Here is a 269,706-nt window from a genome sequence, read left to right as displayed (position 1 = left end):
AAAAACAATTACAATAAAAGATTTTATTATTAATCAATCTACAATCTTAAAGGGCAATTCAAGATCTTTTTGAATAGATAATAGCTAATAATGAGTAACTGTCACGGGATCACTTCTGGGAGTATTCAGAAGCTTTACCGCTGAGCTAAATGCCCAAAAGACTAGGAGGTAGAACTAGAAGTTCTACCTTACTTTTATATATATAGTAGGATAGAACAGAATAGAAAGGGCTTAGTATTACCTTGTAACATTATTCCTCTCCTTAAGGTATGGTCTCTATATTATCACTTATTAGGAGGTTTTAGGATTCAGGATTCTGGATTCTAATGCTTCAGGCATTCAGATAGGCAGATAGGATCTATATATGCTAGCCCCCAAACCAATAAAGACTTATAAACTATAAGTAGACCTCCCATACAGCTCCATATATAATCAAGGGTAGTTCTATCTAATATCACGGGATCACTTCTAGAAGTATTCAGAAGCTTTACCACTAAGCTAAACGCTTAAAAGACTAAGAGGTAGAACTGGAAGTTCTACCTTACTCTCACATATATAGCAGGACAGGACAGAACAGAAAGGGCTTAGTGTCACCCCGTGACAGTAACTGAGTTTTTAAAGGGTTTTATATATAATAGTAATCAATTCAGATGATTTGTATATTATATCAATAAAATCATCGATTGGCTTTTTGATATCGGGAATAATTATACTCATAGGGGCTGTGATAAGGTTAATATTATTGTTAATTTATTGAATAAGATCTTTAAATATAGTATTATTAAACACTTTTTTTGGAAAAACTGTTTGTAGGCGATTTTTGATCTAATCATTATTAGGATTAGTATGAGCGGGGTGGTTTTCTATCTTTCAGTTTAATATATCAGGGCGAACTGCCTTATAGCCAGGATAGTATATAATACAAAAATTGAAGCCAGATAGAAATTCAGCCCATCTAGCTTGTCTTTGATTCAGCATCTTTGTCGATATGAAGTACTCTAGATTCTTATAATCAATAATGATTTTGAATAGCTTCTGGATTCTATATAATTCGGATTTCTATTCTTCTAAAAACTTGATAATAATTAATAATTCCTTATTATAAATTGTCACGGCGCCAACTACATGATCTATAGTTGCCTTTGTGCTTTAGGTACAGAATACTAGTGCGCCCTATTTTCTATAAATAGGGCTTTACTCTTTCATAGCTTTTCTATCTTTATGATACAATATAAGTCTTTACTCATACCATAACAGTTTGTATTATCATCAAATAAACTATTATAGCTTTATTTCCCATTTTATTTCCAAAGCTTCATTGATGTCTTATCCCGATCGCACTAATTACACTCATTGTTGATTTATTGTACACTTTGTTACTGATATTTTAAGCCTTAAAAAGCATTAAAGATAGGTGAATAAGCACTTGTATTAGAAGTACTTGTATTTGGCCTACCTCCATAATTCCTTTTCTTGAATTATGTCTCAATTTTGTTGAAATCGATATCTCTCCCTTTATAGATCTATTTAATAATTTAAATACTATATATTTCGTTATTGTTCAAGCTATATTTGAATTGATCGAATTGATTACAGGCTTATTACAAGCCCAAGCTGCTATTGTTCAAACCTAAGTCACCAATACTTAATTAAAGATTATTGAATTGAAAGATACAATTGAGATATTGAAAATTGCTATTCACAATAATTCGTAAGCTTTATCTTATTATAAATATCTCGCTGCTTTTGAAAAGTTTAATGGTGATGAGCAAGATATCACAAAATGCTAAAATCAGTATATAAACTTTTGTAGTATAGTCATTGCTGTTTGATCGCGAATTACAAAAATGAATTAGAGTTTTAGAAAATCATATTTCTTACTAGTTTACTTTTTGATTTTGTTTATATAAATAATCAAATACATTTTGATATAATTATAGATAATATATATGATTCTGATCTTTAGCCCTTTGAATGATATCTTGTAATAAGTATTTAGCATAAATTAAATAAGTAATACTAGATTCTAAATCTTTTATATAAAGTTTCCATAAATTATAATAAATATAAAATGAAGAAACCTTATTTTGATAACTTTATTACCAAATTCAAATAGTTCGCTATTAAATATAAAAAGATTACCGAACAACAAATCACTAATCTTAAATTCAAAGTTTTATAAGAATTAATTGATGTTTTAATTAATTGCTTCAATAAACCTTTTGCTACTGATATTGACATATAAGTAGTTTAATGGTAAGACATCTATAATGACTTAGAGGAGAAGATTTCATCTTGATAATCAATATAAGAACTAAGATATCAACTTTAGTAATCAAAAAAACCCAATGAAAAAAGCCTGTTATTACTATTGTAATATTATATCTGATCTCTTTGAAGATTCTATATAAGTGGATATTGTTTACTAAGACTAGTAACCCTTATTATATTATAATAAAGAATAATATCTAGATCTTAACCTCTATTTTTATTATAAAAAGCCCGGTTATATTAAATTCAACTATAAAGAAAAGCGATTATCACGTGTGAGCTCACGTGATATGCTAGTCCTATCGGAGAGGACCGAAAGGAGCGCTCACACTGGAGCACAAGTGAGCTAGGGTCTGATCGGGCTAGCTCGCTGTGAAAATTCCGTATATCTTTAACTTAGAAGATTCTGTATTGTAGTTTTTTAAACTATATCTTAATCCTTAATCTGAATCTATTATTCGAATCAGTATAACTTGCTAGATTAGGGTAAAGTTATTAGAACCCTATTTTGTCTGTTTGCCTTTGTAATATTATGTAGTTTTTACTCATTAAAATATCACTTTCGCGATGACTGCTCTGTACCCGCCTGGCTGGTCTGGGGACTCCTCAGAATTTGGTGCTTCTATATCAAAGAACCCTTAGGTTTGATATTAATACCTTTAATCGGTATCTATGTATTATATCGAGCTGGAGGAGATCAATAGATGCTTGAATGCGAAATTTCCGAAATCTCTAGTTTGCGAATATATTCAAATTGTTTGTACAAGTAGGTGCTATTCAAAAACACCTATTTACTCGATTGCCTTACCAAATCCATATTTATTATATCTATTTGTTTAAAAACTATATTTTCCAAAACTCTTATTAACTCTATCCCTGAACCTATTATACCTACTCCGATTACTCGATTGAGTAAACATATCCCCAATCCAAAAGAGTTTTGATAACACCCGCTCCGACCTGCATAGATTCGTTCAACAGATATATAGAAAATTGAATGCAAATAATAATAGATTCCTAATAATTTCTACTCACTTGACTTACACTGCTGGAAGACTTACTGGAAAGGTATATAAGCTTATACTACTTAAGATCTCTTATGGAATTCCTCAGTTCACTAACTATACCGTACTCTTCGAATATCTCGAAAACGTTTTTGGGGATTCTGATCGAATACAAAATGTATAGAATAAACTATATGTATTGAAACAAAGATATCTCGATTTTAATACTTTTTTCGCGGAATTCCAGAAACTCGCTCTAGAAGAGAGATGCCTGATGATACTCTAACCCTGCTTCTATTTTAAGGAATCTCTCGCGAACTATAAGATATGCTGTTATATAACCCCACTCCAATCTGTGAATTTCGTTAATATGCTAATTACCTATAACAATTCGATAACCGATTCTATCAATATCAACAACAAGTCCATTGTATTCATCCTATCGCTTCCGAAACTTCACTTTGGAGAATAATCGCTGCTTCGCCTCTACGACTCGCTAACCCGAAGTCTACTCCTGGAGACCCAATGGATCTGAGCTTAGGAAAAAAGAAATATACTGCTAAAAACCTGAATTCGCAACAGGAATGCAATAAATACTATCGCTGCGGCTCTGCCAGTTATCTAATACGAGATTGCTTATATCTTGATATTTGTCCTATTCAATTTCGAGTTATTATTACTATAACTAGCCCTACGAGAACCAGCCCTATACCGAACAGTTCTTCGAAGAACCGAGTCCCTATCCGTTCCCCACCTCGCTTTCCTCCCCGCTCATTAACCAACTCAATCAATTCGGGAAACAGGATATGCCTGATCTAAACTGTGATCAGAACAATCCTCTATATACCCTCCACTTATTTATTATTGCTATTTATAGCCTTCCTTTGAAAAATAAATTAAACAATCATATGGATCTAATGATTCTATTTATCACCTTACTCTTGGAAAAAGATACCCTTCCGATATACGCTATAGTCGATAGCGGATGCGAAGGAATTGTCTTTGCAGATCGAAACTAAATATCTTCCCAGAAAATACTAATACACTAACTATCTACAGCATTCAAAATTATAGGATTCAATGGAAATACTCTACCCAATAATCGAATTACCTCTTACATCCGAGTAGGACTTAGAATCAACAATCATATCGAAAAGAAAATCGTTTTGTATATAACCGAGCTAGCCCACTATCCTATTATACTGGGGATAGCTTGACTTAAGAACATAATCCCTGTGTCGACTTCGCAACAAACTTGTTCCAATTCGATAGCTCGTTTTGCTACAAATTTTGTAATACTTTGTCCTGCTTTGTCCTATATAAAAGCTTTGCCAAATATTCCTCCAAAAGCTCGATCTATATATCTGCCTGTCTGCTCTGAAGAGTTAAAGAATAAGGATATAGCTGTAATCTCCTTAAAAGCCTGTTTGGTTTATACTTGCTAGAAATATAAAATATTCCAAATATCATCAAACAAATCGATAATATTCTAAATAAAAAGAAGAAGGTATTCGACCCCAAAGACCTATTACCCGAATTCCGAAATTGGAAAGATGTTTTCTTTCTAAAGAACGCAGAGAAGCTACCCCCTTATCGATTGTATAACTATGAGATCTGTTTCAAAGAAAGAGCTGTTCCTCCTTTCGGTACCTTGTACTTCATATCCCATCCCGAATTAGAAGTTCTAAAAGAATAGCTGGAAAAGAATTTTAGAAAAGGATTCATCCGGTCGAACTCTTCCTCTATTGCTTCCCCTATTTTATTTATCAAAAAAGCTAATGAAGATTTCCGGTTTTATATAGATTACTATACTCTAAACAATCTTTTGGTCAAGGACTAATACCTTTTGCTATTAATAAAGGAATCTTTAAACAATTTGAAGGAAATGAAGTATTTCAGTTAAGATTGATATTATTTCTGCTTTCAACAATATAAGAATAAAAGAAGAATAGGAATATCTGATTGCATTCCGTACCCGATTTGGATTATTTGAATCCCTGATTATGCTATTCGGACTGATAGGAGTACCTGCAACCTTTTAGAGGTTTATCAACAATTCCCTGCAAGAATACTTGAATATATTTTGTATTGCTTACCTAGATAACATTCTGATATACAGCCGAATTCAAAAGGAATATGTCCGTTATATCCAGAAGATCCTGCAAGCATTGCGAGAAGCCGGTTTGTTTGCTAAATTCGAAAAATACGAATTCCTGAAATCCGAAACCAAGTTTCTAGGTTTTATTGTAGGAAGGGATAGTATTCGAATGGACCTAGAGAAAATCAGAACCATTATAGATTGGAAACCACCTGCTATTGTAATTAATGTCCAAGCGTTTATCGGGTTTACAAACTTCTATCGATAATTTATTAAAGATTTCTCGAAAATTATCAGCCCGATAATAGACCTGACCAGAAAGAATGTCCCGTTCCTGTGGAGCCCTGCCTATCAAAAAGTATTCAACCGATTGAAACGAATATTCATCGAAGCCCTTGTCCTGGCTTCCTTTGATTAGGAAAAGGAAGTCATCTTAGAAACTGATGCCTCCGACTATATATCTACTAGAGTATTCTCCCAATATAACGATAAGGGAATATTGAGACCTATTGTGTTTTTCTCTAAAAAACATTCGGCAACTAAATATAACTATGAGATTTACAATAAAGAACTATTAGTTATTATTTGCTGTTTCAAAGAGTAACACCCGAAACTAGAAAGCGCCACCTCCCCAATTCAAATCATCACCGACCACCGAAATCTGAAATATTTCACCACTACAAAGCTACTAAACCGTCATCAAGCCCGCTGGTTCGAATTTCTATTTCGATTTAATTTCCGAATCATCTATCGCTCCAGAAAGCTAAATGCCAAACCCAACACACTGACCAGGAAATCAGAAGATCTCCCTAAAGAAAAAAATGAACACTTCCTACACCAAACCATACTATCCTGAAACAAGAAACCTGAATCCCAACCTGTTTCCCGCCGCTGTTATTCTAACCGAACCCAAGATTACCAAGAAAGTACGCTTCGCTGTAACCACCCGCAGCCAGAGAAACCCCGATCCTACCGACACCACCGACCATTTAGATTCCGACGATACCGTAACTTTGCCAGAAAATGGCAAGTTATAGAGCCTGCAATTCCACTTGCTATATCTGTACCCGACCTCGCGATACGACTAGAAGACTCAGAAACCCTTCTAAACCTTCCTGCCGACCTGCTTACCCTGTTCCACGAAGGCTACCAAGCCGACCCTGTACCCGAATCTGTCCTGAAATCCCTACGAGAGGGATCCCCGAAACACCCGAAAATCACTCTTGCCGAGTGTACCGAAAACAACAACCTGCTGTATTACCGAGGGAAACTATACGTTCCCGACCACGACCCCCTGAAAACCTATCTGCTCCGCCTGTACCACGAATCGCCCGCCGCCGGTCACCCGCACCGTACCCGAACCTTCGAATTACTGTCCCGAAACTACTACTAGCCTGGATACTACAATTATATTACACAATGGGTCCGTAACTACTATAGTTACTACTGCACTGTCCCGAATCGTAAAGACCAGAAGGAGTTCTCCACCCGCTCCCGATCCTGCAAAAAGCTTGACAAGATATCTTGATAGATTTCATTACATACTTACCCGAAAGTATCGGTTTCGATATTATCATGATAGTAGTCGACCGATTAACAAAAATGAAACATTTCTTGCCCTGCTATAGTACCTGCAACTCCGAAAAGGTCGCCTATCTGTTCCGAAAAAATATCTGGAAACTCCACGGCTTACCCTTATCCATTATATCTAATCGTAAAGCTCAATTTGTCTCTGAATTCTGGAAACATATCTGCAAGCGCTTGGGCGTAACCGCCAAGCTCTCAACCGCTTACCACCCCAAAACTGATAAACAAACCGAGAGAGCTAATGCAATACTAGAACAATACCTCCAATCATACATAACATATCTACAGAATGATTAAACAGAGTGACTCCCACTTACCAAATTCTCCATCAACAATACCTGATCCGAAAGCATCCAGATGACCCCATTCTTCTCGAACTACAGATTCCACCCCCACCTAAACTTCGAACCCACACCGTCTTAGAATAACCATTCTGCTGTACAAGATACCAAAGAATTCGTTGCTAAAAATAAAAACCATCTCCTTACACTTATAGACCGAACTGATTACTAATCAAGCTCGATATTCGAAGAATGCCAATGCTCACCGTTCCCCTACCCATAAATACCTGCCCGGCAACCTGATCTGATTAAACACCAAAAATATCAAGACCCTATACTTACAAAAAAAGCTCGATTGGAAAAACCTCGGGCTCTTCAAAATCTTGAATCCGGTAGGCCCTTATGCCTATAAACTAGAGTTTCCAGCCTCAATAAAGATTCATCCTGTTTTTCATATCAACCTGTTATATTCTGTATACAATAATCCTATTCCTAAACAGCATAATCCATTACCACCCCCTATAAAAATAAACAGCCTCAAGCGTTTTAAAATTACCGAAATCCTGAACTCCCACTAGAAAAAAAGAGATCATAAAAGACTTGCCTGAAATATACTATCCATTAGATCGACTACAATACACCAATCGAAAAACCTACAAACTACCTGGAAGACATACAAAAACTGATCCACAACTTCCACCATAGATACCCTAACAAATCCAATCCTGCTTGATTGAATCCCACCTACCTGTAGATTATAAACCATAACGTACTACCTCGATAAAGCTCAACCCTTAGAAAGAAGATAATATTATGATGTGAGCTCACATGATATACTAATCCTATCGGAGAGAACCGAAAGGAATGCTTATACCGAAGCACAAACAAGTTAGAGCCCAATTGGGCTAATTCGCTGTGAAAATTCCATATATCTTCAATTCAGAAGATTCGGTATTGTAGTTTTTTGAACTACATCTTAATCCTCAATCTGAACTTATTACCCGAATCAGTATAACTTTGCCAGATTAGGGTAAAGTTACTAGAACCCTATCCCGCCCGCCTGCGCCCGTGATTAGCGATACAATAATATAAATATAATATTAATTTAGGAATTATATAATACCCCGATATCCTCCTGCTATAAATCAATACACTCTAAATGTTCATTGTTTTCCCATTACCGATTACTATTACAACCCTGGACCCTATCACAACACTTATAGCCCTATTTATTAGAATATATTCCCGCCTGCTAATTGTTTTCTAACTACCGCAGCACCATTTCAATACACCTCTCCAGTTCTATTAATAACAAAGATCTAGGCAGATTTATCGAAGACTCCATACATTCGGATAATAATGGAAATTCAATTCCCTAGTCAAATATATTAAAAGACTAATCTTGATTTATAATCGTAAATCGAGATTCTTTATAGAAAATTTGCTTTTATGAATTAAGAGATTGATTATATTTAGGGATTCTTTATATTTTAAAACAATAAATAACAAATCTCTTAAAATCTCAATGGAAATTTTCCTTATATCTAATATAATCATCCCACTTATTAGTTTAATAGATAATAGAGCTGTAGGATATGGGTTTATAAATAAAACCCTTATATCCAAACTTGATATCCCTATACATCCTGTTGGGATAGGGATCATGTGACTGACCGCGCTAGCGCATGCGCTAGCGCCCCCGCACTATAGCATATACGTTCGTAGCCTTTAGCTTTTAGAACCTCGAGCAATATTACAACAGTGTGAATCATTAGTACTATATTACTTCACCATCCCCATGGTGATACCAACACATCCCCTTCCTATTACCCGCAATCTGTTATTTGTAGATGGAAAGACTTCTGATATTTTATTTTAATATATATTGTTAGATCTATAGATTAATAATTATAAAGAAATTGGCTTATTTTATATTATCAATCTTTCCAATACGGATCCTATAATCCTTAGTCTTTTATGATTTCAGTGTTATAATTTTACCATTAATTGGACAATAATGACTCTTAAGTTTATATCCATATATTACTCCAGATATTACTATTTAGTTAATTTTACTATAATTATTGTCCCCGATCATAATGATATACCAACCCTAGTAGATATAGTATTCAATCTAATACTATATACACCCATTAGAAAATCTATTTTGAAATCTACTTCGAAGAAATCTATTTTAACCCCATATCATACCTTTACCAAAAAAGTTATTGACAAAAGTCTCCAGACTTCTTTCTTTTCATTTTAAAACTAGTTGATATTTTTGGAATACAATCCTTTGACTCCAATTGTAGAAAAGAATACTAATAGAAACCTTTATAATATAGATTCTATTAATCTAATGCTACCCGATTCAAACCGTTGTTATATTTATCGAATCAACAGAAAAACAAAGATTTGTGTTAAGATAATACCAAACCGGCCAATCCTGAAACCGGTTTCAGTGTGGATTATTGTAGGCTCTAGGATATATAAAAGATCGCCACAAAACCAAACATTTATTTTCATTAAATCCTCTATTATTATAAAAGCCCTTTAAGGAACCGATTAATGCCTTATAAAATATCCAATAGAAAATAAACGATATAAAGTTCCTTATAACTATAACTTTATTCAATTCTATAAAGATCAGAAAGTTTATATTACAAAAGTAATCTGGAATAAATTAAATAGAGTTTGTGAATTATACTATATAATAACAAACAATCTTATTCAATTATATTATAATATTATAGAAAACAATATTAAAAAGTTTATAGAAAAGATTGATTAACTTGTACCATCTATAACAGAGATTCAGAGCAAGCTATCACTCTAGCTTCGTGATCTATTTACTAGATTCTTACCCTCCCTTACCAATAAGCTTCTGTCATAATACTTTTGGGATTACAAGATCAAGATTATATTAGATAAAGAGTTTCTATATAACAAAGGTTACTTAATATCCTTAATTGAGCTTAAGTTGTTTGCAAATAACTTGATAATAATCTAAATAAAGGATTTATTTGCAATCCTGTTTTTGATTAACTGTCTCATTTCTTTTAGTTATAAAGCCTAGAGAGGGCATTCGAATTTGCTAGGATTATTATAAACTAAACAATATTATTATTAAGAATTGTTATTTAGTGTTATTAATCAAAAAAAACCCTTAATATTTTATACTATGTTAAAGTTTATATCAAATTGGATATCAATTGCTGTATTTAATAAACTATAGATTGTGGAAGGTTACAAATGGAAAATTGTTTTTACAATTTGTTTTGGCTTATTCGAATCCCTAATAATACCTTTCGACCTTTATAATACTTCTATCTTGTTTTCAGAACTATATCAATTATATTCTTTTTGATCTTCTAAATAAGAATTATATAATATACCTAAACAATATCTTAATCTACTCTAAGAATATTACAAATCATTAAAACAAGTTTGCGAAGTTGTTTAGAGATTTATTGATATTAGATTATAAATTGATATTAACAAATGCAAATTCGAAACAAAGAAAACAAAGTATTTCGGTCTAATTATTATTCTTGGTAGTATTAAGATGAATCCCAATAAAGTTAAGACTATCCTCGAATAAAAATCGTTAATTAAGCTAAAAGATTTTTAATACTTTTTAGGGTTTATTAATTTCTATTGATATTTTATTTACAACTTTTCTAAAATTATGGAATCTTTAAATCGTTTATTGAAAAAAGAGAATATATAGAATTAAACTACTAATCAAAAAAATGCTTTTAAAAACCTGAAGTATACCTTTGCCTCCACTCCAGTTTTTGTAATATTTGATTATCATTGCTGTACAGTTGTTGAAATAAACACTTCAGATTAAGCTACAAACAGAATGCTTTTTTAATATGATAATACGAGCCGACTACGTCTGGTTGTATATTTTTTTTTGAAATATAACGCAGCCCAAATACAATTATCAGATTTATGATAAGGAATTACTAATTATTATTAAATCTTTAGAAGAATGAGATTCGAACTATATGGAATCCAGGAGCTATTCGAAATTATTACTGATTATAAGAATCTAGAGTACTTCATATCGATAAAGATGCTGAATCAAAGATAAGCTAGATAGGCTGAATTTCTATCTGACTTCAATTTTTCGTATCATATATTATCCTAGCCATAAGACAGTTTGTCTTGATATACTAAACTGAAAGGTAAAAGATCGTTCTGCTCATACTATCCTAATAATGATTAGATCAAAAATCGCCTATAGATAGTTCTTTCAGAAAAAGTATTCGATAATGTTATATTTAAGATCTTATTCAACAAGTTAATAATGATATTAATCTTATTGTAGTCTTTATGGGTATAATCATTCTCGATATTGAGAAGCCGATTGACGATCTTATTGATATAGTATATAAATCATCTGAATTGATTACTATTATGTGCGAAACCCTTTGGAACTTAGTTTGTCTACTATTGGCTATTATCTATTCGAAAAGATCTCCAAATTGCCCTTTAAGATTGTAAATTGATTAATAATAAAATCTTTTATTATAATCATCTTTTTGTTTCTCTTTTTGCTAAACTCTATATCCAGATTATATATCGAACACATTTCACCAGATCTGTTGGGTACCCTAATCGAATTAAGATTATTAACCTTATCTCCTGTATATATTAGTAGCTCAATATATCAAGAGAAATCGAAACTTATGTATAAGCCTATCAAACTCTGTTTTTGAACTAAAGCCTTTTGCCTTACTGTATCCAGATTCCTAGAATTTCGGCCTATACCATTTCGTTTCTGGTCCGATATCTTTATTGATTATTGTCACGGAATTCACTGTATAGTGTAACCCTACGGTATTAATCCTAGTACTCCTCCGGAGTACTCATTTCTATGATTACTAAAACTATTTCACTCAGTTCATTTGTGTATCCTATATATCTAATTAGACGATTCCATCGCCTGATCAGGGTATATAAAGGCAGGTATAATCTTTATGATTAATATCTCAAGTCAATCTAGTTTAATTATCATTCTATGTATCTATCTCCTGATCAAAGTAACCATTAGACATAGCTATTACCTTCGTGATAGTTATGAGCCCGGTTGGTATTTATACTGCGTCCTCATTATTTATATACGTCTTTTGATCATTCTGATTTATATATACTCTCTTCTATTCATCTTTACAAACTTGTTATGTCTAAATCCAATTCCTCAGAAGTCACCAGACTCGTTACCGTGGACACTGGTCAAGATGGTTCCTGAATCTATAACACCTTTGTATATCGAAAGGTATCTGGAAGGATGTTAAACTATTTGATTCCAAGATCATTCCGATCATTCCGATCAGTTCCGGAGAATCCTCGGAAGATGGAAAAACTCTTCACCAGTTGATTCCCACCGACGAAGAAGACTAGCTCACCAAGGACCCACCTGAGCTTATTATGATTGTCGATCTTATGAGAAAATACGATTTGAATAACAATGCAAAGTACTTCGCTGATCTCAATACTTATGAACAATCTCAACAGAAGGATTCAGAAGGAATACTAAGATGACTTTATCACAATCTTCTAAAGAGCCAATGCTTAAGCCTATGAGGCCTAAAGCAAGTACTTTTCAAGATATCTCAACAGAACATTCTGCACTTCAAGGAGAATATCGCTATCAGAGGGACAAGTACAATATCATGCATAAATCGTATCAGGATGTCTACGAATAGATTACGAAAACAGTGGACTCATCCCATCTTATAGAACTTATTCTTGACAACAATGATGGAAAAGCTTTACCACTCAAAACAATCATTCAGAAGCTACAGGATAAGCTCGCACCTACCATTACAACAGCAAAATCTGCTATTGCTCAAGAATATCGAAATGTTCTTTAATAAGCAACCATAAGTCGAACTGATCCGGTCAAGTAGCATAACAAATAGACTAAAACTTATACTATTGCAAAATCATATTATATCGAAGTAGAGAATGATTTAGTAATCATCAACTTTCTATAGGCTATGGGAGTATGTATACTCCCCATTTGGGCAAAGCATTATACTCATTCAGATTGAGACTAATAATCAACTTGAAATTCCTAATTACTCTTTGAAGCAATTTGGAGATATCTTTGGTAACTTAATTTATCAGGATTCTCTAGTACCCAAAGGCAAAAAGTATATTTTCGATAATCAACTCTGAACCTAAGTATAACCCTGGTAATCCATAAGGAAAGTAAGGCAATGCTTGGAAAGAAGGCTTCAAAAAGGCAACTGATCGATATGAATGCTTTTGTAAGTCGAAATCTGATTGGAAAAATGGAAAGGCGGGTGGTAGTCACTATCCCAAGACATGCTGGTTAGTTGAGTTCGCACTCACCGGAAAATACAACTTTCAGAATTCAATCTTATTGATAGAGAAGGAATATAATAACATATGAGGAAGGATCAAGGAAGATCGATAGTCGAATATACGTAAAGCCTGGGAGCAGAAGGGATAGATCAACTCAAGAGGTAGTACCTCTCAATCATATGATTCAATAGACCCTGGATCGAGAACAGTAGCCTATCTCATTCAAGGTTCTATAAGTTACAGGATTTACACTACTACCTCTAATCCACTCTATCAACTTTTTGATAGTATTATACTTAACAGTGGTAACACCATGCACCTTATTAACAATATTGATTTTCTTAATGGATATAATATACACCTTCACCAGTATCAGATTATGTTGAGGTAAAAACAACAAAAATTCAGGTTATTGAATGAGGCACTCATACAATCAAGAATATCCTTTAAAGATTTCAAGATTCAAAAAGTGATTTGGTTCTTTCAATGTTATATATATTCTTGGATTTCACGTCAATATCGTCTCAGAAATAAAGCTTTTAGATACAGGAATATGGTTTTTAGGGATAGACTCTATATTACGGAAAGGCAATCTTAAAAACAATCATATTGTTATTTATTGTACTCATAAAGATAACCTCTTATTCCTAGAATACAAACCACTTTCCTCCTACTTGATTAATCTAAGCACAATACCTGTGAATCCAAACCTTCTAATATATCCCACAATCAATACCAATATCAAACAATCATTTCGCCAATCAAAAAACCCATTTAAACTTCGAGAAGATTCTATAAAACTTTGATATAAACAATCAAGATATTTGAGTAAAGAAGTACTTGAATATCTCGTTTTCTTAACAAGGAATATGAAAATAAAAGGATTCTTAGGATTGAATATATTGATTACTTACATATACATACTAAGCAAATAATATCATGAGCTTCTAGTAAATCCCAATTACCACATCCTTTCTACAAAATTCAATAGGATTTATTCAACTTTCCACGTACATATACCAAAGCATCCTGACTTCTGGTAATCAAGAATATATTTAGTGGAAAGATCTTTAGCTTTCTATTATATCAAAAAACTCATTTTGAAATGTTCGACACAATCCAGAACTTCCTTGCTTGGGTACTCAGAAAGTACAATCTATTAATAGTCTATATCAAGCAGAACAATAACACTTCAGTCATTAATATCATAGGAAATACTATATTCAAAAATTGGATTAAAACCGAAAATATTGAACTTGAGTTATTTTTACCAAATACGTATGAATCAAATAAAGGATCGAAATAAGCAGGATAAGAGATAATCACCAAATAAATCAAAATACGAATCTCCGTAGATATACCTAATCTTTTATGAATTAAAGCAATACAAACTACTACCTACCTATATAATATTAGTCCTTTTAAAGCTCGATTATTCAAATCCCCAAATGAGGTACTGGATACTTGGTTTTATAAATACCTACAATCATCTGCCCTAGTGATTATGGATTATTTAATTATTGATCTCTACTTAAAACTAGAGTAGAATATATCAATACAGGTGTAGGGCATATTCTTTGGATAAGGAAAGAGAACTAGGTATAAATAAGAGAATTTACAAAACTAACCCTAGAGCAAATATTGGATATTTCATTGGATATGTACCAGGTTCTCTAATCTACCGTATTTGGATACCCAAGTTCAAGCGGGTTATTGTTATTCGAAACATTACTTTCTTTAAGGAAAGAATATATAAAATAAATCAAATAGATAAAACTATCGATATACATACAAATCAAGAGTTATAGTAATTTGTACTAACTCTCAATATTCAGCAAACAATCAATATCGATAATACTATTATTGATTAAGGTAATGATATGATGACTTCGATACATACTACTACTGGTTCTATTAACACCACCATGCGCATTTTAGATACACCTCAAGACAAGTAGGATTGGAGATATCTTTGAGGGGTAAAAGTTTATACATGAATATTGAAAGTAGTAGTACATATAAGGTTTTGTATTCTAAAAGACCCTAAAAGCAAAAGATCAAATTCAAAAACGAATCACTACTAATCAGGCATAGGAGTCTACAAATTCTACTCCAACATCACCAAGCAATCATAGTAATCAACCAGAAAGTATGGATTATAAGCATACTGGTAGTACTACCCAAGTCATACACGAGGAGTACAAAAGTAATCCAGATACTCATCCTATTGATACTATGAACGCCTACATCGTAGAGAAAGTAACATTACCGGAAAGATTACCTCCTTCGACACATATAATCGATTAATTCAAGAAAAATCAATTTTCATTTCTTCCTAATCGAGAATCCAAAAGACAAAAGATTATAAGAATCGAAATTCCTCGCCTAACTCTCAATCCATCTAAATATCAATTCTTTGATTTTGATAATACAACTCTTGATATCAACACATTTACGGATTACCACCATCAAACTCAATAACAAAAAAGATTGTAAAACAATTTGTTAACAAGCAACCATATATTTATAGGTATTCTTATTACAAACTTGTTACTCAAAAATGATTTTTGTATTGAAGATTTCTATTCAATATTTTGGTCTAGCCATTTAAATATAAATATACAAGGGAAAGAATACTTATTTGTTACTGTACACAGCGTGATCGCTTTTGTTGTACGAACAAAACCTAGCCCTTCTAAAGTACCTGAAAATAAAGCTTTAGAGGAGTTACCCAACTTGTATTTATCAGGATTACCCAAACCACTTTAGTATTACCACCAATTCAAGGATCACTTCTTGAGGAAATGGTTTAAATACAAATATGAGATTGAAATCAACAATCTAAAGGATTACAAAACATGGTATGAAATCAATGTATAAGACACACCAATTGTCCCTATACCATTGCAATAGATATTCACATACAAATGTAATAAACAGGGATTCTTAACACAATATCGAGCTAGACTAGTTGTTCATGATAATCTTCAAGCTAAAGACACAATCAAATCAACCTATACTGCAATACTCGCCGAAAGATCATTTAGGATCGTAATGGTACTGATAGCAAAATACGATTTAGAAACAAAGCAATTTGATATTATTAATGTATTTGTCAATATTTATAGGGATCCATTAGGTATACCTATAGTTTGTTACTTACCGGATGAATTCAAGGAATCAAATAAGTGCATAGTTCTTGATCGTGTATTATATAATCTCCAAGATTCCTTTACATTATAGTTCAAGGACTTTAATAAGATATTAAAGAATCTAGATCTAAACTAATGTAAAAAGGAACCCTGTCTTTTTACAAACCCAAATCAGATTGTTTTGATATTATTCTTTATGAACAATATACAGATCATATATTATCATAAGTATATATTAATAGCTAATAGTATCATCTCTAATATCAAAGTAGTCTATAAATTAAAAGATTTAGGTGATACAAAATGGTTTTTGGGTATCCGGATTATTCACAATCGGAAAATAGGAAAACTTTAATTAGCATATAATACCTATATTGAGAAGATTGCAAAGAAATTTAATCTCAATAATGACAATGTATGTATATTGTTATTAATCATGGAATTCGTGAAATATGATGGAACTGTTATTATCATATTTATACAAATTTATCAAGAAAAGGTAGAATCAATGCTATATATTGTAATTATAGTTAGAGCAGATATCGTATTTACAGTATTACAATTCAGTTACTTTTTGACTAACTTATTTTCGAATTATATAAAAGCAGTTGATTACTATATTCGGTATTTCTGAAACACGAGATACTATTCAATTGAATACTATTGAGAACAGATCCTATAGCTTTTGTTATTTTCAAACACCTCATTTGCCGATGATAAGGAATTATGAAGATTATTTTAAGGTTTTGTGATCTCATTGTTTGGTAAACTAGTAGTATGGAAAGCTTCAAGATAAGATACTATTACTACTTCCATTATCGAAGCCGAATTACTTGATATCGAACACATATCAAAAGAGATATTAACTACTTTTCGATTTCTTAAAAAGATCAATCTTATAGTCAAGTAATTAGTTACAATCTTTTACAACAACTAGTAAATAATCAGATTAATAATAGATAAAAACGAAAGAATTACTATTAAGCTGAGACACATCGATATATAAAATATATGACTACATCAGGAATATTTAAAAAAGAGTTTTCATCTTACATATTTGCCTATAGCAAAGATGATAGCAGATGGATTAATTAAGAACTTATTACAATAAAAGTTCAATTACTTTATATCCCTTTTAAACCTATAAGATATAAGCATCAGGATTAACAAGATCAAACGATATATTTTCCTTCAAGAGCATGCTTCTTTGTAGCGAATTCAATCTCGAGCTGTATCAATTCAAGCTTCCATTTCTTCTCAGCAAGTTTGTTACTAGAATTAATCATATTCCTTTTACTAATAGTATTATATTTGTTATCAAGATTACTATTATTATATATATCAAACTCAACCTTCTTCTCTTTACCTTTCAAAGCAGTATGAGTAGGCTGTGACCGAGTTTTAGGACTTACTGTAAGAGTCTTTATATTAATCTTCAAACATTTTACTGTAAGAAATTAAGAAGTAGGAGAGAATCTCTGTTTCCTAGTTGGAAAGAGAGATAATAATCTTGTAGTGGGGGAAAAACAAACGGATAATTGCGATAATTGAGTAGAAGGAGGAGATATAACCTGTATTAATAATAAGAAAAAGTCAAGATCGATAAACTTACTATTTTCTTTAGTTATCGTCAACATAACCGTCATCGCAATACGGGCCGATTTCTGATTTGGGATAGTCCTCTAAAGAGTATATCAGCAGATCACAATAAGATAAAAAAGATCAGAATATACCTTTTCAGAAAATATCACGGATTCAGGATCGCAAAGCTCCAATAGTCGAATACCCAAAGGTTTCAAATATATTGGGAGAGATATACAAGTATGCATAATACACTTCCAGCATCAAAGAGAAGATATATTTCTCCGCTTGAAACATTTGCTATATTCCTTATAATGATCAAAAAGAAGAGAACGAACACATTTTGTATAGGGAACAGCGTTTTGTGTACCCTTATTTCTAAGATCACGCTTTGGGCCCTTTTGCTTGTACTTATCACAAGCTTTATAAATAGGTATCCAATTCTTACTTGATCTAAAAACGAAAATGGAATTGGTAAAAAAAAAGAAAGATAACTTTAATAAGGAATTCTCACTGTTGGGAAAAAAATTAAAAAAATAATATTCTTTTTTATTATCAACAAAAGAATTACCACAATCCGCAGGAGTTATCACTGTACAACCTTTGTTTACATCAGCCCAACAATCTCGAATAGCTTCAATCTTTTTCAAAAAACTATTATCGAGATCTTAGTGATATTTATTAAAGAATAATCTTGTCCGTAAAAACTATTTGTTGAAAAGCGATTAAACCTCAGCTACAGGCAATAATTGATCAGGAGAATACTAAGTATTAGATTTACCAAATTGAATATCACCTTTCGGTAAGGTATGCGGGAAGACGGTTGTATATCGATTAATAAGATCAATAAAGACCGGGGACTTTTTGATAGGAAAAGGTATAATGAAAAAACATATTGGAATTATTGAATATAAATTTAAGGAAGGGGAACTGTTTTCCTTTTATAATTATATCGATTCATTAAGTTCTTTCAAAATCCATTGAATTTCATTCAATTCCATTTCCGCCATAAAGTGTTGTATACACAAATCGATCGAATCAATTAATACAAATACTCAATTGTATAATAATCAAAATAACTCAAACCTTCTGATATACAATAATCCGAAGGATTAATTCCTTTACTCGAATATTGTCACTTTCTCATAGGCTTTTCTAATTAATGATACAATTTATTCTTTTCTTTTCTTAAAAAATCATATGCTTTATATGCTTCACGCTTCTTTATCTAATGAATAAGCCTGCCCGGCAGGTAAAATTATAGTAATTATTTGAATAAGGCACTCACTAATATTTACACTGCTTATGGCCAAAAAAAATTTTTCTTTATTTGCTATACAAATCCCTCAATGTAATTATCAAAGTATTGAGCAATCTAGGGAATGTATTACGAAATTCATTATATAGTGTAACCCTACAGTATTAATCCTAATACTCCTCCGGAATACTCATTTCTATAATTACTAAAACTATTTCACTCAATTCATTTATATACCCTATATACCTAATTAGGCGACTCCATTGCCTGATCAGGGTATATAAAGCAGATATGATCCTTATAATCACACCTCAAGTCAATCTAGTTTATTATCACTCTATATACCTATCTCCTGATCAAAGTGACCATTAGACATAGCTATTACCTCCGTGATAATTATATTATACCACTATCAATCAGCAAACGCTATAATAAGAAGTATTAATATATCATCACAATTATTTGCTACCTAACAAAAATGTATTATTTTATTCTGGTTGTAGGATTTTCTACAAAGAAGCTTGCCGATTGGTTTGTTGAGAAAGTCTACTGTTTATACGGCTTACTCAATAATATTATATCCAATAAAGGTTTGCAATTTGTATTAGAATTTTGGAAATATTTATTTAAACACCTATCAATCACTTTAAAATAATCCTTCTTGTTTCATTCTGAGTTTGATAAATAAATAAATAAAATAAATGTTATAATAGAATAATACCTTTAAGCTTTTATAAATTTTCATCAAGACAATTAATATGATTAGCTTCCGCTCGTAGAGTTTGTGTTCAATAATATAATCTCAAAAACTACTAGTATATCCCCATTCTTTATTAACTACAATTTTCATCCACACCTTAATATTAAGCCCTTCTTATCTATTCCCCCGAATTTGTTATATCAATACAGGCGCGAGTTTCTGAAAATTAATGAGATTACAGATTGATTTGATATTATTCTAATAAAATTGAAAGCTCTAGCTGTTTAATTTATTCAGAAATATAAAGATTATATTAATAAGATTTATACCGATACTCTTTTGTACAAAGAGGGTTGATTGATTGATTGATTGATTTAGTTTAACGTCTCGCTCCAGTCCATGACTATATAAGACGGCTAGGCTCTAAAAGCTTAGCAATACTAGTGAATATCTATAGTAGATATAATCAATTTTGGAGAAGTAAAAACAAATATTGGGATGCTCTGCCCGATCTCTATTTGAAGTACAAATAGAAATATAATATCTTTATCCATTGAAACCTTTCCCTCTTTCTTCTTCCCTTACCCCTAATCCTATTAAAGTATTCCGATATCCAATCCTTTTTCAAACTTGGAATCCAATTTGCTATCCTTTTCTTTTATAAGGGGCAAGAGTTATCCCCTTTCGAGTTGCCTCTAGTATAACAAAAGGTTCTTTTATTAGTGAAATGAAAATAGAAGGCACCACTCTTTTTTTAACTCTATCTTTTTAAACTAACCCTTTGTATATCTATATAAGCTTGATATTCTCTAGCCCTTATTAAATATATATAATCAAAACTGTTAAAAATGGTGGGGTAGAATCGAACCCTAAATCCTACAACCTATACACAAATCAATTCAAAAAATTCAAAAATTCGAAAATCAAAGGAAAAATATTGTATTGTATTAATACCCAGAGTATAAAATTAATTAAAAAGTAATGGCATTCTCTATATCGTAAAATCATATTCGAATAACTGAAAGCCAAAGAGAGAAAAAGAATTGTAATTTGAAGAGAGCAATAACGAGCTTTATATTGAAAAGATTTTTTTAAAAAAGAGAAGAAACTAACTTTCCATATTATATCTATAGAAGTAGTAATAAAAAGCAGATATTGAATCTGACTAGAACTTCCATAACCTTTATATCCACATTGCTTTACTGGTATTCATCTTTTTATAGGGATTGCTATCGCAAAATCGTAATATAATCCTTCCTTCCCTATATCTTCCAAAACCTTTTTTCTTCTAATTCTTCCGATTCCATCTGCAACTCAATCTTAGCTCTGCAGACTCTTGAAGAAGAGCTGGAGATTCGTAGGATGCATTGCGTACAGGTGTTGAGTCTTCGCATTCCGTACAAAGAGGGTAATAGAGTGTAGATTAGTATTAAGAATATAAAGATCAATCGATTGATGAAAAAAAGGTGATAACAAATGGGACAGTTTCTATAAGATTATCAAAGTTTACAAATGAGCCTGTTTATTCCAGCTTTTTATTAGTTTCAAGATTTTTTAGTATTCCACAATTCATTATTCCGATTATTTTATTACTCACCCGATTAGCCGATCAAGAAACGATCAATAATACTGAATCCCACTGGAACCAAGGATATATTCTAGAAAGAGATAACGAAACGAATGAAGAAACCAAGTGGTGGGAATTTGATAAACTACTTGACTATTATAATGAGAATGGATTTCATTATCAGGTCAAATGGAAATATCACTTAGTATTCTGGCAATCTGTTGAAAACCTTTGTGATTAGAAAGATACAATTATTGTTTTCCATTTAACAAATTTAGATAAGCTAAAACCACCCGCTTGGGTAGATTTCAAAAGATTTATTATTCTTGATCCCCTGCTAGTATTTATATCAAGTGTATCCCCGAATCGAGATCGAGGTAGATCTAAAAAGCTCTATCAATTGATTATTATTTTTAAAAAGTTTATTTTAATTTAATAGTAGAAATTAGAGTATTTTAATATTATTTTGTATTCTAGAAGGTAATTGATATTGTGATCGTGGACCAATCGCCTTGAGCAAAGGGTATTATCACAACGCCAACTATATGATTTATAGTTGTTTTCGTATCTCAGGTATAGAATACTAGTGTACCCTATTTTTCTATAAATAGGGCTTTACTCTTTCATAGCTCTTCTATCCTTATGGTACAATATAAGTCTTTACCCGTACCATGACATAATCCTCGTAATTATACTCAACTACACTATATTTCGAGAAAAAGTATATAATCAGGTATAATCAGCCCTATCATTATATTGAAAAGCATTCTGTTTATAGTTCAGTCTGAAATATCTATTTCAATAACTATACAACAATGATAATCAAATATTATAAGAATTGAAACAGAGATAAAGATATACTTCAGATTTTCAAAGGTATTCTCTTAATTAGTAATTCAATTCTATATATTCTCTTTTTTCAATAAATAGTTTAAAGGTTCCGTGATTTTAGAAAAGTTACAAATAAAGTATTAATAGAAATTAATAAATCCTAAAAGTATTAAAGATCTTTTAGCTTAATTAATAATTTCTATTTAAGAATAATCTTAACCTTATTGAGATCTATTTCGATATTATTAAGAATAATAATCAAACCGAAATACTTTGTTCTCTTTATTTCGAATTCGTATTTGTTAATATTAATTTGTAATTCAGTGTTAATGAATCTTTAAATAATTTTGCGAACTTGTTTTCGATGATTTATAACATTCTCAAAAATAGATCAAGATATTGTTTAGTATACTATACAATTTTTATTCAAAAGATTAAAAAGAATATAATTGATATAGTTCTAAACGAAACAGAAGTATTACAAAGATTGAAAGATATTACCAGGGATTCGAATAAGCTGAACGAATTATAAAAGCAATCTTTCATTCATGACCTTCCGCGATCCGTAGTTTATTGAATATAGTGATAATTGTCACGGTGTGAGCTCACGTGATATGCTGTCCTATCGGAGAGGATCGAAAGGAGTGCTCGCATTGGAGTGTAAGCGAGATAGGGCCTGATTGGGCTAGTTTGCTATGAGAATTCCGTATATCTTTAATTCAGAAGATCCTATATTGTAGTTCTTTAAGCTATATCTTAATCCTCAATCTGAACTTATTATCCGAATCAATATAGCCTTATTAGATTAGGGTAAAGTTATTAGAACTTTATTCAATCCGTTTGCTCTATAATATTATATAGTTTTATCTATTAAAATATCGCTTTTGTGATAACTACTCTATATCTGTTTTGCCAGTTTAGGGATTCCTTGGAATTTGGCATTTTTGTATTGGAGAACCCCCAGGTTTGATATTAATACCTTCAATCAGTATTTGTATATTATACTAACTAAAGGAAATTAATAGATTACTTAAATACAAAATTTCCGAATCCCTAATTTACAAATATATTCAAGTTGCTCTATATAAACAAATTGGTATTCAAAATAATCTATCTATTGATCGCCTTGTTGAATCTATACTTATTATATCTACTCATTTAGAAACTATATCCCCTAAAACTCCTACTAATTTTATTCCCAAATCCATTATACCTATTCCAATCATTCGATTGAGTAAATATATTCCTAATCCAAAAGAATTTGATGATATTTGTTTTGATCTGTATAGATTTATTTAATAAATATATGGAAAATTGAATATAATAATAATAGATTTCTAATAACTTTTATTTACTTGACTTACATTGCTAAAAGACTTACTAAAAAGATATACAAATTTATATTACCTAAGATTTCCTATAGAATTCCTTAATTCATTAACTATACCACACTTCTCGAATATTTCGAAAATATCTTAGGAATTCTGATTAAATATAAAACACATAGAATAAACTATATATACTGAAATAAAAACATCTCGATTTTAATATCTTCTTTACAAAATTCTAGAGATTTGTTCTAGAAAAAAAGATATCTGATAATACTCTAATCCCATCCTATTTCAAGAAATCTCTTGTGAACTATAAGATATATTATTGTATAATTCTATTTCGATCTGTAAATTTCATTAATATACTAATTATTTATAATAATTCGATAATTGATTTTGTTAATATCATAATAAATTTATTGTATTTATTCTATTATTTTCGAAACTTTATTTCGAAGAATAATCGCTGTTTCGCCTTTACAATTCACTAGCCTGAAGTCTATTTCTAGAGATCCAATGGATCTGAGCTTAGGAAAAAAGAAATATACTACTAGGAACCTAGATTTACAATAGGAATGTAGCAAATATTATTACTATGGCTTTGCTAGCCCCTGATATAAGACTACCCATACTCAATATCTATTCTATTTAATTTTGAGTTACTATTATTATAACTAGCCTACGAGAATCAGCTCTATATCAAACAGTTCTTCGAGGAGCCGAGTCCTTATCCATTCCTTATCTCACTCTCCTCCCTGCTTATCGACTAGCTCAATCAATTCGGGAAATGGAATATATTTGACCTAAACTACAATTAGAATGATTCTTTGTATACCCTCCGTTTATCTGTTATTACTACTTATAGTCTTTTTTTGGAAGATGAATTAAATAATTATATGGATCTGATAATTCTATTTATTATCTTATTCTTAAAAAAAGATACCCTTTCGATATATATTATAATCAATAATGTATCACGGGGGCAGGCGGGCGGGATAGGGTTCTAGTAACTTTACCCTAATCTGGCAAAGTTATACTGATTCGGGTAATAGGTTCAGATTGAGGATTAAGACGTAGCTCAAAGAGCTACAATACAGGATCTTCTGAGTTGAAGATATACGGAATTTTCACAGCGAGCTAACCCGATCGGCCCTAGCTCGCTTGCGCTCCGGTGTGAGCGCTCCTTTCGGTCCTCTCCGATAGGACTAGCATATCACGTGAGCTCACACCGTGACATAATGAATATAAAGGAATTACCTTTACAAATCAAAATTAAATATTTTCCTAGAAAATATTAATATACTAATTATCTATAACATTCAAAGTTATAGAATTCAATAGAAATATTCTATTTGATAATCAAATTACTTCCTATATCCGAATAAAACTCAAAATCAATAATTATATTAAAAGAAGATTGTTTTGTATATAATCAAATTAGCTTATTATTCTATTGTGCTAGGGATAGCTTAGCTTAAGAAATATAATCCTCGTGTCGACTTTGCAATAAACTTATTTTAATTCGATAGTTCGTTTTGCTATGAATTTTGTAACACTCTGTTCCACCTATTCCGTATAAAAGTTCTACTAAATATTCCTCCAAAAGCCCAATTTATACACCTACCTGCCCGCCCCGAAGAATTAAAGAATAAGGATATAGCCGCGATCTCCCTGAGAGTCTATTTAGCTTATATCCATTGGAAATATAAAATGTTCTAAATATCAATTGAATAAATCAATAATATTCTAATAAGAAAAAGAAGATATTTAACCCTAAAGATTTATTATCTAAGTTCCGAAATTGAAAAGATATCTTCTCCCTAAAGAATGTAGAGAAGTTATCCCCTCATTGATTGTATAATTATGAGATTTATTTTAAAAAAAGAGTTATTTCTTTTTCGACATCTTGTACTTTATATCCCATCCCGAATTAAAAGCCCTGAAAAAATAACTGGAAGAGAATCTTAGAAAAAGGTTTATTTGACCGAGCTCCTTTTTTGCTGCTTTCTCTGTTTTGTTTATTAAGAAGGCTAATGGAGGCCTTCGATTTTATATAGATTATTATGCTTTGAATAATTTATTGGTCAAGAATCGATATCTCTTGCTATTAATAAAAAAATCTCTAAAAATTTGAAAGAAATGAAGTATTTCAATAAAATCGATATTATCTCTGCTTTTAATAATATAAGAGTAAAAAAAGGACAGGAATACCTGATTGTGTTCTGTACCCGATTTGAACTATTCGAATCTTTAATTATATCATTCGGGCTGATAGGGGCTCCCGCAATTTTCTAGAGGTTTATTGTAAAAGAGTAGAAGGTGGTAGGGTCGTAAAGTAGTCCTTCGCAAATACCACAGATAAGTCACTGAGACGTAGCGCCTCCGGCGGAGGAGAGGAGGAGAAGGCTCTACATAGCGCGTCACAAAACGTACGAGAAGATGGGTGGGAACTGACTGCTTTCTCTAAACTACACAAAGAAGACCTATAAATACTAGCTACAGAAAGAGGTCACGTGACCAGTACCAAGTTTCGCTCACATTATTAATAATTCCCTATGGGGATATCTGGATGTATTTTATACTGTTTATTTGGATGACATTTTGATATACAGTCGAATTTAAAGGAATATATCCGCCATGTCTAGAAGATCCTGTAAGTATTGAGAGAAGCTGGCTTGTTTGCTAAATTCGAAAAGTACAAATTCCTAAAATCCGAAATCAAGTTCCTAGACCTTATTATAGAAAACAATAGTATTCGAATGAATCCAGAGAAAATCCGAATAATTGTGAATTGAAAACCGCTTGCTAGTATAATCGATGTTCAAGTATTTATTAGATTTTCGAACTTTTATTGATAGTTTATTAGAGATTTTTCAAAGATTATCAACCCGATGATAGATCTGATTAGAAAGAATATTCCATTCTTGTAAAGTTCTATCTATCAAAAAGCGTTCAATCAATTGAAGCAAGTGTTTATCGAAGTATCTGTCCTGGCTTTCTTCAATTAGGAAAAGAAAATAATCATAAAAATCGATACCTCCAATTATATATCCACTAGAGTACTCTCCCAATACAACAATAATGGAGTACTTAGATCTATTGTATTTTTCTCTAAAAAATACTTAGTAACTAAATACAACTATAAGATTTACAATAAAGAACTACTAATTATTATCTGTTACTTCGAAAAATGATATTCCAAATTAGAAGGCGCTGCATTACCAATTCAAATAATCATTGATTATAGAAATCTGGAATACTTTATTATAATAAAGCTATTGAATTGCCATCAAGCTTATTGATTCGAATTTCTATCTCGATTTAATTTCTGAATTATTTATTATTCCGGAAAGCTAGATATTAAATCTAATATATTAATTAGAAGATTAAAAGATCTCCCTAAAGAGAAGAATGAATACCTTTTGTACCAAAGCTATATTATTCTGAAACAAGAGAATCTGAATCCCGATCTGTTTCCCATTACTATTATCCTAATTGAACCCAAAATTGTCAAGAGAGTATGCTTTATTGTAATTACCTATAGCCAGAGAAACCCCAACCCTATCGATATTACTAATTACTTGGATTTCAACAATACCATAACTTTATTAGAAAATAATAAAGTTATAAAGCCTGTAATCCCATATGTCATATCTATACCCAACCCTACAATACAATTAGAGAACCCAGAAAACCCTCTAAACCTTCTTGCCAACCTATTTATTTTGTTCCACAAAAGCTACCAAGCCGACTCTGTACCCAAATCTATTCTGAAATCCCTATAAGAGGGATCCCCGAAATATCTGAAAATCATTCTTGCTAAGTATACTGAAAACAATAACCTATTATATTACTAAGAAAAACTATACATTCCCGATCATAATCCCCTAAAAACCTACCTGCTCTATTTGTATTATGAATTGCCTGCTGCTGGTTATCTGTATTGTACTTGAACCTTTGAATTATTATTCTGAAACTATTATTAGCCTAGATATTATAATTATATTATATAATGGGTTTATAACTATCATAATTACTACCATGCTATTTCGAATCGCAAAGACTAGAAAAAAGTTCTCCACTTATTTCCAATTCTATAAAAAGCTTGATAAGATATCTTAATAGATTTTATTATATATTTATTCGAAAGTATTGATTTCGATATTATTATGGTAATAATCAATCGATTAACAAAAATGAAATATTTCTTACCCTACTATAATATTTGCAATTCCGAAAAGATTGCTTACCTATTCCAAAAGAATATCTGGAAGTTCTATAGCTTATCCCTAATTATTATATCTAATTATAAAGCTCAATTTGTTTCTAAATTCTGAAAATATATTTGTAAGCACTTAGGCATAGCCACCAAGCTTTTAATCGCTTATTATTCTGAAATTGATGGATAAATTAAGAGGGCTAATGTAATACTAGAATAATATCTTTAGTTATATATAGCCTATCTGCAAGATAATTAGATAGAATGATTTCCACTTATCGAATTCTTTATTAATAATACCTAATCCAAAAGTATCCGAATAACCTTATTCTTCTCAAATTATAGGTTCTATCCCCACCTGAGCTTCGAGTCTGCATTATCTTAAAGTAATCGTTTTGTTATATAAGATATTAAAGAATTTGTTATTAAAATAAAAACTATCTCTTTATACCTATAGATCAAACTAATTATTAATTAAGCCTAATATTCGAAAAATACTGATACCCGTTGTTCCCCTATCTATAAATATCTGCTCGATGATTTGGTTTAGCTGAATATCAAAAATATCAAGACTCTATATTTACAAAAGAAGCTTGATTGGAAGAATCTTGGGCCTTTCAAAATCCTAAATCCAATAGGCCCCTATGCTTATAAATTAGAGCTTCCAGTCTTAATAAAAATTCATTCTGTTTTTCATATCAACCTGCTATATCCTGCATACAATAATTCTATTCCTGGGCAGTGTAATCTGTTACCACCCCCTATAGAAATAAATAGCCTTAAATGTTTTGAGATTACCGAAATCCTGAACTCCCGCTAGAAAAGAAAAGATTATAAAGGATTTTGCCTAAAATATATTATCCATTGAGTTGATTACAATATATTGACCAAAGAATCTATAAATTATCTAGAAGATGCATAAGAATTAATTCACAATTTCTATTGTAAATACCCTAATAAACCTGGTTTCGTTTAACCAAACCCTGTCTACCTATAGATTATAAATCATGATATGCCGCCTTGATGAAGCTTGATCTTTAAGAGGGGGGTAATATCATGGTATGAGTTTATATAATATACTAATCCTATTAAAAAGAATCGAAAGAAGCACTCACACTGAAATACAAACAAGCTAGAGCCCAATCAGACTAGCTCGCTATAAGAATTCCGTATATCTTTAACTCAGAAAATCCTATATTGTAGCTCTTTGAGCTATATCTTAATCCTCAATCTGAACCTATTACCCGAATCAGTATAGCCTTGCCAGATTAGGGCAAAGTTATTAGAACCCTATCCAGCCCGCCTGCCCCGTGATAATAATATCCAATTTGATATAAACTTTAGTATAACATAAAGTATCAAGGGTTTCTTTGATTAATAACAGTAAATAACAATTCTTAATAATAATATTATTCAATTTACAATAATTCTGATAGATTCGAATACTTCCCCCAGGCTTTGTAGTTAGAAGGAATAGGGTAATTGATTGGGAACAGGATTTGTAAATAAATCCTTTATTTAAATTATTATTAAGCTATTTATAAACGATTTAAAATTTAACTAAAGATATTGAATAATCTTTATTATACAGAAACTCTTTACCTAGTATAATCTCGATCTTATAATCCCAAAAGTATTATAACAAGAGTTTGTTAATAAAGGAGAATAAGAATCTAGCAAATAGATTGCGAAACTAGGATAATAGCTTATTTTGAATCTTTGTTATAAATAGTATAGGTTGGTTAGTCTTTTCTATAAACTTCTTAATATCGTTTTTTATAATATTACAATATAATTGAATAGAATCGTTTATTATTATACAATATAACTTACAAACTCTATCTAATTCATTTCAGATTACTTTTATAATATAAGCTTCCTGATCTTTATAGAATTAAACCAAAACTATTAATTATAAAGAACTTTATATCATTCATTTTCTATTAAATATTTTATAAGATATCAATTGATTCCTTAAAGAGCTTCTATAGCAATAAGGGATTCAATAAAAATAAAACATTTTGGTTTTATAGCAATCTTTTATATATCCTAGAATCTACAATAATCCACGCTAAAACCGATTTCAGAATCAACCGGTTTGATATTATCTTAACACAGATCTCTGTTTTTCTATTGATTCAATAAATATAACAGCAATTTGAATCAAATAGCATTAAATCAGCAGGATCTATATTATAGAGATTTCTATTAGTATTCTTCTCTACAACTAAAATTAAAGGATTATATTCCAAAAGTATCAATTGGTTTTGGAATAAGAAGGAAGGAGTCTGGAAATTTTCATTAATAATTTTTTCGATAAAGATATAATATAAGGTTGAGATAGATTTCTTCAAAATAGACTTCAAAATAGACTTCCTAATAGATATATATAATATTAAATTGAACACTATATCTACTAAAATTGATATATCATTATAATCAGGGATAATAATTGTAATAAAATTAATTGGATAGCAATATCTAGAGCAATATATGAATATAAACTTAAGAGTCATTATTGCCCAATTAATAGTAGGGTTATAATACTAAAGCTATAGAAAACCGAGGATTATAGAGTCCGTATTGAAAAGATTGATAATATAGAATAAGCTAATTTCTTTATAATTATTAATTCGTAAATCTAATAGTATATATTAAAATAGAATATTAGAAGTTCTTCTATCTATAAATAATAGGTTGCAAATAGTAGAAAGGAAATGTATAGAGATACTAAGTTTAAATATAAGGGTTTTATTTATAAACCCATATCTTATAGCTCTATTATTTATTAAACCAATGAATAGGATAATCATATTAGATATAAGGAAAATTTCCATTGAGATTTTAAAAGATTTACTATTTATTGTTTTAAAATATAAAGAATCTCTAAATATAATCAATCTTTTAATTTATAAAAGCAAACTTTCCATAAAGAATTTCGATTTGTAATTATAAATTGAAATTAATCTTTTAATATATTTAACTAGAGAATTGAATTTCCATTATCATTCAAATATATAAAGCCTTCAACAAATCCACCCAGATCTCTACTACCAATAAGGATTGGAGAGGTATATCGAAATGATACTGTAACAATCAGAAAACAATTAACAAACGGGAATGTATTCTGGTAAGTAAAGCTATAAATATTGCAATAGAATTCAAAATTGTAATAATAATCGGTAACAGGAAAATAATAAACATTTGGAATATGTTGGTTTATAGTAAAAAAACAATCAGAGTATTATATAATTTCTGAATTAGTATTATATTTTGTATTGTTGCATTGCTTTTCTTTATAATTGAATTTGATATAATTAGGCTTTTTGTAATAAAGGTAGAGGCCAAGATCTAGATATTATTCTTTATTATAATATAATAAGAGTTACTGGCCTTAGCGAGCAATATCCAATTACATAAAATCTCCAAAAAAATCAGATATAGGTATTACAATAATAATAATAGGCTTTTTTTATTAGATTTTTCTAATCGCTAAAATTAGTATCTTGGTTTTTGTATTGATTATCAAAATAAATCTTTTCTTCTAAATCATTATAAATATCTTATTATCAGACTATCTACATATCAATATCAATAATAAAAGGTTTATTAAAGTGATTAACTAAAGTATCAATTAATTCTTATAAAACTTTGAGTTTAAGATCAATGACTTGTTGTTCAGTAGTTTTCTTATATTTAATAACAAGCTACTTAAATTTGATAATAAAATTACTAAATAGGGTCTTCTTTATTTTACATTTATTATAATTCATAAAAACTTTACATAAAAGATTTAGAGTCTAATATTACTTATTTAATTTATACCAGATGTTTACTACAATATACTATTCAAAGGGCCAAAGATCGAAATTATACGCATTATCTATAATTATATCAAAATATATCTGATTGTTTATATAACAAAATTAGAAAATAAACTAATAAAAAATATAATTTTCTAAAACTCTGATTTATTTTTGTAATTCATAATCAAGTAACAATTGATTGTACTACAAAAAGTCATATACTGATCTTGGCACTTTACAATATCTTACTTATTATTACTGAACTTTTCGAGAACAACAAAATACTTGTAACAAAATAAAGCTTACGAATTATTACAAACAATAATCTTCAATATTTCAATTATATCTTTTAATTCAATAATCTTTGATTGAGTATTAATAACTTAGATCTAAACAATAACAGTTTAAATTTATAATAAGCTTATAATCAATTCGATTAATTCAAATACAGCTTGAATAGCAATAAAGTATACAATATTTGGATTATTGAATAAATCTATAAAAGAAAAGATATTAGTTTCAGCAAAGTTGAGAATATGATTCAAAAAAAGGAACTATGGAGGTAGGCTAGATATAGACACTTCTAGTGTAAATACTTGTTCACCCATCTTTAATACTTTTTGAGACTCAAAATATCAATAACAGGATATATAATAGATCAACAGTAAATGCAATCAACGCAATCAGAATAAAACGTCGATAAAACTTTAGAAATAAAATGGAAAATAAAGTTGTAATAGCTTATTTAATAATAATACAAACTATTATAATACAGATAAAGACTTATATTATACTATAAGAATAGAAGAGCTATAAGAAAGTGAAAGCCCTACTTATAGGAAGTAGGGGCGCACTAATATTCTATACCTAAGACACAAAGGTCAACTACAGATCATATAGTTGGGCGCTGTGACAATATCAAATGTACAAAGTATTTAGGTTTTATTATTTCTATAAATAGTATATAAGTTAATTCAGAAAAGATTGAAATAATTACTATTTGAATTTACCTTATTATTATAAAAAATATTCAATTATTCTTAGATTTTTGTAACTTTTATTACCAATTCATTAAGGATTATAGTATAATAACAAAACCTCTTTATAAATTCATAAAAGCAAATATCAAATTTTACTTTAACAAAATCTATCAAATTATATTTAATATACTCAAAGATAAATTTATCTCTACTCTTTTCCTATAGTATTACAATTATATACTACCCTATATACTGGAAACCAATATATTCAATAATATAATTACTAGTATACTATTTCAGAAGTATAGCAATAAATAATTATTAATTACCTACTTTTCAAAAATAATAATTATTGCCAAATTGAATTATAAAGTTCATAATAAAGAAATACTGATACCAACGCTCTCCAAACAGTACCAGAAATGGGACCTAAAGAGCACAAACAAATGCTCTAAGAAACTAGAACTCTTACAAGCAACTCTTTATCGCATACTAACGATCCGCTTAGCATATAGCGATTTCGAAAGCTATCACCAACAATTTAAATACGAGGAAGCAATAATCCATTGTTTATGTGAAGCATTCAAATCCTCCGAGCATATTGTGTATTGCCGCAAAGTCCTTACAATCTATGAAATCTGGTCTCTAGATATCAAGTCTAAATATTTATCTGGTAATCAAGCAGTTCAAGAATGATTATTGAAATAGTTAATGTATATATCAATCAAATTCGCTAAATTTATTGCTATAATAGATTTTTATAAAAGTATATGCTCTAAAATACTATCAGAAGAATAGAAAGAGAAAAGGAAAGGGATCGATTGATTTAGGCGAATATAAATAGGAAATAGGAAGGGATAGATCTAGAAAAGCTATATAGAAGAAAATTGAAGCATATAGTATACCATATTACAATAGAATATATACAAAAGCTATTTATATAGGATAAAGCAGTTTTCAAATAAATATTATATAGGAGATCGGAAAGCGTGTACGGAGGTATTTAGAGGATCAGAGACGAAAGCACAAGTATGCTAGTTATTACTTGGGAGGCTATTGAGGGTATTGAGACCCTATCCCTAGGAAAGGGGGATCATGTAAATTAGAAGATCATCCCGCAGTTAGTCTAACCGTAATGCCCCCTGGGAGGCTCGCCTATACGGCCCGGTTGAAAATTACTAATAATAATAATAATAATAATAATAATAAAGAAATACTTGTAATTATCAAATCCCTAGACCATTAAAAAGCTGAACTTATTGAATTTCTATATTAAATCAAAGTGTATATTGATTATAAAATATTTGAGTATTTTATATCTATTAAATAGCTAAACGTTTATCAAGTATATTAGATAGAACTATTCGCTGATTATAACTTTATTATTATATATTATATTGAAAAGAATAATCCACTTATAAATGTGCTTATATGCTGTATTAACAAATTGAATTAACAAAACAGTATTAAGAAGAAGAATTGTTTTTAGTAGTTTATAAAAGATAATCAAGTGGATATAAAGATTATATACGAATCTCTATAGCAAGATCCGAATATAGTTGTAAATATCGATATATATATAATCACACCGCTTTTCGATATTGTAAATCATATTATTAAAGCAAATAAATCCTATCTGAGTTTAAAAGCTTTATGCATTTAGACTATCAAATCGCATAAGTATCTTATACTCGAAAAAGAACTCTTGCTTTATAATGATTAATTTTATATATTAAATACCAAAAATCTATAAACCTATTTGATTCGTGAAGTTTACGATTCAGTCTCTACTATACACCCTAGTGTCAAAAAGATCTACACTTTCTTAACCAATCAATATTATTAGAATAATATGAATGATACAATCGATTAATATATATGAAATTATTATAAATACAAACACAGCTCTATATCAAGAAATCGCACTCCCAATCTTCTCTACTCATTCCCGATTCCTATACAAGTATAGCAATATGTTATTATGGATTATTATAATTTTAATAAGGATAAATATAATTATAATAATGTATTTGTTATTATTGATTGATTAATCAAATAAACTATTTCGATATTTTATTATAAATCAATCGATTCGAGAGATTAGGTTTACTTATATCTATATTATATATATAGATACTATAATATCCCAGAAACTATAATCTCTGATTATAAATCTCAATTTATATCCAAATTCTGGTAAGACTTCATAATATTTTAGAATACAAGTTAAGTTATTTATTGCTCATTATCTGCAAATTGATGGTCAAATTGAGATTTATAATTAATATTTTCAATAATACTTGTAACCCTTTATAAACTATTATTAAGATAATTAGTCTGAATTCCTATTAATAATAGATTACGCTCAACTTATGCTTTTCTATAAATCACTAATGATCAAATTCTGTATAAAACCTTATATAGCTACCTACCCCGTAATCTCTAGAATTGGAAATCTGACTCCATTACACCTATTAATGATTTGAATATAATCAATTCTAGAGAGTATACCAAATATAATAAACTAACAAAAAGACCATTGTTCTCCGTAAGGAGTGGCTGGCTCAATGGTAAAGTGATTGGTGCCCATTTCTGCTCAGAGCCATATCCCGATCGATATCTGTCTTTTCGAAGTCTAGTTATCTATGATCCATAGCTTATTATCTGTATACAATCAAAGAAGGGCTTGTACCCTTTTCCTGATCACTTTAGTCCCGATATGGAGGAGCCTTTGCTTTATTGCTACCCTATCTTCTTATTAGAAAAAATGGTTTTATTTGTACCTAAGCGGTTACAATATATCTCCCTCTTTCGATAATAATGATTGTCTGCTTACAGCAGCCTACAATTGTCTTGGCCTTCAACAGTTTGATCACTCCGGTCTTATCAAGCTTATGATTATTCCAGCCCTTATTGGCTGATATCCCTTGCCTTTTCACAAAGGCCCTGAACAATCCCTGGACTTCTCAGTATGAAGTGAGTTGGATAGTCCGAACTTGCAAGTTGGAGTGGAGCGGCAAGAGTGTTTGTAGTTCAGCTGCCCTGCTCGTTACTAGTATTATAGTTGTAGAAGAACGGAACGCTTGACTATGCAGCAATTGTATGTATATAGAATTGTTAGTTTAATCCATCCCTAGTACCCCCCTGGGAGGTCGTGGCGAGCCCCTGTGGCTTGCCCCCCGGATGTAAAAATAATAAATAAATAAATAAATAATAATAAATATAATAAACTAGTATTTGATCGAGCAAAAGAAAATATCTTGTATAGATTAAAAAAAGATATCTCAATTAATCAACTCACATTATCACTCAATTGATTTCGATATAAAAGACTATATATAATTCAATATAAGGGACTTTTTCGATATAATAATTAGTCAAAAAACTGAATTACTTTATTCAAGGGAGATTCAGAGCATTAATCAAATCAGAAATTCCTTCCAATTAAACTTATTGCTTACTATAAAAATCAACCCCGTATTTCCTATTTAATAAGCTTTTATAAAATAATAAACAACCTATTTCCTAAACAAATCCTCAAACTACCACCCTCAATAAATATCACCAATGATATCAAATAGGAAATAGAGTATATTCTAATTATAAAGAAAGTATACCAATAATTTAAGTATAGAGTATTATAACTGAATACTAATAACAATCTTATCTGATACTTTGCTTTTGATTTAAAAACTACCTTACATTATCTTTGTAACTTTCATCTACGAAATCCCATTTTGTTAGAACCCTTTGCGTATTTACCGGAATAGATTCGTTTTTACAAGAGTGAAAAGAATAATTATGATTTTATAGATAATAATTAATATATAAATGAAAAAGATAGAAAGAACTTTTTTAATTTATTATTATAATAAAAAAAATCCTAATTATATAAAAAGCTGAAAGCAATTAGACAAAATAAAATATCAATAAAGAAAGTCTTTTCCTCTATCTAACAAATTTAAATCAAACCAGAAAGAAAGTCTCTATGGGTATCAACAGTTATAGTCGGACGAAGCACAATGTCACGGATCGCACCTAATCGCAGCTGCGATCGCTCACATGCACGCTTGCGCACGTGTACGATCATGTGTATATAGTTAATATATAGGAATGCTCTACAAGCACTTTGCTCCCGATTCTGTAATTATAGATTCTAAGAATAAATTATACCCTATTCTTGTAGTTCTTTTAAGGCAAAATGTTATATTATCTACAACTCACTATACAATCGCACAGCTATCTAATGGCCGATCAAATAATACCTTATAACCATAATATCTTCTTGGGTATATCAAGGACGTTCGATATTACTTATAGAAAGAGAGCTGATTCCGAATAAATCTATTTGATAAAAGATAACAAACCCCCAATATATAGAGTTACAAATACTACTATTATATCCAACTCATTTATTTCAAAAGGATTTTATCACTTTTCCCCTCTCGCTAGCCGAAATGCTCTCAGTTGATAACAGTCCAATCTTAACGGAGCAACAGTTACAATCCTTATAGTTCTAATATAAATATTAATAGATATAGAAAGAATAAACAATCTAAAAACGATTCTTCAATTGAGATATTAACTTTCGAGAATAGTATACCAACGTATACTCTTTTGTTATAAAAAGAACAAATACCGACCCTTAAAAATTTTGAGGATTTATAAAACGAAATTGTAAAACTCAAAGACGAATTGCTACAGCATAATTTTAGTATCGCTTACCTATTTCAACCTCCAAGATATTAATAACAATATTATACAGATTCTCTTACGAATTGTAAAGTTCGGATTCCTAATATTCTAATCGATTTTATTAAAAAAGTATCTTCTATTACTAGAAAAAGGAAAAACAAGAAAAACCTTTGTTTACAAAATCAGTCTTCGCAACAATCCTTTTGAGTATTGATAGTAGATCTCTTTCAAATCCGATTACTTTATTAAGCAATCTATAAATTCATTAAACACTCTATTCTCGTTTACTTACTATTGTAGTAGAGCATCTGTATATTCCGAAGCTTACCAATCTTTCATTCAAACTCAAAGATGGTGTGGAGCTGAAAGCAAGCTTCTAGCAGCTATTGATTACTAAGCGATTTGAACTTTATGAAAATTTGTTTATTTCGGAAGTGCAATGGCAATTTTATATAATAGATCAGATAGAAAAAGAGGCACAAGAATATATATTCTCGTTGTACACTTAAGTCCCCTGCTTGACAGGATAGCAATTAATCGATCAGCTCGCAGTCATTTACAAGAACTCTGCTGAAGCCAATCATGTACGAACTGAGTACAAATATTGGGTTATGTCTAATAATATTTAATGAGAAAAACTTCTTAGTATGGTATTGTAGGTTTAGATTATTAGTTATACAAATGGAATCACCAATCCGACAACTCTTTTCCGCAATCTGGAAAGAAAAAATATCCGATTTCCTTTGATAAGCTATTAACCTCCACATTAATGAATGTTATATTGTTAAGGACTTGGTTATCAAGTTTACTGAGATTGATAAATTTGAAATTATATTTCAAGAATATAATCGTTATAGAATGATTAAAGAGATATCTCTTAAAAAGCCATCTAATAATACCAACTCGTTAACTACCCCTAAAAGCATTTTCTGTTTATCGGGTAATTTGAATTTATTTACTCAGTTTCACATCCAATATCCTTCTCGTATTCCTATTGGTTATATAGGAATCTTTAAGTTAAACAATACTCTATTTCCAAAAAAACAATTCAATTGTAATACTACCGCTCCTACATTAAAAGTGAATTATAGTTTCATATTATATATAGATAATATAAACATTATGACCGAGATTCAAAAGATTAGAGAAACAAAGAGTTTTATAATATAAAAGAGAATATCGAGGAGGATGTAAATCAAAAAGTACAAACGGAAATTATCGAATCTATTTGCATTACCGAAAACCAACGTTTAAATTAATATATTTAGGTAGAAATTCCTTCCTAAATGTAATCCGGGATATGAGATTTCTTGATTTAACAAAACTAATAGAAAAATAATTCTATGAATCTATTATACACACTTTCGAAGAACGGATATTTATATAATACTCAATCTTTCATAAATTCCAAAGCGAATGGTTTTACTTTTATCAACAAGATACTTCTTTCATTATTATTCCCTATATTCAAACCCTGCTTCATACTATTCGAATTATTAATTAAAATCAAAAGCTACAATGGTGTACAAGATAAAGCTATTATTTATTTTACATTTCTTAATTTTACAATTAATATTTAACAATAATCTTATTTACCATTTCTTATTATTAATTTGAATTTACATAGTGTAATCCTAGATCACAAATAATTAGCAAAAACCCAAGTTAAAATCGATTGTTTTAATCAATACCTCAAATAGCCTTCTGAATATCCTTCTACTATTTCCTTATCAAAAAATATACTTTTAATTAGAGATAATCTTCAACAACCCAAAATCAGTTATTTGAGATAGAAAAATACTAATAATCGGAATACCCAATTGAAAAAGATATACCATCAACTTGATAATGGATAACCGATTATAGTATCGATTGTATTTGAGATACTTATTACTCTTCTCCAAAAAACTAATACAGTAATCTCAGATGTAATCAAAGTTTAGGTTTTAGTTAATCTGAAAAAGAAATCTATTTTTAATCAAATTTCTATTCAATTTATTTACAAATCCCTTCCACTTTGTATCTCCGATATATTCAACATCTATGCATTCAAACCAATTCAATTTCAATTTATTTATAAAGAAGTAAGGATTATGAGATTTTTATAATTGTTATATATAGAAATTAACAACATTATCTCGATTTACAAATCTAGTTAAAACAACAATTATCGAATTTCAACCACAATTATTGCTTTAAATAGTTCTAAACCAGAAACTATCGCTACTTTTAATTGCATTATCACAAATATCGAAATGAAGCCTCCAATCCCCAAAGTTTATTAGCAATATCATTGAGTGTTCTTTAAATACAAGTCCGATATTCTATTTCTCTTTCAATTATATGATTACAAGATTATATTTAAAGAAAAAAGTGAAAAAGCTTTCAAATACAATCCTTTATATAAAATGTCATTCGAATAGTTTGAGATTGTTAAAGAATATATTATAGAAAACCTTGTTAAAGGATTTATAGAATCCAGTTAAGTACTGTTTGTAGTGTTGATTTTCTTTATAAAAAAGTTGAATGGAAGTTTAAAATTCTATATAACTTTTGACTATTTAATTCTTTAATATATAAAAATAGGTATCCTTTATTTCTCATTAATAAGATATTTATATAACTTGCTAATACAAAGATATATATCAAATTAAATATTCAACAAACATTTTATTACATCCATATAAATCCAGTTTCCGAAGAATACACTACCTTCTATATTCGATATAATTCCTACAAATACAAAGTTTTACTTTTTGAATTAATAAATAGCTTTGCGATTTACCAACGATATATAAACAATATCTTATTTAATTATTTAAATGATTTCTGTATTGTTTATCTCGATAATATTCTTATATATTCTGAAAATGAAAATGAATATGAGGAATATATCAAGTGTATCCTCGAACAATTTAAGTTTATTAGCCTTCAGGCAAATCTCAAGAAGTGTGAATTCAATATCAAATGTACAAAGTATTTAGATTTTATTATTTTTATAGATGGTGTATAAATCAATCCAGAAAAAATTGAAATGATTGCTATTTGGATTTACCCTATTATTGTAAAGAGTGTTCAATTATTCTTAGATTTTTATAACTTTTATTACTGATTTATCAAGGATTATAATATAATAGCAAAACCTTTTTATGAATTTATAAAAGCAAATATCAAATTCCATTTCAATAAAATCTATCAAATTGTATTTGATATATTTAAAGATAGACTTATCTCCGCTTCTCTCCTATAACATTACAATTATATATTACCTTGTATACTGGAAACCGATATATTCGATAATGTAGTTGCTAGTGTGCTATCTCAGAAGTACAGCAACAAATGGTTATCAATTGCCTATTTTTCGAAACGATGGTTGCCGCTAAGCTGAATTACAAAGTTCATAATAAAGAAATATTTGTGATTATCAAATCCCTAGGCTACTGGAAAGCCGAACTTATCGGATCCCTATACCAGATCAAAGTGTACATCGATTATAAAACGCTTGAGTACTTTATATCAACTAAATAGCTGAATGTTTAACAAGTATACTGAGCAGAATTACTTGCCAATTATAACTTTATCATTATGTACCGTATTGGAAAGAACAATCCACTTGCAGATACACTTACATACTATACTAACAAATTGGATCAATAGAATAGTACTAAAAAGAAGAATTATCTTCAGTAGCTTATAAAAGATAATCAGGTGGATATAAAGATTATATACAAATCTTTACAACAAAACTCGGATATAATCGCAAATATTGATATATACATAATTATACCACTTTTCGATATTATAAATTACATTATTGAAGTAAATAAATCCTATCCGAGTTTAAAAGTTCTATATATTCAAATTACTAAATTATATAAGTATTTTATACTCGAAAAAGAACTTTTACTTTACAATAATCGATTTTATATATTGGATATCGAAAATCTGTAAATCTATTTGATTTGCAAAATTTATAATTTAGTTTTTATTATACATTCTAATATTAAAAAGACCTACATTCTTTTAGCTAATCAATATTATTAGAAGAATATAAATGATACAATCAATCAATATATACAGAATTGTTATAAATATAAGTATAACTTTATACCAAAAGATTATACTTCTGGTTTCCTCCATTTGCTTCCGATCCCTACATGAGCATGGCAATATGTCACTATGGATTATTATAGTTTCAATAAGAATAAATATAGTTATAATAATATATTTGTTATTATCGATTGATTGATTAAACAAGCTATTTTGATATTTTGTTATAAATCAATCGATTCGAGAAATCAGGCCTGTTTGTACCTATATCATATATATAGATATTATAATACTTCGGAGATTATAATCTCTAATTATGATCCTCAATTTATATCCAAATTCTAATAAGAATTCAATAATATTTTAGAAATATAAATCAAATTATCTATCATTCACTATTCACAAATTGATAATCAAATTAAAATTTATAATCAATATCTTTAATAATATTTGTAATTCTTTATAAACTATTATTAAGATAATTAATCTGAATTCCTATTAATAATAGATTACACTCAATTTATACTTTTCTATAAATTATTAGATAATCAAACCTTATATAAGACTTTGTATAACTACCTACCCCGTAATCTCTAGGATTGGAAACTCGACTCCACCACACCTATCAACGATTTGAATATAACCGATGCTAGAGAGTATACCAAATACAATAAACTAACACTCAATCGAGCAAAAGAAAATATCTTGCATACATAAGAAAAGATATCTCGATCAGCCAACTCGTATTACTACTCAATCGACTTCGATGTGGAAGACTATATATAGCTTAGTATAAGGGATTTTCCAATATAATAATTATTTAAAAAACTGAATTATTCTATTCAAAGTAGATTCAAGATTATTGGTCAAGCCGGAAATTCCTTTTAATTAGACTTATCGCTTATTATGAAAATCCACCCTGTATTTCCACCTAGCAAGCTCTGTAAAGTAATAGATGATCCATTTTCTGGACAAATCTTTGAACTACTGCCCTTAATAAATATCATTAGTAATATCAAATAGAAAATAGAGTATATTCTAATTATAAAGAAAATATGTTAATAGTTTAAATATAGAGTATCATGGCTGAATATTGATAACGATTTCATTTGGTACCCTGCCTCTAATTTAAAAATTGCCCTACATTATCTTTATGATTTCTATCTACGAAATCCCATTTTACCAGAACCCCCTGTATACCTACCGGAGTAGATTCGTTTTTATAAGAATGGAAAGGATGATTACAATTTTATAGATAACAATTAATATATAAATGAAAAAGATAGAAAGAATTTTTTTAATTTATTATTGTAATAAAGAAAATTCTAATTGTGTAAAAGATTAAAAGTAATTAAATAAAAATAAAATATCAACAAAAAAAGTCTTTTCCCCTGTCTGGCAAATTTAAATTAAGCTAGAAGAAAACCTTTACAGGTATCAACAATTATAATTGGGCAAGGTACGATAGTAAAGACTAAATAATTTAAATCGAAATATCAGTTGAGTCCTCAGTCAATAGTGATGATAAGTATACATAGAATAATCATAAACTGAAAGACAAGATAACTATTGGCCGCAATACATATAATAATAAGGCCAAGCTTGTACTCAGTTATATCCAACCACTCACAAACTGTTAAAAGCTTTGCTTTTATTTGAATTAGAATGAACTAGTATTATTATTCTAATTCGTCTTCCTGTACTGTAACCTCTACTATGTAATACTCCACAGCTTCTCAAGCAAGGGTAAGAGGAAGTATTTCTTTTGAAATGCGATTTTTTAGCTTCTTCCATATATCAAGCTATCTCAAAAGTTAACTTTGCTAAAAGTTGGTAAAGTTATAACTTATTTTTGTTATGTTATTGTACTCAGCAATAGTCGATCGATATTGGAAAACATTTTGTGTGTATTTCTATTAGACAAGTACTCATACTTATGCTTGTTAGTTAGATAAAGCAGATAGCGAGATTGATTAGATAATTGTTTAGAAGTTGATAGTAAACATTATTTCTTTTGCTGGAAACATAACTGTATACACAATCAGTACAAACCCAGTCATCCTTTTAAACGCATTGTTCCTGTTATAATACTGTTTTTTTTGGTAACCTCTTACTTAGAGATCCCTATTTATCAATATCAACAAAATCAATGCTTTTGTGATAGGGTATATCGAATTTACAATTAGGTTGATTTTAATATAAGGTCTTTAGAATATCTTTTTTAACTATCTCGTTATTATTTTCGAGATTATAAAAATGATATATTGCTGTAATCAATTTGTTAATAAACTTCTTTTTGTAATTGTTAATATGATCAATCAAGAAATTGTATTCTTCCTTCAAATTTTGTTTCGAAAGATGATAGAATGGATACATCCAATAAGTATATTGAAGATCAACCCTATTCTCAGGCATATTGTCTTCGGCATTTGTAATTGCATTTGTTAGACAAGCCGATTGCAAGCCGGAGATATTAAAAGAAAGCCTTATTTACATGCATCTTCGTCATCCAATCTATTTTTCTTATTATCCTTCTCCTCGCCAACAGGATTATTGTCACTTCCGCTGCAGCTCGATTCCTCCTTTTTTTTAATAGGATACTTGCTTTGTATAACAGAAAAGGCAGATACTCTTTTCGCCACAAATTATAAAGAAATATATTAACAAAGCAAATACAAAAGAAAAATAAACAATTCACTGCCGCACGCATATTCTTTTGCTGCTTTAACTGTGCTAACAACAACTTGCTCTTACTGTTGTGTTTTCTTGATGGTATGGAAGGCATATTAATTATTGATTAAGGGATACAAAAAAAATAAATAACCAAAAAAGATTTGGAAAAGAAAAAGAAATTCGGGCAATCTATATATTTCAAAAGCTTTACATTGTTGCTAAGCTATAAAACGGTTTCCTCCGTTTTCCATACGCCTTCCTATCATAAAAAAAGCAAAATTTGTGTATACGTCTGTTTACCATACTATACTACAATGTAAATAATGATGTTTTATTAAGATTACCGATACATCTACAGATTAGATAATTGTGAAACTTGAAGGCAAGCTTTTTCGAAAGAAAAAATAATGTCACGGATTGTACCCAATTACAACTACAATCGTTTATATATATACTTATACACATGCACGATTATGTATACATAGTTAGTATATAGAAGTACTCTATAAACGCTTTGCTCCCGATTCTGTAGTTGTAGATTCTAAGGATAAATTGTACCCTGCTCTCGCAGTTCTTCTAAGGCAAAGTGTTACACACGACAGCAAAGACTGAATAATTTAAACCGAAATATCAGCTAAATCCCTAGTTAATAGCGACAACAAGTATACACAGAACAATCACAAGCCGAAAAACAAAATGACTATTGATCATAGTATATACAATAATAAGACCAAGTCTGCACTCAATCGCATTCAATTACTCGCAAGCTATTGAAAGTTTTATTTCTATTTGAATTACAACAAGCTGGTGTTATTATTCTAATTTATCTCTTTGTGCTGCAATCTTTATTATGTAATGCTTTGCGGCTTTTCAAGTAAGAATAAAAGAAAGCATTTTTTTCGAAATACGATTTTTTAGTTTTTTTTGTATATCAAATTATTTCAAGAATTAATTTTATTAAAAGCTGACAAAGTTATAATTTATTTTTATTATATTGTTGTACTTAGTAACAGCTAATTGGTATGGAGAAATATCTTGTGTGTATTCCTATCAGGTAAGTGTTTATATTTATATTTATTAGTCAGACAAAGCAGATAGCGAGATTGATCAGACAATTGTTCAGGAAGTCAATAGTAGATGTTATTTCCCTTATCAGAAATATAACTGTGTATATAGTTAGCACAAACCTAGCTGTTCTTTCGAATATATTGTTTTTGTTGTAATACTGTCTTTTTTAATAACCTTTTGTTTAGAGATTCCTATTTATTGATATCAATAAAGCCAACGCTTTTGTAATAAAATATATCGAATTTGCAATCAGGTTGACTTTAATACAAAGCCTTTAGAATATCTTTTTCAAACTATCTTATTATCATTTTTGAAATTATAAAAATAATGTATTACTGCAATCAATTTGTTAGCAAACTTCTTTTCGTAATTATCAACACAATCGATCAAGGGATTGTATTCTTTTTTCAAATTCTATTTCAGAAGATATGTCACGGGGCAGGCAGGCGGGATCAGGAATCTATATTCGATAGTGCTAAGAATGGTAGGTACAGGGTGTAGACTAAAATGTAGTTTGAAGAGCTATGATATAGGATCTTCTAATGTGAAGATATACAGAATTTTCATTTATAAGCTAGCCTAATAGGGCCTAGCTTATCGCTTATCGATCATGTATATTCACACTGTGACATTATTCCTTTTTTTTAGGCTGAGCTTCGATAAGATAATAAATCATGGTTTATAATCTTATAGACAGGCAATTTAGATCAGACAGATTTAAACTTATCAGGGTATTTATGGTGAAAGTTGCGAATCAGTTTCTGTACACCTTCCAAATAGCTGATGGGTTTTTTGGTTAGCTTATTATAATCAATTCAATAGATAATATACTTCAGACAAAATCCTCTACAACCTCTTCTTTCTTAACGGGAATTTAGGATTTCGGTGACTTCGAAATGCTTCAAGCCGTTGATTTCTATGGGTAGTGGTGGTGGGTTATGCTGTTTAGGGATAGGATTATTATATGCGGGGTATAGTAAATTGATATGAAAAACAGGGTGAATCCTTATAAAGACAGGGAATTCCAATTTATAGGCATAGAGGCCTATCAAGCTTAGAATCTTGAATAGGCTAAGGTTCTTCTAATCAAGCTTCTTTTGTAGGCACAGGGTTTTGATATTTCTGATATTTAGTTAAACTAGATCATTGGGGGTATATTGATGGGTAGGGGAATAATGGGAGTCAGTATTTTTTGAATATCGGGTTTGACTGGTAATCAATTTTGTCTTCAGATATAAGGAGATTGTTTTATTTTGGAAACGAATTTCTTAGCATTTTTTATAACAGAATAGTTGCTTTTGGATAGGGTGGATTCAAAACCCAAACGGGGATGAAAACTGTAATTGGAGAAAAACAAAGTCATTTGAGTATTTTTGGATCAGGTATTATTGATAAAGAATTTGGTAAATGGAAATTATTCTGCCCAGTTATCTTGTAGGTAAGCTATATACGATTTGAGGTATTGCTTTAGTATTATATTAGCTCTTTCAATTTGTTTATTAGTTTCAGGATAATAAGCAGTAAAGAATCTGGTGAATACTTTTAAATGCTTACAGGTATGCTTTCAGAATTCGGATACAAATTGAGCTCCACAATCGGAAATGATTGTTAGAGGTAAACTATAAAACTTCCAGATATTTTTTTGGAATAAGCAGACAATTTTTTTAGAGTTATAAATACCATAACAAAACAGGAAGTGCTTTATCTTGATTAAGCAATCGACTACCACCATAATGGTATTGAAATTAGTATTTTCGGATAAATGCATAATGAAATCTATAAAGATATCTTGTTAGACTCTTTACAGGATCAAGAGCGGGCAGAGGATTTCTTTCTGGTTTTTACAATTGGGGTAGCGTGATGGTAATTATGATAATTACAAACCTACTGCATGATATAATTATAATAGCTAGGCTAATAATAATCTCGGGATAACAATTCGAAAGTTCAAATACAGTATAGATAACCAATAGCAAGGGACTTGTGATATAAGCGGAGTAGATAAGATTTCAGGGGATTATAATCGGGAATATACAGTTTCCCTTGATAGTATAGTAAGCTATTATTTTTAGAGTATTTGGCAAAAATGATTCTCAAGTGTTTTGGGGATCCCTCTTGTAGAGATTTCAGGATAGATTCGGGAATAGGATTGGCTTGATAGCCTTCTTGAAATAGGGATAATAGGTTGGTAGGTAGGTCTAGAGGTATTTCTCGATTGAGTTCTGATACAGCAAGCAGGAGTTCAGATTTGGGTATAACAGGATTAGAAGGATTAACGGTATCAGAGTTTTTTTGGCTTTATGTAGTGATAGCGAATCGTACTTTCTTGGTGATCTTGACTTTTTTCGGTATATCGATATTGGGGAACAAATCAGGGTTTAAGTTTTCTTTTTTCAGAATAACTCGACTTTAGTACAGGAGATATTTATCCTTCTTTTTAGGGAGATTCTCTAACCTCCTAATCAAAACATCAGATTTGGCATCTAGCTTTCTAAAGTGATAAATGATTTGGAAATTAAATCGAAACAGAAATTCGAATTAGTAGACTTGATGACGATTTAATAGTTTTATTGTTATAAAGTATTCCAGATTTTTATAATTCATAATTATCTAAATTAAAGATAATATACTTTTAAGTTCAGAATGCTATTTTTCAAAATAATAAATGATAACTAGAAGTTCTTTATTGTAGATCTTATAGTTATATTCAATAGTGAAGTGTTTTTTTGAAAAGAATGTGATAGGTTTCAGGATCCCCTCCTTATTATATTGAAAAGAACTTTTACAGAAATATAATCCGATATATTGGTTTTTAGAATTATCTCCTTTTCCTAATTAAAGGAGACTAGAATAAAGACTTTAGTAAATACTTTCTTTAATTAATCGAAAGCATTTTGATAGGTATTATTTTATAGAAACAGGATATTCTTTTTAATCAGTTTTATTATCGAACTAATTATCTTCGAAAAGTCCTTAATAAATTAATAATAAAAGTTTGCAAATCTGACGAATACTTATATATCGATTACAGTTTCAGGCGGTTTCTAGTTCATAATAATTTGTATCTTCTCTAGATCTATCCAGATACTATTTTTCCCTATGATTAGATTAAGAAAGGTAGTTTCAGATTTCAGGAATTCGTATTTTTCGAATTTTGCAAACAGGTTGGCTTTTTTTAGTACTTGTAGGACTTTTTGAATATAACGAATATATTCCTCTCAGGTACAATTATATATCAATATATTATTTAGATATACAATACAGAATATATCTAGATATTCATATAGGGAATTATTGATAAACCTTTGGAATGTGATAGGTACCCCTATTAGTCTAAATGATATGATCAGGGATTCGAATAGGTCGAATCGGGTACAGAATATAGTTAGATATTCTTATCCTTTTTTGATTCTGATATTATTAAAAGTAAAGATAATATTGATTTTATTAAAATACTTTATTTTTTTCAAATTGTTTAGGGATTCTTTAATCAGCGATAATAGATATCAATCTTTTATAGATAGATTATTCAGAGCTCTATAATCAATACAAAAACAAAGGCCTTTATTAGCTTTCTTGATAAACAATACAGGGAATACAATAGAAAAGGAATTGGAACGAATAAACCCTTTCTTTAGGTTTTCCTTTAGCCATTCTTTCAGAGCTTCGAGTTCGATTCAGAATATAATATACAAGGCTTTAAAGAGTAATATAGATCCTTCTTGAAATCGGATTTCATAATTATACAATCAATATAATAACAGTTTGTCAGCATTCTATAGGGAAAATATATTTTTCCAATTTTGGAATTGGGTAGGAGATTATTCGGATCGAACTCTTTTTTCTTTTTCAGAATATTATTAATCTGTTCAATAGAGATCTGAAAACATTTCATACTTCCAGTAGGTATATATAGAACAAACTCTCAGGGAGATTATAGCTATATCTCAATCCTTAAGGCCTTCAGAGTAATCAAATAGGTGTACAAATTGGGCTTTCAGGAAAATATTGGGAAAAGCTTTTATTCGAAATAAATAGGACAGAGTATTATAGAATTCATATTAATACAGGTTATTGAATTGAAAGGAATTTATTACAAAGTCAATATAGAGATTGTATTTCTTAAGCTAGACTATATCCAATATTATAGAGTAATGAGCTAGTTTAGTTATATATAGAATGATTTTCTTTTTAGTGTAATCATTGATCTTAAGTCTAATACGAATATAGGATATAACTCGATTTCCAGATAGAATTTTGTCATCAAATCCAATAACTTTAAAGGTAGTAGATAGTTTATATTTAGGGATCTTCTGGAATAGTATTCAATTTCGATTAGTGAAAGCAGTCTCTTTATAACTATTATTCATTATAATATAGATTGGAAGAGTCTCTTTCCCTAGAAGTAGGATAATAGATAGAATCATTAGATCCGCCACGATTATTTAATTCATTTTCCAAGAATAATCCTTAGATGATAATAGCAAACAAATAGAGTTTACATAAAGGATCACTCTAATAGCGATTTAAATCAGACGAGTCCTGTTTCCCAATCTGGATGAACTAGTCGGAAAGCGGGGCAATGATTATAACAAAAAGTGAGACAGGGATTAAACGGATATTCTACTTTTTGATAGGCTTTCCAAAACAGAATTGTATCTGGATAAACTGGAAGTTCTAATTCTGAATTGAATAGGGCAGATATCAGGATATAGGCAATCTCGAATCAAATAATTAGCAGAGCTATAGTGATTAACATTCTCCTTGTTTCTTTTGGGATAAATTATTATTAATAATATAATATTGGAAGCTGAGATTTTATAGGATCTCCTCCCTAAGTAGGCGGAAAAGCGGTCTTACTTGTATAGAAAGGTTGGATTATAGGGTTATGGGTGTCACGGCGCCAACTACATGATCTGTAGTTGCCTTCGTGCCTCAGGCACAGCATACTAGCACGCCCTACTTCCTATAAGTAGGGCTTCACTCTTCCATAGCTCTTCTACCCTTATGGTACAATATAAGTCTTTACCCGTACCTTGATAGTTTGTACCATCTTCAAATAAGCTATCACAGCTTTATTTCTTATTTTATTTCCAAAGCCCCACCGACGTCTTGTCCCAATCGCGCCGATCGCACCCACCGTTGATCCATTGTACACCCTGCTGCCGATGTTTTGAGCCTCAAAAAGTGCCGAAGATGGGTAAACAAGCATTTGCACCAGAAGCGCCTGCATCTGGCTTACCTCCGCAGTTCCTTTTCTTGAACCACGTTCTCAACTCCGCCGAAGCCGATATCTCTCCCTTTACAGACCTATTCAATAATCCAAACGCTACACACTTCGCTGCTGCTCAAGCTGTATTTGAATCGATCGAATCGATCGCAGGCTCATTACAAGCCCAAGCTGCTGCTGCTCAGACCCAAGCCACCGATGCTCAATCAAAGATTGTCGAATTGAAAGACACAATTGAGACATTGAAGATTGCTATTCACAATAATTCGCAAGCTTCACCTCGTTGCAAGTATCTCGCTATCCCCGAAAAGTTCAGTAGTGATAAGCAAGATATCACAAAGCACCAAGATCAATACACGACTTTTCGTAACACAATCAATCGCTGCTTGACCGCGGATTACGAAAATAAATCAGAATTTCAGAAAATCACATTTCTTGCTAGCCTACTTTCTGGCCCTGCTTATACAAACAATCAGATACACTTTGATACAATCACAAACAACACACATGATTCCGACCTTTGGCCTTCTGGATAGCACACTGTAGCAAGCATCTAGCATAAATTAAACAAGCAATACCAGACTCTAAATCTCTCACACAAAGCTTCCATAGATTACAATAAATGTAAAATGAAGAAGACCCCATTTGATAACTTTATTACCGAATTCAAACAACTCGCTATCAAATGCAAGAAGACTGCCGAACAACAAGTCACTGATCTTAAATTCAAAGTCTCATAAGAACTAATCGATACTTCAATTAACCATTCCAATAAACCTTCTGTTATTGATATCGATATATAAATAGTCTGGTAGCAAAGTATTTATAATGATTTAGAAGAAAAGATTCATTTTGACAATTAATGCAAAAACTAAGGTATTAATTTTAGCGATCAGAAAAAACTTAATGAAAAAAAGCCTGCTATTGTTATTGTAATATTTACACCTAATCCTTTTGGAGATTCTATATAACTGAATGCTACTCGCCAAAACTAGCGATTCTTATTACATTACAATAAAAAACAATGTCTAGATCTTAGCCTCTATCTTTATTACAAAAAGCCCATCATATCAAATTCAATTGCAAAGAAAAGCAATGCAACAATACAAAATATAATACCAATTCAGAAATCATATAATACCCTGATCGTCCCTTTGCTACGAACCAATACACTCCGAATGTCCACTGTTTTCCCATTACCGATCACCATTACAACCCCGAACCTTATCGCAACGCTTATAGCCCTATTTACCAGAATACATTCCCGCCTGCTAATCGTTTCCCGACTGCCGCAGCACCATTTCAATACGCCTCTCCAGTTCCCACTGGCAATAGAGATCTGAGCGGATTCGTTGAAGACTCCATACATTCGAATAATAGCGGAAATTCAATTCCCCAGCCAAGCATATTAAAAGACTAACCTCGATTTATAGTCGCGAATCGAGATTCATTATGGAAAGTTTGCCTTTATAAATTAAAAAATCGATTATATCTAGGAATCCTTTATATCTTAAAACAATAAATAGCAAATCTCTTAAAATCTCAACAGAAATTTTCCTTACGCCTAACATGATCATTTCACTTATTGGCTTAATAGATAGTGAAGCCACAGGATATAGGTTTATAAATAGAACCCTTATATCCAAGCTTGATATCCCTATACATCCCCTCCCTACTACCTGCAACCTATTACTTGCAAATAGAAGGACTTCTAATATCCTATTTTAGTATGCATTGTTAGATCTACGGATTAACAATCATAAAGAAATTGGCTTATTCTATATTACCAATCTTTCCGACACGGACCCTATGATCCTCAGTCTTCCATAGCTTCAGCGCCATAACCCTACTATTAATTAGGCAACAATAACTCTTAAGTTCATATCCATATATTGCTCCAGATATTGCTACCCAATTAATTCTGCTGCAACTGTTATCCCCGATTGTAACGATGTGCCGATCCCAGCAGATACAGCACTCAATCCAATACCATATATATCTATTAGGAAGTCTATTTTGAAGTTTATTTCAAAGAAATCTATCTCAACCCTATATCATACTTTTACCAAAGAAATCATTGATAAAAGTCTCCAGACTTTCTCTTTTTCATTTCAAAACTAATCAATACTTTTGGAATACAATCCTCCAACTCCAGCTGTAAAAAAGAATACTGATAGAAACCTCTACAATATAGATTCTACTGATTTAATACCATTTGATTCAAACCGTTGTTATACTCATCAAATCAATGGAAAAACAGAGATTTGCGTTAAGATGATATTAAATTGGTTGATTCTGAAATTGGCTTTAGTGCGAATCATTGTAGACTCTAGAATACACAAAAGACCACTACAAAACCAAAACGTTTTACCCCCATTGAACCCCCTATTGCTATAGAAGCCCTTTAAGGAACCAATTAACACTTTATGAAATATCCAACAGAAAATAAATAATATAAAGTTTCTCACAGCTAATAGCTTTATTCAATTCTATAAAGATCAGAAAGCTTATATCACAAAAGTAACCTGGGATGAATTAGATAGAGCTTGTGAGTTATATTATATAATAACAAACGATCCTATTTAACTATATCATAATATTATGAAAAACAATATCAAGAAATTCATAGAAAAGACCGACCGACCTGTACTATCTACAACAAAGATTCAGAGCAAACTACCACCCTAGCTTTGCAATCTGTTTGCTAGGTTCTTACCCTCCCTCGCCAACAAGCTCCTGCCACAATACTTTTGGAATCACAAGATCAAGATTATATCAAGCAAAAAGCCCTTATACAATAAAGATTGCCTAATATCCCCAACCAAACTCCAAATTATTCGCAAATAGCTCAATGATAATTTAAATAAAGAATTCATCCACAAATCCCGTTCCCGATTGATTGCCTTATTCCTTCTAATTGCAAAGCCTGGAGGGGGTATTCGAATTTACTAGGACTATTGTAAACTAAATAATATTATTATTAAAAACCGTTATCTACTGCTATTAATTAAAGAAACCCTTGATGCCTTATACTATACTAAAGTTTATATCAAATTGGATATTATTGCTGTATTCAATAAACTATGGATTATAGAAGGTTACAAATAGAAAATTGCTTTTATAACTTGTTTCGGCTTATTCGAATCCCTGGTGATGTCTTTCAACTTTTGCAATACTCCTGTCTCGTTTCAGAACTATATTAATTATATTCTTTTTGATCTCTTGAATAAGAATTGTATAATATATCTAAATGATATCTTGATTTATTCTGAGAATGTTATAGATTATCGAAAGCAAATTTACAAAGTTATACAAAGACTCATTGATACTGGATTACAAATTGATATTAACAAATGCAAATTCGAAACAAGAAGAACAAAATACCTCAGCCTGATTATTACTCCTAATAATATCGAGATGAACCCTAACAAGGTTAAGATTATCCTTGAATAGAAATTGTTAATTAAGCTAAAAGACCTTTAACACTTTTTAGGATTTGTCAATTTTTATTGACACTTTATTTATAACTTTTTTAAAATTATAGAATCTTTAAACTATTTGCTGAAAAAAAAGAATATATAGAATTGGACTGCTGATTAAGAAAATACCTTTGAAAACCTGAAGTATGTTTTTGCTTCTACTTTAGTCCTTGTAATATTTAATTATTATTACTGTATAGTTATCGAGACAGATACTTCCGACTAGGCTGTAAGCAAAGTACTCTTTCAGTATAACGATGAGAGCCAATTATGCTTGGTTGTATATTTCTTTTCAAAATATAATATTGCCAAATACAACTACAAGATTTATAATAAGAAACTATTAGCTATTATCAAGTCCTTAAAAGAATAGAGATCTGAACTATATAGAACTCAAAAGCCGTTCGAGATTATTATTGATTATAAGAATTTAGAGTATTTTATATTAATAAAGATATTGAATCAAAGACAAGCTAGATGGGCTGAATTCCTAACTGATTTCAACTTTTGTATTATATACAGACTGGGTCTTAAAGCAATTCGCCCTGATATACTGAGTAGGAAAGCAGAAGATCGCTTTGTATACACCGACCCTAATAACGACCGAATCAAGAATCACTTACAAACAGTCCTTCCGAAAAAAGTATTCGATATTGTTACATTCAAGAATCTTATTCAACAAACAAATAACGATATCGATCTTATTGTAATATCTATAGATATAATCATCCCCGATACTGAGAAGCTGATTGACGATCTTATCGATAAAGTATACAAATTATCCGAATTGATCACTATCATGCATAAAACACTTCAAAACCCAATTGCTTGCTATTAGTTGCTATTGATCCGAAAAGACCTCCGAATTGTTTTTCAAGATTATAAATTAATCAATAATAAAATTTTCTATCGCGATCACCTTTTTATTTCCTTTTCCACTAAACTTCATATCTAAATCATATACCGAACACACTCTACTGGTTCAGTAGGATATTCTAATTGAATTAAAATTATTGATTTTGTCTCCTGTATATACTAATAGCCCAATATATCGAGGGAAATCGAAACTTATATACAAACCTGTCAATTCTGCTTCCAAACCAAAGCCTTCTATCTTACTGTACCCGAATTCCTAGAATCCCTGCCAGTACTATTCCGTCTCTAGTCCAATATCTCCATTAACTACATTACACCATTATCAATTAGCAAATGCTATAATAAAAAGTATTAATATATTGTTATAGTTATTTATTGTCTAACAAAATATATTATTTTATTCCGATTATAAAACTATTTGCAAAGAAGCTCGCTGATTGGTTTATCAAAAAAGTCTATTACCTACACAATACACTTAACAATATAGTATCCAATAAAGGTTTATAATTTATATTAGAATTCTGAAAGCATTTATTCGAGCATTTATCGATTACTTTGAAACGATCCTTCTTGTTCTATCCCGAATCCGATAAACAAATAGAGAGGATCAATACCATGATAGAACAATATCTTCAGGCTTTTATGAACTTCCATCAAGATGATTGGTATAATTGACTTTTATTTATAGAGTTTGTACTTAATAATACCATCTTAAAGACTACCAGCATATCCCCATTCTTTGCTAATTACAGTTTTTATCCACACCTCAGCATTAAGCCCTCTTCATTTATTCCCCCAAACCTATTATATCAACGCAAACACAAATTCCTAAAGGCCAACAAGATTACAAACCGATTTGATATTATCCTAACAAAATTGAAAGTTTTAGCCACTCAATCCATTTAGAAATATAAAGATTACACTAACAAGACTTGTATCGACACTCTTTTATACAAAGAAGATAATAAAGTATAAATTAATACTAAGAATATGAAAATCAATTGTTTGATAAAGAAAGGTGATAATAAATAAAATGATCCCTATAAGATTCTAAAAGTTTATAAACGAGTTTGTCTACTCCAGCTCCCCACTAGTTTTAAGATCTTTCCAGTATTCCACAACTCATTACTTCAATCACTTTACTGCTCACCTGGACTAGCCGGTTAAGAAGCAATCAACAAAGCCGAATCCTATCGAAATCAAAGCTATATTCTAGAAAGAGATAACGAAATGAATAAGGAAATCAAGTAATAGGAATTCGATAAACTATTTGACTATTATAATGAGAATGGATTTTATTATCAAGTTAAATGGAAATATCACTCAGTATCTTGATAATCCGTTGAAGACCTTTGCAGTCAAAAAAACACGATTATCGCTTTCCATTTAGCAAATTCAGATAAACCAGAACCGCCTGCTTAGGTAGGCTTTAAAAGATCTATTATTTCTGATCCCCCGCTAGTACTTATATTAAGCGTATTCTTGAATCAAGGTTGAGGCAGACCTAAAAAGCTCCGGTAATTGATTACTATTTCCAAAAAAGTTCATTTTAATTCAATAATAAAAATTAGAGTATTTTAGTATTATTTTGTTTTCTAAAAGATTAATTGATATTGCGATTGTGGATTGATTACCTTGAGTGGGGGGTATTGTTATAGCGCCAACTATATAATCTGTAATTGTTTTTGTACCTCAGGCATAGCATATTAGTATGCCCTATTTTCTATAAGTAGGGCTTTACTCTTCCATAGCTCTTCTACCCTTATAGTACAATATAAGTCTTTACCCGTACCTTGACAATGGGCAGATTCGAATAACAAAGCAAAAGTCTTTCTCCCAGCGGAAATAAAAGTGATAGGATGGTTTCAAAAGATTTGTTGTTAATACTAATAGAACCGATTATCGAGTTGTTATAGATAAGCAGAATATTTCTGGAAATCATAGAATAAGGGCGGATTGTAAAATAGTATATCTTATAGTTTTCAAAAGATTCCTTAAAATAGCAATAGGATCAGAGCATTATCAGACATTTTGTTTTTTAGAACTAGTTTTTGGAATTCAATGAAGTAGGTATTGAAATCGAGATATTTTTGTTTGAGTAGGTATAATTGGTTCTGGGCATTCTATTTGCAATCGGAATCCCCAAAAGCGTTTTCTAAATATTCCAAAAGCAGGCTATAATCGGTGAATTGCGGGATGCTGTGGATAATCTTGGGGAAAATCAGTTTGTAAGTTTTTTCAATAAGTCTTTTAGCAATATAAGTCAGGCAAGCAGAGGCAATAAGAAAATGATTGGAGTTCGAGCTTTTCTTTGCATATATCTGTTAAACGAATCTTTACAGATCGAATCGGAAACTATCAAATTCTTTAGGATTGGGAATATATTTATTTAGATGGATAATAGCGGATAGGATGGGTATAATAACATCAGATAATTCGAGGGCAGATTCAGCAAATGTTGTTTCAAAGGGCGTAACGGGAATAGATATAGATTCGGTAAGGCAATCGAGTAGGCGGATATTTTGTACGGTGATCTGCTTGCATAGAGAGGCCTCAATATGTTTCTCAATAAACACTTCTCGAACCTTGTATTCGAGGAATAGATTAGTTTTTTCCAATCTGGTAGTATACACAGCTGCCAACTGGAGATATTAGTACCAAACTTGAGGATCCTTTGCCACAACTATACTGAGCTCAGAGACATCCTCCAGGTGATTAGGTGGGTACAGAGCTGGTATTGTTATTGCAATGGTATTGGTTGGAGCTATATAATATCACAAAGCAGGCAGGTGGAATCAGAAATCTATATTCGATAATATTAAGAACAGTAGATACAGAGTATAGACTAAGATATAGCTCGAAGAACTACGATACAGGATCTTTCAACGTGAAGATATACAGAATTTTCACTTATAAGCTAGCCTAACAGGGCCTAGCTTATCGCTTATCGATCACGTGTATCCACACCGTGACAAGATAATAGAATAGATATATTCAATGAGTATATCAAAGATCAACCTTACCCTTAGGTATGTTATCTTTAATATCTATAATCACATTTGTTAGACAAACCAATTGCAAGCTAGAGATATTAAAAGAAAGTCTTACTTATATGCATTTTCATTGTTCAATTCATCTTTCTCATTATCCTTCTCCTTACTGATAGGATTACTACCATTTCTATTACAACTCGACTTCTCCTCTTCCTTAATAAAACACTTGCTTTATATAATAGAAAAGACAAACATTCTTTTTATTGTAAATTATAAAGAAATATATTAATAAAGCAAATACAAAAGAAAAATAAACAACTTATTGTTATACACGTGTCCTCCTGCTATTTTAACTATACTAATAACAACTTGCTCTTACTATTGTGTTTTTTTGATAGTATAAAAGGTATATTGATTATTGATTAAGGAATATAAAGAAGATGAGTGATCGGAAAAGATTTGGAAGAGAAAAGGAAATTCGGGCGATCTATATATTTCAAAGACTTTATGTTGTTATTAGGCTATAAAACAATTTCCTTCATTTCCCATATGCCTTCCTATTGCAAAAAAAGCAAAATTCGCGTATATGCTTGTTTACTATGCTATACTACAATATAAACAATAACACTTTATTAGAATCGCCGATATGTCTATAGATTAAATAATTGTAAAGTTTAAGAGCAAGCTTTTTCGAAAGGGAAAGTAGTATTACGGATCACATCTAATTACAACTGCAATCGCTTATATGCACACTTGCGTATATATACGATCACATATATATAGCTAGTATATAGAAGTGCTCTACGAGCGCTTTGCTCCCGATTCTATAATTGTAGATTCTAAGGATAAATTGTACCCTGCTCTCGCAGTTCTTTTAAGGCAAAGTGTCACAATCAGGATCATTAAGTACCCCTTTCCATTACAGTAGAAAAATCCATCCATCGCAAATGGAGTCACCAAGCTCGAGTAAAGATCTCCCCAGGTACAAACGTCATTTTCCAATCACTTACGATATACTAACAATCCTATATTGTTAAGAGTAGATAATAGCAATGAATCAACTAGGTGTAAGGTAGCACAAAGACTTTTCATTAAATCTTCTAAACTTATGAAAATTCTACAATTTATAATTGTGCGCGGGTTGGCGTCGGCCCGAGGTAGGCCCGCAGATCCTATTCACGTGCCCTCGCCAGCCCTTTCGCGGATTGACCGTGACATATATTGACCATCAACAATAATATTATTATTATTGTATCCAAATCCCTACGACAGGAAAAGAATTATTATAACAAACGGAAAATCTGCTAGCTATTTTGCTAATAACAATTAGTTATAAAACAACTCTAGAATGATTTCGCAGTATAGAAATCATATCTACGAGAAATTTTTCTTCTGAAATACTAAATTTAAAAGAAAACTCCTAGCTATAGAGAATGCGGTTACTATATTAAATAGACCGCTGATTTCTGAAATAGAGTCTTGTTTATATATATTATATCGTCTTTATTAATGAAGATTATAACTTTAATTTTAAGTAACTATATTATAGATAGTTCAATCTATTCTATCTATCTAGCGTATCACGGGGCAGGCGGGCGGGATAGGGTTCTAATAACTTTGCCCTAATCTAGCAAAGTTATATTGATTCAGGCAATAGGTTCAGATTGAGGATTAAGATGTAGCTCAAAGAGCTATAATATAGGATCTTCTGAATTAAAGATATATAGAATTTTTATAGCAAACTAGCCTAATCAAGCCCTAGCTTGTTTGCGTTTCGGTGTGAGTACTCCTTTTAGTTCTTTTCAATAAAACCAGTATATTACATAAGCTTATACTATAACATTATTCCCCTTCTAAGGGTTAAGCTTTGTTGAAGCAGTACATTATAGTTTACAATCTACAGGCAGATGGGGTCTGGTTAAGTAGGACCGGATTTGTCAGAATATTTATAATAGAAATTGCAGATCAGTTCTTATGTGTCTTTTAAATAACTTATAGGTTTTTCGGTTGATGTATTATAGTTGATTTAATAGATAATATATTTCAGGCAAGATCCTTTACAATCTCTTCTTTTTTAACAAAAATTCAGGATTTCAGTAATCTTAAAACACTTGAGGCTATCTATTTCTATAAAAGATAATAGCAGATTATACTATTTAGAAATAGAATCATTATATATAGAATATAGCAAATTGATATAAAAAACAAAATGAATCTTTATTAAGACTGAAAGCTTCAGTTTATAGGCATAGGGACTTACCGGATTCAAGATTTTGAAGAGCTTGAGGTTTTTCTAATCGAGCTTCTTTTATAGATACAGGGTCTTGATATTTCTGGTATTTAGTTAGATCAGATTACTAGGCAAATATCTATGGGCAAGGGAATAGTGGGTATTGGTATTTTTCGAATATCGAGTTTGATTAGTAGTTAGTTTGATTTATAAGTGTAAGGAAATAGTTTTCATTTTAATAACAAATTCTTCAGTGTTTTGTATAGTAGGATAGTTACTCTGGGATGATACAGGCTTGAAGCCTAGGCGGGGATGAAACCTGTAGTTTGAAAAGAATGGGATTATCTAGATGTTTTCGGATTAGATATTGTTGATAAAGAATTCAATAAATGGGAGTTACTTTGTTTAATTATTCTGTAGATATGCTATATATAATTGAAGGTATTGTTTTAATATTGTATTAGCCCTCTCAATTTATCTATCAGTTTTGGGGTGGTAAGCAATTAAAAGCTTAATGGCTATGCCTAAGTGTTTGTAGATATATTTCCAGAATTCAGAGACAAATTGAGCTTTACAATTAAATATAATGGTTAGAGGTAAATTGTAAAGCTTTCAGATATTCTTTTGGAATAGGTAGATAATCTTTTCGAAATTGTAGATACTATAATAGGACAAGAAATGTTTCATTTTTATTAATCAATCAACTATTACTATAATAATATCGAAATTAGTATTTTCGAGTAAGTATGTAATGAAATCTATCGAGATATCTTGTCAAGCTCTTTACAGAATCGAAAGCGGGCGGAAAACTTTCTCTTGGTCTTTATAATTCAGGGCAATACAATAGCAACTATAGCAGTTACGGATTTACTATATAATATAATTATAGTATTTAGATTAATAGTAATTTCAAAACAGTAATTCGAAGGTTCGGATACGGTGTGGGTAATTGACGGCAAGCAATTTGTGGTATAGGCAAAGCAGATAGATTTTTAGAGGGTTGTGGTTGGGAATGTATAATTTCCTTTGATAATACAGTAGATTATTGTTTTCGGTATATTCGGCAAGAGTGATTTTCGGGTATTTCGGGGATCCCTTTTGTAGGGATTTTAGAATAGATTTAGATATAGGGTTAGCTTGATAGTCTTTATGGAATAGGGTAAATAGATTGATAGGAAGGTTTAAAAGAGTTTTTGAGTTTTTTAGTTATATTGTAGAGTTAGATATAGATATAATAAATAGAATTGTAGGCTTTATAATTTTGCTATTTTCTAATAAAATTATAATATCATCAGAATCTAAATAATCGGTAATGTTGATAGGATTGGGGTTTCTCTAACTATAGATGATTATAACAAAATATACTTTTTTGGTAATCTTAGGTTTGATTAGAGTAATAATAACGGGAAATAGATCGAGATCTAGATTTTCTTGTTTCAGAATAATATAGCTTTAATGCAAAAAACGTTTATCCCCCTTCTTAAGGAAATCTTCTAACCTCCTGATCAGTGTGTTGGGTTTAGCATTTAGTTTTCTGGAATAATAGATAATTTGGAAATTAAATCAAAACAGAAATTCGGATTAGTAGATTTGATAACAATTCAATAACTTTATAATAGTAAAATACTTCAGATTTCGGTAGTTGGTGATAACTTGAATTGGGAAGGCAATACCTTCTAGCTTTGGGTGTTATTCTTTGAAATAGTAGATAATAGTTAATAATTCTTTATTATAAATCTTGTAGTTATATTTAACTGCTGAATATTTTTTAGAAAAAAATGTAATAGGTTTTAGTATTCTCTTATTATTGTATTAGAAGAATATTCTGATAGATATATAGTCGAAAGCATTAGTTTCTAAGATAACTTTCTTTTCCTAATTGAAGGAAGTCAGGATAGGGACTTTGATGAATACTCGCTTCAATTGATCGAATGCTTTTTGACAGGTAGGGCTTTACAGGAATAGAATATTCTTTTTGATTAGATCTATCATTAAGCTGATAATCTTCGAGAAATCTTTAATAAATCATTAATAAAAGTTTGCAAATCCAATAAATACTTGGATATCAATTATAATAACAAGTGGTTTTCAATTCATAATAGTTCTGATTTTCTCTGGGTCTATTTGGATACTATCCTTTTCTATAATAAGGCCTAGGAATTTGGTTTCGGATTTTAGGAATTTATACTTTTCGAATTTAGCGAACAAACTGGCTTCCTGTAGTGCTTGCAGGACCTTCTAGATATAGCGGATGTGTTCCTTTTGGGTTCGGCTGTATATCAGAATGTTATTCAGGTAAGTGGTACAAAATATATTCAAGTATTCTTGTAAGAAATTGTTAATAAATCTTTGAAAGGTTGTGGGTACTTCTATCAGTCCGAACGGTATAACTAGGGATTCAAATAATCCAAATCGGATACAAAATACAATCAGATACTTCTGTTCTTCTTTTATTTTTATATTATTAAAGGTAAAAATGATATCAATTTTACTGAAATATTTCATTCTCTTCAGATTATTCAGAGATTCCTTTGTTAACGGTAAGGGGTATCAATTCTTAACCGAAAGGTTATTCAGAGTATAGTAATCTATATAAAACCGGAGGCCTTTATTAATCTTTTTAATAAACAGAATAGAAAAAGTGGTAGGGGAAAAGTTTGGCTAAATAAATCCTTTTCTAAGATTCTTTTCTAATTATTTTTTCAGAATTTCTAATTTGGGATGGGATATAGAATATAAGGTATCGAAAGGAGGAATAGCTTTTTTTTTAAAATGGATTTTATGGTTATATAATCAATAAGGGGGTAGCTTTTCTGTATTCTTTAAAAGAAGATATCTTTTCAATTTCGGAATTCGGGTAATAAGTTTTTGGGGTCAAATATTTTCTTTTTTTTATTTAGAATATTATCGATTTGTTTAATTGATATTTAGAATATTTCATATTTCTAGTAGGTGTAAGTTGAATAGGCTTTTAAGGAGATTGTGGCTATATTCTTATTCTTTAATCCTTTAGGATGGGTAGGTAGATATATAGATTGGGTTTTTGAAGGAATATCTGGTAGAGCTTTTATATGGGATAAGTGAAATAAAGTATTATAAAATTTGTAATAAAATAGATTATTAAACTAAAACGAGTTTGATATAAAATTGATATAAAGATTATATTTCTCAAGCCAAACTATCTTTAGCATAATAGGATAGTGGGCTAGCTTGGTTATATACAAAACAATCTTCTTTTCAATATGATTATTGATTCTAAATCCTATTCGGATATAGGAGGTAACTCAATTATCGAATAGGATATTTCTATCGAATCCTATAATTTCGAATACTGTAGATAATTGGTATACTAATATTTTCTAAGAAAATATTCAACTTCGATTTGCAAAGACAATTCCCTTGCATTTGCTATCGATTATAGTATATATCGAAAGAGTATCTTTTTCCAAAAACAGAGTAACGAATAGAATCATCAGATCTATATAATTGTTTAGTTTATTTTTTAAAGAAAGACTATAAGTAATAGTAATAGATAAATAAAAGATATATAGTAAATCATCCTAATTGCGATTTAGATTAGGTATATCCCGTTTCCCAAACTAATAGAGCCAGTTGGAGAGTGGGGAGGAGAGTAAGATGGAAAATGGATAGGGACTCAGCTTTTTAGAGAACTATTCAATACAGAACTGGTTTTTATAGAATTGGTTATAGTAATAATAACTTGGAGTTGAATAGGACAGATATCGGGATACAAACAGTCTCATATCAGATAGCTGACAGAGCCATAGCGATAGCATTTGCCATAATCCCATCGTGAACCCAGGTTTCTAACAATATATTCCTTTTTTCCTAAGCTCAGATTTATTGAGTCTCTAGAAATGACCTTTGGGCTAATAGATTGTAGAAGCGGAACAACAATTATTCTTCAGGATAAAGTTTTGGAAGTAATAGAATAAATACAATGGATTTGTTATTAATATTAACGAAATTGATTATCAAGTTATTATAGGTAATTAGTATATTAACGAAATTTATAGATCGGAATAAAGTTATGTAATAATATATCTTATAGTTCACAAAAGATTCCTTGGAATAGAAATGGGGTTAGAGTATTATCAGGTATTTCCCCTTCCAAAGTGAATTTCTGGAATTCCGTAAAAAAGATATTAAAATCGAGATATCTTTGCTTTAATATATATAGTTTATTCTATATATTTTGTATTCAATCAAAATCTCCAAAAGCATTTTCGAAATATTCAAGAAATATAATATAATTAATGAACTAGAGAATTCTATAGGAAATCTTAGATAATATAAGCTTTTCTATCTTTCCAATAATTCTTTTAACAATATAAATCAATTAAGCAAAAGTTATTAAGAATCTATTATAATTCGCATTCAATTTTTTATATATCTATTAAACAAATCTATACAAATCAGAATAGATACTATCAAACTCTTTCGAATCGAGAATACATTTACTCAATCAAGTGGTCGAAGCAGATATAATAAGTTTGGGAATAAAATCAGTAAGAGTTTTGAGAAATACAATTTCCAAACGAACAAATATAATAGATATAAATTCAGCAAGACAATCAAGTAAACAAGCGTTTTGAATAGCAATCTGCTTGTATAAAGCAATTTGGATATATTCGCAAATTAGGGATTCGGAAATTTCGCATTCGAATAATCTATTAGTCTCCTCAAGCTCAGCATAATATACAAATACCGATTAAAGGTATTAATACCAAACCTGGGGATCCTCTAATACAAAAGTACCAAATTCTGAGGAATCCCCAGACTAGCCAACGGATACGAAATAATCATTGCAAAAACAATATTTTAATAAATAAAAGCTATATAATATTATAAAACAGATGAACAAAATAAGATTCTAATAACTTTGCCCTAATCTAGCAAAGTTATATTGATTTAAATAATAGATTCAGATTGAGGATTAAGATATAGCTTAAAGAGCTACAATACAGGATCTTCTGAATTAAAGATATACAGAATTTTCATAGCGAGCTAGCCCGATCGGGCCCTAGCTCGCTTGCGCTCCGGTGCGAGTGCTCCTTTCGGTCCTCTCCGATAGGACCAGTATATCACATGAGCTCACACCGTGACATAGCGGACATATATTAATTAATTACTCGAAACTTAATATTATTCATTACTTATATATATACATTATTACTATTTCATACAAAAGTTTCCATATAGATACCTATCTACTATACTCTTATACATCTCCCCTCTATACTTAAATCATCTCAATCTTTCCTCTCAATTTATTTATTTATTTATAGTGATTAACATCTAATATCTGACCTCCCAAGAGGTATTCTAGATGTACTAAGGAGTGGACCTATAGATCGCTAGTATTCCAGCTGCTTATAGTAATGTAATATTAGCTAATCAGAGACTTGTTACCTCTAGTGTTTCTTTGTTTAGTATTGCTTATGGCAATCCTGTGGTTGTTCTGTTTAAGGGTTTGTAGTTTTGTTTTAGAGAGCCTTGTTTTGTATATCGTTTAGGTATCAGCAGATAATCGAATCAACTTCTATCAATCAGAAGAATGCTTAGGGCGTTTATGGCTGGTTAGTGCGGGTCTTAGGTTGATTAGGGTGAAGAGCTTATCCTTGGGGTATTAGAGCAGATTGGTATTTGTATGATTATATATGGTTTGGGTATATTCTAATATAGAATCTGGATCTGATAAGAAGATTAGTAAAGCTATATTGTAATTATAGGATACAGTTGATATATGCTATTGTGTTTTATTTGGATTATAATCAGTTTGATATAAGTAATCAATTACTGCGTGTTTAATTATTGATTAAATATCAAAAGAAATGTAATAGGCTTTTCTCAATCCTATATATATAAATGTTTTTATTATTTTCGTAGTTGAATTTAATATAATAGACTACAAAGTCACTATATCCGATTTGTATTGCTATAAGTCTGTGTAGTACTTTACAGAGAAGTTTAAAGCTTTCTGGTTTCAAGGTGTTATATATCGGCTTTTATATATTATATATTTCAAAGATCAGATCTCTTTTTATATTCCATTACTTACTTTTTAAATACTAATATTTGATATATAGAATAGAGTGAGAGTTGCTGATAGTAGAGAGATATAATAGATTAGGATCAAATAGTCTAGTTGTACCCTAATCAGCAAGATGATTGGCTACCTTATTGCCTTCTATTTCAGTATGCCCAGGGAATTACTTGACTGTAATATTGTAGTGTTGTATTGCTTAATAGCATTTATAATAGGCTTATTGAAAGGAATTAATAGTACTTTCTTACATTCCCTAGATTATTGAGATGCTATCAATATATAGTTATATTCAATCTTGATAAAAGTATTTAATAATATTCAGAAGGTACTTTAATCTCTATCACATATTAATCATCTTGATATTAAAGATATATGACTATTCATATATACAGCTGTAACCGTTATTAATCTGTTATTTACCACAATAGATTACAAAACCATATTCTATATTTTATTTATTTATTTATTTATAGTGATTAACATCTAATATCTAACCTCCTAAGGGGTATTCTAGATGTACTAAGAAGCGGGCCTACAGGCCGCTAGTGTTCCAGCCGCTTATAGTAGTATAATGTTAGCTAAACAGAAACTTGTTGCCTCTAGTATTCCCCCGTTCAGTACCGCTTATGGCAATCCTGCGGCTATTCTGTCTAAGGGTTTGTGGTTCTGTTTCAGAGAACCTTATTTCGTATACTATCCGGATATCAGCGGATAATTAGATCGATCGCTATCGATTGGAAGAGCGCTCGGAGCGTTTATGGTTATTCAGTGCGAGTCTTAGGTTGATCAAAGTGGAAAGTTTATCCTTAAGGTATTAGAGCAGGTTGGAATTTATATAGTTCTGTATAGTTTAAATATATTCTAATATAGAATCTGGATTTAGCAAGAAGGTTAATAAAGCTATATTGTGTTTGCAGAATGCGGTTGATATATACTATTATATCTTATTTGGATTGAAATCGATTTGATATAAGCGATTAGTTACCGCACATCTAATTATTAATTGAATATTGAAAGAAATATAGTAGGCTTTTCTTAATCCTACATATACAGGTATTTGTACTATTTTCGTAATTGAATTTGATATAATAGACTGCAAAGTCATTATATCCAATCCATATTGCTATAAGTTTGTGTAGTACCCCGCAAGGAAGCTTAAGGCTTTCCGGCTCCGAGGTATTATATATCGATTTCCATATATTATATATTTTGAAGATTAGGCCCCTTTTTTCCTTCTACCATCTATTCTTGGAATACCGATATTTAGCATGTAGAACAAAGTAGGAGCTGTTAACTGTAGGGAGGCAGGATAGGCTAGAATCAAGCAGTCCAGCCGTGCCCTGATTAATAAAGCGATTGGCTATCTCGTTACCCTCAATCTCAATATGTCCAGGGAATTACTTGATTACAATATCGTAATATTGTATTACTTGATAACACTTGTGATATATCTATTAAAAGAAGGCAGTAGTATTTCCTTATATTCCCCAGATTATTGAAATGCTATCAATATATAATTTATTTATTTATTTATTTATTTATTTTAATTTATATCCAGAGGGCAAGCCGCAGGGGCTCGCCACGACCTCCCAGAGAGTACTAGAAATAGACTATACTAGTGGGAGTGCTGGTATAACTACGCGTTCCGTTCTTTTACAACTATAATATAGATCGGGGAAAAAGCAGTCAGAAGTGCTTTATACACTTCTGTCGCTTATCTCTCACTTACAATATCGGTATTGTTCAATCCACTTCATATTGGGTAACTCAGATTTGCAGTTAACTAAAGGGCTCTATATTATTAGTTTTTATTTGATACAGTTTATATATAATGATAGAAAGGGAAAAGCAATTCCAAAAGGGGGTGCAGCCCCGATTGACAATATGAAAATAGAAGATCAGAGAATTTCCAAAGAGACTAAGCATAATTACTCGAAGTGATTAATAATCGTTAAAAAGATTACAAAGTTTATTGGGATTTTCAAAAGAAGAAAGAGATAGTCGATTATACTCTTTATATCTTACAAAATTAAATCAGATTTGTTCAGCCAATTATCGAATTGGATATAAGAATATTAGCAGAATATTAGATACTCAGACTCTTTGCTATATTCGTAAGAGCATTCTGAAATAGCATTGTTATGCTAAAAGCATTGGTGATAAAATACAAAATCCCTGTATCCAATTCTAAGCATTATCAATTACTGAAGAATAAGATAAGGGAAAGCAAGTTCCTCAGATTCCTTGACTTAATAACTGAAATACCAGTGACGATATCAGTTGGCGAGGGTAACCTCATTTCACTTTCACTATCTCTATTCTATCTCTTATCTAAGGGTTCTGGCTATTGAATTTATCCTACTGATAGTGAGAAGTAATAAATTATTGTTTTCAATACAACCACTACAAGTGCCCAGATCGGCAAGCTAATCAGCCTTCTTATTTCCAAGGATTCCAGTATGTCCAGATAATTATCGAATTGCTATTTGCCTATTCCTTATAATCTTATGATAACACAGAAACGCTTATTGGGATGAATTGAAGGCGTTGTTCTTGATATACCAGATAACTGAAGTACTGTCAATACATATAGTAATCTACCCAGCCGGCTCTAATCGAACAATACACTCCAGACCTTTTAAAGTACCCATTACCTCAACATCAAAGATATACGAAAGCGGGTTGATTACCTTATAGCCGGATACTACTGGAAATTATTCTCGGTAGATCGTATAGCTATAGCCAATTATCTTTTACTCTCAATAATATTATTCAATACCATCCAAGAAGACTATAATATAACTATCAAACAAACAATTCCATTATTATATGAATTCAAGTACAACTGTTTCTTTTTTTATATCTCTTGTAAAATCATTGCGGCTCCTTGCGGAGAAGTGTAGCGGGAAAAATATTAGTCTTAATGCTTTCAGAATCAATTCAGTTAGTCTGTGGAAGTTGATATTGTTCATTTTGTATTAAGGTACTTGTGCTAAACGAATCGTTAGTAGGTGATTTTTATTTATTTTGTGAAATTGGAATGCGAATCTTATTTGTATTTATTCAAGTGCTAGCTTATTGGATGGTAGTTCAAAGTCTTTTAGGATTGTAATAATCGGAGTTGTATATTAAACAAGTAGAACTCCTCTTATTATTAGAACAATTGCTCAATCGATCTTGGTGATATAATTATCTAGCCTTATGCTTATTATTATACTATAAACAGCTCCCCTTGTTTAGTTTGGCTTTGTTCGGTTTATATACTATACCTCGGATTTATAAAGGGTAAAGAGAAGGATGTAGGTGATTACCCTCTTACGCAGTACTACAGCTGGTGAACTGTGGTATATCTATATAAGCCCTTTGATATACCTTACAACCTTGTAGGTTTTCGCTTTTTATTCTACTATATATCTTTTGAAGGAAAGCTTCCAATTAAACCAGACTCCCAGCTAGTATAGGGTTAATTAAACAGTTTTATTATTTGTTTTACTGATTAAGTAAATCGTTATCTCATCGTTTACCTTCAGATATAGGGTATACACCTTTTTCCTTTAGAAAAGATATATTATCTTTAGCTTTTTCAATATAAATATTATACGGTTTTGTTCACCCCACTGGAAAATCTGATGGAGATTGTGTTTGAGAAAATCAATGTTTTTGTAAACGTTCTTGGATGTATAATAAATATAAATATTGTTAGTATATCTAAAGCGCAATTTAATATCTTGATTTAAAAGCTTAGTAAGATACAGAATGTATAGTATAAATAAAAATAGAGAGCCCTGCAGAGTGTTGTATTTAATACAACTATATTCTATAATTACATTTTCTAGTCAAACTTTTATTAAGCAATTACTCAGAAAGACTTAAATTAGTTATAGAAAGAAACAGAACCACCCTTATTAGCACATATATTCCAATAGCCTGTTTGGTAGAAATACATCAAATGTACTTTATATATCTAGTGTAACTATTGTGATTTCTTATTTGTGGGTAAAGGCCTCTTCGATATTGTATATAAACAAAATAACTAGATCCATTATTGTTCGCTTGGGAAACGCTTTATTGTATTAAAGGCTAAATATACCTACTATTATTACGATTTATAAGATACATCAAGCAATTATATATTCCAGATTCTTTGAGATGTATAAGAGTAGGACTATCGGTTATCAGGATTGTATTGATGATTTATCTTTCTTTTCAATCTTAAAGATCATTATTACCTTTGCCTATCTTTATCTATCTGGGAAGTAATTAAGTTATAGATATCTATTAAAGATTCTAGTGATTACTAGTTCAATGGAGTTTTAATAAATCTTTAGAAAGCAAATAGTAATCTGGTTGAGCCTTGGTGAAGTACTTGAAACTCTTATAATACTCTTTTCCACTTCTTTGAGGGATATTTCTGTATTTCATGGGAGTTTGTTGAATATGCAGCTTGGCTAGAGTAGGTTTGTTGTAAGATTGTTGTTATTATCAAAGTACTTGAGGATCTTCTTTTATAGAATCCAGGCTTTTTCTGTAGTATCTTTGATTACTATGTTATCAATAATTAGGGGCGGTGTTTTGAGGTTAACAGTAAACTTATACTAGCTAATCATTTTGTATAGATCTCTATTACAGTTTATCTTGTTAATAATCCCGTGTCAATATTAGTATTTCGCTTTTCTGATTATAGTTATCAATCCCTGTTGCTATTGTTTTGTCTAATCGATGCCCTTAGCTTTGGCTATTCTATAATTTTGATATACTGTTCTATATTCGCTTATCCATTAGGGGGCAGAGTATCCGGAAATACCTTTCTCCTTTTCTACTAAGCGAATCGCTGATTCAAATAAAGAATTCAGTATTTCTACTAATTCATTAATCTGCTTGGCAGATATATTCGCTGAGCTTGGAAAATGGGGAACTCCATTCTTTATAATCCCCTGAAAGACTAAAAGGCCTTTTTCACTAATTATACAATCAAAGAGCTTAGTAATGGATAAGGTGAGGTTTGGGATTGTAATTATTTGTATTTTGTGATCAGAACTGTTTTTCAGATTAATATCAATAATAATATTAGTAAAAGGAATATTAAAAAAGGTTAGATTAATTATATAACCTGCTTTATAGATAAAAACTCCTAAGATCCTGATAAAGTCCATCCCATTCAAATAAACTATTCTGCAAGGAGAGCTTCTTAGCTAGTTAAAGCTATACCAGGTTCGAATAGATCATACTTGGTATTGAAATCGCTATCTATTATTATATAATCAGGGAATACCATAAAGACTACTAGATCCACTATCTCCCTAGTATCTAGCTATTGGTATATATTAATAATCTACACACCATTCACTTCTATCCAGAAAAAATCCCGGCATAATTGAATACATCTTTATTGAGTGTATAATCACTTGCTTTTGTGCACATACATTATTATTCTTAATCTCTCCCTTTCTCTTTCAGAACCATTCAGACTATCCCAACTATCCATCAGTACAAAAAGGTTGTACCCCGAATAGTTCTGGGTCCGAATTCCAGGGTATATAAAGAATTTCTGTACATATAGAATCTTCAAATCTTGTTTGTATGCCATTTGCAGTATTATAATATATACTCCTATCTTTTTCTATATATTTATTTAGTTGATCTATATAGATTGGGTTATAGCTGTCTAACAACTAATACCACGATACCGAAAGGAGTGGCTACTTATTCAGATCGATATCGATATCTATATCGGTATACTGCGATAGCACAGCATTAAAAAGCATTTTTTTATTTAGGCTACCCTCATTTGGGTACTTTCTTTTAGGGCGGCAGAAATCCTCGAATAAGCTATTAGTTGGGAAAGTATTCTAAAGAATATATTAAAAGCTACTCAGATTTTCATACACAATAATACATTTTCTGTGAATTGGGGGGAGAATCTCTACTACAATATTCCGAAAGGCTATTGTAGTTGAGGTAGGTGTTTTGTTGACTAATGTCTCAGCAATCAAACGAGTTTTTCGGCTGTATTTCTTAATCTTATAGACTTCGGATTTTGTAAAGCATACGACTTTCCTATTGACTTGGTATAATATTGTGGAATAGCTGTTGTATCCAGTCTAGAACAATTCTGTGTAGTTTGTGTATTCAATCTTAGTCTTATATTTAGGTTCAAACAAACTATCATGATTTGTTTATAGAATACCACAGTTATTGTATCTTGAAGTGCTTTTGTATATCATTGGGTTACAGAAACCCTGGCATTTTGAATTATAGTGAGTGATATACTGTTTGGGCTTAATGTACCAAGCTTATTTGAAGCTATCAAAAAGCCTGAAGAAAGAGATTTCTCTCAGTAGGCTGACAATCCAGATCTGCTCATAAAAGTCGGCTATTCAAATGATAATTCGATAGTCAATCAGGGAAGTACCTGTTTATATTAACACTTCCTCAGCTACTATTTCCTTAATAACAAGTATTCTATCTCCATTTAGATTACCAAGAGAAGTTGGGACTCCCTTTAGTATATAGCAATACCAGGTTATAGATCGTTTTAGACTATTATAGTTTAGGATTTTCTTAATCTTTTCTGCATTCTCGGCTTCGAGGAGTTTATTATATATAGTATTGCTGACAGTGTATATTACTTAATTAGTAGCTATAAGGATAATAGTTGTTATATCAGTTATTTTTAGATTAGGGATAGCTTTATCAATTGCTTTTCTTAATATGTAGGCACTCGGGCAGCTTATTATCAATGTAGTAATTCCTGTTGCTAATAGATAAATATCCATTCTGGTTTTCCAGAGTTTAATTAATCTCCACTTGTTAGCTTGCCCTTACATATACACATTCGTGTTTGTAAACGCGCTCGAGTTTTTCGGGGTCTTTGTGATATTCGTGTAAATATAGTTTGAATTATTGCTAATCCTATTTCCAGCTATAAATTGTATTATACTTTGTAATAATCTAGCTTTGATATTGTTTATTGCTATATTACATATTTCTTTGTTGAAAACTATTTTCTCTAATATGCTATCGACTTCGAATTAGTAAAGCATTGTTTCGAATATTTCGTAGACCTCACATTTGAATCGTGCTTACTTGTTGAGAGTATTAAATTGTATTACAATAGAGAATCCTCTTGTTGCCCATGGGCTTGATGCAGTAGCTCTCACAGCTTCTACATTATAAGCACTTATACTACTATAATTGAATAGTAAGGATAAGGGTAATAATCAATCACAAGTGAACCAGGGATCGGTTACGATCAGCGCCCTCGTAGAGGTAATCGCCATAACGCTCATGCCGTTGGCGACAACTGTAGCTGTATCTGATACTAGAGCTTACGTAGTCGGAAGGTGCGGCTTAGTACGATCTAAGCTCGCTGATGTGTTGTGGCCGAAGAGTCTATGATATTGTATCAATATATAATCATATTTGTTTCTGGTAAAAACAATCAATAATACTCAGAAGACATTTTAATCCCTACTATACACTGATTGCCTTAATATTAAAAATATATAACTATTTGCATATACAACTGTAGCCATTATCAATCTATTACTTGCCACAATAGATTGCAAAGCCGTATCCTATGTGATAACTGTGTTCATTGTATTGTTCAGACCTATCTGAAAACACAAAATAGTTTTCTTGAAGAATTAAGTCCTACTATTTCTTAAATACTTTCGTAATATTCTTTTTATTCATATTATTTGTTAAATTAATATAATATTCAGGAAAGAAATAAGGTTGTAAGAATTTGGGGTATTTGATAATAAGAATCGCTTATTCTATTCTTTGCAGTTTTGTATTGAGACCTTTCAGAGTATCTATACCTTATTCTCTTTTTCTGATATATAGCTTTAATCGATTTATAAGTAAATATTATGTATTTACTATTTGAAGCCAAAATATAAATCTCAATCTGACTTGCTTTAGTATAACAATTCTAGTTGAAAAACTAGTTTTTATAAGAAGTGTAGTTATTGGAATCATCTTGTAGATAAATAAAGTTCCTTATATTGTATTGTAAATTATCTTATTAATTAGATTAATATATTTCTTGATTCTAATATTAATTGGAATATAATCTGTATTTGGGTATTGTTTATATAGCTCATTAAACTATATTTCGAAGCTGAAGAGAATAACAGAGAGTATATAGGTAATAATCGCTTTTTATAAGTAGGCTGTAAATGATTCATGAATTGTATAAGCTATTAATTGGATATGGAATACAATATGTATAGCTTTCGCGATGCGTGTTTTGATATACTATAGGAATATTAGGCATTAATCAAAAAAAACATCAAGTTAATATAAGATCGGTTGTATTTTATTAATAAGCCTTAAAGGGATTGATATAATAATTAGATCCCGACTTATTCTTATAGCTAGATTTGCAATTTTATATTTCCTTAATATATAAAGTAGTTCAAACTTTTTTAAAGCGAAAAAGATCTTATTCTGATTTCCTTATTATAGGATATATCGAATGGTTCAGTGGAGTATATATATATTTGTGGATAGGTCCTTAGATATATAATATATAGCTATATTGTTAGTATATCCGAAGTGTTATACTTTATTTTAATTGAGAAGCTTAGTAAGGTAGAGGGTATATAAGATAGGGGAGAGTGGCGATCCCTGGGAGGTACTATATGCAATTAGGAAATCCTATATTGTAATCTTCTCAAATCTTATATGTATATGTTTTCCAGTCAGGAATAAATCAATGAGTTGTAAGAATGCTATAGGCTAACTCTATTTTTTTATATGTTGTAAAAGCTGTCTTTTAAGAAGTATATTATAAACACCTTATATATTCATTATTATTAGTATGACCATTTTGCTAGTTGCTAAAGCAAGCTCAGTATTATGAGTGAAGGTAGCTGTGAGATTAATACTGGCTCTTTTCAGTAGCGTTTTGTAATATTGAAGGCTGATAATATTATATCTTATAGTCATTCATACAATTTGACTGATGATATACCTTTCTAGTCCTTTTCCAATATACAATATCAATATAATCGGCCTTTACAATCTTAGGGATATCCTGTTCTTTTTATTAATCTTGGATAGTATAACTATTTTAATAAGTTTTCATTTGTTAGGGTAATAATTGAGCTTAAGGTAAACTACGAAAATCTTATATATTACACTCTTTATATTAAACCAATATACTTTGAGGAGGCGAATGGTTGTCCAATCAATTTTGGATAATATGCTCCTGACTCTTATTATATGTTTTTTCATTTCCTTTATAATAATTGTTTTTTTTTATAATAAGGTTGTTTGGTAGTTCTGTTTTTATAAAGAGTTATACTATAGATTGTCTGATGCTTTGAAGTAGTCGAATATTATTATAAAAAGTACTTCGGCTTTTTCTCTAATATTAGTGATCTTCTAGTCTTTGATTATTAGAGGAAAGACTTTGAGGTTTGCTTTTAGGATTAGTTTATACTAGTTTATGACTTTATATAGTTTTTGATCATTCTATATATTATCTAAATGTTTAATCCAATAGGCTTGTTTCAATGCTTGCACAACCCTTTGTAGATTCTGTTGGGCTGTTGCCATTCCATTAGTAATTCCAGTTTTCCTAACTTGTATATATATTCAGTGTACCTCTTTATACTCGTTAGTCCACTATAGGGATAATTAATAGGGTTTGCGGTCTTTCTATTCTATAACTATTATAGAGGTATTCAATATGCTTATAAATCTAGTGATCAGTCTGTTGATATTATAGGTAGATTAGAGATCCGGATTCTAGAGGTTTGCTAAACGGTTGGTTATTATACCTGTTAGACAGAGTAGATCTAAATTGTATATCCGGATATATACTTACTTATATTTAGAGATTCCTTTATCCGAAATGATAGTAACTTGAATAGTGTGATTGAAGCTACTATACAGATCGTTATCGATTACTATTATAGCAATAATCAGATTGGAAAAGGTCAGATTCAGAACATATCCCCTTGTATATGTAGGGGCACCAGGAGTTTCAATATATTTCATTCCCTATTCAGCAGTTTATTATACAAGTGTATCATTTTGGTTAACAATTGCTATTCCAGGTTCCCACAGATTATACTTAGTATTGAAGTTACCTTCAATAACCATACCAATCCCTGAAGCAATCTCTAATTCGAGTATATATTCTATTATCAGCAAATTAAGTAGAATATAATAGATATTGAGGATTAAGTATCTGTTAACATTAATTCAAAATAAATCTCTACTTTTAGTTTGCTTTATTTATTTAACCTTTAAATTGCCTCCTTTTTATATATAGATAATTATTTATAGCCTATACTCAGGGCTATCAGCTACTCTCCAGGTGTCGATCAACTGGTATTGATTATATATAATATAATTTTGGATTGCCGAGTTATTATATAGTCAGGGTTCTTGGATATAAATAATATTTATATCAATCTCTTTAGCAACTTATAAAAGAGTAATATAATTGAAGTATTTGTATCCCACATTCGCTTATACAATTGTAAGCCCCCTTCCCCCTATTGAGTTTATATTGATTATGCGATTCATACAGGGGTAATAGCAGTTTTGTTGATATTTGACTCACTCTCCTTACTTATTTCAGAATTGAGAAATGAAAAGGCTTTTTTAGCTATAACTATTATATTATAATTTATTCCTTTGTTAATGCAACACAAAAAGTTACAATCCGAAATATAAATCGGATTATTGGAGGGGCCCTCCCCTAATCGGACCCGTTTGAATAATTAATCTATCAGTTGCTATTCGTTTTTGTAGGCAATAATACAAGCTTCTAATACAAAAGGTCTGAGGATAATCATTTGAGATTGTTTGACTAGTATTAGAATAAATACCTTTTTTTTGTATATTTTCTGAATCTCCTTTTAATTAATAATCCTGACTTCTCTCATTTATCGGTAGGTAAGCCTGATCAGTTTTCTATTAACTAATCATAATGCTATAGGATAGTTGCTATGTGCAGATCGAAAAGGTTTTAGGTATTCTATATATTAAGTATCGTTTTGATATTGCTTATAAATCTTTCTATCGATATATTTAGCAATCAATTCGCTATATTTAGAATAACAAGCTAGGCGATAACACATATACAGATTACAATATAACTGGCATTTATTAAAGTACTATTATAATTGAGGGCATTGTGATTTATTAAAAGGCTTCGAGTATTTACTGACATTAAATAGCTGGAATAGTTTTATTATCTTCTTGAAATTAATAATCTAATTAGCCTTTTTTATAAAAGGATTCACCCCATACTTAAAGACTTTATATTATATTGATTCCTTTTCTACCTATACCTTAATCTCTTTTTGGATAATTATATCTGGGAATGTTGTAAGTATACCCAATATATTGTAAGGAACCTGAAGCATAACATAGTTATACTAGGTTTCTGTGGCTTGAGTATCATCTACACCAAGCACAGTAATCAACTGTATACAATTTTCGTTTTGTAAAAGGTTTTTGTATTCCTCTAATATTTTATATTCCAAAATCCATTTTATTCTATTACAATAAAGCAAAAGGATCAATTCAAGTCTTAATTCAGAAACTGCTTTTATAATCTTTAATTACAATTCGAAAAGGTTATTAGCAATTATCTATTACCCACTTCCTATCTTTATAAAGATTGTACAACTATTTCGCTCCCATCGTTTGTATTTCTATATCATCTTCATCGTTTTAGATATATTCATCTTAATACCCTTCGATACTTGAAATGCCCTTTTAGTTTTGAGTACATCAATATAGGATTTAGCAATTCCCTTTAGAGTTACTCTTATAATTAATATAGGGATTCTTTATATAAATTCGGCTTATTTTATAATCTTGATTATACTATCAATACATACAAACCTCAGTGTGTCGGTATAGCTCAGTTCCATTTTGCTCAGGGTTTTAATATATACATTGATTACATTTGTAATCTTTAGAATTACTCGTTGCTTTCCGTTCTCCTTATAGAATTGATTGATTATTACTTTATAAATAAACTATATATCATTATCTCCACTCACTTCAATTATCGATATGATTGTTGTTATTGTTGTTGGAGCGATTGGATTGCAATCCAATATATTTAGCAATGCAATAGATTGCTTACAACCACACATTGATAATATTATAGTATTATAAGATTCCTTTAATATGATTTATTATAATATAGCTAGTATCCGACTTTTGTTTCGTATGATTCCAGAACTATTATGTAAATAGTTTATATTCAAAGATCTTTAGAATAATATTCAATTTTGATTGACCATATTCTATATAATAATTGTGTTTATTATATTGTTCAGATTCATTTAAGATATAGAATAATCTTCTTAGGGAATTAGATTTCATTAGTCTTTAAATATTTCTGTAGCATTCTCTTTACTTATATTATTAATTGAATCAGTACAGTACTCAAGAGAGAAGTACAGCTGTAGGAGTTTGGGACGCTTGGTTGTAGGGATTGCTTGTTCTATTCTTTGCAATCTGATAATAGGATCTTTCAGTATATCTATGTCTTATCCTCTTTTCTTGATATACAGCTTTAATCGGTTTATAAGTAAATATTGTATATTCATTATCTGAAGTCGAAACGCAAATCTCAATCTGGCTTATTTTAGTACAACAATTTTAATTGGAAAACCAGCTTCTGCAAAAATATAGTTATCGGGATTGTCTTATAAACAGATAAAGCTCCCTGTGCTATATTGTAAATCGTTTTTGCTGATTAGGTTGATGTATTTCTTAATTCTAATGCTAATTAGAATATAGCCTGTATTTAAGTATTGTTTATATAGCCTATCGAATTATACTTCGAAACTGAAAGGACAACAGGAAATATACAGATAATGATCGCTTTTCGCAGGCAGACTGTAAATAGTCCGTAGACTGTATAGCTATTAATTGAATGTGGGACGCAACGCGTATAGCTTTCGCGATATATGTTTTGATATACTATAAGAACATTAAGTGCTGATCGAAAAAGACACTAAGCTAGTATAAGGTCGGTTGTGCTCTGTTGGTGAGTCCTAGAGGGGTTGGCGTGACAGAAATGAATTATATTATAATTACTTTCTAGAATATATTATAATACAAAGTAGGTTCGCTATACCTACAGACACTTTCCTGGTTTACTTGTAATAAAGCCATTAATACTAAGTTTCTATAGAATCTTTTGACTACATTAAATCATCTATTGTATGATTACCTTCAGAAATTCTAGCCAGAACCAAAACCATTCCTTTATACCTCCATTCCTGTTTACTCCTTAAGCCTATTTGATACCCTCCATCATACCCTCTATCCTATAATATCCAATTATAGATCGATACACACATCTATCCTCTCGAGCCATATAAACAATATCACTATTGCTATCATTATATACTACACCTTGCAACTAGTAATCGTTTCATATTACCTTGCCGGATCTCTTCTATACAACAAACCAACTATATCTTGTAGGCTTATTATTTCAAACCTCTAGCCAGATAGCCCTTCTATAATATTTCTAACCTACTAATCAAAGCTCTGCTTATAAAATCCATTCCCTTAATATATAATTTGTAATCAAAAATAAAGTGCTAAATGTCACTGGATCACTTCTGAGAGTATTCAGAAGCTTTACCGCTGAGCTAAAATACCCAAAAGACTAGGAGATAGAACTGGAAGTTCTACCTTACTCTTACATATATAGCAGGACAGGATAGGACAGAAAGGGCTTAGTGTTACCCCGTGACACTACCCCCCTCCTTAAGGTATAGTCTCCATACCATCACCTACTAGAAGGTTTCAGGATTGGATTCTGGATTCTGGATTCTAATGTCTCAGGCATTCAGACAGGCAGACAGGATCTATATATGCTAGCCCCCAGACCAATGGCCTGTAAGCTATAAGTGGGCCCCCCATACAGCTTTATTTATAATCAAGGGTAGTTCTACCTATATCACAGAATCACTTCTGGGAATATTCAGAAGCTTACTGCTGAGCTAAACGCCCAAAAGACTAGGAGGTAGAACTGGAAGTTCTATCTTACTCTCATATATATAGCAGAACAGGACAGGACAGAAAGGGCTTAGTGTCACCCCGTGACATAAATAAATAAATAAATATATATTAATAAAAAGAGATAATCTTATAAATAAGCTTTTTGAATATATGGCACTCTTTATTATTAGATTTTTCTTTATTTTTAATAAATCGAGATCAACTAAAAGGCTTTTGCTATTTATAAAATAAGCTTAATTATTTTTCTTAAAGAATAATACTTTAATTATCTTTTTAAATATTGCTTTCCGTTATTAGACTTTATAGTATTTATAAATTAGAGCTTATATAAGTAAGAGATCTTTATAATCATATAAAAAGTATTCTTTTTACTTATATAAATAACAAGTAAAGGATTTTATATTATTATTTTGTTTTTACTTTTCAAATGGACTTGATTCTTTGTGTTTTCTTTATTGATTTGGAATTATATACTTTTCATTAATGATATAAATTTGTTCTATCTTTTTAATACTGAGTTTTTTAGTTATGAGATACTTAATCTTATTTTTAATTATTAATATACTTTAAATACTTATAGTATTGATTATTGTTTAATAATCAATTAATAAGTTTCTTATAAGAATTAAAAAGAGAGCTTAATCTTTATATAAATCTTTAAATATAGAATTAACTATATCGAGTTTATATTGATATTCCTTAAGCTTATTCCAAACTTCAATGATAGTTATTTCCGATTGATTTAAGGATTTAAAGGTAAATATCTGGATTATTATTAGATACAAGTTTGTTGTGATATTATTTGTTCTCGAGTATTTGAATTTCAGATAATTTTATAATATATATACTGTATTATATTTGTTAGCTAATACTTTATTGTTATTACTAAGCAATTTATATATATATAAAGTGCACTAGCTTCATTCTTTAAATATATAGTTTTCTTTTTAATATTGAATCTAATATATATTATTATAATATTTTCAATAATCGAAAAGATCTTAATGTCATCAATCTCCATTCTAAGTTCTCTAATTCTTATATAATTCTAAAGTATAAATTCAATTGTATAAATCAATCCTTTCTTTTTAATTATATTTTCATTTACCAAAATTATTTTTTATAAATCTCTTAAATAAAAGTTGGGATATACTTAGCTTGCTTTTTGATATTATTCATTTTGATATCTATATAGAGAATTTACAGAGTTTTTTTTTTCTTCCCTTTTTCTGTATAGACAATGTTATACAGATTTGTGATTGTAAATATATAAGTATAGATAGTACTGCATGCTTTTCAATTTTGCGAATTAGTAGTAATAATCAATTATAATATTATATATTAATCGTAAAGTAGTGTCACGGGGTGACACTAAGCCCTTTCTGTCCTGTCCTATCCTGTCCTGCTATATATATAAGAGTAAGATAGAACTTCTAGTTTTATCTCCTAGTCTTTTGGATGTTTAGCTTAGCGATAAAGCTTTTGAATACTTCTAGAAGTGATCCTGTGATATTAGATAGAACTACCCTTGGTTATAAGTGGAGCTGTGTGGGGGGCCCACTTATAGCTTACAAGCCTTTATTGGTTTGGGGGCTAGTATATATAGATCCTGTCTGCCTGTCTGAATATTTAGGCATTAGAATCCAGAATCCTGAAAACCTCCTAATAGGTGATGGTATGGAGACTATACCTTAAGGAGGGGGTGGTGTCACGGGGTGACACTAAGCCCTTTCTGTCCTGTCCTGTCCTGTCCTGCTATATATGTGAGAGTAAGATAGAACTTCCAGTTCTATCTCCTAGTCTTTTGGGCGTTTAGCTCAGCGGTAAAGCTTCTGAATACTCCCAGAAGTGATCCCGTGACAAGTAGTGTTATATATTCTTCAATTTTGTAAACTGGATATAAGATGTGTCCTATATTCTTCAGTTTTGCGAACTGAATGTAATATTGATCACATCAATTCTATTTAGAGGCCATACTAATCGGATCTTATAACCTATTAGAAGATTGAGTGGAAGAGGCCTCTATATTGACTATATAGTTATGCGTATAAGCATATTAATGTCACGGGGTGACACTAAGCCCTTTCTGTCCTATTCTGTCCTGCTATATATATAAAAGTAAAATAAAACTTCCAATTCTATCTCCTAGTCTTTTGGGTATTTAGCTCAACAATAAAGCTTCTAAATATTTCCAGAAGTGATCCTATAATATTAAATAAAACTATCCTTAATTATAAATAAAACTATTATAGAAAGTCTACTTATAGCTCTTACAGACCATTAGTCTAGAAACTAGTATATATAGATTCTATTTGTCTATCTGAATACCTAAAATATTAGAATTCAGAATCCAGAATCCTGAAACCTCCTAGTAGATAATGATATAGAGATCCTACCTTAAAAAGAGAAGTAATGTTATAGAATAACACTAAGCCCTTTCTGTTCTATCCTATCCTACTATATATATAAAAATAAAATAGAACCTTCCAATTCTACCTCCTAGTCTTTTGAGCGTTTAGCTCAGCGGTAAAGCTTCTGAATACTCCCAGAAGTAATCCCGTGACAATTAATCTCCCTATAGTATTATATAAAGGGATCAATATGCCTGTCTATAGTTCGTCTAATCTAGCCCGTTTAGGTAGCCGTATTACTAATCACTATACGTGCTTAGCACCGGTAACTTCTATTCCTTTTAACATATTATATTATTAATATAATCTTATGCTCTTAGAGAAGTATCTACACTAGGTATTAGGTAATCTAGAAAAGATATTTTTTTTAAAAAATGATTAAAGATAACATGGTTTATCACCGAGTGGGCCATATCACCGAATGGGCCACTTTCACCTTAATTCGTATTCTTTATATTCAATACGCGTTTTATTAACCATTTATTATAAAATCTACAAATAAAGAAGTACGTTATTTTTTAGCTATCAAAGCTTTTCAAAAGATAAAAAATTAAGCATTCGAAGATTGCTAAATTATATAATATACTTTGTATAATGATTAACCATAAAATGAACAGTTTAACTTCACGTATAGAGATTCAAGCGAATTGCTATAAAATTATAGAATTGAAAGAGGATATGATTATTAAATATATATTTGATATAAATTCAAAAGATTTTTATCCAATATCAAGAATATAGAAGATTATAGCGATTATATTCTTGAATCAAGAAGTTCGAAATATATTGGAAAGCTTTGGGTATATCGATTTGTATAAATATCGAATCGAATTAAAGATGTGTTTTAATTGTGTTTATGATTTTCAAAAGTTTTTTACAAAGATTCTAAGCTTATTAAAGATTGGTTTCGAGTGGTTGTAAATATATAAGCGAAATACAGTATTTTGGATGGCGATTTCTATAATTTCAATAAAATAGACTTTATAATGGGGATTATATCTATAGTAATGATTATTATTAATGCTAAAAGATATAATAGAAGTAAATCAATATAGTTAGGCAATCGAGAATAGACTATAGTAATAATATATAGAAATAGAGAGAATAAAACTATTCCCCCATTTCTAGTAATTCAGGAATAAGTTCACCTCTCTAATTAGTATATCGAAACCGATCTTCCTGTGGATTGGGCTATTAAATCTATATCTAATAGATGGACAAACAATGAAATAGATTTAGAATGATTGAAAACACTTTGATAAGTATATTAAGAATCAAAGAAAGGGTAGATATTGAATATTGATATTAAATGGATATAAAAGTCATAAAGCAAAAGCTTTTCAGGTATATTATAAAAATAATAATATTATATACTTGAATCTACCATTACATTTAAATTATTTAATTCAACTATTTGATATAAATTGTTTTAGAAATCTAAAAATGTTCATATGATAATCAAATTAATACGTTTATTAAAGTATATATTAATTATATTTCGAAGATTAAATTCTTTATAGCTTTTAAAGCTATATATAAAGAATCAATTATCTCTTAGAATATAAAATCAGAATTCAGAGAAACAGGTTTAATACCCTTTGATTCTGATATTATACTTTCGAAATTGGATATTCGAATTTATATATCTACTCCCCTCTCTTTCGATTTAGATTAATGAATCTCTCAAATTCCTTACAATCTAACTAAAGCTTTTTCTCAATCAATTTTAATGAAATCTCGAATAACTCAATATCAATCAAGCTTTCCTATATCTATATTCGAAATTATATTAACTTTAACTAAAAGTATAAAGAGATTAGCTTATAAGAATATACTTTTGAATATAGAAATTCGTATATTTCGAAAAACAAATAAGATATTAAGCAAATATCAATATACAAAAAAAACCCAATTACATTAAGAAGGAATATTCATTGAATAAAAGGCTCTTAATATATTATCTCAACAAAGATTAATATTCAGATTTAACACAATGAACATCAAAAAAAAGGAATTCTAATAAAAAAGCATTTTTCTATTCAATATTATAATAAATATAGAAAGACAGGTTATAATACAAAAACCTATCAAAATAATATAATAGATCCTAGATTATTAGATTCTTAATAGTTTTAATCAATTAATTTAATCGTTATTGAATAATATAGATTTGAAGATGTGAATTGAGGTGAAAATGGCCCACTCGGTGATATGGCCCACTCGGTGATAAACCACGTTATTAGTTCTTGGAAGAATGTATGAGATCTGATTTATTGATTCTATAATAGTTTTGATAACTATAATCTCAAAGTGCTTTTTAGTATTTGTTAGAATTAACTCGCTAGCTCCAAAGTATTTGTTAACGATCTTCGAGATTCATTAAATAAGAATAATCAAACACTGTATATATATTTATATAATATAGATTATATCGTTTAGTTTGATTAAGATTAATTATAGCCTCAATTTATGATATAACGCCTTATAGCTTTCGATAGACTATATAACTTCAGATATATAATATCTGTCAAGGTACGGGTAAAGACTTATATTGTACCATAAGGGTAGAAGAGCTATGGAAAAGTGAAGCCCTATTTATAGGAAGTAGGGTATGCTAGTATATTATGCCTGAGACATAAAGGCAACTACAGATTATGTAGTTGGTGTTGTGATAGTATCCCTTGCTTAAGGCGATCAATCTATGATTGTAATACTAATTAATTTTTTAGAAAACAAAATAATATTAAAATACTCTAATTTCTATTATTGGATTAAAATAAACTTTCTTGGAAGTAGTAATCAATTACCGGAGCTTTTTAGGTCTACCTCGGTCTCGATTCGGGGGTGCATTTGATATAAATATTAATGGGAGATTAGAAATAATAAATCTTTTGAAGTTTATTTAAGCAAATAGTTCTGATTTATTTAGATTTATTAAATAAAAAGCAATAATTGTATTTTCCTGGTCACAAAGGTTTTCAATAAATTGCTAAGATGCTGGGTGATGTTTTCATTTGATTTGGTAGTGAAATCCGTTCTCGTTATAATAATCAAGTAGTTTATCGAATTTTTATTGTTCGGTTTCCTTGTTTGTTTTATTATCTCTTTCTAGGATACAGTCTTGGTTTTAACAGAATTCAGCTTCGTTAATTGCTTTTTAACCAATTAGTTCAGGTGAATAATAGAATAATCAAAATAATAAATTGTGGAATATTAAAAAGATCTTAAAACTAATAGGAAACTGGAGTAGATAGGCTTGTTTATAAATTTTTAGAATCTTATAGGGACTATTTTATTTATTATTATTTTTCTTTATTAAACGATTAGTTTTCATATTTTTAATATTAATTTATACTTTATTATTTTCTTTATATAAAAAGGTATCAATATAAATCTTATTAGTATAATCTTTATATCTCTAAATAGATTGAATAATTAGAGCTTTCAATTTTGTTAGAATAATATTAAATCAATCTGTAATCTTATTGACCTTTAGAAACTTGTATTTATGTTGATATAATAGGTTTGGGGGAATAGGTAAAGAGGGCTCAACACTGAGGTGTGAATGAAAATTATAATTAGTGAAGAATGGGGATATGCCGGTAGTCTCTGAGATGGTATTATTAAGTGCAAATTCTGCGAGTGGGAGTTAATTATATCAGTTATCTTGGTGGAAGTTTATAAAAGCCTGAAGATATTGTTCTATTATAGTATTGATCCTCTCTGTTTATCCATCGAATTTGGAATAAAACGAGAAGAATTGTTTCAAAGTAATTAATAGATATTTAGATAAATGCTTTCAGAATTTTGATATAAATTATAAACCTCTATTGGATACTATATTATCAGGTATATTATGTAGACAATAGACTTTTTCAACAAACCAATCAGCAAGCTTCTCTATGAACAATTCTATAATCAGAATGAAATGATATATTTTTGTTAAGCAGTAAACAACTATAACAATATATTAATGCTTTTTGCTATAGCATTCGCTAATTGGTAGTGGTGTAATATAATTAATGGAAATATCGGACCAGGGGCGGAATAGTACTAGCAGGGGTTCTAGGAATCCGGGTGCAGCAAGATAGAAGGCTTTGATTCAAAAACAGAGTTGATAGGCTTGTATGTAAGTTTCGATTTCCCTCAATATATTGGGCTATCAGTATATACAGAAAACAAAATCAATAATTTTAATTTAATCAGAATATCCTATTAGATCAATGGAATGCATTTAGTATATAATCTGGGTGTAAAACTTAGTAAGAAAAGAATAAAAAGGTGGTTGCAATAGAAAATTTTATTATTAATTAATTTATAATTTTAAAAAACAATTCGAAGATCTTTTCGGATTGATAGTGGCCAATAACGAACAATTGGATTCTAAAGTGTTTTATATATAATAATAATTAATTTGAATAATTTATATACTTTATTGATAAGATTATCAATCGGCTTCTCAATATCGAGAATAATTATACCTATAGATATCACAGTAAGATTGATATTGTTATTTGTTTATCGAATAAGATCCTTGAATATAGTAATATCAAATACTTTTTTTGAGAGAATTGTTTATAAGCAATTCTTAATTCGATTATTATTAGAATCAGTGTATATAGAGTAATCTTCTATTTTCCTATTCAATATATTAAGGCAAACTGCTTTAAGACCTGATTTGTATATAATACAAAAATTAAAACCAACCAGAAATTTAGTTTATTTAACTTGTCTTTGATTCAATATCTTTATCGATATGAAGTATTCTAAATTCTTATGATTAATAATAATTTCGAACAGCTTTTGAATTTTATATAGTTCGGGTCTCCATTCTTTTAAGAATTTAATAATAACTAGTAGTTCCTTATTATAGATTTTGTAGTTGTATTCAGTAATGCTGTATTTTGAAGAGAAGTATATAACCAGATATAATCAGCCCTTATCGTTATATTGAGAGAGTACTCCGTTTGCAATCTAATTGAAAGTATCTATCTCAATAACTATACAATAGTAATAATCAAACATTACAAGAATTAAAGCGAAGATAAAAACATACTTTAGATTTTTAAAGATATTCTTTTAATTAATAATTTAATTTTATATATTCTCTTTTTTCAATAAGCAATTTAAAAGTTCCATGATTTTAGAAAAGTTATAAATAAAGTATTAATAAAAGTTAGCAAATCCTAAAAGCATTGAAAATCTTTTAGTTTAATTAACAACTTCTATTTAAGAATAGTCTTAACCTTATTAGAATTTATTTTAATATTATTAAGAGTAATAATCAAGCCAAGATATTTCGTTCTCCTCATTTCGAATTTACATTTATCAATATCAATTTGTAATCCAATATCAATGAATCTTTACATAACTTCGCGAACTTGTTTTCAATGATTTATAATATTCTCAAAGTAGATCAAGATATTATCTAGGTATATTGTACAATTCTTATTCAAAAGATCAAAAAGAATATAATTGATATAGTTCTGAAATAAGACAGAAGTATTGCAAAGGCCGAAAGATATCACCAGGAATTCGAATAAGCCGAAATGAATTATAAAAGCAATCTTCCATTCATGATCTTCTGCAATCTGTAATTTATTGAATACAGTGATAATATCCAATTTGATATAAACTTTAGTATAGTATAAGGTATTAAGGGTTTTTTTTGATTAGTGGTAATAGATAATGATTCTTAATAATAATATTATTCAATTCACAGTAATTCTAGCAAATTCGAATACCCCCTTCAGACTTTGCAGCTAAAAAGAATGGGATAGCTGATTGAAAGCAGGATTTGTGAATGAATTTTTTATTTAGATTATTATCAAGCCATTTATAAACAACTTGGAATTTGATTGGGGATATTGGGCAATCTTTGTTGTATAAAAGCTCTTTACCTAGTATAATCTTGATCTTGTAATTCCAAAAGCGTTGTAACAAAAGCTTGTTGGTGAGGGAGGGTAAGAATCTAGCAAACAGATTGCAAAACCAGAATGATAGTTTATTTTGAATCTTTATTATAAATGGTATAGATCGGTTGGTTTTTTCCATGAACTTCTTAATATTGCTTTCCATGATATTGCGATATAGTTGAATAGAATTGTTTGTTACTATACAGTGTAACTCGCAAGCTCTATCTAATTCATTCCAGGTTATTTTTGTGATATAAGCTTTCTGATCTTTATAAAATTAAATAAAGCTATTAGCTATAAGGAATTTTATATCGTTCATTTTCTATCAGATATTTTGTAAGGTGTTAGTTAGTTCTTCAAAGGGCTTTGTAGTGATAGGGGATTTAATAGTCGGCTCTTCTAAGCGGCCTCCTAGTTCCTAATCGGGGAAAGCGGTTATCCCTGGAAAGCGCTTATCCCCGAAAAACTTCGAAAATCTGATATATATACTTTTTAGAAATTAGTTTATTAATATAACTCTAGTTAAATATCATTATTAATATTATTTGAGGATTATAATAAATGATATATATATCTTTTCAATAATATTTTATTATAAAAAATGAAGATTGACTCTATTATCATTATTATTGCTGAAATATATAAATTCATTATTTTTTTTTTTTTTTTTCTGAAAGTTCTTTATAAATATAAAAGGAATATAATCCTATTATAATTCTAATTCCATATTACTCTGGATATCAATTATAAAAGTAATCTTATTGCTATTATTATTATTATCGCTATTAGTATTCTTATTGTTCTAGAAGCTTTCAATCTCTCTAATTCTTTCAAATCCTTTATTTACTTCTTTTTCTCTTTTAATTCCATTTATATAGTATTTGTATATTTCTATTCGACTTCTAAATCTATTATCGGAGTAGCTAGATAAAGAGGTATTAGGGTATTTTGTTTTTGATAATCTTTTAGTTTTTTTATTCTCAATTGCTTTCCTTTCTAGTTTATTTACTTCTTACTAATATTTTATTACATTCAATTCTCTATATAATTAGAAAGACAGCATGATCTTTTCTCTTAATAATATTATCTAATTTATTATCTTATTGCTTTTGAATTCTATCTGTATTCTTTAAGATCAATTTCTTTGAAGTTTTAGTAGTAGGGATTACAAATCATCATTTGAATATTAAATTAGTTTTAAAGTCCTATTGCTTTCTTTTATAATAAAAGATTATCTCTATCTCAATTAATATAGCATCGATTTATATATTTTACGCATTATTAATAAAAGTATCAAATTCGTCTGCTCGAATAAAATCACTCTATATTGAATTAGTTTTATAAATCTTTTAATACTAATGATTTAAATTATAAGCTATTTCCATTGGTTAAGCTGGTATAATATAAGGAGGGAGTTCAGGCTTATCTTCGATAATTAATAGAGATCTATAAAAGCAATTGAATTTTCTAATATTAGTAATACAGAATTCTGATTTAATAGAATATAATCCTGAGTTTTTTCATATCGATTTTATATTGCTTAAAATGAATATTTTATACCGAATATTTGCTAAATCTCACAAAAAACAGATTGCATTATATTCGATAATGAATTCTATCAATATCTCCTGAATAGCTAGTTGATGATAGTATTTATATACCCTAAATATGTTTTATATCAAGAGGTTGCATATAATATGTGAGATACGGAGAAGGCAGAATAAATCGAATATGGTTTTCATTTGCTAGTTATATAAATTCTGGTTGCAAATGTGAACCATGATTATCCATAATAAGGATTTTCTATTCACTTTAGATCCAAAATCGGAATTTTCAATATAATGTTTTAAAAAGATAATAGTTATCTCATTTGTAGTAAATCCTAACGCAAAGGGAATAATTCATATTTCTTTTAATAGAATAGTTTGAAACCAATTCTATATTAAATCCTTTTCTTTTATTATAATTAGGGGAGATAAAGAAAGGCTGCTAACAGCATCGATGATTTCGAATATAGTAATAGAGCATCGATCTTTAGGACTGATAGAATAGAACTATATAATTAGTATTTATTTATATAAATATATATTCAAATACACTTACTTCAAGAATATTATCTGAAACTAATATTTTCTGCCCGCATATATATCCAGCTCTAAATCCCGTTTCATTGAAGTTTATGATCTGGGTTTTCTTTATAATATTAAGCAATTTGAGATATTCTTGATAGTTTTTAAACTATTTTAAAATATCTTTTTCCTTTTGTACTTGAGTATATTATTTTGCAAAAGGATTTGTAATAATAATATATAGTTTTATCTTCTTCCAATAGTTTCTAAACCATCGTTTTGTAGAACCTTTTGTTTTTGAATTCTTAATGTGTTTGAGGTATACAATTGTGTTGAAAATAAGTTTGTAAATAAATATAATATTGTAGTTCAATAAATTACAGATTAGAGTTTTGATACATACTCCTTAAGCTTTAGTCAATATTTTATTTTGATCTTTATTAGTAAGATTAGGAATCCCTTTAGTTAGTTTATTACACTTATATTGTATAGCCTTTTTCAATTATTTGTAATAATTATTAAGTTTTCAATTCGTATAGCAATATAAAAAGGTTTCTGTGAATAATCCAAATAATATTGAATAGCTTTATTATATTTAACTTTAACTTTATTTATTATTATAGATATAATGAATAAATGATAATAATCAATATTTTATTAATAATCATATAATTTATAAAGGTTGTGATTAATATAATTCAATTATTATGATATTTTCGAAGTTTTTCGGGAACAAGCGCTTTCCGGGGACAACCGCTTTCCCCGACTAGGAACTAGGAGGCCGCTTAGAAGAGCCGACTATTAATGGGGGTAAAACGTTTTGGTTTTGTAATAGTCTTTTGTATATCCTAAAGCCTGCAATAATCTATACTAAAGCTGATTTCAGGATTGGCTGGTTTGGTATTATTTTGGTACAGATTTCTGTTTTTCTGTTGATTTGGTGAGTGTAGTGGTGGTTTGAATCGAATGGTATTAAATCAATAGGATTTATATTGTAAAGGTTTCTATTAATATTCTTTTTTATAGCTAGAGTCGGAGAATTATATTTCAAAAGTATTGATTAGTCTTGAAGTGAAAAGAAGGGAGTCTGAAGACTTTTATTAATAATTTCTTCGGTAAAGGTATGATATGGGATTGAAATAGATTTTTTCAAAGTAGATTTTAAAATAGACTTTCTAATGGGTGTATGTAATATTGGATGAGTGTTGTGTTTGTTAGGGTCAGTATATTATTACAATCGGGGATAATAGTTGTAGTAAAATTAACTGGGTAGCAATATCTGGAGCAATATGTGAATATAAACTTAAGAGTCATTGTTATCTAATTAATGGTAGGGTTATGGTGCTGAAGCTATAAAAAATCGAGGATTATAGAGTTTGTATTGGAAAGATTGATAATATAGAATAAGCCAATTTCTTTATAATTATTAATTCATAAATTTAATAATGTATATTGAAATAGGATATCAGAAGTCTTTTTATCTGTAAATAATAGGTTGCGGGTAGTAGAAAGGGAATGTATAGGGATACCAAGTTTGGATATAAGGGTTCTATCTATAAACTCATATCCTGTGGCTTTATTATCTATTAAGCTAATAAATAGAATGATTATATTAGGTGTAAGAAAAATTTCCATTGAGATTTTAAAAAATTATTATTCATTGTTTTAAGGTACAAAGAATCCCTAGATATAATTAATCTTTTAATTTATAAAAACAAACTTTCTATAAAAAATTTTGATTTATGATTATAAATCGAGATTAGTTTTTTAATATATTTAATTAGAGAATTGAATTTTCATTATTATTTGAATATATAGAGTCTTCAACAAATCCACCCAGATCTCTGTTATTAGTGGGGACTGGAGAGATGTATTGAAATGGTATTGTAATAATCGGAAAACAATTAGTAGGTGGGAATGTATTCTGATAAGTAGAGCTATAAGTATTATAATAGGATTTGGGGTTGTAATAATAATCGGTAATAGAAAAACAATAAACATTTGGAGTGTATTGGTTTGTAATAAAGGGATGATTGGGGTATTATATAGTTTCTGAGTTGGTATTATATTTTGTATTATTATATTGCTTTTCTTTATAATTGAATTTGATATGATTAGGCTTTTTATAATAAAGATAAAGGCCAAGATCTAGACATTATTCTCTATTATATTATAATAAGGATCACTAGCCTTGGCAAGTAGTATTTAGTTGTATAGGATTTTCAAAGGAATCAGGTGTAGGTATTATAGTAGCAATAATAGATTTCTTTTCATTAGGTTTTTTCTAATTGCTGAAGTTAATATTTTGGTTTTTATATTGATTATCAAAATAAATCTTTTCTTCTAAATTATTGTAAATGCCTTACTACTAAACTATCTATGTATCGATATTGGTAATAGAAAGTTTATTGGGATAGTTAATTAAAATATCAATTAATTTTTATAAGACTTTGAGTTTAAGATTAGCAACTTATTGTTTAATAGTCTTTTTGTATTTAATAGTGAATTGCTTAAATTCGATAATAAAATTATTAAATAGAATCTTCTTCATTTTATATTTATTATAATCTATAGAAATTTTGTATAAGAGATTTAGAATCTGGTATTGCTTATTTAATTTATACCAGATGTTTATTACAGTATACTATTCAGAGGGCTAAAGATTGGAATTATGTATATTATTTGTAATTGTATTAAAGTATATCTGATTGTTTATATAAATAAAGTTAGAAAATAGATTAATAAGAAATATGATTTTCTAAAATTCTAATTCATTTTTATAATCTGTGGTTAAACAGTAATTGATTATATTATAAAAAGTTGTGTACTAATCTTGGTGCTTTATAATATTTTATTTATTATTATTAAACTTTTTGAAGGCGGCGAGATATTTGCAATAAAATAAAGCTTACAAATTATTGCAAATAGTAATCTTCAATATTTCAATTGTATCTTTTAATTTAATAATCTTTAATTGAGTATCGGTAACTTAAGCCTGAGCAACAGCAGTTTGGGCTTATAATAAACCTGCAATCGATTCAATTGATTCAAATATAGCTTGAACAGTAATAAAGTGTGTAGTATTTGGATTATTGAATAGGTCTATAAAAAGAGAGATATCGGCTTCAGCAGAATTAAGAATATGGTTTAAGAAAAGGAATTATGGAGATAAGCTAGATACAGGTGCTTCTAGTATAGATACTTATTCACCCATCTTCGGCACTTTTTGAGATTCAAAATATCGGTGGTAGGATATATAATAAATTAATGATAGATGTGATTAACATAATCGGGATAAAATATCAATAAAGCTTTAGAAATAAAATAAAAATAAAACTGTAATAATTTATTTGAAGATAATATAAATTATTAAGATACAAATAAAAACTTATATTATACCATAAAGATAAAAGAGTTATGGAAAAGTGAAGCTCTACTTATAGAAAATAGGGCATACTAATATACTATACTTAAAGCATAAAGGCAACTACAGATCATATAGTTAGCGCCGTGATAATATCAGTATAAAGAAATATTAGAAAAAATACTTATACCATATATCATATTATGCTGTATCGGGATTAGTCCGTATATAACTCTATCGAGTCCACATATATATATCGTATCTCTATATAGAACTTAATAATATCAAGGCTTTTCCACCAACTCATATATGATCTTTTAACATTTATCTATATTCATCTATATTTATCTATTTCCTAAAATATTAGAAATAAGCTCTATTGTCACGGGATCACCTCTGGGAGTATTCAGAAGCTTTACCGCTGAGCTAAACGCTCAAAAGACTAGGAGGTAGAACTGGAAGTTCTACCTTACTCTCACATATATAGCAGGACAGGACAGGACAGAAAGGGCTTAGTGTCACCCCGTGACATTTATTACTTAATAAAGATCTTATTAACCAATTAAATTATTAAGATTTCTTGAATTCAATTCAATTCAATATTTATATTTATTTTCTAATATAAAATTTAATTAATATTATTTCTATATCAAAATCTCGAGTATTATTATATATACTAATTCTCAATCTTTAATCTTTTTTCAAATTATAAAAAATCGAAATTGGAAATCAAGATTCTATATGATAAATAATATGATTGAAAAACTATGAAAATATTTATTCTATTCAATAAGATTTCATCATTTAAGATATATCGTACGAATCATTTTCGGAGCCCATCTCTAGCATTCTAGGGGATAAAAAACACAACACAAAAACAAACAACTTCATTCATTAAAATTTCCATTTCCATAATCAAGCTCCCTCCTCATAAACTACCTACCTAGGTAATTAAGCACTCCAATATATCCTCACAACGACAATAACGACCAAACGCCATTACATTAACACTAATAACCCACAAGCGCCTCCCGAGTCATCCATAAGGTATTACCTGATTCTCATTACGCCTATAAACATCACCATCACCATCACCATCACCATCACCATCACCATCACCATCACCATCACCATCACCATCACCATCACCATCACCATCACCATCACCATCACCATCACCATCACCATCACCATCACCATCACCATCACCATCACCATCACCATCACCATCACCATCACCATCACCATCACCATCACCATCACCATCACCATCACCATCACCATCACCATCACCATCACCATCACCATCACCATCACCATCACCATCACCATCACCATCACCATCACCATCACCATCACCATCACCATCACCATCACCATCACCATCACCATCACCATCACCATCACCATCAACATCAATATCAACATCAATATCAATATCAACATTAATATCAATGTGCATATCAATTTATCTCCTCTACTTCCTCTTTCGTTTCAACTCCCAATTAACATCTTCATGTTCGTCCGTCAATTCATCCGGAACGACCGAATCATCTTCCATGACTCCAAGGGGTAAAGCAGACTTAACTGATTCCGTAACCAAGGCCTCTTCTGAAGATATCGATTTCTCAATCCCTTTATCGCCCAGAAGGAAGTCTCCAAAATATTTGATAACACTAAAAACTTCTTCTCCCGTCGGAATGATGTTTTCTTTAGGAAGTAAGAATCCATAGCTGCCGGTATCTCGTAGCTTGATTTGATAACTATATCGCACTCGTAATTCGTGATAAAACCAATCGATCGCGGAACCACCTCCAGTTTCCATTCTGCTTGTCGATGAGTGGCCGGGTATTTTCGAAGAAACGGCACCTTCACAAGCGGAAGCGACAGTATATTGTTCGCCACTCGATATTCTAATAGCCTTTGCAAGTCCCATACCAAGTTCTTCCAGATTTTCCAAACTCGGTGGGTCGGCCAAGCATGAATAAGAATAAGGATATAAAACTTGTTGAGAATATGAATGTAAATCCAAGAAACCAACAAAATGTACATTATTGTTCTCCGTCTCATTCTTAGCCCATTCTGCAAATCGATGGGATTCAACAGCCTGGAAAGGTGCATCTCCTGGGTAACTTTCGGAACAAGGATTACTTTGAGTCGAAGCACCCCATTCAAAGCCGAATCCACGGTCTAGATCAACACCTCGACAGAATCGAAGATTGGTTTGCTGTCTATTCTTGCGCCATAAACGGTCGTTCTCCCAAGTATACACGTATCCATCCACATTGATAGTAGGAATGAGGACAAAGTCGAATTCTTGTAGAAGCTTTGTAATCGCAGGCGATTTTCCATAAGAAGTGATCAAAGACCAGGCAGTGTATGTAACGGAGCTCACGGATATCCATTCTCGAGCATGGAATCCACCGGATAAAATGATCGTTTGTCGTGGCTTGAGATTCTCCAAAGGTAGATTTGGAGATACGCCAATCCTTAAAGCTGGGATGTCGCGACCTTCGTAAGAAGTTCCAATGCTGATCATTCGAACGTGTGTTGAGAACATGGAAGACATCAGGCGCATCCATGGGACAATGACGGATAGTGGTTGATAGTTTTGAAAGAATACGTTGTCCATCCCATCGACAGTACTAGTTCTCAAAGCCGGGGTGAATGCTTTTTCAATATGTTTCGAGGGAAAAGCTACATCAGCATATGCCGTCGATGGATACGATTGATAAATACTCTTCGCCAAGTCAGGCATTAGATACGAGTATGAAGTCTGTAGAGATTTCGGCAAGAGGCCGAGTAAGGAGGGAATCTTTTTCATCAGTTAGCACTTCGACAACAGTAAAGACTGTTTCACGTACATCATCTTCTCGCAAATGAATATCCGCCCAATTACTTGTGAACTCCCACACATCTAGAAAAAGTGTATCTGCAGCTTCTGCCAAAGCTTGTTCTTCCGCTGGCGTCGTGAGATTGAATCGAAGTACCTTATCACCGCCATATTTTGCAAGTAAAGTCGCGGGGAGTTGGATATTGGTAGGTCGCGACACACTCCCTGGTACATGGGGTTTCTTTGCGACCTTTGGGGGAAGACGGAAGATCTTTTCTATCGCCGTATCCCGCAGCCAGTTTAATTTGGGGAGCACATTGCGGTATTTAATGCCCGACTCTTCCTGTGGAGGATATCGCGGGGTTACAGGTGACAAGTGAGCATGACCGTCCGTAGCCCAAGGTGCGGCGACGACATACGGGATACACAGGAGACTTGATACCAGAAGAATAAACAACGATAATGTCGAGTGAGATTGCGACATAATTAATTTCGCATTTAGGGATTGATGGAAATGTCGACAGACAATGAAGGTTGTGAGGCTGTGGGTCGTGCTTGGAATTATATTTGAGATGATTCGTGAGAGAGATGAAATAAAGATTTTAGGAGGTGGATAGTACTAAAATGTCATTCAGGCCTAGAAGGTTGCCTGGTTCCTGGAACCAATAATTGGCAAGGTGAATGTCAAGGAGATTGTAATTTTGTTGATAGACCAAAACATCAGACGGTATAGCAACAATGTATCAATTTGATCTATCGTATTTATTGTAAGATTATGATTTCCATCCATCACTGCCAAATTGTCTGGTAAGCCATTTTCAAACATAAACTCCTACCTAGTATGCTTTCAACCTCTTCTATCCCATCTCATCTCATCGAATACCATCTCATCATCTAGTCAAATATCATCACTTCCAGCCACCTGCTGCGATACTCCATAGACCTGTAAATATATATCAGTACGTAGCTAAACTCCAATGAGAGAGTCATTGAATCCCCACCAAAGGACTTTCCTCTAGCATCTTCACTTCCGACGGCGTAAGAAGCAGCGACCAATACATTATCCCCCACCCATTTAACGAAGTTGCTGTCCGTAATTGCGTCTCCGATTGAGGTCCAAAAGATTCGAGGAGTTGCTGGATAGGATGTGTTATGTCTGTAGGAGTAGGAAAACCACCTTCTGGGTAAACCACCCATATATCTGTAGATCTGATGTTTGAGGTGATATCTGGAGACGACTTTGAATCCGTGGTTTCATCTAGGGGCTGCGCTTTGTCCATTGAAGCCATTGTATGTACCGCAGTATGCAGTATAGTGTACGAGTAGTGTGAAATGGTTTGAAAGTGACGCGTGGTATTTTCGTTCATCGAATTGTCTAAATTTCTCTTAACAATGCTTAGAGTGATGCTATCCATTCCCCTCGTACGAACCAGCTCACCGAGAGTTAGCTTACATCGGTAGGTACTAGACTAGACTGGACTGGTACCTTATCATAAACAACCGGCCTTATCTTAGAGGATGCTTGTGAAGGAAGATATTGTTCATTTAGCATCTGACTGAACTCTACAAGAATAGATTTGAAACATTGAGAGATGATAGACTGGACACTTCATTACTTCATACCAATAATTGCTTTTTCTGAATACACTGTCTCAGTTCATTGGTTTGCGATTCACTCAAAAGTATCTACTCGTCTTCAATCGGATTCATGGTTAGTGAATCAATTGCCAATGAATGGGTTGTGAGCCATTATCACGCATCTGGTATCTTTGGTATATACCACCAGTGTACGGTAGATAAGTGATTCTTCTTACGTAGATCAGATATTCAGCTGGATACGTTGGCAATATTGACTGGTTGAGGAAAGGGCTACGGCATGGAAGAAACTTCGGGTCATCAATATTGTATGGAGGGCCAAGAAATGCGTTGTAGGTTACCTTGATCTTGATGGAGATTCTTGATGGTGGCTGGATGGTTGAATTATCGATATGGCCAATTGCATGGTCGCAACCGGTCTTTCATCTGCATAGAGATATATCATATGCAGAGCGTACAGATATCTTGTTTGGTGCTTGCTCCTCTCTCTTTGCGTTTATCATCTCATACGGTCGAGCTGATCTCATACGACAGAGCAGAGAGGGGTCAGCAGCTTACCGTGAAAGAGTGGCTGGGCTGATGTAAGAAGAATGGATGTACTTGATAATAAATGGTGATGAAAAGATAAATCCCTCTCAGGTGTCTCTCACATGGTCCTCAGGCGGCCCTCAGATGTGCCTCAGATGTGCCTTTGACTACATCCATCCAAAAGTATGAGCGTCACTTTTCCCACGAGGGAATCCAATTCCAACGGTCCATTAGGTTTTTTTTTTTTTACCCTCCCACCATGCAGATCATTCCACGCTTTAGAACATTCCACCATGCCAAATCGAAGGACACCTCGAGGACAGCTCCAGCCTAACGCAGCATGATCTAAAAATAAGGGCGACTGCTTGAGTCTTCTAGAAAAACGGGTGGCCCCATCCCATGCACTGGCTCACTGGCATCCAGCCGACGACTAGGTATTACCTTATTATAGGTATCGCTATCGGATTTGGCCACGTCCAGGAAATTGCATTGTGGAAGGATCAAATTTTATTGATCCATATAACGCAGCACTTGGACCCGAGGGTAATCTTTACTTTCATCTCATCATATGGGGTATTGCAAAAGTTGGGTTTATATGTTTCAGAGTATTCTCCAGAGGGCAAATCTTTTTTTTTTTGGTCGAAAGGGGGAAATGATCATTGTTGTTTGTTTGGTGAAGGAGAGGAGGAGATGTGGGAGATGCAGGTGTGCCATGGTTGTACCTTTTTCGTTTCTTCAGGAGCACATAGATAGTATATAGATAGTATATAGATAGTATATAGATAGTATATAGATAGCACACAGACAGCCTTGATGATTTCTCTCTTTAATAAATACTAGGTAGTACACAGACAGCCCTAACACCTTCATCTTCATCTCCATCTTCATCTTCCATGCATGGTATGGTGGTGGATGCCCAGCTCACACGCAAATGGCAGAAAGGACGAGCTAGGTCAATAGGCCCGGATGTAGTAACAATAAAAGAATAAGGTTATTTGGAAACACGAGTTCTGGGTACGCGTTTGATTTGATATTGGATGTTGGACGTTGGATGTGTTTTGTGTTTTGTGTTTTATCCAAGTACTAGGTACATACTTCGTTCTGTCTTCAAAAGTCTTCACTCATGCATGATCAATCATAAATGGCCTACGATACAATGTTACCCTAATTGATTCTTTTCACTCCGAGGTCCTCAACCCAAACCACCTTTGCGTCATTCACCTCAGGGGAAAGAAACCCTCCACGGTTTGGGTGGGATTTTCAGTCGGCCTGCGTCGTTCTTTGTACTGGTTAGTATTACCTAGTCGATAACTACCTAGGTACTATCGTATGGTAGATAAATAATAAAACTTAACTCATAAATAGCATTTGTAAATTATTCATCTCATCCTACCACCAAGCTTTTATTACCCTTCATTGATGTTTTCATCCGAGTCTTGCATTGCTGAATTGAATTTTATACCAGTATGAATGATTTGTTAAAATTGTTTTGATTTGTTCACTCGTATCTATCGTACTTCTCGTTCTTCCCTCTCCCTCTCTCCCTCCCTCCCTCTCTCCCTCCCTCCCTCTCTCCCTCTCTCCCTCTCTCTTCCTCCTCCATATTTACTTTTTCTCGTCCTATTCTGCCAATTGCCCATGGTCCACCAACCACCAATTACCCCCCCGGTCCAGAACCTCAGAACCCCGTTTATTAGTCCTTTCCCTCTTATCCACTTGTTACGACTCTCTTACTTTCCCAAGGGTATCTTCCCTACCATATCAGCCTCATACGAAGGGATACACAACTCTTCAAACACCCTTCACCAATTCAATCCCACACTCCATTTGCAAATGTGATTTTTTCCCTCTCCAGCTGAAACAAGAATAACCAACCACCTTGCTTCCTAATTATCCCTTGGGGTAGGATCAATGTTGTTCGACGTTTCTTCAAAATGCCATTACTACGTCGTCGTGCTGCTGCCAGCGATGCTGAAATGCGACGGCATAGCTTCTTTCCCGTCGATTCAAATTCTCTAAATCCAATTCTCGACACCGAACTTCCAGATGGCAGAGCGAGTGAACAAATGCCACGACGTCCTTCGCCTGCTGATTTCCCATCAAATGCCGCAGAACCAGGAACAATGACATCGTTACCCATGTTAGTTAGACCTGCCACAGATTATCCTGCTGCGCTTCAGCGATCGGGGTCACCACCGATCCAGGAGGAAACTTCGAAACATCGTCGCTTCTCCATGTTAAGGTTTCGACATGCTTCCGACTCACAATTGTCCACAAGGTCGCGACTACAGGCTCAGAGTTCAATAGCGGAAGATGCTCCTCCAATACCTCAGCGCAAGTATTTTTCCATTTGATGTCATTCCGCAACATTTAGAGGCATTTCATGTGGTTCAACAATTTAATTTGACAGAACAATTGCTTGCTAGATCTACCTTCTTGGCATAGTGCTGACAGTATACCAGCCCCAGAGATTATCACCACGGCTCCAACCATGGATTTCAATGGAGGACGCCCTATGAAGAAAAAGTCGCGGGTTAGACTTCCCGGCCGTACCAAATCGACGGCTGTGAATAACAATCGAGCGAAGCAACAAGAGCAACCGCCATCACAACCAGAAGATACATCAGATATCGAAATGCTCTCCAAGAAAGAACGAAGAAAGACCATGTCAGAGTCGGGACCGAGCAATAAAAGCCGTGTTACTTTTGACGAACCAAATCGCCCAATGACCCATGGCAATGGTGGCTCACCTCCTGCATATGGAGACGAGGCGTCCTCGGCATTGGCTCTGCCAGTAAACAGACTTTCTGAATCTTCAAGATCAGATGCAAGCTCGGGCGAGCATGGAGTATATGCAACGACCACGACAACTACGCACACTGTCCAAACAACAACAACCTTCTTTCGTCTTCCTCGCCGGAAGAAGCCCGCTCCGTTATTCGATCTGAGCCATCTCCCACAAAAGTCCGCGCAAAACGATGCTTCGAATTCGCTTTCTGTCACGAGATACCCCACGGCTCCTTCGTCCGGCTCGGTTCGGGCCACAACCCCCAAATCATCGGACGACCTGACGCCACAAGGTTCTCATTCTCCATTCCCACCGTCTCCGTCTCATACCCCTTCCTCTCCCACTGCTTTGAAGAAGACATCATCAGGTGTAGGTCGGCCAGACACCCCCTTATTACGACAAGGTTCCACTGCGTCATCTTCGAGATCGTCACCCACCCGTTCCAGATTAACGCTGCGCGGTCGTTCATCCACTTTGAGCTCTTTGAGAAATGCACCAAATGAAGACTCTTTACCGACCCCCACGTTACCATCGACCAGGACTTCCACATCCACTGGCAGGAAAAGTTTTGGCGATTTGTTCAATCTTACAGCTCGATTGCGCCAGAATCCTGAACCGGGAAATAATTCGGGACCTACCACCCCTGCTTCCAATACTTCGAAGAACAATTCTATGCAATTGAACCGAGAAGAGGCTATCATCCTGCCGGAACGATACGATGATGATACACCAGCTAATTATTTAGTCAGGCTAGAAGAGGCGGTTAGTCGAGGTGTGGTAGCTAGTGTATTGTCGAAAGGAACGGACTCTTTCTCACAGGCTGTCCTTCGTAGCTATATGAGAGGATTCGGTTTCTTTGGAGATCCTATGGACATGGCCATTCGAAAGTTGCTCATGGAAGTTGAGCTCCCAAAAGAGACACAGCAGATCGACAGGTGTTTGCAAGGTTTTGCAAACAGGTATCATGAGTGCAATCCTGGCATCTATGCATCTCCTGATCAAGCCTACTTTATCGCATTTTCACTTCTCATTCTACATACAGATGTATTCAACAAAAATAACAAACATAAAATGACAAAGGCAGACTACATCAAGAACACCCACGGCGAAGGAATCTTTGACGAAATTCTGGAATGCTTCTATGACAACATTTCATATACACCCTTTATCCACGTGGAGGATGACCTAGATATCAATGGCGAGAGAATAATACCCCACAAAATGAAAAAGAAGTCAAAGATGCTTCGGGGAGGTGGCGATCCTAATAAACGTCCCTCGAAAGAACCGGTTGACCCTTATACTTTGATTCTTGATAGCAAACTTGATACTTTGCGCCCCAATCTAAAGGACGTCATGCATCTTGACGAGCATTATAGTTATCTCGGCACTGCGCCGTGTCTGAATCTACAGAATTTACAGAAGACGTTCTTCAAGACAGGTGTTTTACAGATTGTCTCGGCCAGATCACGACCAGATGCGTTCATGTCGGAAAAAACTGTTACAAATCCTGAGGAAGCACAAGCTGGCATCGTGGATATAAAAATTACCAAGGTTGGTTTACTATGGCGAAAAGATGCAAAGAAGAAGAAGACTCGCTCTCCGTGGCAGGAGTGGGGGGCTATTTTAACTGGTGCTCAATTGTACTTTTTTCGAAATACTACGTGGATCAAAGGCTTGATGAATCAGCACGAGACGCATATCAAACAAGGTCACGATGGCACGCCTGTCATTTTCAAGCCTCCGCTAGAACAGTTCAAACCTGATGCATTGATGTCGACTGATGATGCAGTCGCTCTAGTAGATTCTACTTACAAGAAGCACAAGCACGCTTTCGTCTTTGTGCGCCATGGAGGATTTGAGGAAACTTTCTTGGCCGATAATGAAGATGAGATGAATGATTGGTTGGCTAAGCTCAACTATGCCGCAGCGTTTAGGACTGCTGGAGTGCGTATGCGTGGTGTGGTTGGGGGCAACTACGAAGGGCAACGCAATCGAGGTATCCGTCGACTCGATAGTGCAAACGATTCTACCAAGTTTATTCAAACTCCTTCTGGTGAAGTTTCGATAGTCAGTGGAAAGATTGACAACAAAATGCAGGACGATATTTTGGCAGCACGTCGCCAAATTATGCTACAAAAAGTGGTGGAAGCCGAAGAAAAGCTTACCGTTGCCGTGAAACAGTTGGATTCTCAACTTCGAAATGCTCGCCATTTACAAATCCTAGCTCCAGTTCAACAAAAGACGAGAGATCAAGTTTTGTCAGCTGCAGCTCGGATGGCGGCTCAATTGAAGTGGGGTAGAATGGAAATCTGGCGCTTGAAGTGTCACAGGGATATTTTGATTTTGGATCTTGACGAAGAAAAAAACACGGAAGGGGATTTTACGCAAAAGACAGATTCAAACGGAGATACACCAATGTCGGCACGATCTGCTTTGAACCGTATGCAATCCAAGGCAAGTAGCTTGGCGCCGCAAGGCACGCCAAAGTCACCTACGTTAGACTCCACGACTCGGCCTTCTACGTCCGGTCCATCGCTCTCACCGTCAACAGAGAAAGAACACACAATGGATGACATATTTCAAGCAGCACCAAACTCGATGCACAAAGCTCAAGCATCTTGGGAACTTCCACCTCTGGCTATCAATGAACAGGCTACACGTAAACCTTCAGTTTCCAGTGTCGTACCCCCAAGTCCCAGTCTTGCCACGATGCCATCTCGTTCCAGTTTGAATCAGGCTCCAACCTTGAGCTCTAAACCTTCGGATCCAAATCTCGATGCTGCGGAGCAATCTGTTCTTGAACAAGCTGGATTGGTCGATTCGGACATGGCGAGCGAAGAGAAAGAGCAGTCAAACGACAAGGATAAGTTTGGGAAAGGCAAAATTCGTCGCAGTATTCATCAAACCCTGCGCGAGGCGCATGTTCCAACGCATCACCGTAGTCGAAGAGGCAGGGACTCGAATTCTAGCGCTGGCATGTCAGATGAAGGTACTACAGATGACATACTCTCTCGTGGTTCTGGAAGCTTCGTTGTACATGGCAAAAAGGCTTCAGTCATCACATTCGGGACGGAACTTCAAAGCATGTCACCAGAAGAACGCCTGCGTCTTCGTAAACAGCCTCACAAGGAAGACTCTGAAGCAACATCACCTGCTACTATCGACGACGACTTCCACTCCATACTTGCCGAACCAATTGAGTTTCACCAGCGCCATAATTCAGCTGCAAGCACAAGCACAGCGACTGCCAGGAGTTTTCGGGAATTGCATCGGAAATATTCCTCCCAGCACTCAGACAAACCTCCAAACCTTGCTGCCAATGTAGATGACGACGACGAAGCGGCAGTAAGTATGTCTGACGGCCGACGAAGCCCATTACCCCCGGTCGAAGACGAAAACGAAGACGAAGATTCAAGTAGTAATGACAGAACAAAATTCTACACACCAGATCCCTCACCTCGTGTAGCCGAGTTTGATGAGCATTCGCTAGTTGAACCGAATCCACAGCACGAAATCGAACACATCGATTCGAACGAGCGGCTACCAAGTCCTACTTTTCAAACCGTCGGTGCTTGATACACCATGTTTTATAAATGGTGAAATACCAATACAACCTTTCCACACATCCACACCACATTTTCATATTATTGTTCTTGTCTCTTCATTTATTTCGGCGAAATTAAAGCATAGCGCGCATGCAACTATTCTAACGACAATCGTTTATATATCCATTTCTTGACTTGCGGCGGGCTCTTTTACAATACCTGTGATGATTGATATTTTCGGGAAGCGGAAAGGGAAGGATCTTTTTTTCGCAAGAATTAAAAGTATTTGATAGTTCATTTTTTCGGTAGTACCTTTATAGTTTTTTACTTGGTTTTTTGTTTTGTTTTTTACTGAAGTTTACACTTGTTGTAGTGGTTATTTGGGACACATACTTTTGAAAGCATTTATAGTGCGTATGTATACTAGCGGTTGGCATGGGTAGGGATGGTGGATTGGGTGATTGGGAAGGAAAGGGAAGCAAGGGCTGTAAGATGTACTGGGTTAGGATCCATATATTTCCATGTGAAGGGGTTGTCTTATGGTATGGCACATGGTTCCGGCTGCTGAGGTTATGGGCCGGATTGGCGTTTTGGGAATGGGGATGTGTTCGCTTTTTTTAATAGAAGAGGGTGAATGTGATGGGAGGGGAAAATTGGGAGGTCTGGGGAATGGGATGATTGGAGATGATGAGGAAGGGAGAAGAAATTAGGAGTGGAATGTCAAAGTATGGATGGATCGATACTTGGTGAGAGGAAATGGGAGAGTAAGGAGGATGGAGGTGAAATGGGATCGGATGAGAGGGGTCGCAATGAAGAGAATGGAATGGTGTTGAGTTGAATTAATATCGGAGCAGAGTGGGGAAAGGAAGAAGAGAAAGGAGATAGGCGATATAAATACCAATGAAGATTCATACATGTGATCTTTTATTTGGAATGTTGATTAGTTGTGATTGTGATTGTGATTATGATTGTGACTTGTATTCATTAATTGATTGATTGTACTTTGGATTTCTTGGAAAGGGGGCCGAGAATCGATATGGAAATGGGAGGATAGATGTATATTATTTACATGTAGATTTATGTATATCTATCTATCTAGATAGGTATCGATCATAATAATAGTATATAATCTCATTTTTATAGATAGATTGCTTATAAGATCACTTTTTATGGGATTCATTTTTATCTATTTATTTATAAAGCGTATGTTTAGTATTTATTATATTTTAGGTTTACTTGTATATACTTATTTATTTATTTATAGATTTATATACTTACTTATATACTCAGTCATATACTCACGTCTCGCTATAGTCTGTAGACTGTAGACTATAGATACTTTTTCAGGAAATGCAGAGATTGGATTGAATTGGATTGGATTGCAGGGAGTAAGTAAGTAAGATTACATTACATACATAACATCACATCACATGACATGGATGTATACCTAGGTATGCATTCAAATTCCATATTCTCCCACCGCCACCGCCACATCTCCAATCTACATCTCCAATCTCCAATCTCCAATCTCCAATCTCCAATCTCCAATTCCCTCTTCTAAATCCTCTCTCTCTCCATCTCTCTACCTCTTCCCCTTCTTCTTCTTCCCCTTTGCGCCTCCACCCCCACCACTACCCGTTACAATCTTGCTCCCGGGCGCCTCAACACCCTCTAACGCATCTTCTCTCACCACGCCGCCCTGCGTCGCATCCAAGGCCTTCTTCTTTCCCTTTTTGCCTTTCGGTCTGTAGGAGCTGCGATCCTTGAGCGGTAACCACCTCTCCGGATCCATTTTCTTGCCCTCCTCGAAATCTTTGGGTAATTTCGATTTGCGCGTTCCTATCGTCTTTTGCTTCTTCGCCGGGTCTTCGTTTTCTTTTTCTTTTTCCTTGTCGTCTAGAGCGCGTTTCTTGGATGATTCGGTGGATGTGGTTTTGGAGGTCCAGGTTGGGATGCCCGAGGATTCGAGATCTTCGGCATTGATGCCGGAGATGAGTTTGGGGATGGGGGTGAGCGTGTCGATGTCCGAGGAGATTTTGGAGAAATCGGAAGATGCGTATGAAGCGACGCAACCGGCGATTGCGACGCGGTCTGTGGGATCTTGAGAGCGGAGGGAAGAGAAGATATCGCCTGCCGCTTTGGCATCTTCGGGGTTGGAAGATTCGAGGAGGGAGATACCTGCGGCGTGGAAGAGGGATGGGGAAGGTTTGGATTTCTGTCGCCAGTATGAAGCGGCTTTTTCGAGCTCGGGTCTTATAGGGGTTCTGCGACCGGTGGATCGATAGAGAGAGATGAGAAGGGCTACTAATCCTGGTGCAAATCGTACATCTTGGTCTGAGGGATTGGTAGAATCTTCTAAACGCTTAAAGAATGCTTCCAGGAGGGCAATTGCAGGGGCAGGATTTTCCGTCGATACGTAGAGTTGGACAATGGTAAGGATCAATCCAACGTCATTTGGTCGCTTCTCAAGAAGTGACAAAGTTTGCTTTAAAGCGGCTTTTCCGGTTTTGTCTTCGGCATGAGCTGCAGCGTTGAGAACCGAAAGGCCGTTGATTGATGGTGAGATAGTTGGTGATGAAGAAGCCAAGATCTTTTTTAATGTAGATTTCGCTACGCCTCCGTATTTTAACGCCTGTAACTCAACTGTGTAATGATTTCGTTCCAGAATGTTCGCTTGATGCTCAAAATGCTTCTCTCGATGCGATAAGTTGGGTACTGAGTCGAAAACTCGTTTCAAAAGGTACGGGTTATCAATTTCGGTCGATGTAGCTAATACATTATTTTGGGCGATTATTTTGGTTTGAGGTTCTGGTACACTGTAGGGGTCAGCTTCAAGCTCAGTAAACATGTTTGGCATGCGTACTCAGCGAGATTGATCATCTTGGTCAATGACTTGGCCTCTCCAGTTTTACCCAATTTGGTCAGCACATATGCCTGTTGTACCATAATGGGCAAGACTTCTGCTCTCTTTTCATCATCACTCAATTCGTCCAGAGCCTCACACAGATCCCTTGCCCGCTTTAACAGGAAATTTCCCTTGTTATAATCTCCCTTTGCGATATGCCCGCATGCAACATTATACGCTGTCTCGAATGCCTCGAAATCGTCGTTTTTGCTCTTCAATTCACTTTTCTCACCCTGCCACGCTAATTGCACATCCACAGCTAGTCCGTTGATCCTCAGATCCATTAATTCATCTCCAGCTCCCACACTTTCTGCGAGATGTTTGTAAAGTTCCTCCGCATCCGCAAATCTCTCGGCACGATATGCGACTTGCGCAGCAACATGTTTCAAACCCCTACTATTACCTCCTTCACAAACTTTCGCTGCATCTTCCAGTTTGCCTGTCTTATACAGAGCATAAGCGCGCTCCAAAATACATTGAGAAGCCAGTTTATCTCCACCATCATCGAGCGCTTTTAGTGCATCGTCGTATCGGTCGAGTTTAAGGAGGGCGACGGCGCGGGTATGTAAGGCATTGGAGTCGAACTTAGAACTCTTGAATACGTCATTTGTAGCTTTGAGTATTTCATTATGGTCCGTAATTGAGGAATCGCGAAGGAGTGCGCTGAGGGTTGCGGTATGGCTGGCCATTTTTTGTGTTAAAGTTGTTGAATGTAAGGCAATACTGTAGCCATGCAGTACGGAGATGGTGTCAACAGCTTGGGGTAGTGGGGTGCAAGGAGGGAGGTGGACTTAAAAAATAACCGACATCGATCGCCTGTTAGTGTGGCAGAATTTCACCGCTTTGTTAATCTAACCTTACTGCACGCGACACACAACCATATTCGACACGCAATTCTCTAGAGTACAGATAACAATACCCAGGAACCTTTCGATATTCTAAGTCGGATTGGACCATCAAGTGAGCTCGTAGGCTCTGCCTTATCATAGAAGCGTCGTTGAATATAAGTTACCATCATATAATGGTACCATCAGATGCCTTAAGTGTCACAAGCTTCAGATCCTCAGAAACACTTTTTAATTTCCCAGCTCAGGCTTAACCATCAGTAGCTATTGGTGTTAAACCTAGTTAGATTGATTGTTGTGTTATTTCTATTTCAAGTGCGGTTCATGTCGCAATAGTGTGTTTGGTATAGCAGCCTATTCAGAATGTTCAGGCAAAGCTTTGCAATCAAAATGTTCTACTAAATGAACTGAATGCCCAGAGGGTCGCGTCTTTCCGATGGGTTAGGAGATTCTAATCAAATCAAAGACTGTAATCGTTTGGTGATTCTACTGAGTTGAAACATTAGATTCAGCAGGTAGACCCAAATGAACTGGGAGATTAAAATTGCATGAAGCATTCAAACGAGTTGAAAGATTCAAATCGACTGGAATATAGAAATGAATTTAATTATCACAATAAAAATAAGTAAATCTGAATTCAAAGTCCATGAAGAGTTTTGTGTAGAAAACTCCAAGAGATTGCCGAGTCTGTCTAATTGAAGGCTCTTGTTCTTTTCGGCTCTAAGGGAGCATACGGTTGTGATTTCTTATGTGTTTTTACTTTGCTGCTGCAAGTTTTAATAAACAAGGGCCAAAATGTTTCACTTTACGATCATTCCGTCAAAACTTCATGGGTGCTACTGGCTCTTCATTAGACTGGTTAGTGTTTGCATTCCTAAAAGGCTTAGGTGGGCGCTGCATGATAATTTGGGCAGCGGCAGCTTGCTTTTCGTCGCGACTATTTGGCAGTCATGAAATGATCGAGAGTCCAGAGAAATTTGAGGAGAAGCTGGAGGAGCATGATCGAGATGATTAATCTCAACCCTCTGCGCTGGGCCATATATGTTACAGTGTTCTTTGGGCATTTTGGGTGGCGGTAGTTCTGCGACTACATGCTTTCGGTCAATGTCTTTTCCCTTACACTGTTGGGTGATCCGTCCTTGGTACGACAACCAAAGTCTGTCATCTGATAGTATACCAGTACATTTGCCAGCTTTGATTCCGTTGGAGGAACCCATCGCCATAGGAATTTCTCGCTTAGCAACCTCTTCCAAGGCGACATCCAGTTGTTCAACAGCTTTTCGCAATAGTGTGTCATAGGAAAAGACAAATTCCGTCTTCGGTATCGCCAAGAAGCGTCGCGCTTCTCTTACCAACGTTGAGTTGTCCCACTCAGTGTCGCCGATGAGTGCCCATTTCCCTGAATTATGGCAAGGAACAACCAATTCAACACGAAATTCAGGAATTGCGTACTTTCCGCCTTTTGTGATATTATTGGCCTCATGTAATTCACACACTTCAGTGTAAAACATCCCGTACTCAAGTTCTGGCTTTAGTTTCCCCTGTGCGTCAAGAGTCACAACGACGGAAAGTTTGAGAATTATAGTGAATAGTTTTTAGTTATGGATCTCCTCATCGCCGGTCTTGATTCGTGATGATATCACGGGCGCAACAATACGTCAGCTCCTTCTCGCATCTTGAAATTTAAATCGAGCGTCTTGGCATGATCAAAGACTTTGCCACCAAGCAATGATGTCAAGTTGTGCCAATGACCTTTGGGAAGTCTCGCCATGGTCGAATGCTTTGTGAGAAGCCTCGGACCAAGTAGCAAAATCTCCTGGAATAAATACGCTGAGGTGGCGCACTAGATTGGTGACATCCCCAACATCGTTCTTTACGTACGCGGTAAGGCAGTTCTTACTAGCCTTGTTTTGAGCATCTTCAAATATACTCATGAGATCTCCGTACGTGAACGGAACTTTTAGGAAGCTAATAGGGGTCGGACTCGCGATGGATTCGTTGACCACTGATGAGGATCTACTTGCGGTATCGGAGTGGGAGACCGGTCTTTCGTGACTATCGGTGAGAACAATGGTACGCAAGTGCGCTACATAAATGGGTGAGCACACAAGTGCTCCGCTCAAAATCTGTCTCTGTATAAAAGCTGTCTTTGTCTAAGCAGCCAGTATCATAATTATGAATGCATTCTGCATGTACATTGAGTTGAGAGCTTTCACGATGCATGAATGAGCACAAAGTTTCTATAACACGATGAGTATTCATGGTGTATATGTTAAAATTTCCGAATCACTGTGAAACAACCCTCGAGAAATCCAGCTTCCGCCCAAGAGGAACAATCCTGCCCTGTTGATCAAGTCTTAATCTTATCACTTGCATTATGCAAGATTTATGAGTCTACTACGCCACTGATGACTTGCATACTTTTTTAATCTTTTAATCTGTGCTAACCTTCCTAGAAATCAAGATTTTAATGTGTAGCCGGGACTGAAAGACACAGAATCCTCATTAAATCATGTATGGATTTTAAATCAATCTGTAGTGTCGCACGCCACATCCGTGAAACGACACTTCCATCCGATACTACAACTGCAATGATGCTGTCATGCATATCTCAAGACCTTTGCTTAAGTCTATTTGATATTTGAAATGATATTATGGAAAGATTCTATCAGAAATCCGAATTAATGCTTATGTAGAACTTTCTCCTCACTATATTCCATAGATCATCAGCTGTATAGATCGATTCAATCAAGTTTCCCGCCATTTACATTTGGGCTTAAATATTCTACTTCATTTCCTTTCAAAATCCAGTTATCACACGTTTGTCCAGCACCAAATTGCTAATTCCCAATCATTCTACGACCATGTTTTTAAATACCAAGATTTCAACCATGGGCATTGTGGCTCGTCCAATAATTTCATTGAGCTGCTAAACAGATATCTTTTCAAGCAGACATTTAGCAACGAGGAGCTCGCAAAAACTACTATGGTAGACTCGAACATTACTGCATCATGTACACACTCTGTGTTGGTTTACATAAAGCGACTTTAAATCGAATGTATTGTCTGGGTATATCTTCGCAGTCTTGACAGCAGCCTCGTGTCAAACAATGAGACCTAAGATTTCTTGGGATGTTATAGCCCACCAAACACCAGCAGTGATTATATGGCTGTGGATAATATATATACTTCTCTTCAACCTCTGCAACCAACTTGACACTTAGAATTCTATCGACGAAAATTGGAGGCCACTTCTATCAGAAAGACTGATCTTTCCAGAAGGTAGGATTTTGCTGTTTGCATGTTCTTCCACAACAATTCTTCGCAGTGCATACACGGCGGGCGTCGATTTAAGCCTCACTTGCATGGTTGCAGGTTTCTGGTACATCTTCTAGGTTGGATATGAAAACCCCATGACTAGGGAGCTTCATGATGGGGCCATGTGAAGTAATAAACGGATGTTCGCATTTTCTTCACTCTCCACAACTGTGGAAGTGAATCAAACTGGTTGCACTACAGAGCTTACGATGATGAAGCCTTGATCTTCTGACGAGAAATAACTTCCAAGGAGTGAAGTTCTACATAGAAAATGGCAAAACTTGGGAGGTTAATGAGAAAGAAGTTGGACCAACCTATCAGGGGAAGAACGGTAATCGCGTCAGACGTGATCTTGGGGAAAATTTGATCTTAGCTAAAGATAATGACCTAGCTGAGTATTGTCCAGAAGGAACAAACGCACTGTGAGAACCCTAAGCACAGATGGTTAGTTCAGAGGAACAGACGCATGATAATAATGAAGAGCAATTGTAATCAATAGCGCAATTAAGACGATTGAGATCATTAGAGGGAAGTAAAGAGAGGAGAGAGAAGTGGTCTAGATCCCGAGTAGGATTTTTTTTTTTTTAAAAAAAAGGATCATGATCGGAAGATTAATAGAAGAGATAAGAATACGCTTCCAATGTATTAATCTCAATCACAGAGAACCAAGTTAGAAGTCAACAATATCTCCCACCCCGTGTATTCCAAAACTATACATAAGAGAATAGAATTCATTCTTGCGTTGTCACTTTCACATAACATATAACATTAGATAATCCAATCGATCCACAAGCTTTTCAGTAAATCCCAGAGATAAACCTCTCATACATCACAGCTCCAAAGACTCTCCTAACAATATTACAGATCCACAAGTTCAGAATCTGTATACCTATTTCTAACAATCAAGTAATTAACGATCAGAATACGCGATAAATGACTAACTAATCTTTGCACCCTTCGTATTCACATTCTAAACAATAAAACCCGTATTTCCTTCCAAATTTATCCAAAGCTAGCAAGGGTTCTTGATTCTAAGTTCAATTAGCTCGCTTTTCACAGCTCGACCAGGCAGTATTCAACAGAACTTTCATTTCAATCCACGACATCTAATAAAAAAATCCAGTAATTCAACAAATCAAACCAATTCAAACAATCTTAAAGTTTTCCGCAAGCCCAACCCATAATAAACTTAACTTAAATGATTAATCCTTGCTAACTTTGTATACTTTTTTTTTTTTTTACAAAAGAATACTTTATACAGTACTAGTATATCGAATATACATGAGTCATGACCCTGACTCTTCGGCTGATGGAGTGGATATTCGCTAATTAAGGGGTATTGATGAATAAACGTTACAGGTTGGAAATGCTTATCAACGAAACCCATATCGCTTAGGATGAATGTGTTTAATGTTGCTACTTCTGATTGAAGAATACTGGAGCAGAAAGTGTTGCGTGTTTTGCATTCTTTTATTAAGGCTTCTAGTAAGTAGGTATGTAAATCTATTGCGAACGCGATCAGATGGGTTACTTATCCCAGCACCAATACTCCTTTCTGAAGTTTACACGATAGTATATTCCGATCATCACATGAGAATCATCACCGAGAAAACAATATCAACAAAAAATTCCGCAACCAATAAAAATATATTCATGAATCATAAACTGTTCTCCGTCCCTAGACACAGTAATATCCCCCATCAAACCCCCCAAATATCATCCTCTCATCTAAACCGCCTCATCAGCTGCCACACTCTCATAAGCACCACCATCATCCCCACCCCTCCTCATCTCCATTCTCGAAGGCGTCTCATACATTTTCGTATAATTAACCACCTGACCTCCCAACATCGCCGCACCGTTTTCTCTCTTCCCAAAAAGTGGCGCTGGATCACACCAGAAATCTTTACAGTTTCCGATGCAACCGCGGGAGAAGGGATTTTGAGGTGCCCGGCGTCTGTTTTTACTTCCTTCGTAACCATGGAAAGCGGTTTCAACGAATGTGTCCACACCGAGGATTTTCTTCCACTGTGCGAAACAGCCGGCTTTGTGAGCGTGGTGATGACCGTGGCCACCTGGTGCATGGGTTGGTGGTAAAGCGGGATCGGGACCAAGTCCAGCGTTTCCGACTTGACCCCCTGATCTTGATGTAGCGCCAGTGGTGAGAGCATTGGTAATGGCTTGGGAAGTTTTGCCTCCGGCGTGTGTACCGCGCATATTTTCCCAAGTGGTCATAGCTCTCGAGATCTGAATCAATTGGACGAATAGTAACATAGTAACCCATGTCAGTTGCAAGATTGCCCATAATACCAACACTAAAGTGTAAGAATCCGAATTAACAATTCCACATAGTGTAGGAGAGAGAAAGTTGCACTCCTGCTCGCCCTTTCCAAGGAAGCCTTCAAAGTCTTAATCTCGATTAGTATTGATTCTAGGAAAAAGATTAAATTGACACTTACATCCGATAGCAACTCTAACTAAGAAGATAATTCCGAGTTCCAAGCACACGAGATAGAGGAAGAAATGTCTATGGTTATTGACACCGACACAGTTGTTAATCCAAGGACAATGACTAGGCCATCATGTTAGTAATCCTTTTCAAGAAAAAGGTGTATAAAATGAGCTTACTGGTCATGCTTCGCTACGCATCTGTTGCATCTCCTGCAATGTTTGCTTCTCAGAGGTTGGCGAACCATGCAATGAACACAGAAATTTTGCTCGTCAAACTTCCACATACTCAATAATTCATCAATTACAGCCTTTTGCTGGGTTAAACCGCCCAGCTTTGGAACATGACCTGGCTCGTAGACCATTGAACAAAAGTAGAAATACCCAGTAAGACTGTAAAAGGCAAAAAACAACAGGTTGGAAAGAGGATAAGTGCCATAGGTAGCTAACGTTGTCAGTATAGATTCTCATAACAAAAGGGATTCTCGGTACAAACCTGGTAACAAAGTTGTCATCCATCTAACGCCAACCCAAAATAATGTAGCGGCAAAGATTCCTGCAAGCCAAGGCTAAAATTACATAATCATTAGTGTTGCTCTTGAAAGTCATGTAGAAAGTCTTTTTAGACATACCGTTTTATGTAAATGCTTCATATCTGAAGGCGCATACTCCAATACCTGCTGGGCCAACCATTGTAATGAATACCCAAAGAACAACGCCATAGGCACACCAATAAATATTACCATTTGACTACTGATCATGATCATCGTCCAAAGAATTAGAAATGGCCATAAAAAGAAGAACTTGTTCATGAATGCGCGTTTATCCTTTAACAGCCATGATGACATGGGAAAGCTGATAAGAACCGGCTTGGCATCCTCGTCGTAGCCACACTCTGTAAGAGCTTTGTGCCAAATTCTTTCCGTCTTCATTTCCTGGGCTGTGATAGCTGGGGTTTTGCCAGTCGAGGTTTCGGCAAATCTATCCGCTCCGTATTCAATTAACTTTTGTATGCATCCCTGAGATCCCTTTACCAAAGCCCAATGTAGTGCGGTGAATCCAGTTTCATCCGTGGCATGAACATCAGCACCCCATCTCAAGAACAAATCTACGCAACTCGGTAATCCCTTGTACGCCGCCCACATTAAACAAGTATGTCGCTGGCTATCAAGCACGTCGACATTAATGTTTTGATGTAGAAGAAGAACGAGCAGGAATATATTCCCCTCAAATGTAGCCAGGTGGAGAATGTTGTATCCTTGGACATCCGTGATCAGAGGATCAGCGCCATTTTCCAGTAATAGGTGAACGATATAATAATGGCATCTTTGAGCAGCCCACATTGCCGGTGTAGCTACAGACTCTCCTCCTTTCTTATTCACATCCGCACCGGCTTTCAAGAGAAATTGGCACATGGCATACTGATTGTTAATAGCCGCCCACTGTATGAATGCATTAGTAAGGGAAATCTTGCACAATGGGAATCGAGTCGCACATGTAAAGGTGTTATGCCCTCGCCGTCACTATAGGTAGCATCAAATGTGCCATCATCGAATAGCTTTTCTACCGCTTGGATGTCTCCTATCCGAGCAAGCTGCATTATATCCGCTGCGGGCTGTTCTGGAGGTGTCATTTCCCCAAGCTCTACATGATTATCATCACTGAGAGTTGGCGCCACGACATTTGACTTTCCACTTGGCATTATTGGAGCATTTTTCTTCGAAGAATCCGTTCCACAGGAGGGTTTCGAGTCTCCGAGGGCCATCTCGGGACCAAGGAAACTGGATTGAGAGTGTTCGAGGTGTCGAGGGGATGAAATCGATTACGGTATGTAGGATGTCAATCGTGAACGTTATGACAACGTATACATAAGAATACAGTAAAGCAAAGAAGTCAATAATAAAAGAGAAACACAGTGAGGACGGAGTTTTATCATTGAGAGAGCTGACTAGTTGTATTCTCCGTGGCTTTCGATTGAAATTATATTCCTGCTTACATGGACTGGCATAGAGTGCATACAAGGCTGAGCATCCGTTGGTACTTTATTTTAGGATCTGGCTTGCCTTGTTGCGGAAGCGGTGACAGGGGTAAAGTCAATTTTCTATAGCACAGCTCAGCATGTGGAACCCCCTAAATGACATGCACATACGACGTATCCGTCACCATAAAATAATTTCCATAGCCTTGTGAAAGAACAACACCACCACAAGACAAGGAAAAGGCCACTTGCGATATCACGCCATCATTAACGTGGAGACTTTCTCTTATATGTACCTTGAGTCTGCGGCACTGGGTGAAAGTCGTTGATCCTCAAGTTTTTGGACAAGAACGTTCTTTTCCAATTGGCCATGTCTTCTTCACAGGATTGGATTCATACTCTTATGAACCCCTCGCCTTTGGGCTTGATCATTACAATTATCCTGGTCCTTTCGATACCGATATTCCTCCACTCTGTAGTCTTTCGCGCAACTGGTTTCACATCTTTGCCCTCTATTGTGTTAATTGGACCAAGCGGCGCAGGCAAAACGGCACTTCTTACTCTTGTAAGTAATTCAACAGAAGAGGCGTTTGTCGCATGAGGTGAGTAATCACCACAAACACTAATCATCGATTGTAGTTCGAACGAGAGAACAAGCCTGCAACTACTCATACTTCTCAAACAATTTCATCTGCCGAATGTTCTCTACCGGTTGATACAGTAGCTGCCTCGAACAAATATCGTTCAGTTAATGATCCTACCAATCAAGTTCACAAGAAATTCCTCCTGATTGATACTCCTGGGCATGGAAAACTGCGACACCATGCATTCGAACAGCTCTCAACTTCTCAAAATCTTCGAGGTGTAATATATCAAGTCGATGCTACTACATTGGGAGCTGGAGATGAAGGTCTAAGAGAGGCTGCCGATTATCTACACGATCTACTTCTCCTCATGCAAAAGCTCATGGATGGAAAAACTACCATAAAGGCACCTCGAGAACTACCAATACTCATTGCTGCCAATAAGATGGATCTATTCACTGCTCTTCCAGCCGCATTAGTCAAAAGTAGTCTGGAAAGAGAAATCACCAAAGTTAGAGTCTCGCGGTCGAAAGGTCTACTTGATTCGGGAATGTCTACAGAGGAGGACGAAGATAAAGATGAATGGCTTGGAGAGATGGGTTCTACCGACTTCAAGTTTTCGCAAATGGAGGAGTTCAACATTTCTGTTGAAGTAGCTGGTGGTAATGTAATTGGATCTGATGGTGGATCAGTTGATGCTTGGTGGAGGTGGGTAGCCAACAGATTATAAGCGAATGAAGCTTTTTCCGCAATCCACATTCTAGGATTCATCTGATACCCCTCATGAACCTTATCTTCACGAGTTCTTTCATGTGAATAGCTCATCACTTCAATTGGGATGATAAACTTTTATTTTACAAGTATTTTAATGTTATTCTAATGAATTTAAGATGTCTCGACTGCTTTGTTTTGAGGGGCTTAGCTAAGCTCTAGCTGTTATGGTCACATTACATGATTCACCATTGAAGCTAGCAGTTCGCATTCTTTGTAACGTCATTACGCTGTACAATAAAATCTAATTGAATCAATTCATCTCATATATATCCGCAATGGAAAGACTTTCTTCTTCAATACACTTTCTCTCATTCACTGTATTCATTTTCACCCTAAAAGACAACTTAATGAATGGTTGTTCTGGCCATTCACTTAATGGTCGTACTTGAGAACCACTGTCAAACTATAAATTGACAAGACTGGCTCGAATTTACAAAACACACTCAAAGCTTTTGATCAACCACAATACAAAAAAAAAATGTCCTCAAAAATCCAATTTCCTCCAGCCTATGTATTCAAGTTTCTTCTTGGCAATAAGGAAATCAGAGAACTAGAAGATGGATTGGATGGGTTTGGTGCGTTGCGATATACAATTCAAGAAGCCGAAGTGGGACTCACGAGAATTCCTACGAAGGCAAGAGTGGAATTTGAGTTGAGGAAATTGAAATTCATGACGGTTGACGTCACGAATATTGGAGGAGCGATAGCAAACTCAGGGAAAGTGGATGTCGAAGTGAAGGAGGAGATGGCGAGGAAGAGGAAAGCTGAGTGTGGAAAGAAAGAGCGAAGGAGTGTTTTGAATGATAACGGGAATGAGATTATCGAGCTTAGTTCTGATGAAGACGAAACTGAATCCGAGGAAGAGGAGGAGGAGAAAGGGGGAATCGCTAGGAAAAAGTTGAAGTCAGCTGATGGGACAAGTTCTCCTGCTCCTATTGGAAGCGATTATGGTCAACATATTGTCAAAGTTCAAGACATCAGCAAATTTTCAAATTACGTCAATGTGCAGAATACTTTCAAGGTTTTGAAGATCGATTGGTATTTCGATTCAATCAAAGAAGGAATGTTACTTCCCATAGACAAATACCTAATATACGAAGGACGACGAGTAACGGAGCCACCGAAATCTCTCCCTTCAGATCTCCTTACTCGCGCAGCAGCCGATTCAGGAGGCTCTTCTAATCACAAATACAGTACCCATTATCGACAGCAACAATCAATCAAACCACTTACCCGGCCCACCCTCCTCACAGAATCCACCTCCGAACATGACGACCCATCACATTTCCCCCCATTACCAGAATATCTCAAAACAATCTACTCTTGCGAAAGACCCACCCCCTTAACCTCTCCCAACGATCCCTTCATCAACCAACTCAAAACCATCAAGCTAAAGCGTCTCCTAGACGACGACCCCATCGGTGTTCGCGCCTATAGCACTTCTATCGCCTCCATAGCAGCTTACCCATACCCCCTCCACTCACCCAACGAAATTGTTCGTCTCCCGGGATGCGACCAAAAAATCGCCAATCTCCTCCACCAATTCCTGAACACAGGAACCACAGACGAAGTTCTCGAATTCGAAAGAAATCCCCGCATGCAAGTCTTAAAAACCTTCTACAACATCTGGGGCGTAGCCGACATCACCGCGCGCGAATTCCACGATCAAAGAAACTGGAAAGATCTCGACGATGTCGTGGTCGAAGGCTGGAACGATCTCAAACCGGTCCAAAAAGTCGGAGTCAAATACTACGAGGAACTTAATTCTACGATTCCCCGCTCCGAAGTTGAAGCCATCGGTTCCATCATTCTTTCGGAGGCGCGGAGAATAGATCCTGGCTATCAGATGGTTATCGTAGGGGGATTCCGGAGAGGAAAACTGGAAAGCGGAGATGTGGATATCATGCTCACGCATCCGGATGAGAGTCGCACGTTAGGATTCCTCCCGGAACTAACATGGAGATTGGAGGAACAGGGATGGATTACGAATATTCTGCTGGAATCGATGAAGAATAGCGAGCGCGGCCAACGGGCTGTAGATCTGGGTTGGAAGAAAGATCAAGCGCGAAAAAAGGGGTTTGATAGTTTGGATAAGGCGTTGGTGGTTTGGCAGGATATCAATTTTCAGGCTGAGGAAGAAAAAGAGGGGGGAGAGAGCAAGAAACGCAAAAATCCAAATCCGCATCGCAGAGTGGATATTATTATTACGCCGTGGAAGACGGCCGGGACGGCGATTATTGGGTGGTCGGGGGGAACGACCTTTCAGAGGGATTTGAGAAAGTATTGTAAGAAGAAGAAGAATTGGAGATTTGATAGTAGTGGGATTCGGGAGCGGGGGACAGGGGAATGGATTGATTTGGAAAGGGGGGTGCAGGTGGAGGGGTTAGTAAACGGCGATACAGAGAGGGTGGGATGGAAAATGGTGATATGGAAGGGAGGATGGAAAAAGATATGATTGAAGTATTGAGGAAGAAGGAAATGGCCGTTTTCAAAGGTATAGGCTTAGAATGGAGAGAGCCATGGGAAAGATGTACAGGGTAGGAAAGGGAATATTCGAGGATTAATTTGTGATAACAATTGAAGGTTACAGATATTTTAATATTATCATCGTCTAAATAAAATCATGTTCCAGCAATTGAGAAAATGAACCAAACTTGCATCTCTAACACTATGAATGATTCAGCACAGGGAGAACTAGATACATCATCGGTTACGAAAATGACGCAATCAAGCGCATCACCCCCTTTTCTATAGCTGCGAACCTTTTACATGTATATGGTTCCATATCTATAGCTATCTATTTATACCATGGAAAGGCAAGTGACGAAGAATTACAAGCGCTAATCGAAACAAGTAACACATTGAAATGGCATTTTTTTATACCTAATTAAGTATGAACCCTGATTTGAAATATTTAATGTACTGTGAAACATGAAAGCGGTTTGGTTGCGGGTGTCTGAATTAGATTGTGGAATTGTCAGAAAGCGTTTGGGTCCACTGGTCATTAAATTTTGATTGAAGTGTTGAGGGCGCCATAGAATATTCGATATTTTCATTCGTTGATCCAAGATTGGAAAATGGGAAATGCTAGCGCAAGTGGTATTTCTGATTGGTCTCAGTTTGCCTAGCTAAACAAAAACTCCTGTGAATCATTTAGAGTTTTAACGTTCTTTCCGTCTCTCTCAGTAATTTCGAAGTCATATTACGCAAGTCTAACAAAGATTAGTCGGCAAAAAACGTGGAAGATGACAATTTATAACCAACCTTTCAATTAAATGCAAGCCAGAAGCAGTTTCAACCACATGACTAACTTCACCTGGCTTTAAAGCGAAAGCTGCTTCCTCAAACTCTTTCTGCATATCTCCCCGTCCAAAGAAACCAAGATCCCCCATCTTACGGGCAGAGCTGCAGTCGGATTCGCTAACGGCAAGGTCACCCAATGATGTTGTTCCAGAACGGATATGAGCTTCATGTTGAAGAATAATGCTCATCGCCTCTTCCTTTGTGCGTGTGATTTCGGCCTATTATTTCATTAGTCATATTTACTTGCGCACAATGAAGCATTGAAGCTTCTCGATCGTTCATTGTTGATTTCGAATTTGGGTCATGGAGAAAACGAACCTCGCGCCAACTGCTCGGCCTTCTGCTGCCCTTGTGCTTCACCAGTAAATGACTGGCTCTGATCTTTCCTGATTGATCTTCCTGGCCATTGGCATTATCTCCAATCTCCGAGGCGCTGTAATGCTCGGCCATATATGCCTTCAGCTTTTCGGTATCAGTGTTTGCTGGAGGCTCCCAGCTTGATATCGTTTGCGCTTCGTTGAAATAGTAGGGAATGTTCTTAGATTTTGAAGTGCGAACTTCCCATCCTGCTGGTAGACCTGCGTCCGTCTATACAATGAGGTTAGTAAAGCTCGAATGGTATTTACGTTACAAATCCAAAAAGTTCAGCCATTAAAGATATAGTGAACATTGAAAGTGCAAAGGGAAAACGTTACCATTGTGTAACTGGTTTTTTATAGTTGAATGTGCTACAAATGATTCGAATTTGTGATGAATTGATTGATGAGTCTTTTGATATAGATTTTTGTGACTGTCCTCTTGTTATTTATTTTTGATTGTATTTTTCCAAAGGAAGAGAGAGGCGTGAAAGGAGATGATGCATTTAACTGGAAGGTACTTGTATCTTGGTCACAGGGCGAGCCCAATTAAGTTTAGTGGCAGGCGGGGTTTCCCTTCTTCAGTAACCACCAAGCAACTCACAACCAGAGCATTGATGAGACCAACCAAGCCAATCGTGCCAGCTTATTAAGGTGACAAGGACTTTCATTCACAAGGATTACAAAAGAGTTCTAGTCCAGCCAAAAGTATCCACATCGAAATCCACTCGAGCCATAATCTATCATTCATCGACATTTCTCAGCAACGCGACACAACGAGAGAATCTCAATATTATACAACATCAAAGAAGAATATTATTATTCTTCCTTCTTCTACGATCAAAACATCGACTTTAACTGGCTATAGGTGCTGAATAACGACATTCATCCACGAGCATCGTGACGATTTATCTATTGCGACAGATTCAATCCTAGAACACATCTTTCAAAGAAATATCATCATGGCATCTCCATCATCCAGTTCTGGCGAAGAGCCCAAGAAGAATGAGGAACAAATCACTTTCAGATTCTGTAGCGAATGGTAAGTTCCCATCGCCCCCTCAAAGGTTTTCTCGCATGTGCTAACGATCAGCTAGTTCAAATATGTTGTATCCAAAAGAGGACCCCGATACCCACCGCCTACAATTCGCATGCCGTACTTGCCAATATTCAGAGGAGGCTGTCTCCTCTTGTGTCTTCAGAAATATTCTTAACAATGCTGTCGGTGAGACTGCAGGTGTCACTCAGGATGTTGGATCTGATCCTACTGTGGGTTTACCTTTATGTCTTTTATGCGGCCATCTGGTCATTTGTGAGGGAAGGGTGGCAAACAGGCTGGGTGTGGAGAAGCTTTGAGGGGAGAAGAGTTTATGGACGGACTTTTGCGGAAGTTCTGGTGGCTGTTGTGGTCTCTTTGAAACCTCCGCTGACATCAATTTTCTTTGGTTCTAGCTTCCACGATCCAACAAGACTTGCCCTGCTTGCAGAAACGAGGATGCTGTGTTTTTCCAGTCTCAACAGAGATCTGCGGAAACGGGAATGGTAAGCTATCGAATTTGCGAATATTTTCAGGCCTTGCTAACGGGCGATCCTAGAAACTCTTCTACGTATGCTGCGGGTGCGGTCATATTTTCCAATGATACCCCGGGTTTCGATTTTTAGAGAAGGCGTTGTTCTTTGGGGAAACGGGCATATGGAGTCTATCACATGGATTGGGGATACATAAAAATACATTATCAAATTTCTACGGCATGTCAATATGGGGGAGAATATAATTTTTCATTGTCCAAAATTCCTTTAAAACGCCGGATTTGCTATGCTACATCAATCTTTTTTTTATGCAGTGATATCTACAGATGCATAGGTGCTAGTGATAGAATTTTTGACCACTTCATCTTTCTTAATTCTGTGCCAACCACACCTGTAAAATGTTAACAAAGAAAACATATTGAGGATAGTCGAGACTACTAACCGTTTAATCTTGTTCCAATGGGTTCTCCAGCTTTGTTGATTAAAACGCAAGCATTATCATCGAACTTGACGACACTTCCATCTGGTCTCTGTAACTTTTTGACCGTCCTAACCACAACTGCGTGTCTAATATCTCCTCTTCTGACCTTGTTCGCTGCGGATGTAGAAACACTTGCACCGGGACCGGACTCTGAGAAATTACGTTGCTTTTGTACGACGACGATAATGCGATCTCCTAATTTGCATTCTTAGAATTGGAATCGACGAGACGAGGCTGTGGGGGGCGTTGTGGAGGGAGGGGGACATGGTAGGAGGGGTGATGTAGAGAGGGGTCCGAACCAATTTTTGCATGTCTCTTCATTTTTAAGACCTTGGCGCATTCTACCACGGCGGCGCCAGAATTGTCGATGCAATTAAGCATCGTCTATATGGTGATAGTTAGCACGATAGAAAGTGATGCGCGCAAAAGCAGATAAATCAATAAAAGCATTTTATGTATGCGCCGGGCACAACAGAAGGAAAGTTATCGAGTATATATCAATGAGGGTATTTCACGCAGCAGAACAAACAGGTCATACCTTTAGTTGAATCATCTTATGGACAATACGTGGTGGAGGGGTTCACTTTCGTATTGCTGGAGATTCTCTATATATCTCCTCTCTCTGCATTGTATGGTTATCTCACTATGGTCATCGTCAAATTATTAGGACACTAGTCTATTTTTGGTATAGGCGATGTTTACCCACGCCTCAATATTCCAAGTTCTATTTCCAGCCTCTTTTATCTATTGTCCTATCTTGTTGAGAATGGCTAATAGGGGTGAAAAAATATACTCCATCTTCTGTTGAAGGTCATCATGTATCTTAAGGAAACAATTATTCACTCCTTTCCTGCTTACTTACTTTCGTCCCTCTTTTTCTTCCCGTTTGAAGCATTTCAGCGTTCTCGTTCTTCAATTCTCAATTCCGCATAACGTAACTTTCGGAGTTCAGCACATAAGTATTTGCTTCTCTTTTATTTCAGTAGGCCAGGGAAAATAGCCAGCGAGGACGTCCATTTGGAAGAAGTGAATGTGTTAGGATCACAAAAATCAGCTCGGACACGTTTTTCGTAGGCGACGAGCCACTTGAATCATTCATTCGGTCTGATATTCCAATTTATTGCGAGCTGTACATCCATACACTCACTTGGATATACAATTTGTTTCAATCCTTTCTGCATCTTTCCTGCAACACTATCCACTTCTAATTTTTCGGCATCACGACTGGCTTTCTTTGTAGCCTATAACTTCTGTACAATCGCATACTTACACATCACTTGAACCGTCACAATGCCTCCAAAATCAAACACGACGAAGAAGGAACGACTTACTCTGGCTCAATTATGGTCATACGATGATATATTGACAGATGCGCTTGTTGACCAGGTAAGTCTTTTTATATCATAGTCTCAATTATAACTTCTCCTAATATCAGCCGACAGGTTTACTATTGGACCAATATTCGCAAAAATCGCATCGCATACCATTCATCTCGTGGAATTAGAGAGGAAGATGTGACCAAAATTCTCCAAAATTCAGTCATCATTGAGAAAAACACTGCAAAAGCAGAGGCAGAACTCTTAGCTCTTCCAGGTCTCAAGAAATTTCAACAAAGTCTCAATTCGGAAAAAGAAAAGGAGGACTTTAGGCGTCATCTTAAAAAGTACATCAACATTTATCTACCTGATTGTCCATTCGAAGTTTCGAGCACGAATCGTTATACTGTTGTTACACATGAAGCGGCAGTTGTTGCGCGGAGGGAAATTAGAAAAGGAGAGGTAGTCAAATATCTTTCCGGAATTCCAAGTAGTTATGACACCTGAGGAAGAGAACACATTAATCTTCTGCGCGAAGAGACTTTAGGCATTGTTATGTCAAGTCGTAACAAATCTGCATCACTATTTCTCGGACCAGCCCGATTCGCAAATCACGATTGTGGCGCAAATGCTCGTTTGATGACGAGCGGAACTGCCGGAATGGAGATTATTGCAATTAGGGATATTGAGATTGGGGAGGAAATTACGGTCACCTACGGCGAGAGTTATTTCGGCGAGGATAATTGCGAATGTCTATGTAAGACTTGTGAGGATAACCGCGAAAATGGATGGGCCCAAGATGATGATAATAATGAGTCTATTCCCAAATTATCAATTGAACAGGAACCATCACCCCCAGAGGTACCAGGTTATAGCCTTCGACGTAGACGACGACTCACTTCTACGGTATCTGAATCGCGTTCCGAATCGATGACACCTGACATTAATTTACGACCACAAGTACGAAAAATGCCACCAAAGTCGGGTAGATCGGCTTCGTCAGCTCAGAATGGACGCTCTCCTGCTCTGGGCTCTCCACCTTCAGCCTCAAATCGGCCTGTATCTAAAGTAGACCAAGTTGATGAAGACAACCTACTATCACCAACAGGATCATCGAAGCGAAGAAGAATGCCTAGCGAGGAAGATTGTTCACCAAGTACTCCGAAAAGAAGACGACCATCTCAAAAGATTGCGCGTTCTCCATTAGGAGTTCTACATGGAGTGAACGGAAGCGAAATGCCTAGCTCCCCGGAATCGGATATACTACAACAAAACCTTCTGGTCGAATGGGACCAACCGGTAACTCCAGGTATGCCTTCACCAATAATAGATCCTGGAAGATCTCGGCCATTGAGATCAAGCACACTTAAGCGAAAGAGAGACTCTGAGGAACCAACAGTTTCGCCATCCGACACGACAAAGCGATTGAAGAGCCAGTTTTCTGTAAAAGTTGAAGAGTTCACACCTACATCATTTTATGGAAACAATGGCCATGTCACCTTACCAAGTTCTGCTTCAGAATCCAGGAGAGCAAGTTTCACATCCTCTCCTTCAGGGGAGGAAAAAGGGGAAACAGATGCAACATCGGTCGATGAAGAAGAGACGATCGTGGTACTAAATGAGAAACCTATTTCTGTCGATTCTAAACCTAAGCGACAGGGTTACGTGAAAAGGGGAAATCATGGTGGTCGAAGAAGAGGGCCGTTATGGGAGAAGGAAAAGCGAGAAAGGGCGGGCCAAACAAAAGTCATCACACCATCAGAAATTCAGAATGCAAAGAAGGCGCCATCAGAAGCTGTTCTCGTCAGTCCAAATACCAGCAAGTCACACCCAGCTTTACAGGATGATGCAGATTCGTCCGCCCTTTCCGATCTTGGATCCGACATGGAAATAGACGACTCAACAATGACAATCTCGAAGAAACTTCCGCAGCCCAAAATTCGACGACGCCGCAAAGGAGTAGTTGTACCATCAACTAATGATAAGGATCATGCGCCAAATGTACGAATTCCTGGTGACTACGTATTGACCCATGCACTTCTCGCTGAGCCAGCATCAGCATGGATCAATTGCAAGATCTGTGAAGAACCTTTTGTTCAGAAAGATGCATATTTTACTAGATCATCTTGTCCAAGATGCGAACGCCATAGTAAGCTGTATGGATACATGTGGCCAAAAACGGATAAAGAGGGCAAACATGATGAGGAAGAAAGAGTTCTAGATCATCGTACTGTTCATCGTTTTATCAAATCCTCGGAAGAAAAAGACATCAGGAGGAAGAGTGGACGCGGGAGTACTGGGAGTAGAGAAGTAACGAAAGAAGCTAGTGTAACTCCAGCGGCATCTGTTAAGATTAATGGGGTAAAGAAATCATCCAAGACAGGTGGTCTATTGAGAGTGTATGGGAGGAAGAGTGAACGAACTAGGAGAGATAGATTCACTTTGTAATATATTTGAGGGAAGGATAGAAAGAAAAGGTTTATGATATGATAGACGACGATGGGAAATAGGGACGGTCGTGAGGTTTGGCACGCACATCCTTTTCTTGTGTTTTATATTGAAGTTAAAGATTTGGGGTATGGGCTACTATAACTACTGCGGATGGTGGTTGTAGCATGGTGTCTGGCGATTGGGATTTGGTTTGTCAACGGAAATTACTTACGGAATATCAACGGACAATGAGGAATGGCTTGTATTATACCGTTTGGTGGAGCGATGAAATTAGTGTACTATAGAGGAGAGAAGGATTCATATATTTTCTAGAATATTGTGTTGCATTGCTGCGTGCTGGATACATGGGAATGAATGCAGTTTTTGATATCCTGTTTGTGTCATCTTTTTCTCTCTCGTTCAAAGTACTTGATACTGTTCCATTCACATCCTATATTTTCCATACTCTACAAACCTCGATCTTGTACCAGATGGCACAAAAGCAAAGTCGTGCTTCACCCATCTAATCTTTTCCTCGTCACCTCGTGTGTTAGATTGGGCATCGGGCAGGTTTATCTGGGAAACTTGAGTATTTTGATGGATATCTATTTTTCTGTATACTGTTGGACAGGATAAATGCCCTGCAAAATGTCGATGGAGATTTTGGAATTGTTTTTATAGTTGGAGATATCCTCATTTCGAGATAACAATTGCAGAACGAGCACGTAACATATATTTTGGTACCCCAATACCCGGAGGGTTTATCGGACTACTACCCTGCTATGTGTCAATGGTGCAGAGGACATACGCCCTATCGGCTTGGATTCAGCTGGTATTGTGTTGCAAGGACAACTAGCATTGCGATACATGTACTTCTGGACTTGGACACACATGCATAAGTTATTTTAAAAACAACGCATAAAATCCATTGAAATTCCACCATGTTATAGTATCAAGTCTTCAATCAATCAAAATGTCTTCTGTCCATTTTAATACCACGCTCGAAGAGCTCTATGGGCTCGACAAACAAGATCCCCGCGAAATCTACCTCTTTTACATGATTCCAACAGCCACACTTCAAATGACACAAGGCATACCCATTTCCAAAAAATATGTCTATCAAGATACTCTATCTCCTAAAAACCTCGAAATCCAAGCGAGAATCTTCACTTAAATAGCTCCGCAACTCTTCGGTTTCATTGCAGGGAACTTAAATATCATCATGTTTGATCTCGATGATCCCGACGGCGGAATCGATCCGCAGCCCCGAATAGATACACAAGATGTATTGAGTTGCATCACAGAGAGTCAGAGACCTATCGTCACTTATGTGCGTAGTGTGGAAGGTATTATCCTTCCTCCCGATGCCCTCCTCGCCGTAGCCAACCCAATTGATTGTCTCGAGCACTTTCCCTCCACAGTCCCTTTTGAGAACCACTATCGAGCGCTTTCGAAACGCGATTTGGTGGTCTCTGGCTTGCCGACTCCGGGATCGATAGTCATTGAAACGCGGTTAAATCCAATGCAAGTGCGGGATCCGCAAATGCGAGTCGAGGAAGTAAATCGTATGCTTGAGGTTATCAAATGCCGATCTACGCCCTTTGTGGTGAAATTGCCGCAAGCGTGTTCGGGACAGGGTGTGTTTCTCGTCAGAAATGAGGAGGAGAGGAGCACTGCACCATCGGTGTTGGAGACGGGTATAGATACTATGCTCCAACAGCTGAGTCCGAGTAATGAACATTTACACCCTAGCAGTTTTATTGTGCAAGAAATGGTGTCTGGATCTGCGGTGGCTATTGCGTTATTCTTGTCTAGAGAGGGGGAGGTGTTGATTACATCTGTGTGCGATCAGTTTGGTGATGCGCAGGGGAATTGGGGTGGGGGTCATATTGATTATGCGGGACAGGAAAGTCGCATTGAAGAGTATAGAGCCATTGCGAAAAAAATAGGAGATTATATACATACGCTTGCGTATATGGTCCGTTGGGTGCGGATATTATGATGGATACGAAGGGAAATCATGTGGTTATTGATTTGAATGCACGGGTCACGGGTTCGCACGCATTGGGGTTCTTGAGGGGACATTTTAATAGAGAGAGAGGGTTTAGCGATGCGGCGATTTTATCTCCGCTATTTTTTAATATGGGGTTGGAGGGGTTCAGAGAAAGGTTTGTGGGGGAGTTGGCGGAGGGGAGGATGGTCGTTCCGGGTTGGTGTCATGGGAGAGGGAAGGTAGTGAATATGGCGACGGTCATTTTGGCGGGGGAGGATCGGGACAGGTTGATGGATTTGGTGGGGAGAGTAAAGCAGCTTCAGATGGTGAGGTCTTGATTGCAGAAACTGTGTTTGGGTGTTGAATTATTGCTTTGCTTGAGGGTAGCAAAAAGTGCTTATCCAGTTACTTGAGTCATTTAGACGATTATAAGTTGTGAGGTGATTATCAAGGGGCATTTCGATGTAGAGAATATTGACTCCCTTGCTCTAATCAACACGTTGTTTCAAACCTATTCACCCTCTCTATCACTTTTCTCGCTATCATTCGATGAGCGATGAACTTGCTGCGAATCATACACTTATAATTTTGTATGAATTCCACCCATCCAATTCCAATCCATCCACCTCAAGTCCACAACATTCTGTTGCAAAAGAAATACACACCAAATCAATCCCACAAAACCATATCAACAAGCCTAGTCCGACCCGCGCCGAACATTTGGGAGTGGGAAAGGACTGTGATTTCTCTAAATCATAACCTCTTAGTGAAGGAGCAGAAATACATATCGAGGACTGAGGATCGCGAAAATATTGGCATAAGAAATCTTTCCAAGGGGCTCGCTAGTACACTTGAAACCGAATAGAAGGATTTCGATAAACAAGATACTGTGTCTAGAATGAATTTACACACTTCTAGCAATTACTTTTTCTCTACAAAAAAAGACAAGATCTCGAGGTTAACACGCCTAACAAGCAATAGAAAATGGTAGTAGAACAAGTCCAAGAACCTAAAAACAACACCCGTACTCCATTTTCCTCCTCGAATCAAACAACTTTGTCATTCGAGAGTTGCAAGTCCGCGCTGTGTGTACAGTCTATTATTCTACTTTGATTGAATGAAGCACGACTTCGCAGCGGACGACATCTGGCGGTATTGGGCAGAGATGATTCTGTTGTGCTGTGTGTACATTTGAAGAACTGGGGGGTTCTAGACGGGTTAAAATGATTGGGTGCAGTAGGTTGGCTGGGTCGTTATCATTCAGATGAGTGTTCAGTCTCTCCTTGAAATGATTAGACGCCAATGAATCCTTCGCAAAGAACTCCTCGTTGAAAATTAAGGAGCCTCCGCCGAAATCCAGATGAGACCTACACTATTATTTACCAAGCTCTTGAAGTATTCGTATATTGTCATGGATTCAATATATAACAACCCAACATCCAAATTCAAATAACCCCTCCCATGCACATACAAATGTCCAATGGTCCAATCAACTGAATTCATCCAAGCTTACATATCTAGCTTACCCAGGTATACATTGCGGCTCAATCAAATCTCAAACAGCGACCGAAACACACTCATCTCGGCACCGAAAAAATATCGGAACGATTTATCCGGCTTACTTCTTCCTACCCTTACACCCGCTTCCTTTTGTGCATCCTTCCGTGACGTCTTCCCGCATGTTTTGGGTGCTACCTGGTAGGTAGATATGTAAGGTTATGCTTGTTAGGAATACAACATCGGGTTTACGTTTATGTTGTGTATTCCCGTTTTTTACTCTTTACAGAGGAGATAGAATTAGAACCAATAGAGAAAACAGTCGAGAAAAAGAAATGAATCAAACTCATGCCCGTCAACTTGTCAAAAGCGAAACAAATCTGTGCGAGAAATACCCGGGTACAGTGACATCTACCTAGAAGGAAGCCTTGGTATCTTGGTATCTGTTGTGAGACTCTGGTTGAGCGTGTATGTATGTATATATGCGGATGCGAATGCGAGATTACAAATGAATACGAACTGCATACTTCGTCTGGCTACGATTTCCACATCTATATAACACAACGTAGGAAAATACAAAACACACGACACGCGACGCGACAGTAACAATGTAGTGCGAAATCTCCACTCGCAAGAGTCCAAGCATTAAGTAGAAGCAGTCAATTTCAAGAGATTATTCTTCTCTCTCCTCTTGAGCAAACAATTCCTTCAACCATTTACTAAGCTTCTCCAGGGCTATCAGAAACTTGTCTTGACAGTGGCAGTGTGGCTTGCTGATCATCACCTCATATTATGCAGTTTGATATTCTTGGCTAGTTTTGGCTGGCACACATGGGCAAAAATGAGGAAACGCAGCACGAGTCAAATGTTTGTATTAGGCTTGGAAAATGTCGTGTGCGTCTCTCTTTAGGTTGTGAAGTTGTGAATAGAGTTGGCAAAAGGTGTGAAGAGCTTTATGTAGATAGAAAGTATATCGAGTTGAGTTTGAATAATTCTACTTTGCGTATGTAAAGTAGAAATAATGTTTGGGGGAAGCTTGAATGGTTCACGATGCACGATTGTAATGTAGGAGGTTATTATTAGTTGGTGGGTCGAGATGAATTCATGAAAGAATGGGGAAGAAAAGAGCCGGGGATTTAATGATCGATGAAGGGGTAAATGGGTAAATGGGTAAATGGGTGATTTAGTAAAATATATCGAAAAGGAATATTCTTCAAGAATATGATGTATGAATGCCATGTCAAAAAAAGAATGCGTCTAGGATTTATATATACATATGTTTGAATCTGAGGGCGAGGTCAGAATCTCTATTTATCTATCTATTTATGCTATGATCTAAAATATGGACATCATAGAGTCGTCGTAAGCTATTCACATTCGTCTAATCTTAATTGATCCTTTATTTTCTTTTTCCTCACACAAACCCATAACTGTCTCTTCCTCATAGAAGACGGGATATCTACCTACACCGCACCTCATTACCTAAATACCACATCTTCTTGGTAACTTTCTGAACATGTGAATGAATTGGCTTTGTCTTGGCCCCAGCTATTTGAAGTAAACTTGATCCAGACTCCAAGCAAAAATAACCTGTGATTAGATACTTGGCATGTGAAGAATTACTCCTATTTGGTAAATACGCTTTTGTGGTAGCGGCGGGTTGATGAATACGCGGGAATATGTACCGTGGTTCTGCAGGTCTTCGAGTGATCAGGTCAGGGTCAGGGTCTGAGCAGAGAGAAGATAGTTTGTTCGATCGTCGGGAGATCTCATTTTGCGTCGACGAGTAAGAATGGGAAGGGGAGGAAGTATGGGACTAGATAATATACTCTCTTAGGATAAAGGAGAAGAGAAGAAGGGGGTATGCTCTAGATTTCATGACTAGCGACGCATGGTCTTGATGCTTATTGTTTGCTGTATATTAAGAATTAGTTGTGAGGATTTAGTTAGCCGCTACTTGGTATCAAATTCATACATAGCCCTATTTACATCTTTTTAACCTGCCAACCAGCTCTTGAATACATAAAGCTCCAAATCACTTTATTTCCTTCGGCTGCTTGATTTTCTTTTCTGCTTTCTGAACCTCGATTTTTCGAGACTTTTCGTTATCCTTCTCAATTCAAATTTTGAAGAGAAGTAGAAGAAGAGAGATAGCCCTTGCTTTCATTCTTGCTTCTCCATACTAACAGATCCGCACCACTCCTGAATATCAACTTCCAGTGTAGTTAAATCCACACAACGAACGAATACATTCATTTTCCTACTTATACGGCCGATTTCTATTTCTCTCGTTGTTTTGTACAATTACAATAGCTTTATCTATAACTCGACGATTTTAATCCGCAAATATCAATACATTTAATCTGTTTCTTCAAAGACTTTCAACCCGAATTGTTATCAAGGGGTTTCTCCTACACCAAAAGCATACGTCATCCCTGCGGTAAACATAACGAGGAAATTATTTCGACACAAAGGAAAAGATTCGGATACAGGGTTTTCTATAGATATCTTGCATCGATACTTTTATATATATATATCTGGTCCGGAATACTCTCTTGAAAAAGAAGGAATAAAAGAAGTCCTTCAATTGAGGGTTTCCATCGTGTTTTGACGTCTGGTGTTTGAGTCGGATTGGGCGGACGACATTTATACAATCCGAATATGGCAAATATACCATTTCCAGATGGCGAACCGCAATGGAATAGTAAACCACAATTCAGATTGCCAGGATGGGCGGAACCAGTTGTTAGTTTTCCTTCTGGACTTTTGGTCAAGAAGAAATGAATGAAGTTCCTCAACTAACGATTCTTTCACAGATGGTTGCTAGTATCTTGTTTGGATCCATGGTACTGACGAGAAGACATGGGTATAAGATATTCGATCGAAGGCGAAACACATATGGATTATTGAGTGAGGAACCCGATTCTGCACGCTCGTCCGATGATTTGTTGGCTCGGGACTACATGATTGGCAGCGGACGAGATTCCGACGTCGATTCGATGTCGACGTCGAAATATCCCCCCAAGAAGAGAAGATGCTGTGGCACGAATCTCCTGACGCCGAACACCTCGAGATTTCGAGATTACTACCACAGTCGAATATTACAGAAGTTTCCATTTCTGATCGAGATGTTCTATTGGATTGTTACGTATGCGTTTTATCGATGTACGAAGGTCCTCTCGCAAGCTATGTTTTCCAAAATGGGCATTTGGGATGTAGCTCAGGATCATGGGTTGGCGATTTTGGAATTCGAGGAGTTCTCGTGGATGAGCTTTTTGTGGCCGGTGAGGGAACAGAGTGTACAGAGGTGGTTTTTAAATGGTCATGGGACGCTTTTGACCGTTTTGAATCGTTCTTATGCCTTGATTCATATTCCTGGTACTGTTGGGTAAGTTTCAGAAATCATGACTAGGCAGAGATGTCGAGTAGTTTTGGAGAATTTGTCTTTGACTAATACTTTTTTCTTGTAGATTCATCGCGTTCTGGTACTATGTAGCACCATCCCATACAACTTTTGCAACAGTCCGTCGAACCATGACTCTCACCAATCTTTTCGCCTTCTGTATCTTCATCCTCTACCCCTGTATGCCACCACGTCTTCTTCCCCCCGAGTATGGATTCCTCGACAGTGTTGGTCGCAATAACGCGCAATCCGTTTGGATGCAAGGAAACTACGTCAACTCGCTCGCCGCCATGCCATCGATGCATTTTGGATATTCATTTTGTATCGGCGTGACCTTAATCTATCATTCTGGACTCTTCCGTCGCAATCTTGAAACAGGCGAAAAACGCAAGAATAAATTCTGGATGCTCTTTTATGTTTTCCTGGGAATCGCTTATCCGCTTTATATCCTGATCACAATTGTGGCGACGGCAAATCATTATTATCTTGATGCCTTTGTGGCGTTCTTCGTGGCGATTGCGGCATTTTTGTGTAATAGGATATTCCTCATCTTGTTACCCGTGGAAGATTTATTGTTTTGGTGTTTGAGATTGGAGAAACCTATTCCGACGACGGGAAATAGATTTAGAAGGAGGACCAGCCGTTCTTAAGTCTAATGGTTTTCGAAAAGAAGGATGGTATCATTCCACTAGCTTCTGAAATGAAGACATCAACGACGATGGAGAAGATAAAGATCGAGATGGATGGGCGTTTTTCTAGCATTTTTCGGATGGGCTGGGATGGAAAGAAGGGAATTCTTCTGGGCGAGCATATTCACGTATATGTTACTATTGCATATATTTTGTCTTTGGTTTTTTATACTCACCATGTTGAGTATTTTGGATGGATACCAGCATGGCTTACAGCCTCTAAATAAACGGCGTATTGGAAACGGAAAGTTGGAGATTGATTTGTAGTTGGAATGAAGAATCATTGACTACAAGAAACGTTTTTTGTCTGTATTATCGGATGATGTCGTTGTGATGTTTAGTCAAGTACTTCAAGAGTCTCATCTCGTTCATTCATTCATAAGCTTCATGAAATATCTCTGGTATAAATATCTTTTTGGATACCCAGGTAAGTACAGATGAATGATATTGAAGGAATGTCGTACTTGGAGTTCGAATAATAGTAATCTTACAATGTAATTACAGTACTATTAATTGACCAATCCAAAGCTTCAATATATTTCGATGCCTTAATCGCAAGGCTAGAACAAAGAGCTCTGCTAGCTAAGCTCCCAACACACCTTCCTAATCAGGAGGTTGGAGCTTTCTAATAAGGGTTTAACGGGATACTGAGAGCTTTAAAACACGTCTACACGTCTCCTTCGATAGCTATCAAAGCGCGTTCAACTTCCACTAGGTATTCTTATCGCATCGTATCATCCCATCCGTTCATTAATTTAATGAATTAAATTGATCAATTTCTTCTCTTCAATTTTTTCTGCCATTCTTCCTTCAATTGAGTTCTGTTCTGTACTGTACTGTACTGTACTGTACTGTACTGTGTCGTGTCGTATCGGATCGTATTGTGACTTCTGAATTAAGTCAACAAAGTTACACAGCTTCAGGACTTCGATACCACCTTCGTGATCTTCCCACCTTTCCATCTATCCACCTCCACCTCACAACTTCTCAATTCTCCCCCACAACATTCAAACATGTCTTCCGCAGATGGTTATCCCCTCGCACCAGATACCGCCGCACTAGGCACCAATCCCGCCGACATCGAAATGGGCGACCCCAATCCCAGCGCCGTCATAATCGAAATCGACGCGTCCGCCGGCACCGAAACCAACACCCACGTCTCCAACGAAGGCGACAATGATGCCTCGGGCCCCGATCTCCAAGAAACAGCCATGGAAGATATTCCCGCGCGCGTCACCTATATCGATTATCTCAAGAGTCCCATGATCGCATTGTTAGTCGGCCAAGGCGACGAACAAGCACTCTTGCATGCACATCAAGCTCTCCTCTGCAAATCCCCCTGGTTCGCCGAAGCCTGCGGAAAATTCAGCAACGACGTCAGCGAGCGCCGCATCGATCTCGTCGACGAGGATCTCGACGCCGTCGGCTGTTTTCTCGAATACCTGTACACGAATGACTATTTCCCGCGCAAGATCCCCGGGTCGCGCGATCTGGAAACGGATCCCGCGATGCCGGATGTCGACGAGAGCGGGGATCAATTACTCAAGCATGCGCGTGTGTATACGCTGGCGGAAATGCTGCAGCTTCCGAGTTTGAAGAGTTTGGCGAGTAGCAAGATTCATTGTGTCAATAGCACCGCGAAGGGAGAGATTGCATATGCGAGATATGTGTATGCGCATACGCAAAAGGATGATCAGACGATTAGGGCGCCGGTGGCGAATTTCTGGGCGACGAGGAGTCATACTTTGAGGAGTGAGGCGGAAACGGAGTTTAGGGAGATGTGTTTGGAGTTCCCGCAGTTTGGTTATGATGTTTTGAGTAAGTTTTTTTTATCCTTCTTTCTTTTGGAACTTCTCGCTTCTTGTTACCTTTTCTTTTTTCCACGCCCTGGTTGTGGATGGACGAGTGGCTGGAGGATTCAGAAATTGTGTACCATTTTGTTTGTCAAGATAAATAAATACTAACAAACAATAGCACGTGTCCTGGACGAAAAACTCAAGAGAGAAAAGAACGACAAGATGCATCCATCGCACGGTACACCTGGCAGTTCTCGAAAAAGACCTCGTCAAAGTGGGATTTGATTAGTGAACGAAGCATTGGGCGCTGAATGGAGTTGTGTTGGCATGTAAGATCTTACTTGAAGCAATTGTATCACTTTGTATTGTATTGCATTGCATTGCATTGCATCGTCTCTTCATTTGTATCTGACTGCGCTATAGCTATATGATATGGTATGCTATGGTATGATATGCTATGGCATTCGTATTTGAATGAATAAGTATGAGTATGCATGTAGGGGAATGAATGCAAGATGGAATGTGAGAGATTGGTTGGTGATGAATGGATCGATGGATGGATAGTTAGTATCCAAATGGGCACAACCGAGCATATGCTATGGAAATGAGATACTACCTACCATAATATCTCAAACAGAAAACAGATGATCCAATAAGCGAGAAAGGAGTATAGCAATGAAAGGAGTAGAGGAAATCAATCAATCAATCAGTTATTTATTAGTCGTGTAATGGTAATAAGTCTACTTCACGGGTTCACTTATATAATACCAATACCAATGCTGATACCAATATCGTTCAAATTCGAGCTGGAGTATGATATATTTCTAATACAAATGCAAATGTAAACGTAAATGTGTGTTATAGCTAGAATTAATTTTTTTAAAAAAAATGAAGAGGAAAGGAAAGATAAAATTGGTTGTTTAAATGATATATAGATATTGTGTATATAACGAATGTACCCTTCTGCTTAGGTACTCACTTACTCTATTCACTATATCTATTACGCATCTAGATATCTAGATACGTACATACATGAGTGAGTGAGTAAGTGAATAAATGAATAAAATATAATAAACACTATCCATCATACCTACTCCCCCCCGATCTCTCATCTCTCATTTCTCATTTCTCATCTCTCATCTCACCATCTCACCCTCCTCTTCCTCACCAAAAACAACAACAACAAAATTCCCAATCCTAAATAAAAATACAGCCACCTAGGTACCTTTCTTTTATCAAGAATATAAAAATCCATACCTATCTACCTACCAATATAACACACATCCAGAAAGAGAATACCTAGGTACTATACACATAAGATTACATATACCTATTACACACCGATCAACCGCTTCCTTCCTTCCATCCTTCGAGCTCGCTAAGTTTAAGGGGTGGGGGTGGGTAAGGTACGCATAGGTATGTAGGAATATATATATATATATATATCGAGTAGCTAGCTAGATAGCTAGCTACTGGGTTATAAAACCACCCATAGATCCTCAAATCAACAATCAGAAATTAAAAGTTCGACCGAGGGAAGAAAAAGTCTGAAGAATTGTAATGATGTTATGATGTTTTCAGGTACGTCTGTCTATCTATATCTACTTTAGTCGAAAGAATGAATCAAGACACAGAAGTCCATCAACTTATACACCTCACTTCCAAAAAAACAACAAAAAAAAACATCACAAAGCCACTCAGCATTCAACTCAATTCAATCTTCATTTAATTACAAAACGATAACCTGAATGCCTATAATCTAAAAATAATGATTGATAAGGAATTCTAATAATCATAATGAAAGTTCTGCAAGTCCACGTCTTCGTCTCTCCTCTAACTACTGTATAATCAATATATGTGAGGAATGCCTGTGAAGGGGCGAATCTACTTGCCCCCCTCTGTTCTCTAGAACTGGAAAAGGAGGTTCGAGAGGATCATCCTCACTCTCATCGCCAAACTCCTCTCTATTCTCGATGATTCCATCCTCGGGACTATTACTTTCATTAATGACCTCCTCTCTATCTTCAATATCGTTACTCATATTAACAACCTCCTCTCTATTCTCATTAATAACCTCCTCTCTATCCTCAATAATCATATCCTCAATATCGTTACTCTCATTGACAGACTCCTCTCTATTCTCAACAATTCCATTCTCGGGACCATTGCCTTCATTAATAATCCCCTCTCCATCCTCAATAATCCTATCCTCAATAATTCCATCCTCGATAATCCCATCTTCGGTGAGATCCTCAAAATTACCCCCAATCTCATTACCATCGTCCTGATTCTGCTCCGTCATTACTTCACCAATGGAGGCGCGCTGAACCATTGATCGGTCCCCGGTTTCAGCGTTGTATATTAAGAGATCGGTACTTCCGTTGGGAAAAGCTCTGCTAATGAGTAATCTGGACTGGCTAGGCTGCAGGCTACTTTTTTTTTTCAAACAATCGATGCCCAAGATCGAGCCACCATGACCAAAATCAGTGACCACCCATCTGCAAAAATCCTGGTCGCGTGAACATAGTCTGGGAACAGATATCTCGACAATGGACATTTGGCTGTCCGCCCAGTAGAATAATCTCTTCGACGTCCTGGGTTGAGAGGGGCCAGCCCAAGCCAAATTCACTGGATTGAGTGCAGAATTGACCTCTTCGGCTGTACTTGATACACACTGTGGACGGGATGGTCGGCGCGATTTTTTTTGATTCTAGCTCTGAAAATGAATGTTTCGCCCCTTTCTGTGGAATTATCATTCCGCTTCAGAAATGCGAGCCAGGAGAAACTACCAGGATTAAGAACTGGTACAGAGGTGTTACCAGTTATTCCGGTAGTTCGTATTTTTATAGGAATAAGTTCCTTCGACTTTTTCGGTGTCGGTAACTGATCAAAAGGAATAAATTAGACATCAGATATGCCATCATGTTGAGCCTGAGACTGTTCTTCGGTTTGAGCGACAAGAGCTAGTCCCGCTGTAGATATATCGAAATTTCTTGGTCCCATTGACACCCGGGTTGGAAAGGGAACATATCTAAGGTGAAATTTCTCGAGAAGATCACCACTCGTATAAAAAATATTGATGGACAGAGGTTCCCTTTGAAGCCTGAACACAAGGCACCGCAGTATTCGACCACCTGGCCTTGAGGAATATCCTGGAACATCGACTTCACTAACACTCGAGTGTGCTGAGGTTGTTCCAGCACCAATACCTGAGACTGCAATTGCCACGCAAATCTTCTGAGTCCAACCCTCTGAGTAATGTACTGCCTTCAAGATAGTCGTCAATGTATCAACATAGCCTGCGCTGGCCATGTGCCTTGCGCCGAGTTAGTCTTATCATTGGTGTATTGGACACAGGCTTGTTACATACAGTGCAAAGTGTGGGCCTTTGAGAGCGAAAAAATAAGTCTTATGGTTCATCTGCGCTTGACAAAGAAGGGTAGTTTCGTCGGCCCAGATGAAATTTGTTAATGTTGAGCCTGGAGGTGCGGACTCTGCTGACTTTGGCAGCTTGGTTGTTATACCAGTCAAAAGTTCTAACACATAATATGATGTTTCAGGGATATCTGGAGAGTATATTGTCTCATGATAAAGTGCCCAACGCCCATCTGCATTAACGATTGCTGCCGAGCGTTGAGGTACTGTCGGGAGATTTCTGTCTGCTATCAGCAATCACAATCGTAAGCACCGCCTAGAAGAAACAAACACTGGATCGGAGGAACTAGGATCGTTCGACATGATTTCCTGACTGCGCCTTTTGTAATGAAATGAGATGACGATGAGGAGAAGGAAATATGAAGTGCGAGGGCTTTTAAGCAAAGAGATGGAAAGAACTTGAGGGTAGAACGAGAAGATTGAAGGAGCTACGATTGCTTCTCATCTTCTCAGTGCTAATCTTAACATAATGCGATTAGGAAAGAGCGAGGGAAAGAGGGGATTAACAACTTCGCTGTGTGTATTCGAGTACGCAAAATAAGCAAGAATGAATCATGCTCTGTCGGTGCCCCAATTAAGGAATGTTGACACTCCAAAGCCGCAAAGTGAAATGACTAAAAATAACGCCAGCATTGACAGAATAAAACAGGACAACAAAAGTATCATCGAAAATTTGGCACATATTTATTATGCTCGTACTATGGATTTGATTCCCTTTATTATGCGGCTTTTGTCTGTACCCTATGATAATCAAGGCTTCTCAAGATTATGTTGGTAAAGTAGATTCGACCTCCGCAGCTGGTACAATCCCAAGTGATAGAGTTCACGAGGAAGTTTTATCCGAAAGCATCGTGTTATGATCGCAGACCGTCGTGGATGTTCAACCCTTTGGGTAAACTTATCGGCGTAAACCAGCTCATGACTGTGATCTCTCCAATATCTCCAACGTCTTCTAACGTATGTTATCATTGCTACCGCTCCTCATTATCTTGTTCTTTGAGATTTTCTAGGTGGGCCCCCATCTCCTTGGTGTTTCCTCTTTGGATTTGAACAATCCCTCGCCATGTGATTTCCTCCGCATGTATAACATTTTATATCAGATTTGATTCCACCTCCTGAGCCAAATGAGCCCCCTCCTGAGCCAGACAGAGATGTCAAGCCATTCAGTGAGACATGCTTCTTCTTTCTCTTTTTTGATAACTCCAGCAAGTCGGCCTTTTCCGCCTTCTTCTTGGCTTTACGTTCCTCTTTGAGCCGTTTTATTGCTTCCTGTTTTGAGGCCTTTATCAATTCCTTTGCGCCTGTTGGATCATCCTCACTATCCTCATCTTCAGATTCCTCCTCCTCGCTCTCCTCGTCCTCCTCTGATGATGTAAATTCTATGTCTGGATTTTGCTGTTTCTATTTGCCAGTCATTAGCATGCAATAAAGCGCAGATCATCAAAATGCATGGCATACCTCCAAAACTTTATTGAATTTTCCAAAACTCCTTCGACCGACCATAAATGGTTTTTCTTCTCCAAAATTGTTATCGTCATCATCAACACGTTCTGCTTTTATCGGCGAAGGTTGGTCTAGATTTGCGAAACCAGTCTGAACTACACGTAATGTGTTTGTTGGAGTATTGAGATGTTTCCTTCCCTCGAAGCTTAAAACCCATCGTGTGTCTCCTGCTTCAACGGCTGCTCTATCTAATGCGGCTTGCTTTTTGGCTTCTTCTTCCACTATTGCGGCTTGGATCGCGCGATTATCGGCTAAAGTGTCGACATTGAACTTTGTAGGAGTGTTTTGTGCTGTCTTTTGTCGCTTCGGTGATGGCTCATCTATTGAAGAAGGAGAAGTATTTGTAGGTGATGAAGCAGCAGCACGCTGCATGAATTTCATCGTCAAAAGCCTGGAAGACATAGCTTTTGGCGCACTTGTTGGGGTCCCTGCACTTGCCGACATGTTGTAGTTGTTGTTCATTCACAGTATGGAAGAAATTAGAAGAATGATAATTGAGAGGATGATGTAGAAGAATTTGCGAGATGAAATTATACTGTTGAATGTTAGTTGTAGATCTATAGACCTGCCACGATCTATAAAGTGTCTGTATAAGTAACACGGAGGTGGTGAAAGAAAGTCAAAAGCAAAAGTATTTACGGGGCTGCAAGGCGGACTTTTCCCCGATTAAAGATTAAGCTTCTGTGCTTTAAGGGCATTACGTAAGCGACCTGGAATTGAACGACAACGACCTTGAGTCTTTCTTCGGTTCCTCCGCAGCAATTGATTGAAACATCAGCATAATGTTGTCCACCGCCAGATCAAGAGCCGTATGGCAAATTTCTCGTAGAGTTCAGATCTCAGCCAGACGAACCTACGCATTTTCCGCAAATGATCAGCAAGAAATTAATGATCCAAACTCTCCGAAGAAAGTGCCCAATGTCTCGAAATCCAACGAGCTGCCGATAGAGAGTCACGTCCAGAATAAGCCATTGCAGGAGAGCTTCGAGACTGCGGAAAAGTTCAGGGTTATGCAGGCACCAAATAGAGAGGGCAAATGGTCGCGAAGTCAGAATCCTAGGGAGAAGGCAATGTCTGGACCTAGGTTTGAGCAGACCATTATGGAAGCTCAGGTATGTCAGACCCCGCGTTTTAAATGTTGCGCTTTAGTTCAGTTCTTGGAAATCATCCCAATTCGTATTTGTACGACATTTTAACATTTCTTCAGCCAGCACCACAATCAGCAATTAGCTTGATTCACCAACAACCAGTGCGATGGACGCACGATCGTATTGTGGCCTGCGATGGAGGTGGAGGAGCATTAGGACACCCAAGAATCTTCATCAACACTGATAAGCCCGAAATTTGCAACTGCACATACTGCGGATTACCGTTTGTAAGTCATCCCCGAACTGAGACCTCAAGCTAGATTTCTCTCCATCGTTAACCATAACGTCTTTTTGGCTGCATGCTCATTTACCCTACAGGCCAATGAACATCACCGAGCACACCTTGAATCTCTTCCAGAAACTGCATACCCTCTTGAAGCATGAGGTCATCCTGCCAATTTTTTTTATGAACCACGACGTATTACCGAGGGAAGATTGGTCAACGAGAGACTGTTCATAGATGGGAAGTCTATCGTTGACCATTAGTGTAAATACCGCGCAATGAGAATTTTAAGCAAGATTATCTGCCTACTTCTACAGTGATATTCCACCCGAACTGATCTTCTTAGAGAATACCAGTGATCCACTACAAGTCAAGCCTGTGTTATTGTGTTCTTCTATTAGAATAGCAACTTCAAGAAGATCTCTGGCAGCTTCATATTTCATATCGCTGATTTACAGATAGTGGGGATCATAGCATGTTGGCACTTGCTGATTTGATGCTTGAAGGCATCCATAAACAAGTTTCCGAGGACACCATGGAATAGTTTAACGTGGAGAATGATGCATAATTAGTAACATCCAACTCGTTGCATCAAGTAGAAGTTACTATGAGACCATAACAATAGGCACGTGAAACTCAAAGAATGATAGGAGACATCGCTTGTTGAGAGCTTACCAGCAAATTATCTATATCAGTTGCAGGATTATCTACAAGGGAAAAACAGAGCTATTGCTTGAGCCATGATGTCCTCTCTACCAAATGAATGTGAAAATGATTTTAGAATGGGAAAAGTGTACTCTAATAAGCTACCTACCTAGCATCTTCCAAAATGATAAAAGAAGTCTCTTGTACTCGAGTACATATGCATATTGTTAGGCTAGGCGAGGATTTGTCTTCGGGAAAATATTGGACGAGAGCGGCCGCACTCACCGATCGAGCTTCTTCTGCTGTTACTTGCGACAATCTAGAGCTTCCAAATCGAACAAAACTCCCATCTGTTATTTGAAGTATCTACAACATGTCTACCATCACAACCCCCGCCCTGCAAACTTCCTATCCTCCTATCCTCCCAAAATCTTTCAATGCCAATCAACCCAAAACAATTCGTCTTTTCCCCCTCTCAAATTACACTTTCGGCACCAAAGAAACCCAACCTGAAGAAGACCCCTCCGTCCTCGCGCGTCTCAAACGTTTAGAAGAACACTATGTCGAACACGGTATGCGACGAACCTGCGAAGGAATTCTCGTCTGTCATGAGCATAATCATCCTCACATCCTCATGCTTCAAATCGCAAATGCCTTCTTCAAACTCCCTGGAGATTATCTAAAGCCCGAAGACGATGAAGTAGAAGGTTTTAAACAAAGATTGAATGAGCGATTGGCACCTGTAGGCACTCAATTCAGTGGAGAGGGTGTAAATGAGGAGTGGGAAATTGGAGACACGTTGGCGCAGTGGTGGAGGCCGAACTTCGAAACTTTTATGTACCCGTTTATCCCGGCGCATGTTACAAGACCTAAGGAGTGCAAGAAGTTGTATTATATTCAACTTCCCAGACAGAGTATGTATCTTCTATTTTGTTAATAATCCCTTGAATTAAGAAATGCGGCATTACTAATACGTACACAGAAGTACTAAGTGTTCCCAAGAATATGAAACTCCTCGCAGTACCACTTTTCGAGCTCTACGATAACACAGCAAGATATGGTCCTCAACTCTCAGCAATTCCACATTTATTATCCAGATATAACTTCGAGTTTGTTGATGAGAAGGGTGATGTGGTAGCTGTTACTCCAGGCGGAGGACCAGAAGAAGGGTATGTGCCAAAGACGATCGTTTTGGCTGGGGGCGACGACGAAACAATGGGCGAAGCTGATGTCAAGGAAGAAAATGGCGTTCAATAATTACAGGATAATGATAGTGTTTTCAAAGCAATGGAAGGCACGGCAATGGCGTTCAAAGGTCAAAATATAATAGCTTGGAATAGCTAACGAATTGACCAGGTAGACATGAAAACTTTGATTTGTTAAAGATATCCAAAAAAAATCTCTCACGATTGTCACTTCATATCATGTTATTCATAATCATTGCAGCTATCTTGTATCGCGCCGTGAATGATGTACGAGTATGTCAAATACATATATCTAATCCCTGTCATCACACTCGGGAAGCTTCCAAACCATGACGTCCATACGATAAACCCCACTAGAATTCGAAGCAACTCAATTACATCCAAAATCTCTGGAATGCCATCTTCAAATTCCTCTTCATCTGCGCAACCCGACAAAGACGAAAACCCACGTCCAAACACACAATCAACATCATCTTTCCCAATTCTTTATATCCTCTTCGTACTAATCTTCCTCATCGCCCTCTTTCCGCCCCTCTTCCACGCTCTCTGGACACTCCCTTTCAAACTACTCCTCCCAAGCACATACAGTTCCGCTCTCTCGCCCGCCCGTTATACCAAGCCAGCCATCATGTCTTGGACACAAAAGACCATATCTCTCCCCTCTAAATCCCGCGGCTCATATCTCGTCACCGACCACATCGTCTCTTCAATTCCCGAAATCAAGAACTATAAAGTTGGGCTTCTGAATCTATTCATTCAACATACGAGTTGTGCAATTAGTTTGAATGAGAATTGGGATGAAGATGTTAGGGCTGATATGAGTGATGCGTTGGATAGGATTGCGCCAGAAGATAGGAAAGGAGAGTTGTATAGACACAGTGCGGAAGGACTGGACGACATGCCGGTTTGTACTCTTTTTGTTTATTACTTTGTTCTTCGATGGAGGAATAGAGGAGCGCTTAGGAAGTTGTATAAGACAGGGGCTAATCATTGTAGGCACATATCAAATCAGCGTTGGTTGGAGCAAGTGTTACGATTCCTATCACGAATGGAAAGTTGAATACGGGTACCTGGCAAGGGATATGGTATCTGGAGTTCAGATCTAGCAAACATACTAGGAAGGTTGTTGCTACGATCCAGGGTGAGAAGATGTAAATATAAGAAAATCTAGTGTTCTGATGGGTTGATCATTTGGACATGTGAAATGGGCATTGTTTCGGTTCTTTCGCTTTAGTTATGTCAGATGTTCCCTCTTGATCTTTGAGCGAAGTCTTGTTTTTTATTCTTTTCAACTCACGAGTGCTCCATCAATATCTGGGCTGGAGCTTAATATTGAGGCGACCTAGGTAGACCAAGGCTGGTTTCCAATATTACTCACTTTATGTTCAGCTGAACAGATCGAAATCATTTGATGACGAGGAACACAAATTGACGGAGCAAAAATGCGTGATAGCTTTCGTCTCTTCAATCTACAAGCATGCACCTAATTAACAATTTGTCTATTCTGACCAAGTAGAAGAAGCGCGAGTCGCTTATGTAATACATCCGTCTACTCGCTTTTCCGAGAACTTTCCCATCTATTTTCCCCCTCACCATCTCCATCTATTGAAAACAACATTTATGAGCCCACATAACATGGAACCCTACCAAGCAAAGTTTAAGTGATTATCATAACGGTGCTGAGCTTATCGGATACAAGAGATACTCGTTTCTGATTAAATGCATACCGTTTCTCTTGAATAGAAACAATGAATGGGAAACAAACGAAAATCGGATCTTTCAAAATGCTTCGAAAGTAACTTTCCGTGAATCAGATTCCAGGCCTCATTGCATAAACTTGCGAGTCTTCGGTTGCTAAAGATAGTGGAGAGATTGTCATACCCAGCCTTATGAGATGAGACCAAGTGGAGTCTGTGCCTCGAGTTTCAGCTCATTGCTACTCAAATTGATGATTTTTTGATCCCCAAATGAGCAGAAGCCTGTTCGAGAAATCCTTTGACATCCCAAGCTGGAGGCTATTCAATTAACCTCAATCATGAGGTGAATAATCCGATGTCTGGGGTTGTACTACTTGGCCATATCCTTCTGTTTTCCCTTCTCATCCAAGATATTAACCCCTCACGAAACGTCACAAATACAGTGCTGAGGGATCATGCATGTTATTCAAGCACTACAAATAGAGCCTCTATTGCCGTTTCATCTTCGAATTGTCTGTTCGCAGCTTTTTTTTTTGCAACTCCATCACGAATGTTCTTCAGTCAGCTGGATCTGTGAACTAACTTAATGAGCTGAATTTTGACATTTGTTCTCCTCCAGTAGTCTACGAGAGTAAGATGCCTCTCATTCGTAAGTACTGTCTACGAGTCTGAAGTCTTATAAAACTAAATTTGAATAGGGGGTCTACCGCAATACAGACGGGCAGTAGGTTTCCTGGCACTTCCTGCTTTGTTGTTTTATAGTAAGTGGCATGAATCCCAACAACGTAATGATCTATACTCACATCAGATCTCCTAGTGCTTGCGGCAATTGCAGCTCTTCCGGGGGTACCGGGAATATTCATAGAGAATATCCAAACGGATCTAGGGACCGGCAGTCTTGAAGTCAGAGTTGGATACTTTGGTTAGTGTTCTTTCGGCACTTCATGGAAGGAAACCAAACTGACCACGAGAAGGTACATGTCTTCGACGGACTGGCTCCGACGCTGATATAAAATTACAGTGCACCACTACTTCCAAGGGATTTAGTGATATACTTATCGAAAGTTCCAATAGCACATCAAATGCCACTGAAAAACTTCTCGTTTTTGCATCAGGGATGCAACGTGATGTTTTTGTTGGATCTCCATCCTTTTTCCCCGGAGCTGGGCTCCTATTCCTAATTAGCGTTTTGCTTCTCATACCCCTCGAGATAACCACTCGACCACCTGCAAGACTTACGCCCAAAACCGTTCTCTTCCTGAATCACGCCATCATAATGCTTTTTTGGTTCACTGCAGCGTGGTCTTTTGCAGGCGCATTATCGATTGTGGAAGTTGTAAGATCACAGCAAGAACTGTTGACTTTGGATGGGAGTAATAATATTACTGTTAAGGTTGGTGTGGTAGTGCAATTCCTGCAGTGGACTGCTTTCATTTTCACTTTCGTCTTTGCGAGCGGAGTTACGACTTTAAAAATGACGCATGAGCCGAGACTTCTTAATCCTGAAGAGACGGCGGCGAAAGCGGAACCGTTGGGTGGACAGGTGCAGTGGCGTGAATCTGTTTGATAGAGAGCTGTGTTGTTGGGCTATGGCTTTATTCTGATGCTGGCAATACTAGTTTGCCCCCGCAATATGCTTGGATGAACGAATGTATGTAGGCACTTCATTTTGGAAAGCTCAGCTGTGCCTACTCCATCAGAGCTTTAAAATTTTGCCATTTTTCGATATTTTACAGAAGGATCATCAAGCTACTGGAAGCATCATACCGACACAAGCCTCTTTCTTCTCGCAACCTGCTTGCAGAGGCTTGAGGTTTCGCGTTAGACAACTAGTCCACCTCCCGCTGTGTAAATCTCTACTGGCCATCAACACGGTCTCATTTTGCTTATTCGTTTTTAATTTACATAAATTTTCTTCAGCCATTATTGTTAGTGTGGACGACTTATAGAAATGTTTTTCACAGCGCCTGGATCGAGGTACTTCGAGCTGCACATATTCCAAGAGTTTATGGGAGAAAGAAGTAACATCTTGTTTCTGCACAGGTCCGAATGTTAAGTCACAATTTGGGAGAGCAAGGATAAATATCAGGTAATGAGATTTGAAAGTTTAGCTTATACATTGAGAATAGTAGGGTCGTAGAAGACTGCCATAGATGTGGAGAGATTGTCTCTACTTGTGATGGCAATTGGATGGCAGGCTATCAATGGAAGCTCTCGCTCACTTGCAGTCCTTCGGACTATCAGGAATATAGGAAGAATTTGAAATATCTCTGAGACAAACGAAAACATATCCAAGTCTATAGCAATGATGCAGTGCAGTAAAGCTTTGCAAAAAGTGTTCTCAGAATATGATGAGATGTGATAGTGTAATCCTAGATCAAAGATTCCCATCAAAGTTTTCGCTTCGAGTGATTTCCAGTAAGCGCATACCCAGCTAGGCTGGTTGACAATCATCCCATTGTTTCTACTCTCACATAGGCATCATACACTTCTAATATTACCAGCTTCCGGCAATGCCGCATGCATCCACATTCCTTCTCCACAAAAACACTCACATTAACATCACACACACCATAAAATATCCATCCCCATAAACATAGAAAAGTGCATGAATTTTTGAATTTCAAGTAGGATAACATAATTTCTAAACTAAAGCCTCTCTGCGCCATTCAAATGCAAATGCCAACGTATTTCCCGGTATCAAACCAAAAGTCCAGATACTCCTTCGCTATGCTGTGGTATGCTGTGTTCGAACTGTAGAGAATGAGTGACTGAGGGGCGAGACAGAAGAAAAGAGCTTGGTTGTTCGAAGTTTTCGAGAAATGAGTGTTGGTATCTTTAGATTGATAGAAAAAAGGAAGAAAGAGACTCGGGGGTATCAAGTATGAAAGAACAATGGAAATGAAACGAGAAGAGATTTTGGCGAAAAATTCCAAAGCTGCCTCTTCAAAAATGGAGATTCTTTGCCGATGAAGCGTCTTTTGATGTATTGATCATAAGTTTTAAAAAGACCAAAGAGGTATTTTAGAGCACAAAGCCCACCCGCAAAGACAAAAAGGTAGCAGTGAGCTCAGAACGCCAGACTCCATGGTATACCCTAAAATCCCTGCGAAACAAAACGTCGTAAATGTGAATTACATTCCCTCCACATTTTTTTGGGATCTGAAAACGCTATAGATCACAATATCGTGTTGATCTTGGTCAGAGGCATGTTCTCCTTGTCCCAATGATGAAGTCTTGGGATATATTCATACCAACTGTGTCGAGAATATCCTGAATCCCGCTATATCGAGAGCACTCTTCCATGTTATACACACGCCCTATCTATCATCTTCGTTTCCGACTAGGCGAATTAGGCTCTGCTAGCATATCTTCCAAAGTCATAGATCTATGAGCCGAAGAATAAAGTTCCTCGTAAACATCCGGATTACTTGGTAACGGCGAGTCATCATGATGAGAAATCTTTGTTTCGACTCGTCCAGCGCCTCCTAACGGATTCATCGCCATTGGATTTTTAGGATCTGCAGGCTCGGAAGTTTGGACAATCTCAACGGTTTGTTCGGCGCGTCCAAGCGAGTCGTGATTTCCTTTAGATCTGGAAATGGAGAGTAGTACGTTGGTATGGGGAACTTCTTTGCGTCTAGAATGGTTGGGAGATCTAGATGCGGTTCTGGCTGGTGCCGGTGAGGCTGGTAACTATTGAGAGCACGATGTGTTAGCTTTTTCAAGTCGAAGGGAGTTTAATCGGAACTGCGCTGAAAATCATATACATACAACGTAGGTGTGGGTTGACTGTTTATCAGGCTCAGATTCAGGTCCTCCTCGAATCGCTTCCATGAAATCGATCTCTCTCGAGTCTTCAGCAGAGCAAAGCTCAATACCATCTGTATTTCTGGCCGATCTCATATCAGATCTAGATACGAGGTGGCTGGATCCAGTACCAGCTTTGAGGCGTCGATAAAGGGCGTTGAGTATAGGAGCATTGGCAAAAAAACGCCTGCAATGGATATGTTAGAATGTCTCTTTATGTGATCATACGAATAAGGCACTTACCATCAGAAGACACTCCATGTTACCCCAGAAAAACCTATCGTCAATTTCTTGGGTTTTGCTTTCCTGCAACACAGTTCGTATGATAGATATTATAACAAGCTAGAGATCTCTTAGAATCGTATCAACTGCAATTGAGCGGTTACTTACGAATATACCAATGAGGAACACGGCTGATACTTTAAGCTTTGTACTAAAGAAGAGGTCAAAATGACGAGAAAATAAATCATATAAATCTTATTTAGATAGTACATACGCTGTCATCATCTGTGTTCGCCAAATCATCGGCAAAGGAATAGTAATCAAAATGACATTAGTTACAATGATCGACTTGACAGTTGTTAGCTTGAGAAGAGGCACAGAAAGAGGATTTACTCACAATTGCCATGAACAGCAGTCCCGCTCTCTAATAAACATCAATACAGTGTCTTTTTAGAATCTCATCGTATTAAGTACTTACTCCTTCCTAAGGGAAACTGTCAGCAAAATCTCCAATAGCATTTCGGGATACTCACTGCGCATTTTTGATGGGGGTTTGTAAACTTCCAATTCAGATTAAATGGGTGGCATTGAAGCATCCACGTTAAAATAGTAGTTGTCCAGGTCGCAGCAATCAACCAGGAAGTGAAGATCACATATCTCTGTTCCGGCTGCCGAGTTGTCAAACGGTAATAGTAAAGTAACTGTCAAGCTTGTCAGAACATATATCTCGAACAAGTGCGTATATTTGCAGCGTACAATGCAAGCTTTTAGAGACCAAATGTAAGATAGATAGGCAATACGTCCGAACATGATGTATTTTGAGTCAAACTCCGCTGTTTCGATGTTAGATGGCATTATCAATTATGGGAGATGATTGGCATTTACTTTCTTCGATAGTTTCAGCATCTGAGTGGGCATGTTTTCCTGATCCGGTTGCGAGCTGTGATAGTAAGTGTTAGCAATGTGGAAATTTTTGGAACAAACAAGAAGCAACATACAAGAACGGGGAATGTAGAAGCAAAACCTCCCATGAGGAAGAAAGCACCTATCATGAGCCAGTCATCAGGGTAGATCTTCTCATGCTTGATTCGCCTTAAGCAGAATCTAGCACAGGTTAACAACAGCACTATAGCTGTGACTGCATAAGCTGTCTGAGCAACCTGCTCAGTGTTTTCAATCATTTTTTCTGGCCAGGATAAAGGTCGAAATCAAATTCCAGGGAGAGTGTAAGAAAAAAAAAAGTAAACTGTATAGAATGGACAGAATTATAAGCTAGGTCAGTTGTAATCGAGAGCTTGACGGCACTGTGCAGTGACTAAGCTTAAATTGAAGAATATTAAGAGATGATCGCCTTGTGGTTTCTACGTTTTCTGTACTTGTAAAATTTGAGGTGGGCAATGCTTGGGTAATCTTAAATGCAGTGAATCTCTTCTGGCTAGGAATTCAATGATAGAGGAATATCCGACGATAGTCTTTGAACCAATACAATATCCTGCCTGAGGGCCTGGTCAAAGATGTTAATGACTTTATCACCATAGCCTCAGTATTATCAAAAGAAGGTTTTTGATAAATAATCCTATGTCTATCAGAGCCACGGATGAATGATGAGATGAGAAATTGTGCTTGCAAACTCCCTAACTTGAAGGCTGTGTATTCACTTGAGGTTGTATACATTGTATTTATCTGGAGCTCATATCTTACCAAAGCCAATCTCAGCCACTCTCGATGTACTTTTATCGCGAATGAAATAATACTCAAGTGTGAATATCAACGGCAATATCTCTCCAGCAAGTATTGAGTAGTCACTTGTGTATAGCTATGCAGAAAACTTAAATTGCTAGTGCTCAACAAAGAAAATAGTCATAAACTTCCTTCCTTCCCTTCCCTTAAGTAAGGTACATCCAATGGCAATCTATAATTACGAGTAGATCTGGTATCTCATACTAATAAGGGAGAAGTTTTCCTCTGTCCAGCAGGATAGAATGCTGTTCATCCGTTGAGAATTTTAGCACAGTCGGCTACCTGTAGAAGCATGACTAAAAGCATGACACAGTGTAGTTGTATTCCACACTGTGATAGTTTGGACTTCCAAGAATTATAGGAGATATCTGCGTATGATATGAATACAATCCTATATAAGTTTAAAAGTGTTAGAAACCGTAGGTCTTTCATCTCAAGACACACTTGAGTCCCTATTAATAATTAGCTTTGGATTTCACATGATTTCAGATAGCATTATGTCAATTCTAACGCTGCGCAATTATACGAAGCCTGAGTCAGAAGCCGTCATTATTATGTCCTGGCAAGAGCCCGTTCAGAAGGATTTGATAGAAATACCAGGCAATTGATGAATAATCTATTGATTGAACGAATCAAGCAACTGCGGTGGTTTCCGTAACCCCAATCCACGATGATCGCTTAAATTATGAATCCTTGTTAGCGCTGTACGAATTTTCCAAATAAATACGGTAGTAGCCTCCGAATCACGTATGAAACAGGGGTATCAAGCTTCATAAATAAAGGTCTGTACCGAAAGATGGAATGAACCTTGACGCTCTTCAGATACTCTTCATTCTCCTAACGCCTCAATACCAATTAGCACTTCCCTAGGAGATGCTCCGACGACTAAACAACATCGCAGCGACGGAAAGTCGGGACGCATCAGAAAGCCTACTGGAGCCACGACAATATCGGTAGGGTTCGGGGTGTCGACGGCAGTACCACAACAAGTACTAGTCAGAATCACTTCGGGACAATTGCAATCAATTTGGTTTGAATACGTTATCAAAGATCCGCTCTCCAAAATCTCATGTAAGTTACATGTAGTTTCAATCCGAGTCCAACAACTAACCGTTGCCGATGATCCTGAAATCGACTCGCAACCCCGAACTCTGCTAAAATTTCACTTTCGTGGAGAAAGAATTATCATAGTGTTACTTCTTGGTAGCATACTTGACCGCCAGGTGAACCATCGCGAAGCTTCTTTGTCCACGAGCTCGCAATCGTAATTTATAATTACCTGTGCTAACATGATCTTCATAACGGCCGCTGCATAATATCGCCCAGGACTCGATGAAGGCTAACCTTGTGTCAAGAAATGGGCATGAGTTGGTCGAGCATATCGATTAATCTGTGGCAATTCTGGACCAGGAAGAAGCACTAGATCGACGAATCGAAATCCTCAAGATTGAAGCGGTTAGGGGTATTCTTTTGGGTCCTGCATCATGGCTTGAACCGGAGTACAAGCCCAATCTCCAATCTCAACTCTTGTTCCATCTGAGAGGGTAAATGGTTGTAGAGCATGTCTCCTGGTGTTCACTTTGAGAAGGGGTTACCCTTTATCTGTTTCTAGCAAGATGAGCTTGGGCCCACTGGATTCGACGGGTGTTAGACGATCTGATTCTTTGATAAAGCTATCAAGAAGAGGCAAGCCCTGGGCCGTTTGTTCAACCAGAGCATATCCGGGCCCTTCAATTTCTTCTCGTAATGGATCCACATATTCTGGGTGCAGGCATAAGTCGTGGATGGCAAAACTTATGGTTGTGGAAAGTGCATGGACAGATCCAAACCAAATCGCCATTAACTCATGAACAATTCGTTGTCCTGTCCATGGATTCTTCTTTGGTGCCGTCTCCATGATCCATTGGATACAGTCGTGCTATTTGTTGCATCTTTAGCTCAAGCTTTCGTTGTGTTGTTGTGATTTGTACCTACATGCTTGAGGATGGTTTGCCCCATTTTTTCCAATTGTTTTTCGAGCAATCGACGCTCCGCGACTGGTAGTAAAGTATCAAAAATTGTTCGATGAGACGATAGCATGCCGGCTAGAAGTTGTTCTATAGGTCTGCCAACTCATCAGATTTGGCTTCTCTTAAGGTAACAGAGGAGTGAATACTTACTGAGCTAACCACCTCGGTAAAAGTCGCGCAGTTTCTGCGGTCATCAATGTATCCTCGATGAAGCTCAGGGCAGATTTCATGAATTCTTTTTATTTCCAGCTATTATACGTACTTGTCAGTCATTTTGAGTAGTCAGTTGAGCTACCACAAGAACTTACCCAACTCTTCGCCGAAAAGTGCTAGGGAATTAGCGAGCACTGTCAGTTGCACAATCATCGGGTATAAAGGCGAGTGCTTGGATCCTGGGGTCCGGTTAGTAATTTTCAAATTAAGTTTCTCTACCACTTACCATTCACAACCTTGTGTGCGTCGTGCATCTTGGAAAAGTTATTTGCGGTGACAATCCGGAGGCTAGGGAGTATGGATGGTAGGTTGTTGGTCAAAAGTGTACGGAGAGCTTTAATGAAGACAACACCTTCAGTTCCTCTTCGATCAAACTAATTAAACCCAGACATCGTGTATTTGGGCTGAAGCATCTAAAAAGTATTAGTTTGCAGTCTCGTTTTGGCTGAAAATTGATTATATTACCTGTTTTGATGCTGCTTGAAGTGATAACAGTGACACTGTATCTGGAGCATTGTTTAGCTCGCCAATGTGTTTCTGTGATTAAACAAAGACATTTCTGTTTTCGGGAACCAAAATTTCAAAAGGCTCGCCATTTGCCTGATCAAGCGGTCAGTTTATCTCGCCTAGTATATAGATAATTCCCAGTCTCTACCTTATTGTAGGCTGTCTGGATGATGAGAGGTCTGGAGAACAAATACAACCACGCTTTCAGTCGTCTTTTCAAAACATCATAAGGATGGAGAATTCTAGAAAGAGTGCTGACCCTGTGGTGGCATAATCCGTGGTTAACGAAGCGATTGCTTCATCAAGTACGATAAAATTTTCAATAATTAATATTGTATTGAAAAGATTGTTCTTAAAGTATTAATATGATTAATCTTATTTCTGTATTTAACGAAAGGATTTTACTCTAAAAGGACGTAAAGAATTTTCGAAAGTTCTAGTCTAAAGTAATCACTTTTAAATATTTCTATTAAAATCAAGTCATATTATTGTTTATTTAATACATTCTATATTGTATAGTATAGTGGTAAAGCTTTTGCTTAAAGAATAAATTGAAAGTGGGTGGTAAGGGGTGGAAATCTTTCCCTCATTAAACTTTCGATTAATGCCTTTCACTTACTCTATCCATTATTTAATTCCTATACTCGCTTTCCCCCTTCTTTAACTTTTACGCTTACTTCTCTTTTTCTTTAGTTTTTATACTCATTTCCCTCTTAATTTCTATACTCGCTTTCTTCTATCCACTTTTCCCTAAGGCTTTTTAGAATCCTTATTTTCTTTATATTTATTAAAATTCAATAATAAACGGTTCTCATTTTGAATTGGAAATATATTATTGCTAATGAAACACTCATTTTGTTAGTGATGAAAAAAATATTAATCTTATACTGTATGTTTTGATAGTTATAAAGGAATTTGTATTGAATTCCTTTTTATACCTGGGTATTAACTTTACCACCACAGGGTGAGAGATTTGGAACCTTCCGAGTTCTGCTTCCACTTTTGGAAAAGGGTGGCCAGAGTTACTGTAACTACGAAAATAGTGGCAACCTGAGAGAAGAAGATCTCAAATGATGTGTTTAGTTAAATTTTTCAAGTTCTAGGGGGGTTGCCGAAGTTACATACGCGACTAAATAAATTTCTTCGTTGAAAAGGGCAGTCATATGACTGATGATAATTAATGTACGGTTTTCTGCTGTAGCGGTTAGGAAAGCAACAAATTCAAATACAGAGTCAAGGAAAGATTACATCACAATATATCTTATTACGGTATGTTCGTATAAATTAAATAAACTTTAGAATCTACAAGTGTAGATTACGGATATTTTTCATGGGGGAATATAAAGGAAGGCAAGGCCCAATACCGGTATTTATCCCGAAATATACGGACAAGAAAACACACTTTTCCCTTTTCGTTCTATAACTTTTGAATTGACGAGTCAAAAGTAGATGAGAACCCCATGAAGTTTTGATGAAGTTTAGGTTTCACTTCCGACTACCCAGAGCTACCACAAAGGAGAAACTGTCTTTGGTTTTTCTTGTCGTTGAATTTAGATGATACACCGAAATGCTTCCGGAGCGTCACATCTTCTGTAGAATACTTAGGAAACCTCACTCCGAGGTGAACTCCATAAAAGATGTCTGTCGGTGATGCGAGATCAATATCATGGATTTTATCACGCGCCCGGAAAAACGAATGGTGCAGCTTCTTGTCCTAGCGAACCGAGATGTAGTATGTACAGTACTGTCCTTTTTTATATAAATAAAAACAACAGCGTAAAAAAATGTTGCAACTCTGAATACATTGTGAAACAAAAAACTTATGCAACATCGGGTCAAAAGTATCTTTTGAGTATTTATTGTGAACTCAGTATCTAGACGAGGGATTCCGTAGATGCAACTTCGCAGGATCACTAGTAGTCGGCCCCTAGATAGACCGGCTATTACCTAGCATATCATATTGAACCGGTTGCTTCTGCATAACATCCCCAGAATAAACGCAAGGCGGCATTGAAGTGCCTGTATGAAGAGTCGGCTTACAACAGGGCTGCGAGGGCACCCCACCATCTCAATCCATCACGGTAAAGAAACTGCGGAAGCTACTGTTTGCCGTAAAGGAACGCCGAGTACAACTTCATGTGCCTCTTGCGCCCCAACTGTGCCTCTTGAAATTTTTATTGGGATGACCTGTGAATGGATCGGAAACAGTAAAAACACCCAGACTTGCATCCGACATCCTTGATTTTCAATCCTGCGGCTTCTGCAAAAGTACGGCGAAGATCCGGGGAAAACTGGTACTAGGTATTTACTCTACTATTTGGGACAGAGCTTCATATTAAGTGCATAATATATTATTTACTATTACACGTATACCAACTGATACCAACAGTTCATTTTGTCTGAGTCACGTAGGCTTGCATCCAATGACAAGACCCACAGGCATACATTTAAGCGACATATTTTCTTACCACACAAAAACGCGAAGTCGAAACTTATTTAAAATAAAAGTCTCTTTGTGGTCATCTGTTACTCTCTTCAGCTGTTTTATACAACTTGCAACTTCATCTTACTGGCCTATCATCATGAACTGTTCAGTGTTTTCGATCAATTTCCCGGGACAGGTGTTCTTCCCAGGAAGCATGCAATACGCGGCAAGCAAAGCCTCGTACTTTGCAGCCTTTGAGAACGAGCTTTCCCCGGCATGCTTCATTCAGCCAAACAGCACCGCAGATGTTGCAGAAGTCATCAAACAATCTCAGTCGGATAGATCGGTCAGCACTGCTAAGCTTGCTATCCGAAGTGGTGGGCATACCCCATGGGCTGGCTCGGCAAACATCCAAAGTGGGATTATCATTAAGTTGTCAAGATTGATTGAAGTCACACTAAACTCAAAGACGAACATTGTCTCCGTCGGTGTGGGTAACTCATGGGGTAACGTCTACAAATTTCTTAGTGACAAGGGACTTGCTATTGTCGGTGGAAGAGTATCTACTGTTGGTGTCGGTGGGTTAAATTTAGGCGGTTAGTTAAATGCACAAGCCACATGCAACACTCCCCCCCTTTCCTCCCCCCTTCTCTTTCTGGGTATATGTATATCTAATCATTACTAGGTGGCCTGTCGTTTTTCTCTGCAGAAACAGGATCCGTGTGTGATAATGTGGTGAACTTCGAAGTTGTCCTAGCATCTGGGGGAATAGTTCAAGCCAATGCAACTTCCCATCCTGACCTTTTCATTGCTTTGAAAGGTGGATCCAACAACTTTGGTGTTGTGAAAAAGATTGACTTTCCGACATTCGAGCAGGGCCAAATGTGGGGCGGTTCTATTTTCTTCGAAAAATCTGCATACCCTTCGCTCATCTAGTCCTTTTATAATTTTGCTACCAATACCACGCCAGATTTGAAGGCACATGTGATTGTGTCAAGTGCCTGGATTGGAGGCGGAACAGGAGAGTTGGCCACGGCAAATCTTTACCATACAACCCCCATTGCCGACCCTCCATCATTGAGGCCTTTTGCAGAAGCTCAGCCACAGCTCCAGAGTACTCTACGCAACGACTCCTTGCTTGAATTCACAGAAGAGCAGTCCACCTATGCTACCAACGGCGATCGACAATGGTTCTTCACCACAAGTTTCCGGCTTGACGAGCAACTCATGCTCGACATTCATCAACTATGGCTAGATGCAGTCTCAGGCATGAATGAGAAAGGCCTTTCAATTGCTCTTGTATACCAGCCTGTCATCAAAAGCCTCATATCCAATTCATTGAAAGCCGGTGTCAATTCACTCGGCTTAAATGTATCCGATGGACCTTTTGTTGTTTGCCTTCTGGACGCTGTGTTTATAGACTCGACTCTCGATGATACAATCTCCGCCGCAATGCTTAGATTAGTTGGGGGCATTGATACATTGGCTGCCAAACGAAACTTGAGTTCTGAGTACAAATTTCTCAATTATGCGTTCAATAGCCAGAGTGTGATTGAGGGTTATGAAAAGCAAGTATCGCCAGATTGAAGAGTACAAGTGAATTGTACGACCCAACACAATTCTTTCAGGAAGGGTTCCAGGTGGTTTCAAGCTCACTAGTGTAGATTGTTAAGATTGGAAATATGTCTGTGAAAAACGTGTTTCTGGGAGGATAAATATTTATTTCAACACAAGTTGTTTCTCTGTGCCATCTGATAAGAATCTTGATATTGGAAAAACCCAATCGAATACTCATCTATATCCTCGTTTGCAACCATACCTAGTACTGGTACTCTCAACTGATTTTTGGAAGCGTGATTTGAGGTTTAGCCTGCTTGATTTGCTCAATCTCGGTTCGTCTTTGCCCCGTAAAGATAATTTCTTAGCTTTAAGATTAAGGACATTTGGTCCTCATATTTAGTATCTTACTCATTTCGACTAAGACCTTAGCTGATTCTTGACACGTTAGAGCTCACCGGCTCTAGACGTCCTACATAGTCTTAGACTGATACAGGACGATCAGTCAATCAATTATTAGCTGATTCTTATCATTTTGAGCGTAGAATACCTGTATAAAATGATAGAATTTAGGATCTAGATTCCTAATGAATTATCCTCATAGAAACCATTTGAAGATACTATACTAAAAAGTATATTGAGACCGAAGAATCTATCAACAGATCTGTTTTTCATGTTTTTAGAAGTTTATATATAATAAAGATATGTATTGCAAGTGATTAAAGACATTCTACGGACATTAATTCACCCAATTAGGCATAGTTAATAAATTTGAAGATTTTATAAAAGTGATATTTCCAGAAAGAGGCTAGGTAGATCTGGGGGGGGGGCTAACTTGCTTTATTTACTTGTTTTAAACTATACCCGATTTCATAACGTGTGTTCAAAACGTGACTTTTTTTGATCTAATCAACTTTTTGCTAAATTCTATATTAAAATAATTCAATTGCTTTCAATTCAATCAATATAACTCCAAATTCAAAAAAACTTTGCATCATAATATAGATCTCAATTGATAGAATCTATAAATAAAATTTGAATAGAATTGATCAAAAATTCATTGAATTGGAGGTGGTTGAATGAAATTGTGATTTTTGGAGTAGTTTTCAGGGGTTTGAACTTTCGAAATTGAATTTTTATTTATAGATTCTATCAATTGAGATCTATATTATGGTACAAAGTTTTTTTGAATTTGGAGTTATATTGATTGAATTGAATTTTCCAATTTCAAAAGTTCAATTAGGTGATATTGAAAAAGGTGCTTTTTCTTTTGGACACACGTTATGAATTCGGGTATAGTAAGACTTAGCGAGATTCACTAATTAATTAGAAAGGAGTATCGTAGAGTTCGAAATGTTAATTATTACTAGTCTACTATTATATTTGACTAGTTACTCTATTAGGGATTCGACTGAAATTAGAGAGATTATCACTAGTAATCTCCTAATCGAGTAACAGTAAAATAAAGCGTGCAGAATGCCTTTATTAATTACTAGGTAGTTGTTGGTAATCTTACAACCACTAATGCAGGTCACCCTCTGAAGTCTAAAAGTTATAGGGGGTGGGCACCATCGGCGCAGAACTACGGCACACTACATCCGTACACAACATAGCCGAATAGCTACTGCCCCCGTACACTAGGTACTGTGCCGTTCGGCTTGGGGTCTGTCTTCTCAATCCATTCTTCCCGATCATCTTATTTCCGTTTCCGCGATTATGATTTTTGAGCATCAATATCTACGATGTCCAGATTCCCAGAAACGAAAGAAGCTATTGCTGAGGTCCCTTCAACAATAGCAACCTCTCGCAACGATACTACCAATGAGAACTCGAATACACTATCAACAACTCACTCCTGGCGATTTTGGTTCATCTTCTTTGCGCTATGCCTCATCTCTTTTGTATGTAGTATAGATGCAACTATTGTTGTGACAGCGCTGCCCACAATTACGAGAGAAATTGGAGGTGAAGAGCAATACATATGGATCGCCAATTCATTCGTTTTTGCGTCAACTGCACCTCAACCTCTCTTCGCTCAGATTTCCAATATTCTGGGAAGACGCAATCCATTTATTTTCGCTATTTGCCTCTTTGCTCTTGGAAGCGGTCTTGCTGGCGGTGCCACAACTCCAGCTATGCTCATTGCCGGACGAACAATACAAGGAGTTGGCGCAGGGAGCTGTTATGTACTTCTTGATGTTGTACTTTGCGACATAGTGCCTCTCCGCCAAAGAGGCAAGTATCTCGGTATCATGCTCGGGACTTCAGCGATTGGGGTAACGATAGGACCTCTCATAGGTGGAGCTTTTGCCCAAGCCAGTTGGCGTTGGATATTCTACCTGAATCTACCCTTTTCGGGCCTCTCTTTAGCTTTCGTTTTCGGTTTACTAAACATGCGTTGGAATCGGAGCCCATCATGGAAGCATGCTCTAAAACGAGTTGACTTTCTTGGTAACGCAATTCTTATCCCATCGATCGTGGCGGTCATGTTTGGTCTAACATTTGGCGGTATTCATTACCCGTGGAACTCCTACCACATCATTGTTCCGCTTGTCTTAGGTCTCGCCGGATGGATTCTCTTTCATCTTTACCAGGCATCATCATTTTGCAAGGAGCCTAGTGTCCCTCCGCGTATACTCAGCAATCGAACGTCCGTCGTCGGCTACTTTCTCGTATCTGTATCTGGTCTTTTGCTTGAATCGATCGGGGTTTTCATGCCAGTATACTTTCAAGCTGTATTCGGATCAAGCCCTTTAAAGTCTGGTATCTAACTACTTCCCACCACAATCACCGTTGTCCCTTTCGGGATTGCTGTGGGGATTATTATGTCGAAGACCGGCTTGTATCGTCCTTTGCACTGGATCGGTATGGGCCTCGCTAGCATTGGTGCTGGACTCCTCTCAACTCTGACAATGAACTCAAATAAAGCTTCATGGATCTGTTTTCAGATGATCATGGCAAGCGGCGCTGGTATGATTGCTGCATCAACATTACCTCCTATACTCGCCGCATTACCAGAATCAGACGTTGCGACTGCCAGTGGAATGTACTCTTTCTTGCGATCATTCAGATACATATGGGGCGTAACAGTTCCTTCGATCGTATTCAACGGCCAATTTCAAAAATACGCACATCAGATTGGCGACACAAAAATCCAAGCGCAGCTAGCGAATGGTGCGGCATATGCGTACGCGAGCGGAGGTTACATTGCGACATTGCCTCCAGGAGTAAAAGAGAGGGTGATCGGGGTATATATTGATGCGTTAAAGACAGTGTGGCAGGTTAGCATTGCTTTCGCGTGTATCGGATTTTTGGGTGTTTTTGCAGAAAAGCACCTGGAATTGAGGAAGGAGCTTGATACTGAGTATGGTATAGATGAAGGGCCGAAGAATAACAAGATCGGGGTTTCAGAGGAGGACAGAGTTGATACAGTGCCACCGGTAGCCTTGAAATTGGCGCAGTCAGAGATTTAGATTAAAATGCTTCTGCTAAGCAAAGTCTCTAAAATTTAATACAGTACCCGCCAGCCATTGGAAATCATGACGGTTCGTGTTGGTTCCATGGTCTCCGTATATAGATGAGTTGCCCATGCACTACTGTATACAATGAATTCTAGTAGAGGTTGAAAATACTCTACATCATGCATGCGTTCATACAACTTTCTAGGTGATGTTACTGACCCCTTCTTGTTTTGCTATTACATTGTATTTGAGATGTTATTCCCTTGGTATCGATTAAAATCAAAACAAGCTCAAACTTTACTGTTATCAATCATCCGTATCAATTCCTCATTTCACAATTTGCTTAAACATTTACGTTGTGAGTGGCTTCAAATTCCAAATTTGAAGCACTCCATACTATTCAATTAAATTCAACCCTGGCATACATTGGATTGAGGTTGATCTTGACACCCAGAAAAACCACCCCACGATTTTCAACTGAGCCCCGATTCAACGATTTCACTCCGCTCGAAATTTTCTTTCTTTTAGAGTTTTTCTCACACAATACTCAACAGCCTCACAACACTAAATGGAAGCGGCTCGTTTTCAGCGCCCCCTTTGATTCCCACCAATTGCGGATATATCCATGCAGGCACTGACCAGACTTGGAATAAAAATACCCTGACATACCCGATTACGTTCCTCAATTTCTCACTTCGCAAAATGCCGAATTTAAATGAACATTCCTTCACTATATTTTCAAGCACAATCCCAAAATAGATGGTAACTTACAAGCATAAAATCTTTCCCGAGGTATCAGGAACCGAGAGTTCCCAAACACGTCTCATACTTGCAGGTGCTTCCGACTGTGTGCATAGATAGATACCGGATGCCATATCAAGTATGTCAAAATTCTCTCCGAGGTGGATAGGTAGTCATTTAGCCTGAGATTGAATTATAGTTTCTATTAAACCCATACCAAAAATCCATAAAGTATGCGTTAGAAGTAAGAGAGTTGTAGTGGCCAACAATCAATGAGAGGATGTCATACATACATTTAACCGGCATATGTATCTGGTGAATAGATAACACTGCATTTTTGCTACCTACTGATCCATTGAGGGCTGCATTCGCTATCAATCCACTAGAAACTAGAGACCAGTCCGAGCTCAACGTAGTTACCGAGCAAAAGCACGAAATAGAAATTGCCAACAGTTGGAATCAAGAATCTACCCTATGATACCTTGGGATAGATGTGCCATATATTGACATTGTCAGCGGTACTGTGCAGCGCAAGGTATTCAAAAGAAGTTTGACTACAGCAGATAAACAGGGATCCGAGAATTTGACAGAGGCGCAGCAAATTACTTCCTCAGAGGCTAAGAAAGTATCACTATATCTCTAAGAGACTGCCATTCTTAGTAACCTTCAGGTATGAGGGAAAAAATGGAGAACCTTTTTATACCATTGCAAGCCATTGAAGGCAATCTGCTTACTTTGATAGCTTGCTTTCTGCTTTTAATTTCTTGGAGAGTCTATCGATTTACGATTACTCCATGGCTACATCCAGAGAACCCTAAAGAATTACCGTACTGGATTCCACGTGGGTCAATAAAGTCCCAGCAAGAACCGTTTTGTGTGCGCTGACATTCCAATCTTCCAGTTTTAGGTGAGCAGTCTTCGATATCATGTTCGAACACAAATGCAATTCATCTCGATATTTGCCTTTTGGAAGAACGAGCTGACTTCCAAAGGACGTACGGTGGGGTTCTATAGGAATGCGAATGATATCTTGGGACGTGGGAGGTATGTGCTCCGATAATCCGCAGAACTTCCTATAAGCCGAAACAAACGCTGAGAGCTCAAGGTATATTTTGGAGATACTAAAGCTCTATATTTAATCACACTCGCAGGTGAAACTCTTTGTGTGATCATTGGAGCGAGCGATATACAAGAGATCTACCGAAATAGCTCAACGATAACATGGGATAATTTGATCAAAGATATGTACTCCTTTGTGGGTCTATATCCTAGAAGCATCTCCCAGGTGTGACGTGAAACTCATGAACAGCTGGTTACCCCAGACTCCAAAAACCACACCCGATCAGCACACGAGATGACTTCTGAATATCATCGTCAGCAATTACTCACGGCGGTCAATTCTGAGAACCTCGTCCAGCAAATAATCCCAGGTCTTGAGAAAAGCCTTTCCTGGAACATATTGAGGAAACATCCCACTTGTATCCACACATCCGGAGACTCTATCACGCTTTCTCTGTGGAATTGGTGTAACGAAGTTATAATCAAGAGCTCAGCCACTGCATATTATGGACCCAAAATCTTCGAGATAAATCCAAATCTCTTACAAGCAATGATGTCATGGGAAGCTACAAACTGGAAATTTATGTACAAGTTACCTGACTTCATGGCACGAGATATGATTAATGCCAGAAGTGAATCTATTGACACGCTGTGCAAGTACTTTGAGACGCCGAAGAAAGACCGTTCCGATGCACTGTATTTTGTAACGGCCATGGAAGAAGAAATGCGGGCAGCTGGCTTGAATGACCGCGAAACTGCAGGCATACATATGCTATATTTACGGGCGTAAGTGTTATATCCAAGGCTATTCGAAACAGCTAACAAAGTTATAGAATTACCGCCAATGTATACAAGGCTGCATTCTGGGCAATAGCTCACATTGTCCATAGACCAGAATTGCTTACTCAAATCCGCGCAGAGATAGCTCCAGCTATAGGAACAAATGGAGAAACAGTAGATCTCAAGTATCTCACAGAAGACTGTCCACGGCTCGAAGCTTTCTTCAACGAAGTCCTGAGAATCAACTCGGCAGGAGCACTTGCACGCGAAGTCATCACACCCACATTTTTTAGTGGGAAAATACTTGCGAAAGGCACAAAACTTATGGTAAGGAAGCGGTATTTTTCTTTCACTTCCACCCAACTAATGTTGCGACCTAGATTCCATACCGCCAACTTCATCTTGATGGACAAGCATGGGGACCAAGCGCTCGTGACTTTGACCCAGAAAGATTTCTCAAGGACAAAAGCCTTATACGCAGTCAAAACTTCCGACCCTTTGGAGGCGGTCATACACTCTGTCCAGGCCGCTTTATTGCTAAGAAATCAGTTTACACCATCGTGGCTCTTATTTTTTCTCGATACGATGTTACTTTGGTAACTGACGCCGCCACTCAAAAGTTTCCACGCATAGATGACGCTACTGCAGGAATTGGAACAATGGCACCGATGCCTGGAGAAGACGTTAAGTTGGTCATTAAGCCGCTGAGGAATTGAGGAAGAAATATTCTATTGGGACTGATGATGTGGCATTGAGTAGCAGGATAGCGACTCGAATGAAATGTGTGCGTTTTTGGCTAGGGATTTAAAGTGCATAGTACAAACTATATACCTACGATATTTAGCTTCAAATTCTGTCAATTTGGACTTGTGGTACCTTGAATAGTGCTCTCAATGGCTAAGACTGCTGCTCATTCAATTCAGGATTCTAATGGTAAGGTTCTGAATATACTATCATTTTGATATCTCTTGCGTATGCCCGCGTGGATTCTTACAGACTGGTAGACTGACTTAAATGATAGATCTAAGAGTATTCCCGAAGAACCCCTCTTTGTATGCTCACGGGAGCCTACTCCGAAAACAACAGATTAAGGCAGGATAATGTCTCAAAAACTAGCGGATAAATACTATTTGAAGCTGTGATGGCATTAGTTCCCTCTATGTTATTCATAGTAAAACTAAGAAGGATTCATATATGCAATGCTACTCAGGGAAGAAATTATATTACTCATGTATAAGGGAGACAAGCGGCTGAAATTGAGAACCTTTACGAATTCTTTATAAATCAAACAATACCTACTTGTTTATAAGCGAACGGGATTTACTTTGGCTACAAAATTTGAAGAAAAACTAGCTTCATTTCCATTTTATTCCTCAATATATCACTATTGTATTAAAAGTTGATTTATGATTTCATTTAATTCGTGAGATTGAAGTAGGTTTTCAATTCCGGTCACTTCTTTCGCTTACGTAGAGCGGGTCCTTTGAAAGTCCGCCGGATACAATACGCGATCTGACCATACATTCTGCGATTCCTCAGAACTTGGAAATGATATTGAGAAAGCATTACAATAAAAAAGGCCAAGAGCTATGCAATGTTTGAAATCAATACTCAAAATTTGACTCTAATTCCAAAGTGAAAATTTACGAAGTTGACTTTGATCTGTATTTCGAAGTAGTCAAATCTAAGAGGTTGATTTTGGTAAAGAAACTCGCTAAATTTCAAGTCCGGTCTTCAAGGGCGACGCTCCCGATTTGTATTAAATTAGATATAACGGCTGTAAGTAAATTACCAAGATAACTAGATTATTTTCACTAGCTCGAGCATACGAGACCGATGACTGGCAATAAGCTCTGTGTGAGGAAATGACCCTATGCCTGAGCGGGACTTGATCGACTAAACAGTAGGATTCTTCTTACATACAACTAAACGTAAGATCCCATATAGTCATCGCGTCTAATTTCAAACATTGATAATTATTGCGAAGCACAGCATTGATTCAGAGAAGATATCTCTCCGTTATTGTACCCAGTCTTGGATACTAAAGACTATTGCACTGAATTTGGGTATTTCCTGTTGTCAAATGAAAGTTGAGTGCTCGTCTTGGATTACTGCGTGATTTTGGTCACTTGATAGGCCACTTCTTTTGATACTGATACTGATAGTTTATAATTTCAGTAATCTGGTTCCATGTGGTGTAAGATATAGAGTGCTAATTGTGGTAATGTTGAGAATCGTCGAAAAGAACAAACGTGATGAGTACAAGCTTGCTCGCAGCAGCCTGGGCTGTAGACACTGGGTGTAAGTTACGTATGATCTAAACTTAGACATTATGAAACAGATTTTTTTTTGTCACAAAAAAACATTGATTAGGGATTTTAAGGATGCCGGATTTATCTCACCATCAATTCGTCTTACAACCGAAGACGCTGTTAATGGGTTGAGATACAACTACACGAAAGGCAAAGATCCCGAGCCAGAAAAGATTGATCCGGGTACCTTCGTAGCAGATATACCAAAACAAGTAAAGAAATTCAAGAATACTGATACAAAAGACGCTGGATCTGGATCTTATAGGAGCACGGGCTCCGGTTCCGACTTTGTTAGAAGTCGTCAAAAGACATAAAGGTTTTAAGACAATACCTGATATATAATATTTGACATTGTACGAATATTTTGGAATATCAGAAGGATGGGAGATATAGAGATCGATGGTCAAAGCAGTATTTATGTCTTGATTGTAGAGTGGAGGTGTTTGTAAAATTGTTTTTGTACTGTAAGATTACAGTTGCTGAAGAGTTTGTTGGGAGGTTAGAAGTTAAAACGAGAGAACAGTTTAGATCTAAATCTTCACTTTTAAATTACATTAGTAATGAAAGTGATATAGGTAGACCACCAGACAACACTCAAGAGTATCGAGATCTAACGTTAAAATCCTGTCCCTTCCAGTTGTTTACTTTGAAACTGACCAATAACTCATATATAAGAAATTTCACCAAAGCAACACCTCAGATATAACTTCTCATTAATCTATTCGAGGTTTCACTATCGTCTTGTTCTTCAGTGTTGGTTTTTAGAACGAAGCTTCAAGTCTCAAGTTCGCTTCCAACAGTTCAATGACACTCGCATTGAATATAATCACTTCAGCCGCAAGAAAAATAGAACTCAAATCAACGATAGCTGAGAGCAGAATCGCGAAAGGATAAAGCGAGTAAAAATGCTTTTTCGATTCAGAGGTCAATGGATCATTAACTGGATGGATGTACTTCCATCGAACTATGGGGTTGTTGAAACGCTACTCGCTAACCTTCACAACCACCTTTCCAAAATGACCCCCGTTATACAAATACTTCAATCCCTCTTTGGCCTCCTCAAACCCAAATACCTTATCAACCACTGGTCTAATCTTCTTTTCCTGATACCACTCCAACATTTCCTCAAATCTCTCTCTTGGTCCATTCAAAATTCCCTTCAACGTAACGTTTCTTCTCAGCGCAAGAACATTGGTGTTTGTGCGATCTGCATTGTCGTCTTCTTTCCCGGAGAGATATCCGATAGCATTAATTAGTCCACCAAAAGCAATTGCATCGAATGATTGACGAAGCGTCAAGGCACCACCTGTTTCGAAAATATTGGAAACGCCCTCGTTATGAGTAATCTTCATTACTTCTTCGGACCAAATGGGTGTGGTACGGTAATTGATTGTGTGGTCTGCGCCAAGGGTTTTGGCTTGAGCGAGTTTGGCATCGGAAGAAGAAGTTATGATTACTAGATAATTTTTAGTTGCTTGAACTTTTGAGATGAGACGTTAGAATTACCTTCCATGCCACTGGCTTTGGCAATTTGCAATCCGCTGATTGCTACTCCTCCAGTTCCTTGAATCAATACTGTTTCTCCCTTTCCGCCCGGTTGTCCAAGGGGTCTCATGCCATTGATTGCCATCCAAGCTGTGACTCCAGCAATTGGCAATGTACAAGCTTCTTCATCGGTCAGATATTCTGGTTTTTTGACCAAACCCTCCGCATCAAATACACGGTACTCTTGCAAACAACCTTCGGTAGGCAATCCTAAACCACTAGCCATATCCTTTGCAGTCACTTGACCACGAACATGTGTCTGATTAAAGGTTGCAAGTACTCTATCACCAGACTTCCATTTTGAGGATTTGGATGATACAATTATTCCAGAAATATCCGAACAGGGGACCAGAGACGAGGACTCGTTGCCAGTAGTTTTGTGGTGGTTGTAAAGTCCCATTATCACTTCAGTATCTCGATAATTGAGAGCCACAGTGTGGATTTTAACAAGTACTTGACCATCTCCAGGTGTTGGGACTGTAGATGATCCTAGAGTAAGATCTTGAAGACCGGACTGTTGGGTAGTCCATTGCTTGTTGATGGTTGGGAGTGACATGATTAATTCGAGATCGAGGGAATAAGGAAATAGAGGAAAGAGAAATACGAATTATGGAAAAAGGAATATAATATAATGAAGGAGAAAAAACAAAGATGGAAAATTTCAAATCCATCTTGAATTACAAAGATATTGCTCTTTGACCCACCAAAGATTCTTGCGATTAAATCATCGTTGTGGGGAAGCCCGAATTCCCGATGAATCTGGATTCTACACATTCGCCCCACACGTAAACGCCTCGGTGCATGAAGAACAATTTTAGATTCTCGCCCCATCAAATTAAGCAGATATAACAGATCTTGATGGCAAAGATGTTATTGTAATCATTCCCAAGTAACAATTGCCTCTACCTTGTCGTCTTATCGTCATCGTCATCATCATCACTATCTTCTCCAGCTCCCATCATTTCCAGCTCACCGTTCAACATCCTCTGCCAATTATCCGCAAATTCTCTCATACCACCCTCTCCACTTGCACCGGCTTCTACCACTTCTTGTGGCATCTTATGTGCACTGTATTGTGGACTTGAAAAGCTATATGCTTCTGGGTCATCTTTCTTTATTAATCTGAACTCGGGCATCCATCCGAGTTCCTCAACATCATCACTTCCCTCATCTTCATCACTACTTTGAGCAGGCAATGGCGGAACTGATGCTGAATCTGCCACACCAAGTAATGGCGAAGGTACAGAAAGGGTGAGTAGTTCTAGCCACGAGAACAGGAGTGGATCCGTCCGAGGAGCCCATGGATTTATATCCACTAGCCGTACTTTATCAAAAGGATCCGGTAGGTAAACATCAAATGAGAAGTTACGATCTGGAAAGGTATCTTTGAGAGTGTTATCAAAGTATTCTTGAATGACTTCTCTTAGAGTTGGAATAAGAGGAAATAAGAACTCAAAATAGTTCAGATCTCTTTGGCATATGCCAATGATTCTACGATCTCGTACGAAGCATCGAAATTCGCATGATGGATTAACTTTAAACCATTTCCGTAAGACTAAAACATATTGTGTATTTTCCTTCGTAATGGACAAATCCTCTGCACAACCGTCGAAAGCGTGTTCTAGATCGTGGGTAATGAAGTCGGAAGATTTAAGGAGAAGGTAAATGTCGTTTGGTGTATTGCATTCCATGCTATTCTGTTTTAAACTAATCCATGTAGCATCCTTCGGAGCAGACCAGTTGAGTTTGGGAACCACTGATCCCCCAAGTTCTGCGATTGTCTCTTGTATTTGCTTGTGAATCTCCGAGAATTTTTCCGAGGGGTCAGGACCCGTATCTGTATCTTCATCCCAGCCATCACTGGTTGAATTGTTGTTGTATGTTTCTGGTGGAGGAAATGTAGCAATCTCAGATGGAAGAACTATACCATCTTCCCGTAGATATGAAAGGAACTCTGAAGTGAGAGGGATGATTCGGGATTTGAGAGTTGAGGATCGATATCTTGATATTTGTTAGCAGTCTTCGGAGGAACGTATGGGAGCAGAAATCATACTTTGCATGCCAATTGTCATATGAGCAGTTCAAAATGTGGGATTTAGTGACAGGTTCGAATGGAAGTCTAGTGAGGGGTTCAGCCTCAGTGATTCCAGCTTCTGAACCTATGGGAGCCGGCATTTTTCGTGTAAGAATTTGACTTTTGTGAAAGGGTTTGGATTGATATGGAGACCTAGAAGAAGTGATTATATCTGAAGAACGTATATGTGGTGAGTCAGAGTGATCCCTTCACATCAATGTTCCATCTTATCGAGGGGCAATCAATATTTTTGGGAGATTCTGCCACGCTAGCTATAGACCGCCTGCAGTAGCAAGGATTTGTCAATTGTTCTCCACTCCACCCACCACCAGCTTTCTCCCCAGCCAGCAATCATCTGGGAAAGAACAACTACTATCACAACTTGAGCATTTGCAATCATGTCTTCCAACGTCGGTCTTACAACACCTAGAGGAAGTGGAACTTCAGGTTATGTCCAAAGAAATCTTGCGCATATCAAACCCCGCGATCAAGGCAAGCCATATCCTACGGATATCGACAGTCTTAGACACAGACAACGACAACCAGATAAAGGAATCCTTGAGCATGATAGAAAACGAGAAGTCGAGGTCAAGGTGTTTGAGCTGCGCGACAAATTAGAGGAAGAGGGGTACGTTTTTGGACACATTCATTAATCGCCCATGAGCTAATGATGTTTACAGAGTCGATGAAGAAGAAATTGAAATACAGGAAGAGGCATTGCGTAAGAAGCTATTGAAGGAGATGGAAAGAGGTAATGGACCAAGCAGGAAAGGTTTAAAGATGCATCAAGTCCATGAATTGGCAGAAGCAAAGATCAAGCAAGATAATAAGTTCAGGAGTGCCTTGGGTATTTCTAAGGACTACAAGGAGGGTGGCCACTGGCAGAAGCAGGAAGAGAGACAAAAAGCTGCAATGGAAAAGAATGGCGAAGGATCTGCAGCTCCATCCGATAGATGAGCGCAAAAAGACGACATACTAAAAAGGCATCGACTACATACCTAGGTATTGAACGATTATTCGGGGCGTTGCGCAATCAGCGAGCTGGCCTTCCGGATGGACTTATTGTTGGGATATAAATGGTTTTAATTATTTGTATTGGGCTGGAGCCCTACATCAATTGGTATGAATGTTCAAGGTTAGACATATACCCTCATAATTCCTTTCTCTATACATTCTAAGCTCCAAATATTTACAGCTTATGTTTCTTCTCACCACTTGCGATCTTTCTAAACTCCTCTTGTGGTATGCCAGCCACAAATCTTTCCAGCCCACCGAACACCTCCGCTACACCTTGTGCGTCAAGCAAATCCCTCTCTGGTTTTCTGATCAATGCCTTGATCTTAATCAAACTATCGCCGATCAAATGCGTTCCCAATCGATTATCTATCTCTTCGAATACCAACTCTTTGAACTTCTCGGTCTCTCCCTTTTGAACATCGAAAATCTTGTTCACGAACCCAACTTGCAGCAATTCCTCGGCAGTGATTCTCTTACTCATAATAAGGGCCTCATTTGCTTTGCTGATTCCTAAACGTTGGACGAAAGCTCTCGAAGCTCCTCCTTCTGCGACGAGCCCCAAACTAGAAAAGGGGGTCAAAAGGAAGGTCTGAGGCGTGCAGTATATGAAGTCTGAGAAAGCGATCAAAGCAGCTGAGAGCCCAACTGCAGGACCATTTAGGGCCGTTACAAGGATTTTTGGGTGTGTGTAGAAGGCGTTGGTTATGTTGAGGTTATTCGCGACGAAGCTAGTCAGCCAATGACGAGCTAGATCAGTTCCAACAGGTTTTTCTCTACTGATCGATACATCGGCTCCTCTATGGATTGATCAATATATGGCAACTACTAATTAGAGGAGAAGTCTTACGCTGAGAAGTATCGTCCTACGATTTTAAGTCAGCAAGGTCTCTCTCACAATTGATATTGCAGAACATACCCTTTCCTGTCAAAACCGTGACGAAAACTTCATCATGGGTAGCAATTTCCCTCATGAACTTCGCTATGAGATAATACCCATCTTGAGTCAAAGCATTAAGCTTCTTCTCATTATCAATAGTGATAACTGCGATTCTACCCTTGTACTCGAGAGTTACTGGTTCGTTTTGAGCCATTTTGAATGCTTCCGTGGTGATTTTTGGATTTTGGAATTGAAGAATGACACTTTACGAGTGCAATTAACCAACAGTTATGATATCAAGAAAGTTACAAATAGATCTCGAATAGTCCAAACAATGGGACCCAGCAAGCTATCAAGCTCATTTGTGGGGTAGCCGATTGCCTCGGTTTCCAAGAATGCGACCAGAGATTCGGAAAGCCTCACGCTAGAGGAGGACTCAACTATAAAAAGGCAAAGTACGGGACAATATTTGACTGAGTATTGTAAAATAATTCGATAGAGATATTGATAGTTTCAATTGTCAAACATAAATAAGAAGATTTAATTATCAAAACTATAATGGCTATTTAGATATTCTCGGCCGGCGCTCATTGACTATGGTTTGTAACCAAAGATTCGCATGATATGATTGGTCGATTGTAAAGTCTCGATACTCGCATGATTTTTTGTGGAATTTATATCGAACTTCGATTGTATTGTAGGAACAAGGGAAGACATCCACATAAATAATCTCATTATATCGCAATACAGACCACATACTACAATCATGGGAGGCCCCAATCTCGAAGTGTTCAAGGTAAGCATTACCATAGCCAATCCCAATTATTCATTTTGGCCCGTCCCATTGCCACCTTGAAATGCCCCTCCATGAATTATAATCTGACAATTCAATAGTTCGGCATGTATATCATGTTCCCAATCGCCATCATGTACTATTACGGTACAAATCTCGATCAACGATTTTCGGTTCCGGATTTCTGGCCAAGAGTTGATCAGACTAATCGTATACCGTTTGAGAGGGACGAGATCAAATCAGAGCTTGAGAGGTTAAGACAGAAGAGACTGTACTTGAGAGAGCAGAGGGTGCGGGGTGCCAATGGATCAAACGAAGAGGAGAAATAGGGAAGAAGATGGCTATGAAGAATGCAACAATAGAATAGTGGCATATGAAGGGAGTTGAAGGCAGAGAATTTTACGGAACGACATTGGTATAAAATGGGCTATAAGGCAGGCTGGCGTTCTATGAGCACACATAAGCAATATGTTGCAGGGCTGGTCTGGTAGAGAGGACTGGTAGAGGACATGCATATTTTGCTCGACTATTGCGGAGTTTCAAAGGATGGAGCCGAATTATTCAATCTTTCTTGAAGCATGGCTGAGGGGTGAGGGATGCTTTCTGCTTTAGTACAAATCCCTCCTATTGTACATCCTATTGTACATCCTATTGTACATCTAGTCTACATTCTACGTTTATATGCGTTTAAACTAAATATAATACCCCTCTCAATCAATCCAATCCACTGATCAAATCTTCCCATTTTCCGTCATCAATATTTCCCTGTACCACATTCGCATAAATTCCTTGAACATCGGAGTTGTCTCTCGTAGACTCAATGAAAGAAATGAGTCTATCCGTAGCCTCCCCAGCGTCGACTGGCACATTTGTATCTTCATTCGGATCCCATAGGATATCTGAACTTCCGATTTTAATGTCGAATTTCTTCTGTAGAGCGTCCCCAGCTACTGTTACCATATTTGGTTCCGTCCAAACGACAATATTTCCCTCATCGTCGACTTCTAAATCCTCTGCTCCTGCTTCGATTGCTTCGTCCATTACATCATCTACGCCTAGATTTTTCTCGTCTTTCTCGAATGTAACGCATCCTTTCTTCTGGAATAGATATGCAGTAGGTGTAACAGTTCCTCCATGAGTCTTTACCAGATGCCTTAGGTCCATCATAGTACGATTAACGCTGTCCGTTTCGGCTTCGATTATCATGGCAACTTGTGGCGGCATTATGCATTCTAAAGTTGCTTTCTGTAGCGCAGCTCCAGTTGTAGATTTTCCTTGTCCACGGGCTATGGCAGCTTCCATAGAAGCTTTTGGGAAACCAGCTATGGCATTGTAAGTATATGTATGTACATGTCGATGTCGAAGGGAGTGTACCCCGTTATGTACCTTTCTTCGCAGCAGCTAAGACAGACGCCAGTCTTGGATTTATGTATGGATCGGCTCCATGTACTTAAATTATAGGTTAGTATCATTAGCAGTATGAATGGTGTACCAGAAAACACACATTTTACAGCCAGCGCAATATCATGCGCAATGATAGAACGAGCTTTCGTCTTTTTTGCATCTACAGCACCCTTGTCATGCTTGATTTTCGACCATCGATTGTGACCTGAAGATACCGCTGACGTAGTGGAAAATTGTAGACATTTCGAACAGATAGAATCAGTTCGAAGGAAAGGTCTAAGACATCTAGAAAATGCTGGCATGTTTGTCATACCGAGAATGGAAATTTAATATTGAGTTGAGACTTAGGAACTGAGCTCTGAAAATAAATATTGTTGTGGCTTCCGATTGGCTGAAACTCGATCATCATCGCGAACACCTCTGGAAATTGGTACAAGTAAAGGAGCCAGCAATGAGGCCAGAACCACTCCACATATGTCCAGATTTCACAAGGACATTGAACACAACAGATACAACGGATAATAAATAATGTCATCGACAGGTCGTCCAAATTCTCATAATGGCTCAAGTGAACTTCCTGGCAGATTAGAGCCATCGCCCACCCCCGAGCTAGATATCAAGAAGCTCCAATCCCTCCCATCGGAACAACAAGACTTGTATCTCCTTAATTTTGTCTCGACGCTTACGAAACATGTGGAAGGCTTGGAACCAGACGACTGCACCGCCCAACAGCTTTACCTCAAGAAAGAACTCTTTCAAATCCTCAATCTCGCAGCTCCCCCTCCTACGAGAGTCATTCGAAATAATTTGGGACGATGTTTCGCACATGTGCTAGGGGGAGGGGATAGGAAATTGCTGTTCGAAACGATCAATGATTTGGTTACAATTATCAGTAATGGGAAGACAAAGACAGACGGGGATTTCAGGACGAAACATGCAGCTGTTTACTGTTTAGGGGATGTGTTCGCAGCCGCTGGAGACAGCGCAATTGGGTTACATTCTCTGGCATGCAGTGCTATACTTAAGCTGTTGAAGTCTGCGCAAAACAATGCGGGTCTACGAGCGGCGATATTCAAAGCTGCGAGCAAGATTGTAGGAATGGTTGCGACAAGTATGGACGACACAATCGCAAAGGACGTATGGAAACAAGCAAGAACTTATGCTTCGAGTGAGAAGTCAGCCTTGGTGCAGATAGCTGCATGTAAATGCTTGAGGAGTCTGTGTAAGAATACGCAGTACTATGATAATTCCAGCGATTTCGAAAGTTTAAAGTCGACGATCTTCAAGACTATAGATTCGCCCAGCGCATTGGTTCGACAAGCCGCAGCAGAATGTTTGGCAGAGGCATTAGTGAAGAGTCATTCTGAGGAGCCACCCCGGGATAATGATATACCAATAATTAAGAAGATCAAAAGGGCGAATACCAATAAACGTTCATCCGTAATAGCTGGCCAGGGGCTTGACGATGATGAAATGCCCTCGAGGCCTGGGACTCCCACCGGCAACAAGAAAAGTCAAGTACTCGTTCTGACACTGCAAGAGATATTGAAAGTGTTGTCAAATCAGTATATCAAAATATCTACAACTAACAGAGCTCGCGCCGGAATAGCTGTCTGCTATAGTCGTATATTCAAAAGTATGAGCGAAAGAACGGTTGAGACGATGTATATGCAGATTGTGGATCATCTTACTGTGGAGCTTCTAAGCCATGCAAACATTACCTGTAATAGATATCGTTTGTTAACCACACGTAAATTTGTGCAAATCATCCTCGAAGATGTTGTCGGCCATTCCATACTGGGCGAATCGGGACAATTGGACGCCGCAAAGTCCTTGGTCAATGACATTCTGAAAAATTACCCCCAAGTCATCAAAGAGAGAGCTGAGCCTTCGAAACATACACTTATTGCCACTCTAAGCGCATTGGCATCGTTAATTCAAACTTTGGGGTCCGCTGCGAATGTAATTGCTGAAGGTTGTCGGGATGGACTATTGCAAGTCCTTCAACATCCAAGTTACACGGTACAAATATATACATCATATTGTTTGCGAACCTTTACACTGGCCTGTCCCCAACAACTTCTACCATGTCTTACCATTTGCATGAACAGCGTCAACCGAGAATTGAACTTGTTGAATACAGGACGAAACTCACCTAGACGATGTGTTGGGTATGCCAATGGGTTGTCTGCCATGATTAGCACAGCAAACTTACAACCGCTTTACGGCTCCGTCGATGTTAATAGTCGCGTGCTTTCTCTCGCGACCAATCTTCTCAAGTCCAGTAGTAAATCGGAATTGCGTGTCTCAAGCACTCAAATTCAGGTCGCTTGGATCCTTATAGGCGGGTTGATGTCGTTGGGACCGAATTTTGTGAAGATTCATTTGTCTCAATTACTTTTACTATGGAAGAATGCATTGCCAAAGCCTCTTGCGAAGGATAATACCTCTCAACGAAGTTTTCTCGAATCCTCCTTTCTCACCCACGTTAGAGAATGTGCTCTTGGCTCTATTCTGGCGTTCCTACAATTTAACAGCCGCCTCCTAACTGCAGACGTTTCGAAGCGAATTGCTGCCATGCTCACAAATACTTCAGCGTTTTTGAAGAGTCTCCCATCGAAGAAGTTGTCGGATGATGTCACACAACGATTGACTCCGTCGTTGCAATTGCAAGATCTTGATTTGATGGTTCAGCGTCGCGTTCTTCAATGTTATGCGAGACTGGTTACGCTTAGTCCAGTCGGCGGAAGTGAAGCACTACTACAATCGAATCTTCTCACGCTTGCTGTATCATTCTTTGCCGATCCTGAAAATTATAGTCCGAGTTCCTTATCTACGTCCATTGCGAGCTCAGCAGGTAATTTCGAAACAGTTTGGGACGTTGGAGATAATTCTGGCTTTGGAGTCACAGGCCTTGTTCGAGGCTTCAATGTACAAAAGCTGGCTTCTGAACAAGAGAATGGATCTCAAGATGACTGGATAAAAGAAACCGGATCCGATATTGACATATCAAATGTCTTGTTATCCCCTATTTGCAGCTCCCTCGAGCACGACTCCATTTCACTTTATTTGGGCGATATCCAAAAGGAAGATAGTCTACCAGACCCGCCCGCTACAGAAGTTGTCAACATCGCTATTAGGCTATTCGCAATTGCTTTCCCAATTACTCCCCCCAAAATCCAGGAGAGTATACTAGAACAGATCGCTACGTTCTTATCCACTGGTGCACTCCAACGAGACCCTGGACGTAAGGCTGCTATTAATGTCAATATTGCGACTGCGTTGTTTTCCGCGCTGAAAGTGGCTGTGAAGGAGACATCATCTCCCCCTGGCGACCTCACCAACCCTGCTGTGGAGAAGCTCATGCAAGAAATTCTTAGGTCATTTGTTGTCCATCAAGATCAATATGTACGCAACATTGGCTATGAGTCCCTAGCTCGACAGTGCAATATTTCTGGTAATACATATACCAACTCGGAAATAAAACACCTCATTGATACCATTGTGAGCAACCGTGAGCCGAGCGCCAGAGCTGGTTGTGCAATGGCACTTGGGTGCATTCATTCTCAAGTCGGAGGAATGGCGGCAGGCTTTCACTTGAAGACGATATTGGGAATTTTGATGTCATTGTGCAATGATCCACATCCAACTGTTCATATCTGGGCACTCGAGTCACTATCACGTGTCGCGGAATCAGCTGGTTTGACATTTTCAGGTTATGTATCGAGTACACTTGGCATGCTGTGCCAATTGTATGTTTCGGACACACATAACGAGGAAATTTCTTCCCTGGCTACTTCAAATCTAGAATTGGACTTATCTACAACTGCTGTTATTGCACGTTGCATAGATTCTTTGGTCAATGTTCTTGGCCCTGATCTTCAAGACATGACCAAAGCTCGAGACTTGATACTTACTATGGTAGGACAGTTTGGGGCAGAAGAAAACATCCTGGTCTTGGCTGGTAGCTTGAAATGTCAAGAACATCTAGCTCTATATGCTCCAGGTCACATGGAATTCGTAGATTATGTTGTCCTCCTCCAGAAAGATCTCAAATCTGATATTTCTTTACTAAGAGATATCGCCATTGACGGTTTGTACAATCTCATGAAGCGCAATTCGGAGGATGTTGTGAAAGCGGCCGAGACTGGCTTTGAAGATCAACTTTGGCTGGCCTTAGATTCAGACCCCGCACATGACGGTATCAGGAATGTTATTCGAAATTGGTTACAACAATCTTGCTTGACAGAGACTCCACGATGGCTACAAAGATGCCAAACTGTCCTATCAATGACGCGACCCAAAGCAGAAGATTCCACGGCAATATCTGCAAAGGTTAGTGCCATGCCTGATTTGCAGGATGAAGAAGTAGCAGGTTTTGCAGCTGCTTCTGGCATGACCAAAGATACGAATGCCCCTGCTGCGGGTCAAGAGCCACTTAGATGGCAGGTTCGAACATTTGCCATGAGCTGTTTGGGAGAAATTTTTGCATTGGTGAGCAAGGATCTAGCAGCCAATGGTAGTTCATCCGCGGAAGTTGCTTTACAAAAGAGGGTAGCCGATGTTATTCGAATGGCATTTTCTGCCTCCACATCTAATGTTGTCGAGCTCCGAGTCTGGGGTTTAAAGATAATCGATGCAGTGTTGAAGATGTTTGGTCATACACCAGATCCTGATTTTGCCGAAGCGCCACTTCTAGAGCAATATCAAGCTCAGATTAGTTCTGCTCTTACGCCAGCTTTTGCCGCCGACTCCTCGCCCGAATTAGCTTCTGAGGCTGTCAACGTTTGTGCGGCTTTCATTGCTACCGGTATTGTTACTGATGTCGATCGAATGGGTCGTATTCTCAAAACTTTGGTGACTGCACTGGAGAACTTCTCGACAGAGTCTGAAGTTGCATCTATTGGAGATCTTAAAGGCCTCAGTTCTAATGCTCAGGTTATGGTCAAGATGGCGGTTTTCTCTGCCTGGGCTGAGTTACAAGTAGCCAGCACAGAACAGAAGTATCTTGTAGATGTTCTCAAACCATATATTGGTACATTGACTCCATTATGGCTTGCTTCATTAAGAGAATTTGCACGTTTAAGATTTGAGCCAGATATTTCGATGAGCTTGGGTCCTCCATCGTTGTCTGGCAGTTTAGATAGTATCTATTCTGCATTGAACAGAGAGACGTTACTGAGGTTTTATCAAGATTCATGGCTCAAGCTCGTTGACGCTATCGCTAGTCTTATTGAACAGGATAGTGAATTCGTATTCAATGCTCTTGATGGCAAGGAAGCTGATGCTCCTTCGACAAATGGAAATTCGAAAGGGAATGACATCAACTACCGAGACGAACCAGTGGCATTTTTCTTCGTTCTTTTCGGAATTGCGTTTGAAGCACTCGTTGCTAAACCTGGAAGTGAGGCCCTGGCATCCAAGGGACAAACACTCGAAATCTTGCAGGCTTTGAAGAAAATCTTGCATCCTAGTGTGTCTGGACATGCGATATATAGAGAGGCAATATTCTCGGAAACTATGGATCTACTAGATCGACTTGTTCTCACCGAAGGACTTGATGTTCAGACTGTTATTGTGCAGATCGCAAGAAGTCTGTGCATTTCTCATCCCTCGGCCACCAAGGCGGACGTGGCTGAGGGTGAGGATTTGTCGGAGGATATCGAACAGCTTTTTGAACTGACTAGAATTATTGTTTTGGTACTTGCTGGTCTGCTACCAAATTTGATTGAAGCACAGCAACCAGCTCGTCATCCACTAACAGATGAAGCTGTCTCTCTGGTCAGAGTGTCTCTCAATGCATTGGTTGATGCTGCCGAAGTGTTCCCGTCGATCATTAAAACAGATCTGCACGCTTGCATTATTCACATATTTGCTACCATCCTTGGAACAGGAAGTTGTCAAGCCGTGGTAGTTCCTCAATCACTCCCAATACTCAAACGATTCATCACAAGTGTCTCCGCATCGTACAAAACACAAAATCCTAAACAAAACACCAGCATCATACAATTACAAGGTTGTCTCAAACGATTCTTATCGATATACATGAACGCGCAAAAGCGAGAGACAGAAGTATCTCTACCATGTGTCAAAAATTCTCTTCTTGCTTCAACCTTATTGCTTACTAGTGGGGCAAACCATCTATCTGCTAGCGAGCCCCTTGTCACTCGTTTCCTGGATGAAGTCGTAGATTGCTTGAGTGATCGAATGGTAAGATACTTTTTCTCAAGGTGTGAACTTTGCTAACATAATTTCACAGACCGCAAAAGTAGCAGCAAACTGTATTCGCAGTCTCCTTCTCACAAACCCCAAAACACCAGCAGATCAAAGCATCGCGCGTTATCTTTTACCCCTCCTGATAACTTTCAGCACAAATACCGCAGCTGAAGACCCCGAAAACGCCAGAGCTCTCACATTGCATGCTCTAACAGCATTCGTGGTGTCACTTGATGGCAAACAAAGAGCAGTAGCTATGTCTGTAGTCATACCTACGTTGTTGAAACGTGCGAATGGCGACGGAGAGAAAGTTTGGAAGGAAACTAATGCAAGATTGCTTGAGATGGCGGCGGCTGATCCAACAGCTTTTAGAGCAGTAGTTGGAGGAATGACGGCAGAGCAGAAGGGGTTTATGGAGGGAGTTCTGGTTAAAGGTAGAGAGGGTGGAAGGGGGAAGATTGATGAGGATGAGGAGGGGGGAAGAGAACCAACGATTGCTTTGAGGATGGATTTTGGAGGATAATGGAGAAATGGGTTGGAGAGGACAATGGATGAGAAAGAAAAGGAAAGTAAAATGTTAAGTTTGCATAGAGTGGAGTAAGGATTGTATGTTGGGATGATTATGGGATGTGGAAATAGCATTGAATGATAGGATGGGATAGATATTAATATTAAGCGGGATATTATTCTGCGGTTAAGCAAAGGGAAGTGGTATTCTCAAATGCGCCTATCCATGTCTTGTTGTGTGCTGTTTCTCCTGCTTGAGAGTCCTTCCTGCTATGCTTCGTGTCCAACTTAATATCTGAAACACCATAATCAAATCTATATCCCGTCCCGTCTAATTACTTCCAGCGCAATCTCCTTTCCCTTGGACCCGTCTAACACCTCAAATCTCAATTACATTCATCTCTGACTGGAAACCCCTCCTTGACTCATTCAATAATCCATCTCCTGGAATCTATCGTCTAATCATCCTCCGTTCCCACTCTATCGTCTGACTCTCGGTTCTGGTAGGCGGAGAGAAGAAATCCGCGGGGCCGTTGCCGGTTCTGGCGCTTTCGGGGTAGCTGAGCTCGAAGTGGAGGGCGGAGAAGGGCTTTTTGAGGGAGCGCCAGATGGAATTGAGGGTGAAGGACATGGTTTGGTTTTTTAATTATGATTATGGTTTTGGTTTTGGTTTTGGTGTAGGAGGATGGTTCTGAGGAATTAAGAGAAAGGAGATGAGATGGTTTAGTGTTTTTAAAGGTTTGATTTTGAGGTATGGTGTGATGTTGTGTAACGTGAGCTGACGAGGTGATTGGCGACAACTGTCCTCGCTGTTCTCGGAGTTGAGGAGATTGAATTGGGAATTATATCTCGCAACTTAAAAAGGAGAACGCAGCTAGTATATATACCTATCTATATCTCTATATCCAACCCTACATAAGTACTCGTACATGTCTGAACCGAGCCATACCCGAAATCCCCCTGTCTTTTCTCTCCCAACCCGAGAAGAAGAAAAGGAAAAAAAACCAAGCCCCGAGAATCGCAATTTTCATATCCGAAAAATTTGAGCACAATGGCATAGCTAGCATGCAAAAAAAAAATCTTTAAAAAAAATCTCATGATTTATCTTCTCGTCACTTATCGAGTCATGATCTGAATGGTCAGTTGTATCGCCACATACCGAGAATTCCCCATTTTTTTACCGAGATGTTGCATATTTTGGGGGTGAAAATTGAGATGGTTTCTCGATGATTTTTGGTTGGAGAGGGAAATTTTTCGGAGGTTTGATTACGTAGTTGGTTTGGATTTCGGGTAGGGTTGCGCTGTGTTTTATATTTTGGTGGGATGGGTGTAGGTGTTGGGGTTTCGGACGAAAGGAAGAGACGTCGAGGTAGGATAGGATGGAAAGAGCGGGTCGGAATATAAGGGGATATCATGTGATTCTCGGAGTGACATGTAGTAGCTTTGTGTCATTAATAGATTATTTATTGTTATATTGATTGATTGGCATTAAGGGAAATATTGATTGTTACGGGATGAAAATATCTGTTCGCATATTCCAGTGTGCTTGTCGCTTGTGCCGTTTGAATGTATGTAGCATCACAAAATATTCGTCAAAGTGCTCTTGTTTCAACGTCTGGGATGGCTATTTCTCGATGGTAGACTAATGTTTATATTTAAGGTTATTTTCTACTAAGCTTTGAATGTATAATAACTTGTCATTTTTGACCTTTCACCATCAATGTCAATTTTGATGCTCTGTGTTGCTAGCTCTTGTTTAGCGTTGAACTCTGAATATGTCCCGCCACAGATAATGCACTCAGTGAATTGTCTTATAAGCACAGCTACCCATGTTCCTGGTATCACATTCTCCGTGGAACTCAACCCGAGATAGGAAATCGTGTGTAACAATGTGCAAGGCCTCACATGTTCAAAATCATTTATGAAAAGAGAGAAGACAAACTGGCAAATAATTGTGGAAGTATAAATGGGTGTTTTGCTGCTTCAGAAAGAACTATGAAAAACGGCGCACATGACTCGAATCTATCTCTGTGTAGGTAAGAAATCTCTAAACACAATACTAAGATACCCCTTCCACAATATCCGCCATTCCTCTTCCACCAAACATCGGCAGTGACATCTGAACGTAAAGATATCACTTTACCGTTCGAACCTGCTGTTCATTTGTATCATCAGTGGCTTGTCTCTGTATACTCTGACAATAGATATGTTAGAATAATTTTTAGAGATATGAAGAATCATGAGCTGGGGTTTGCTAATTACTAACCGCATTGACAGCCTTCCGCTCTGCGACATAGATTCTGCAATCTTCTCTTCCCTTTTCAACGTCTACAAACCATATGATGATACTCGCAAAAGCACATAATGCGAACAGGAATGGAAATCCCATCCAGTTATTATTGGTATGATTGACAATGGCTTGGATGACGTTTGGGCCGAGGATTGAAGACTGGTCGATTAGTTGAAAGTCATGAAGCATCGTCAGGGACTGGAAAGAATACGAATCACATACAGCTTTATTTGTAATACCAAATAACCCAAAGAACATCCCCTCATATCCTCTAGGAGTAACCTCACTCATCATTGTTTGAGAGTATGAGAAATACGGTGCTTGAAATAATCCAAAAACAATGTTATAAACCCAAAAGTCGTAAACATGGTGATAGCCTATCTTGTCAGTCCATAATCCGATCACACCATATAGCGGAATTAAAACACTAAAGATGTTGGTGATGATGAACATGGGTTTGGTTCGAATGCCAAAATACTGTTGAATGTACCAAAATGAGAAAGTGGATATCGTGGAGGTGACAGCTTGTGCAAGTCCAAGATACGTTAATTGGAGAAAAGAGAAAGAGATGACTTCGTTCTGAATAATAGAGACGAGAGTAGTGGTCGTATTTAACCCATCAGCAAGCATGAAGAATGCGAGTAGATAAGTGAACGTTTGAGGAAGATGACGAATCTCGACAAGGGCGAGATAGACTTGTTTCCAGCCGATGGTCCATATTGAACTACCTTTTGGAATAGGTGGTCCAGGACGTGATTGTTGGAAAATAAACCAAGGAAGGCCAAGAACGACCCAATCTGGGTAAGTCAGATAAGATGATCTTTTGAAGAGAAGAGAAGAGAGACTCACATGAGTTTGTGAGGCACAATGCAAGATTGTTAGCAAAAGAATTTCCCTGCATCGGAATCAGGACAGAGAGGCTGAGTACTAGTACAAGAACGTATCCGATACTGGCATGGGCGGTAGATATATTACTAATATGGTTTCGTTCCATACTTTCTATCCTATCATACTCATCTTGATTTATACTTTCTTCTTTAAGTTCTTCATCTCGAGCCTTTTGAACATGGGGCATGTAGCGGGCTAGTCTGGGAAACAATGCATAATAGAACACCAATGATGCCTGTTACAATGTAACGTTAATATAAACACTTCAGATAGATTAATGAGAACACTAACGCCGTATGAAATGTATGATACAATATACAAAGCCATGGCCGTGGGCCACTGTTCTGGCTTCGTAATGGCCATCATCCCGTATTGGAAAACCCAGCACTTAATCTGTTAGTGTAACCTTCATGGGGGTAATTGCCACTTACGATAACAGTAAGAAATAGCAGTATCCATCTCCCAAAATGCCCATAGTCTGCAACCGACCCAAAAGCCACAAATATGACAGACATAATGGTGAAGCAAATTCCATTGGCAAGCAAAACCACACTAGATACAGATCTTGTAGTAGTACCCCACGGGATTACACAACCTCCTGTGGTACAATTACCTATTTGGGCAGGTGTAATGGCGGGATCCCACCCAGCTTTACTCAGAGCATTTTGAAAAAGAGCTTGAGAATAACTTTGCGGCCCTACTCCATTGTTTCCCTAAGAATTAACAGTTAAATAACAAACAAGCCCTACAGTGGATCGGCGCTCACATTGTAATAAAGATAATATGACCATAACTCCTTTCTCGAGGTTGTAGGCTGACTAGATGATTCTTCGTCGATACCGAATAGTTGTTCATATTTGTTGAGGTTTTTCTTGATGCGATCAGACTTCGTCCCATCGATATGTATTCCATTGCCGCTCATTTCGATGGCGTTATCTTCGATTTCATTGACCTCGGGAGAGCCCATACTTGCTCTTCTTCTCAGCAGTGGCTGTCTCGAAAGACTCCGTTCTCTAGAGGAGGAAGCCATATTGTTTATAAGTGCTTCTCATCTCTCGAAGAAGCCTTAGCTAGTCTCTCGTCGTACAAAACGCAATGTCGCGTTGCATTTCGTAAGATAATGTTATCATGTCGCACCCGGCCTCGCTCTTTTACAGATAATAGAGTTAACCTATCAAGTAGCAAAGGCTGGCTGAGGAGACAGATATGTTGCAGGCGTGATTGTATTCAGACGACACACTTCGGTCGTCGGGCTTCAGCCAAGTTGTCTCGGCCGATCTCCGGTCACATCACGTGACCCTTCTCCTCAACCTCCCTATTAATTTAATCTTTGTGTGTCAGGTCAAAACCTCTTCTGTGCGTGATCTTTCACAACTTTTGCAGGCAAGGATGCCTTGGGCTGCTTTTGAAATGCGAAGTTACACTGGGAGCTTTGAGCCTCGTGATTAAATAACACGGAAGGACACCGACAGTTCTCTCTTTGCAAGCTTCACTAGACACACTTAAAATAACAGTGCCAAAATATAAGGGATCAGCAACTAGCCGATCTTCAGATCAAGAGCTGAAGGAGAAGATTGGACAAGTATGGTTCATCCTTGTAAACTCTCTCAAATTCATGCCAATGCTTGCCAATTTCACTGCTCTCAATCTTTCGAATATCATGGGATCGATGGACGGGCGGATCGACCACGTATCCCACAGGTGATGGCGCAATCAAATTCCTCGCTGATTCTAATGGTAACTTAGCTTTTCATAGTTACCGTCAATAGTCATTTTGTCGATGAAGATATCGAAACTCTGACCAAAGCTTACAAAATTGGAAACGTCATACTTTTCCCATAGAAACATCTCTACAACGGTGAGACTTTTTCGACCAACGGCTCCATAGCAAGATCTGGTTGATAGTTATGGATGTTCTTAGACACTCTTTATCGCAATCGATCAGGGAGATGGGCGAGTGGCTCGCATCAATCCGTCTCTTACAACACAGCTTCCTGATTCGATGGCTTTTGGTGCGACCGGTGATCAGTCAAATGCATCTGATGTTGCTGAACTTATAATAATTAATACTGAAAGAACATCAGCATGGACTATGCGCCCGTTGCGAATAAATATCTGGAACCAAAGACTTCAATCATTGAAGTGAGATCATTCTCGGGTGACCCAGAGACAGTTAGAAGATTTGTATAGGCGCAAGTGAAAGGTTTGCAGCAAAACGGCATGGTATCTTGCGCTAAGCATCCCCCTGTTCATGACAATACGGCAGATGACTCTCAATATGGACTTCTAGCTGTCCTTAAGAACAAGAATTAATTAGAAGCTTACAAGCTGGTTCCGTTCCGGCAAGCCATGAAAGCTGCTGCAGATGCTATTATGGTGGCTAAGATATCTCTAACCTGGTCATAGAACACCTTTAATGTAGTCATGGACGACTTACGTGCCAATTTGAGTCCAGATCTAATCAGGAATCTACGCGAAGAGATTGAGTATGGGGTTAACATTAAGTAATTGTTTAGAGATGGGAATAATAAGAGCAACTTACGGGACAGAGAAAGGAGCAGTTGTGGGTTTGAAGGTCAGTGCTACAGATCTGATCAAGAATATCAATACTCAAAGCTTGTACATTTAGACAGGACCTGACTACGTCACGGTTTGCCATACTTTGAGAGCTTGAGTAGGCGCCATTGAAGCTATTATTGCTGCAGTAAAATCTGGTGAGATCTCTCAATTAACTGTTGAGTCTTTGGTACATCAAGTACTACGGCTCAATGCTAAGTATTCATCCCCGGGTATATCAAATGCGGCTAGTCGCTACATACGTCTTCAAATGCTTAAAAAAGCATAATCAACAATTGCGTCCTCAATTCATGCCAGAAGTACAACTTTTGTCCGCGCCGGATCAGGATGTCTTCCAGTTTTCTCATTAGCTATGAAAGTATTTTTCTATCCCTAACAGAGGCACGCTTAGAAGGTGACGCTGATGAAAGTGGCGGAGATAAAACAGTTTGATCGCCCTTACTTACTTCTTATAAAGCAAAAAATCATAAGCACGGTTATGAGTCTATCATTAATGAACAGATTCAAAAGAAATTTTCATTACAACCCAGTCATGAATACATGGGTAAGCTTGCGGAAGCTGATGTAATTATATTTGTGACCAGAAATTCAACCTTCAATTCACATCAAAGATGTGCGGAACGTCTTTCAAGCACATCTCTGGTTGGAGGCAAAATATTCATCTCGATTGCAACATGTGATTCCCACGATATCCTTGAAGATAGCGATGCCACCAAAATTGAATCGCGATACATGAGTCAAAGTTATCGGCTTTGAAGGCGGGGCTACATATAATATTGGCTTACGAGTGGCTCGAGGTCTTCTCCCTGTCTCTTCAATGAAGCATTCTGCTCACGTAGTCAGTGGAGGGTCTGTTAACACAAAATATGAGGGGAAAGATGGACCCACGTACAGAATTGTCAAGTTTGTTGGTGGAAATATTAGGCGGAATAATTGAGTCAAGTTGAGGAAGACCAAGTCCTAGGCTAGCATTATGAAACCATGGCTACATGATTATACCCCGGAGAACATTCCAGCTAGGTCTTGACATGTTCATTCTCCCTGATTATGCGTGAAGATTCTGCATTTTTGTTGCTCATGTCATGAGGAAATAAGACGGGGACAATTTATGCGAAGAGGTGGATTGAGGATACAGTGGTTAAGTGGTACCTGGGTATCATTCTGTTGATGAAGAAATGGTAGGACATGAAAGAATAGGGTGACTGTCAGCATGTATTGATTAAATCAGTATCTATGGTTTGTATGAGACGCTAGACTTCGAATTATTGAGAGGTCATGAATTATCTGAATATTCCTGAGATTTGGCAGCCTCAGAAATTCAAATCGGAAGGTCATTGTCCGAGCCTAATCAGGAATTTCACATGGTGGTAGCTGGCACAGAAGCAAATGTGGAATGCATTGTCGATCTGAAGAGTTCCCCGCACTTGAGGAAAATGGAAATAGATTCTAGGTATAAATCAGACATTGAGAGTTTCTGCCTGAGCCTAAGTGGTGTAAAATGGAGAAGTGGCGGCGGGGTCCCCATGGCTAAGTATGTGGTATAGCAGAGACGTATACTGGTCCAAGGTCCTGTGATGTGATGTTTTGTTTTGTGTTCCTCGTCACAGTGAAATCTGACCCGGAGGGAAATATTGTACTGCCTCAAGATGGCTGTGGTAACGAATTTACTCCTGGATTTAGTATCTATCCTTGTTGGACCCACTTCCCCGATTTTTTCCAATCTCGCTTTTTCTTATTCCTTTAGACTTTTCGTGTTGTCAATGTTTTGGTTATTTTTGCTCCTATGACCGGAATTTTCAGGGGGGTTAGCTCTTCGATTATCACGGATAATTTATCCTTTGCCAATCAATCAAGCTTTACTTGGCAATCTGATGACCATGCATTGTTGTGTTGGAAAACTGGGGAACCCCGGTACTCGGCAGACCTCTTGACGGAATAAATTAACACAAGAGCTTCAAGTGCCTTCGCGTCAATACAAGAGTCCTCCGGATCTACACATCTGAGCCCTAGTTCTTAATTGAAAATCACAGGTAATATGCCGACCGATTAGATTGGTGAAGCCTTAATACCACACTTCACACTGTCAACAATTGTTTGTGTTGTTAGAGTTAAGCTCCCAAGAAATAATAAGATGATTTAGTTGGAGACAGCTAAAGAGCTTTTTGTTCCTTATTTTTTTGCTGGATTTCACGCCAATTGTCGTAGCTCGACAACATTTATCTCGAATGCCGAAACAGAACTTTAGTTTCTCGGCTAAAATATTTTCTGCAACTGCGATTCGTGCATGTGTATAAATAGGGGGGGTAGCGGAGAAATATAAACAAAACGCCCAACGAACTCCATGCTCGATGTTCCTGACTTTAAATGTTGCGCGTCTTTTAATTTAAATCGGTTGGCAATTCCGGGTATATCTTGCTAACTGTCATGTCGTTGTTTGCTCTGAGATGGTTGTGGGCCCCAAATGTGAAAACTAAAGCTTTTTTTAGCAAGAAACCATATCAGCTGAACCCAAGCTTCCATGCATTCCATAGCTGATTTTCGAAGTAGTCTTCTTTTACGGACCGTCTGTCCGATTGTTGTTGCGGATGTTAGGTTCTTGGTACCGTCAGTCCAGCGGCCTCTCGAGCCGGTCGTCGACGAGGTCAGAGTGTGATAGATACGTCAAGAACTTTGACCATGTGAAAGAACTCTTAACCACAACCCGGGGGACACGGAATAGAGTATAAAGTGAAGGGGTTTTCCTGGTTCAAATTCCCCTTCATCTCAACTACAATTTGCATGAACATAAGAATCTGACAATAAATCACCATGACGTCAAGAATTGCTTTAGTCTCTCTTTTCGCGGCCGTTTATGGTCAACAAGTTGGTACATATCAAAAAGAAACTCATCCTTCTCTCACTTGGCAATCTTGCACGGCTAAAGGATCTTGCACCACAAACACTGGAAGCATTGTTCTTGATGGAAACTGGCGATGGACTCACGGAGTAGGCACTTCGACAAATTGTTACACAGGAAATACTTGGGACGCGACATTGTGTCCAGATGATGCCACTTGTGCAAAGAACTGTGCTCTTGAAGGTGCAGACTATTCTGGAACCTACGGCATCACAACCAGCGGAAGTTCTTTGAGATTGAACTTCGTTACTCAATCATCATCAAAGAACATTGGATCTCGAGTTTACCTCTTGGCCGACAACACCCACTATAAGACGTTCAATCTCTTGAATCAGGAGTTCACATTCGATGTTGATGTCTCTAATCTCCCTTGCGGATTGAACGGTGCTGTTTACTTCGCCAATCTACCCGCTAATGGAGGTGTTTCCTCAACCAATACGGCTGGTGCCCAGTACGGCACCGGATACTGCGATTCACAATGTCCACGTGATATGAAGTTCATTAATGGCCAGGCGAGTTCAGATTCATATTGCAAGAGGATAAAGCTAATAGAATTGTGTACTAGGCCAATGTTGATGGTTGGGTACCCTCAAGCAACAACGCCAACACTGGTGTTGGTAATCACGGTTCATGCTGTGCTGAAATGGATATCTGGGAAGCAAACTCGATTTCCACTGCTGTCACTCCTCACTCTTGTGATACTGTGACACCAACTGTCTGTACCGGTGATGCATGCGGTGGCACCTACTCATCATCAAGATATGCTGGTACTTGCGATCCAGATGGATGTGATTTCAACTCTTACCGCATGGGTAACAAGACCTTCTACGGTCCAGGTATGACTGTCGACACTAAGTCTGTCTTTACTGTCGTCACACAGGTAAGCATCTTTTAGTCACGTATACTTAAAGAATGAACTAAAACTTCAACCAGTTCCTCACCACCGACGGCACAGCATCTGGTACTCTCAATGAAATCAAACGATTTTACGTCCAAAACGGCAAAGTTATTCCCAACTCCTACTCCACAATCTCAGGCGTAACCGGCAATTCCATCACAACTCCTTTCTGCAATGCCCAAAAAACTGCTTTTGGTGATCCAACATCCTTTGCCAAACATGGTGGTCTTGCTTCAATGTCTGCTGCTTTCAAAGCCGGTATGGTTCTCGTGTTGTCTCTTTGGGATGATTATTATGCCAATATGCTTTGGCTCGACTCTACTTACCCTACTACTCAAAAATCAGCAGGTGGTCCAAGAGGTACTTGTTCTACATCATCGGGAGTTCCAGCTTCGGTAGAAGCAAGTTCTCCTAATGCTTATGTAGTCTATAGTAACATCAAGGTCGGAGCTATTAACTCTACTTACGGTTAAGAGTTTGTGGATTAGGCACCAGGAGTCAAATCGTAGAAGTCGGGTGATGAATTATGATAGTGATAAAGATGATGATGAAGGAGAAAACTAGAAGCGCTCGTTTATCAAAATAAGGTGGTGGAGAAAATTGGAAGCAATCCTTTATTGATCTTGTGTGGTATGAGATGAAACTTAACATCGGAAAGACTCGCTCGTTTGGGGAATTGTGCATAAGGAACTCTACTTTGTACATATGATTTCAAATTATCACACATCATATATCTACATCATGCCTGCTTTGTGCTTCGATCGTGAATATTGTTCCAGGAAACGAGTACAGTATTAGATGATGAATCTTCAGGACACTATAGAGCAAGCATAAATTAAACTTCTCTAGAAGCTCAAAGCTAGAGTGACTAATCGCAGACTAAAAGTACCCCTAGAACAAGACTAACCATCAAAACAAAAACATCCATGTTCAGGTATGCAACACAATCATTGATAGCGCAAATTTTTCGGGAGCTAATACGGATCAGTACAAAGCGGGGAAACAAGCTTACTTAAATACACAAGCTTCATGCTAGTATATCATGCTAGTTAAAGCTCTCATTCCCGTGTCCTAGACCTGATTAGATTTTGTGAAATTCTATCCCATCCGTACAAAGATATATCAGGATTATAATATCCAGGTGTACAACGAAAGAAGAGGATTTGAAATGGAAGTATAATGTGTAATTAACAAAATTAGATTAGACATATCAAAAGCAAATACGATACTGTCATCTGAATTGAGATATTCCTAGTGAGAATAGGAGAACGTGACTCAGTATTAAAGAGTCTACGAAGCCTCAGCATCTGCTACTGATTAATCAATCCCCTTACATGTGAGCCGTGGATTGTGAACAAGGAATTGATGTTTGCTCTTTAACTGGGAATAGTAAAAAACTAAACCCCTAGAATAATAATCAGCCCGAAATATCCTTGTGTTGACCAAGCCCTTTACCATCCCGGATTTACATGGCTTTTCATACATGTTGAGTCCTAACAATTTATAAAGATTATGTAAATTTCAGATAGAGTATGTCGAGGAAGGTTTGTTGGCGTATCCCACGTCACAGTCGAAGGAAGGAAAGAAGTCAGGTCTGATGGGCTTGTATAATGTTGAAAACTTGAGTCTGGAAGAATTAAAGATAAGAGTGCTGTATAATGGGTCAATAAAGAGGATTGCAGAATATATCGATAGTTGTAGAGGTAGAACCAGTGATCTTGCTGAAAAGATACAAATTGAGTGATCAACAAAAGAGTCAAGTTTTTGATTCCATTAATTTAATTCTTGCGTTATAGGCCGTGGTAAAATAACTAAATTTGCTTATGGACATCATTATTTGAGAACAATTGGTTTTTAGTAGTAGGCGTTTCATCCTTGGTGGCTGTTGTAAAGCAAGCTTGTCATAGTTATCAACGACGTAAGCGAATATCCCTTTGAATCACATGAATTGTTCTCTACGTTTTGGAGTCAATCCTGTAGTTTCCAAAACCATGCATTCAATTACACTGTAGCGATGGATTTATTGATAGTTTGGATTATTATCTGCAACGCTAAAGGGTCGTATCAAAATACAAGTAGCTCTTTGGTTTTAACGAAGTGTCCACTCGAATTTTCGGGTGAGAATTGCCTTGCCCCATCCAGCAACGGAACGCTGAATTGAATCATCGTTGATCGGCTAGTGTTGTCTCTTATAGTTATTTAAATGCATCATACGAAACACACTCTGAGTCTCCCTCTCAAAAGTGAACTCGACGCTATTGCTCATGACAGAACGCAACTGGTGCATAACCGACTCTAGAACTTCAGGTGCCTCTGGTGTAAAGTTCACATATCTAAGCAATCGTCTGGTCTCGTACCTAACATTTCCACAGAGACCTCGGATAGAAAATTTCCTGAGTCGGGACCAAGTTCCTCCTAACAATGCTGAAAGTATAAACTTAAAAAAGTAATCATCCATTGGCCTTCTCGATTAGCTCAATATGAATGTATGATTATGCGACTCCACTTGCCTTTTTTCAAGTGGTTCAAGTCCCACTCCTTGTTCAAAAGCAAAAGTAACCAGTGTGGGTGCTACCGATGTGATGAAACTTGCCATTTCGGAATATCGCTTTCTTTCTCTTGTTTCTGACCATCTAAGACCTTGACTGACCTCACGACCTGCTGTAGAGATTTAAAGATGTTTCAATTGCACAAATTTTCCAATAAGAGGCTTTAGATGCCCTCTCATTGGGCCGGCGTGTCTCAATACAGGAATTCCGTTCTCATCCTTAGTCTCTTTGTATCTTGTCTGGTTTGACCAGAAATGATCGCCAACATGCAGATGAAATAAAACATGATTTGAAAGGCGAAAGCCATCTCTCGGTTGTAGGAGGCCTTGAAGATTTTCCATCTCCAAAGAAGCTACAATAGAAGGCGTCGAAACACAAGCGCGGAAATAGTTATAGGGCATAATACCTCCCATTCTAATGACAGTAGCTTCGGGGAATACCGCTGGTGTTATAATTGCTAAAGGTCCCAAATAATCTTCGTAAAACAATCTTATGGGAAAATAAAAAAGTCTTCCCAGTCAGCAGCAAATGAATAAATGTCTAGTCTTTTAACTCGAATTAGCAACTTCCACGCCTCCCACATTTTTGCATGATCCTCGCATTTCTGTTGATATGAACACTGCCTCGGATAGATGGTCCAAGTTAAACTCGAAACGAATTTTCCTAGCGTGGGCAACCTGAGAATCGTGTTGATGAATGCGTTCTGCCGCTTCACATTGTCTTTGTGTTGCGAAGATGTATACACAAAGCCTCTTAAGTCGATCAGATCATCAGAGGTAGTCCGATGAGAGCTAAGATTTATATGACGGTACATTATCGGCAAAGTACATTCATACATCCCACGCGACGCTTGTGCTATTTATAACAAAGTCAGTCATCGATCCTATGCAACTACTAGAAGAATTAGTACCTACATAATCTTGACAAATCTCTGGGCTCACAAGCTTTTAAGATTAGAGATTGTATCTCGACGGAAAGCTCGTGGAATTTCGCCAAATTCAACATGTTATTAGTACTGTTTGAATGTATTCAAAATATAAAATAAGGAAGTTGCTTGGTTTGAGGTATAAGGCGTGGAATACTTGAGTGGAAATTAATGAGGCTGTATTAAAGAGAATATCATTTACAACACTTTGATTGTGCGTATAAGACGGAAAGATCGAGGGGTCATATAGTTAGTTTATAGATGTTTTGTTGTATTGTGGCAGGCACAATCAACAAAAGTGTATGCATAGCCGCAATCTTGATATACAAAAAAGAATCACTTCTTTCATCTATTCAACCCGATTTAACCATACGATGGTCTGAAGTCTTATAGTTTCTTGAATAGATTGCTGGTTTTTGAAATCACGGTATGAAGCTCTGCAATTCCAAATTCTATGTTTAATTAGAACTGTCGGGATATCGATCATGTGATCTAAGAGGGCACTGTATTGCACTAGCGTATGTACTAGCGTATGCACTAGCGCTAGCACTTCTACTATATCAAGTACTAGCTTTCTATAGTTAATAATGATCAAGACGAATAATACAATCAATTATATTAATAAGAATGAAATATTTTACACTTTAATCAATACTAAATTGATATTAATACTAATTAGTGATATCACAAATTAGGGCTTTGGATTTTATTAGAAAGCATTAGGTATTTAGAAGTAGTATTCAGGATTGGTAGAAATTCTGAAGAGATCATAAAGAAAGATATTATTGTATTAGGTATAATGTGTTTTCTCTTTTTGTTATACTAAAGAATATGCTTTGGATAATTGTATCAGAAAAACATATTCAAAAGAATCAACTGGTCAAGTGTGACGAATCGATTTTGTGTTTATTATGCATTTACCTTTGTACTATATATTGTATAAGATAAACCCTTTATCTAAATATTTTTTATATACTTTCTCATACCTTTCATATTTACAATATACCTATAATCTTTGAAATATCTACAATCTACCTATAATCTTTGAAATACCTACAACCTTCGAAATACCCCTATACACACCCTATCATATCGGATAGCGATAACATTCCGATTACCTCTAAGATTATCAGTAAGGAATTATACACGGAAGAGGAAGAGGAGTATTGCGAAGAGTGGTTAAGCCTATTAAAGGAATAACAAGCTGATAATGGAATTATTGATTTTGATTTTAAGGAGTTTACCAAATACATCAAATTCAAGCACAAGCAATATGACTATAAGGATATCAATGACGATAAGCTAGTTAAAGTCTTTTATAATGACTTCAGCATATTCATAAGTAGGTAATTCGCGAAGATCCATTAGTTGGATACACGAAAACTACGAATAATATTATATGCTCAAGGAATATGAATACCGAAATTAGATATTGAAATATTTACAGCTTTATACAATCAATCACATAGGTCTATTACAAATACATAGATGAAAGACTAAGTTCAGGAAGTTCTGAAAGATTGTAATCTTAAAGAATCTAAGTTTAGATCCGGAACAATTAATAGATTTATTGATAATAATTTCGAATACAACAAAGATAATCAAAAAGATGATAAGAAGGATAACGAAAGAGGAAATCCTGATGATAATGATGATGGTAATAGTGATAGAAAGGACAATAAAGATCGATACAATAGGGATAAAAAACTATTAATATATTCTAATACACAATCTCTTGTCAGTTTATCGAAATTCTATATCAATGAGGAGAAATATAACGGGGATAACGATAATTTCGATTTCAAACTCTCAATATTCTATGAAATCTCACAATATACAAAGGTGCCTATGGATATGCAATACAAGGCATTCCCAATCATACTAAAAGACAGCACACTCGAATTCTTTCATACTAACTACAAAGCACTATCACCTATATTCAGAGAGCTTTGCACTTATATACAGAATAACTTTGAGGGAAAAGAGTATCAATGCAATATACTGTCTAAATAGAATAGTATTATTCTCAAATCGACTAAAAAGAAGTATAAAACAAGTTACTTAGTAAGTGTCTTACCATTATAATCAAGCAGCTACGCATACTACAACATTGACTTGATCCTACTATGCGGCAGACATCATATCTACACAATAAGCTTATACTAGCATATAAAGATGTTGAGGTATACAACCTAGCTTATTTCGATTCCAAAAAGGAGATGTTTGGTTTAATTAACTAATTGCGATAATTTATTAATACATGGGAAAGATCGCATAAGGAAAAAGATATAGTGCTATTCACTGACAAAAGATTCCGCAGTAATAATAACCAGAATAGTTCAAATGATTCTAGAGGTTTCAGAAGCGATAATTTCAGAAACAACAGCTTCAAGAGCAATACTAATAGGTTTTGATAATAATCTAATTCTTCGAATCAACGAAATCGTTATTGGATATACAAGAAAAAGGGATATCGATTAACAAAGTATTCCTAAAAGGAATAGGATAAAAACCAATATAAATATCGGGAAAAGATTAAGGATAATAGTAATAACGCGTTTAATAAGCACTACAACCAATAATTGATCGAATATAAAGAAAAAGCTATTAATATAGAATCTGATTTAGAAACCGAAATGGAACAGTTTTTTGTAGATCTTGATATTGATAATACTAAAGAAAAAGCATTTTTCGTTAGTTCAGAATCTATAAATAGCCAAGAGATATTCAATCAATTATCAGTCAATATGATATTACATATATTGATTAGAGATCCTGTTGAAGCTATTCTATTGGCAGAAAGTGCAATAGATGTCTTTTATGCAAGTTACACAAGCAAGGAGTTCTTCGGTATATGTATCGATATAGCTTGTGCAGGTAAATCTATAGTTGGGATTGGACAATATCATACATAGCAAACAGGTATGCCCAATAACATATGATCCACAAACAGTAGGAGCAGCGAATATATATTTAAAAAAGGGATTGCAATATTAATAGGTTCATTTCATATCGATACACTATTTGAATACATTGTTTTTTATATTGTGGATATCGATATTCTATTTTATTAGGATTTGAGGATATAGATTAGCTTAAAGTATTTTATAATAATATTGCTAATAAATTCATCAATCCAATTGGTTAATATTCTGTTACTAGAAAATGCAGGCATGCATTTTTGATATAGAAGGTAAATATAGATTAGTTTATTCAAAAGTCTATTTATTAGAATAATTATTATTTAATAATTACTAAATTATAGTGTTTATATTAACAATTCGACCACCCATTTGCATAATGCTTTTATAGTGTATTATAATGTGTAGATTATAACAAGAGCAATAACACTATAAAACATCTTATTAAATATTATAAGCATTATCAAATGTATAGCAAGTCACTCGGATATTTCAGGTTTATTCTATTAGAGGATACTGAATTTAACTATACTATATATATCGATATTATATATATTACAAACAAACTAGTTTTACATATTATTGATAAGGCAATATATTATTAAGCAGCTTGGTTTTTTGAAAATATTTCAGCTAAGCATATATTCGATATTCTTCGAGAGTGCTGGATTGATGTATATATGAGATTATCAGATTACATTATTCATAATATAGGAAAGAACTTTATAAATAAAGAGTTTATTTAAAATGCAAAATCTATATCAATCATTACTAAGAGCATACCAATTGAAACACATAATTCTGTAAGTATAATAAAGAAATATTATTACCCCCCTATACTGTACATACAAGATTTTAACTAAAAAGCTTGAAGATAAACAATTTGATAAAAACAATGATTTTACAAATAACAATAAAAGCTGTGAATGATATAGTTGGACCAAATAAGCTTGTTCCCACACTGCTAGTTTATGGGATATACCCTAGATTAAGTGATATTAATCCACCAACCTCGATAATTATTCAACACACAAAAACTACGAAGAAAGCTATGACAGAAGTACATTATATACAAGCTAAGAGATAGATCACAGAAACACTCAGATTGAGAAATGGATTATCCATGACATCAGTCCTTACTCTAACCATTTAATTTACAAGTTTTAGTATAAAGAGAAGGAAAAGGTAGCAATACATTAAACAAATGAACTGGATTATATACTCTGATTGGAACGGATAGAGAAACATGTAAAATGGAACTCACCAATGGACCGATTAAATTTCGATCTATGTCTGTACGACCTTTTTATGAAGAGCTTGAAGAAATCGAATCGAATGATAGTAATGATACGAATAGTAATAACGACAGTAATACTATAATAATTGATACATCACAAATAGAGATACTATAACCGCAAACACCACTGCTAGCGGTACAACCAGATATACAATTATGTTATTACATGAGAAGCAACTTGACTAATATAGTCAATTTAATGGATATCAATATTAAGCTATTATTACTATAACTAACTATATTCTTGTAAGATGATACACCTACATGATATAAGAAATTATAATACAAGAAAGTTAATGAACTAATAAAAAATGGAGTCTTTAAAATTGTCTTAAAAACTAGTATATCACTTGGAACACGACTATTTAAATTATGATTTATTAACGAAATAAAAGAAGAAGGTATTGATAAAGTATACACGAAATCACGATTAGTAATTCAGACATACCAAGATGCAGGCAAAACCATTGTTTTGATGCAATCACTGATTATTCAACACATTAGCTAGTGTATTATACTTACACTTGCCGCTATTTTGCGAGTGTCAAACAAGTATATTCAGGTTTATTTACAGAATATTATATAAATATACATTCAATCAATTATAACTTTGAACAAATCTATTTATATAGAAGCACCAGAAAAGGTTGGACTTGATTTTGGATATATATTATATATCATAAAGCCCTTATATAGTGTACCAGAAGCAGGAATCACTGGTTTGGGAATCTACCATAATCACTATAGGGATAGGCTAAATATGACGCAATCTATATATAATCCTTGTTTACTTTACTCTAATAACGGTATTGGTATTGTAGGACTACAAACCGATAATACTCTTATAATTGCAGATGAAAGATTTGCACAATTAGAACAAAAGCAATTGGAAAAAGCCAGATTTATAGCTAAAAATAGAGAGTAATTCATTGAAGATTATTCACTTAAGTTTAATAGTGATTTAATTACTTTTAAAAGTAATAGAATCTATCTGAATCAGAAGAAACAGTGTAATAATCTTCGAATAGTTATACTAGGGAGTATTGATATACAGAAAATAAAGGGAAAGATTCGAAAGAATATCACTTCGAAAAATCAATATATCGCTCAATACATAAAAGGTGTGTATATCACAACAGTATATCAACCAAAAGCATTATACCATCTTTCAGTTACTATTCAGATAATAGATCCGAAGGAAGAAGATGCTATTAAGCTTAATAAGGTTATCAAATAACAAATGAATAATCCAAGAAGAGGATTAATCTTTATACCTCTCGACATGGATTCTATCGATTTAGTTGTCTTTACCGATATATCCTTTGCTAATAATACTAATCTATTATCGTAAATCGATTATATTATATACCTTATAGACAAATACAGCAATACTAATATCATCCACTGAACATTAATCAAATACAAAAGAATCACTAGAAGCGTATTAGCTTCTAAGCTATATACACTAGTTCTAGGTTTTGATATCGGAACTGTTATTAAGAATACTATTAATACTATTCTCAAATCTAAAAAGTAAATACCACTTATGCTTTATACAAATTCTAAGTCACTATATAACCTATTAACTAAACTTGATACAAATATAAAAAACGACTCCTGATTGACATTATAGCTCTACAACAATACTACAAAAATAAAGAGATCACAGAAATTAAATGGATTGACGGGAAATCGAATCCTGTGAATACTATAACTAAAAACAATACATATCAAGCTTTAAAAGACTTAATTGATACTAATAAAATAATTATTAAAATAATATATTAAATGGAAAGAGAATAGTGGAAGGGGAGTTAAGAAAGTAAAAATAGAATACTATACTTAAGATTGAATAATAGACTTAGACTTAAAGCACATAATCTATTCAACTTAAAAATTGCCAGTATCAGGATATCAATTATGTGATTTAAAAAGGCATTATATTACACTAGCATATATACTAGTGTATACACTAGCGTTAGCACTTTTATTATATCAAGTACTAGCTTTTTATAGTTAATAATGATCAAAACGAATAATATAATCAATTATATTAATAAGAATGAAGTACTTTACACTTTAATCAACACCAAATTGATATCAACAAGAACCAGTCCACGACTCATACATCAAGCTAGTCTTCCGAGAACTAATGATTCAGTCTCCAGCTACCAATGATACTGCTGGTATCACCTCGGTAGTGAATTTGACGTCTTTGTAGTAGGTCTAGTTCATTGATTCGTATGGTGTGTTCTGATAATCTAGGTTAAAGTTTTCAGAGCCATATGTAATATGCCTGGTGCTAGCGCGCGCTCACTTGCCATATTTACTCGTATCACAACAGATGTACTATTGAATTTAACTTTTACAATCCGGAACTACCTTGTCATTCCTTAGATATGCTATTTCTCATCAACTGATCTTCTGCCAACAAACCTATTCGATTCGCATCACGTATATTCTACAGTTTGAAACCAGCTGAGTACATTGAAGCATGCTTGAAACCTCAGGTTGAGCTTCGATGATATAAATGAGACCAAGGTCGATAATTTTCCGAGAGAAAAAAACGGATGAGATGTCGAAGTTGAGGAAAGGGTGGGAGGGCAATGTTGTTTGTACTATTCAAGTCTGAATACCTAAGACAATCTAACTCACTTATCATTTTTACAAAAGCAAAAAACGAATTCATAATCCTGTTCAAGACGGAAGTAGAATGTAAAATGTTCAAATTAAGATCAAAATTAGAGATAAATAGGTAGATAAGTATTATTGGGAAGTAATAAGAGCTCCCACGGTCTTTCAAAATGTCATCAAACGCCTCTTATCAAAATATTGAAGATGAATCTATCGAATTTTTGAAAATTAATCCACACCTCTCCATTTCCTCTGTATTTCGGTTAATATGATTCTCAAATCTTTCCACATCTCATTAGCATTATCTTTCACTTGTTGATTGATAACTACAGCAATTAGCAGAATTGAATCCTGAGTCGTAGAAAGTTTGGGTATAGCAATAGCATCTAACATCCTATTTTCCTCCCTTTCAAGAAATAGTATCTGAAGTTCCTTTGCGACAACGTAGCCCCCAAACCTTAATCCTTTGGTCTGATACTATCCAGATTCCACTCTATATTTGTGTCACCCCAAACCCGTTACTGAGTGCGAGATTTTCGAGATTATATACAAAACAATAGTCTCAGATCTGGTGAATTGTAAGATTGATGGGAGAGAGCCATCAAGTTAGATGTAGGTAGGTTTATTTTTGTAGAATTTGGGAATATGTTGTATATTTTCAAATAATATAATAATGAGATAGTATACTAGATCAAAAGAAATCACTAATATAAACTTTAATAGCTAAATATTCTATTAAAGATATCTGAGATTGTCCAAAAAACTTATCCAAAAAACAATTAATTTTTGTTTCTTTCTTTCTCTTAAATATATACTTAAATCATATTATCACTTGATCTACATTATCTGAATTTCCAATTACTAATACTTCAACTCAACATTCCTTTAGTTATTACTTGTAATCTTTAAATGATATTTATTAGAGTTTAAATTCGAGATTCCCTTTGAATAGGTACTTTTGTATATAATATTTGGCGATAATCCAGGAGATACTATCTTGCTCCGGTCAACTGATAGATCTCATGTGTACATATCAGCTCAATAATTGCAATTCTGAAGAAAGCAATGGAATTTTTCAAAACATCTATCAATCCATCATGAATCACAAACTTTAAAGTACTCAAAGAAAGCGGGAGCCACAAATCACCAAATATCTATCAAGTAAAAGGACTTCTGTAGAGTTTATTTCAATTCAATTAGTTTTAGTATTTAGACAATTTCCCACTCGATCGTTTCAACATCACCCACCCCCCTCATACCACACTCTCGGCTCGATTCCGCTGTCAGAATTCATATTTAACTCCGGAAACGAGTAGTTTGGGTTCCATAAATCCTCTTCCATACTGACGCCAATGTCAAAGTCAATCATCTGGGTCATCTCTTCCCAAAACGAAGTATTCATTTCAAAATTGTTGAAACCCACAATGGGGTCAGCAGAAGAGCCATTTGGAACCAGTGGTTGTGGTTGAGAAATTTCAAACCCATTTGTATCCTGTGCTGGAACCGTAACTTCCTGATTAGCCGCGTTATCCCCCTCCTCGGTGACATTTCGACCTCCTTCTTCCCGGCTTGATAACTGTGAATTGTTGGCTATCTCATCGTCATTTTTATTACGGTCCAAGATCCTCTCCTGACAAATGGTGAGAATTTGTAGACCTGATTTTGCCATGGGGCTCCTTTCTTCCATCATCTTCAACCTGCCTATCGATTTCTCGATTGCAATCTTCATTCTTTCCTTCAGACCATTTTCCAAACTCGGTGATTCTAATACTATCCCAGACAAAACTATTCCACAATCAATAGTGTTAAATGCCAGGGTATAGATCCGATATTGATGTGGTTCCACTGCTTTGAAAAGTTGATCCTGAGCGTCAAGACAATCTAATGCAGCTTTTATGGATGCAGTTCGACTTGTAGGATGAATTGGTGCATGAGGCCTATGAAGTGCCATAAGAAATGAATGCGCGGAATTCGCTATTGCTAACCTCTGGCGAGGAAGTCTTGGTTCTTTCATATCCCATGATTTATCTGGATTTTCTGGTCGTAGAGCAGGCGGTAAAGCGCCAACCATGGAAACAATCTTGTTGTGAAGGTTTGTGATAAAGGAATAGTCTTTTATATGAGGTCTATGAGCACCAGCCGCTAATAGTTCATGAATCATCTGAGCTAGAGAATAGTGAAACAGTTGAGCCGAATAAGTGGATGGTGGGGAGTGAGGATCCTGCAAATTTGCTGGAGTAGGTATGGTTTTCGACGGATCATTAGGAAATGAACAATCAAGTGGTGTTTTGATTGTACAATCACTTGCATTGATTGAGCGAGGTCTCCCAAGCATTACAGACATATGACTGACGACAATTAGCAATGTGTCAAGGAAGGATCGAAGTTGCTGACCTGTCCCAAGCGAAGAGCGTTACCCAAAGTCTCCTTTTGTATTCGTCATACCAAAGTTTCTCCAGTCCAATCCCAACATCCTCTCCCGCAACTTTTGGGATTGAAGCTTGTAGATGAAGTCCTAAATCTTGGGCCTGTCTGAGATTCGGTCAGCATGATGAATAAATGAGACAGAAAGACCACAAACCTAATTGCACTACCCAATAAATGCCACGCTTCTGTGCCTCGACTATAATTCTTCAGCCAACCAGATTTCAACAAATCATGTTCGACGCCTGTTATGGTAGAAGAGTGTCTTCCCAAAAGAGACATTATCTCCATACCAGTTTTACTATACTCGTGAGAAAGTCTATCACAATCCAATAACGTTTTCAAAGTGAGTGTTTTTGATGCTTCTGTATTTGGGGGTAAGAATTGTAAAGAAATAGCAAGAGTCTGGAATAACAATGCAGGAAAATATAGAAGATCTTTAGAGATACTTCCAAGATCCGATTGCCCACTTAAAGTATTACGGATCTCTTGCCATGATTTGAGAAGATTCCGAAAGTAATGCTCTTCTAGTACTTTGAGATACCAATGTAATTCTGAGAAGAATAAGTCGACAAGCTCAGAGACAATAGACTGAGATGGCAATTGTATCACTAAACTCAAGAATTTATGTCGTAAACCAGGATGGGATAATGAATTTGATGTAGGTGTTCCCATGAATGTGGAAAGGTCATCATTAACATGAAATGACTGCTTCTGTCAGGTCGAACCATGGACGAGGAAGAAGAAGAAATACCTTCTGTAACCCAGTAAACGAGCTGTTATGAGAAGCATATCCTACTTGATCAAAAAGATCAGATGGTGTTGAGCCTGACTTCAATATGATTTCCTCGTCTCTTGTACGTTTGTTTGATTGTCCTCCAGTCGTTGAGAGATCTTTTAGATCTTCGAGTCTATCCTTTTCATAAGAACGTTTTCCAGTCACAGTTTAAAATTTATAACATACGATGATGGGTTGGAGTAAGAGCACTTATCCGGAACATTTCGAGAAATGCAAACATCACATGGTTGACCACGATTGCACTATTTGACTCGTTAGAGGCAACTCTTATCAATGATATATCATATCTTACCTTTTGCTTTCTCCTATAACATTCCCAACACGTCTTTACTACACGTCTTCGTTTCTGTGGCTTCGTTTCCATGATTGATTGTTCAGTGTAGCGGTATACATGTCATGCGTAGGTAGATTGATGAAGAAAATGGTAAACGGTGTGGTTGATTTTCGTTTTCGTCACGTGAAACTGCGCTTTGAAGCGGAGTTAACGTCGTTAAGACCATGAAGCTATCTATATTTTGCCTCGTAATTATCCTCGTATCTTTTCATTGCCAAGCCTCGAATATGTAGAAACGCAGTCGAACTCGCACATTCGAAGGAACTCAGTGGTGACAATCCGACATTCGAATTACAAAACGTGAACGATATGATACCCGTCTCCATTTGCTCCACAACGCAATTCGAACGAAGAAGAGCTTTCCATGTTGATCTATATCTTCATCCCATCTGCAATTGTATAACCGCACTTGCTAGCTATCTGCTAAATGTTCGCAATGTCTCTGGAGTCTGGAAGGTGCCATGCTGTATTGATGCTCTCTGAGTGCATCAAGTAGAATGGCGGGGCTCAAGTTATCCTCCATTATGCGACTTCAAAGATAGATGTACAAATTCTGAATCGTATAGAAGCATCTTTCTGGAGTTTCGTTGCATTCCGTGGTCATCGGATCTCCTTGAAAGTTGTACAACTGGTATACGAATGGAAATCTGCCCGTCAGAAAGGAATGAAGAAAAGAGCATGTCTTTGCTTTCTAGCTAACCTCGAGTGGGAGTAATCGTGTTCTTTCTTGGATCGCTTTGATTATCGGGCTCATGTACCAGTCTCAATCGTTATGTGCGGAGTACATCTTAACACTGCAGAACAAGCAGACTCGTACTGAGCTTCAATCAAGTGCCAGTAGATGCACAGCATCACACAAAATAGATAGACCTCACACCTACAACCATCACACTACCTATTGCATGATTCAATCCACCCTTTTGCTTCTCTGCATTGAATAGCCCTCCTAAATTCTATACACGTTCCCGGAGAGTAGATAACGACATACAAGAAACTTTATCCTGCGAAGGAATACGCTCATCCACCGATATTATGTCAATTATCACCAATCTTTAACATAACATAATTAACATATTGATTAATCCTTGATGTTGATCGTCTCGCTCACAATTTACCCGACCCCAATGACCGTCCTTCCCCGCAATTTTACCGGATGTGCCGGTTTTTATCCCAAATTCGGTTGGATGAACACCTGCATACGATTTCATCATCACCCGTCACTCGTACAAGTAACTTGCGGTGTATATCTGAAAAAGTCTATCGACCTCAGGTTACATCGGACGAATAGCTCAAGTGAGTTTAATGTCCTATCCTTGATTGACAGCTCAAAATAATGGATACATGCAAGTGACTACCCCGCATGGAGAATAAGGGGAAATTCCCACATTACATATATATTCGAATGACACTGCTGTTTTTGAGTGGAATACGATTAGGTACTCTCTTTTGTCAGAGGTAATCATGAAGATCTTCTTATGGTCATTGTCTTTTGGAACTGTTTTGTCTGCTTCAACAGCTGCCACTCCTACGACGACAGCTGGAAGTGCAGACGCGTTTACTACGAATATTAATATAAATGTTCAACGTGAGTCCGTTGGCGTTTTTCTGGTTCATCGAGAATTGTACATGCAACATGCCTCGGTGCTTTTCAATTCCCTTCCCATTCTTGATGACTCAATTCATCACGCAACTAACTCACATCTATTCTAGAACTATGGGATTTCTTTGTCGGTCCGGTAGAAACCGCAACAACCAATACAACCGTCTCCGCGACTCCCGTTCCAACATCCGAGCTCATTCCTCCACCACCTCTCCACTATTCCCCCTTCCCAGGTGGTGCTCAGGTACCTTTAACCCAAAAGAATGAGTCCTGGAAATTTCCTTCTGGATTTTGGTGGGGTGTAGCATCTGCAGCCTACCAGATCGAAGGAGCAGCTGCCGATGAAGGTAGAGGTCCTAGTGTTTGGGATGTGTTTACTCATAATGCTGCTGCGACGGAGACCTTATTCAACGATACAGGAGACGTTGGTGATAATCAATACTATATGTATAAACAAGGTTTGTTCACTAATACTCCACACTAAGTTTAGATTGATGGAGAGACTAACAGCAATAGATATCGCGAGAATTGCAGCGCTCGGTGTTCCATACTATTCATTTTCCATTTCTTGGTCTAGAATTTTACCATTTGGAAAGGGGCCGGTCAATGAACTTGCTCTACAGCATTATGAAGATCTCATTGATACTTGTATCGAGTATGGAGTTCAACCCGTCGTTACACTCTTTCATGTAAGCATTATTCAAACCTCATCCCATCATTATATCCTAACTTTCTCTTTCCAGTGGGATACCCCTCTCTTCCTCCAAAACTCTTACGGCGGCTGGCTTTCTCCCAACATCGTCGAAGATTTCGTCGCCTACTCCAAGATAGTCTATTCTCGCTATGGCAACAAGGTTCCTCACTGGTTTACCGTAAACGAACCCATCGAATTCTGTGGGGAGTATCCGTTTCCCTCTGGCTACTTCACCCCCACCACCATCCCTTCAGAACAACAACGCTTTTACTGCGGCCACCATGCACTTCTCGCACACGCTGAATCCTACCATCTCTTCAAATCCCTGGGACTCAACGGAACCCTCAGTTTCAAAAACAACGGCGGATACAAAATTCCCCTCACAAATTCCTCCGAAGATGCCGTCGCCACACAGCGAGCTTGGGATTTCAACGAAGGCTGGTTTGCTAATCCTGTTTACATCAATGGAGACTATCCACCCTATTTAAAAACCTATCTGGATACCATTCCTCTCACATTCAATGAAAGTCAAAAGGCATTGATAAATGGCACTGCGGATCTATTCGCTCATGATGCGTATACATCTTCATATTACATGGCTCCCGATACGGGAATTGACGCATGTACTTCTAATTCTTCGCATTCGTTATTCCCCGGCTGTTTCAATTCTACGAACATCAATGCAGACGGGTGGTTAATTGGAGCGGCGGCAGATCCGTTGGCAAGTTGGTTACACATTGCTACAGATTGGGTACCTACGTTTTTGAAATATATTCAGGATACTTGGCCTAGTAAGGGAGGCATTGCTGTTTCTGAGTTTGGGTTAGTTTTTCGATTTCCAATGATGTCTCGCTGGCTTTTCTCTTCCACTTTGATTTCTCGTTCATCTCTCTTACTTGTCTTTCCTCTATCTTATCCCATCAAACAACTAACCCCTCTCCACCCCATAGTTTCGCAGAGCCCTACGAATATCAAAAAACGCTGCTGTCCGATATTCGAACCGACACAAGGAGAACCCTCTACTACAAACAATACATGGAAGCCATTTTAATAGCCATCAGCGAGGGAGTCAACGTCGTTGGATGTTTAGCTTGGAGTATCATGGATAATTTAGAATGGAGTTCCGGTGGGTTTTTTCCTCTTCTCTCTCTGTGAATCTTCATCGAAACGCTATGTTTCTCCACCACAGAGAACTTCTACTCGTGTAGATACGAAAGAGCGATCGCTAATAAAAATACAGGATACCACGTGAAATTCGGAATGCAATACGTGAATTTCACAACCGGAGAACGCTATTACAAATCGAGTTTTTTCGAATATGTTAACGCATTCAAATTATATGCAGAGGACCCGGTGGTCCCGGTTTATGTTCAATAATCCGAATCGAGATGGGAGAACGAATAAATGAGATAGATGAGCTGAATGGACGCGAGAGAGTAAATTATTCGGCTGATGGGTGGTCAGAAAAATATATTCAAATAGGAGAGAAGAAACTTCAGACTGAAGTTGTACATCTAGGTATCAAATACATGGAATGGATACTCCAGGTCCTGAAATATCTGTATTCATCAAGCGGATCCTCGATAAATAATATGGTTTTTATGATATCAAAAGGAATGAGATAGCCAGTCATTATTAGATACTTCCCATCTATTGAAATAAAAGATAAAAGATATAAGACGATAAATCATACATATATCATCATCATTAATCCCCCATCCCCCGTATCATTTTTCAAATCAATGTCTTCCACGCACCAGACGAGTTAAATCAAATCATATCATATCATACAACATCAACGAATCACAACATCAAAACCTAGGTATCTAAAAACCCAATGTCAGAAACAGAAACAAAGAAAACAAAAATAAATAAAAAAACAATAAGACACTATAAAAAATGAGAGAAAAAAAATCTTCTCATCCGATATTGAAGTGAAGTCCTGTATTTTTGCTAAGATGACAACCCATCAGTCCATCGATTCTTTTTCCGTGGTAGAGAACAGCCCAATCTCATCTGTACGTATATTTCTCCATATGCCATTCTCATTCTCATTCTCATAACTCATGATTAGATCTTTCAGTAAACTATCTATCTATCTATCTATCAATTTCTCTCATTCTCACATCTTCTCCTTCCCTATTCTTCACCCTCCCCCCTTCTCCCTCCCCCCCCCTTCCCAACCCTCACTCCCTACGAAATCGCCAAAACCAACGGTCCCGCCACCGTAATATCATCCGTCAACACCCCGGTAGCCGGCATCTGACTCGCCAAATTCAGATACGCATCGCCGGCCAAGCCCTGCGGCACCGTACACGCCCCATTCGCAAAAGGCGTGAACGCCGTTCCGCCCGTCTGTCCACCGTTCGTAAACGCACAGGCGGTGGCCCCCTGCGCCGTCGTCGTGAGCTGCAAGGTGGAGCCCGGAGTAACCGCTTCATTCGCCGTCGTGAGCGTCACGGCCGGGAAGGGCGTGACTGCCAAGTTTGAGCCTTGCGGACAGGAAGAGATGAAGGGGGCAGCGAGGGAAAAGACGTTGCGGATTCCGAGGGGAGTGTCGAAGGCGGAGGGGACGGCGGAGACTTTCGACGCGGTGCGGATGAATGTTTGGTGGCGGGATTCGACGGTGACGATTTCGGCTGCGACGGTGAGCACGGCTTTGCTGCTGATTAGGGGCGCCGCACCCAGATAGGCGCTCACGCCGATGTTTTCGAGGACGTTGGCGGTAGCGATCATGTTCTGGGCGGTGGTGAAGCCGAAGTTGTAAGTACACGGTGCGACGGGTTGAGTGCCGGCGGCGGAAATGGCTGTCATGAGAGTAGTAACGTGGGTCGCTTCGGTCATGGCGACCATTTTCAAATTGGCGATGTCTTGGGTGGTGAGACCCAGAGCTGTGAAGTCCGAGTCGGGGAACTTGGCGAATCCTTGTTGGTAGAAGGCCGTTTCCAGATTCTCGAGAGTGAGGGCGCTGGATAGGGGGATTAGTTATGTTTTTTTTCTGGGAGAGATGTAGAAGGAAGGAATGACGCTCCGCTAGGCCACTGCCGTGGAGGCTTCTTCGCTTCGCTCTACTGAAAGAATAGGAGAGGTGAAAAATAACATACAATTGCAAAATATCCACATCCGTCAAATCAGCCGGTAGACCCGTCGCGGTAACCTGTCTCTTCACCTCGTACATCTTCAGCGCTCTCTCATTAAGCCTAGGTAGCGCTGGGAGAGCCGATGCTACTGCTGCCAACCCAACCACCGCTCCAACAAGATTTCTTAATCCAGGCATATTGATTTGATAGATTGATTGATTTTCGTTTTGAAAAAGAAAAAGAAGATATATATGTTTATAAAAAGAAAGATGTATGCAAGACCAGCCTGAGCTACAACACCTATAAAATTAACTAGAAATAATAAATTAAGCCTCTAACAGAATTAATAAATAAATAAATGAATGAACGAATTCAAACAAAAAGCAATCCAGTGCTTAAGAAATTAAATAGCAAAGTAAAAACAAAAAAACTTCGTCGTATAAAGAAAGAAAGTAATGTGATTCCAAACCCAAGAAAACGCAGGAGAAAAAATCCCGACATCCCATCATCTATATGTACCTACCTACCCTCGAGCTACCCCCAACCCATCCACCCACCCATTCATTACAAACCCCCAAGCGATACCAAGACACAGGAAGCAGCACTCCCGCTCACATGTAGCAACATGCAACTTGCTCCCCAAGCGTAATCTTGGCAGCGGTGCTTAAAACGAATCTCTGCGCTCTTCGCACCACCTCCTTCATCCGTTCCCTTGCATCACATCTGCCCCATCCAATCGCACACCCGGATTTCCTCGTCTATCTTTCCCAATGCGGGATTCCAAATAAGCTTATTTCACTTCTCGACGCAACTGGTGAAGGTGGGAATATGGAACATCGTGTATCCGCGATGTGGTGGAGGGCTGCCGGGATGGAGACGTGTGGGATTTGTTTCGAGTGCTTGAGCATTGGGAGCTAAGGGACTTATTAAGGTTAAGGTTATATCATCTGAAAACCGTTTTTTTTTTGCCATCCTTTTTTTCTGTCTCTTAATAACTCAGTTATTGATTTTTGCATCTCATCTGTAGAATGAAGGATTGATGGATGGATTCACACAATCCTCTCTCATACAAACTTATACTCCCCATCCCAATGAACATCACGAATACAAATCCGAGTACCGAGAAAGACTCACATAAGATTAATGACACTAAGAAAAAAGGAGCCTCCAGTCTTCAACCACCAAGAAATGCCATCCTCCAACATTCCCCCTCCAAACCACCCATCCATCAATCCTCACCCCCCTTCCCACTCCCAAAAAATCTCACACCTCACCTCACAACACCTTTTCCCTCCTTTCCCTCCTTTCCCTCCTTTCCCTCCCTTCCTTCCCACTTCCTCACCCATCCATAATCCATAATCCATCCATTACAAACTACAAACTAGCCGTATCACATTCGTTTCACATCCGTCAAGCATCTTAATCCCTGCACAACTTACCTACCTACCTTCCTATATCCAGTAAGCAATCAAGTACCTACCCCCCTACCCAGATAACTACCGGATCTAAGTTTACATCCGAGCCCGAATCCTGATCCTCATCGTTATCATCATCAATATCATCCTCATCATTATCATATTTTTTCTACTTCTACCATCCACCATAATCCATAAGGAAATACGAAGATCGATCATTCTTGCATTAACATCCACATCCGTCCACATCCTCTTCATATCCGCATCCACATAAACAAAAAATAAATAAATAACACACAACACACAACACATATCATACTATCCATTTATCAAGCATACTATCCGTTTATCAAGTACCTACTCCGTAGTACTCACTCATACCTACCTAGCGAGCCTATCTAGTAATTAAAAACTTCCTTCTACTTCCCCGAGTCTACAGAGTATATATAGGTTAGTTAGTATTCATGAGGATGGATTCTTTGTATATTGTATATTGTTTAGTATTTATCTATCCACCCATCCACCCATCTATCAATTATATATCCATCTACAGCACCATCTACATCACCACATACCATACCATTCCATTCAACCCCCCTCCCCCCTTCACTCCCTTCCCCCCACCCACCCACGTCAAGTATAGATATTGTAATCGTCTGAGAATTGCCGAAATCAAGGATCAATGTCGAATGTAGATCAAGGAGGAGGTATAGCACAGTATGGAACTCACAATGCTTGATATATGTCATCATCTCGGTATAGTTTTACAAAAATATCAAATTCGTATAGTTACAACACACAAGTAAGCCCCTTCAAAGACAAGATATTGATGATTTGAATTCATTTCTTTTCGCTAGACTATAAATGCATCTGATACAGAAACGCTAAAAAGCAAAGGAAATATATTCGAGCCTTAATCCCATTCTCACCCGATATATGATCCGAATAAAAAAGGCATACACTTTCTTCATACTATTTCCTTTTCCTAACTCGTTTCATGACCATTCACTTTTCACTGCATTCAAGTAAACCTCGTACCCATTTGATCCTCCTCAATAATTAGTCCGTCCTTTCTTCATTCATTCATCCACCTTTCATTCCCAGTCTCATTTTGATTCATCAATATGACAATCTGACAGTTAAAAAAGACCTATAAATAACCATTGGTCGGTATTATTGATTAAAATAACACAAACCAACGTGTTACGTCGGCAATACTCCATAGCCCACATAATGTATTCGTTTTGGTAGTCAAATAATTCGACATTATATCAACGCGTTCAAAACCTCGAGGGAGATGGTTGATTAGATTAGATTTAGAGTGCGTAAGGATTGAGCGATCTAATTGTGAGACATCTATAAATACGTTAGTTGACGTTGGACAAAAGTGAGACGAGATGTAAATAAACATACGGTGGACTCTTTGTAAGATCAGTCTTCAAAATAACTGGAACTCTTGTCATCTCCTTGACATCTTGAATGTATTCACCATCTTCTTCACGAAGGGTGAAATACTTCAAGTACTTCTCCTTGGCGCTAAGCTTAGCTTCAACCGGTTCGCCAGTTGGTACCTTTGAGTCGGAACGAGTTCGGTGAAGGCTAGTTGCGGCTGATATTGAGTTCTTGGTTGGTGATGGTGGAACACTTTGAGTTGGGCGTTCAGCAAGGGAAACACCGGCAACGCTACCAGCAATGTCAGAAGCATCATCGTCATCATCGAATAGAGCATCAACATCATCAGTTGAGATGGTACCAGTCTCCGTTGTCTTTCGTTGAGCTTCTTCGTGCTCCTTCTTGGCTCTCTCGGCAACAGCGGCTTGCTTAGCAGCGGCAGCAGCGTTGGTAGTTCTTTGAGATGCACCGGCCTTTGGACGCTCATCTTCTGGAACATATGCAGATGATGGTACACCCTTCTCCCAATACAACTCAAGTACTCTCTCATTCTTTCTGAATTCGGCCTTCTTAAGAGGAAGTTGATCGCAATGAACTCTCTTTTCAAAGCCAAACTCAGGAATTAAAACATCGAAAGCAGATTCGTAAACACAGACAACGATACCCTCACTGATAAGTTCACCACCAGCTTCTTCACGCTTTCTATCCATAATCCTACATGACTCGATGTGAACACTCTGTTCTTGAGCATTTTGAGATGAATCCTTCTTTCCGTTGCAAGACTCGGTTGTCTTGACGAGAGTCTCCATGTCTTCATTATATTCAATCTTGCCTTCAGAAAGAACAGCTTCAAGTTGACGATGAACAACCAAATCCGCATAACGACGAGATGGGTTAGTGAAATGAGTGTATAATGGTAAGTTGAGAGCATAATGAGGGTAAAGATGTGGTTGAGTCTTTCCAGCAATGAAATATTTGGCGCGGTGCATGGACTTGACCAATAGAGTTTCCATTCCTTTGCGAATGTCGGTATCATCAACCTTGAAAAGACTGTTTTGAAGACGTCCACTGCTTGAAGTATCGATTTCGTATCCAATTTTGTTCATGCGATCAGCAAATGTTTGAAGACGTCTTGGATTTGGTGGACCTTGTCGACGAAGGAGTGCCTTTTCAGGAAGGCCTTGGTAGATCTTTTGTGCCACATAAGAATTGACTTTGTTCATCAACTCTTCAATCAATTCATGAGATGGAGTAGAATCAAAGATATTTTGTTCCACTGGAACATTCTCATCATCTAATTGATAAACAAGTCTCAACGGTGCAATAGTCTCTCCATCAGAACCAAGACGAGATTCACGGAATTTTTGAGCAACAGCCTAGATGCGTTAGTACTTTGGTGGGGATTTGATTTGTGCATTGAAAACTTACATTGAGGATTTGAATATCCTTCACCTCAGCACCCTCGAGTTTTACATCGGTTTGGCCGGAAAGGACAGCATCGACATCCTTATATGTCAATTTGCCACCACTCTTGATGATACTCTTTCCGATCCAAGTCTCATCCTCGAAAACAGCGCCGGTTTGGGCGTTGACTTTGAATACAACCGAGACGGTGAGACGATCTTGACCTGGTGTCAAAGAGCAAATGTCCGAGGCAATCTTGGGAGGCAACATAGCACAAGATCTGTTCATCAAATAAACAGCAGTTCCACGTTTGCGTGCCTCTCTATCTACAAGAGAGTTTGCCTTGATGAAATGAGCAACATCAGCAATGTGAATACCAATTTCGATCTTTCCATCTGCTTCAGTCTTCACGTGAATAGCATCATCAAGTTCATTGGCACCATTTGGATCAATGGTAAAGGTCTTTTCGCTTCGGAAATCACGTCTAGTGGAGATGGAAGTTTCATCTTCCTTCTCCAAAGACCAATCATCAAGACCCACGCTACGTGTAACAGCATCTGAAAACTCGTCAGAAGCAAAGTTGTTGTCACGAAGAAGAGCGTCAGTCTCCACCTTCAATTCACCCATCTTACCAAGTTGCTCAACAAGGGTACCGAAAGGATGAAGAGAGGTGATTGGCCATCTCTTGATGCAAGCAACGAAAATACGATCAGCATAATCTTGATGCTTCTCAACAAAATCGCGTGGTGCTTGTTCAGTAGGGATGGCAATCAATGGAACACGCTTGTCGGTAGGCTTGAACCAAACAATCTTTGGCTTGTCTTGTTGACGTTGCTCTTGATGCCGTCCAGAATTTCCATCACGAGCTTGACGTTCAGCTTCTTGTTTTTCCTTGGTAGCTTGACTGGATGGTCGAAGGAGACCTAGGGTACCGGAGAACATTTGTCCGGCGACACGCTCAATGACTGCGACAATGTGACCAGCGTAAAGTGGCTTCTGTTCGTCATTGACTTCCTCTTCCTCGACGAGTAACAGACTCTGACCCTCGACTTCAACATCATCATTCTTCTTTTGGGTTGGTCGTTGTCTCAAACTTCCACGTCTTCTGAGTCCACCCTCTTGGTTTTGATCATCACCATTTGTAGAGTTGTCGCGATGATGATTGCGATCATTGTTTCCATTGCCCGATCCACCAGTTCGGGTATCAGTAATATCCTTGCGCTTCTTCTTTTCCTCCTTCTCGCGCTTTTGTCCCCAAACTTCGTCAACATCCAACAGCTCAACTGCAACAAGATCTCCCTCTAAAGCACGGTTACGATCCTTGCTACCACAGATGAAGATATCGGCGTCGAGCAATCCATCATGAGTAGTGACGTAAGCATCAGAACGATTCTTCTTGTTAACTCTTAAAATACCTGAAACGAGCTGACCATCGCCAAGAAGGGCGGGAAGAGTAGCCTGAGGAAGATAAGGGGTGAACAAGGTCTTGCGTTGTTGCTGTTGCTGACCTTGTTGCTGACCATTTTGCATACCCATTTGTCCATTCATTTGTTGAGAAGCCTGCAATTGCTGCTGAAGTTGATTAAGTTGCAAAGGATTCATTTGTTGAAATCCTAAACCTTGGGGCATGATCATCTGACCTTGAGCGAATTGAACCAATTGAGGTTGACCTTGGTATTGAAATCCACCGATGTTACTCATGGATTGATTGATAGATCCACGATTACGGTGACCTGGTTGGAAACCACCTTGGTTTTGTTGACCTTGGAAGTTACCCATTTGTGGTTGTGGATCTTGAGGAGCAGCATTTTGAGGTACTTGATTTCTCCAGTTACCATCAAAGTTTCGGGAAGAGTTACGAGCATGCCCAGCTTGGGCACTGTTTCTTCTTCCAAAGTCATTGTTTTGACCTGCACCATTGTCTGTAGATCCTTGTGTTGATGGGAATTGAAATGAGCCACCACCTCGTTGAGATGATCCACCTCTACCAGTTTGACCACCTCCAACAGCCATACTTTGACTTCTGCCATGAGCACCACGACCACCACGCATAGCAGAGCTTGGGGTCAAATGATTGCCGGTGCTCTGTGCGGGTTTGTCATCGCCTGGGCTCGCATTTTCTGAATTATCAACACCAGTCGATGTAGCTCCAGCTGCACCAGGAATAGGGAATTGAAATCCAGAAGTAGTCCTCTTCTGTTGTGCGATTTCAGCTGCCTTCTTGGCTTCAGGCAAGGCAAGAGAATGACGTCTTTGATGACCACCACCTGGAGGTCCTCCGCCACGACCACCTCTTGTAGATTGATTTTCACCACGGTTGTTGTTTCCGCCAAAGTCTGGAGCAAAGCCTTGGCCAGCCGCACCTGAAGATGGAGCAGGTGGTGGGCCTGCCATAGCCATACCCATATTTGGAAGTGCCGATTGATTACGACGATGTGAAAGAGGCTGGGTAGGAGGCACTCCCATGGGTACATTCATCTGTTGCGGTTGTAGCTGATTAGAGAACTGGAATGCATTTTGGTTTTGCATCTGTTGTTGCTGTAAAGGATTGAAACCTTGGCCAGGAGCAGCAATATGCGGGTTGGGAATCATTCCCATGTTGACATATTGTTGATGTGTAGCTTGAATCTGCTGTTGCTGTGCTTGTAGAAGCTCAATTTGTTGCTGAATAGCCAGTTGTTCCACTGTGAAGAGAAGAAAGGATTAGCATATGATATCGGATTGTATGTGAGAGGATGGAGAGATAATGATGCAATGATGTGGTATGTGAAGGAACCCTTTGCAAAACTAATTAGTTCATTGATTCATGGCTATTGCTTGTAGTTTTTGATCCCCGGGTATCACAAATGAAAGATGAATGAAGGTACGTCACTGAGAGCCGGGAGGGATGGGAAGAACAGAAGAGAGGGTGAAAGCGTACTACTATTAGGGTTGGAGAACATGCTCATTAATGGAGTAAGTTCCGAGGGGCTTCTTCGATGCGCAATATGTAATCTTCGTCCGGTTGGACCAGGTACACCAGTTTGAGGTGCTTGACCTTGCGGCTGCTGTTGTTGCTCCATGACGGAGAGACTTGGTTACACTTCGAGTGTGCGATGACGATCCGAAAAGAGAGAGTTATGCGATGTCTGCGCACGGTATGATATCTGAATGTGTGGATTGATTTTACAAATCAAGTCCCAAGAAATGATTGTATTATCAATACTAAATGAATTGTCAGCAAATGAAGAGAATGAAGGGATTCTCTCTGCGAATATGTGTTGTGTGTGTATGTGTGTATGTGTGTATGTGTGTATGTGTGTATGTGTGTATGTGTGTATGTGTGTATGTGTGTATGTGTGTATGTGTGTATGTGTGTATGTGTGTATGTGTGTATGTGTGTATGTGTGTATGTGTGTGGGCGGGTAAGGTAGGAAAGTTGGCTTGATAGTGCGGAGATGTCTTTGCTTTGGCAACTACAACTAACTAGCTTGGGAGGCGACTCAAAGTTGCGTACTTACACTCCGTAGATTGGTAGGTGTACTGTCAAGTTTCCCACGTAGCTGAACCGCTAATAGGATGATGATGGTGAAGGAATGATTCTCGGGGTATTCTTTTCGAGTATGCCAGATATATCAATTTCTCGATATAGCTTCCCGGTCCACGTTGAATCTTGTGATATATTCGTAGTAGTAGTAGTAGCAGGTAGCTATTGTCTTTGTTGACGACTATTTCTGGTGGGACAAGATAGATCCGTTTTAAATGTTGTAATAAGGACGGGAGAGAAAATGGTGTAATGTAGTGTAGTGTATTGTATTGTATTGTAGTGAGAGAAAAGTCTTGGAGTGAAGGTCTGTAAGAAAGAGAATGAATTGTTGCATTCAAATGGGCGGGAAGGAAGGGAATTTGAGAGATGGAAATGTGAGAGGTAGATGTAGGTAGGTAATGTTGAGTGGAGGTGGGAAGGGCAGAAGGGAAATGTATCAAGTGGACCTTGGACTGAAAATCGGTTACTGATACCTGGTAAGGTGGAAGGGACTAGGTAGAGAAGAGTATAATAATAAGGTATAAATAGTATAAATAGTATAACAGGTATATATATATCTTATATAGGGTATCTTATATAGGTATCTTATATAGGTATCTTATAAATACCCAGTAGACTACCTCTCTCCTAGGTGGATTCAAGAGAGAGATGGTTCGTGCGTTTATCTACTTTTTGACGGATGGCTTGGATGGAACAGGTAACTTTGCCCGTTGGGATGGATTGCTTACTCTGCATTGGACGCTTGGGTGAATCTACCTTAGTCATGTAAAAGGTGTGATCTCTCTGTAATGTTCCGAATATCATCCAAACAGTCTGTATTATGATTAAAATGAATTGATGGGACCTAGGTCGATGGGTGAGTCGGTGGATAGTCGGGCCCGATTGGGTAGAATTGAAGTAGATGTGCCGAGTACTAGGGAGGAGGTAGAATTGGAGTAAATAGTTATACCGGGTAAGTAGAATTGGACTAAACCGAGTAGGTAGAATTGAAGACGAGGTACGAGTAGAATTGGTGCCGATACCCTCGTACCTAGGTAAGTAGTGCTGGATAGCTCTAGAAATGGACGATATGTGTGAGGGGTTATGAAGAGATATCGATATCATTCAATCGGATAATACCATGACTATCTTCTTGGTATTTCCTCCTAATCCATACTAGATACGTGCTAGGTAGACAAGTGAGTAATTATGATGTGATATTTATATGGTTAGTAATAAGTCTTTGGTGCAGAGCTGATCTTCTGAATGAATGGGGATCTGGATCTAAGAGATACTAGATGAATCTATATCACAAACCATTGGCTCTATATACCATCTCGATTCTGCATTCTCCATGCTTCATGCTCATTCATCCATCTCTCCATTCGTTCGTTTGCATTGAGCAATCCTCGGTGTTTGACACAATCAAAGAAACTTCCTCCCTCCTTCCCATATAAGTAAGATCTTACCATGTGGTTGAAAGGAAGATACAAGCCAGTCAACGGCATGAACCTTTTACATATTCCACACCTCACATTGGGATTCCTTTCAATTGCTTTCTCTTTAGCCATAACCATGATAGATGCAAAGGAAATAGATCAACACGACTACCAAATATACTTTTACTTATCTGCAATACTTGGTTACTCCATTCATCACTCCTAGGTAGGTATTATATCTGCTTACCTACCTACCTATTAATATCTACGAGGGACTTACTAGGTAATATCTCCTACTCCTTATCAACCCCCAAATCACGTACCGCTAATCGTTCCTATTTGATCATCATGATGAAGTCAGAGTTTATATTTAATTACACTCGTTCCTTGGAAAAGAGTGTTCCTACGATATAAAAACATCACATCATTCTACTAGGGACCTAGTAGGTATCATTGCGCACGATCACTCGTTGAATCTCTGAATATGGGAATCCGTCCCCCTTGGCAATATTGTAATAAAAGTACGTCCGGACTCCACGGAGACCCAAACACATCCAGGTTGGAAAGTATGTGATATGTGAAACAATGATTCAATTGGCCAATGCTGGAAATGAAATTGGTGAGCATGGGATTGAGCTCTTCTATTTGATGGATATTGCGTGGTCTTTGTGAGTCTTTTGTCGTTTCATTCACATTCATCTTCACATTATCGGAAGAGGTAGAAGGAGGTAGTACCCAGTATGGAATCCTGATATATAAAGATGGGTACCAAATATAAAACATACTACGACTCAATAGATATCGAGCATTGATGACAACCTTCCCCTCTTGGGAAGCTCCAGCTTGAGAAGCTTTGAACCTCTTTGATATCCATGAATCCATGATGTCTTTATCTGTCCGTCAGTAGCGAATAGTCTTTGTGGCTAGATACCTTGTCCCTTGTCCTTCTGTACTCCCCTAGCATCTCCAGGAATTCATTTATTTCTTACTTGGATATAGCTTTATGGTTAGAACTTCCCTTCCTCACCGACCGAGAGAAGAAAACGACCTCGGAATTTAGACAGTAAGAAAGAAACAGTCAAACTCAATCTCCTGAGGCTCAATTCACCCAATTGGATGCGTGCCACCGTCGTAGAATCAATCAGACCTCCATATTATTCATGTACAATGCACAAGTATACATCGAGAGAATCTACAGCCAACTATCAAGCTCTTAAATATAGAAACATCATCAATCCCTCTCGGCCATTTCACTATCAATCCCTGCTTATATAATCCCTGTTCATGCAAACCACCAAGAGCACCCGTGGACCACCGGCTAACTACAGGATAGCTCTTTCCTGCAGCTCGAAGCTACCGCCTTTTGGCAAAATACCAATGTCATGTGATTATCAAGAATTCACCTCCAAATTAATTCCATATTAGAGGTATTGCTTTTGCAACTCCAACAATCTTTATTCACACCTACAACTCCTGTCTTTTTTCTTGTAAATTACCATCACATCTCTCTTCCAATCTGCCCGATATTTTTGACACTCTTTATGCTACAGCGAACAGAACAATGGCTACCAATCAATCTTCTAATGAAGAAGATGAAGCCTTGAGAGAAAGTTATAACTTCGTCCCAGTTCCTTCAGTTTACGACCACGATATAAGATTCGAAAATCGAAATACCGAGGAATTGCATCATGGGATCCTCGAAGCCGCGCGACTGGAACATGAAAGGGTGCGGAATGAAGCTATGCGAATCTTTCAAATCACTCTCATACACGAACAACAACTCAGAGCCCAACATGAGATCAGAGCTGAAGAGGAGAGATTGCGGATTGAGGAAATGCGCTTGAAGATTGAGGAAAATCGCGTCAATACGGAAAGGCTGAGCGCATTGGCAGAATTAAAGAGGAGAGAATTGGAAGAAGCTGCAAGAAAAATACCCATTGTCCCTCCGAAACCTCCTACCCCTCCACCAGTAGCTGAAGTTCCTCGAGCTCCTGCGCAAACAGCCTCGAACCCGTCTCAGAATCAATCTCAACCTCTCCAACAGCAGCAGCAACAGCAACAGCAACAGCCGCCACCGCAGCAGAATAATAACAGTGGAGGGGGATTCGGCGCGCCCAGTCAACAAACCAGTCAAAGCAGACCTCCTCAGCAAGGTAATGCCTTTTCGCAACCTCAATCTCAAACCCAACAGCAAACGAATGGATTCTCGAGCAATCAACAACAACCACCAAAACAGCCATCCGCGCAACCTACACCTCAACAACAACCTACCTCTACCTCAAAACTATCAGCTTCTTCCAGGGATCATTTACTACCAGGCGTAGAACGTTATGTTGAAATTCATAAGAATCTTAAACAATTACGGCAATACTTGGTGACGGAAGGAAAACAAAATATACCATTCAAGAAGATGTTGGGAGATTATCGAAGAGCAATTCGACAAACTGTTGGACAATTGACTGGGGAAAGAGGTGCAAATAGGGAGTGTGTAAGTTTGATAATGCTCACTTACTATGGACGAGCACTAATATTTGATAGATCAATAAAATCGTGGCATTACTTGGAGAATCTCTTCGAACGGTACAATCCCCAGGAATCGACCCTAGCAATTATATGGTATCGAAACCAAATCCTGTACAAGGAGCTCAAAATAATGGAGAACAACTTCCCTCTCTATTTATCTACCTTCTCAACTTTTTTTCGAAATCTATCGTTTCTCAATTTATCAATGAAGCAGGTGTTCGACCAGAAATGGCAGATCCTGTTGGTGTTATTGCCGTCTCGATATTTGCTAGAGATGAATTTTTATGGAGAGGTACTTCATTAATCGATATCCTAATGGCAAAAATGCGCGTCTCCATACCGGTAGTATTCGGACTTCGTGGAAATGATAAAACAGAAGAAGGAAGAGCTCGAATAGGATGGCAAAGATTAGATGATGGAAGTTGGATCGACGAACAAGCTCACAACAACAGAATGGTGGGATTAGCAGCAGGATATGCAGCTATTTCTCTCCGTGATTTCTCAAAAGTGAAACTCACAAATCCATGGCCACCAACATATTATTGGAGAGCAATTGCAAGTATTGTATCTACACCCACAGAAGAAGCTTCTTCAACACAATACACAGCTTTGAGATCGATGATTGAAGGCTGGGAACAAAGATTCATAGAACTCTATGGAGTTCAAGCAATTGCCGCTTTGAGAGTTGCTCTCGTAGATTTCCCAGCTCGCGCTCCACCGTCGGCAAAAGTGGCAGCGGGCTCGTTGAGTGTGTTGGTGGATAAATTGGATAGGGATAAGGGATTGACGCTTGCATATTGAGGGAAGAAGGGAGGAGGGGAAGTGCTTGTATAGTACGTTAATAGAATAGATGGAATGGATTTGAATGTTGAGGAACTTAGATTTGCATCAGGAGCTGAGAGGGGAATTTTTGAGTTGTGTGGGGTTCTTCTTTTTTTGCATGAGGGGCGTTAGCGAGGGATGGTTGGTTGAATGGATGATGAAGTTTGTAACAAATACTTCTCATATTGGTATGGGAGATTAGGAAATTCAGAGAGAGAGATGCAGAGTGAGATGCAGAGAGAGATGCAGAGAGATGGAAATGGAAATGGAAATGGAAATGAGATTTTCACGTGTAGCGAATTATATACCCAAATGAATGGAAGCATTTACAGCATTTACAGCATCTCAGATTTGGAACCTTTACGTCGAGTGGAATCTTAAGTTGGCTTCTCTAAGGAAGGTATTTCTCTTGAAATCATATCATATTATATTATATCATATAACATTAATACGCATATAATGAATACAGCGTTACATCACCTCGAACGCCTTTTCTTACACGCATGTTATGTTCTTCATTTTATTCGTCGTCGTCGTCATTGTTATCATCCTCCTCCTCCTCTTCATCCATCATCATCGCGACAAGGAACAGGAATGATAATCCGGGGTTCATATCCACATTCATATCTATGCCCTTAATCATCGTCATCGTCATGGTTATAGAAGGGAGCTGAAAGATGAGATGTTGAACTTCCTAGGTAGGTAGGTACTTGCTTGCTGCTTTGGGTTGAGAGGTTAAGGTTACATTGGAACGTGTGTTTGTGATGTCACTTGATTTTCTGACGTTACTTGATATACCTAGGTATGTATTACTTGATTTACTGATGAATATTAATCGATAATTAGATATTACTTGATTTGCTGACTACTTGATTATTCTTCTTGTCTTTGGATTTTTGTGCTTACTATATATATATATATGTAGATAAGTAGGTATATATAGATACTGAGTTTATATTTATATTTATACTTGTGTTTGAGAAAAAGAATCAGCTTATTCTGTTTTCTTTATTTTTTTTGCGAATAATTAGTTGAGTATACTATTATATTATATAAGAATTCCGAAATATTTATTTCTGTAATTATCGTTTTATTTATCTAGGTAGGTAGATATTGAATACTCAATACTCGATACTCAACACTAAACTAGATATGAAAATTTCCCCATCAATAATCCAACACACATGCGTATATATCTTCATATATATCCCTTCTAGAAAAATATCCATAAAGAAACCCATAAAAAACATACACCTCCACACTTTCCAAGCCCGAAATCGGGATACGTACTAGGTATTTCTCTCATTTTCCTTATTCTCAATCCTTACAATCCAATCCTTGAATTTCAATCCTTTCGCTCTCATTGAAGTTAAGGTTAATTAATAATCACGTTCTCGCTAACACCAGAATTTATCGTTTGATGAAGTATTACCTAGATCGGATTTAGCATACGACGATTTAGGTATCCTAATAATCTACCGATTTTGGCGAATGGCGAGGTGGCGAAGCTGGAGGGGTTGTTTGGTGGGAATGGTATGTTTGTGTTTGCTCGTCTTTTCTTGGTTGGAAATTTTCGTCGGTAGGTGAATAGGGGTAGTTGCTCGTTTGGATGGGAGTTTCGTTGTGCGGGTGAGTGGATGTTGGATATTGGATAATCGACATTGGATACTAGAATCGTGAATTCGAATTGCGAAGTTCGAAGTTCGAAGTTCAAATTCCCTCAAAGTCACAGATGAAATCGTGTTTACTATTCGAGCAGTGCTCAAATACGAAATCACCGATACCGAATCATAAAATTGGAAATTAGACACAATTTCAGAAATCGAGAAACTAACCCCTCTATCTCTACTATAGCAACAGGTCGTATTTCTCCCCTGGGAAATTTCACCGGTTTCAATGATTCCACCGAATACTTCTTTGCTCTTTCGCCTATTCCTGGTCAAACTGGTGCTGGAATATTGCGTTGGTTTCTCCTTTTCATTCATTTCCCCGTCCCCCATCCCCTCCCCCAAAATCCTATTCCCAGAGCCCCACGTCAAATCACACTCTCATATCAAAATCCCAACTCACCATTCACTCCCAGAACCAAATTACAACGCATTCACATCCTACGAACTCCATGCCTTCACCTCCGGCTGTCCAGAAGTCGCAAGTACAATCGCCTATCTCAATACAACGATTGTGAATCCTGGTTCTCCTTCACATGGCCAATATGTTACCAAGATTAAAGAGACTACTTTTTGGCGGTACATACCTCTGACTTCTATCTTCTCCCCCTTGCCCTCCTTCCTCTTTTCTTTTCCTTCTCGTCTATTCTCATCTCGAACTCAAAAACCCAAAAACTCAAAACAAGAACCCAAAACCTCTAACAAAAACCCTCAAGATTTTATGACACCGGAGCAGTCCTCTACTACGACGCCCAAATCCCCAATCTCTCCCTCTGGTTTGCAAAATTCACCGGGGCGGATATATCGAATGACGCTGTTCAAACTCTAGATATTGTGACGAATCTGTGTCCGCAGATACAGGCGAAATGTACGGGTGTAAATCAAGTGTGTTCTAGGTTTTCTTTCGATTTTTATTTGCCGTCTTCTTCTATCTTCCTGAACGGGAAGATCCGGCGAGGAAAGTGGAGTAGCCATAGGGAAATGCTAATGCAATCGCAAAAAGTGATGTAGAATGTATAGCGACGCTTTTAGCGAAACCGTTTGGCACTTTTGATGAGACGTGGGGGGATAATATTGTATGTAGATTGGTACATGTTGTTTTGACACAGGTTAGACCCGAGGTATGAGATACTTTTTTTGTTCCTTTTCAGTTATTATTCGTCTTTGGACAGGTTACTATCTTTTAATAGTCACTTTTTCCCTTCTCCCCCTTTTCTTGACGTCGAGATTTTCCTTCTCATCTTCCCTTCTCTCCTTACTTTACTCTACCTCCTCCATCATTATACTTACCCTCATCCGTATTCTCATAAAAACTCCATAAAAGCAAACAACTAACAAAAAGAAAGGTACACTGTCCCCACGTCGGCCCAACAGGCGGTATGAAATGCGTTGATTACGATTACAACCAAGGGTATCTCGCAGACGACTTGGCGCTTTTCGGTAGTAACGATGCTTTTCGATGTCCTGGAGAGTAGGCTATCTACAAACCATGTTTGAAATGGTTTTGGGTATCAGGAGGATTGTTGTGTGTACGTACAATATTGACGAAGAGTTTGATCTTTTTCGCACTCTCGAGGAAGCTTCAGGTGGTCTTCAATTATTGGGATTCTAGTATTTCCATGCTGTTCGAGAATGTGTTTTCGGAAGACTCTTCACAAGGCGGAGGCCATAGTTCAAATACTATAATTTATATCGAGGCCCAAAAGCTGCATTGATTCCGAGGTTTAAACATATGTATTAGCCAGATCCATCTGTTGGATATGAAAATATGTCACTTCATATAGAGGAGCAGTTCGAGCAGCTTTTGAAAAGATGTGAATCCCTGGGAATCATCGAGGAGCATATGTATCTGATCAAGGGAGCAACTAAAGACACTAGTCTGAGTATAGAAATGAAGCTCGAGAATGATACTTAGTTCGGATTTGGCTTCACCCTGAAGGAGCTGCCATAAATATAAATAGTGTTGAATGTCCAAGGGTCGTTATAGTACTTTTCCATTGGAAATACGTTACGCCCCCGATTAACACAGATACATACCTATTTGAAGGTAAAATGACATATGCTTGTTGCAGTATGAAAACTGCCATTGCCCCTTTTTGTTACCCATAGGATTGCAATGACGGGGCCGGCACGAACCAGTTTCTTTTTTGAGAGCGGTAACCAGATACTATGTACAAAATTGCATGCCGTTGACTCGAATCCAAGTCAAGCAGCTCATTGTGAGATAACAGAGCTGTTTCCATTGGAAGAAGCTTGGTAATTTGGATTAGCGATGCAAAATTTGACCACTTGGTGTTATCAAGTGCATTTACATGAATTTTGGGAAATGAAGACTTTCTAAGATCACCCAACCATCTTACTTCACTTCAACTCATCCGTCAACTACCATTATTCTATGACTCTAAGCAATTAATCCCGAGCTTCAAAACTTTCTCATAACATCATTAACCAAATCCCCACCAAACGTCGCTCCTGCACCGAAAACCGCTGCATTACCAAACTTAGTAGCCATCTTCTTTGCCCATTCGTGATGCTATGTTTGGTTAGTTTCGCATCGTGAACTGAATGCCCACGTAACATACCTTAGGATTTTGAGGATGTGCGGGATGACCCGGATCTTGAGCTTCTTGGCTTATTTTACTTGGGTTAAAACCACCGTTGGGATTATATCGAGGATCTATGTATTGGGATGGTTGACCATTTCCTTGCTGCTCTTGGCGTTAGTATATCCGGACTTTGAGTCTATACGGTTATCGTGATACAAGAATGATGAACAAACGGAATAATACACTTGAGAGACACGGATATGTGGATAGAGTTTTAGGAAGTTGGACTACTTACAGGAAGTTGTGCCATAATTGATTGAAATTGAGCTGGAGCAACAGCACCACTCTGTTGCAAGTATTCGAGCTCAGTTCGAATGGTATTGAGAGATCGGTTTATGGATGCTTGATCTGGCATGTTGAAGTTGATTTGTATTTTTGCTTGACGCGAATTGAATATGGTAAGAGGGTATTTACTATCTTTTTATATCGTGATTTCGTTAACGTTCTGTGAATCCCAGACCAGCTGAAGTCGTTATTTTCAAGTGTGATTTCCAGGTAAGGAAGGAGGTCAAATGAGGCGACGTCATCGATAATGTTTCTGGCTGATAGATTTTGCCATGTTTGACCGCTTTACATTTATCCCCCTCTTGTTCAATGTTTGAGAAGCTTCGACAACTCCAAATCTACCAAACCTCACGCTCTCTCTACATATAATTTATACATATATTAACATGCCTAGCCCATCATCTTTAAGCAAGACTATTGCCCTCAATAATGGCGTACAAATGCCCCGTATCCATCTCGGTGTTTACATGACCTCTGGACGAGAGACTGAAACCGCCGTATCAACTGCTCTCGCAGCAGGATATCTCGCATTTGATTCTGCTGAATGGTATGCGAACGAGGCACAAGTCGGTTCAGCAATGAACAAGTATTTGAGTGCCAACAAAAATGTCAAAAGAGAGGATTTATGGTTCACGACAAAATTGAAAACAAACACAAGCTACGATGCTACAAGGAAGGCCGTAAAGGATAGTTTGAAGAGAAGTGGTTTGGATTATATTGATTTATATCTATTGCATAGTCCGTATGGCGGAAAAAAGCGTAGACTGGAATGTTGGAGAGCGGTAGAGGATGCTATTGCGGATGGAGAGGTGAGGGCTGGTGGTGTGAGTAATTATGGTGTAAAACATGTAAGTTTCCACTTCTCCAGGTCCTCTTTTCATAATCTCCAAGTACGCATATGAATATTTCCTCTCGATCGTTCCTAAATTTCTGGATTTGTTCGGCGTATCTCTCGGCTCGATGTTTTAAATATTGTACAATTTCTCTCCGCTTAGTCGCAGACGGGAGGCTAATATTCTCCTCCCAATAGTTACAAGAAATACTTGATTCAAAGCCACGAATAATTCCCGCTGTAAATCAAATTGAAGTCCATCCATTCAATACTCGAACCGACATAACTTCGTTCTGTCAATCGAAAGGTATTGTAGTTGAAGCGTACGCACCTTTAGCTCGAGCATTACGAATGAAGCATCCTAAGATCGTCTCTTTATCGAAGAAATATTCGTGTAGCCCCGCACAATTATTGGTAAAATGGTCTTTACAGAATGGTTATGTGCCATTGCCGAAGAGTGTAACCAAAGAAAGAATCGTTTCTAATGGGGATGTCGATGGCTTTGAGATTGAGGATGGAGATATGAAAGAAATGGATGGCTTAGATGAATATTTGGTGACAGATTGGGATCCTACTGATGCGGACTAATTAGATTGATTAGTATTGAATGAACCAGACTTTAAATGCAATATTCATAATCGCAAAGTGAGCCGTCTTAGGAATCTTGTCCTCAACTCAATTATACCTTCACCCGAAGAACTGAAGCATTCTGTTATGTCTTCATCTCCCACACTGAAATAATCGCTAAAGCCCCTTCATCACTTTTTGGCTCACCGTACACCAAACATCGATGAAAGTTGCAACCAATTATTGAATTGGGCTCGTCCTTTAAAATGAAGTATCTCCGTGACTTTGTGAGTTTGAATTCAAAATTTGAGTCGAGACTGAAATGGTCTTGTTCTATTTTCGGGGGATTCCTATAATATTTACCACGCATCTCCCCATCTCCCCTCATAAATTACCCCTCATCCGATACCGGAAAACTTCCGATTAACGAAGTATTCATCACAACTTTGACAAATCTTTGTTCCTATCTTCACCAAGAACACTGGAAACATTGGCATCCACCTTGAGCCACCTTCGTCGGATATATTGTAATGCTTTGCGAAGTGTTCAGTTGAGGCAAGCGATTGCCGCAAGAAAAACCACATGAGGGTGATGTGGCACGATGAAGTTGTTACGCTTCTGCAGGAACAAAATGAAATATTACCAAATAATTTCATGGGTCCAGTTCCAAGACTTCGGGACATGTAGGAAGACTGGGAACTCTCGGGGAGATGTATTGTAACATTTTTATCCTGAAAGCCTGGCTGCCTGGTTTTGGATGCGCGGGGCTTTCATTTTTCCATCTCACATCTTCATCAGAGTCAATTATCCTTGAAAGTTACCCCAGCGTGGCTAGGGATCTTTGCATGCGCCATACATGCCTCAACATTGCATTTAAAAAAAGTTTGCCGAGCATGCTAATGCATGATTCCGGGTACGTGAAAGCTTGGGCTGTTAATCTATATGCTTATTGACCAATAGGAGATGTACGATAAGAATTTCTATTTGATTCATCGGTGACACCGTATATAACATGTCATTGGTCGATTTCAACCTCTCTCCTTCTCTTCTTTCAGTTGGAGTCGAATAATCGTCAAAACGGGATGATTTTCCGTTGTCGGGATTTTTCAGGCATCCAGTAGAAGCAAAAGATCCAGAGAAGGAAAGGGTAAACTTCCTGAAGCTAATCTAATTTTGGTTAGATGAACGGGGGCGGATAAAGCAAAGGATCAATTAGATTTGATATTTCGACATATCTCCATTGTCCCACGCAGATACACCATGTGTAAAGTAGGATGAAAGCTTCAGCCATACAATATGCAATGTAACGATACGACCGATCACGGCGTGGAGGGGGTCACGTCATGTATCAGATTTTCTTCAATTTTCTCATGGAACATGCAATTCCGCTGACAGAATGAAGATTTTTACACTACAGGCGATCATTTTCATAGTAAACACAATTATGCAAGAGATTGAGTGAGACACATTGATTTGACAGGAAGAATGCAATTGGAAAATCTTTATCAAGTCATCCATCTTCATTACTTTTTTCACCCCTCCTCCCCTCTATCCGAGCCTCCAATATCGGAGCCACAAAAAATACTGGAGGCATGGATGCACATACAAGCCTTCTCCTAGCTAGACAATCTATTAGCACATTTCATCGAATATTCAATGGGTCCTGAACCGGCACCAAAGTGTTACTAGTTCGTTCACTCTCATCCACCCCACCTCGATACAAAAAGGTCTCTCTTCCCTTCAGTCTTGCCGGTTGCTCTACTCATTCTACTGCTCTACTCATTCTACAAGCTTCTATCCTTCTTTTCACTTAACGTTCATATTGCCAATTTCTTCATTTGATACCCAAACAACCACAATAATAATCATGTCTAACCTTCCATCTGAGCCCGAGTTCGAGCAAGCTTACAATGGTTTGTCCCTCCTTGTGCGCCTTCACATGTCAACAAATAACTAACACACATTTCTTCAGAGCTTGCCTCAACTCTTGAGAACTCCACCCTTTTCGAGAAGAACCCAGAATACCGTACCGCCCTCAAGATCGTTTCCATCCCAGAAAGAGTTATCCAATTCCGCGTCGTCTGGGAAGATGACAAGAACCAAGTCCAAGTTAACCGCGGATACCGTGTGCAATTTAACAGCGCTCTCGGACCATACAAGGGAGGATTGAGATTCCACCCTACCGTCAATCTCAGTGTTTTGAAGTTCTTGGGTTTCGAGCAAATCTTCAAGAATGCTTTGACTGGATGTAAGTCTTAACTACTCACAACTCTTCGGTTCGATGGAAGCGGACATAAATCAAGAATAATACGCTGACGATTGTTCTCAACAGTGAACATTGGAGGTGGTAAGGGAGGAGCCGACTTCGACCCAAAAGGCAAATCCGACAACGAAATCCGCAGATTCTGCGTTTCTTTCATGCGCGAATTGAGCAAGCACATTGGAGCCGACACCGATGTCCCAGCTGGTGACATCAACGTTGGAGGAAGAGAAATCGGTTTCCTCTTCGGTGCCTACAAGGCTATCCAAAACAAATGGGAGGGTGTTCTTACTGGAAAGGGAGGAAGCTGGGGTGGATCTTTGATCAGACCTGAGGCTACCGGTTACGGTCTCGTCTACTACGTCGCCCACATGATCCAATATGCTGGTCAAGGTTCATTCCAAGGAAAGCGCGTTGCCATCTCCGGATCCGGAAACGTTGCTCAATACGCCGCTCTCAAGTGTATTGAGCTTGGTGCCACCGTTGTATCCCTCTCCGATTCTCAAGGTTCTTTGATCGCTGAAGGAGATGCATACTTCACCCCAGAAGACATTGGAAAGATCGCTGAGTTGAAGCTCAAGAGACAATCACTCACCGCTTTCGAGCACGGAGGAAAATACAAGTACATCGAGGGTTCCAGACCTTGGACCCACGTCAAGGTCGATGTTGCACTTCCATGTGCTACCCAAAACGAAGTCAGCAAGGAAGAGGCTGAATCTCTCGTTGCCAGCGGTGCTAGATACATTGCTGAAGGATCCAACATGGGTTGCACACAAGAGGCCATCGATGTCTTTGAGGCTGAGCGCAAGGAGAAGAAGGGTGAGGCCATCTGGTACGCACCAGGAAAGGCTGCCAACGCTGGTGGTGTCGCTGTTTCCGGTCTTGAGATGGCACAAAACAGTGCTCGCATCAGCTGGACTCAAGAGGAGGTTGATGAGAAGCTCAAGGACATCATGAAGAACGCATTCGAGAATGGATTGGAGACTGCCAAGAAGTACGTCGAGGCAAAGGATGGCGAATTCCCATCTTTGGTTGCTGGTTCCAACATTGCTGGATTCGTCAAGGTTGCTAGTGCTATGCACAACCACGGTGATTGGTGGTAAATATTTATGATGTTGATGAATTAAATGGCCGGATACTTAAAAACTTGTATATATGATGCGGGATTTGCGGGTTGGGTGGGAAATATCTTTTGCGTGGGAAATCAGGTAGCTTAAAGTTAAAACTTTGATGGAAATGAATTAAATAACCAAAGAATAATCTCAGTCTTTTGATAGTGAATGATTGTGTATTCATGACTGGAAAAGACTTGGAGCTTAGATGTGTTTACTTGTTTCATGGAATGTCTGCACATCAGGTAGAACTCCAAAGTAACGGCAGCTAATTAATATAGGCAAGTTTGGCATTAGATTAATATCTTTAAGATTGTACTTCTGGCCTCTTAACAAGTGATTCGAAACTAGTAGTCTCGAATTTATGAGTTCGTCATTACTCCCTACATGACCCCCGCGAAGCGATTGATGGCCTGCGAATTTCCTGGAGAAATAAAGGGCTAAATCTTTTGTTGAAAAGTAGTTGTCTACCCAGGTAAGGAATTCGCTCTCATCATTGGGCTGACTGATACAGAGCCATCATACAGGAAAGGGGGGTGGGTATAAGAATCATGTACGAATGGGATGAAGTCTCTGGATACTTGGAGGGGGGAAATCAATTTCTTATGCTTGGGTCTGGAAGGGGATATTGAAGCCAGATGATTCCACTTGTTAGGAGGTCTCTATAGTTCGTTTGGCGAGGCAGAGGATGATGGGTTTTGTAGCGTATTGAAAGACATTGAAAACAAAGTTCCATGAAGACACATTCCATCTACGAGGTAGAGATGAGAGGTCAAAATGTGATCTGGCTGACTGTGTCATTAGAGCAGATGCAGATGCAAGTCGATATCGGATTGGTTAATATAGGGAATGTGTAACGTTACCATTTTATCGTTCAAACACTTGTAATCTCCAGTCGGCCTTTAAGATAACTATAAATTTAAGCATAAAGGTTCTACAGTACCTGGAGATCGATCTTCAAAGCCCCGGGTCGGAGATTATTAGAAAACCAGCGTCGGCATGTGTAGAAGTGGAAAAATATCTTGCAGATCTACCGAGCTACCCCGGGTATGTCAGGCGGCTAGAAGTTTACTTACCCCTGAAGGCGTTCACTTCCCCCTGTCTCCCCCGGAAATCACAAGGCAGATAGAGAATATAACAAGGGACTGTCGCAAGTGCAGAATTCTCTTCCAGGAAGTCCACCAATCTAGAAGCTTTGTAATCGTTGGGAGTATTGACTCTAGAATAAGCAATCTCCGCGACTCTCGAATCATCTCAAAATGCGATGGTAGTGAGAGGAAATATATACATGGAAACGTTATCACTATCCTTACAAAAGCTTTCCATTCCGGCTGAATCCTTTCGGTAGAATGTTTTAGTCACGCAGCCTTGTAACTCCGTGTCTATAGCTCATGTGGTACAGAGATAGATGGCGACAAGATCTTTGGAGTTGCGGTAAGCCCGCTTGCAAATAAACTCTATTTATCCTTTTTCTCCGAGCAGAGTGAAATAGGAAAAGGCAAATATCCTTTGCGCAAAGATTTGGTTCTCCTTTTTCATGCATGTGAAGTCTGGAAATATCCTTCACAAGATACAGAATGTAACATAAAGCGATTTGGACGCGTAGGCATTGACTTTCGTATTGTACAAGTGATTTGAGTTTCATCTCCGATGATCAAAGAATTGTCATGTGAATTCCAATGATAGTGGCATGCTGAAGAGCCGCGCAAGAAGGACCGAATGCTTGGTGCTGGTCCCTTGTAACCTCATCTCATGGAATCTGGATTCAAGCAAATGAGTGAGTGTATCATGGCTATCATTTGATTTTGTCGCGTTATTGATTTGAGCATGGGGAAGGTGAAAAGAGGCACAGGAAATGTATAAAAACCGTAGACATGGAAGTTCAGAGGATACGCCTTGTTATCATTCTTCTTTCTTCTTGTATATAGCTTTTTCCATCTCAAATTCATCATGATGAACTCAATATCCACTTTGTCACTTGGAATTTACTTCCTTTCGATACTTGCTACTTCAAATGCCCAATATTCCCTCGCTGCCACATATAACGCAGCTAACTTCTTCAATGATTTCACATTCTTTACCGCAGCTGATCCAACAGCGGGATATGTAGTATATGAGCCACTCGCTGCTGCTGAAGAAGCTGGTCTAGTATTCACAGCAAACAATCAGGTATACTTGGGAGTGGATCATACGACACTTAATCCAAGTGGAGGACGAGAAAGTGTGCGATTAGCCAGCAATCAAGCATGGGGTGAAGGTATGAATATTCTCCACATAGATGGAGAAAAATCTGACCAGAAAAGGCGTCTTCATAGCAGATATCGAGCACATGCCCGGTGGCGTTTGTGGTATTTGCCTGCATTCTGGATGTTTGGTCCAAATTGGCCAAATAGTGGGTTACTCTTCAGGGTGTCCAAACTGGCAATGAGATTACTAAAGAATATCTAGAGAGATCGATATCATCGAGGGAGTCAACCTTGACACAACTAATACGATAACACTTCACACCGCCGCTGGCTGTACCGTCAGCAACGCAAATTCACAGAGTGGAACAACCACTATAACTTCAAACTGTAATCAAGACATTGCGGGTACAGGATTCGGTGTTGCTACATCCGTATGTCAGCAAATATCGAATCACAAAGTTTTGGATGTACTAACCATAGAAATCAGAACATCCAGAATTATGGCACCGGCTTCAATGCAATTGGTGGTGGCGTGTACGCGATGCAATGGGCTTCCACTGGCATTTACGTCTGGTTCTGGCCTCGAGGTTCCATCCCAGCTGACATCACTGCTAAAGATATTGATGTTAGCTCTTGGGGAACCCCCTTGGCAACCTTCAGTGGTAGTGGTTGTAATTTCGACAAGTCTTTTGCAAGTCAGAATATTGTCTTTGATACCACTTTCTGTGGGACGTGGGCAGGATCTGTTTGGTCTTCAGGCTCTTGTGCTAGTGCAGCTTCGACTTGTCAGGCTTATGTTGCGCAGAATCCGAGTGCATTTACTAATGCTTATTGGTTGATCAATTATGTTCAGGTTTGGCAGTAGAAGACCCGGGGATTGGCGATTACATATGTGGATGTGGGTGGGTTGCATGGCTCTGTACATAGTTTCTTGTAAATATTGTTATATATACAGTTAATATTCTTGAGTGTTGGGAAATGGCCTCACTAGCGATGACTTGCAAGTGATGAAGTACACCAACTTTGACGGGACTTGAAAATTGTAAGTTGGCCATGTCATTCAGTGAAATCATCTCTTTAATTCAATCAATTACCTGATCTCTCCATCACTAATTTCTTCGTATCAACCCTAATCTAATTCTCTCCTTTGTGAAGTGAAGATTTTTGGACTGTATCTCAGAAGTTACCGAGCCCGGTGGCTTGAATATTGATCCTAAACGATACTCGAGACTCGAGACACGTTTTTACCACGCTTGAAGAGCACAGTTCTCACCTATAACGCACGATAATCTACTGACCATCCCCTGATATTCTACAGCATTCATAAAAGCTAGAATTATCACCAGAAAATCCTGGAGAACACTACACTCGTAGTGAACATATTTGACAACTCAATAACCGTGGTCTCGAAAACTAGAATCTTGACTTCATGTTTATCTCCATTGCGGTTACTGCTGCGTAGAATCCGAGAACAGCATATGAAGAATAAACCACCTCTATCAACCTAATTATCTTTCGCGACGTTGAGAGAAGGTTTGGTTTCTGAGCTTGTTTTGTGGAGCTCATTCCAGGGTCGGATTGCCGTTGATTTCCCTAAACCCACAGTGTATGCACCATATTCGCAATCGATAAGAATGTCGGTCGCAAAATATGTATAGTTTTTGCTGAGAACGACCCAGGAAATGTGATACTTAATCGAATAGCTGTTGGCTTCAATCGGTAGCTCAAATGACAGATTCGCAAACATAACCAACAAGAGTGTTCAAAAACGCGTCCGCGTGTAGTCCACATCAACAATCTGCATCTGCGCAAAGCACAATCTAAATACTGGCTAGCTGCAACAAATTGCTTTGCAGAGATCCTGCAATAAGAAGAGCGATGCATTGAAAAAAAGGCTAACCTTTAGAAACTTGTTCGTTAAATTGGCGTGTGAGACGTGTAAAAATTGTTTGACTTGACCCGAAGATGCAAAAGCCGCACGACGATACTCTGTGCTACATATAACAATACAAGAAATATAGAGGGCAAAATGAAATTCAATAGTATTAGATTGATATGTGGAGGTTATGAACCAATATCTGGAGCTGAGCACGAGATCATCAGGTTGTCAAGTGCAGTGGAATATCTTGACTTAATTGCCAGAGCTCAATGTATTGTACTTGTATGAATTCCTAGATTTAACAACCATTGCGATTCATATCTACATACCTAAGTCTTATGCCACTGTTCTTATCCTCAAAGTCTCTAACCTTAAGGATGAGCTGCAATCAACAGTTACTATGCGTCATTCCTCTTTCTCATGGTTCGCAAGTCTCTTCTTATACGCCTCACAACTCAAGCGGATGCCTTCCTCCAAACCTACTTTTGCTTCGTATCCCAGGATTCGTTTAGCCTTTTCACCACTCGCATATCTAATAGCACAAGCATCATTCACACTGCCTCTACTCAAAGTAGGTTCTTTTGACCCGGTCAACCACGAGGTAGCTTCTGCCAAAAGACCGGCTACCCAAGCCAAACCTTGCGGTATCGTTACTTCATAAGGCGGGATATGTCCGAACTCTTTCCATACAGCTCTGCTGAAATCTCGGAATGTGATTGGCGTGTTGTTTTGTATAAAAAAGATCTCACCGACAGCGGTTGGTGTACTCGAGCGGAGATTTTCAGCGGCAAGCACATGAGCATCCGCGACATTTGTAACGTAGGTTACATCCCAGAGATTATTGGCTGATCCAATAATGAAGGGGGTCTCTACTTTTGCTATACAGGCGTGTATAGATGGGATAAGCTGTTTGTCGCCCGGACCCATGATGACTGATGGTCGAAGGATGCATGTTGAGAACGTAGGGGAATTTGCTGCTAGCACGTTTTTTTCTGCCTTTGCCTTTTACTCAAATCAGTAGATTGACTTCCCACTTCGGAATTTTATTACCTTCGATTCGCCATATATTGACGACCTTTTCGCCGTTGGCCATCGTTCATCAATGTTTGGATAAGGATGCGCCCAATCATCAACCACAGAGCAACAGCTACTTGTATAAATAAATGCACCTACCCCAGCATCTCTCGTCACATTCAAGACATTACGAGTTCCCTCGACATTCACATTTAGTATTTGCTCCTCTATCCTGCGATGGTATCTTTCGCTCAACGGAGGAACTATTCCGGCCGTGTGAATAACGACATCCGGCTTGGTGTGGCGAAGGACATCTCTTAGCCTTTCCGTATCTAGAATATCGCATGCCACAAAAATGATGTTTGGTGGGTATTTCGACTTAGATTTCCATTCGAAGGTATCTTCACTAATGTCCAAGATTCTGATTAAACTAGAAGGGTACTTTTGTGCAGTGCATCGACAATGGCCGAGCCAACAAAGCCGAGGCCACCGGTGACTAGGACGCTTTGGATCACCATATTGTAGGCTTGTTGACTTAGGTGTAATACGAAGACAATGTCAAAGAAGATTTGTGTTAGCGAGGGAAGATGTTATCAGCAAGTATGACGAAGATCGTCGTCTCTAGATGATAGTCACACCTTCCCTATCAGAGATAGCTCCGAGTCCATCTCTTACTATCAGTATTCGAAGACTTGTGAAGAATATCGATGAAGTTTACTTCGGAAAATCTCTATTATCGTTTTTGACACAAGGCTTGGCATGCTACTAATATACCCAAGTAAAAGAACAGATATTCATTGTGCTCGTAGTAGTTTTCATAACATAGAAATCTCGCCTAGCCTTTCAATTCTTGCGATGCATCATCAATGTCAGCTTGGTTAAGTGTTTGGTTCCATGACATATTGCCTACTTGTCTTTCTGGGTGATGATATTCGAAACTAATCCAAAATGTCCGTATGTTCCAGGCGTTCCCCCACAACAGGGGGCTGATAGTGGACTAGCGGACTTCAGTGCTTGTTATAGAGTCAAGCCCTGTAATTCGTCAACTTAGCTTACCTAAGCCCACGTAAGCCTTCAGCCACAGACTAAAATTATGACTAATGCAAGCGTTTGCGCCACAACCGTTCTTCAAGCTTCATTCACTTGACTTTTCATCTGACGTTTCTCAATGTTCAACATCAGAATGCAATTTGCTCAATTCCCTGTACGACGTCGGACGATTTACATAATAGGAGGAACCAAAGGCCCGATGAAATATGACACCTAATAGTATCAAAGATGACGGAGATCACCCTCATTCCGATGATACGATATCTCAGACGAGCATTGGAAAAAGATCTCGTGACCAAATGGAGCGACCACACAAGATACCAAACTCTATAAAGTCATGTAATGAATGTAGGCAAACAGAAAGTAAGTGTCCGCGACATCCGGTATAGCTACTTTTCTAACTTGCACCCCCAGCTTGGTTGTAATGTTGAAAAGGATCCTTTCAAACCTTGTTGTAGATGTACGCGTCTTGGCATCGAATGCAAATTAGACTCTGATTTCAAGAGAGTGGCAAAGAGACAGTATGTTAATATCATAACTCGTCTTTGAGCGATATAGTACTGATGAGTATACAGCAAACATGCGGAAATGCAGAAGGAAATAGAGGAGCTAAAAGAATTGGTCGCAAAACAAGCAGCACTACTTGCTGTAGCAAATTCTCCTGAAAATTTTGGAAAGGAAAACAACGCATCGTCTTCTAAAGACTCGAAACCAAAAGATCAAAGGATTGATGATATCTTAGTAACCGGTGAACAACTTTCTTTTCTGTTCGATCAGTTGAGTCTCTCTCCATGTTATAGCTGCCCCGGAACTCAAGCTCATTTTTTCCATGCAGGTACTTTTCGCGATATCATCATATATGTCCCATTCTAGATCCTACTCAAACATGTGATCAGACCTTTGCTCAAGACCCAGTACTTGGATGGGGGATCGTTCTTGTATCAGCTAGACGTTACCCCCAAGATCCTACTTTGGTACTCAACTTGTCGAAAGCATATATGAAATCTTTGTGGAACTCTATATCTGATATGCCTCAAAGAGCGTCATCTATAAAAGCTCTGGCATTGTTATGTACTTGGCCTGTACCTTTAATACGAGGCTTTACCAAGAGTAGAAATGATAAAGCTTCTGCTACTATGGGACTGAGTGAATTAGATCCGACCTGGATGTTGAGTGGAATCATGATGCAGATTTCTCTCCAAACTGGAATGCATCGACCCCGCCATGCACAAGATTTTCTTAAGCAGACAAGAGATGTCTCGGAAGCCGAATTGAGTGATAGGAAGTTAACGTGGGCTTTGTGTAATATTGTCTCTCAAAGGTTCGCCTCTAATCCCATCATCACAGATTGAAAAACTAATATAACATTCAGTGTTTCGACTGCGAATGGCCAACCTACAATAACCATTTATGATTGGGGGCTTGGAGATGGCCTTGAACAAGATTCAGAAATCCTTCCACCAGGCATCAAACAACGATTGAAGATTGAGAAGTTTTGTCAGAAAGTCTCGAAAACATTATATGGAAATAGCTCCGAAGTGACAGGAGTCCTATCTAATATCGATGAACAAATTTCAATGACTAACATGCTCGAACATCAATATCAACAATTAGAGTCCGAGAGTGTTACGTTCTCATGTAAGTACCTTCTTTGGTAACAACTGTTTCTTATCCACACCACTCACAATTCTAGCACTTAATAAATTATACTTGCTTGCCGCTCGACTTCATTTGCACACCTTTGCATTTTATGTCCCCGAATTCTCACCAAACCACTTAAGTGCCCTTTCCTCGGCATATAATTCTGCTACAAGATTTATTCAAGCACTTCTCGATTACGATCTTCATTCCGAAGCAATACTTCCTTATTGCTCATATTACATTCTCAAAAACTTGATATGCGCATCATGTGTCCTCTTAAAGATACTAAATAGTACATATGCCATGCAATTCGATAGCACACAAGGGAGATCCCTCTTCAATGCCGCGATCTTGGCATTGAGATCCACAAGTTTAGCTACAAATGACTTCTCGGATCGCATTGCTGAAGCATTCGCCAGAATGTGGAGGAGTGCTGGGTCAGGGGATTTAAACCGAAGACGCGAGGACTTTTCCCCTATAGATATTAAAATTCAATCTAGAATGTCTATAAGCCATGTTCATGATTGCTTTCTACGTTGGAGAAAAACAATTAATCCTCCCGCGACTGTAAAAACTAGCAAGTTTCCCCAACCCCACCTCTCCACTTTCCTCGTTCCAATTTCTTCAACTCTAACTCCCAAATAGTCTCAGATACCAATTGCAACGGCCCTTTAAATCATTCTGATACCTCATACAACAATATGAATGGTGATGTTACGCAAGATCAAGGCGCCACTGCAACCTATTTCCAGCCCGGATCGTTAGAAGAAGCGATGAATTTTCCACCTATGATTGCGGATTTTGATTTGCTAAATTCATTGGATTGGAATTTCGATGAGAATCTACTTGCCACTTGGACATGAGTGAGTTTGCTCGCCCCGTAATGGCGCATTTATACAAAAATCACTTTTGGACGCTTTACCACGATGAGGTTGTAGGTGTCAGCTTTCGAGTCAACTGGAGAGCTGTAGGAGCTGGTTCCGGCTTCGTGTATGGGACGAGATGATTGTATGGTAAGGCCGGGGAGTTTGATGGTTCGAGGTTCATCATCTACTGTATGGGAAGATATGGAGTGATTGGATGGAAGTGGCCATCATGGAAGAATTTCCAAGAACTTCTACTATTGTTTGATCGGAGTTTATTCCCATATCCATGAAGATCGCGGACAGAAGACATTACGAAGTACGAGTCGAGGAATCGCTCCGTTATTATCATTGTATTGATAGTCACACATTCAAAAATCCAAAACAAATATAATCATAATCCCTGATAACATGCGTAAAATCATTCTTTCATTTCTCGTACGACGCTCATTAATCCCGCTCCATACCGAATCCTCAATTTTCAACCACGTAAAGTCCACGCTTAGAATTTTGACCCATTTCTATTCAACCTTCTCTTTCTCATCGAAGTGAGAATCACAACGCCAATATAGAATACTCCCATAAACGCAGCGATAACTGCATAAGCTACTTCTCCATTCCGTGTATTGGCAGCCAACTGCAATCCCAACCCACCATTGATTACAGCGAGGACAATTATTATCCTACCGTACCATAAATGGATATGTCCAAACATTCCTCGTCGTTGAGCTCGCATGTATCTCCAGTGATGGATGAGCCCGAGAAATGGTTGGATGAAGAATAAAACTACTAATATGATACCGAAGATCATGTGGGTCGTATTTGAGATCTATAAATCGTGAGCCTGGAACATTTCGAAAAAGAAACAGAAGAGAAGAAACTTACAGTCTTTCCTAAAGATGGAGTAACAGCCGCGCCCGTAACGGCTGCGGTCCCAGAACCCGCCGATGCAGAACCGGAAGTCGATCCGGACCCAGAATCAGAAGTCGAAGTCGGACGACCGAATCCCCCGCTATAAGTACCCGTAGCAGTAGCCCAAGGAGGCGTCCCCGTAAACGTGCTACTTCCAAAATTTCCAAACTGTCTCTTTGTGATTTCATCAATCACGATGCGTTTTGCGAGTGTTGTTGATTCGCCAAAGGAGCCATATTTTAATCCTGCAAGTTTGATTCCCAAGCCTAGACCTACTATCAAGAAGGAAAAGGATAGGATTTGTAGGATGGCGTGGAGCCATGGGCGACCGAAAACGCGCATGGAAAGGGCGCCGAGGGGGAATAGTAAGACCACGGTTATTCCCATGATGATTCCATGTGCCATATCGTATGATTGGATGGGAGAAAGTCCACTGGAGCTAGAAGAGCTGGATGAACTTGACGAATCCGTGGAGTTACCGCTGGAAGAAGTCGTGGCTGCAGAAGTTGAAGTGAATGGATTTGTATCAGATTCCAACTGAGCTTGCGACAGATCGAAAGTAAACGATTTATGGTTAGAACCCGAATGTTGTTTAATCGACGTCGAAGTATCGGTAGTATCGAGAGCAGAACCGGAATTCCATGCGGCTATCCAATTTGATGATGTGGATGTTGTGGATGATAATTTAGAACTACAACTTGTGCAGAGAACATTGGCGACCATGTTTCCATCCACGATGCCACTCCCGGAAAGTAATTCGACGGTTATGCTACTATCATACTTTGGTTCGACTTGTCCGGTTCCTTTTCGAGGGGACAGTGTCACATTGCCGGTACCATCAGCATACATAACGAAGATGGTACTTCCGGACATCTGGGAACCGATGCCAAGAGCAACCCATTGATATGAGGTTGGTGCCGTGATTTGAAAGTAGACATTGTTTGAATTACTTGAAGAGATCCCGACAGAGTAAGAGGGACCACCAGAAGCAGCGGAATATGTTGCGAGAGAATAAGCAGTGGGGACTAAGATGTGGGTTAGTAATCTCTACTCCAGTCAGGCTCTGAGTGACACATACCGATGCTTGTGATCGAGGCTAGGAACGAGACAAAATTAATCACTTTCATGTTGAATACTCAAAAATATTTCATCACAGTATCGATATCAATATTGGGTCATAGGAAGGTTCATTATTCAATAATATGGGGGACACCGGGGTTTTAACATTGAATATGTCTGAGGACGCCGAAGAAGCAAAATCATGATTAAAAGGCATTCACACAAGCTGCTTACGAAATGGCGTCCGCAGCTTGATTCACTATGCAAGTTCAACCAACCAAAATCAATTAGAATAAACAATTGCAGTTGAAACAGATCCCGCATCTAAGCTTACCTTCCTGCGCCTTCGTATTGGTAGTACAATTACAGTTTTACACATAGATTTAGCATCATAGACGTGCAATCAAAACTTTGATGTGTTCTTAAAAAGCGGTAATCTCAGACATCCTCTGATAAACCGATAGATCTACAGGACGTGCGTGGTTTTTAGTATGCCAGATTCCCAATCCATCATTTTCACAGAGATCTCGGACGGTCAATGCTCTTGTCAGAAGTTTGATGGAAGTTTGAGTTGTAGAGTCAGTCGATTCAGCCAAGTGAATTTGGTATCTATCGGGCTCATGTGGTGTTTTGTGTGAACAATCGCAACGATATGGATGGATAAGAAAATATTGATTGCGCGTCCATGCGTATGCCAAGTAATTGTGAGATATACCGGTAAGGCTGGGACGTGATACTGATGAGTATCAGTGTGGAATTTAGTAAAGAAGACTGTACTTTGTAAATGGGGCTGACATGTCGGAGGTTTGTGATGGGGAAGTCCGATTACAACAACACCCTTGTGTGCGGATATCGAGTCCTGTGTCCGGACAAATAGACTCAAGTTTCCAGCGGGGCGAAGCTTTTAATGGAACTAGAAATCAATAGCTATAAAAAAAGCCTGAAGTGTCGAGATTTAAAAGTATAGAGAAGGTTGGTTAAGTGGGAAATCGGAATACATCGATGAAAGACATGGCCAATATGGTGCTTTGAGATTGTGCGCCAACGCAGAGCAAAAATAATAGAACATAACTATGGATACATACGCTGAAAAAGCAAAAAGAATATACCCTTGAATGACGTATCTCACTGGAGATCCCAAACACACAGCTGCTTTCACAAAGGTTCACGCCCAATGTCCTAAACGCAATCCGAATTCCCTTCTCCAATATCATGTTATGACTTCCCAATCCGCAATTGGGCTATAGCTATCCAACACATCTTAAGCATTCGGTTTCCCGTGGCTCCACTGAGTTCATCAAGCCTCTCTTTCAACGCGCAAGATTCAATGCCGCATTCTGAGAGGCGCGAAGTGCAAGTCTTTTAACCCAAGTTAAATGAAAGATTCGAATATTTACTGGGCTCTCTTTCGGGAAAACAAGAAGACTATGCTTTCAGAGATCTGTTGCCTCTCGAAAATCGATTTTCTGAGAATTTGTCGTGTTTCATCCGCAGTCGACCTATTCCATCCAGTGACCTCAAAGACTGTACGGCTCTCATTTTGTCATGAGCTTTTCCAAATCTTCTGCCCTCCATCATTTTGTCCAATAGCGGTCTTAAATTGGATTTCCTAATCAATATTCCTTTCTTTCGAAACGCTCAGAAATTCGCTCCAACTCTTTCATGAGAGAATCCAACGATTCGCTTGCTCTCCTGGCATTGTCTTCCTCCACCTTTCTTTTATATTCTGCCTCTTTTGCTTCCGAACTCTTTGCGGATTCGTTTTCGCTCGATCCCTTCCTATAAGAATAGCGTCTTTCTCGCTTCCCCTCGTACGTATAGTTACCCGATGCCTTTGATGTTTGAGATCCCGCATTACTTATTACTTTCTCATACTGACGATCGTAAATACTTCGCTGATCTTTATCAGATAACACTTCGTACGCAGTTCTGACCTTTCAATAAATCAGCACTAAGATCTCTTTTGCGTCCCCCTATTGTTAGACGAAAAATAGTCAACCTTTATAAATTCCTTCGTTGGCCCACCATTGTTTTTATCAGGATGGTAGGTTTTAGCCAAAGCGAAGAAAGCATATTTTATATCTTGCGCAACAGCATTGTGTGAAATTCCAAGAGCTGCGTAGTGATCTGGTAGTAATTGATCCATACTTCGAATCTGGGGAAAGGATCGCTTTGGGGTATTCATACTCCCATTGTGGGCATGGCCCACTCTTGTCTGCACTTTGGAATGCTTGTCGTGACCCGCAATGCTGCATAAGGGTATGGCAGAATGGTACGTGTCAGTGCTCCATTGCAGTACGAAAGATTTCAATAAGTTAGCACACATAATCAGGGCGATTTGATAGCATTTCCACATGATAATGTGCGAAGTTCCTGAGAAGGCAGTCAATTCAAAATGCAGGGAAAATGTGTCAACTCATGACTGAATTATATTTAGGGTATGAGACGCAATTCTATCGCTTGATAAATGGCATATGATCAGGATGAGTCGTATATGAAATGTCAGAATGCACCCAAGACTAGGAGGATTTTCATACGCCTACCATAGCATAAGGACCCATCTCCATTAATTTTTAATGGGAAGCCGCACACCCTTCTCGTCCCTTTAAACATTTATGATGTCACCCTAACCACTTGTTTCTTCCAAATTGCAAAACTTCCTGGAGGCACCTACGTGAATATTTTGAGTAAAATTTGCTTCCATGTCTCGAGGTCGTAGAGATTCTTGCGAATCATGACAACATAGAATGTTCATGCCTAGTACCGTGAGATGAGAGTGATTTTTCTAGGGTTGTAGCTTCTGCTGTACGTCCTGACTTGTTCCCGTTCTCTCTCTGTCGAGTCTCAGCAATTTCGGCGACTAATCGTGAGAATGCGACAGCTGGGTTGGGTTCTTTGGGAGGTCCGCTTGCAACCCTTTTGTGGCTTTCTTCTAAATAGGCTCCTGAATTTCGGCTCAGTGCGCAGTTTGCAATTCGCACTTCATTTTGCGGTGGAATATTAGGGTCTCCGAGCGACAACCTATTCTTAGCAAAGTGTCGTATCATTCATTTTCTTCATCTGAAGTCGCCAATAGTTTCAACACCAGTATTCCATATCCAACACAAACTCTGGTTGCAATTACATGTGGGCTCGAGATCGTAGAGGAATGAGCGCGCTTCAAGGAGTTGAGTTGCCCGCGCTTGCATATCGGCTCGTGCCTAGATGTACTCTGGAACTTCGCATGAAGGAATTCGCATTACCAAACATAGCAGATGGAGTAAGTCCAGCGCAAGCTATGATATTCTTTTCAACGACTACCAATGGGGAGTCTTATTACATCAACCATAACGCTCACAGCCTTCGCGGGTAATATGCCACAGCTAGTCAAATAGAGATCGAGAATTGTGAGATGGGTTCTTTCGAGCTGGAAGTAGATGTGCTTGCATGCAATTCAGCATATTGATGATGTAGATGCTTCCGAAGACAAGATTTGGGAATCGTATCTCGCACTGTAGTTGATCAGGGTTCGTAGAGAGTGAGGTGACCATCTTGCTTCTAAGCTAGAGTAGGGATGAAAGGAAGACACAACGAGAGGAATTAGTGCAGGAATTACAGAAGGGCTTGTCAATGAAATTCGAATCTCAGAGGGACTCGCAGAGGAGAGAAATTATAGTCATCAAACATCGTTGAAATAGAGGAGATCATTTTGAAACATGGGGTTTAATCTGTGAAGCTATTCCAGTCGGAGTTAGAAATTACTTGCACCGATATCGATTACTAAGCGAGGTGGTTTGAATACCAGAAAGACAAGGCAGCAGATTGTACTAATGTCATCGTTCACAACAACCAAAAAGTCATCAAGATAATCATGGCCAGCAAACAAACTACAAATGCCTTGAGAATCTCGCCTCCACTGATAAACTCAGCCAATCCCGTGAGTCTACCTCCTTACCACTGATTTCCATTTCTGTAGAAGAAAGCCGGAAGACTTCCGTTCTGTTTTGCATTGCACTACGCCAACAGTGTTACTGATAACGCTTTTATGCTCTTTCTCAAGAAGATATAAGTTGGATATACTTTGCAAGTGGAAAGTACCAATCTTAAAAGAGTACCATGAGGTATTAGGAGCTCATTGTCATCGCTAGTGGGCAACAAGTAAATCCGATCTCCTCGCCCTCTACAGCTGTCCTCACACCGGTGCAGTTACGGTCAGAACTTCGCTTTTAAATCCTTTTCTGCACAACTCACAACTACACCAATATACTTTCTTTGATCCTAAATCCAATTCCACCAGCGCTTCAATTTTTGAGGGCCGAAGTAACGTCATTCCAGGCGAGACGAATAGCCTAAACACACTCGGTTATTCTCCCATATCTTTAGACTCATACCTGGGAATTCTTCTTGAGCTTGCGCAAGATAAAAGCCTTCAGCAGCTTAATTCAAAACCATGGATTATTTCCGTAACTGGTTCAGCTGAAGAGGTTGGTGAATGCTATGAGCATATTTTGCGACAACATGGAAAAGCCAATTTGAATCTTATGATGGAAATCAATCTTTCATGCCCTAACATTGTGGGAAAGCCACCTCCCGCTTATGATGGGGAAGCAATGGCTTCGTACATTAAAGTCATAAAAAGTATGAAAACTGGGACAACCGACAAAATTCATGTAGGCATCAAAACTCCGCCGTACACGTATTCTGAGCAATTCAAGAACTTGATTTCAGCGCTAGAATCTGGAGCCTTACCTTCTGGAGACAATGCCATATCATTTATTACCACAACCAACACTCTCGGGTCGTGTTTGATCATAGATGACCTGGGCAACCCTGCACTGGGCTCTTCAAATGGTGAAGGTATTGGAGGAATGGCTGGTGATGCATTACACCCCATTGCATTAGGAAATGTCAAAACAATCCGAAGAATGCTAGATGCATCACCCTTAGAACACATGAGGAGTATAGAGATAATTGGTGTTGGAGGTGTAAAAGATAGCGCGGGGTTTAGCAGAATGCGCCGAGTCGGTGCGTCGATAGTGGGGGTGGGGACTGCATTGGGAAGAGAAGGAGTAGGTATCTTTGACCAGATTCTTTCCGGGGTGGCAGAAGAGCTTTGAATGAACAATCAATATTCCGCCTCAGTACGCATGTCATGTTGCGGTGTTATCCAGGCTGAAACTTACGTGGGTGAAGCACAATTCCTATGTGATACGATTGATTTCTCTTTCAGAGTCAAATATTCTCTACCATCAGAACAAACTTTGTCGTCATATATGTTACCTTGGATGGGTCGTCCAGAAATAACAAATTTTCTAGATATTCGAGTCTACCTTCTTGCTCTCGTGTCCATGAGATGCTCCATGTATCATTCTTACCGAGATGACCAGAGAGATTTAGAAGTCAAGATTATGGTTTTCAGAACGAATGAGTTAGAAACTTCGGATCATGATTGTTATGGCATTTAGCTCTCAAGTACTTCTCCATTCTCTTTCCTTGATTTGAAGATTATTTTGCGCATACTATGGTGACGCTCAAACACAGAAGTCATCCCACCACCTTTCTTTATCTTGTAATTGGCCATTCTCATCAAACTCAACTCCCTCACTCTTCAACAATCCCAACTTTTCACTTTGATTAATGCCCGACGGGGCATTCTGCGCTTCGCCCTTGAATCCCCCGATTGCCTATTGTTGACCAACTCATCAGCATCGAGAAGACTTTATGATCACAGTTTCAATGGACTAATAAAGAGTTCTTACCCCATCAGCACAGATAATTCGATGACACGGAACCTGCGGAGCATAAGGATTTCGTCTCAAAGCCCCTCCAACTGCTCGAGGAGCAGTTGAGAGAGCTTTGGCAAGAGAGGCGTAAGAGGAGACTTTCCCTGCAGGAATCTGGAGGAGAAGAGTGTAGACTTTCTGTGGAGGTAGAGTTAGAAAGATAATCAATAAGATTAGAAGAAACATACTCTTTGGAAATCTGTGATTCCTGTCATGGTGAGATTGCTTGAATCAGATAGAGAGCTTGTTTGCGACATTGCCACACCGACGAATCTAGGGACTCTGGACTTTAGAGTAGCAAATTTTTGACTTCTTAATTCACTTTGTGGTTTTCATGAATTTGAATCTTGATCTCTGTGCAGTGATTAGAGCTTGTGAGGATGTAAATCCAGACCTGCTTAATAGCTTAGATTCACCCTTAGGCTTATTCTATTCAACTTATGCTTCTGAGACGAACCAAACTTATTTGCTATAATATCTCTCGGCAATGAAGATCTCTCGAAGAGGAAAATACAATTCTAGCAAGAAAGAAAAATAGGCAGATATATCTGGATGGTCTTGGCAAAGAGTGGAGGTCTATGGAAGGTTCTCATTGGTCACTTCTATCACAGTGATTACTAAGTCATCTTTCCAGTCAACCGCGCCTCTCATTGTTAAAAGTTGAAGATAAATTACTACATATCCAATTCTAATCATTCCACTTCAAAGCAGTGTATCTAACCATCAATCCTCACTATGGGTGATAGGCTAGTTCAGATGCCAAACAAACATCTCTTCCCTACTTCAACTCGACGCTACCAAGCACTCCTATCTCGCGATCCTCTGGCGCATTCTTCATTCATCTATAGCGTGATCACGACCAAAATATATTGTCGTCCCACTTGTCCCTCGCGTCTCGCACGTCGTGCGAATATTATTTTCCACGAGACTGCGGAAGAAGCGGAGAAGGACGGCTTTCGAGCTTGCAAGAGATGTCGGCCTGATATTGATGAGACGATGATCAAGCACGGAGTAGATGGCGGTTTGAAGCCAAGGAATACCGCTTCTATGAACGTAAAAATTGGATCCAAGGCTGACGACTTAGGTGAAATGGGAAGAGGGAGAAGGATGGTTGATCAAGCCATGAAATTGATCGAGAGCGAGCTGGCCAATGGTGACCAGAAATGGACGATTAAGAAAATGGCAAATGAAGTAGGGCTGACCGAAAGTCACTTTTGTAGGGTATTCAAGAGAGAGACAGGTGGAACTTTGGGAGAGTACAGGATGAAAGTCGTTGGGCGACAGGTGGTGGAAATGACCCAGGGCAACGAGACGACCGACGATTGGAATATACCCGCGGACACTGAACTGGTGTTTAATTGGGATAGTTCTTGGGATGAAATTGGCGATATGAACAACTCAGATACCAACATTCCGTCTTTTGGTCTTCACTCGACCAATTTATCTGACATTCGTTCAGATGATGGAATGCAGTTTTTGAACTTGGAGTGCTGTGGAGATTGATCAAAAATCCAAATCACACAAGATCACACACCTAAGTCCTGCGTTTCAATTATTCCGGCAAATTTACAGTGACCTTTTCTGAATCGGAACGATTTTGCTCATCAATTCTTTTCTAAGAACAGACATCGCATTTAAGAAACCCCAGTCGGGAACAGCAAAACTTCAGCCTCAACCATGTACAGGCAATCGTTAGCATAGATTCAAGGTTTCAACATCAGTTTACATTTGCTTGATTTGGATCTGATGCATCAGCATTAAAGGCTTTCCTATCGCCAAATAAATGCAAGTAGTATCAAGTTATTTCCACGTCGCCACAAGGGGCTGCTTCTACCTTTCCAAAAACCGAATCTTTAATCTTAGCATTGGATTGATGCGTCAATTCCTTCATCTTCCAGTAACTCAGAAGTCTGTAATTATTCAAAAAGTGTACATCCTCTGCGTGGCACACCAGAGTGGCGCGCTTACCATCGTATGCGTATGAGTATAGCTCTGGACAATACTCCCGGAAGAACGTGCTGGATGGTGGGCAAATCCTTCCTTGCGCATTGAGATTATCCTTTTATTGTCCCGTGCAGCATGCCTCGTCGGTCCATAAAGTCGCAATCGGAAGTGTAGCCATGATGAGTAGTGCCGTCATTTGGGAGTTCACACATTTCGGCTGCTAGGCAGTACATCGTCGAATCAATATCGGTCATTTTGATAGACGAGCACTTAGTTTCGTTTTCCAAGAGAAAGAACTGCGTAGAAGCGTTCATACCATCGACTGTAAATCTTCGGTCCAGACAAAGCCAGAACAGAGAAGATACATTATTGCCAAGATTATACCAAGATGAAGGACCTCGACTGTCCAGGTGCTTCAAGGCAATTTCTCCAAGTGCTTGACGTGGACCACTTTTGGGATTATAATCGGCGCTGTCAGTATCAGTGCAGCCTCTCATGAGTTTCCAACTTCTTAGATTTCAGATTCTCTTCACGGGGAGCTAGGGAAGGGACAGTCTTGTATATGATTGATCGTACTCCTGGAATTCACGGGAAAACTCGAATACTTGAGATTACCGATTACATTAATTGCGCCTAAAAATCTATTTAACTCCAATCAATTACCCCGATCTTTTCCAAAACATCAATTGTTTTGCGGGACAATAAAGAAACCACGTGTACATATTTTCCAGGACATTCTGACAACAAGCTGAAGTTTCCGATCACTACGAAAATTCATCAAACTTGTCCAATCTCCAAACTTCGAATGCGTGCCAAACACACAAAAAAGAAATTTGAATAAAAAAAACCAAAAAATCAAACTCCCCATCGCCGGCATAATATTCCATTCGAAGGGAATAAATCAGGTTGGAGACCCTTCGTAGAAGGACTGAGAAGTAAAATGTTAGCTTTAGTTCAGCTACAGTAGAGTGAAAACAAATGGGAAAGTACAAACATTATCTTGTTAAGCCGGAGCTTGAATCAATCTATTCAAACATTTTCTCGAATCGGCAGATAACTCCTTTGTATTGGGGTCGACAATTGCCCAATCACAATCCAAGTCCATGTTGAAGAAGTGATAGATCACGTCTGGAACTTCTTTGCAGAATTTCAGACCAACTCTGTCGTCATATGCATAGGCATACGAATTCTTGCATCGGTTTGAGAAGTGCTGGCTAGATGCTCGGCACTGGTTGTGATTATGGACCCCTCTGCAGCATGCCGCATCAGTATTGTGAATCTTGCAATCAGAGGCACAACCCGCATGATTTGGCTCGCCACTAAGGATAACCTTATGGGTATTTGGACACCAACCACCGGTCGGGTCTTCGGTGCAGCCGTACGGAAGACACATATCGCTGTCAGGAGCTACGAGCATTTTGGTTGTGTAGCCATCTACAAGACTGTGATCCAGGTGAGCTCCACCAGCGTGTACATGGCCATTACCCTTTGGGTTAAATGTCGCTTCGTTGACGTTGTAAATGTCACCATTCGGTCTATAGCGAAAGCCCTCGGTGGTACATCTGGTACCGTTATCATTGCAGCCAAATTGGACAATTTCTCGTCTGGTGTATGCGGTGCCCTGGGGCCAGAATTTCTCAGTATTTCCTTCAACTAAGACCTCGCCCGGCTTTATCTGTGGACGTTCCTGATTTACCGAGGTTCTCAATGGTACATGAACGTAGTTATCATTGTAAACTTTGCCTTCCAGGAAAACTGGCTGCTCCGTCGCGCCAGAATTTACATATACATGAACTGTACCTTGAGAGCTGGCTGTAATGACATCTCTGTTCTTATGGAATTCATGTATATTTGGCAACTTGGCAAGGTATGGCTCTGGTGATATTCCGTCGGCGAAGAGCTGATAGTTGGTGGGAAGCTTTGCCGGATCTTGAGCCTCGATGCTTGCGACGAAGACCGCAAGCACGATGAATGGGTCGACAATTTTTAAATATTTCACCATCTTGAATGGTTCAAATTCTACAATTTGTCAGTCATGTATGATGATATTGTAGATGGCTACATGGATCTTAATCATTCGATAAGATCTCTAAGTGTCCAACGACTTCGTTGTAACTATAAATGAAAGATTTGGGGATACTGACTAGAATTCTGGTGATATCTGGACCTATGAGACGAGTATAGTAATGTGCTCTTTCGGATTCAACCTCAGCAGTCTCAAGTGTTCTTCTTCCATGGGGAAAGATGACCCCTTTTATACCCAAAAGTGAGGGGAACGCTATAATGCAAACGTCATTCTACATTTGTTAAATAGCTTATTTTTAACACCGAGATACTCAAGAACATCGAGGTTTTTAAGTCTCTAGTTTTTACCTACATGGCTCACCATTAGGTGTCACTTCATCGTCATGGCGATGTCGAACTCATTTTCGCGAACTCATAATCTCATCTAGACTTTAACTATTATTGCTTTGAAGCTTTAAAATAGCTTATTTGGGACGTGAGGAAAATTTTCTCCGACTTGATAGAAATCTCGCAGCCGTCGGCCTCAAATTCCAATTGAAGATCTTACATAGCCACGGTTGGCCAATAGTACCAATCGTCGTGTAGATCAGAAATAAAGAATGTTGTCTAAAAAAAGAAGGTTCTTTTGTTCAGACTTTCACTAATGCGAACACAGTTTTGGAAACCGTATTATTTGTCACATACATTGTTCTTTCCCTTTTTCTTTCACGTTTATTCTTCACCTTTCATCTTGCCTCGTTTTTTGGGATCTACTTTTGGGGGAAGGGAAACTTTATATTTTCGGTGTTAGATCATGTATGTATTGCCATTTAATTATGGGTGATTTACTCTCGTGCTATCAAAAGTAAATGATTTGCTCACTCATGTCACTTGGGTTCTACGATGGCTAGAATCTATGACGGGAGACTGGAACCTACGATTGGATATTAACAATCTACGAATTTGAGCTAGATTCTATTCATAGATTCTAACCGTAATATTCTAGGATCTAGGTGGTATTAGAATAAATTCATTGCTATTTTGAAATGTGAGAGTGATTTTTTGTACTTCCATCTACTAGTAGAAGATGCTTGGCCATTATTAGTCGGTGACTAGCACGCACTCGACGGTCGACTTTAAATTAGCGAGGACTAAAAGATCCCTTTTGAGGTTTTTTTTTTTTTTTTTTTGACTAGCCTTACCCTTTCAATCAAGCGGACAGAAACTTTTTTGACACTTCAAACTGCCTTGAAATATCGGCGACGAACTCTATTTTCCATAGCCTAGACTACATGCGATTTAGTGTTCCAATTAGGCAAGGGCAGGTACCAATTTGAACACCCTGAAACTGAATTCATCGCAATGATAGGACCTTGTAACTTTGGCATGTCTCGAAATTCACAACGATTTTCATGACATACTTTAAGCATTGCCAAAAACTTCACGCTGATCATCTAACAAGACAGTGAAGCAGATACTATAGGAAAGTGGTCGTCACAAATAATAAGGTTTTTAGATAAAAGAAAGAGCAGGTCGGTTGTAATCCCCCGCCATGCAAATCATATTCAAGAATGACAGAGTTACTTCGTCTTACATTATCTAGCATCGGCTGCTCGTTATCGGATCGTCAAGCTAAGTAAATGTCTAACAACTGAGTTTCCAGAATGAATTCATTGATTTCTCGGAATTTCAATCTTGTACTGGAACGAAATGATGGAATATGATCTCATAAATCAAGTTCAGTGACTTAAAAAACACAGATCAAACATGTTCAAACCTAATTCGAGAATTCATGGCCGCAGTGAGACTGTAGAGAGAAGGCAATTTTTGGCGCAAACAAGGCACCTTTATCCGATAGGATCTCTGGAAGAGATCTTTGAACACATGTCCTGATGAAATAATCAACGTTTCTTTTTTGCGTGATTTGAATTTAGGTTGGCCGCATTCAATGTATGATCGATGCATAGCCATGCTATTATAACTGAATCTGGGTTAGAACTCAGTTTGTATTGATCTCATAACAGATCACCATAGCTTGAGAACACTACGGAATGATATGCACGACATCATGAAAATAACGGATAATATGAAACCGCTTCACCTACTACTCTCAACTGGCAAATGCATTAAAATTTTTCTTTTCTGTACATCTAGCTCACGGTGCTCAAAGTTCGACGTATCGGCATTGCGTTCATGAAATTTTCCATTTCCAAGTATTTCCAAATTGATTGACACTATACTTCCAACTAGATACCGAATACAGCTACTCGCGGATCTTTGCACAAAGCCAGCATACAGCTCTTCAACGAAAATCCAGAATGTTGTATACTTCTCACACGAATATAACATAATGCTCCGATCACAGTTTGTTAATACATGATTTCCACCAAACGATTTCCCAGACACTATTTGCTGAGGTGTGAACTTTTTGCTCATCATCAGCTCAGCTAGGTGAATATGACTCAAGGGCTTGTTTTAACAAGGAGAATTTTGCTTTCGACGATGAGTTATGTTAGGTCTCACAAACATATCGCCGTATGCACTAACACTATCATACGTATTTCTCATTTTCTCAAATGTCGTAGGTTCATCGCTCTTGAATTCCTCGTCCTATGAAAGGCATTGCAAACCGATTTGCGATTGTTGGTCGGCATTTTTCCCCCTTAACTCAACATCGTCCTTCATGGGATACATACCTGTCTCTACAACTTTTCACGGAACAACTACCACAAATTGATGAAACATGACCACGACTAGCCTATAACTTTAAGTACACTCGTGGGATAGCTCAGTGTCTCATTATCGATGATATTGTGTTGCAGACGTGATTGGGTATTGTATTTTTAATTTGGAGGTAAGAAAGGTTGAGTTATATACCCAGAAGATTGATCTTAGATTTTCAAGGGCCACGATTTATTGGCCTGATAAGTTGATGTTGGTTGTCGAGTGAGATTTTCGACACTTCCATATATTCCACACGTCCCGCAAAGAACAAATGATTATTGCGATCTGTCTAATCTTTTTCTCAACATAATGTCTTTTTGAAGATCTCTAAATGCATAGGTATAATACCATTATAGTTAAAAAATCAAAGCTTTCGATACAGGTTTAACTTCGTCAGGGAGTCCAGGACAGCCCTCAAAGCTTGGAGAGGTATCCACGTGATCTTGATACACACATCTATCTATCATACCTTACATCAATTAGTTTGAGAGTTTTTCAATGTTTTTGTATAAGTATAGTATTATGATTTAAGATAATTACATGAAATTATTATAATGTCCAGTTCGTATGAGTATGGTCGTCGTTCAATCCTCTTTGACTAGGGCAATTCTTGTACAGGTTCATCCCTGTGCCCGTATTCGTAAGTCCTTCTGCTAGCGTCCATTTCGTATTTAGACTGAGTTCCATAAACCTCATGAAATCCTGCAAATGTGCTATCCGGCACAAATGCGGGAGGTTGTTGGTATACGACTTCAATAGGTCTCGGCTCTTGCTGATGCTTCTTCTTTCGGAGCATAAACCAAGCAACTCCGGCGAGAATAGCCACGACTGAGACAATGCCGACAGCTATACCTGCAAGCGCACCATGAGAGAGACCGGTCTGTTCTTCGGACTTAGCATCCGTTGCTGGATGGCTGAATCCGGTTGTGTCGCTTGCTCCAGGCTCTGTTGTGAGGGTTCCGTTAACTACCACTGCGCCGTTTGTAGTTACATTGGCACAGCTCTCAACCGTATCTTTGGATATCGTAGGGACAAGATCTGTGGCCGTCGATGGATTTGCTTGCCAAAGTGTGAAAGTGTTCTCGTCATGGTTGACCATGAGATAGGCTGCGGTCAGAAAGTAACGACCCAAAGTTGACGGCTGATTTGATGTGACGCCGTAAAGAAACTCCCTTTCACTTTGGTTGAACCCTCTACTGCCATTGCGTTCAATTGTAACAAAAGGAGGCATAAATTGACTATTTGGAATTGTCACCTCAAGCCCAGAGCTAAGCTTTATTGACAAATCTCCTTGAAAGCTAGAATATTGCTGTTAGTGATGGGAAGAATACTAGAAAATTGATACTCACCAATTGGTTGCATCATATAGTTGAGCGAGCCAATGTAGCCCGTAAGAGACTCCTGTAGTTTGAGTATTGGTTTTATTCTGAAAGGTATCCAAGATTGAGCCAGGAGCCTCGATTAAAAGTTGGCGTTGTGGAACAATGCAGACCGGCAAAGCAAAGTTTAGAGGGAAGATACTAGTGGTAGTGCCAGTGCGGTCGACAAGTTCAATATCAGATATAGTCACCTTCATACCAGTCCAACATCCTGTCGCGTTGCTGTAGTCTAATGCCTGAGTATAGTTCTGCCCGATGACCTTTTCCTGATCGTATCCTCCAATCACGACCTGTCCGTCCAGCGGTTGATCTATCCACATCCGTCCCCAGAAAATGGACCATACTTTTGATGCGATTTTTCCTGTTTCGACGAGGCTATTTAGGTATGTCGAGTTGCTGCCCATCCCCAGTGCATGGAGTATGGTGTATCCATGATCCCAATTTTCTCTCGGTATACCAATCGGAAATTTACTCAGGTTGGTAGAGCCTGGCGAAAATATGTCCGAACCTGCAAGACTGGTCGTCATGAGATCTGCAATACCACTTTCAGCACCATAGCTTGCCGTCTCAACAGTTGCCGCTCCTACTGCAACCATGTTGCTACTCTTTTGATAAGTCGTCGATCCATTTTCGAGGAACAGGTTACCGCGACGGACCCGACAGATAGTATCGTCGAAAATAATACTGGCATCGCACAATGAATCATAATCATAAAGCCAAGTATTATTCAATTCCCTTGAAGCATATTAGCAAAGACTGAGAATGATGAAAATGGTGGGTCTATTTACGCCCAAGGAAGAACCACTATGTTTTGAGCTGGAGTTCCGACTGAAACTGATATACCTCGCATATAGGAGTTTTCAATGTCGGGAAGGACTTGTATATCTTTCAATGGCAAAGAAATAGCTGAGTAGTTACATGATGTTGCCTCTGCCAGAGAGCACGAAAACGTCAAAAAGAGGCTGAAATGCATGGTAACGAAAGTGGTGAAGACGCCGCGGAATATGAGGGCTCACGAGTCATAGTTGCTCACATAGAAGAGGCTGCTCAGCACATTTGAGGAAGCACGAAACAGTTCCCAAAATCCTTACCTAAGCGCCCATACATCATTTGGGGGCAAGCAAAAACTTTCTGGAATCCCAGTAGTAGGGGGGAGAGGGGCATTCAGTGTAACGCCGTTACTTGAGTACATGTATTGGCTCTCATCTATCAATCATTTCCTTTACGGCACAACCAGCTCAGTCAATTGGTAGGCGACGCGCTTTGGTCACTTGTTTAGGCGTGCTGCAGGTTCCGAAACGCCCTGAACCAAACTGCTGGTAACGAATAACAAACTTCATTGGCCGTTTTTGATAAATTGTTTGTTATTCTTTTCCAGAAGAATTTAGCCCAAATTGCAGTTTATCTACCAAAAATGGACAGCAGGGATTTTGGCGAGTTTCATATCGGCGCTTAAGATACGAGCACCATATCAACACGACATTCGGATTTCATGGGAATTGAAAACCAGCCTTTATCCTGCGCGCTTCATCTAAACAATGTGTTGGTAGTTCCTTCACAAATTAACCTTAATCATTATGTTGACTGATTTTGCAGTTCGAAGAAAAGATCGTATCATCTTTATTGCTATATTTGCTCTGATCGCATTTTTACTCCACCATCACGCCCAGCAACCTAGTACACCCAAAGGACCTACAACATATAGAGCACCCCTTACATTTAAATCAGCAAAGTTTGACTGGTCTCATGCAAAGCAGTACTTTCCTGTTGATTCATTCACAGCCTTGCCAAAAGAAAAGCCCAAGAAGCTTCCGCTAGTACAACACCAGTTTAGCAAGGCCTACACAGACGATGCAATCACGAAGAAACGGCGCGAAGCCGTTCGCGAAGCTTTTATCAGATCATGGAAAAGCTACAAAAGTCATGCTTGGCTTCATGATGAATTGTTACCGGTGAGCGGGGGATTCAAAGATCCTTTCGGAGGCTGGGCAGCCAATCTTGTTGATTGCCTAGATACTCTCTGGATCATGGACCTGAAAGAGGAATTCTACGAAGCTGCTGCCGTTGCTGTGCAACTGGACTGGAGCAATACCACAGAGTCGGGAATCAATCTTTTTGAAACCACCATCCGGCATTTGGGTGGTCTTCTTGGTGCATATGACCTGAGTAAAGAGCCAACGTTGCTGGAGAAAGCGGTGGAATTGGGCAACATGCTATACATGGCATTCGACACGCCAAATCGTACCCCAGGTTTCTGGCTTACCTTTGAAGATGTGAAGGCTGGAAGACAACTTGCTGGGTAGGTATCACTTTGGACGTATGTAGAACATCTAGCTGACGGAAAATCAGGACACATGATCCAAGTTCGGGGCCAACGTCTCTATCGCTTGAATTCACTAGACTGTCTCAATTGACGGGCGATGATAAGTATTACGATGCGATAGAGCGTATGAGACAACTTCTCGAGCGTACACAAGAGCAATCGCTTTTACCTGGAATGTGGCCGACTATGGTCAACTTCAGGGAGGGGACGGTCAGGGGAGACAACTCTTTCTCCCTCGGAGCGCTTGCAGACTCACTCTATGAGTATCTTCCAAAGATGGTCATACTTCTTAGTGGACGCGAGGGCTCTGAATCATACGAGAAGATGTATCGCAGAGCTATGGATGTCGTGATTGAACACGTGCTCTTCAGACCCATGCTCCCAGGGAAAGAAGACTTCTTATTTGCAGGCACTACTTTTGTCCATGAGGATGGCATTCATCTTGTTCCCGAAATGCAACATCTTACTTGTTTCATCGGAGGAATGTTTGCCCTTGGCGGTAAAATCTTCGGTATTGATGACCATATTGTCATCGGGGATCGTATAGCCCGCGGATGTGGCTGGGTTTATCAATCATTTCCTACTGGAGTTATGCCGGAGATATATGCTCTCATCGAATGTCCCACGCTAGAACCATGCAACTGGGATAACGAGAAGTGGCAGAGAGAAGGTGATCAGTCCCTGACTCATGGCTTCCGACATGCCCGTGATCCCCGCTATTTACTTAGGCCTGAAGCTATTGAAAGTATTTTCATTATGTATCGATTGCAGGGGAAGGATGATTTACGAGAAACGGCTTGGAATATGTTTGAAGGCATCATGAAGTCAACTCAAACGTCCTTGGCCAATTCTGCTATCAGTAATGTAACTGTCAGTGGCGAGACTGAGAAAGAGGACTCCATGGAGGTAGGCAATACAATAATCATATCTAATAATGTGAAGCTAATGTTTTTGAGCAGAGCTTTTGGATGGCAGAAACACTCAAGTACTTTTACTTGATATTTTCTTCGCCGGATACAATCAGTTTAGACGAATATGTCTTTACCACTGAAGCTCATCCTTTCAGACGAGCCGATTGAGTTTTACGCAGAGTGAAGAAAAATAGCATTACCTTAGCATGCCGGTATCTCAAGGGCATGAATCCCGGATGGGCGAATGAAAGATTGAGTACTTTCAGGCTATGAATTGGAGCCAAAATATCTCCAATCCCAAAAGAGCTACAGAAGCTCCGCGAGAATATCGCAATGTTATCGGCAAGAGATGAAACTGTCTCGGCTGGCCGAGTTCCGCTCAGTTGGCCAATATATATTTACAATCACTCCAGAACCACATAATCAGTAACGAAATTAATGACTATTGTATATCATATCTATGTCATGGATATCTCCGGCTTGTATGACTTATCCCTTGATTATATGTGACCCGGTGATTGGTGGCGAAGCATGAATCCTGAATCCTGATACCAATCAACCCCGGCATTGCATAGGAAGCTAACAAACCAACTCTGCAATCCTACCTAGCTGTATATGTGTAGCAAATGTCATAGATGCGGTACAACTGTGTATATACTCTGTTACGTCAATCCAACGATGAGGTGTGAAATATATAGGGCGATTAGATTGGCATACAAAATAGGTCACTAGCTGTCTGTAAGTACCTCCTATCATATCACGTAACATCAAAAGGATTCATCTACATCATACAGAGTAGGTGTAGATAGATGATATTCATCCTGGTCTTGATAGCAACAATCTTGTTGAACAGGGTGAGTGGGTGGTATGGTTATACGAGAATGACGGATCCCTCAAAATGTTATTGTATTATTTTCCATGATGTGCAATGAGGTTGAGACTCAACTTTTCATCATAATGAGAAAGACTGAAACCAAAGGCATTGTAGTAGCTACTAGACGATGTGAATTGTGTGGTTTGCAGATGCTATATAGACCAGGGAAATAAGCAGACAAATACTCCTGTCGTAAAGGCGTTGGAATATTGAGAGGGACTCGTTTGATAAAGACTTCAAGGTAGGCATTGTGTCACACGGCGGCCAGCAATTTGACCCTCATGATGCGGCTAAAAAGTTAATTACTCGTACCTAGAGAAAGGTTGTCCTTGGGAACAATTTCGGGTGATAACATTTCTCTGTTTGCAGGCGTTCGAAAAGCACCCCTGTTTTGCTACAATTTCTAACACCACCCTTACCTTTATTAAAACCCATCCGTAATGCTCTTATCTCCTTATCATAAGCGAGACAGCTTTCTGTTTCAATCGCGTCAAGCGCGAACCATCGATATGGGGAAATGTTGAAATGCGATACAATTCACAACTTTGTACATTCTAATTTCCTCATGTTTACCTTGGCGAATGATTGATTTACTCACAATGCTGCGATCTGACGATTGACCGAACTACAGCCTCCCCCTTTCACCAGCGTCCTAAACCTTCCACAATGTCGCTTTGGACAAAACCAGCAGTTCCAGATGCCCCTCCTTCAAAAGATGTTGCTGATGTGGCAGATACTGGTTTTGCAGATGTAGGTCTTCCTGCACCTACTCCAGTATCTCAAGCTTCTACCAATGCTTCTACGGCACGCCCTCAACTTGCACGTAATCAACCTCAACCTCCTCCACCACATCAGCCCCCACCGCCGCCTTCAGCGCAGCAGATGGTTGGCAATCCAAACGATTCGCTTTCCTTGATGCAACTGAAGAGACTCGTTACTGAATTTCCAAAGGTTGACCCTACATCATATACTTTTGTTTATAGCGACACAGCAACATTTGAAGAAGAGGTGGACGAGTGGTTTTCGTACAACGAGGCAGAGTTCAAAAGGCTACACAGAGCGAAGGATACTTTCCAGAGAAGATGGAAGAAATTTTCTGCGAAACCTTGGACAGAAGTCGATCGGGAGGAACAACTGAAATTTGTCAACAGGGAAGTTCAGGGTCTGCATGCTAGCGACCTGCGGAGGAGATGTAAAAGCTTACAAACTTTACTACACATTATACTAGGCAACTGGGATGAAAATGCAGGAAAGAAGGAGGAATTGGAGACCATTGAATCGGGTGAAAAGAAAAGAAGAACGAAAGCGACACCTTCGCACGTCGAAAGTATGAAGAGAAGTATATCACTTCTTGCAGAGAGTGGTGGAATTGAGATGGTCTATGAAGTCATGGAAACCGCTTTCAAACATTTATGGTGAGGATAGAAACATCATGTGCCTTGAAACACAACTGACTATGCGAAAGGGATGACGAATTTCGAGAGACAAAAATAACGGAAGATGACATACCGTTTGTACAGGATGAGCTCGATAATGTTATGACTATATTCTATTTGACAATAGAAGGCGTTCGTTGTCACACGGAATCTCTCGATCTTGCAAGGAAGACTCTCCGTAAGTATACATTATAATGCACATTCGTGATCTCCAGATACTGATGTTTGAGATCGCAGTGGGCCTGGAGCCAAATATTGTCCATTATTTGTTGACGATTACTGGAAAATTACGATGGGATGAGGCCAACGAGTTACCCCAAACACGAGTCAGTATTCCAGTGAGACATCACAAAACCTGTTAGCTTACTTTTATCTACGCAGATATTTCTTCTGTTTTGGAAATCCATATTATTAGTCTTTGGAGGTACTAAAGAAATCGATAAAGTTAAGAGGGCAACCGATGAACTGGCAAACTCAGGTGGCGAGAAGATAATTACTGCCTCCCCTCTTGACTATCATATCTTTCGACAAGAAATTACTTCAAAATACCCCGCATATATCCCCCCAGAACCTTTAATACCCCTAGAGCCCGATAATAATTCCATATTACCACCATTACCGAATAGACCAAGCCGAGCTAGCACAACCGGCGTCATGAATCCTTCAACGAATGTCAACAGCAGCGGAGCTTCAATTCTTCATCAGCCAGTTCACATAGCTACGCCTGCTCCATCCCCACCTCCATCCCCACCAGTTGGAGGAAAGGCAGGTAAGAAACAAAACTATCAAACAAATCAAAACTTCCCGTTTATGTACCCACCCCTTGATAGCACTAGCAATAGTGCCGGTGGAAAAGGCAATGCAGGACTACAGGATTTACTTGTAGGTCGTAAATGGGAAGGAAGTGATATTCCCAAGTCGATACTGGAAGCCGGTGAGCTATTTGCTGGTAGAATGCGAATGACTAGAGCTATGCGTCAATTGTGGGACGAAAGAGAACGTTTTCTAAGATTTGAACGTGGATGGGATGACAGAGACGATGAGGATATAGAAGAACTTGATCTCGACCACATATTGGCTGATGGACTCAAATCTGAAAAGTCAAAGTCGCCGAAAGTAGAAGTTGACTATGGACCACGACAAGACATTAGTGATGAGGTAAAAAGGAAGTTGGATCTGGTAGAGTCTTTCTACGTAAGTTTATTGGATGCCCCATCTCACAGTTCAGACTCTAAAACTCGAGTTTCAATAGCAATATTCCATTCCGCATTTACAATCACTTATTATAGTTCTTATCAAGGCTATGTTGGCGAATGTTACGAATTTAATGAACCAGTCAATAAATGTCCAACCACAAAGCAGCGTCCCTATAAGCGCACGAACCAATGGCGCCCGAGGACCAGGCCAAGCCCAAGATCCCGCAAACATACCTTTACCAAATCCAATTGATCTTGCAGATCTCACAGTAGAAGAAATTGAGGCAATGAGGTTCAGAGAGATTACTTCAAAGGCAGTATCCGGTATTCTTCTCATCGTCCTAAAATGGCTCAAGGTTTCCCGTAGGTTTAGATATCAGCTTATATGTCGTCTCATTTGCTGATTTGATAGATATCCTCAAATTCGAGTACTTTACGCAGCTTCTACTAGATTCCAATTATCTACCTTTGATTCTTAAAATGTTCGCCCATCAAGAGATAGACAGAATTGTGGACAGTAGGATAGACCGCGAAGACTTGAGGTTAGTTCATTGGCCTGGTGATATGGACTCATGACTAACGGATCTCAGCTTCTTCGCATTCTGTAACGGCAACAGCAAATGGGCTTTGGCCGCTGCCACTGAAGAAGACAGTGAGGATGATGCCGCTCCACCTCCAATAAAACTACAAAGGGACAGTACCGTGATCAATAATGACGATCAACTTCCGGCCCTTTCTTTTCAAGAAGGCCAGCATGCAGCTCGACGAGATACAGAAGTCGAAGAACTTGGCTTCCAAAGCACCGAAGTTAATTCGGAACCTATCACCGAATTCTCCTGGCGCAACTTTTTCTCTTCCATCAACTTTCTTCGCATCATGCAAAAGATTTGTAAGAACAAAGCTCATCGAAATCTACTTCTTGTTCAGTACAAATCATCCAACATTCTCAAAAAGTCCTTCAAAATTCCGCAACCCGAACTTCGCCTTTATACTTTAAAATTGTTCAAGAATCAAGTTCCATACTGTGGTCGCAAGTGGAGACAGGGAAATATGAGAGTTATTACGGCGGTGTACCTACATTGTAGACCTGAATTGAGAGATGATTGGTTAGCAGGTAGTGATGTAGATGCTGAAGTTGAGGAAGCATTGCCGTTGGAGCAAGCATTAAGAGCTCTGACACATTGGTTCAATCTGAGAAGATATCCAGAAAGAATGGGTGCAGACACGAAGTTATTGCAAGAGGAACACGACTTTTTCACAAGAGAATTAGACGGGATGGAGATTGGTATGGAGGAGATGGGGATTGGAAATGGAGAAGAGAGTATGGATGGCAGTATGTGGGGAGATGGAAGTAGCGGTTGGCAGTGAAGAATTATTGATGGTTTATGTGTATATGACGTTAAGATGAGGTATCTGTATATGCAATGAATGCAATGAATGATGAGAGACGATTCCTCCCAGTCACTTACTCGCATCCAATCGCATTCCAGTAAATAAATGATATCGCTTTTTACATAACGAATTATATATATCCAAAACGAAACTAAACGGCTGCGCCCCTCACGTTCATCTAGAATTCGGAGGTACTATTCACAGCCATGCCCGTTACAAATTAATCATATAGACAAGTTAATTGCACCCATCGTGAGTATTACTACATTCTTACATTTGTTGCATATCGGTAATGTATATTAATCAAAAGAGGTTGGCAGCTTATTATTTTCAATACTTTTTCTGGAGTTTGTTTGGTCACCCGTCGTCTAAGTGTCTTGCTTACTGGGAAGACGCTTACCGTATTTTGTATATTGAGGGGGTGTATTTGATTATTTTTATATTGAAACACCCCGCTTTTCTCCACACAGGGATTATCACGAGGTTTAGGGTTTGACAATCATGCACTGCACTTTTTCATGGGTGAGCTTGCGAGTGTGCAGGTGGGATTGTTGTGTCGCTGGTCGGTAATCTATATTTTTTATATGACGTTGTTTCTTATTGGGGGAGGAAAGAGGGGGTGATGTATTGTAAGATATTAATATATTTTACTCTGTGGTGCTATGGACTTGTTTCCTTTTCTGGGCAATGTCGATAGTGGTTTGTAGTGTGACTTGTTCGATCTGGTTTCATTCGCGATTCATGACACTGGGAGAGGAGTTATTGTTGCATGTCTGTAATTTATTCTCTTACAGTAAACTATGGAGTTGTTTCCTGTCTAGAACAGGTTTCTTGGTCTAGTTTGACCAGAGGCAGAACAGGAGGTTTTGTTGCATATCGAAGTTTATTTTCCGGACTGGTAAGATGTATCATTGGACAAGGAGATACTTTGATTCTGATATCAGTTGGGTTTGTTGCACGTCTGTAATATATATTGCTGACTAGTTGTTATGGAGATGATCCCTCTTCGATTCATGGGTGCTGATCGACGATTTGGTGTGTCTCAGGATAGGATGGGGATTGAGACAGCAAGAAAGCGATTTGTTGCGTGTCACGTATATTCTCCGATATTATCAGGTCTTCTACTGAACCCTACGCTGAGATAATGAGAGTTTTGTTGCATGTCTGTAATATAAAGTTGTGTGCTAGCAGGTCAAATTGATAACTTCCAGCATGTTGTTGCATATCAGCAATATATATTCAGACCAGAGCTAATTCATTTGCAGTAAGATCTTCCGTCCGTTGTTCTGTTGCACGCCGAATAATTTTCTCCGATAGTTAGGGACCAGTTGCTAGCCATGGTGCTTTATATACAAAGTTTTGTTGCTCATCTGTAATATATCATGATATGAAGATGTCTCGTATTCCATGCTAGAATGAATAATTCACATACAGTTGTAAGCTCTTGTTACATGCCGCAATATGTCTTATGCAAAATGATGTGCGATTTCCAGCTACTGCACATGTTTCTGCAATCTTGGATGAAAGAGTTATACTCAGCAATGAGCATAACTTCGGAGAGAAAACAAGATGTGCGACAAAAGATACACTTGCAATGGTATTATGAGATTGGATTAGATCTTGACCACGACTATTGATCGAAAATGTTGATTCTTTAAGGCTGATATCCTGTTGCATTTCGAAATAAATTCTCCGAAGTTTGGCAGAAGGGAAAGTTGAGATAACTTTAGCAAGTACGCGTGTTCCTTCGCAGAATGGAGGTCTTTCCACATTGATATCTACTCCCCGTGGCTTACCCTCATCCCTTGAGATACCGATATAGCGCAAAGTACTTGTTTAGGTTCGACAGAAGGAGTATGGTAGTATCCAATGAACCCAGAAGACTAATCCGAGACAGACACATTTCACATACAGTTTGAATAGATCCACAAACATATTGAACTTTTGGATCTGATATCCATCTTTCAAGACCTCGTGTTCATCTTATCTATTGCAATGAAAGATCAGACGTTCGAATGTTTTGTTGCATATCTGTTAAACTCTCCGAAGACCGTTGAGACTTGAGATGCGGGACGACTTGTCCACTTTGCCAATCGGATGAAACTATACTTCATGATACCATGACGTAACGAGATTTCCTAACCCAAACTACAAGATGCTTTGGTTTTGTTGCACGTCTTGAATCAATATGAAACGACGAGTGTGGATCTCCTGAGCACTTGTGTTTTCTCAACGAAGAAGAAGCGCACTTCATAACCCACCATGATCAATCAGGCCCACTCATTGTACCACCAGTGATGGAATGAGACGGTTGGGGCATGAGTCCGAACTTCGAGACTTCAAACCACTAATAGGCAAGATACTTCATCCCAAGATCCTCTTGTTGCATGTCTAATTCTCCGAGTCCAGTATTAACACAGACGACAGTCCATCCTGGTGATCCAGGGTTTGGGAACTTGCGAACGCTTTGTTTCGTCTCGCTTTTGTATACCTGACAAGTTATTGATGACATTCCAGGCACGGATATATTGCCATGTGCGTAATCATGCTAATGCAAAGCGGACACCTGTAAATTTCGAGTACCCGTGAATCAGCGCTGCCGTGTGTTAGGTCGATGTCAAAGCCCACGGGCCATTCCGACACCCGACTACGTCCATTTCATCTTTGGAAATAGGCTGTTAATATTACAGTAAAGCTGTGTCCGTTGAAGAACGACTGATCTGCCAAAGTCGGCAACTAGTCATTGAAACTTAGCCGATACTGCTATCATATTCAGTTAGCTCATCACAATGTTTTCTAATCCGAAAAGCGAAGGATCTCGGAGGTCGCCCCAGATTGTCACCTTGTGACAACACGTCTAACCGTTTTAGTTTCATCCACAACTTCACGTTTAAGGTTCTTTAGCCGTCGTTTCACATCAACCCCCAGTGAGTCTAAAAGTTAAAAGTAGTTCATCACAAGTTGTAACTTGACGACGAAAGGTAACGTTCATGCATTTGCATGGTCTGTGTAATGTTCTAGACCAAAACCCCTGGCGATCCATATTTTATATGAAGATCCGGGACAGGCCAACCTAAGTTGAGGAAACATCAATATAAACAAAACGGCCTGGGGGGAACACTTTGCAAAGGTTTCAGGTAAAGATTTTCATGATAATTAATTTGTGCGTTGGACCGAGAGATCACTCTTCCTTTCTAGTCCTTGAAATAACCCAATCTTTTGAATCGAGAACAGATCTTCAAAAGAAATTATCGCGGTCAGACGTGATTTGCGGATCAGAGACCAGGCTAGCATTAGCATCAAAGGTTGGTCCGTGATCATTCAACATATGGTCTGCATTGAAGACCTGCTCCGTACCCGGTATGCAGTAGATTTAAATAGAACATATCGCAGGCTATGGAAGTAGCCAGGAGATGATGGTACTCGAGTATATCCTCAAGCCCTGGTGGAGCTTGGAATAAAGATGGCTGGTTTTGTTAATATGTTTGACGACTTCGAGGCCCACAATTTCATTTCAGCGGTTTCTTCGGTCAATAATACATTAGGCAGAATGGATTTTGTTTCCATGGTTGAGATGAACCGTCTTCCCGAAAGTATGATGTAGATGGTGTTGCAATATAGTACGGAGTAACTTTCTGAGAGGAACGTTGTCCTCGTGAATCTGATATGTAATATATGGTTTCATCTAGATTGGCTCAGCCCCAATCTCTGGATACGCGTTATCTTTCAGGCGACGAGGATTAAATCTCTCCAAATAGAACAACTTCTAGCTTTTCCATACACCCACACGGTTCTTGTAGATGAACATTCTCAATTGATGTTGTTTAGACATTTTGAAGGCTGGTCCGAAACTCGATGAAGATATCAAGGCCTGTCGCGGTCTCTTTTGACCTCTAGACTTGCTATCCCCTCAAAAGACAAAAGTCCAGGTAAAAACAACAAAAAGAAAAATATCGTAAAATTGACTTGGAAAATGTGATATTGAGTGCATTCGGACAATCAGTTACAAGGAGATGTAGGGGAAAAAGTTCAGAGGTGTGATATTCTTCCGATGTTAGTGTGATTTTGGTAAGTTTATAACAGAAGGGGTAAGCCGGATCATGTGACAAGATTCAAAATTGGATGAACTCACACCTCAATAGTTGCTAGAAACGATCGAATATATTGGATTTTCTGATTCAATGTCATTCATTCTAAACAAATCGTTATCCTATTCCATATATAGTCGAGTTTCAATTAAGCTTGGAATAACCAAAATTTAATGCTGTCCCCAGGAGTGATAATAAGAATCTAGAAAAATCCCTTGTTTAC

The 269,706-nt window shown here is 37.6% G+C and overlaps 63 protein-coding genes across 63 annotated transcripts; 32 read left to right on the top strand and 31 right to left on the bottom strand.

Moving 5' to 3' along the window:
- Window positions 1-95,627: 95,627 nt before the first annotated feature.
- Window positions 95,628-97,467, bottom strand: EAF02_007860 (uncharacterized protein; the record flags this gene model as incomplete). Its single annotated transcript, XM_038903908.1, has 2 exons — window positions 95,628-96,965; window positions 97,015-97,467. 2 exons carry the CDS (start codon window positions 97,465-97,467, stop codon window positions 95,628-95,630), a joined length of 1,791 nt encoding a protein of 596 aa, XP_038756189.1.
- A 414-nt stretch (window positions 97,468-97,881) lies between these two features.
- EAF02_007859 (uncharacterized protein) lies at window positions 97,882-98,272 on the bottom strand (the record flags this gene model as incomplete). The annotated part of the gene is made up of 2 exons (XM_038903907.1): window positions 97,882-97,926; window positions 97,985-98,272. 2 exons carry the CDS (start codon window positions 98,270-98,272, stop codon window positions 97,882-97,884), a joined length of 333 nt encoding a protein of 110 aa, XP_038756188.1.
- A 2,769-nt stretch (window positions 98,273-101,041) lies between these two features.
- Window positions 101,042-105,471, top strand: EAF02_007858 (uncharacterized protein; the record flags this gene model as incomplete). The annotated part of the gene is made up of 2 exons (XM_038903906.1): window positions 101,042-101,441; window positions 101,570-105,471. The coding sequence occupies 2 exons, from the start codon at window positions 101,042-101,044 to the stop codon at window positions 105,469-105,471; spliced, it is 4,302 nt and encodes a 1,433-aa protein (XP_038756187.1).
- A 1,474-nt stretch (window positions 105,472-106,945) lies between these two features.
- EAF02_007857 (uncharacterized protein) lies at window positions 106,946-109,034 on the bottom strand (the record flags this gene model as incomplete). Its single annotated transcript, XM_038903905.1, has 2 exons — window positions 106,946-108,256; window positions 108,304-109,034. 2 exons carry the CDS (start codon window positions 109,032-109,034, stop codon window positions 107,023-107,025), a joined length of 1,965 nt encoding a protein of 654 aa, XP_038756186.1. The 3' UTR covers window positions 106,946-107,022.
- Window positions 109,035-110,026: 992 nt separating this feature from the next.
- Window positions 110,027-110,701, bottom strand: EAF02_007856 (uncharacterized protein; the record flags this gene model as incomplete). Its single annotated transcript, XM_038903904.1, has 1 exon — window positions 110,027-110,701. One exon carries the CDS (start codon window positions 110,699-110,701, stop codon window positions 110,027-110,029), a length of 675 nt encoding a protein of 224 aa, XP_038756185.1.
- A 195-nt stretch (window positions 110,702-110,896) lies between these two features.
- On the bottom strand, window positions 110,897-111,452 carry EAF02_007855 (uncharacterized protein; the record flags this gene model as incomplete). The annotated part of the gene is made up of 2 exons (XM_038903903.1): window positions 110,897-111,322; window positions 111,387-111,452. 2 exons carry the CDS (start codon window positions 111,450-111,452, stop codon window positions 110,897-110,899), a joined length of 492 nt encoding a protein of 163 aa, XP_038756184.1.
- A 2,784-nt stretch (window positions 111,453-114,236) lies between these two features.
- On the bottom strand, window positions 114,237-116,721 carry EAF02_007854 (uncharacterized protein; the record flags this gene model as incomplete). The annotated part of the gene is made up of 6 exons (XM_038903902.1): window positions 114,237-114,916; window positions 114,968-115,080; window positions 115,137-115,401; window positions 115,453-115,525; window positions 115,589-116,398; window positions 116,452-116,721. The coding sequence occupies 6 exons, from the start codon at window positions 116,719-116,721 to the stop codon at window positions 114,237-114,239; spliced, it is 2,211 nt and encodes a 736-aa protein (XP_038756183.1).
- A 583-nt stretch (window positions 116,722-117,304) lies between these two features.
- Window positions 117,305-118,248, top strand: EAF02_007853 (uncharacterized protein; the record flags this gene model as incomplete). The annotated part of the gene is made up of 2 exons (XM_038903901.1): window positions 117,305-117,499; window positions 117,574-118,248. 2 exons carry the CDS (start codon window positions 117,305-117,307, stop codon window positions 118,246-118,248), a joined length of 870 nt encoding a protein of 289 aa, XP_038756182.1.
- Window positions 118,249-118,770: 522 nt separating this feature from the next.
- Window positions 118,771-120,747, top strand: EAF02_007852 (uncharacterized protein; the record flags this gene model as incomplete). Its single annotated transcript, XM_038903900.1, has 1 exon — window positions 118,771-120,747. One exon carries the CDS (start codon window positions 118,771-118,773, stop codon window positions 120,745-120,747), a length of 1,977 nt encoding a protein of 658 aa, XP_038756181.1.
- A 164-nt stretch (window positions 120,748-120,911) lies between these two features.
- Window positions 120,912-122,511, bottom strand: EAF02_007851 (uncharacterized protein). The gene is made up of 4 exons (XM_038903899.1): window positions 122,291-122,511; window positions 121,914-122,183; window positions 121,557-121,813; window positions 120,912-121,504 (listed from the first exon to the last, which is right to left on the bottom strand). Exons 1-4 carry the CDS (start codon window positions 122,291-122,293, stop codon window positions 121,495-121,497), a joined length of 540 nt encoding a protein of 179 aa, XP_038756180.1. The 5' UTR covers window positions 122,294-122,511; the 3' UTR covers window positions 120,912-121,494.
- A 402-nt stretch (window positions 122,512-122,913) lies between these two features.
- Window positions 122,914-123,591, top strand: EAF02_007850 (uncharacterized protein; the record flags this gene model as incomplete). Its single annotated transcript, XM_038903898.1, has 4 exons — window positions 122,914-122,993; window positions 123,049-123,220; window positions 123,404-123,493; window positions 123,547-123,591. The coding sequence occupies 4 exons, from the start codon at window positions 122,914-122,916 to the stop codon at window positions 123,589-123,591; spliced, it is 387 nt and encodes a 128-aa protein (XP_038756179.1).
- Window positions 123,592-123,737: 146 nt separating this feature from the next.
- On the bottom strand, window positions 123,738-124,559 carry EAF02_007849 (uncharacterized protein). The gene is made up of 4 exons (XM_038903897.1): window positions 124,501-124,559; window positions 124,262-124,346; window positions 123,924-124,157; window positions 123,738-123,872 (listed from the first exon to the last, which is right to left on the bottom strand). Exons 1-4 carry the CDS (start codon window positions 124,513-124,515, stop codon window positions 123,802-123,804), a joined length of 405 nt encoding a protein of 134 aa, XP_038756178.1. The 5' UTR covers window positions 124,516-124,559; the 3' UTR covers window positions 123,738-123,801.
- A 183-nt stretch (window positions 124,560-124,742) lies between these two features.
- EAF02_007848 (uncharacterized protein) lies at window positions 124,743-127,726 on the top strand (the record flags this gene model as incomplete). The annotated part of the gene is made up of 3 exons (XM_038903896.1): window positions 124,743-125,348; window positions 125,405-125,768; window positions 125,817-127,726. Exons 1-3 carry the CDS (start codon window positions 125,253-125,255, stop codon window positions 127,724-127,726), a joined length of 2,370 nt encoding a protein of 789 aa, XP_038756177.1. The 5' UTR covers window positions 124,743-125,252.
- A 1,204-nt stretch (window positions 127,727-128,930) lies between these two features.
- EAF02_007847 (uncharacterized protein) lies at window positions 128,931-129,710 on the top strand (the record flags this gene model as incomplete). The annotated part of the gene is made up of 1 exon (XM_038903895.1): window positions 128,931-129,710. One exon carries the CDS (start codon window positions 128,931-128,933, stop codon window positions 129,708-129,710), a length of 780 nt encoding a protein of 259 aa, XP_038756176.1.
- Window positions 129,711-133,859: 4,149 nt separating this feature from the next.
- On the top strand, window positions 133,860-135,251 carry EAF02_007846 (uncharacterized protein; the record flags this gene model as incomplete). The annotated part of the gene is made up of 3 exons (XM_038903894.1): window positions 133,860-133,943; window positions 134,015-134,586; window positions 134,669-135,251. 3 exons carry the CDS (start codon window positions 133,860-133,862, stop codon window positions 135,249-135,251), a joined length of 1,239 nt encoding a protein of 412 aa, XP_038756175.1.
- Window positions 135,252-136,303: 1,052 nt separating this feature from the next.
- Window positions 136,304-137,966, top strand: EAF02_007845 (uncharacterized protein; the record flags this gene model as incomplete). The annotated part of the gene is made up of 3 exons (XM_038903893.1): window positions 136,304-137,108; window positions 137,265-137,415; window positions 137,510-137,966. 2 exons carry the CDS (start codon window positions 136,304-136,306, stop codon window positions 137,369-137,371), a joined length of 912 nt encoding a protein of 303 aa, XP_038756174.1. The 3' UTR covers window positions 137,372-137,415; window positions 137,510-137,966.
- A 957-nt stretch (window positions 137,967-138,923) lies between these two features.
- On the bottom strand, window positions 138,924-139,418 carry EAF02_007844 (uncharacterized protein; the record flags this gene model as incomplete). The annotated part of the gene is made up of 1 exon (XM_038903892.1): window positions 138,924-139,418. The coding sequence occupies one exon, from the start codon at window positions 139,416-139,418 to the stop codon at window positions 138,924-138,926; it is 495 nt and encodes a 164-aa protein (XP_038756173.1).
- A 569-nt stretch (window positions 139,419-139,987) lies between these two features.
- Window positions 139,988-140,824, bottom strand: EAF02_007843 (uncharacterized protein; the record flags this gene model as incomplete). Its single annotated transcript, XM_038903891.1, has 3 exons — window positions 139,988-140,402; window positions 140,457-140,741; window positions 140,793-140,824. The coding sequence occupies 3 exons, from the start codon at window positions 140,822-140,824 to the stop codon at window positions 139,988-139,990; spliced, it is 732 nt and encodes a 243-aa protein (XP_038756172.1).
- A 681-nt stretch (window positions 140,825-141,505) lies between these two features.
- On the bottom strand, window positions 141,506-142,468 carry EAF02_007842 (uncharacterized protein; the record flags this gene model as incomplete). Its single annotated transcript, XM_038903890.1, has 2 exons — window positions 141,506-141,922; window positions 141,980-142,468. The coding sequence occupies 2 exons, from the start codon at window positions 142,466-142,468 to the stop codon at window positions 141,506-141,508; spliced, it is 906 nt and encodes a 301-aa protein (XP_038756171.1).
- Window positions 142,469-142,717: 249 nt separating this feature from the next.
- On the top strand, window positions 142,718-143,702 carry EAF02_007841 (uncharacterized protein). The gene is made up of 3 exons (XM_038903889.1): window positions 142,718-143,136; window positions 143,232-143,399; window positions 143,491-143,702. The coding sequence occupies exons 1-3, from the start codon at window positions 142,807-142,809 to the stop codon at window positions 143,554-143,556; spliced, it is 564 nt and encodes a 187-aa protein (XP_038756170.1). The 5' UTR covers window positions 142,718-142,806; the 3' UTR covers window positions 143,557-143,702.
- Window positions 143,703-144,342: 640 nt separating this feature from the next.
- Window positions 144,343-145,597, top strand: EAF02_007840 (uncharacterized protein). The gene is made up of 2 exons (XM_038903888.1): window positions 144,343-144,954; window positions 145,023-145,597. The coding sequence occupies exons 1-2, from the start codon at window positions 144,414-144,416 to the stop codon at window positions 145,295-145,297; spliced, it is 816 nt and encodes a 271-aa protein (XP_038756169.1). The 5' UTR covers window positions 144,343-144,413; the 3' UTR covers window positions 145,298-145,597.
- A 42-nt stretch (window positions 145,598-145,639) lies between these two features.
- Window positions 145,640-146,400, top strand: EAF02_007839 (uncharacterized protein; the record flags this gene model as incomplete). Its single annotated transcript, XM_038903887.1, has 2 exons — window positions 145,640-146,149; window positions 146,242-146,400. The coding sequence occupies 2 exons, from the start codon at window positions 145,640-145,642 to the stop codon at window positions 146,398-146,400; spliced, it is 669 nt and encodes a 222-aa protein (XP_038756168.1).
- Window positions 146,401-147,578: 1,178 nt separating this feature from the next.
- EAF02_007838 (uncharacterized protein) lies at window positions 147,579-148,509 on the top strand (the record flags this gene model as incomplete). The annotated part of the gene is made up of 4 exons (XM_038903886.1): window positions 147,579-147,591; window positions 147,641-147,703; window positions 147,760-147,864; window positions 147,917-148,509. 4 exons carry the CDS (start codon window positions 147,579-147,581, stop codon window positions 148,507-148,509), a joined length of 774 nt encoding a protein of 257 aa, XP_038756167.1.
- A 1,760-nt stretch (window positions 148,510-150,269) lies between these two features.
- Window positions 150,270-152,155, bottom strand: EAF02_007837 (uncharacterized protein; the record flags this gene model as incomplete). Its single annotated transcript, XM_038903885.1, has 10 exons — window positions 150,270-150,638; window positions 150,717-150,939; window positions 151,009-151,094; window positions 151,143-151,185; window positions 151,249-151,322; window positions 151,372-151,398; window positions 151,508-151,675; window positions 151,731-151,807; window positions 151,860-151,914; window positions 151,973-152,155. 10 exons carry the CDS (start codon window positions 152,153-152,155, stop codon window positions 150,270-150,272), a joined length of 1,305 nt encoding a protein of 434 aa, XP_038756166.1.
- A 2,150-nt stretch (window positions 152,156-154,305) lies between these two features.
- On the bottom strand, window positions 154,306-155,190 carry EAF02_007836 (uncharacterized protein; the record flags this gene model as incomplete). Its single annotated transcript, XM_038903884.1, has 5 exons — window positions 154,306-154,632; window positions 154,689-154,818; window positions 154,874-154,958; window positions 155,032-155,115; window positions 155,163-155,190. The coding sequence occupies 5 exons, from the start codon at window positions 155,188-155,190 to the stop codon at window positions 154,306-154,308; spliced, it is 654 nt and encodes a 217-aa protein (XP_038756165.1).
- A 2,835-nt stretch (window positions 155,191-158,025) lies between these two features.
- On the top strand, window positions 158,026-159,455 carry EAF02_007835 (uncharacterized protein; the record flags this gene model as incomplete). The annotated part of the gene is made up of 3 exons (XM_038903883.1): window positions 158,026-158,464; window positions 158,554-158,803; window positions 158,867-159,455. The coding sequence occupies 3 exons, from the start codon at window positions 158,026-158,028 to the stop codon at window positions 159,453-159,455; spliced, it is 1,278 nt and encodes a 425-aa protein (XP_038756164.1).
- Window positions 159,456-161,167: 1,712 nt separating this feature from the next.
- EAF02_007834 (uncharacterized protein) lies at window positions 161,168-162,196 on the top strand (the record flags this gene model as incomplete). The annotated part of the gene is made up of 1 exon (XM_038903882.1): window positions 161,168-162,196. One exon carries the CDS (start codon window positions 161,168-161,170, stop codon window positions 162,194-162,196), a length of 1,029 nt encoding a protein of 342 aa, XP_038756163.1.
- A 54-nt stretch (window positions 162,197-162,250) lies between these two features.
- EAF02_007833 (uncharacterized protein) lies at window positions 162,251-162,898 on the top strand (the record flags this gene model as incomplete). The annotated part of the gene is made up of 1 exon (XM_038903881.1): window positions 162,251-162,898. The coding sequence occupies one exon, from the start codon at window positions 162,251-162,253 to the stop codon at window positions 162,896-162,898; it is 648 nt and encodes a 215-aa protein (XP_038756162.1).
- A 1,431-nt stretch (window positions 162,899-164,329) lies between these two features.
- EAF02_007832 (uncharacterized protein) lies at window positions 164,330-166,771 on the top strand. Its single transcript, XM_038903880.1, has 5 exons — window positions 164,330-164,468; window positions 164,529-165,472; window positions 165,520-165,793; window positions 165,847-166,399; window positions 166,488-166,771. Exons 2-4 carry the CDS (start codon window positions 164,982-164,984, stop codon window positions 166,180-166,182), a joined length of 1,101 nt encoding a protein of 366 aa, XP_038756161.1. The 5' UTR covers window positions 164,330-164,468; window positions 164,529-164,981; the 3' UTR covers window positions 166,183-166,399; window positions 166,488-166,771.
- Window positions 166,772-167,690: 919 nt separating this feature from the next.
- On the top strand, window positions 167,691-168,092 carry EAF02_007831 (uncharacterized protein; the record flags this gene model as incomplete). The annotated part of the gene is made up of 2 exons (XM_038903879.1): window positions 167,691-167,767; window positions 167,840-168,092. The coding sequence occupies 2 exons, from the start codon at window positions 167,691-167,693 to the stop codon at window positions 168,090-168,092; spliced, it is 330 nt and encodes a 109-aa protein (XP_038756160.1).
- A 669-nt stretch (window positions 168,093-168,761) lies between these two features.
- EAF02_007830 (uncharacterized protein) lies at window positions 168,762-169,879 on the bottom strand (the record flags this gene model as incomplete). The annotated part of the gene is made up of 2 exons (XM_038903878.1): window positions 168,762-169,234; window positions 169,285-169,879. The coding sequence occupies 2 exons, from the start codon at window positions 169,877-169,879 to the stop codon at window positions 168,762-168,764; spliced, it is 1,068 nt and encodes a 355-aa protein (XP_038756159.1).
- A 346-nt stretch (window positions 169,880-170,225) lies between these two features.
- On the bottom strand, window positions 170,226-171,498 carry EAF02_007829 (uncharacterized protein; the record flags this gene model as incomplete). The annotated part of the gene is made up of 2 exons (XM_038903877.1): window positions 170,226-171,324; window positions 171,377-171,498. The coding sequence occupies 2 exons, from the start codon at window positions 171,496-171,498 to the stop codon at window positions 170,226-170,228; spliced, it is 1,221 nt and encodes a 406-aa protein (XP_038756158.1).
- A 297-nt stretch (window positions 171,499-171,795) lies between these two features.
- Window positions 171,796-172,354, top strand: EAF02_007828 (uncharacterized protein; the record flags this gene model as incomplete). The annotated part of the gene is made up of 2 exons (XM_038903876.1): window positions 171,796-172,025; window positions 172,078-172,354. The coding sequence occupies 2 exons, from the start codon at window positions 171,796-171,798 to the stop codon at window positions 172,352-172,354; spliced, it is 507 nt and encodes a 168-aa protein (XP_038756157.1).
- A 232-nt stretch (window positions 172,355-172,586) lies between these two features.
- EAF02_007827 (uncharacterized protein) lies at window positions 172,587-173,505 on the bottom strand (the record flags this gene model as incomplete). Its single annotated transcript, XM_038903875.1, has 3 exons — window positions 172,587-173,211; window positions 173,262-173,277; window positions 173,331-173,505. The coding sequence occupies 3 exons, from the start codon at window positions 173,503-173,505 to the stop codon at window positions 172,587-172,589; spliced, it is 816 nt and encodes a 271-aa protein (XP_038756156.1).
- Window positions 173,506-174,057: 552 nt separating this feature from the next.
- EAF02_007826 (uncharacterized protein) lies at window positions 174,058-174,752 on the top strand (the record flags this gene model as incomplete). Its single annotated transcript, XM_038903874.1, has 2 exons — window positions 174,058-174,087; window positions 174,186-174,752. The coding sequence occupies 2 exons, from the start codon at window positions 174,058-174,060 to the stop codon at window positions 174,411-174,413; spliced, it is 258 nt and encodes an 85-aa protein (XP_038756155.1). The 3' UTR covers window positions 174,414-174,752.
- Window positions 174,721-175,790, bottom strand: EAF02_007825 (uncharacterized protein; the record flags this gene model as incomplete). The annotated part of the gene is made up of 3 exons (XM_038903873.1): window positions 174,721-175,406; window positions 175,471-175,533; window positions 175,589-175,790. 3 exons carry the CDS (start codon window positions 175,788-175,790, stop codon window positions 174,799-174,801), a joined length of 873 nt encoding a protein of 290 aa, XP_038756154.1. The 3' UTR covers window positions 174,721-174,798.
- Window positions 175,791-176,016: 226 nt separating this feature from the next.
- EAF02_007824 (uncharacterized protein) lies at window positions 176,017-182,227 on the top strand (the record flags this gene model as incomplete). Its single annotated transcript, XM_038903872.1, has 2 exons — window positions 176,017-181,698; window positions 181,748-182,227. 2 exons carry the CDS (start codon window positions 176,017-176,019, stop codon window positions 182,225-182,227), a joined length of 6,162 nt encoding a protein of 2,053 aa, XP_038756153.1.
- A 435-nt stretch (window positions 182,228-182,662) lies between these two features.
- EAF02_007823 (uncharacterized protein) lies at window positions 182,663-182,842 on the bottom strand (the record flags this gene model as incomplete). Its single annotated transcript, XM_038903871.1, has 1 exon — window positions 182,663-182,842. One exon carries the CDS (start codon window positions 182,840-182,842, stop codon window positions 182,663-182,665), a length of 180 nt encoding a protein of 59 aa, XP_038756152.1.
- Window positions 182,843-184,345: 1,503 nt separating this feature from the next.
- On the bottom strand, window positions 184,346-186,419 carry EAF02_007822 (uncharacterized protein; the record flags this gene model as incomplete). Its single annotated transcript, XM_038903870.1, has 7 exons — window positions 184,346-184,405; window positions 184,478-184,660; window positions 184,724-185,298; window positions 185,351-185,624; window positions 185,681-185,776; window positions 185,821-186,102; window positions 186,156-186,419. The coding sequence occupies 7 exons, from the start codon at window positions 186,417-186,419 to the stop codon at window positions 184,346-184,348; spliced, it is 1,734 nt and encodes a 577-aa protein (XP_038756151.1).
- A 4,355-nt stretch (window positions 186,420-190,774) lies between these two features.
- EAF02_007821 (uncharacterized protein) lies at window positions 190,775-192,233 on the top strand (the record flags this gene model as incomplete). Its single annotated transcript, XM_038903869.1, has 3 exons — window positions 190,775-191,374; window positions 191,428-191,742; window positions 191,796-192,233. The coding sequence occupies 3 exons, from the start codon at window positions 190,775-190,777 to the stop codon at window positions 192,231-192,233; spliced, it is 1,353 nt and encodes a 450-aa protein (XP_038756150.1).
- Window positions 192,234-194,230: 1,997 nt separating this feature from the next.
- On the bottom strand, window positions 194,231-195,314 carry EAF02_007820 (uncharacterized protein; the record flags this gene model as incomplete). Its single annotated transcript, XM_038903868.1, has 4 exons — window positions 194,231-194,410; window positions 194,453-194,798; window positions 194,891-195,164; window positions 195,224-195,314. The coding sequence occupies 4 exons, from the start codon at window positions 195,312-195,314 to the stop codon at window positions 194,231-194,233; spliced, it is 891 nt and encodes a 296-aa protein (XP_038756149.1).
- Window positions 195,315-203,326: 8,012 nt separating this feature from the next.
- Window positions 203,327-205,673, bottom strand: EAF02_007819 (uncharacterized protein; the record flags this gene model as incomplete). The annotated part of the gene is made up of 6 exons (XM_038903867.1): window positions 203,327-204,434; window positions 204,481-204,618; window positions 204,668-205,218; window positions 205,265-205,421; window positions 205,475-205,551; window positions 205,602-205,673. The coding sequence occupies 6 exons, from the start codon at window positions 205,671-205,673 to the stop codon at window positions 203,327-203,329; spliced, it is 2,103 nt and encodes a 700-aa protein (XP_038756148.1).
- A 1,431-nt stretch (window positions 205,674-207,104) lies between these two features.
- On the top strand, window positions 207,105-209,637 carry EAF02_007818 (uncharacterized protein; the record flags this gene model as incomplete). The annotated part of the gene is made up of 6 exons (XM_038903866.1): window positions 207,105-207,228; window positions 207,354-207,701; window positions 207,760-207,932; window positions 207,987-208,759; window positions 208,888-209,063; window positions 209,178-209,637. 6 exons carry the CDS (start codon window positions 207,105-207,107, stop codon window positions 209,312-209,314), a joined length of 1,731 nt encoding a protein of 576 aa, XP_038756147.1. The 3' UTR covers window positions 209,315-209,637.
- A 493-nt stretch (window positions 209,638-210,130) lies between these two features.
- Window positions 210,131-211,214, bottom strand: EAF02_007817 (uncharacterized protein; the record flags this gene model as incomplete). The annotated part of the gene is made up of 2 exons (XM_038903865.1): window positions 210,131-210,905; window positions 211,042-211,214. 2 exons carry the CDS (start codon window positions 211,212-211,214, stop codon window positions 210,131-210,133), a joined length of 948 nt encoding a protein of 315 aa, XP_038756146.1.
- Window positions 211,215-213,748: 2,534 nt separating this feature from the next.
- On the bottom strand, window positions 213,749-218,290 carry EAF02_007816 (uncharacterized protein; the record flags this gene model as incomplete). The annotated part of the gene is made up of 4 exons (XM_038903864.1): window positions 213,749-213,788; window positions 213,846-215,200; window positions 215,253-217,912; window positions 218,149-218,290. 4 exons carry the CDS (start codon window positions 218,288-218,290, stop codon window positions 213,749-213,751), a joined length of 4,197 nt encoding a protein of 1,398 aa, XP_038756145.1.
- A 3,443-nt stretch (window positions 218,291-221,733) lies between these two features.
- Window positions 221,734-223,496, top strand: EAF02_007815 (uncharacterized protein; the record flags this gene model as incomplete). Its single annotated transcript, XM_038903863.1, has 2 exons — window positions 221,734-222,660; window positions 222,711-223,496. 2 exons carry the CDS (start codon window positions 221,734-221,736, stop codon window positions 223,494-223,496), a joined length of 1,713 nt encoding a protein of 570 aa, XP_038756144.1.
- Window positions 223,497-225,052: 1,556 nt separating this feature from the next.
- EAF02_007814 (uncharacterized protein) lies at window positions 225,053-226,659 on the top strand (the record flags this gene model as incomplete). Its single annotated transcript, XM_038903862.1, has 6 exons — window positions 225,053-225,068; window positions 225,372-225,479; window positions 225,601-225,763; window positions 225,901-226,058; window positions 226,196-226,305; window positions 226,531-226,659. The coding sequence occupies 6 exons, from the start codon at window positions 225,053-225,055 to the stop codon at window positions 226,657-226,659; spliced, it is 684 nt and encodes a 227-aa protein (XP_038756143.1).
- Window positions 226,660-227,248: 589 nt separating this feature from the next.
- Window positions 227,249-228,265, bottom strand: EAF02_007813 (uncharacterized protein). The gene is made up of 3 exons (XM_038903861.1): window positions 228,026-228,265; window positions 227,767-227,892; window positions 227,249-227,717 (listed from the first exon to the last, which is right to left on the bottom strand). Exons 1-3 carry the CDS (start codon window positions 228,143-228,145, stop codon window positions 227,607-227,609), a joined length of 357 nt encoding a protein of 118 aa, XP_038756142.1. The 5' UTR covers window positions 228,146-228,265; the 3' UTR covers window positions 227,249-227,606.
- Window positions 228,242-230,152, top strand: EAF02_007812 (uncharacterized protein). Its single transcript, XM_038903860.1, has 2 exons — window positions 228,242-228,923; window positions 229,106-230,152. The coding sequence occupies exons 1-2, from the start codon at window positions 228,462-228,464 to the stop codon at window positions 229,493-229,495; spliced, it is 852 nt and encodes a 283-aa protein (XP_038756141.1). The 5' UTR covers window positions 228,242-228,461; the 3' UTR covers window positions 229,496-230,152.
- A 1,189-nt stretch (window positions 230,153-231,341) lies between these two features.
- EAF02_007811 (uncharacterized protein) lies at window positions 231,342-232,837 on the top strand (the record flags this gene model as incomplete). Its single annotated transcript, XM_038903859.1, has 3 exons — window positions 231,342-231,387; window positions 231,447-231,722; window positions 231,807-232,837. The coding sequence occupies 3 exons, from the start codon at window positions 231,342-231,344 to the stop codon at window positions 232,835-232,837; spliced, it is 1,353 nt and encodes a 450-aa protein (XP_038756140.1).
- Window positions 232,838-234,796: 1,959 nt separating this feature from the next.
- On the top strand, window positions 234,797-235,897 carry EAF02_007810 (uncharacterized protein; the record flags this gene model as incomplete). The annotated part of the gene is made up of 4 exons (XM_038903858.1): window positions 234,797-235,103; window positions 235,150-235,238; window positions 235,299-235,463; window positions 235,520-235,897. The coding sequence occupies 4 exons, from the start codon at window positions 234,797-234,799 to the stop codon at window positions 235,895-235,897; spliced, it is 939 nt and encodes a 312-aa protein (XP_038756139.1).
- Window positions 235,898-237,316: 1,419 nt separating this feature from the next.
- Window positions 237,317-238,443, bottom strand: EAF02_007809 (uncharacterized protein; the record flags this gene model as incomplete). The annotated part of the gene is made up of 3 exons (XM_038903857.1): window positions 237,317-237,913; window positions 237,962-238,257; window positions 238,368-238,443. 3 exons carry the CDS (start codon window positions 238,441-238,443, stop codon window positions 237,317-237,319), a joined length of 969 nt encoding a protein of 322 aa, XP_038756138.1.
- An 874-nt stretch (window positions 238,444-239,317) lies between these two features.
- Window positions 239,318-241,479, top strand: EAF02_007808 (uncharacterized protein; the record flags this gene model as incomplete). Its single annotated transcript, XM_038903856.1, has 7 exons — window positions 239,318-239,338; window positions 239,390-239,496; window positions 239,551-239,751; window positions 239,811-240,296; window positions 240,348-240,613; window positions 240,669-241,193; window positions 241,262-241,479. The coding sequence occupies 7 exons, from the start codon at window positions 239,318-239,320 to the stop codon at window positions 241,477-241,479; spliced, it is 1,824 nt and encodes a 607-aa protein (XP_038756137.1).
- A 413-nt stretch (window positions 241,480-241,892) lies between these two features.
- On the bottom strand, window positions 241,893-243,743 carry EAF02_007807 (uncharacterized protein). Its single transcript, XM_038903855.1, has 3 exons — window positions 243,470-243,743; window positions 242,365-243,416; window positions 241,893-242,308 (listed from the first exon to the last, which is right to left on the bottom strand). Exons 1-3 carry the CDS (start codon window positions 243,516-243,518, stop codon window positions 241,982-241,984), a joined length of 1,428 nt encoding a protein of 475 aa, XP_038756136.1. The 5' UTR covers window positions 243,519-243,743; the 3' UTR covers window positions 241,893-241,981.
- A 1,320-nt stretch (window positions 243,744-245,063) lies between these two features.
- Window positions 245,064-245,596, bottom strand: EAF02_007806 (uncharacterized protein; the record flags this gene model as incomplete). Its single annotated transcript, XM_038903854.1, has 2 exons — window positions 245,064-245,384; window positions 245,450-245,596. 2 exons carry the CDS (start codon window positions 245,594-245,596, stop codon window positions 245,064-245,066), a joined length of 468 nt encoding a protein of 155 aa, XP_038756135.1.
- Window positions 245,597-246,182: 586 nt separating this feature from the next.
- Window positions 246,183-246,497, bottom strand: EAF02_007805 (uncharacterized protein; the record flags this gene model as incomplete). Its single annotated transcript, XM_038903853.1, has 1 exon — window positions 246,183-246,497. One exon carries the CDS (start codon window positions 246,495-246,497, stop codon window positions 246,183-246,185), a length of 315 nt encoding a protein of 104 aa, XP_038756134.1.
- An 803-nt stretch (window positions 246,498-247,300) lies between these two features.
- EAF02_007804 (uncharacterized protein) lies at window positions 247,301-248,546 on the top strand (the record flags this gene model as incomplete). Its single annotated transcript, XM_038903852.1, has 2 exons — window positions 247,301-247,366; window positions 247,578-248,546. The coding sequence occupies 2 exons, from the start codon at window positions 247,301-247,303 to the stop codon at window positions 248,544-248,546; spliced, it is 1,035 nt and encodes a 344-aa protein (XP_038756133.1).
- A 303-nt stretch (window positions 248,547-248,849) lies between these two features.
- On the bottom strand, window positions 248,850-249,694 carry EAF02_007803 (uncharacterized protein). Its single transcript, XM_038903851.1, has 3 exons — window positions 249,401-249,694; window positions 249,189-249,350; window positions 248,850-249,113 (listed from the first exon to the last, which is right to left on the bottom strand). Exons 1-3 carry the CDS (start codon window positions 249,467-249,469, stop codon window positions 248,961-248,963), a joined length of 384 nt encoding a protein of 127 aa, XP_038756132.1. The 5' UTR covers window positions 249,470-249,694; the 3' UTR covers window positions 248,850-248,960.
- A 253-nt stretch (window positions 249,695-249,947) lies between these two features.
- EAF02_007802 (uncharacterized protein) lies at window positions 249,948-250,715 on the top strand (the record flags this gene model as incomplete). Its single annotated transcript, XM_038903850.1, has 1 exon — window positions 249,948-250,715. The coding sequence occupies one exon, from the start codon at window positions 249,948-249,950 to the stop codon at window positions 250,713-250,715; it is 768 nt and encodes a 255-aa protein (XP_038756131.1).
- A 1,444-nt stretch (window positions 250,716-252,159) lies between these two features.
- Window positions 252,160-253,158, bottom strand: EAF02_007801 (uncharacterized protein; the record flags this gene model as incomplete). Its single annotated transcript, XM_038903849.1, has 1 exon — window positions 252,160-253,158. One exon carries the CDS (start codon window positions 253,156-253,158, stop codon window positions 252,160-252,162), a length of 999 nt encoding a protein of 332 aa, XP_038756130.1.
- A 3,324-nt stretch (window positions 253,159-256,482) lies between these two features.
- Window positions 256,483-258,113, bottom strand: EAF02_007800 (uncharacterized protein; the record flags this gene model as incomplete). The annotated part of the gene is made up of 3 exons (XM_038903848.1): window positions 256,483-257,182; window positions 257,234-257,998; window positions 258,052-258,113. The coding sequence occupies 3 exons, from the start codon at window positions 258,111-258,113 to the stop codon at window positions 256,483-256,485; spliced, it is 1,527 nt and encodes a 508-aa protein (XP_038756129.1).
- Window positions 258,114-258,840: 727 nt separating this feature from the next.
- On the top strand, window positions 258,841-260,665 carry EAF02_007799 (uncharacterized protein; the record flags this gene model as incomplete). Its single annotated transcript, XM_038903847.1, has 3 exons — window positions 258,841-259,562; window positions 259,613-260,492; window positions 260,546-260,665. The coding sequence occupies 3 exons, from the start codon at window positions 258,841-258,843 to the stop codon at window positions 260,663-260,665; spliced, it is 1,722 nt and encodes a 573-aa protein (XP_038756128.1).
- Window positions 260,666-262,037: 1,372 nt separating this feature from the next.
- EAF02_007798 (uncharacterized protein) lies at window positions 262,038-265,371 on the top strand (the record flags this gene model as incomplete). The annotated part of the gene is made up of 7 exons (XM_038903846.1): window positions 262,038-262,786; window positions 262,837-262,985; window positions 263,045-263,133; window positions 263,189-264,001; window positions 264,060-264,366; window positions 264,416-264,545; window positions 264,594-265,371. The coding sequence occupies 7 exons, from the start codon at window positions 262,038-262,040 to the stop codon at window positions 265,369-265,371; spliced, it is 3,015 nt and encodes a 1,004-aa protein (XP_038756127.1).
- Window positions 265,372-269,706: the final 4,335 nt, after the last annotated feature.

This window comes from Botrytis sinoallii, assembly GCF_014898435.1.
Source record: "Botrytis sinoallii strain Bc 23 chromosome Unknown BSIN_014, whole genome shotgun sequence".
NCBI classification, from domain to species: domain Eukaryota; kingdom Fungi; phylum Ascomycota; class Leotiomycetes; order Helotiales; family Sclerotiniaceae; genus Botrytis; species Botrytis sinoallii.
This window is presented reverse-complemented; position numbering and strand designations above follow the sequence as displayed.

Coding starts and splice junctions, on each gene's coding strand:
- EAF02_007851 (XM_038903899.1), bottom strand. Junction 121,814..121,913: donor GGCCGAGCAGTTGGCGCGAG/GTTCGTTTTCTC, acceptor ATGAAATAATAG/GCCGAAATCACACGCACAAA.
- EAF02_007849 (XM_038903897.1), bottom strand. Junction 124,158..124,261: donor GAAGAGACATGCAAAAATTG/GTTCGGACCCCT, acceptor AATGCAAATTAG/GAGATCGCATTATCGTCGTC. Junction 123,873..123,923: donor CATTGGAACAAGATTAAACG/GTTAGTAGTCTC, acceptor AACATTTTACAG/GTGTGGTTGGCACAGAATTA.
- EAF02_007841 (XM_038903889.1), top strand. CDS start 142,807: ATGTTGTCCACCGCCAGATCAAGAGCCGTATGGCAAATTTCTCGTAGA. Junction 143,137..143,231: donor AGACCATTATGGAAGCTCAG/GTATGTCAGACC, acceptor ACATTTCTTCAG/CCAGCACCACAATCAGCAAT. Junction 143,400..143,490: donor CATACTGCGGATTACCGTTT/GTAAGTCATCCC, acceptor TTTACCCTACAG/GCCAATGAACATCACCGAGC.
- EAF02_007840 (XM_038903888.1), top strand. CDS start 144,414: ATGTCTACCATCACAACCCCCGCCCTGCAAACTTCCTATCCTCCTATC. Junction 144,955..145,022: donor TATTCAACTTCCCAGACAGA/GTATGTATCTTC, acceptor ATACGTACACAG/AAGTACTAAGTGTTCCCAAG.
- EAF02_007832 (XM_038903880.1), top strand. CDS start 164,982: ATGACTTCTGAATATCATCGTCAGCAATTACTCACGGCGGTCAATTCT. Junction 165,473..165,519: donor CATATGCTATATTTACGGGC/GTAAGTGTTATA, acceptor ACAAAGTTATAG/AATTACCGCCAATGTATACA. Junction 165,794..165,846: donor CGAAAGGCACAAAACTTATG/GTAAGGAAGCGG, acceptor GTTGCGACCTAG/ATTCCATACCGCCAACTTCA.
- EAF02_007813 (XM_038903861.1), bottom strand. CDS start 228,145: ATGCCAGATCAAGCATCCATAAACCGATCTCTCAATACCATTCGAACT. Junction 227,893..228,025: donor CAATTATGGCACAACTTCCT/GTAAGTAGTCCA, acceptor CGCCAAGAGCAG/CAAGGAAATGGTCAACCATC. Junction 227,718..227,766: donor CACATCCTCAAAATCCTAAG/GTATGTTACGTG, acceptor AACCAAACATAG/CATCACGAATGGGCAAAGAA.
- EAF02_007812 (XM_038903860.1), top strand. CDS start 228,462: ATGCCTAGCCCATCATCTTTAAGCAAGACTATTGCCCTCAATAATGGC. Junction 228,924..229,105: donor GTAATTATGGTGTAAAACAT/GTAAGTTTCCAC, acceptor TCCTCCCAATAG/TTACAAGAAATACTTGATTC.
- EAF02_007807 (XM_038903855.1), bottom strand. CDS start 243,518: ATGAAAGTGATTAATTTTGTCTCGTTCCTAGCCTCGATCACAAGCATC. Junction 243,417..243,469: donor AGCCTCGATCACAAGCATCG/GTATGTGTCACT, acceptor CCCACATCTTAG/TCCCCACTGCTTATTCTCTC. Junction 242,309..242,364: donor CTCCATCTTTAGGAAAGACT/GTAAGTTTCTTC, acceptor CACGATTTATAG/ATCTCAAATACGACCCACAT.
- EAF02_007803 (XM_038903851.1), bottom strand. CDS start 249,469: ATGTCGCAAACAAGCTCTCTATCTGATTCAAGCAATCTCACCATGACA. Junction 249,351..249,400: donor GAATCACAGATTTCCAAAGA/GTATGTTTCTTC, acceptor CTACCTCCACAG/AAAGTCTACACTCTTCTCCT. Junction 249,114..249,188: donor GAATTATCTGTGCTGATGGG/GTAAGAACTCTT, acceptor GGTCAACAATAG/GCAATCGGGGGATTCAAGGG.